The sequence below is a fragment of the Cricetulus griseus genome, chromosome 2, assembly GCF_003668045.3.
Source record: "Cricetulus griseus strain 17A/GY chromosome 2, alternate assembly CriGri-PICRH-1.0, whole genome shotgun sequence".
NCBI lineage: Eukaryota > Metazoa > Chordata > Mammalia > Rodentia > Cricetidae > Cricetulus > Cricetulus griseus.
This window is the reverse complement of record NC_048595.1, coordinates 43,278,652-43,536,823: the sequence shown is the minus strand read 5'-3', so window position 1 is coordinate 43,536,823 and position 258,172 is coordinate 43,278,652. Positions and strand designations below refer to the sequence as shown.

The 258,172-nt window shown below is 43.4% G+C and overlaps 4 protein-coding genes and 1 pseudogene across 8 annotated transcripts; 1 reads left to right on the top strand and 4 right to left on the bottom strand.

Annotated features, from left to right (window-relative positions):
- The first annotated feature begins 15,924 nt into the window (after positions 1 to 15,924).
- Usp24 (ubiquitin specific peptidase 24) lies at positions 15,925 to 143,982 on the top strand. 4 transcript variants are annotated; one of them, XM_035439736.1, is made up of 68 exons: positions 15,925 to 16,295; positions 47,311 to 47,473; positions 48,803 to 48,870; positions 51,869 to 52,012; positions 52,615 to 52,737; positions 58,783 to 58,818; positions 59,509 to 59,574; positions 62,277 to 62,342; positions 62,996 to 63,070; positions 63,642 to 63,800; positions 64,815 to 64,929; positions 65,113 to 65,216; positions 67,509 to 67,616; positions 67,919 to 68,014; positions 68,106 to 68,267; positions 68,467 to 68,514; positions 74,082 to 74,189; positions 74,790 to 74,939; positions 76,106 to 76,237; positions 77,035 to 77,146; positions 78,887 to 78,963; positions 80,043 to 80,183; positions 80,332 to 80,385; positions 82,063 to 82,178; positions 85,095 to 85,161; positions 85,283 to 85,393; positions 86,419 to 86,517; positions 86,606 to 86,779; positions 87,889 to 87,974; positions 88,128 to 88,221; positions 90,171 to 90,326; positions 93,608 to 93,705; positions 95,430 to 95,525; positions 95,639 to 95,867; positions 96,486 to 96,645; positions 97,729 to 97,884; positions 100,144 to 100,214; positions 100,996 to 101,156; positions 105,120 to 105,181; positions 106,876 to 107,100; positions 108,042 to 108,159; positions 110,161 to 110,305; positions 113,098 to 113,217; positions 113,790 to 113,915; positions 114,692 to 114,790; positions 115,579 to 115,661; positions 116,079 to 116,220; positions 116,405 to 116,524; positions 116,846 to 117,066; positions 117,415 to 117,539; positions 118,552 to 118,693; positions 119,166 to 119,316; positions 120,619 to 120,714; positions 121,330 to 121,433; positions 122,506 to 122,619; positions 126,365 to 126,461; positions 128,722 to 128,838; positions 129,152 to 129,244; positions 130,624 to 130,726; positions 131,699 to 131,820; positions 132,710 to 132,823; positions 134,618 to 134,683; positions 135,949 to 136,015; positions 137,161 to 137,239; positions 139,110 to 139,185; positions 140,285 to 140,371; positions 140,675 to 140,785; positions 141,377 to 143,982. In XM_035439736.1, the coding sequence occupies exons 1-68, from the start codon at positions 15,981 to 15,983 to the stop codon at positions 141,437 to 141,439; spliced, it is 7,884 nt and encodes a 2,627-aa protein (XP_035295627.1). In that variant the 5' UTR covers positions 15,925 to 15,980; the 3' UTR covers positions 141,440 to 143,982. The 4 variants fall into 4 exon arrangements, with proteins under 4 accessions (XP_035295627.1, XP_035295628.1, XP_035295626.1 ...); XM_035439737.1 differs by having other exon boundaries at positions 47,308 to 47,473; positions 74,106 to 74,189; XM_035439735.1 differs by having other exon boundaries at positions 47,308 to 47,473.
- Positions 143,983 to 144,997: 1,015 nt separating this feature from the next.
- Pcsk9 (proprotein convertase subtilisin/kexin type 9) lies at positions 144,998 to 164,388 on the bottom strand. The gene is made up of 12 exons (XM_027402343.2): positions 164,118 to 164,388; positions 160,499 to 160,690; positions 158,995 to 159,118; positions 157,110 to 157,243; positions 156,774 to 156,915; positions 152,447 to 152,643; positions 151,461 to 151,644; positions 150,363 to 150,536; positions 149,990 to 150,138; positions 149,242 to 149,419; positions 147,598 to 147,779; positions 144,998 to 146,309 (listed from the first exon to the last, which is right to left on the bottom strand). The coding sequence occupies exons 1-12, from the start codon at positions 164,319 to 164,321 to the stop codon at positions 146,106 to 146,108; spliced, it is 2,064 nt and encodes a 687-aa protein (XP_027258144.1). The 5' UTR covers positions 164,322 to 164,388; the 3' UTR covers positions 144,998 to 146,105.
- A 10,482-nt stretch (positions 164,389 to 174,870) lies between these two features.
- On the bottom strand, positions 174,871 to 176,529 carry LOC100769339 (annotated as a pseudogene).
- Positions 176,530 to 186,407: 9,878 nt separating this feature from the next.
- On the bottom strand, positions 186,408 to 193,327 carry Bsnd (barttin CLCNK type accessory subunit beta). Of its 2 annotated transcripts, none has more exons than XM_027402344.2 (4): positions 193,151 to 193,327; positions 189,117 to 189,208; positions 187,739 to 187,993; positions 186,408 to 186,813 (listed from the first exon to the last, which is right to left on the bottom strand). In XM_027402344.2, exons 1-4 carry the CDS (start codon positions 193,325 to 193,327, stop codon positions 186,408 to 186,410), a joined length of 930 nt encoding a protein of 309 aa, XP_027258145.1. The 2 variants fall into 2 exon arrangements, with proteins under 2 accessions (XP_027258145.1, XP_035295108.1); XM_035439217.1 differs by having other exon boundaries at positions 187,739 to 188,001; positions 189,119 to 189,208.
- An 8,666-nt stretch (positions 193,328 to 201,993) lies between these two features.
- Positions 201,994 to 210,192, bottom strand: Tmem61 (transmembrane protein 61). Its single transcript, XM_035438945.1, has 4 exons — positions 210,178 to 210,192; positions 207,105 to 207,430; positions 206,499 to 206,502; positions 201,994 to 202,352 (listed from the first exon to the last, which is right to left on the bottom strand). Exons 1-4 carry the CDS (start codon positions 210,190 to 210,192, stop codon positions 202,104 to 202,106), a joined length of 594 nt encoding a protein of 197 aa, XP_035294836.1. The 3' UTR covers positions 201,994 to 202,103.
- Positions 210,193 to 258,172: the final 47,980 nt, after the last annotated feature.

Here is a 258,172-nt window from a genome sequence, read left to right as displayed (position 1 = left end):
ATGGGGTAGAGACATTTTCTTTTGAGACAGAGCCTCACTATGTGGCCCAAGTTAGTATAAAACTCACTATTATTATTATTGTTGTTGTTGTTGTTACTATTACTACTTTTGCCTCAGCCTCTTGTGTGTCAAGATTACAAGCATACTGGCTATGGTAGTGATTTTAGACGCAGGTATAATTTCCATTCTTGTGAAGTTTATAGTCTGGTGGAGAAAGCAAACAGTTAAGATGTGTTATAAGAAAGTGAGATGAGTATCACAAGTGAGTAGTATTATTTACGTTCATTCTGCTGTTTGCTTATAGTATTATTACTATGTGATGAGGTGGAATAAGGAAAGCAAGGACAGTTACATCCAGGGACCCTTGTTCAACTCAGGTACAGAGACTGTTAATTTGCTCTTGGGTAACTCTCTTTAGTCTCTCAATACTTCTTTAAAACAAAATCAGACTAGAACACTATGACTCTATTACTTACACTAAAAAGGGTAGTGATAACTGGCAACTTCTACGAATAACTCTCACGCTGTTGTGATTGCCCATTTTAGCATTTGTGAATTAGCACATTCTAAAGTGTGCTCCAGGGAAGTCACGATTTCTTTGGCACATCCTCACACCACACAATTTGGGCTTCCTAGACCCTCCTTGCTTATACTGGGATGTTCACATCTGACACTGGCCATGTAGCTGCTGGTACTAATATTCTACTACAGGGCTAAATCTTTGGATCTAGCTATTTAGGTTCTTCTAGTTAAGTATATTTTCAGAACAGCAATTTTTAGTCTGAAGTCTTAAGCACCTTAGAAAAGAAATGATGTAAAAAACTCATGAGAAATCTAAAGTGTGGTGTGTGTGTGTGTGTGTGAGAGAGAGAGAGAGAGAGAGAGAGAGAGAGAGAGAGAGAGAGAGCACATACATGGGTGAGTGGGTAGGTGTATTTAGAGAAAAAAAGAGTCCATGGGGCTCAGTAGATTTTTAAAGATACCCATAATCCCCAAAGAATTTGATATGATCTCCCCTCTTCTGAACACCATGGTTCTTGTATCCTTCACCTAACCTCCTGTGGGGCTTTCTAGCTGTCCTACCAGACTATTACTTCCTCAGGGATGGAGGCAATAGCTTACTGAGTCAATAAACTACAGAGAAAATTAAATGGAATTTAGAGTCTTTTAGACTCTTTCCCTCCCCCCTTTATTATGTAACCTGAGACATGGTACTGGCATCAGACTTTCACATCCCTGGGAACCACTTTCCCAGTGATGGATGTTAATGGCAGGGGCTAGACTTGCTGGGCCATCACAGGCCCTCTCCGGGTTTTGGTAAGTGAGGCTGACAGAAGCAAGCCTTTCCTCTGGCTGAGTGGTGGAGGAGTGAATATAACCTGTGCAGCAGTGCCCTAGTTCTTTTGAGGACATTTGTCTGTAAAGGGATAGATGGACCTAGTAAACATGGAGATAAGGAAAAGAGTTGTTGTTTTCAATGTTTCTAAACTCAGTTACATGAGTAAAACACCCCCCCCTCTTTCATGTGTGTGGGTGTTTTTCCTGTGTGTGTGTCTATGTAGCACATGTGTGCCTAGTGCCCAGTGAAATCAGAAGAAGGAACTGGAGTTACAGACAGTTGTGAGCCACCATGTGGGTTCTGGGAATCAAACTTGGGTCCTCCAGAAGAGCAGTCAGTACTCTTAACCACTTGAGCCATCTCTCCAGCCCTTTTTCTTTAGGCAAGTTTCAGTTCAACTTTGGCCTCAGGTAACCACAGTCTCAAACTCATCTATTGAGTAAGAATAGTATAGCTCAGCTACATCAGAGACCCAGCTCTCCCAAAGGGTATCTGGGAAAGAGTTAGGCTCTCCCCAGCAATGCCTGAGGGTATGTGGGAAAGAGCTAGGCACTATCCAGCTCTCCCTGGGGGTATTTGGGAAAGATAGGCATTAGTAAGTACTACTGAGAATATTAATTTCCTAGTGGGTCTTGATTATAAGAACTCTTCGATGTTTTAAATTTACAAAGCTATTCAGAGTAAGTAGGCCATTTGACTGACAGCTGGTAGACCCTTCTCTTGACTCTTGCCTCAGGAGGAGAGCTCTCAACCCAGCAGTGTCTCTTTGGCAAACTGGCTAGACTGTCATCATAACAGCCTGGCTTCTCTGAATACTCTATGACAATCACTCTGAGCAAATTCTCTTTGCAGAGAGTCTGAAACCATCACAGTGAAGAAGCCACAGCTTCAGTTTTGAGGCCATGCTCTATCACAATGGTTCCAGATACCCTGCACTGACTCCAGGAGACTTCACTTTGCATGACAAGCCTCTGTGGACTCCAGAGGACCCATCCTACCAAAACTGCAGCTTCCTCGTACCCAAGAAGAGGGACCTTAACCTTCTAACTGGGAATTTGGAATCATAAGTCTGACTCTGGGGGCCTAGAGACAGAAGTCTGTACATAACGGCTCATCCCATAAGCTTCTAGAATTCAGGGCTGCCAGGTCCAAGGAAAATTTTCCATACTTAATCATTATTTCCAACTGAATAGTAAAATGGGACCCTTAACCAGTCTTTCTAATCTATTTTATTTTTAAGCTGGCTTCAAACTTCCTATGTAACTGATAGGAGAAAATGACTTTGGACTTCTGATCCTCCTGCCTCCACCTTCCAGAATGCTTGGATTACAGGCTGTGTACTACACACCTGGTTTAAACCAGCCCTTTCCGACAATACCTATTCCTAAGCTCATGTAAAGATGAAAATAACTGGGAGCAGAGGACTTAGCTGGTGACTGCTAAACATTTCAAAAGACAACATTTATTTGTCTGACCATGTGTCATTATTGCCACGGAACACTAATTTCATAGGCTGTAATTAGATTCCTACGAGGAGGGGGGAAATGACGAAGTATTTTGAGAAATGCTTGGTTAAACAGTTTCTTTCCCAAGGGACTTTCCAGAGTCTCCAATTTTCTAATTTGCATCATGAATTTCCAACTAAGCCAAGTAATATGACCACAAAACCCTATGCTGAGGAGGCCTTATAAATATGAGCACATCTTGGAAATGGTTCTCCGCATGTGTTGTCAGTCACTGTGCTGAGCTAACACTGTGCCCAGCAAAGTCTAGTGGGTTCTTGACTTTGGTCTGACTATTACTAGCTGGGAAACTTAGAAGGTAACTATTTGATCCTCATTTTTTCCATTTATAAGAGGCATAGACTCCATGTCTTTTAAAGGTGTGTGTGTGTGTGTGTGTGTGTGTGTGTGTGTGTGTGTGTGTGTGTGTGTGTAAAAGGTTCTAGAAGGACTGAATGCAGTGTGTGGATGGTGGGTCTATAAAGGGCAAGGTAGGCCCAGCTGTTGAGAAAAAGTGGGTAGGACTGGGCTCATGACAATAATCTCAGCAATTTGGAGGTGAAGGCAGGAAGATCAAGAGTTCAAAGCCAGCCTTGGCTACTAGAAGAGTTTGAACCAGCCTGAGCTACTTGAAACCCTGTCTCCAACAAAAGATAAAGGAATGGAATTAGGAAAGGAGGGAATTAGGAAGAGTGAGAGGGAAGGAGGGAGAGCAGGAAAGAGTAAGGGAACGAAGGAAGAGAAAGGGAACAGAAGTGGTATACTGCAGTGCAAGTAGTCTATAGCAGTCATTAGCTCCAACTCAGATTTCCAGAGATTTCACTCCAGCATTCTAGCATGAGCAATCTTTGGATTAACTCAACTTTATTTAACTGAGTCCTGTTTGTTTGAGATAGGGTCTTGTTATATAGCCCTAGCTTACTCAGTACTTAATTTATAGTCCATGCTGGTCTCAAATTCATAGAACTCTTCTACTTCAGTTTCCTGAGAGTTGTGGTCACAGGCTTATGCCACCAGGCCTGGCTCTTAACTTAGATTTTTATGGACATTGAATCATTAATCAGACTATAAGGTTTGATAAAACAAAATGAAAGTCTGACAAAACACAAGGTGTTTTGTGTCAGCAAACATTGACTAAATGTTTGCTCTGGAGATCCTGGAAAGCCCAGAAACCTACCATAAGAGGTGCTAAAAGGTGAAAGTCAAATACAGACCTCAGGCACAAAAATGTTCCAACCCTTTCTTACTTCCCATTTCACTGAGACAGCTGTGAAATGAACTCTCTTCTGCTGTCTTCAACTACTCAACAGGAAACCTTCCCAGGACACTTAGTAAGCATCAGCAAAATAATGAGAGAGGAAGTCCTTGGAAAACTGTGAAGTACTTCACAGATACTTTATTTTTATTATTATTCATGCCATTTAAAGTGTAATTTTGGCCTCACCACAGACATGACTTCAGGCAAGCAATTCATCAACTCCGCCCTTTGTATAAATCGAATGCAGTAATGGTTGGGAGAGAGTAACTAGAAAATAAAATTGAGGGTCACTGTGATGCTTACTAATTAATAGTAACCATACGATTGCAGGGTTATAAACAGCCCTGCACTGGAGATGAAGCCAGGATGCTCTGCTGCTTTTTCACTTGCTGCCATTTTTATTAATCCATTAGCTCCTGTAACATGTAATTAGCATAACGCCCTGGAAAATTAATCTAGTCTGGTGACTCAACCTCAGGGAAATGAAACAGACTTCTAGATCACATGGGAATGAAGCTGAAGCCTCAGGACCAAGTCCTTTAAGTCTTAGACCCTGATTTTTCAGCCAGACATAGGGAAGTCCATCTTTCTATTTCAATGCTGCTACCAAGGTAAACATACTCCTAATAGGATTATCTGTCGGTTCTAGAACAGGGAATGGAATTGCAAGCTCTTCTTTTAAGACTGTGAATTACTTAGGAATGTGGGTAGGAAGTAGGGAGATGACTCAATGGGGAAAGCATTTGCCCTGCAGGTCTAGGAGCCCAGTTAAAGCCTGGTGCAGTTTGCTCTCAGGTGTGCGAGCCTGGCTAAGAGAAACTCTATGTGAAACAAGGTGCAATGGGAGGCCTGATACAAAATGTTGTCCTCTGACCCCCACACATGTCATAGTGCTCACCTCTCTCTCTCTCTCTGACTACAAGGCATTACAGGAAAAACAGGCATCACTGAGGGAACTGAGCTTGATGCTTAATGTGCTTCAGTTCCTAGGTTATATATGCTGGCCTCTAATGAGTGTTTTACGTGTTCCGAAAGATGTGCAAATGTGCCGAAGAAGGACAAGTGGGAAGTCAGTTTCTGGTGTGTGCAAGGGCCAGGTACAACTGTGACATTCTCAGGAGTTTAATGATGAAGTAAGACACAGGTGACACCACCCAACAGTGAAGGAGAAAAACCCTTCAACAGCCCGTGCCTATAAGCATGGATGAATGAATGAATGAATGAATGAATGAATGAATGAATGAATTCTCAGAGCTACTTGGGTGGAATTGATTTCTGGTTTGTGTTGTTGATTTCCTATCTAGTATGAGTAAACATTTGCTCATGTCTTGGCAGAAAAAGTTCCTATAACACTTGTCCATATTGATTTTTTTTGGAAGTTCATACTTAGAAATTACATTCCTCTAAGAGTAACTGCTCTTTCCCCATATTATCAGTGTATACGTATATGTATGCATATCTTTACATACACATTAGTATTGTATGTATTGTGTTGTTATGTGTATTGTGTACATGTGTGGTGTATACATGTTAGACCCCCGAAAACTCAAGTATTCGGGGTCCCAGGCCACGTTCGCGGTCACCCCAATCACCAGGCGGATTCGAGAGCTTGCTGCAAACTGCACGAGGCTTTATTGTAATTTAACGAGCTAACCATATGTTAGCTCGGGTCTTTCACCCACCAACCATGGCGGACGGCTAGAAAAGACGGCTTGAAGCCGCTGCGCATAGATCTTTATAGGGCAGCGTAAGGGGAGTGTCTAGGGGTACGCACAGGCTCACGATTGGTGTGCCTCCAGGCTTGGAGGGCTTGCCCTGTGTTGATTGGTCAACTGGTTGTTATGGCTCATAGGCCCTCCCAGGGTGGTTGCTATGCTCTTACGTCATTGTCGTGCGCTTGTCCGTAAAGCACACCCAGGGTCGTAAAGCATAGCGCCACCAGCTAACCTCTGATTGGCTCCTTGTCACAAGACAGGCATCTGACCTCTAAGTGACTAAGGTTCCTTGTCACGAGACAGGCATCTGACCTCTAAGTGACCAAGGCAGGTTTATGGCAAGCACGTGTTTGGCTGTTATGGCTGCCAAAAGGGAAGCCGGTTCCTTCATACACATGTATGTAGGCTTGCTTCTCTGTGCACTCATGGAGGCCAGAGGAGAACATGGGCTGTCCTGTTCCATCTATTTCCTCCTTATTCCCTTCAGACAGGGTCTCTCACTGCATTTGGAGCTAGGCTGGTGGCCAGCAAACCCCAGTGATCCTCTTGTCATCATCCATCAGGAATACATACCAACCTCATTTTTATGCAGATGCTATGAATTTGAGTTTAGATCCCCATAATTACATAGCAAGTACTCTTACCTGCCATTTTCCTAGTCCTCATCACCGTAATTTAAAACAAAACATTAGCAAACTAAATTTAGTGTCATAAAGAATTACACAACATGACCAAGTAGGACTTATCTTCAAAATGCAAGATTGTTTTAATATCTGAAAACAAAAGAAAGCAATATAACATACCCACATAACTTTTTAAAAATTAAATGCTTTCTGAGCATAGTGCCCCCTGCATATAGTCTCAACTGTTCAAAAGGCTGGCAAGAGGATTGCTTGAGGTCAGGAGTATGAGGCTAGATTGAATATCATAACAAGACCCTGGCCCAAAAGAAATGAAGATCCATATGGTCATCCTAGATGAGGAAAAAAAATTGACACAATAAAAAGAAAAAGGGAAAGGGAGAGACACTCCTTCAACTTGGTAATGAACAGCAATGAGAAATACAGGTGATGACATACTTAATGGTAAGGATTAGATAGATGCATTTCCTCTAAGATCAGAAGCAGTAGGTAAGATGAGAAGGCTGCTCTGCTTAACACCGTTCTGAGGGGTCCAGCCTGGGTAAGTAGGCAAGAGAAATAAGAAAGAGGCGTCCAGCTTAGGAGAGAAGAAGTAAAACCACTTCTATTCACAGATCATATAACTCCACATCTACAAACTCTAAAGAATCCACTATGGGAACCATTAGAACTAATCAATAAGTTCAGCAATAAGTTGCAGGTTATAACATCCATATACAAAATATCCATCATGAATGGATATTTTCTCCTACTTATTTACTGGCCCTCTAAAAGTATTACCACCTTGATTTAAAAAAAAATTCTAGAAATGGATGGAAGTCATGGTTAGACATCTGATTGTACTAAATGTCACTCAATTATACACTTTAACATGGCAAATTTTATGTGTCTGGCACTGGTAGTGTATGTATATGTAGTATGCTTGCCCAAGCATAGGCATGAGGAAGTTTGAGGTTAATATGGGATGTCTACCTCTACTGCTCTCTACCTTAATTTTTTTTTGAGACAGTGTCTTTCATTGAACCTGGAGCTTCCTGTTTTGGTCAAAGAGCCCCCGAGATCCTCCTGTCTCAGGTCCCTACTCTATTGATGGAGGTATAGACGCTCATTGCCTTACCTGGTTTTCATGTACGTGCTGGGGATCCAAACTCAAGCACTTTGCTCACTAAGCCCTCTCCTCAGTTCCCAGTATAAAAGATAATTTGCTTATCATACATCTGACAAGATATTTGGCTCTAGAAAAAAAAAAAAAAAAAAAAAAAAAAAAAAAAAAAAAAAAAAAAAAAAAAAAAAAACGAATGGCCTAGTTCAAAAATGGGCAAAGGACTTGAAGAGAACTACTATTCCTCAAAGGAGATAGAGAAGTAATAAGTACAGGAACAGACACTTGACATCATCAGTCATCAGAAAAGTGTAAATCTAATCAAACCCACAATGTGAGACCACTTGACAGCCACTAATTTTAAACAGTGAGAAAACAGGAAGTAGAACACACACACACACACACACACACACACACACACACAAATTAGAACCCTTAAACACTGCTAGAAGAAAGGGCTGTAAAGGATAAAGCCCTTTTGAAAAACAATTTGACAATCCCTAAAAACACCCAGCAGAATTAACATTAACAATTCAAGTCCTAGGTACATACCTAAGACAAATGCACACATTTATCCACACAAAAACTCAAGTGTTTGCTAAGGCACCATTTATCATCCCTCAAAGGTGGATGAACACTCACATCCACCATCAATGAATAAACAAAATTTAGCACCTCCATATATAATTCAACTTCATTCAGCCATACATAGTGAAATGCTAAAACATGCTACAGCGTGATCAAACTTGAAAGGAAAAAGTAAAGGCAGCCAGATACCAAAAGCCACATCTTATTAGAACAGGCAAGAATGTGTAGAGACAGAAAGTAGGTTGACGGTTACTTAGGGAGTTGGAGGGGGCAGATGAGGAGATACAGCCTGTTATCTACTGGAGCTTCTCTCAACCTTATCCTCCCTGCTTTCTCTCATTCAAACATTAGAGCTGAAGATAAATTATTTAGGAGTATGTTTCTATTAAACTAACTTCAAATCTGAGCAGAGTTGGAATATGTTCCTTGTAATTCCCGGAAGAGACTGCCTCAAATGCTTTCTAGCCTCTGATTTTTTTCTGTCCAGCTTACACTACTTACAGCTATTGTTCCTTGAAACCAAGTTTTATAAAAAACTGAACAATTCAGTAGATAAGAAGTTAACACAAACACCATGAAAACTGTTAGTCAGTGGTCATTGTTAAACCTGATTCTAAATAGACTTAATCAAAGGGCACCTGGGAGAGTTTATTCAAATTTTGCTTTTAAAAAGCTATTTTGAAATTATAGACTTATCTACAATTTCCAAAGACTTAAAATGTAGGCTTCTAGAGCTCAGCATTGGCAGAAACATTTATAGTCATTTTTTAAAAGTAACTCCATCTTAAATGGTCCCTAACATACATGCAAGAATGAAGGCAAAGGAAAAACCAATAATAAAAGTGTTCTAAATTACAGTAATAGTTGCATATATCTGTAAATATGCTTAAAATCATGGAAATGTATACTTTATATGAGTGAGTTGTGTGGCATGTGAATTACATTTTAATAAAGCTGTAACTGTGCCCCTCCCCCCAAACAATGCCCAGTTAGTGCAATCAATGGTATCAGCTTTCTAGTTTTATCCTTTCTGACACACATAATGGACATGGATATGAATTGACCAAACTCTAGGACATTAAGTATTATTCTACTTTATTTTCTTGTAGTGGTTTGAATAAAAATGGTCCCCATAGCTCATATATCTGAATGCTTAGTCACCAAGGAGTGACACTATTTGAAAGAATTAGAAGGATTAGTGGGTGCTGCTTGTTGAAGAAAGGGACTGTCACTGGGGATAAGCTTTTAGGTTTCAAAAGCCCATGTCAGACCCAGGTGTGTTTCTCTCTCTCTCTCTCTCTCTCTCTCTCTCTCTCTCTCTCTCTCCCTCCCTCCCTCCCTCCCTTCCACCCACTCTCTCTCCCCTCCTTTCTCCAGGTGGTCCTATTGTTTTTAGCCTCTACTCTGAAGTTCTCTTTTCTCTCCTCTATAGGATTTCTGCTTCTAGCAGTGGCATATCTGCTCATTTAAGCTAATGCCATCTGAGGAGGACAACTTAATAAGAGTGATCCTAACCAATACCAAAAGTGTTTATATTATGTGATTTTCCTCTTATCACTCCTTGTATTTTTGTAAGCACAGTGGCGTTCTTGTTTATTTTAAAAGTAGGCATTATGTATTAAAATCTACAGAGCTGATTTTTGTGTTTACTCGACCTTTGGCTGGTAATTGGAAGTAGAGGTGGTTTCAAAAAAAGATTTATGTTTATTATTATTTTAATTATGTGTATATATGTGGGTACACCACTAACTTGGCAAAAAAAAAAATGTCCCATCAACCCAGAGGATTAGAAGAAATAACAAATCAATGTTTTAAACCATAAATATTGAGGTGTTTTGAGATACAGCAAAAAAATAAAACAATTGGGAATAAAAAAAAAAGCCTTAGGTGAACAAAAATAGGTTCATATTTTGGAAAAGATTATCACTTGGCCCAGCAGTTCAAAGCATGGGCTGTTCCTTTAGAAGATCTGAGTTTTACTTCCCAGCACCCACATCAGGAGGCTCACTACATTCTGGCTCTGGGAGGATCTGATGCCTCTGGTTTCCAAGGGCACCTGAACTCACGTGCACATTTGCCACACATTCACCTACATAATACACATAATTACAAATATAATAAACATACATCTTTTGTTAATCGCTTCTACTTCCAATTACCTGCTGTCTTAGTTTGGGGTTTTATTGCTGTGAAGAGAAACCATGACCAGAAAACATTTAATGGGCTCTGACTTATATTTCAGAGGTTCAGTCCATTATCAGCATAGTGGGAAGCATTGCAGCACACAGGCAGACAGGGTGCTGGAGAAGGAGCTGAGAGTGGATGGAGCCGTGCTGGATCCACGGACAGCAGGAAGAGAGTGTGACTCACTGGTCAGGCTTGAGCATGAGAACTCTCAAAGCCCATCCATCCCCTGACACACTTCCTCCAACCAGGCCATGCCTCCTAGTTGTGACACCCCCTCCGAATGGGGACCATTCCTATTCAAAACACTACATTCCACTCCCTGTCCCCCATAGGCTTGTAGCCGTATCATAATCTAAAATGCATCCAGTCCAACTTTAAAAGTCCCCTTAGTCTAAAGAAGCCCAAAGTCTTTTGTGAGACTCAATGGCAATCTCTTAACTATAAAATCAAAATCTAAAAGCAGATCACATCCTTCCAATAGATAATGACACAGCGTATACATTACCATTCAAAATGGGAAGAAAGGGAACATAGTGAGGAAATTAGGAACCAAAGCAGGACTGAAACCCAGCTGGGCAAATGTGCTGCAGCTGGGCTGCACTTTCACCCATAGCCTCTCATAGGCTCTCTTCGTGTTGCCAAGCCTCAACTTCTTGGCATGACCCCTTCAGTGCTGGACCTTCAACTGCTATTGAGGCTGCACCTTCACCAATGGCCTCTCATAATAGCGAGCCTCAGTTGCTCTCCATGACTCTTCATGCCTTCAAAACACACTACCAAGTCCAGCTGCCAGCATGAGGTACAATTTTGGTCACCTGGAGCTTCTGTGTTCAGCTTCTCAGAAAACACTTCCCAGATGATTTTACTTCAATGATGCTGATCTCTTCTTAATCACCACTAAATTCTCAGCTCTGGCCTACTAGCATGGAATATCCCAGCAAAGCAAAGGTTTTGCTTTAGTAGTTCCGATATCATGTTAATCACAGTTGATCCTTCAGTCCCAGCTAACCAGAAGCACAGATTCTTAAATCAAAATTGCATAAACACACAAAATCATCCCTGTAGTTTTTTTTTTAACTTACAAGGCAAATGAATCAATAAACAAACAAAACCTCTACTGTGCTTACAAACACACAAGAAGTGATGAGGAAAATCAGACACTAGAAAGAGACCTAAGGGAGATCCAGCTATGGATTTATCAGACAGAGAATATAAAATAGCTGTGACTAATATTTCAAGGGATTAAATATCAAGATAGGTTCAGCATAGATACAGAAGCCATAAAAAAGAACTAAAGTGAAATTTAAGAACTGTGTATTGCACACTTTTAAACTCAGCACTTGGGAGGCAGAGGCAGGAGGCTCTCTGTGAGTTCAAGGCCAGCTTGGTCTACATACCAAGTTGCAGGACATTCAGGACTACATATAGAGGCCATGTCTCAAGAAACAAACAAACAAAAAAACAAAGGGGCTTACATATTCAATAACAAAAATAAGAACTCTGTAAATTGTTTAACAGAAAAGATACAGCTGAAGAGAAAATCTGTGAACTAGAACAGAGAATCAAAGAAAGTATCTAGACAGAGGCATAGAGTGACAAAAGAATAGACAGTAAAGAAGGCAAGGACGTGTGTGTAATTGAAGTCTCGTGCGTGTGTGTGTGTGTGTGTGTGTGTGTGTGTGTGTGTGTGTGTGAGTGTGGGGGGTGGGGTGAGATAGAAATGTGTGAAGAAATAACAGTCATGTGCACTTCAATGCTAGCGCTCAGGAGACTGAGGCTGCAGGTTCACAAATTTGAGACTATCCTGGGCTACACAATGGGACTCTGTCTTAGCACAATAATAACAAACAGCGATTTCCTGAGACCTTGAGCCACTGAGTCAAGAAGCTCTACAAACTTCACTGAAGACAGACATAAAGAAAGGCATATCATGATACGCCAAAGTAAAAGTTCTACAAAGAAAGAGCATAAAGAACAGCTAGACCTCTCCTACAGAGCACTTGCTTGGTATGTGCAAGGCTCTGGCTTTGACCCTCCGCAATGGGGCTGGAACAAAATCAAAAGCTGTGTGTGAGGTGAGAGAACAAAACTCAACTCTGTTTCCAAGGTTGATCATCCTACAACCCAAGCAGCAGCATTTCTCTTCTCTGCATATGTGATGTAAAGTGTTTCTATTCTGTCAGAATGAAAGTCAAACTCTTTATCACACTTCATATGGCCTTCTAGGATCATGTGTCTGTGTATTTTGTAGCTTCCTTTCTCCTCATGTCTCTAGAACTCTGTGCATAAGTCCCCTGGCTTTCAATTCCTCTAAATTGCTTCACTCTCACCCACTTCAGGGCATTTGCACATTCTATTTCTATCACTTGAAACTTTCTCTTCTCATACTCCTGCTCTGGGCTTTCCTACTTTATTTCATGCTATAGTTAAAATACCATTTCCTTTCTAGATGGCCTGGTCTTGGTAATTTCTCTCTGCTTATTACCCCCTGAAATTCTATCAAAACATTTGTCATAGTTTTATTTACAACTATCTCCCTTTACAAAGAATAAGTTCAAAATGACAAAAGCTGTGCATTTGCTCATAAATGTTCTCATCTTAGCTCAGAAAGGACCCTGAGTAAAAATGAGTCCTTTGGGCTTTGTTTTCAAGACTGTCCATCACACCTCACTTCTAGTCTTATCTTTTTCTTTTTCTTTAAGTTTCTAAGGAAGACATCTGTAAAATGGGTGTAATTTAAATATCTTTAAAGGTTTTTTTTTTTTAACCTTTCTGGATTTTTCTGCAATTAAAATAAAAATGTAAATGAATATTCATACCAATTCACACCACAGGACCTTCCTGTACTCCCCCAATTTAACAGGGTATGTATGCATGCATGTGTGTATACATGTGTGTGTGTATACATGTATGTATGCATGTATCTTAGGACTAGGACTCCTGTAGCCTACAATGGCTTCAAACTCACTATGTAACTGAGGATGATGTTGAACTCTTGATCCTCCTGTCTCAGCCTGCATACTGGTATGACAGGCATGAGCTACCACACCCGGCTTACTCAACAAGATTTGCTGTTTTGTTTTTTTTTGTGTTTTTTTTTTTTTTTGAAAAAAAAATGCGGTTACACTTGCATCCTCAAATGACACTCTGGCTTTTTAGTCACTCCATGATCTGATTCAAAAATGGCCTTCCTTGTTTTTTGTAGGCTTTTGTGGCTCCTTTCCAGTTTTCATCACAGACTTTGTTTTTCTCTGCTTCCTCCTCTCTCAGCTAAGCACAGCTTCTCTGTCGTGTTCTGTAAACCTGCCACTGTTTGATGAGTCTTTTTATGTGCCATCTGAATGGGCTGGCTCTGTCTCATGACCTCTTCAGTTCTACCTCCAATCTTTGTGACAAACATTTTGTTGTTGTTGTTACTTTCTCTGCTCATCTAATTCATTTAGTAATTCAGCTGCTGGCTTAACTCTACAAACACGGTAAAAAAAGAATGCTTTCACTTAGCCTTTGATCATCGAATGGTCTTTTTGTTACCAGTGGCATCACTAGTGACTTGGTAAATGGTACACTTGATTGTTTTGTGACAAGGTTTTGCTCTTTTCAGGATACTTTTGAACCCCAGAGATCCCCCTGGCTCAGCTTCCTGAGTGCTGGGGTGTCCTGACCTATGGTATTGTATATTGTATTGGTGTGTACTCCATAACAGATTGCCTACCTCAAAGTGCTATTGCTTTTGGTTTTTTTTGTTTTTGTTTTAATGTGCATTGGTGTTTGACCTGCATGTATGTCTGCTTGAAGGTATTAGATGCCCTGGAACTTGAGTTACAGTTGTGAGCTGCCTTGTGGGTGCTGGGAATTGAACTCCAGTCTTCTGAAAGAGCAGCCAGTGCTCTAGAGCTACCAGTGTTCTTAACTACTGAGCCATCTCTCTAGCCCCACTACTTTTGTTCTTTATCTACTATATGTACTTAAAACTTCATTGAGCCCCCTCGAAGTTGTTATCCCTGAATAAAACCTATGTAAGTGTCCACTTTGTGACCAAATCCAATATCAAGCCTTTAATAACAGAAATAGTACATTTATTTACATGTACTATCATTTACATGTTACATTATAAATGATGATAAATTCCCCCAGTAAATCAAACCACTGGTGTTTGTAAACTAAGTGCTAAGTTACTAGGCAAGAGGCCATCAGGTCTAAGGAGAAAGATATTGGCAGAGAGACTATAGAGAAAAGTTCCGAGGACTGTCAATAATTTCAAATTTGGGGGTATGTGGCGGTCTGTTAAGCCATCAGAAATGGTTTAACAGCATGAGAAAGAAAGGTTGGTGGACTTCGGGTTCAAGAATAAACGAGTATGAGGATCACAGGTGACAAACTAAGCAAGTATTTGGTGAGAGAAGGATCTTGGAATAGAACATAGAAACACGATTTAGAGGAAACTGAAGCGGGTAAAAGCACAGAGGGAACCAGCAAAAAATGACCCTGTAATGCCAATGTTGTGGAAATAAGAGGCAAAGAACTAGATGAAAGCTGGAAGCAAGAAACAGAGGTGAGCCCCCCAAGACAGACCGACCCCTGAGCCAGACTTAGGTAGAAACTCGGATGGGATCCAGATGCCCAGAATGTTCCCATGTGTCGTGGAGGACGGCAATGCGGTTCGCATTTTCAATGCTTTCATAGAGAACACCGAAAATTTCTATTTAGTGGTGGGGGGTGGAGGGGCGCGACGTATTTTAGATTTTCCATGCATTTCAGCTGAAATGTCTGGTAAAGTTTAGTCCGGTTTGGTGGGACAGGCGGTCAGGGTCGTTACGAAGATTCAATCCGGGTCTGAGGGTCTCCAGAGAAGGCTGGAGGGTCGGAGGCCCATGGTGTGCGAGGGGTGCTCGTCGAGCGGATCCGGGCACCGGTGTCTGTGGGCGTGTGATCCCTTTCCTCGGGCCGCAGAACACTTCGGGAGGACGGAGGAGGGTTCCGGGGGCGGCTGGTGGAGTCGCCCGCTATGAGACCCGAGTGGCGTCAGGCCACGGAGGCCCGGGCGGCCGGGGAACCTCAGCGCCAGCGCCGCCGCCGCCGCCACCAGAGAGCCGCTTCGCGCCCGCCCCTCCCGTCCCAGAGGGAACCTGTTGCCGGGAAGGGGGCGGGCGGAGGCGCCGGCGGAGGACTCTCGCGCTCGCTCCGCGCGCCGCGGCCTCTCACCTCAGACACGCTCCGCGCGCGCCCCTCCCCGGCCCTCGACTCGGAGAAGCACACACACACACACCCATACACACCCATACACACACACACACACACACACCCATACACACACACACACACATACACCGCGCTGCGCAGCCCGCCGAACGCCGCTAGTGCCGCTTCCGGGAGCGGAGGCGCGGCCCCGCGAGGAGGAGGAGCAGGCCAACATGGCGGCGCGCAGGGCTGGGCCGGCCGGCCGCGCCTGAGCGTCCCACCGCTCCGTCTCGGCTCGCGGCGCCCTCGCGCGCGCCCAACCCTGGCCCGGCGGCCGCGGAGCGCGCGGGGCAGGAGCGCAGGGGCCCGGCCGGGTGCGAGGCCGGCGCCGAGGCAGCGCGCGCGGCCCGCCAGGCCCGGGAGCCGCGGCTTGGCCGCCCGCCGGCCGGCGCGGCTCTGAGGCCGGAGCCATGGAATCGGAGGAGGAGCAGCACATGACCACGCTGCTGTGCATGGGCTTCTCGGACCCGGCCACCATCCGCAAGGCCCTGCGCCTGGCCAAGAACGACATCAACGAGGCCGTGGCGCTGCTCACCAACGAGCGGCCGGGCCTGGACTACGGCGGCTACGAGCCCATGGATAGCGGGGGCCCCAGTCCGGGGCCGGGCGGCGGCCCACGGGGCGACGGCGGCGGGGACGGCGGCGGGCCTTCCCGTGTCGGGAGCACCGGAGGTGGTGGCGGCTTCGACCCCCCGCCAGCCTACCACGAGGTGGTGGACGCGGAGGTGAGTGGGGCTGCCCTGACCTCGCGGGAGAGGCGGCTGCGCTAGAGTCCCGTGGGCAGGGAGCACAGCCCGCACGGCTCGCAGCGGGACTCCTGGGCGGGGGCTGGGATGAAACTGGGGGTACAGAGATAACAGCACTGGCTCTGGTCAGAGACAGGGGTCACTAGACTGGGGTCAGATGGGGAAAAGGGCTTTGGGGGAGGAGTCTGTCCGCTTGGATTCATTAGGTATACGGACCTGGGCTGTGAAAGGGGGGGGGGTTCTCCTGGGCTCCTGCTGAGTAGGGTAGGGACCTCGCCCCCGAGGCATGGGGAGGAGGGTCCACATTTCTACTTTCGCCTGGCTTGTGAGAGGAGAAGGACATGAATATCGGGTGTCAAAACTGGGGTCTTAGGGAACGGGTATTTGTGGCACTTGGTTTCAGTGACGGTTTGGGGTAGGTACCAGGTTCAGAGTCAGAAATAGTGCTGTGATAGGCCAGCCACAATAGAGGCCTTGTCTGGGTCACACAGGAGGACTTTTGGGGTTAGAAAGAGGGTTTGGGTTTTTAAGCCAACTGTCAGAAGGAGGACAGGGTCCAAAAACGAGGAGGGCTAAGACAGGGACAGGCATGGTGGGTGTGAATACAAGGTAGAGGAGCAGGTCTGGCTGTTACAAGGCCCGGGCTGGAGGGATGGGCTTCACTAGGTCAGGTGTGTGATGACAGGTAGTGGAATTGGATTGAGAAAAAGAGTGAGTGAGAAGCCTGGACAGAATACGAACGAAGGAACGACCAGACAGGAATGAGAGGCTGAAGCTGGGACCCAGCATGAATAAGGAGAATATGGTCACAAATGAGGGAAAAATCAGACCAAGACCGAGGAAGGGGACGTAGCACTAGGGAGGTTAATGCGTGTGTGTGAGGGGAGGCGAAGGCTAGAGAGAAGGAATAGGACTGAAGAGCCTAGAGAAGAGACGCTAGTGCGTTTGATCAGACACCCCAAATCTTTAGTGAAAACTAGGCCTTTTAGTGCTTTGGTTTACATTGTGAGCAAGGAATATGGGAGAGGATGACAAACTTGCCAAAACAAGGAAAAATCACCCAGAAGCCGTAGTGTTTATGATTAATTTGCAGAAAAGTGGCTGGTCTCCAACGCAGAGATTTTCCAGTCTCTGCTTCCCTAATGCTGGATCTAAAGGTGTGTGCCACCACCCTGTATTAAAGTGACTATTCTTAAGTCACTCTTACTGCCAGCCCCCAGCCCTCGTTCTTGCCAGTTTTGACCTATTTTGAAATCAAAGAAGCAAGCTATCACTTTTTCTGAACATGTCTGTACGAGTCCACAAAGATCAGTGTGTTTTCATTATGTGAGAAATTTTATTTTCTGTTCCTGCTTTTAATCTCCTGTGATTGCAAATCAAAATAAGTTAGAACCCTTAACTTACTTCCTGTACATTTAAGTTGGAAGAATAGCGAGTGGCTTCTTTGAAGTGAACAGCAGACTGAGACGTTTGCTTTAGGTAAAATCCAGAGAATCTATCTTTTAAAAGAATGTCTAGCCCTCCGCATTTCCCCTGCCATGTGGTTTGGGGCTATGGGAGGCTGGTCCACTTGCTTGTGAGAGTTTCAGAGGGCTGCTTTACTGGTGTAGTATACTGGCAGAGTACAGGCCAACTTCTGATACTATACCAGAAGTGTGGTAAGAATAAACTCAGTTTTAAAATCATCACCCATGCCACCCATGCAGCTTGTATGTCCTTGTCATGTATCTAGTGGGAAACTGGCCTCTGAAAGGTATGTCAGGCTCTGAGTTAGGTTCTTTGCCCATTTTACTAGTCCTCAGTAAAATAGTTACTTCATCACCATTTTAGGTATGAAATTAGTAGCGGAACCTACATTCCAATCCAGGTCTCTGGCATCAGAAGCCAGGGAGCTTTTCACTATGTGCATCTGAGTTTTAGGACTGAATTCATTTGGTCCAGTGTAGATGACAAGGGAAAGTAAAGGGTTTGGAGAGAGGTGGACTGTGAAGCTATTTGGTTCTAGGAGTGGTAAGCACTGATCCAAGGCATCAGGACTACATTAATGGGTAGAATGAAAGCAGAATCATACTTTTTTTTTTTTTTAAGCAGAGACTTTAGAAATTAATAATTAGTTTAGTCCCCTTGTTTCAGGCCCCAAAGGGGAAGTTGTCTTCATAGAGGCAGCTAATCGGATTAGAAGCTTCCTTTACATAGGAAAAGAAACAGGGTACAGTAATGGGTCAAAGGGAGAAAACTAGAGTAAAAAGCAGTGATGATTGTCAGTTATATGTAATTTACCCCTATTTCTAAAAACCGAGTACTTGTTTTAAAATAAATGTATTTCTGTTTTCTTCGTAAGAAATCCTATTTTCAGGATCCTTTAAAAATTTTTGAGGTGATACAGACTAAAATTTAGTTGAAAAGGAAAAAAATTAGGCCAGAGATATAGCTCAGTGGTAGAATGTTTAGTGTACATGAAACCCTGGATTCCATCCTTAGCAGGTGGATTAAAAAAATAGCAGAGAAAGAAAAAGCTAAGAAAGTGGTTATATTTATTTGGCACATGTCAACAGTGATTCTGTCAGTCAGTAAACATTTTATCCTGCCCTGTCCCACTGACAGGGAGTGGAGTGGCCAACAGAACATAGACTTTACATTCTAATGATCTTACTTTAAGCTCTCATTTTACAAGAAGAGACTTTACAAGGTCATGTAGCTAGAATCAGTTTGGTAATTTGGGGCTTTTCTGTAATTAGAATTTGCTTTAAAAATGAAAATTTTGAAAAAAAAAAGTCTCATTTCAGTAAGAGGAACAGGATTCCATGTAGAGAGACCCAAATAGCCCATAAAACACACGGACTGCATAGAAAGCCTTTGTAATGTCCCCCAATTAAGTAAAGGCATTGCCTTGGAAAGGAGACTGTTTTAATCTTGCTAATTTTGTTGGTTGTGGATGTCTACATGATTCTTGGTCTTTGGGTTTGGAAGGGATTCTAAGAACCTTCTGATTTTGAATTTGAATGGCCTTACTTCAGAACCATTACATGGCAAATAGGGAGTCTGTTCTACCATTAAAGAGTGTGATATCTCACAACTGCTCTAAATAATTTCACCTGAGCTTTAACACCACCACTGTGGGAAGCCCTCACGGTTTTCTGTGGCCAAAGTAAACCCAGTGCCCCTTTGGCCATTGCTGAGAGCTGGTCCCCAGGTCTACTCTCCTCAAAGCTCTGGAGTTGTCTTCATAATATTTCCCAACGACTCTGTAGAAGTCTGAGTTCTTTAATAATTATGAAATATACCTTTTCCTTTTTAATTTTGTCTTTAGAAAATGCTAAAATAAAAGTTTTTTTGCAAGGAGTTTCACATTAACTAAAGACATAACTTTTCTTAGATGTACATTTCTATTTGTTAATGTTCTGAAATGTCATTTTATATTCTGATCAGACAAGTAACTGTGAACTTCTTGTTTTGTTTTTATTGAATGTGTACATACCTTTGGTAGTATTATGTCAGAAGCATTTGCAAGAGTTCCTTTATTTGTTTGGTTTTGTTGATCAGGCTAAGGGCCTCAGAGTTGATCCTGCCATTTAGTACATTTAAAACACATGGGAATTAAAGTCACAGTGATTTGTAGCTCTTTTAATTTGTTACATTTCTTCCCCTTCCCCAGTTATAAATGAGGCTTCTATTAAAACCATTTTATTTTTCCTAAAATATAAGTCCTAGTGTGTTTTAGTATAAATATCAAATGAGTATATACTTTGGCTAATCATGACTTGAATATATGATCTGTAGTTTGCCTTACTATGGTTTGATAAATTTTTTTTAAAATCATTTAGGAAAAAATAGTCCTCAGATCAGTTGAAAATAGATGAAATAAAAATAAAGAGTATGAAAAATGAATCAGCATAGCCTCGTTTTTAAAGTATGATCATTAATGTAGTTCCTTTAAGGGTTAGGTGTATGAGTTCATGTATGGGTTGGATTCTCATTTCAATTGCCCTGTCATTTGCTTCAAGATTTTTTCAATCATTTATTTAGTGGTGTGTGTGTGTGTGTGTGTGTGTGTGTGTGTGTGCGCGTGTGTGCGCGCGCGCGCGCGCGCGTACCCTCACATGTTGCGAGCGCGTGTTTGAGATTGTTTTTGGCTACACCTTTTTGAGACAGTCTCTCTTGATTCTGCTGCTGAACTGAGTACCTCAGGCTAGCTTCTGGGAGATTCATCTGCCTGTCTCTGCCTTCTATCCTGCCATAGGAATTCAGAGCTCTGTAGGTAGACTTTTTTGTCCTACCCGCCAATTTCCAAATAACCCACAAGAGACTTAATTATTAATTATAACTGCTTGGCAGATAGCTTAGGCATGTCTTCAGCCAGCTCTTACAACTTAACCCACTTCCAGTCATCTGTGTGCTGCCCTGAGGCTCGTTTACCCTGTCTGTGAACTTGCCATGTTGCTTCTTCAATGAGAGCAATATATTTTTACAGTGTACAGAGATTGTTCCACAGCACAGATCACAGTACCCTACCATGTCCAGCTTTTTTTTTTTAAATTGTTTTTGTTTGTGTATGAATGTTTTGCTTGTATGTATGGATGGATACTTCATGTGTGCTTGGTACCCATGGAGACCTGAAAAGGCACCAGATACCTTGAAATTGGAGTTGCAGATTATTGTGAACCACTGTGTGGAAACCAAAACTGGGTCCTTTGCAAGAGCAACAAATGCTCCTAACTGTAGAGCCATCTCTCCAGCTTTTTATGTGGGTTCTGGCAATTGAACCCAGTCCTTGAGGCTTTTATCATTATGACCTTTATCTGCTAAGAAATCTTCCTACCCCTCATTTGCTTTTAGAATATTTGTAATTGGTATGAAGGAACTTCCTTCTGTGTGTCTTGAATGTATGCTTTTCGTCTGTTTATCATAATAGATTATGACAGCATCATATAGCTTATTAGCTTAGGATTTGAAATCATTTTCAATATTAGAAAAATAAATACTGTATTGCTTTGATCATTTGAAGACATTTCAGGGTTTTGTGGGGTTTTGTTTTCATTTTTGTTAAGACAGGCCTCTCTGTGTAGTCCTGGCTGGCCTGGAGCTTATTATGTAGACTAGGCTGGCCTCAAACTCATAGAGATCCTATTGCCTCTCTGCCTCCTGAATGCTAGGGTTAAAGGCCTGTGTTACCAAGCCTGGCAAGGTTTCAACTTTTAATTGGAAAATATATCAACATACTTACATATTTTTAGCTTTACTTCCCAAATATCTATAAGATTTGATTCTGAAGGTAAAAATTCTGATTTTTCAGAAAGATCTACTTCTGAGAAGGTAGAGTTACAGGTGGTTGTTGTAAGCTACCTGAGGTGGGTGCTGGGAACTGAATTCAGGTTTTCTGTAAGAGCAGTACATGCTTTTAACTGCTGAGCTTCCTTTCCAGCCCTGAAAAATTTCATTTTTAATAAGAAAGTATCAAAAAAGGTTTAATGGGTAAATCCTTTAATCCCAGCATTCAGGAGGCAGATCTCTGAGTTCAAGGCCAGCCTGGTCTGCAGAGCGAGTGCCAGAACGGCTGGGGCCACACAGAGAAGCCCTGTCCAAAAAAAAAAAAAAAAAAAAAAAAAAAGTTTAATAGAATCATTTAAAGCCATAATTAGGTTTTCTAATTCTGAGTAAGAATGAACCATTTGAAAACATGCTCCATAAATTTAAAGCACTAAAGCACGTAGATTTACTTATTTGTGTTTAAGCTTTATTTTAATTTTGGATTAGCATACAAGAAAATAGGATTTCTCCATGACATTTTCATTGGCCTACATCATTATACTTGGTGCTTATTTGTTTCTCCACTGCCTTCACCAGCCTGCCTCTTTCCTTCTTGCTATACCTCACCCCCTACTTCATATACTAATATTTCCCCCTTTTTTGGAGGTGTTTGTATAAACAGTTTTTGGTTTTGCTTTTTGAGACAAGGTTTCATGTAACTCAGCTGGCCTCCTCCACCTCTGGAGTACTGAGGTGACAGGCCTATGCCACCATGCCCAGCTTATTTCCCTACCCTGCCTTTGTGACACGTATATTCCATTGCCTCCTCTTGTTCCCATTTCCCCATATTTAAACTTAATTTAACATGAGGTGGTATGCTTTACAAGTAGGTACCTTTGACTGTAGTTAGTGTTGGTAGCAGCTTAGTGATGATAGGAGAGAGGAAACCTTAAAAACAGGTTAGTTAAAGCTTTATGGGGTGATTGGAAACACCTTTGTGTGCCTCCTAACACTAAGAGGATGTCTTCATTTATAATGATGTCACAAGCCAGAGGACATCTTAGTGTGCTCTGTTTAAAAGAGCCAGAACTGTGTAATGCATTTTAACTGAATTTTGGTTTGTTTGTTTTTAAAGGGAAGTTGGGGCTGGAGAAATGGCCCAGTGGTTTAGAGCACAGTTCCCAGCACCTTCATGGTGACTTAGAAACAGCTGTCCTTAACTCTACTTCCAGGGGACCTAACACCTTCCTCCTGTCTTTACACGCTGTGTATACACATACATGCAGACAAAACACACATGTACATAAAATAAATTTGGTTTAGAACATTGAACAGGTAAATAAGCTTCAGATCCTGAAGAATTCAGATAAGACAGTTCAGGCTGAGTAAAGTAGATTGCAGATATGTAACTAAGAAAATCATTCTTCATTTTCAGAAAAATAAGGTATTTTTTTGCTCTTTTGAGAGCATTAGTTTCATTTTAAAGCTTGTATTTCTCATTGTTTGCATAGGAATTTCTATTATTAAGTGTTGTCACAATTTTCAGTCATAATTTTTTTGGTTACGCTCACGTTGATGGTGATGACATTGTTTATAACATCTGTGATGAGTTTTTAACATATGACCATTTTGTTTTTGTGTTCATAGTTTTCCCCAATAGTGAAAAACCTTGTCCCCACCATTGATGCTTACACTTTTCTCTCTGCCTGTGTGTGAGAGGGAATCTACTTGTTTTTAGAGATTACTTTAATTAAGTTTATGGATTATAGAGCCTTAGTCTTGATTGTTTTTATTGTTCTAAAGAGCTAACACAAGTAAGTCAAAATGGGCGTGGTGGCACATGCCTTTAATCCTAGCACTTGGGAGACAGAGGCAGGCAGATCTCTGAGTTTGAGGCCAGCCTGGTCTACAGAGTGAGTTCTGGGACAGTCAGGGCTACACAGAGAAATTCTGTCTTGAAAACGGGCGGCAGCAGCGGGGGGTGGGGGGGTGTTAAAGAAAGTGCTCTAGCCATGGTGTAAAGATTTGTGGACTGTTTTCCTAGGGCTGAGTCTCAGACTTGATTTTCCTCATACAGAAAAGCAGATCTTAGGTGCTTGCTTACCCTTCTTCCCATTTCTAAGGTAAACTCAGTTGTGCTGTTGAAGTCTGCTGTCCATATTGATCCATTTATTTGTATTGTGAAGTTCAGTTGACATTACTTAGCATGCCTTCACATTTGTTTATTGTCAGAAATATGTTTTAAAACAATAAGAAGCAACATGATGCTTATAGTCTTTATCAGTAGGTCTTCAAAGTGACTTCAGAAATTCAAGCTAGGATATTGATCAGACATTTCAAGGCAGAAACTTTGCAGTGTCTGTGATGTGTGCTTTCAGACCCCAACATGCTATTCCTTTGTGCTTTTCACTGTATATTGTCAGTTTCAGCTGGAAATTGAATTGCATTTTAAAATTTATACTTGGAATTCAGCAACAAGGCATTTAGAATCTATTTAAAATATGTTTTGGCCAGTCCAATTAAAAAGTGGGGTACAGAACTAAATAAACAATTCTCAATAGAGGAATCGAAAATGACTGAAAGACACATAAGAAAGTGTTCAACATCCTTAGCCATCAGGGAAATGCAAATCAAAACAACTCTGAGATACCATCTTACTCCTGTCAGAATGACTAAAATCAAAAACACCAATGACAGTTTATGCTGGAGAGGATGTAGAGAAAGGGGAACACTTCTCCACTGCTGGTGGGAGTGCCAACTTGTACAGCCACTTTGGGAATCAGTATTTCGACTGTCAAGAAAATGGGAATCAGTTTACCACAAGATCCAGCAATTCCACTCTTAGGCATATACCCAAAAGAAGCACATTCATACAACAAAGGACATCTGTTCAACCATGTTCATAGCAGCATTATTTGTAATAGCCAGAACCTGGAAGCATCCTAGATGCCCCTCAACTGAAGAATAGATAGGGAAAATGTGGTACATTTACACAATGGAGTACTTACTACTCAGCAGAAAAAAACAATGGAATATTGAAATTTGCAGGAAAATGGATGGAACTAGAAGAAACCATTCTGGGTGAGGTAACCCAATCACAAAAAGACAAACATGGTATGTACTCACTCATATGTGGATTTTAGACATAGAGTAATGAATTACCAGCCTACAATCCACACTGCCAGAGAAGCTAGTAAACAAGGAGGACCCTAAGAAAGACATACATGGTCCCCCAGAGGGGGGAAAGGGACAAGATCTCCTGAGCAAATTGGGAGCACAGGAAGAGGGAGGAGGGAGCTAGGAGAATGAGACGGGGAGAAGAGGAGGGATGCAGAGGACATGAGGGAGCAGAAAGGTTGAGTCGGGAAGAATAGATGATAACAAGAATGGAGATATCATAATAGAGGGAGACATTGTTGGTTTACAGAGAAATCAGGCACTAGGGAAATGTCTGGAGGTCTATAAAGATGACACCAGCTAACAATCTAAGCAACGGAGGAGATTCAGAGAAGGATGAGTGAAGAGCTCAGGGGTCCAGACCAGGCTGGTGAGACCCACAGAAACAGCTGACCTGAACATCAGGGAGCTCTTGCTCCCCAGACTGATAGCTGAAATACCAGCATGGGACTGATCCAGACCCCAGGAACATGGGTTTCTGTGAGGAAACCTCAGAAATCTACGGGACCTCCTGTAGAAGTTCAGTACTTATCCCTAGCATAGGTGTGTACTTGGGGAGCCCATTCCATATAGAGGAATACTCCCTGAGCCAAGACACACGGGGGTGGGCCTAGGCCCTATCCCAAAGGATGTGATAGACTCTGATGACACCCTATGGAATGCCTCACCATCTAGGGGAGCAGAAAGGATATGTGATAGGTAGGGTTTTAGTTGGGGGGGGGGTAGGGCAGGACGAGAGGGAGAAGGAACTGGGATTGACATGTAAAACAATCTTGTTTCTAATCCAAGTAAAAAAATCTAAAAAAAAAAAATATGTTTTGGCATCTCAAAAATAGAAAGGTATACAAGAGGTAAATACCCTCTGTCAATTATCTCAGTTACTGTACCCCCCCCATTGAAATCTTTTGTCAGAGCTGGAGTGATGGTTTAGCAGTTGCATGCATTTCTGCTTAATCTTGAGAACTAGAATCTGGATCCCAGCATACAGAAGTAACTCCACCTAAAAGAGAACCAAGGCCTCTTCTGGTGTATATGTACCAATGCTCCTTTTCTGTCTCTGTTCTAGTTTCCATTCCTGTCTCTTTTCTTGACGTTTCTCTGTAACTCTGTTTGTGGCACTAGAATGATCTTTCTAACATGCAAGCTTTAATCATGGGATAACCTTGGTCATAACTATCTATAATTCCTCATTTCCCCAGGGTAAAATCTTAAGTCTTACACGGTTTCCATATTTTACTTGATCTTCTCTCTCACCTTCCTGGTTCCTTATAGGTTACTGCCAATGCTTTTCCACTCCTTGTTTTTGCTTATCTGGCTAACACTGATTCGTTTTTTCATGGTTAGCCCATATACCATTTTTTTTTTAATGAAGTACACAAATACCTATATTCTCCCACTGCATGCTGTGTATACATCAGGTAAAGCACTGATGATGATGAGATTTTAGTTGAAAAGGTGTGTTTTGACTGCAGTGTTCCTGGCTTGTGTTTGATTGGACAGAGAAATTGCTTAGTTGATGAATGGATGGCTAGACAGAGAATCTGAAACTAAAGGTTAAGTGATACTTGAAAGAATATTACACCATAGTTTTGGGGAGAGTGTGCATGTCTATTCAGGGTTCTGTGCTTGCCAGCTATTAACTACTAGGGAATTAACTACTAGGGAAGTTAATTTATGTTTCTGAGCCTCAGTGTCTCCAAAAAGAGTATCTTAAAAATGAGACGATGGCTCAGCCAGTGAAGTATGTGCTGTGTGTGGTGGTTGGGGTAAGAAATGTCCCTGTAGTCTCAGGCATTTGAACACTTGGTCCCCAGTTGTGGCACTGTGTGAGGATGGCTAGACGAAATACGTTACTGGGATAGGCTTTGAGTGTAAAAATCTCTTGACTATTAATTTGTTCTCTCCGATTTGTGCTTATGGTAAGCAACATGAGCTTTCAGCGTCCTGCTCCAGCCACCATTCCCATTGCTAGCTGTTGTGCCTTCCTGCCACAACAGGCTCTTACCTCTCCGGAGCCATAAGCCCAAATAAACTCTTCTGTAAGAGGTCTAATTCATAGTGTTTAACAAGAGTAACTGTTGCACCAGGCAGGCATGAAGACCTGAGCTTAGATTCCTAGAAGCCACATGTCTTAGGGTTACTGATGAAACACAGTGACCAAAAGCAATATGGGTAGGAAAGGGTTTATTTTACTCACAGTTCCATATAACAGTTCATCATCAAAAGCAGTGAGGGCAGGAACCAAGGGGCAGGAACTGATGCCGAAGCCATGGAAGGGAGCTGCTGATTGGCTTGTTCCCCATTGCTTGCTTAGCATGCTTTCCTATAAAACTCAGAACCATCATCAGCCCAGGGATGGCACTACCCACAAAGGCTGGGCCCTCCCACATCAATTAGTGACTAAGAAAATGCCTACAGCAAGATCTTATGGAGGCATTGTCTCAGTTGAGGTTCCCTCATTTCAGATAATTCTATTTTTTTTTCAAGTTGACATAAAATTAGCCAGAACATCATATTAAAGTAAGTATGGCAAGCAGAAACAGGCAGATCCCTGGAGCTCACTGGTCAGCTAGTGTAGCTGAATAGGTGAGCTCTTTGTTTCATAAAGTATAGTGGAGTGTGGAGAGTGACTAAAAAAGACACCTGATGTCAACCTCTGGCCTATACACACACATCTTGGACAGTTTATAGCTTTTTTTTTCCCTTCTTCTTTTCACCACCACCCTTGGAGAAAAGGTCTGGTAGCTCAGGTACTCAGGTAGTCCTCAAATGTGCTATGTAATTCTTGATTTTCCTGCTTTTACCTCCCAAGTGCTGAGATTATGTGTGTACCACCTGCCTGCCTTGAACTTTTTTTTTTTATTCATTGAAATTTGACAAGGTAGAAACTGTAGAACCAATCATGTTTGCATACAGACATATACACACTTACTTAAAATAAGCTAATACTAAAATATTTACACTGCTATTTTGGGATGGATGGGGCTGATTTTTCTGAATTAAAGTTTTGTGTAGTTGGTTGTTTTACACTTTGGGAGCCCATTGCTCAGCTCTCAAATACACAGAGACTTATTCTTACTTATGAATGCCGTGGCTTGTTTCTAGTCAGGTTTTTTAACTTAAATTATCCTGTTTCTCTTTAGCTATATTTTGCCTCTGGACTGTTTTACCTTTTTTTATTCTATATATCTTTCTTTCCTTCTTACTCTATGGCTGACTGGGTGGCTGGCCAACTGGTGTCCTCCTCTTCTCCATCCTTCCTCCTCCCTTTTCCCCTTAGATTTCTCCTCTCTACCTGCCAGCCCTGCCTATTTCTCTCTACTGCCTAGCTATTGGCCGTTCATCTCTGTATTAGGCCAGTCGGGTGTTTTAGACAGGCAGAGTAACACAGCTTTAAGGAGTTAAACAAATGCAACATAAAAGAATGCAACACAGCTTTGCATCATTAAACAAATATTGCACAGCATTAACGAATGTAACACATCTTAAACAGGTATTTCACAACAGTTTTCTTTGATGAGTTTCTCATAGCCTATAAGTTTCATTAAATGTAATGCAACCATTAAAATACAGACTACCAAACTGTTGTCTGCCCATTAAATGCAAGTAATTAAAAAGTCTAAAGCATTTAACAGTTCTTAGAAATAGACTGTAAAATTACTGGAAAAATAACTTCTGACGAAAATTAAGTATAAAAAGACAGTTTTTTTAGCTGGGCGTTGGTGGCGCACGCCTTTAATCCCAGCACTTGGGAGGCAGAGGCAGGTGGATCTCTGTGAGTTTGAGACCAGCCTGGTCTACAAGAGCTAGTTCCAGGACAGGCTCCAAAGCCACAGAGAAACCCTGTCTCGAAAAACCAAAAAAAAAAAAAAAAAAAAAAAGTTTTTTTTTCTAAGTGAGTATTAAAGTTTATTGCTTCCCATCACATAATTGAACTGGAGAATGAAAATTATACATTGAATTTATTAGTATGGTCTGTGTAGACCAGCAGTGGCTGTCTCAGTCCAGTCTGGCCCTGAAGGCTGGGGGAGTCCTGGAGCACTCTTGGTCTTCAGTCTGTGTTGGAAGCCCCAGGAAGCTGACTCTGATACCAGGGAGGAATGCTGCCACAGCAGTAGGCTAGATGAACTCACCAGGAGTGAAAGCAAGCTTGCGCAAAGCAGTTTCCTTCTTCTTGAGTTCTTGTGTTTGCTGCCATCAAAAGGTGCTGCCATGTTTAGGATAGGCCTTCCCCCTTCAGAGAGTTCATAAGATAATACCTCCCAGGCATGCCCTGCACCTTATCTTTTAGTTGATTCCAGATCTAGTGAGTTGACAACCAAGCTTAGCCATCATAGGAACTATTTTATAAGAACTAGAATTCATATTTGGTTACCTAGCTATTCGATCTGTTGTTAACTATAAGAAAACAGTGTCTCCACAGGATTTACGTAGGTTGAGTCTGAGTGTAAGCAACGATTTTTAGCTCTCTTCCTGTCCTGCCCATTTCTTTTCTGTGCTCCCCTACACATGCTCCTTCCTTGATGTCTCACAGCATTTTGTTATTCCTAACTCCTGCTGTGTGCACTGATTGATCTCTGTCTTGTCTACCTGCCAGCTTTGGAAAGGTCTGTGACTGTATTTTTAAACAGCTACTAAGAATACAGAGGAATTCAGGTAGACATTTGCTGGCATAGTTAGTGGTGTTTCTGTGTTCTTGTGTCCCTTAGCAGCCTTAAAATTGTTAGAGTAAGGTCTAGCAGTTTTTAAGGATTCTACTCCCTTGACTGTTTTTTATATGCAAAAATTGTACATTCTTAAAAGAGAACAGCTATTTCTTATTTTTATTAAATGGAAAGAATTCTCTGAATAAAAACTCTAAATAAAAACACTGAAAAAGTCTAAATAATCGTTTAAATTAAATTCTATTAGTAACAACACACATTATACTGAATTATCAGAGCAGCAAAATGCCCATTTACTGGAACTAACCATTCAGATTAGTTAGTTTTTGTTAAGAACTTAACTGTGTATGTTAGGCACTGAGGTAGCTGTTGAGAAATAAGTACAGGGAGGAAAAAAATCAGACATAGTCCCCTCTTAGTACTTTTTTCATTGCAGTGACCGAGACCTGACAAAGGAAGGTATCTTAAAGAGGAAGGATTTATTTTCTCTCAGGGTTAGAGAGAACACAGTCTGTCATGTAGGGAAGGCATGACAGCAGGAGGTGCTCACACGCTTGTTTTTAATCCAAGCAAATCAGGAAGCAGAGAAAAGGACAGCATTGCTTTTCTCCTGTTTCCCTTCTCAGTTCCAGAAAAGCCAGAGGTGCCCTTGCCCATATTCAGACCCGCTCTTCTCTCTCAGTTGGTTCTCTAGAAACAGTCACAAAGCTGTGCTTCCCTGATGCCCTAGACATTTCTTAATCCAATGAAGTTGACATCAGAATTAATCACCATACTTCTTTCTTACAGCTTGCGCCTAGTAGATTTCTTATGTCTGAAGTGTAATAAACTACATTTGAATTTTTGAAGCTGGAGATTTTAAAATTATGAGTAAATATGAAGAAGTTTAGATTTATCAAAAGGATTATTTTGGTAGTGCCTTGGGATATTTTTGTGATACAGTTTATATATAGTGGTAACCATTGCCAGGAAACCAAACATCTTTAGGGAATTTATTGTGTGTGTGACATGAAATGTACAGAATTTGTATTTGCTTACTTGTTGAGCGTTTAATGTTCATGAGTTGATAATGTCTCAACCACTGTTAAGAATGATGCCATATTGTTTGTCCTAAAGGCATAAATGTAAAAAAAAAGAAATTGCTTAATTTTTTTTTTTAAGCAGGGCTCATTATTTAGCCCTGGCTGTCCTGGACCTCTGTAGAACATGCTGATCTCAAAGTCGGATCCACCTGCCTCTGTCTCCCAGAGTGCTGGGATTACATATGAGCACCACCATTCCCTGCTTGCTTTTTTTTTTTTTTTTTTTTTTTTTTTTTTTTTTTTTTTTTTTTTTTTTTTAAGATGGGTTCTCATATTGTGGCCATCTGCGTGCCTAACTTTCCAAGTGCTGGATTACAGGTGTCAGCTAACACTAATCTGTTTCTGTGTTAAAAGTCTCTTAGGATTGTTGTTAATACAAAAGTCATTTAGAGTTGGATGTTGGGAATGTTTGAAGACTTTCTAAAGAAATGAAGGTAGCAGCAGCCCTGTAAAATGAAAACCTTTCAGGGGCCACTTAAAGTGGGCTCTACCTTATTATTCCTATTTTGATTTTTGTGGGATGTTTTATGTTGGAGTGCTAAAATAACTGACAATGTTCTTTTCATTTTGTGAGATTTACTTCTCATGGTTCCAGCCTCATTTTGAAATGTTCTGGTGAATTATAATAGCAGCAGATCATTGATACTTAAGTCTTACACACAGAGAAACAAGTGTATATTTGTTTTTGATGATTCTGGTGAGTAACTATCACTCAGTCCCCATTGAAATGATCCAGGCCAAATATATGTAATTTGTACCATAAAACAGTAGTTTACAATATGTGTACAGAGAGGCACAGAAGCATCTGTAGGGAATAGCAAGCAAGTCCTTTTTTTTTTTTTTTTTTTTTTTTTCACTCTGAGCTTTATTTGGTTGAAATTTAGAACAGGTCTGTAGTAAAGGATTGCCTGTCATTCACCCAGTGCATAGCGATTATAATCTGGAGAAGAGTATCAAGGCTACATAGCAAGATATTCCTTACAAAACAGAAAATTTATCTACAGAACTGTTTTCTGCTGTTCCTTACTGTTATTCCAGCAAACACAGTTAAGCATTTTAACTTTAGGGACTAAAATAGAAGATTTGTTTCAGGGCTGGAAGGGACGGTGCAGATCTTGGTGTGTATTCTAAGTCTTGTCACTTAGAAGATTATGACTTTTGGCTCATTATCAAAATCAGGAAGAAATTCTTCCTCCTACTTCCTGGGTGGATTTTGTTTACTTTGTTACATGTCTTCTTATTCTTTTTTTAAAAATGGCACTTTGGCTCATGCTGGCCTCAATTGTACAATAATCTCTCTGCCTCAGCCTCCCAAGTACTGAGATTATAAGCATACACCATCACACTCAAGTTTGTTTGAAAGAGGGCCTCACTCTGTAGACCAGGCTGGCTGGAACTCACTATGTCACCCAGGCTGGCCTCCAGTTACAGCCTTGCTGTAGCCTCTTGAGTATTAGCGTATTGAGTGTTCAAGGCTTGCATCACTATACACAACCATGTATTGCTTTGTAACATGAGGAAGTATTTGACTGTAGGTCATTTTAAATATGTCCTTCCTCACAAAGTTTCTGTTTTAGTCATCATGACTCCCTTTGTTAAATACTGTTTGGGTTAGACGGTCAAAGTTGCTATGGAACCCCGCGCCTTTGCTTTCTTCTTTAGTAATTTTCCATCTGTAACTCCTCGTAAGTTAATGAAGGGTGGTGGGTTTCAGGAGGAGGAGGAGGCCAAGCGATTGCTGTCACTTCCCAAGGTGCTGTGTCAGCCTATCACTTCAGCACTCTAGGCCCCTGCCTGAGTACCCAATTAGCATGGGTACTGAGTACTTGAAAATAAGCTGTAAAATGTTGGACCAATATGTAGGCTGGCTTATAAACTGTTTCAGATGTGTCTCCTTCAGTTCTTTAAAACTACTCTGTTGTTTTCTATGTAATAAACATAGTGGTTATCAGAAATACCACCTGGAAGATAGTGTACATTTGTAGATTTGAAATGAAGCATTTTGAAAAATTTTGGAATGGTATTAGCATGTTGAAAACAACACTTGACCTAGATTCTCTATTTTAATAACTGCAGAAATAAAACTACAAATTAATGAACCCTCAGAAGATACTTTAAAAAGTCAGGTTTAAAATATAACATGGCATTATGACTCCTTCTCTCTGTCCCCTTCTTTCTCCTACCCCTGCTGAATTGATCTGGAGGAAGTTCCCACAGACCTGCTCGTCTTGTCACTTTGGCCCTGTCCTTACCCTTTTCTACAAAGTGGATCTAAACATGTTATGGCATTTATCCCATTATATCCATACTATGGTTTTTCGCTCATACTGAATTGTGAGGACTGGGTTGGGTTGGTAAAGTCCAAGGTAGCATTTCATATTGGAGGTTTAAAGCTCAATGAAAGACTCTGCTCTGGAAAATACTTGTTGCCATCACTATTTTGAAATATTTTTCCATTCGAGTATATCACATAATCTCCTAAAGTTACATTGCTTAAAACTTTCTTTTTATTTTTTGAGACCGGGTCTCACTGTAGCTTTAGCTGTCCTGGAACTTGGCATGTAGTTGAGCTGGTTGCCTAAGACCGTAAACAATAGCTTGAGGGCCATTGAAATTTTAGAGCCTTTGAGCAGATTCCTGTCAGGGTGTTTACTTTCCATTGCAGTTTGTGGGAATACGCTTTCTGACCTCTTGCCGGTGTTTTTATAATGAACCAGCTTTGGACTTAACACATTAAATTTGATCTCCGGTATTCTGTACCACTTCCTGTGCTTTATTTTCTTCTTTAGCTCACAGAACACCATTGTACATGGGAAAGAGCACAATAGATGCTTTACAAACATTCTTCACTTTTGAAGGAGTGTTCACCACTGTTTCTGTAGTGCATGGCTTAGTTGCAGCTTGAATAAAGACATTATTTGCAGAGATTATCATTTCTGTTGGAGAAAGAGAAAACATTCTACCATACAGTTAGACTAGGAGGGCTGAGGATGCGATTCAGTTGATAGAGTGCTTGCCTAGTATGAATTAGTTCTGGGTTCATCTCCAGTACCCCATAAACTAGGCATAGTGGTGCATGCCACTATTGTTTCTGGCAATGTCTAGAGTCTCCTCAGCTATCACAACTCAAAAGATATTCTTGGTGCCGCAGTGTGAATCATCCTTTAGTGTTCAGAACAGTTTTTCCAACAAATAAATACCCAGCTTAAAATATCATTTAAGCCAGAGTTAAGAAATCTCTGTCAAAAATCATACAGCTAATGGTGAGACTTCACCCCATGTTTGTTTGTTTTTTTAATTTTTAAAATAATTTTATACATGTATATAATGTATTTGGATCTTTTTCACACAGATGTACCCATCACCCTTTCTTAACTCCGTCTTATTCCTGAATCCCTCCTTCCCAATGAATACCCTTCTTATTTTCATGTCTTTGTTTGGCTGGTTTTTGTTGTTGTTTGTTTTTTGTGACCCATTGTTAAATTAGGGTTACATGCAGCATTGGTGCACATTTATTGGAGCAAGGCCGTATTAACAGTGTCTGTAGCACTGGTGAAAAGAATGACTCCCTCTCCCCTAGCAGCCACCACTGTCAGCTGCTCAGGAGAGGCAGTGCTCGTGAGCCCCTTCCCCGCATCTATCCAGGAATGTGTGTATTGTGAATGGTAACACCGCAGCCATGCTACGTCCAGAAGACAGCCTTTTCCAGCTGTCCTTCCCCATCCTCGGGTTTGGCATCCCTTCCACCCTCTCTTCTGCAGTGTCCCTGAGCCTTGTAGGGGCTGACTAGATACCCTGTTTATGGCGGAGCATTCTCATCACTCACTTTTTCTCAGCATCTTGACCAGTTGTGAGTCTCTGCAATGACCACCACCCCCTCTAAACAGAAGCTTCTCTGACTGGACAGCACTGACCTGTGTTACCACCTTTCTGGACTTGCAATTTTGTGTTCTCTCCACACCAAAAATGATAGCACTGTGTTTTCCTCCTTTTGTTTTACTCACCTTTGTCCTCGGGTTTCATTCTCTGGATCTTTTTCTTAAGCCTAATGAATTATTTTGCAGCTATGAACATTAAAGTACATTAGAGTGCATTGCTTGAGTGAACATTGAATATCTCTCTAAAGGAGTAATATAAAGGTACCTTTAGTGGAGTTATGTTCCTATAAGTAAAATATTTGTGTAGCTAACCTTTTAAGGTATATCACTTTACTTTAGCTCATTTGAAACTTGGGTTTTCAGGGTATTTTCTTTCACCTTTTAAAATATAAATATATATGTGGAGCTGGAGAGTTATTGTTCATACTGGAAAGTTCTCTTGCTCAGGACTCTCAAAACCATTTGAAGTTAGAAGCAAAGCAATGAATGACATGTTTCTCTCACAAGTTAATAAATGAAGGTTTAAGGGGCATTTCATTGTCTCAGGTAGGTATTAGAATTATTTTGAGATATATTTTAGTTAAAATTTCATCTGTAAAGAGGGATCAGGCAATTCCAGAGTGACCTAAGCACTTGGGTGCTAGACCTGTTTAGGCAGACATTCTGGGATATTTCTGGAGGTAATTGTGTAAGGGATCTGGGTGTCAGATAAAAGTATAGACACTGGGAACCAAATGGACAACAATACACAGCTCCCCCATTGTGTAACATAGTCTGATTGAAGGTGCCAAATGTCTAAATAGATGGTTTAAAATAGCTCATAATTTGATATTACAAAGATAGAAAGTGTGCTTTAAATATGTCACTCTGAAATGCTTGAGTACACAGAGTTCTCTGTACCCAAAATCCCTTCCTCTTCTCTTCACTTTTGCAAATATTTATCAGGTACCTAACATACACTGATTCATTCATCAAATATTTATGGAGTACCTTTGTTTCAGGGGCTAGCTTCGATGATGCAACAAAAAACATTTTCCATGGTGAAGCCCTTGTATTGTATGTAGTCCAGGGAAGACAGGTAAGAAACAAGTAAAATGTAGACTTACACAGTTTTAAGTACTGTGGGAGAAAGTTGGGTGGAAAGGGGAGATAGCTTGGTACACAGGTAGGTGTGACAAGGGCAGACAGCTTTTAAAATAATTTTTTCAGGGAAAGCTTCATGGAAGAGGTCATGTATGGACACAGATGTGAAGAAAGTGAAGGCACTGCCTGTTGATAGGAGTGTTGTGTTGTAAGGGGCGTCATAGTAAACATTTAAGACTTAGTGAGCCATAAAGTCTCTATTTCTCTGCTCAGATCTGCTGTTGTCATATGAAAGTAACAGATGAAATGTAAACAAATGAGTAGGTTTGTATTCCAATAAAACTTTATCTAAAAAGCAGCGGGCCATTGCCATTTTAACTTGTTTCAGTGGAAAACTCCAAGTAAGCACAAGGTTGGTGTGTTTGAGGCGTATCAGGGAAGCAAACATTGTTGTAGTTTAATTTGGTGGGGGAGGGGAGGTAAGCTCTTCCACTTTGGGAAGAATAAAGAAAGGGTTGAAGATTTCAGACAAGGAAATAACATGAGTTGGTGGGAGACAAGGAAATAACATGAGTTGGTGGGGAGGATGGGGAGTTTTGAGATGGGGGAGGGCATGTTAAAATGCCTGTTGGATATTCAAGTGAAAGTGTCAGGAAGGGTGTTTGTGATACGGAGTTCAGAGAAGAGTTCTAAACTGTAGCCAAAATGGAAGCCTTCAGCCCAGAAATAGTATTTAGAGCCACTGGGACGTACTCCAGAGGGGCAAAAAAAAATTGGTTTTTGAGAGAGGGCATAAACAACAACAATAAAAACAAACCACTGAGATTTCTCAGTGAGTTATTCCAAAGCTCAGCACTACCTGGCAGTCTTAATTCCTTGGTGTTGAGTTTCGTGGGGAATGGGGTAATTCAACTTCTAAAAAGGCAATGATAATGATGCAAACAAGGTGGGAAAACTGCACTAGATTAGACTCCACTCACAGGTGGTAAGGGTTGATGGATAGGGAAGAAGAGGTCTGAAGACTGGATTCTTAGTTGCTCATGTCTAGACACTGGGTGATGAGGAACACCCAGGCAAGGAGACAGGCAAGGGGCTCTGTCCTAGAACCCAGTGATGAAGGGCTTTCAAGAGGAACCAGAGAGCAGCAGAGTTAAATGTTGCTGGTGGATCAGGCCTGATAAGGACTAGTAACTAACCACATGTGTAATATACAACTTCGGTGAAGTAGTTGTCTATTGGGATTACGTATGATCTCATGTAGTATGATCTCATGTAGTAGGTTGACTCCAACTGTGATTGCAGGGAATTCCTTTTTTTAAAGTGGATATTGCAGCAATGTTAAGTATGTTCACATGGTTGTGAAACAGGTCTCTAGAACTTTACAAACATCTTAAGCTCTATACCTGTTTAAAAAAAAAAATAACTGGCTGCCCACTAGCCCCTGACAAATGCCATTCTGCTTTATTTCAATGTGATTATTTTAGATACTATATGTAGAATCATATAGTACTGGTATGTAGTATAGTACTAGTATATAGTATAGTATATCATATAATACTAGTATATACTATAGTAGTCTATGATATGTAGAATCATATAGTACTAGTCTTTTGTGACTGGCTTACACAAAGAAACCCTGTCTCAAAAAAACAAAAACAAAAAGCTGAATAATTGGTTCCTTCATGCTTTTTCATAGCACTCTAGAGTAACATGTTCCTTACAGGAAATAAGAATTTATGTAATTTTCTCCAGGGTTCAAAGTCAGAACCTGTCTTGTATTATTCACAGCTTCCAGAAAATGCAGAATGCTAATTCTGTATAAAAATAGAAGACACAGGTCATTCCCATGCTTGGAGGAATATTGAAAATTACGATGAGGTGATACCTGAAGTGGCTTTGTGGGAGTAGAGATTTCTTAGGCTGAGAAAGGACATTCTAATTGAGTGTGGCATTCTGGGTAGAGGGCAGATGATCCCCACTGTGCATGGTTTCACGACAGTACCTTGTGCTACAGGAACTGGGGCAGGAGGGTTTGGAGGGAGGGAGACAGAGATGGGGGGGGGGCAGTGGCGCATACACCTAGGGCAACAAAGAAGCTCTCCTTCTTAGGCACCTGTTGGCAAGAGGGGAGGAAATGGAGAGAGAATGTTAGGCTCAACTTCTTTTTGGGTATATTTTGTTAGCTTGTCACAAACCTAGACATATCTGGGAACAGGTAATCTCAAATTGAGGAATTACTCCCATCAGACTGGTCTGTAGGCAGGTCTGTGGGGCATTTTCTTGATTAATGATTGATGTCAGGCAGCCCATCTGATATGGGAGGTACCACCCCTGGGCAGGTGGTCCTGGGTTGTATAAAAAGCAGGCTAAGCAAACCAATAAGCAGCACTCCTTCATGGCCTCTGCTTCAGTTTCTGCTTCCAGGTTCCTGCCTTGGCTTCCCTAAAGGAACTATGAACCTGGGATATATAAGCCAAATAAACTCTTTCCTCCTCAAGTTGCTTTTGGTCATGGTGATTAATCACAGCTCTAGAAATGCTAATTAAGATGGGTAGTGTTTTGTGTAGGGAGAGGGGCACAGGTCCAAGGGATGGCAGTTACATGAGTGTTGTATCAATCCAAGCAGCTAAAGCAGTGTTAAAGGACTGTTGAGATTTCTGAGATGGTGAGGTGACTAGTTGGTCGGGAAAATTTCACAATTAGCGACTAGGAGTGTTTTAGTCTCTGTACTGCTGTGAAGAGACACCATGATCAGGGCATCATATAAAAGGAAGTATTTAATTGGGGGCTTGCTTACTGCTTTAGAGGGTTAGTCTATGATCATCATGGTATGAAGCATGGTGGCAGGCAGACAAGCTTGGCACTGGAGCCATAGCTGAGACCTTACATCTGATCTGCAAAAAGGAGGCAGAAAGAGACCAACATTGGACCTAGCATCCCCCTTTGAAACCTCAAAGTCCAGCTCCCACCCCCCAGTGAGTGACACACCTCCTCCATCAAGGCCACACCTCCTAATCCTTCCTAAATAGTCTACTAACTGGGAATCAGATATTCAAATATATGAGCCTGTGGGGGCCATTCTCATTCAAACCACCATACGAGGGATGGAGGGAGGAAGGAAACATACTCGAGGCAGAACTATTAGTGCTTGTGGGATATGGGACATTTGAAGTGACTTTAGGATACCAGGGCTAGTCATTGCAGCTGAGAGAGCAGCACTTAAGTAGCAGCCTGAAGAAAGGCTGGGTTTCTGTGTAATGTGCTCCTGTTGGCTCCTCAGCTTGCTATCTAAAGTCTCGTCTGTGTATTAATCCTAATCCCAGTTTCTCATTGAGGAAAACTAAGGCACACAGGAGAGGTTTAGGACTTTATTTAAGGCCACAAAGTTAGCAAGTGGTGGGGACAGAATACACATTTAGGCACACCTAGAAAATGAAATTACACCAAAATTGAGAACAAATGCCAGCTGCCTTTGTAGATAACCTCTTCTTCAGAGTATTAAGTTTTAGTTAAAACAAACAAAACACTAGTGCTTTGGAAGAAAAGAGACTTTAATTGGTAATCCTCTTGTGCCCAGATCTTGGTTGTGGGGACATTTTACAAATTCTAGTTTGCTTGCTTGTTTGTGATTTTTGTTTGGTTTGGTTTGGTTTTGAGACAAGGTCTCACTCTAACCAGGCTGGTGTAAAACTCATTCATAGCTGGCACTGCAGGTATGAGCCACCATGTCCATCTTGTTTGCACTTTAAACTGTTTGTAACGTATTTTCTTTTACATGCATGAGTTTTTGACTGCATTTATGTCTGTGCACTGTATGCATGTTTGGTGCCTGTGGAGGCCAGGAGAAGGCTTCAGATCCCTGGGCTGCCATGTGGTTGCTGGGAATCAATCCTTTCTAAGAGCAGCCAGTGTTCTTAACCACTGAGCCATCTGTCCAGCACCTTGTTTGCTCCTTGTAAAAGCGTTTACCTGGGTTCTAGAGTAATACTTTGGAAACCTTGACTTTCCCCCTGTCCGGGGAAGAACTGGGAAATTTGTTGTGTATGCCTTAGGTTTGAGGGAACCAAAACCTAAGCTTTTTGTTCTAATTAAAAATTTTCTTTATTGTATCTATTTACTGTGTGTGTAAATAGGCAAGGGCACACATGCTACAACGTGTGGAAGACAGAGGGCAGCTTGGGAGAGTGAGTCCTCGTCTTCCACTATGTGGGACCTGGGAATCAACTTCATATTGTCGGGCTTGGGAGCACCTTCACCCACTGAGCCATTTCACCGGCCATAAACTTACTGTATTATTATTATTATTATTATTATTAGTTTTTATTTTATTTTGTTTTTTGTAGCCCAGGCTGGCCTTGAATTCAGATCCGACTATTCAGCCTCCCAAGTGCTAGGATTAAAGACATGTACTACCTCTCCTAGACATAACTTAAGTTTTTGTCTACTCTAAACACATGAATGGCTGTTATTATTAGGCAAGGAACTGTAAGAAGTGAGACTCTGGTGAGTAACTTGTCTTATTTGAGCCCAGTTTGTTTGCTCTGAACTAGTGTGTGTATGTAGCTCAGTGCTCCCTGGATATGCTACTTTTCCTTTGCTACTCACTCATTTTGGTCTCATCTCAATTGGCCTCAGTGACCTGTGTATATCATTCCTCCTTCCGCCAACTTAAAACTGAAGGCCCATCACTTCCAGTCACTAACTGCAACTACTGCTTTATTCCTGGACTTTTAAAATGAAAGGTTAAATTATATATGTGCCTTTGAATTAGATAACTTCTGAGTACATGGCTAACCATCATGGGTTAATGCAGGGCCCAGAAAACATGTCAGTGTTTGTAACACCCAGTGAAAAGGCGTTTTGGGAAACCAGTTTGCATACCAACCTGAGACAGTGTGTTAACGTGGGGACTGTCTGCCCTGACTTGTCTATCAACTTATTTTTCCAGGAAGCAGTAGTTCAGGAATTATTTCTGTAGCTGGAAATAACAAATATTAGATCTGTAAGTGATTGAATTGCTTTGGAAAATATTTTATAAATAAAGTGGGCAATCTCAAGATTTTATGAAAGTTTTTGTAAATCAGTGACTTGGAATCAATTCATGTTTTAAGCCAGTGGCATGTACTAGTCTTCTTTAAGTTATGAATAAATTGTTTAAAGTCATCATGGAGAAATTTTGCTGTCTTCATTTTTCTGTACATGGTCAGAAATTTGGAAGTTCTTTTGACTACATTGTTTGCTAATAGGATAGTTTAATAAATGAATCTAATATTAAAATAAACTTTGAGCAATATTGACATCTTTTCTCCAATGATTCAAATATCTTTATGTGTGTTTGTTCAGTAATTGGTCAGATGAACGCTTATCTTTTTACTACCAGGCACTAGGACCTCCTCAAGTAGATTTTGAGGGCTGTTGACTTCTAATAACACTTGGCAAGTTCTGGAGCTGTCTGTTGTTTTTAACTCCACAAAGATGGCTTCCTAAATAAATGCTAAAGTTATGTTATCAATTTCAAAGCTTATTTATACATGTTAAATAATTTTTTTTAACTTAGCCCCCGGTTAAGATGTTGCCTCAATTTAAGTTGGTTCATTTGCCTTTTTCAAACAGGCAAGTTTGTAGATAATGAGTTGTAACTCATATGGCCATTACTAGTTGCAATTTATAATATAGAAGTTAAGCAGACAATTTCTTTCAGAATCCATATGCTAAATATAAATGTCTTTGCTGACCCGGGGCAGGAGAGTCATACTACACAGTAGCAACATAAGAAAATAATGTACCTTGGTCTAGACAGTTTGCAAACAGATGAAGTTAAAATCACAACTTTTTAAGTTGCCTTAGTGTTCAGATTCTAGCTAGGATTCAGATTCTAGTGTTCAGATTCTAGGAACTTGTTTATATTTTAATATCTATAGTAGTGAGCTAATTGCATGTTTAGGAAACAGTTTAAGATGTATTTGTATACAACAATGTTAATCACTTTGATTTTCATTCCAAACTGACCAATTTAGAAGCACATTTATAATGTATACATGAACTCATTTGCATTTTGTTCTAGATAACTGAACATAGATTTCATATCATTAGTGATTTTTGTCAGTTGTTGGAAGGCTCATTTCCCTCTGCCTTAGTATCAGAACTGTGCATCTCTAATAAATGTTGGATATATTAAGCATTAGGAAATATACTTTTAAAAATAAGTGACTTTCAGTTTTAGGTGAAATTAAGGAAATATATTTTAAAATGAGATATCCCTTCATGTTATATAAAGAAAATAAAAAGCTAAAAACACTGAGGTATTGCTACTTCTGAAAAATAAAGTATTCCTGGTTTGAAATGTCCTCTGTGCCTTCTGCCTGGGGGGACCCTGAGTTTGTAGGCTTGCTTACCTCCACCTTCTCTGTCCATTTCCTCAACTCGTATATCCCTTACTTAGTAAAGACAGGACTTGCCTCTATGTCTGTTCCCTAGTATTAAGCATCCTGTCTGACAAACTGTTTAATAACAAACTTTCAGTAAACTATTTCTAATCAATTTAGAGTGAGTGGTCATTTAGAGTTGATGTCTAATAAGAAAATAATATATTACATTCCTGAGTTTTTCTTAAATGCCTCCCTTATGTTATGTCCGTTGGGAACTATGTTACAGTAGGACAATCTAAGTTTCTTTTTGTGTTTTCTTTTGCTCAATATGTAGTTTTTGCCAAGAACAGGCCCAGCTCAAAATGATGACTAAACCAAGCTACATAGGGGTTCGTGCCACTGTTTCCTCCCCTTGGAAGCCCCTGACTCCATGTTGGCAGCAGCCTCCTCAAAGCATAATGTTTCACTCGTGCATTACATAGCTTTTCTCTCCTTGAAAGAAATAGTATCTTTTATTCTTTGACAATTTCATACATACATAGTATATCTTGATCATATGTATGCACCCTAACTCTCCTTATTCCCCTCTTTTTAAAAAATAATTTACTTTTATTTACATTGATATATTGCTTGCATATATATGGGGGGAGGGTGTTGGATCTCCTGGAACTTAAGTTTACAGACAGTTTGAGCTGCCATGTGGGTGCTAGGAATTGAACCTGGTTCCTCCGGAAGAGCAGCTAGTGCTCTTAACTTCTGAGCCATCTCTAGCCCCTTCGCTCTTTTTTAAAACTAAAAATGTTAACTGCTTTGCAGGTTGCATGCTATTTTCACCAGTCAGACCCTAATTACTGTTTTTGAAATGCTATTTTAAAACTGTCTCGCTGGTCATAGGTATTATATTACAGGTCATAAAGTTCAACTCTGTTTTGAAATTCTTCTTCATTGAGGGCCTGTAATCACTACTCTTAATTTGTTGCTCTCCTAATGATTTTATTGAGATATAATTCACATGCCATAAAGTTTTCCTATTAAAGTATCTGTGCACAGAGCTGTGTGGACCATCACAACTGCTTCAGAGTATTGTCATCACCCAAAAGAGAAACATCACGTCTATAGTACTCACTATCAGTTACTCACCTTCCTTCCTCTCCATCCACTGCCAGCCACTAACCTGGCATGTATGGCAATGGATTTGCCTCTTGTAGACATTTCATAGAAGCAGAGTTTTAAAGTATATGGATGTACATCTCAGACATCTTTGATTTAGCATAATGTTTGAAGTTCATTCATATTGTAACATATCCATGTTTTTATTTTTAGATTAAATTATGAGTTTTGATGCACATTTGGAAGTTCCCACCTTTTAATAATGCTCCTGTAAACATTTGTGCTGTTTTTGTATGTTTCCATTTCCTTTAGATACATAACAAGGGAAGGAGATTATGTCTTTTGGTAATAACAATTGCTCTTTGGGAAATTTTCAGATTATCTTGCAAAAGTGACTCCACCATTTTATGATATCACTAGCAATATATGATGGTTCCAGTTTTCTACATCCTCACCAATACTGATTACTACCTATTTTTGGCTGCCCTAAGTCATGTGGTACAGTAATATTTTGTGGGTTTGATTTGCATTTTTCTAATGACTAAACGATGGTGAATATCTTTTTATGTTCTCTTTTTAGAAACATCTACTTAATCCTTTGCCTTTTTTTTTAAATTGAGTAATAAGTTCTAAGTTCTTTTGTATTCTAGAATTAAGTACCTTTTCTTAATTTCAAATACTTCTCCCATTCTGTGGATTTTCTTTTTACTACCCCTGCTGAAACAGGGTTTCTCTGTGTAGCCTGGGCTGTCCTGGAACTCCCTCATGTAGGCTGGGCTGGCCTTGAGCTCGGAGAACCACTTGTCTCTGCCTCCCAAGTGCTGGATTAAAGGTGTGCACCACCATGTAGGGCTTTCTTTTCACTTTCATAGCAGAGGCCTTCTTCATGGAGTCAACCATCCACAGACCAAAAATTCTTGAAAAAGAATTGTGTCTGTACTGAACATGTACAGGTTTATTTTGTTGTCACTTGTCTCTAAGCAATACAAAACAGTAAATTTTATATAGCATGAACATTGTTACCAGGTAGTATAATAATCTAGAGATGATTACAGGCTTATGGGAAGGTATGTGTGAATTATATACAATTAGAACACCATTTTCTGTAAAAGTCATGAGCATCCATAGGAGTGGGGTTTCCTGGTGATACTGAGGGACAGCTGTGTATTTCCATTAGAGTGAGGACTTGAATATTCATCCTGTAATAATGAAGACATTAAAGATTGAGGATTTTTCTTTTAATCTTTCCCCATTATGTGATTTCATCTATGATTTGATATATTACCTCAGGTTCCTTTAAGAAAAACTTATATTTCTTTACAGTACTTATATATTGTATATTTTTGAGGTGTTACACAACATGAATAGTATTTTCCCTATCTGCCCCCCCCCTTTTTTTGTCTTCTGGCTTTGGCTCTCTCTGGCTCTCTCTCTAAGACAGTCTCTGTAGTTTCCCTGGCTACCTGGCTATACTTGGAGCCCCCTGTGTAGACCAGGATGACTGAACTCACAGAGATCCATCACCATCTCTTCAGAGTGCTGGGATTATAAGTGTGCACCATCACACCCAGTTTTTGTTTTTTTTTTTATTACGATTCTCGTCTGTTTAACTCATCACCCTCAATTTTAGCTGCCCAATTTATGTTTTCTTTTATACCTAGTTGCCTCCCTGCTTTTCCACTTACTGTCATACCAGTTCAGCCCTAAACCTGAAAAACAGATTCCTTTAGATATCATTAATATGGAATTTGAAAATAATTTCCTTGTGCTTTATCATTTCTGTCTTAAAATACTGGGTTTTTTTTTTTTTTCTTTTGAAGTTATAGTGTTATTGGTTTCATTATTTTGTCATGGGTGAATTATGGAGTGATTGAAAGTAGGTTTTAAAAAACCTAGCATGTTTTAGACAGCTGGGGTTCTGATTGTTTTCTTATGTGTTAGCATGGTGGAAACTATCTCTCAGCCTGTTGCATCTTTGTTTGCATTGGCTAATTCCCATTTAGCAGTATTCATCATGGACCGGTTTGACTTAGGCAATAGTCTCTAGAGATAAAAGGTGATCAAAACTAAGTAAGGACTGTGCCATAATGGAACTTGGTCTTGGGGGGGGGGGCAAACATAAATCATAAATGAGCCTGGCAATGGTGGCACATGCCTCGATTCCCAGCACTTGAGAGACAGAGGCAAATGGATGGATGGATGTCTTTGAGTTTAAGGACAGTCAGAGCTTCCTAGTGAGACTCAGTCTCAAAAAAATCAAACAAAACCCTTAAATAAATGTCAAATTACATTTGTGAGTAATGCTATGAGGGAGTGCTTCAGAATGGGAAGAGTAAATTTTGGGGTGAAATTTAGCCTCATTTAGAACTTTGAGAGCTTTCTCTGAAAGAATTAAGTGTAAATAGGAGCCAAGTGGGTTTAAGAGGACAAAGAGGAGTTAGGAGTCTCAGCATGAAACAGCGTTGTGTGCACACTGGTTCTGCAGGAAACAGCCTTAGACTACTTGTCCCCCACCCCCTAAACAGTGTATCTCTGCCCGATGACATCTGGAATGTCAACTGGAAGACTTAAGCCTGAAGACAATGGCTAGAATTGGGAATCTTAAAGCTCCTTCCCTGACTGTCTGGTGGGGCCCAAGTGAATCTATTGGACAGGGCACACATAGGTGACCTCTTCATTTATCCTGGATTTCCTCAGTACATAGTATCTTGGTAACAAAAGAGTCCAGGGGACTATTCCAGAGAGACCCAGGAGGTTAAGGCTTGGACATCAAGCCAGAGATACAAAGTCTCACCCCACTTCAAGGCCAAGGGAAATAACTGTCATTTTCTGATCAAGAGAGTAGCACTTTGGTAATACCAGAAGTATGACTGTGTTGTGCTTCTCAAGAAGCTGGTAGGTCCTAGAGAAACTAGAGTACAGAAAGCTGGAGAGGGAGATAGGTCATTCACAAGGCTTTGTAGAACATTAAAAAAAAAATTATTTTAAGGATATTAAGAATTTGGGGGTTAACATTAGATTTGTGTTTTCTAAGATCATTGTGGCAAGCTGTATGGGGTGGTCTGTTTCTTCTCCCCCCACATTAGGAAGCATGTAAAATAATCTAGGAGTAAAGTTGGCTAGGAGGTGGCTATGAAGATGGAGGTGCATGGATTTGAGAGTCATGAAGGAATTTAGGAATAATCACTAGTTCTTGAGGATGGGGATTAGAAAACAAAGTGTTAAGTATGGTCTTGTGGATTCTGATATGCTGCCAGACAAGTATGTCATTTGCCAGGATGGAAAACAGGAGAAATGAACTGGAATTAAGGAGAAGCATGTGTACTCGGTTTGTGACACATACTGAATTGGAAATGTTAAATAGGCCTCTGCCTTTGTGAGCCTACAGGTCAGAAGAGTGATCTATGCTGGGGATAGAAATTTATGAATCATCTGAGGATGGTGAGAAAGTTCTGCTGTTAAAGAGTACTTGCTGCCCTTGCAGAAGACCAGAGTTCATTTCCTACCACCCACAGTGGGAGTACCATGACAACCTGTCTCCAGGGGAATCCAGTGTCCTCTTCTGTCCTCCTTGGGCACCCACATGGTCATGCACTTAATCAACACACACACACACACACACACACACACACACACACACACACACACACACGTTTAAAACTTTATAAACTGAAAGAAGTTTATGAGTTGTCTGTGGGTCATAATTGAGATGAGGAGAGCAGAAAAATCACCAAGATTACCTGGGACAGAAAACAGAGCTCAGCACTGAGGCTTGACCCATAGTTGAAGCTTAAGAAGGGGAAGGTGTGCAGAAGGAGAGGCCCAATAGGAGGAACCACACCCACAGGTAAGCATAGGTAAGGGAAGAAAATCTAGTTAAGAGGAAGGTTAGGCAGAAAATCAAATATTCCTGCTAAGTATTGGGAAAAGATTGAAACATGGTCATTAGTTTAAAGGTAGGTAAATGTAAAGTTCAGTAATAATAGCAGTGATTGTGGGGAGTAAAGACTCTGAGATCCTGATTGTGCTATTATTAGTAATTTTTGTCAGGTAAGGAGATGAAAATAGATTGGATGCCTCCTTCAAGTTTATCCTCAAAGTTAGAGAGCAGTGTGGCTGATGATGGTGGTAGTTTTAATATTTTATAATGAGAAAATGAGAATTCATTTTTGAAGAGAATGATAACCTTTGAGAGTGAGTAGAGATATCAGAATGGTAAGTTGAGAATTTCTGCTGTTTGGTGAAGTTGTAGTTTTGTGAAAGACAAACCCACACTATTTGTATAGGAACTTACCAATAAGTATCTGTTGTGTTAAATTATGACTATTTGGAGGGGTCACTAATTAGAGTGTTCGTTTTTATACTTGTCCCTTTTTTCTCAGAAGAATGATGAAAATGGAAATTGCTCAGGGGAAGGAATTGAATTCCCTACAACAAATTTGTATGAATTGGAAAGCCGTGTTTTGACTGATCATTGGTCTATCCCATACAAGCGGGAAGAATCACTAGGCAAATGTCTGTTGGCTTCTACCTACTTAGCAAGACTTGGTAAGCTTTCACTTTCATACCTCAGATGTTTGTTACAGAACACAAAGTTTCATCTTTGTGTCTATCATTGTCTGTGTGATTTTGGTCAGACCATTTATTTTCTCAGTCTCTGTCATGCCCTGTGGGATAAAAGCTTTAAACCAGCTGTTTGTTTCAATTCTAGTAGAGTATAAGATTATTTGTAATAGAATTGAGAAGCTTTGTAGAGACAAAAATTAACTTTTTCCTAGAAGCTTGGAGCATTTTCAATTTGGGCTCAATTCAGGGCTCCTTCCTTCCTTCCTTCCTTCTTTTTCTTTCTTTCTTTCTTTCTTTCTTTCTTTCTTTCTTTCTTTCTTTCTTTTCTTTCTTGTTTTTTTAGAATAGGAAGAATTCTGGCAATGTATTCCCCTAGCATATGTGAGGCCAGGTCCCTGAGAATGGGAAGAAAGTGGGGAAGGAGACGAGAGAAGAATGCATAGTTTGCTAATCATGATTAAATGTAAGATGCCTCAAAGGAAATATTATGACTAGTCTTAGATTTAATCCCAATAGACTTCTATGGTCCATTTAGTATTGATTTCCTGACACTGGTATTTTTTAAGAGTCTATTAGAATGCTAGGCAGCAGTTCTGGGGAGTTCTAAAAATAGAATTGTTTATCAGTATTCCCAGTGATATAATTCATTATTAAGTTTAAGCATTTCAGACCCAGGAAGTTAGTAGTCTCAGTTAGTAAACATACTTGCCTCCAAGTCTAACAACCTGATGGTGTAAGGAGAGAACCTATTCCTGTCAGTTTTTCCCCAACCTCCACTTACATGCATCACCCCACCCCCACAGTAAATAAATGTAAATAAATATTTAAAACACAATGCATTCTTCCTCTGAATAACTTTTACAGTAGGTTCTTTCATTCACTTAGCATTTATTACTTGCTATGTGTATTGTGTGAGACAGTTCTTTGTTTTATTTTCATAGAGTTCATCTACATGTTTTAGAAAAGAAAAGTAATTGGGGCATTTGTTTCAAATATGTTTATATAAATGGCTGTTTAAGCAATTAGTGGCTAGTAAGTAGCTGCTGCTGTTTTATCTCATCAGGTCACGTAAGTTATTGTGACATGGAGACATAAGACCAACCATTTCAGTTTTAATTAGTGTCTAGTTGAATGCTATGATTATTTATCAGCCTGCTACTGTAGCAGAATGTCTGCATGCTTTTAGTAATTGCTTGAGAAACAAGGTTTTGTGATAAAGATCTGTATGTAAGAATTTGTAACAAATATACAATGTCCACAAAGAGCACTTGAAATCTACATACGTTATATCCTCTTATTTATCTAACCAAGGTCTTTCAGAGTCTGATGAGAACTGCAAAAGATTTATGGAGCGGTGTATGCCTGAGGCATTTAAGAAGGTAAGGAAATTTTTGCTGATTTGATGGCTGGTAGGTTCAACAACCAAAGGTAGTTGAACTTTTGGTTTTAGTTTTAGATATTTATGCATAAAATCAGTTCATGAATCTTGTTTAACTAAGGAATTCTGTAATGTGAAATAAGCTTTGAATTTGAAACTTACCAGTAATTTACTTCGATTATATTCAAGTATTTACATTTACCTTTGGTTAACTCTTATTTCCTAATATTTAATTGCTAAGGAATAGACTCATTTAATTATAATTGGAGATTGTATAGCTTAGTAAAATATAGGTTGTGGCGCTTAGAAAATTTAGTATTCATTACCCAAATAAGAGCCACTACATGTTTTTTTTAATCTTAATTTTTTGAGATTATAATATATCATTTCTCTTTCTCTTTACTACCTCCAAATCTCCCTTATATTTCATCCAAGCCCTCTCATGTACTACCACCTTGATTTTTTTCAAATTCATGGCCTCTTTTTTCTTTACTTGTGGTTATATATATATGAGTGTGTGGATGGATAGATGGATAGATAGATAGATAGATAGATAGATAGATATCAACTACAACTTGCTCAGCCTTATATGTTTTCAGGGCTGACCATTTGGTATTGGGTAGCCAATCAGTAGTCTTCCTGGGGAAGACTGTTTCTCCTGCTTTTAGCGTTCCTTAGTTGTCTGCAGTTCTTTGTGCAGTGTTGAGGCCTCGTGAGTTTCCACCTTCTTCATGTTTGCATATCTATTGACATCAGCCTTGTTCAACTTATGTTCAGGCAGCCATGTGGTGAAACTATGTGGGTGTAACTTCTGACAATTCTAGGAGACACAGTCTCACAGCAAACTCCCTGTTCTGCTGGCTTTTAGAATCTTTCTGACTCCGCTAATTAGGGAAGTAGAGGAGAGAAATTCGGAAGAAAGAGGGAAGAGAGTAAGGATGTGAAAAGTCCACAAGGAATCATATTATTAACCATCAACCTAAAAAAAAAAAACAAAAACAAACAAAAAAAAACACTAAACAACAAAAAAAAACTGTAGTATACAGAAGTTGGTGTATAAATGTTCATATATAGTTTAAATGAAAATTTAACATCTGAGTTGACAGTGTTTTCCCCCAAAGCCCTAGACGACCTAACAGAAATCCAACACCAAGCATGAGAAACCCAGGGTTGTTTAAAACATTATAGTCTATTGCTATTACTCTTGGTAGCCTCACACAGGTGGAGCTAGGTCCCTATTGAAGAAGACACCATGCACTTCAGATACAGGGCTCAGAGGCCCCTTTGCTAGTTTTCTGACCTGAATGCCTCTTCCCTAAGGACTAGCTTTTATGGTAGCAGAAAGCTCCATGCAAACATCCAAAAGAGGGACGAAATCAGCCATCTTACCCCATTATGACACCTATAAACCACAATGATGATCAGCATGGCATTATAGCCCTAAGGGTTGCAGTAATTGTTCATGTACCTTGATGGTAACCAACAACTTTATTGGATTTAAGACACACTCAAGATGGAAATCATGCCTGGTACTGGAAACCTAGCCAGATATTCAGACGTCATGGATCTTGGAAGAGAACCTACAACCACCACCACTTTACTAAGCCAGCTGATTGGTGTTTTGTTAATGTAGAACTGAAGTCCCTCTCTGTAATTACTGAGATCTGGGTTTGTTCAGGCTTCAGTGTGATGAAAGGGAAATCTTCCAGAAACATGGAACTAGGGAGAACTTGGTGGCACGCACCTGTAACACCAGCATTTGGGAAGCTAAGGTGGAGGCTATCCTGACCTGAGACTCAGTCTCAGAAAAATCAAATACCAAAGCTCCCAAATCAACAAAAAACTAAAAAAAAAAATGAAGCCATTGTAGATATTTAAGTGTAACCCTTGTTTTCTCATTCCCTGATCTAGCAGTTAGTTTTAAATTAGACATCCTGAGGAATGAAAAGTCGAAGGGTCCAATTTCTCTTTATTTTTAACAAATCTAAGAAATATTCTGATTATATTATATACCACTGTTTTATATTTGATATCTATGCTTAAAAACAGTAGATTGCAATGTCTTACTATTTTGAGCTGTTTTAGATTTGCTTAGCTATTTAAAAAATTACCTATTACTTTTATACATACCAAAAAGGAAAATAAAGGCACAGTATATTAGTTATTTATAAATTGGTTCACGTTGAAAGTTCTTGTTTAGCCAACCAGTGGGAAGATGGAGTCCTTTTTCTGAGATGTGAAAAACTTGATAGTATGTATGAATCCTTGAAACACATCATCTATATCTTAGATTCCAGACTTACTGATTAATGTTGACAGTTATCAACATATATTAATAATGCTTACATTTAGAAATGCTTCCATGTTTGTTGTATCTTTTGATCTCTGTGACATCTGAGTGAGATGAACAGAAATCATCCCTCATTAGAGATATTTTTATTATTTGTAATATAATAACAAAAACAATGTCTCTGATAATTTAATAACTCTGTTGAAGGCCACAACAATTAGGAACCAGTAGTTTCCATAGTAGATGTTAAGTTTCTGCTTGCTCAGTGTTCTTGGTCTTTTGAAATAATAACGAAGAACAGAAGAGCAAATTAAAAATTATGTTTTTAATGCTGGGTGTAGGCTTGGCATCTTTAGTTCCAGCACTCAGGAGGCAGAGGCAACGGCAGGCAGATCTGTTTGACTTTTGAGACCAGCATGGTCCACACAGTGAGTTCCAGGACGGCCAGGACTACATAGAGAGACCTTGAAAAACAATCGCTTTAAAAAAAAACTGCTTTGATATAAAGAAATTAAAGCTCTAAACAAAACTTTGGGTATTGAATCTGAGATACCAAAGAAGCTGGATTGCAGTTACTGGTCTTAAAGCCATCTGCATTCAAAAGGGTATTTTGATCATAAGTTTTTGGTTATTTGAAATTTACTTTGTACAGTGTGTGTTTATTATCTATTTTCCAAGTTAGACTCTAGATTCCTCTTTGTTTTTGTAGCTCCTGACATCAAGTGCTGTTCACAAGTGGGGTACTGAAATTCATGAAGGAATCTACAACATGTTGATGCTACTAATAGAATTGGTTGCAGAGAGAATAAAACAGGATCCAATTCCTATTGGTCTCCTAGGAGTGCTTACAATGGTATAGTATCTTGAAAATGAAGTGCTACTCTCTTTGTTTTGACTTAATTGAAGATAATTTGCTATTCTTGCACTTGTAATGAATAACAAATGATAAACATTTTATCATGAAAAATAAAACATTAGCCATCAAAGAGTCCTTGCCTTTTAGTTTAAAAGCAGAGCAGCCATCATGTTTAGAAGAAATACTTATCTACTTTTAATAGATGTTCAGAAGCTTTCTCTGATGACTCTGATTATTCCCATCCTAAACACATTTACAGAGGGTTCTGTCTTTTCTTTAGCTCTTGTCTTTCTCCTCAATTTCATGGTCTCCACTTCTGTCATCTGGCTATACCTGAGGCAGCTCTTGCCACTGGTGTTGCCTATCCTGAAACCAGACTTCTCACCCTGCTAGCTCCATTTCCCTCAACATGGCACCAGCAAGGCAGGGTAGCACCACACCAGTCCTTTGCTCTTGAACTAACCAAAGCCTGAGTTTTGCCAGTGTTCTGCAACAGTTCCATTAGAGGAAGAAACAAAGGCTATATTTTTATCTTCTTTTCTAATGTTAATATGTTGCTATAAAAATAGGTAATGTGTCTCTGTTCTTTTTCAATCTAGGCTTTCAATCCTGATAATGAATACCACTTTAAAAACAGAATGAAAGTGTCTCAGAGGAATTGGGCAGAGGTGTTTGGAGAGGGAAATATGTTTGCTATTTCACCTGTATCTACTTTCCAAAAGGTAAATGCAGTTCTTTTTCATCGTTTGTCCATAAATATATTGAAATTTTTTCTGTGCTACAAAACTGACAATTTATATAGAAGAGTTAAAATCACCTAAAAATAAAGGATATATATTCTGTGTGGTTTCTGGACTAAAAATTCTTTAAAATGACTTATTTTTTCCTGGCGCTGTTAAGTAATGTTATGAGGAATTTTTTTTATCTGAAATTTATATTTGGTGAGAGAAATTACTTCAGTGCCCTACATACTGGATTATCAGAACCACAGTTTAATTGATGTCCTAGTTTCCTAGAGGTATTTGAGAGAGTAGAGCATTTGAAATTGCTTGAAATAACTAATTTTACCTAAAAAACAGTAAAACTAGTCATAGTGTTATCTAGAATTTTTTTTTCGAACACCACAAACATTGAAACTTTTGTTCTTACAGTTCCAGATCCAGTATCTATTTGATATAGAAAGATCTACAGTGTGGCAGTAACATTATACCCACAAGAAGTGCATAATCTAAACAGTCCTCTAATTCAAACACTGATTTTTAAGGAACAGTGGAAAGAAGTCAGTTTTAGTTTTTAGGAAAGGTATCTATTATCCTAATACAATAGAAGTTTGATTTTAACAGTTATTAATTGACCACTCCCTGTTTATCTGGGGTTAGTCTAGGTTTGGAAGATAATGTACCAGTACTCCTTGCCTTTATCAAAAAGTGTAATATTATGTAATTCTTGGCTCATGATTGTTCTATACAGTATAAAAAACTATCTTTGATATCTTTTCTTTCAGTTTTGAATGATTGAGTTTTTAAGTATATAGCAAACAAAAGTAAAATAATTCATAGGGAATAGCAGATTGCAAAACATTATCAAATTGGGCACTTACATCAGTGATAACTGGAGTAACCCAATTGAGAGAACAAACAAAAGGTGACATCAAACCAGGGCTTGTAGACATCTAGCAGAGATCCACTGAGGAAGCCCTCGTTGAGGCAGCCAGCTGGAGTTTCCAGTGCAGTGTCCTAGGCAGAGCAGAGTATCTGTTCAGGTGAGGCTTCCAAGTAAAAGAAGAAATAGGGAATCAGCCATTTACAATCACCAGCAGAAACTGACTGGGAAAACCTTGAAACAGTTATGAGGGGTTCCTGATTACAAGTCCCGGGCTGGATAGAGCTCATCTCCACAGGTGAGCTTTTCACCTCTGTCCTAATACAGGTGTTTTTATGCTGTAGGATAGACAGTAGTAATCTGGACTGGAAGTAGTTTCCAGTTTCTCAAGTTGTTCTCAAGGACACAATGATTTTAATACCGTTAGTTGCTTGCTGTTTGTCCATCTTACAAAGTGAAAGAACCAGTCTGCTCCAGGACAGGAAACTCTGGAGGAGATGAGAGAGCTTCCTTGTTCCCAGAGTCAGCTTTCAATAAGCTTAAAGCATAACAGTTTACCAGTATAATGTACATTACAGTAGTATAGTGGAGGAAACATAAAACAAAAAGTTACAGTAAAATAAACATTTGGTATAATTCTGTCCTTTGTGTAGAACATGGAGGAGGGATTGGTTAGTATGTGCTGCTTTGAACACAGTCCTACCACTGAGTGGCAAGGATGGTGAATTTAATCTCACAGTCATCTTATGAGTTAGGTACTATTTTAGTCTCTTTTCACACATGAGAAATTGAGTACTTCTCCAGGGCCATGTACCAAGGTATAAGAAGAATTTTGTGTAGTCATGAAATTTAAACTTACACTGTATACTTTCCCTAAGTACTAAAATCTTTTCTTCACATTTGTTGTGTTACATGACAAATGTGTATGAAAGCCACTGCACTTAGTGGTTTACTGCAGGTAAGTACACAGCAGACATTTACTCTCCTCACGTCTTTGTACTACTGAGACCAGAAAAGTTCAGTCTTTATTTTCCCTCTTTTTCCCCTAGGGGAATTATGTCTCCCGTCAAGGCCCTGGCCTCCTGTCCTGCTTTCTCCAGCATTTGCTCTTTCAAGTTCCTATGCCTTCTTTGGTGTCTTTAGTATTTCCCTCACTGTTGGGTTATTGTCATTCAGCATGCCCTGGTGTTTTCCATCTCTGAATGCTCTGCCCTTTATATCACATCCTTTGTAGCTTCAGCATGGATTCCCTTCACACCCAATCCTTATGAAAGATTCCAGGTGTCGTCTCCTCCACCCCCTATTCACAGTGGCTACCCTAAACTTTTAGCTTACTACCTAAACAAAACCTGAATATCATTACCTTTATTCTCCTCTGGGCAATACATAATAAACCTTAGCTTGTTTTCTGTGCTTCCTACAACTTTTAATTCCTGCCTTAACTATCTTAAGTGTGCAATCTCCCAATCCTTTCCTGAAGTTTTTTAACCCTAAAAAAGAGGTAGCTCACTTGTAAAATATGCTGTAGCTAAGTGTCCATTAGTGATTGACTTGGTTTTCTAATGGCCTGAACCTTTACTTCACCCTTCTTAATGTTTTCATGGGTCTTAATTTTGTGCTAATAGTTATTTTTATCAGAGTAATGAATTATTGCAGTGGCTTTAATTGGCCTGGTTCAGAAGTTGGCTGCTGGACTGATTCTTTATGAGAAATGCATCTTTCTTCACTGGCTTTGTTTTTAGACTCTTCTTCCTTGGTGCTTATCTTTGTACCTCTCACATGGCTGATCAAGATATTCTTAGTTGGGTAGTGGTGACATATGCCTTTAATCCCAGAGGCAGGTGAATCTGCGTGAGTTTGAGGCCAGCCTGAGCATATCCAGTTCCAGGACAACCAGGGCTGCATAGAGAAACCCTGTCACAAAACAAACAAACAAACAAACAAACAAAATGAACAAACAGAAAGAAATATATTCTTATTGTTTCCTTTGTTGCAGATTCATTGGATTTCTGAATCTAGTGGTTAATATTTTGTATTCGTGTACACACACAAGGGAGAGTTGTGCTTGGATAGGGCTGGGGTATGTGGTGCATATGTTTGTGAATTTGCACACTAGCAGGTCTTTGTGCATGTGTGTACATGTAGGCCAGAGGTTGATGTCATGGTCACTCTCCACATTGTTGAGATAGCAAGCACCTTACCTTAATGCCCTCTCCTGGTTACTATTTTGTATCAATTTTGACACTTTTCAGCCACTATCTTTTAGTGAATTACTTTTTCTCTGTCAGTCTTTTTTTCTTGTGGAACTTTGATTGGATACATGTTAGACTGTCTCAGTCTGTCTTCCATGTCAGTTTTTCCTTCTTTTTGTCTCCATGCTTTATTTGTGATACTTTTTCCCCCATCTCTAAAGTTCAGTTTCTCTCTCTTTTGTTTTTTTGTATTTAGTTTTCTATTTAACATACTGATTTAAATCTTTAACTTCAGTATATGTGTGTATTTTGTTTGCTTTGTTTTTGAGACAGGGTCTTATATAGCCCAGGGTGGTCTTATACTCCTGATCATCCTGCCTCTGTTTCCCAACTGTTGGGATTTCAGGGATTCCTTACTACATTATTGGGTCCTTCACTGCTAGTGAGCTTTGGTCCAGGCCTTTCTCTGTTGGTACTATACTTTCTGTAAGGAATTTCCTCTCTTCTCATTGCTATAAATGTTTCCTTAATGATGATGACTTCAGTTTATCTTTGTGGTTCAAACTGTTCTGAGCATAAACTGAGTAAGAAGTTAGCCATCTCCTCTTAGTTGCCACACATTTCTCAACCTTGCTATCACCTGCCCAGCCTCTCTTCTTTTCCTCTGAGTAAATAGCATCTCATGCTCAAGCTAAACCTCTGAGTAAATAGCATCTCATGCTCTATCTCATGCTCAAGCTAAACCAGAGTTGCCAGAATCATCCTGTTTACTTAGACCCTGTATTCAAACCATAAACAGATTCTTTGATTTAAAACCAAGTCATGCCGCCAGTGACCCCTCTGTCTTCTGCAGCCATTCTGATCCACATGCCACCTGTCCTATATTGTGCACTCTGATAGTCTTCTAACTGGTCTGAATGCTTCCCATTCTTCCATTCCATCATGCCATTGCTGTCATAAGAGCTGCAAGTGACCTTAGAATGTAAAACCCACACCACCCTTTCTTGAAACACTTGGTTGCTGTCCTGGCCTCTACTTCTGTATGCAGTTTCACCTGTGTGCACCATTCTCCACAGCTTCCCTTCACCTGTGTGTGCCATTCTCCACAGCCTTCTTTCACCTGTGTGTCCCATTCTCCACAGCCTCCTTTCACCTGTGTGTCCCATTCTCCACAGCTGCCTTTCACCTGTGTGTGCCATTCTCCACAGCCTCCTTTCACCTGTGTGTCCCATTCTCCACAGCCTCCTTTCACCCGTGTGTCCCATTCTCCACAGCCTTCTTTCACCTGTGTGTGCCATTCTCCACAGCCTCCTTTCACCCGTGTGTCCCATTCTCCACAGCCTCCTTTCACCTGTGTGTCCCATTCTCCACAGCTGCCTTTCACCTGTGTGTGCCATCCTCCACAGCCTCCTTTCACCTGTGTGTGCCATCCTCCACAGCCTCCTTTCACCCGTGTGTCCCATTCTCCACAGCCTCCTTTCACCTGTGTGTCCCATTCTCCACAGCTGCCTTTCACCTGTGTGTGCCATCCTCCACAGCTGCCTTTCACCTGTGTGTGCCATCCTCCACAGCTGCCTTTCACCTGTGTGTGCCATCCTCCACAGCCTCCTTTCACCTGTGTGTGCCATCCTCCACAGCCTCCTTTCACCCGTGTGTCCCATTCTTCACAGCCTCCTTTCACCTGTGTGTCCCATTCTCCACAGCCTCCTTTCACCCGTGTGTCCCATTCTCCACAGCTGCCTTTCACCTGTGTGTGCCATCCTCCACAGCTGCCTTTCACCTGTGTGTCCCATTCTCCACAGCCTCCTTTCACCTGTGTGTGCCATTCTCCACAGCCTCCTTTAACCTGTGTGCGCCATTCTCCACAGCTCACTTTCACCTGTGTGTGCCATTCTCCACAGCTCACTTTCACCTGTGTGTGCCATTCTTCACAGCTCACTTTCACCTGTGTGTGCCATTCTTCACAGCTCACTTTCACCTGTGTGTGCCATTCTCCACAGCTCACTTTCACCTGTGTGTGCCATTCTCCAGAACTCAGTAGTACAGCCTGGGAAAGATTTCTCAGTGTTTCATGCAGTAGACTCTAATGCTTTCTCCAAATAGCATTGGCCATTTCAGCCTCTGTGCACAAACTGTCCTTTATTGTTTCACATAGGTCTTTCATGAACACCACTCCACCCTTTGCCTTTTTTTTTAATTGGATGATTTGTCATAATTTGAATTGCTTATGTATGTTGTGATTTTCTGGGTTTTAATGGCTGAAATAATGAGCTCTGTGAAGTGGGTGTGACATGTCTTCCTGTCTAAACCCAAGTGCCTAGAAAAAGAAAGAGAGAAGAGAAGGGAGAGCAAGGAAAGAGCTTGTTGAAGGGTGTTAATGATAAATCTTGGACTGAACTTTAAATCTCTGATTTCAAGTTGTCTGCTTTTCAGGTAGTAATTTTTAATTTCTAAAATAAAACTTCAGCCATGTGTGTTGATGTCCTCTTAAAATCCTCAGCACTTGGGAGGTAGAAGCAGGAGAGAAGGAATTAAAGCCAGTCTCAATTGCCTAGCAAATTCAAGGGCAATCTGAGCTACTTAAGACCCTGTTTTGGAAAACCACAATAAATATAACTTTCTTAGAGAATTTAAATTATCCCTTGGAGAACTTAAACAACAAATCCCAGCTGCCCCCAAATTCGTGAATGTTTCTCATGTGACGATCCCATGAAGGTCTATCTAGATTTGTTGCTTCAAAAATTATGTCAGAGACTTTGAAAATCTAAACTTCTATGCTTCAAAAATTGTGTACAGTAAAGTCAAATACTTATATTAAGAATCATTTGGGATAGACTTTGGAAGTATGTTCCAGATTTTAATGCTTTCTTTTTTCTTTCAGATTTCCCATTTAGGAAAATTTTAAAAATGCAAAAATTAATAATGAGGAAAATTTTATATTATCATATTAATTTTGACTATATTTTCTCACAGGAGCCTCATGGATGGGTTGTGGACTTGGTAAATAAGGTATACACTTTTATTATTACTTTGGTTTTGAGATACTATTCCCATTTTCTAGTGTGATTTCTGGTAGTTGGATATTTTAAACAAATGACAATTATGAAGAATAATCAAGTAGTATTTTTCTGTTGCTGTGATGAAATACCATGACCAAAAGCAGTGTATAGAAGAGTTAATTTGGCTGGGGAAGGCATGGAAATAGGAAGAAGCAGGAAGCTGACTGGTCACATCTTAGGCATACACAGGAACCAGTGAGCAAGAACAGGAAGTATGGTGAGGCTATAAACCCTCAAAGCCTGCTTCCAGAGATATACTTTCTCTAGCAAGGCTGCACCTCCTAACAGCTCGCTCCATAGCCTCTTCAAACAGTGCTGCCAGCTGGGGACCAAGTCTTCAAATACATGAGCTTATGGGGGCTGTTTCTCATTCAAACCACCACAAATAGCAATGTTTCACTGAGGAGGACTATTGCATGGTTCCTTCCCAATTTGTGTATGTGATATATACAACTGAACATCAACTTTTAGGTTAGTACGTCTCCTACAGTACACCTTAGGAATATTAGAATTGCATTCCGAGTGTTCCAAGAACAATTTCACAGAGTAGAGTGGTGAAGTAAAATATTAGCCTTAATTCTTTGCTTAAATTGTTACTGTGGAACATTTCTAAATTAATTCACACCTGTTTTCTTTTCAGTTTGGAGAATTAGGTGGATTTGCAGCAATCCAAGCCAAACTCCATTCAGAAGATCTAGAACTTGGGGTGAGTTAAACTACTCACTGTGCTCAGTGTGCAGGTACACTTTATTTGGGTTGGTATTCAACTAGGAGACACAATCTAAATACATAGAATTAAATATTAAGGTTAATCAGGCTGGGGAGAAGCTGTTGTTACAGTGCGTGTAAGAACCTGAGTTTGATCCCAGCATCCACATAAAAAGCCAGGCATAGTGCACATGCTTGTAATAACAGCACTGGGAGACAAACAGGCAGATCACTGGGACACACTGCTCACCATCATTGGATCAGTGAGGAAATAGGTACTAAAAAACCATCCCTCAGTGTTAAAAATTGAGCAGTTCTTGCAGTACATCAACTAATCAACTTCCCTGGTCCCTCTTTAGAAGAAGGCAGAATGTTAGTCAGGAAGAGAAACTGATGGTGTGGTATAGACTGACCTTCTTGCTGCCATAAGCTGGAAAGCCTTGTCTTTCTGCCTTGAGAGTTACTTAGACTGATGGATTGTCATATGTTCCTTATTGAGTTCATGTTGAAAATGGCTTTTTGACATGAAAGATAAGGGTGATTTGAAAAAGACAAGGAACAAAAACCTTTTCAGAGACAGTTTTGTCTATTTGCTTTTCAAAACTGACTGTGTTAAGCATTGAAAGATGTTAGAAATTAACCTTATTTTTCAAGTGTGTTGAAAATGTTCAATAATTTTCTAGTCTTTAAATAACAAAGAATACCCCCAAATTTCCACCCTACCTGAATGAACATTGGAGAAGGGTACACACATAGGATTGAAGGCTTATTCTGTATTGGTATTAAATGTTATGGAGTTAAAAACCCTTCCCAAATCTTCCCTTAGGTCAGACCATTTTCCAGAATAACTTACTGGCAACAATGATTGGGGGTTGCAGGGAGTGTTGTACATTGAGGAGATAATGCACTCATTTTCATAATTAAAGTTTCATGATAAGTGCTTGATTTCTGACCAATTTAAGTGGCTGTGTCCCAGAATAAATTTAGGCCATATGATAAGACTGTAAGTCATATTTTTTAACTTGAAAAATATTGGGAAAAATAATCACATTCCCACCAATTAAAAAACACCTGCACTAAAAAAGTGTATGTATCCTATACATACACTTATGCCCTGTGCTCCCATTATACTCCGTCTGTCTCTCTTCTCCTACTTTTTCATTTCTATAAAACAAGTTGTTGAAAGGCTGTACTCAGTAGTACACTTTCACTTATTATATTGTAGACTATTAATGTTCCTAGTGACTCCATATTACTTGCACAAAGGCTGTACAGTGATGCACTTGTTTGTTAATGTCGTTGGATCATTTGTTAATTTTTACTGCAGAAAATGTTCTTTGTATATGTGTCTTCATGTACGTATGTTTGTCAAGGATCAATTCTTAGATAAAGACTATGCATTTTAAAATTACAGTTGACTGCTAATAAAGTTATACCACCAGTCTGTACTCAGCCAAACCCATTTTACAGTATGACTGATAATGATAAATATTTTCAATCTGGCATTTTGTTATTGAGTTTGCAGTCCTCTGTTGTTCTGTGAACTAGAGCACTTCTCCATGTGGTTACTGTCTACTTACATTTCATCTGTAAATTGACTTTTTAGATCTCAAGTAGTACATCATTAATTTTTAGGAATTCTTTTAATAGTAAACTAATTTTTATGTGAGTGGATGTATACCTGTGTGTGAGGGTATGTGGCATGTGTAGAGGTCAGAGGACAGCTTGGTAATGGTTATTTCCTTATTGGTTTTTGTCATGTCAGAAATCACAAAATTCTGCATAATCATACTTTTCCTTAATGGCTTAACAGTTTTTCAGACTTGCTTAGGGAATATTTCTCCCACTTCAAAGTTATAATTTTGTTTTTTTTTGTGCTTTTATAATTTTTAAAACTTGGCTCTTGATTTATTCAGTTTGTTTTTATTTATTGGATGACAAGGATCCAATACTTTTCTTTCAAATAAACAGTTGATACAAAATCTTCTTTGACTAGTTCTTGTTTTCATTACCATTGGTATTGACTACTTTTGTCTTATCTCAAAGTCCCATGAGTGTGATTTGTTTCTGGACACCTGTTGCTTTCATTCAGTGCTAATGCACCCATCTTTAGTTACTGGCCGTGCTACTATTGCCCACTGTCATTGTGTTCTTAAGTCTGGTTTATTTTGATGTTTTTCACTCTGCTGCATATAAATCAACATGTCAGGGGAAAGAAGTCACTGAGGCCATGATTGGAATCTCATTAAACAAGTAGGTCAGTGAACAAAAAATGGGCTTTTTTATAATTGATATTTCCCATTCAGGAACACAGAGTCTCCCTTATTTGGGCTTTCGTGTATTTTAGTAACTATTTTTCCTTTAAATAGGCTTTAAAATTTTTGGGGGGTAGGGGCCAGAGGATATTTAACCTCCTTAAATATTCTCTCCCTTTCAAAAGAAAATGTTTTCATATTTATCATTATAAACTTTAGAATCATTTCATTCAATGCTTAAGGAGAGTTTTGTTGACATTCTAATTTGAATGTCTATATTAATTTAAGTGTGTCATCTTTCTATCCAGGAATTTGACTTATCTAATCATTACTTCATGACTTGAACAAGTCTCCATTTACATTTTTCTCGGCTACATAAAAATGGTTTGCTTACTTTTAAAAGGTAAAAAGCTCCTTCACATTTCACCCTGCTCTTTACTCACAGGCTGTCTCAGCACTGGTGCAGCCCTTAGGGGTGTGTGCAGAGTACCTGAACTCCACCGTGGTACAGGTATGATTAAGCCATTTTATATCACTGCCCAAGACAATGACAAGCATTATTTATCTAATTTTTTAAATTGTCTTATTTCATTGAGCAGTCTGTCTACTCTAGTTAATATTTTACTGTTTCTCATAAAACAATTTAGAGTTAAATACATGATTGTGTTTCCATTCTGGAGCAGTGTCTTGTATATCTCATTCATAACAAAACTAGTCTGTATATAGCATGTTTTGCATAGTCTATGCTTACTTGTATCCATTTTTGAAAGTCAAATATAAAATATTTACTTTGTTATAAAAGTAGTAATATCAGGCCTTCGAGTCAAGAGACAGGCAGATTTCTGAGTTAGAAACTAGACTAATTACAGGCTAGCCAGATCTACATAATGAGACCCTGTTTGTTTAAACAATAGGTAGCCATACCTATTACTTTTTTAAAAGGGCAATCCACATATATTAGAAGATACAATGAGAAGAACTGTGCTCATATTACATTGAGGAAACAGTTAAGGGCACTTAAAATAGTGAGCTAGTTAGTGGTGGCACTGCTGGCTAGAAGTCACACTTTTCACTGTGCCCTCTCCTTTGTGAATGGCAGGTAAGGAAGTAGCTACTCTAGCACAAATTCAGGAGTTCTTTTTAACTAGTATTTTGTGTTTACAGCCTATGCTAGACCCAGTCATCCTTACCACAATTCAGGATGTTCGGAGTGTTGAGGAGAAAGACCTCAAAGACAAGGTAATTAATTACTCCCTAGCCAGGTAGCCCGTAGTGCTGGTTAGTCCATGATAGCAAAGCCGAGTCTTGGCAAGTTCCCATGCAATTGCTTTCTGGATCCTGATGACATGCTGTTCACATCAAATTAACTTGAAATTTCCTGATCCTACCCAGAAAAACCTATTTTCAAAACAACTGAGGATATTGTTATCTTAATAAATAGAACGAACACAAATGGTATTTCCCTGAGTGATACCATTCAGAGTTTTTCTAGCATGATTTTAATGGTATTACAGTCCAAATAGATTAGAATAATACTGAATTCTTACATGTATCTGCAGTTGTTTAGAGCAGTTTAACACTGACGAAGACTTTCCTACCTTGAATCCCTCCTAGGACAATTGCCTTTTCCTTGCTCCTCACCAATGAGCTTAACTTTTGCTTAGAAGCAAATGTAATTAATTGGTCATGTAAAATGTGAGCTGTCTCTTGGCGACTGTTACCCTATACTGCGTGTGTAATGAGAATTAATATCAGGATGTTTTACAGTTTTTGTTTGTCTGTCTATTTTTCTGTTTTTATTAAATGAAAGAGATTGGTTAGCATCCCTGAGCTCTTGTCTGCCATTAAGTTACTCTGCATGCGTTTCCAACCTGATCTGGTGACGATTGTGGATGACCTTCGCCTTGACATCCTTCTGAGAATGCTGAAATCACCACATTTTAGTGCTAAAATGAATTCCCTCAAAGAAGTAAGTTTGCACTTGTTTCTACAAGACTTGACTTAGATGTGGTTAGTAATATAAAGGTGGTGGGAGAAAGAACAATTTCTCTTGACCATGTAAGATAGAGATAACAGTGGTACTATATGTGAATTGTCTGTTTGTAAAGTCATATTTGTATTTTCAAGATTTACTCTGAAAAACTTGGTGAAATTTTCTACAGTATCATCCTTAGACATTTACTAAGGGACAATTCTTTTTATTTCAGATATAATTTTATCTTCTAGGTGATGTTAGGACAAAAACAAAGTAACTAATAAAAGCATGAACCTAAGCAAAATGCTGAAAATACTTTTCCTCAATTTCCCAAAGTTCATTTTAGATCTGCACAGTGTGGTTGGGTTCAGTGAATGTCAGGGTAAGTCAATACCATTTAGCCATGATTCCAGTTATTTTTCCTTTAGTTTGGGGATTTTGGGCTCAAAGTCAAAATTAACTCATCCTGAACCATTTTAAGTCGAAAGAAAATTTATTGAAAGGAGACTGAGCTATTTCATATATGTGAAGAGTTGAATAACCAAACCATGAACTTGGGCAAAGACTTGTGAGCAAATACTATTTGACCAGTCCACTGCTAGGACTCTGTTGTGTCTTACTTTCATGTTCTAGCCATCTGTCCTGTGATAGAGGTCATGGACAGTTCACAAGCTGAATAACCTGAAGTTGCTATCTTCAGAGAGGGACTACTGCCTTTTTCTTTTCAGTTATGAAATGTAGAGGACAGTTGTGCTTGCAGTCTGGGTTAAGAGCCTCATCATCAAGCCAGTTATGGGTGGTCTAAGGAGTGAGAAGAGCTGAGAATAACTCCATGTTCCTTTTGAAGAGATGTTACCATTAATATAGTCTTGTTAACTTTGAAGAAGTTGGTTTTGAAGTGTTTGATAAATTATAAAACTGATCTATATATGTCTATAAAATATATACATATATGAGAGATTTTGGTTATGCATATTTGAATCAGTCATGCAAATGCTGTCATTTTAGGTAACCAAACTAATAGAAGATAGTACCTTATCCAAGTCTGTGAAGAATGCTATAGATACAGACAGATTACTGGATTGGCTAGTTGAAAACTCAGTTCTGTCAATTGCACTGGAAGGTAAGCTGCTTTTGAAAAATAAAAATTACTTGACATGTAAATTGTTTTTATTTTTAAAATGTGGAAAATCTTGTTTGTTTTTCTTAGTCTTTAGATAATCTTGGGAAGTTATTGTTTTAAATTAATAGACACGTAGTCATTATTCACTGTATCTGGTTTCCCCTCCTATGTTTCCTCCATTAGGCAACATAGACCAAGCACAATACTGTGATCGCATAAAGGGAATTATTGAACTCTTGGGCAGTAAATTGTCATTAGATGAGCTCACGAAAATTTGGAAAATACAAGTAAGTTGGGCAGAATTATCTTTGCCTTTTTTCTGATAAGTTTGTACCATAGGAAAACGGGAGGGTGGTAAGGAGGCTGGGAAATGATACCTCATCGGTTTTAACTAGAAGAGCTATACCTGATCTGTTTTATGGTTTATTAAGATTTCATATGTAAGGGGTTGAAGACTTAGGGGACTTAGCTCAGTGGGAGGGCACTTGCCTAGCAAATACAGTGCCCTAAGTTCTAGAAAAAGTAAATTACATATATAAAATGAATGTCATATTTACAAGACATTTCAGACTTTAGACTTATCTTATTTCTTCATTTAAAAAAATCGAGAGTCTTCCCAAAAGCTGTGTGTCAGCTAGTGCAGAGCTAGGAATGGGCGTACATCTTCTGTTTACCTACCAAGTTACTTTTCCCTCTATTGTTAATTTTCATTAATAATTTTTCCTGTTTAGTCTGACAAATGAGGATGATAGTAACAGCAAGTTTTTAGATTCCCACTTACCATAAGTATGACAGACTCCAAGATGCCCATCTTTCTGTGTTTGCTTTGCCTTGGTCACTGTCTTTTTCTATATTCTGGCTGCCATTTTTTTTTTTAAGAGGTTTCACTATATAGTCCATGCTGGACTTAAAATTTCAATCCTCTGCCTTAGTTAAATTATTCTTTTCTACTTTGTTTTTCTTTCCCCTCAAGTCTGAATCTTTTGTCCTTTTCTCACCAGAAAGGCTTTCACTAGTCAGTGTCATCTCTCCTGTGGCTTTAATTATATTTGTATGTGGCTAACGATGAATCATTCTCTAATTCAGGCAAGCAGTGCAGTGTATGTGCCTCACCTAATTGCTAAAGCATAGTGAAATCTGGTGCTTTCCTTAAATGGGTCCACTTACCTGTATCTGTCAAAATCTGATCAGAAGCAAACTGCTAGGCATTTCAGACACATGGAATTTACCTTAGGGAATTGTTTACAAAGCAGGTAAGCACATGGTACACAGGCATACATACAGACAAAACACGAATACACAAAACAAACAATTTTTAAAAATTTAAACAAAAACAATAAAAAAATGGTGTTGCTAAGGTGGAAGAATGGTAGGAGGAGTAGGTAGAGAGCTACTCCTACCAAGTCCAAGGAGAGGCACCTGCTTTGGGAGGCGCCTTCACTACAGGTGCCACTCCCACTAGCACTGCCAGAACCCCGGCTGCAACATCCCTTCTCTGAGCCTGACTCCAAAGTACTCCCTCCCTCCCTCCCTTTCTCCCTCCCCTCCTTACTTCTGCCTTCTTCTCTCCCAGTACTGCCCCTCAGTGACAGTGTTATGGGAGCTAGCTGACAGAGGACTGTGAGAATGCAATTAGTTGATTCCCTCCCAGCATTACAGAACAGACTACAGTTAGGGACAGGATTAAAGAAAAGCAGTCCTAGATCCCTAGACTTTGGTTTCTATATCTTGCTTTTCATTGAATTCCCTCACATAATGTTGTTTTCTGAACATGCATTTTGAATGCATATGAGGTTGAAGATTAGTGTGTGTGTGTGTGTGTGTGTGTGTGTGTGTGTGTGTGTGTGTGTGTGTGTGTGTGTTCATGCATTCCTACGGATATGACTGTCCCATGACTGAGATTATAAAGTGAATGTCGGTCATCCACAGTAGGGTCTGCAGCTCTGTAGAGACTTACTGCCCATAGGATCAATAAATATTAGTTGAAGTCACAAAGAATTTACAATAAACATTTAAAATGGGGCCAATAATACTTTTAACCCTGATCACCATCTGCAAAAACACTGAAAATTGCCTTGTAACTTAACAGTTCAAAATAAATCAATATGAATTTTTTGTTGAAAATATTTTATTCTTTTCCTGCTGGGCATTGGTGGTGCACACCTGTAATCCCAGCACTCGGGAAGCAGAGGCAAGTGGATCTCTGTGAGTTTGAGGCCAGCCTGGTCTCCAGAGCAAGTGCCAGGATAGGCTCCAAAGCTACACAGAGAAACCCTGTCTCAAAAAACCAAAATGAAAAAAAGAAAAAAAATATTTTATTCTTTTCCTAATTAAATCTTAATTCTGGTGCTTTTTTACATGTGAAAGACAATACTGCTGGGAGCTGAAATGTAGTCAGCTGATAACCATTAATAATAGTTGCTTCACTAATCCTGCCAGTGTTGTCATGGAAGGGAATGCTGCCTAGACTAGAGTCTAATTAATTTTTGTTATTTGGCTTGTATAGATTGTCAGGAAATAGACTTAGGTTTTACCAAGCCCCAGGGCTTAACTTTCTCCTGATGTCTGCTTTCTTCTAGTCAGGACAGTCCTCTACGGTGATTGAAAACATTCACACTATTATTGCTGCAGCAGCTGTGAAGTTTAATGCAGACCAGCTTAATCATTTGTTTGTTCTTATTCAGAAGGTAAGGGTTAGGCTCCGAGCCCGTCCCCCAACAGCTGGGTGTAAATGTACTTCTTCTACTGTTTGTAGCTCAATTTTAAAAATTTCTGCTAAGCTGGGCGGTGGTGTTGCATGCCTTTAATCCCAGCACTCGGGAGGCAGAGGCAGTCTGTGAGTTCGAGACCAGCCTGGTCTACAAGAGCTAGTTCCAGGACAGCCTCCAAAGCCACAGAGAAACCCTGTTTTGGGGGCGGGGGGACGAAAAGAAAAAAAGTTTCTGCCAATTTCATCAGCTTGACTATTCTTGTCTGTTCTCTTGTGTAGAGCTGGGAGACTGAGAGTGATAGAGTAAGACAGAAGCTGTTGAGTCTGATTGGACGGATTGGCCGGGAAGCTCGATTTGAGGCTACTTCTGGAAAGGCAGGAAAATCAAATGGATTTTTTCTAGCTACAAATGCTTAAATAGTCTTCTGTGCTTAGGAGATGGCTCATCATAATGGTGCTATTACAGGTGTTAGATGTGCTCTGGGAACTGGCTCACCTTCCAACCTTGCCCAGCAGCCTTATTCAGCAAGCCCTGGAGGAGCACCTGACAATCCTTAGCGATGCCTATGCAGTGAAGGAAGCCATCAAGAGGAGCTACATCATTAAGTGCATTGAAGACATTAAAAGGGTTGGTTTTGGCTTTGTCTAATTTTGTTGTCAGAGCAAAAATATTGTCTGAGTGATTAGAGCCAAGAAAATTTCTTCCCCTATTATGTAAACTAAGATGAATGTCCTGTTTAGAAGCTGTTACCTTAGAGTCCAAATTTGGGAGCTATAGGTTTTGTTTTTACCAAGTTACTTATATTTCTCTTAAAATGAATTTTCAGCCTGGAGAATGGTCAGGTTTGGAAAAAAACAAGAAAGATGGATTCAAGGTAAGTATTTGCATATGGAGTCAACTAAGGTATTCTAATTTTATAATTACCTTTAATAAATTGTATCATACTTTTAAAAATATTTTAGGGTTTATTAGACTAATATAATATACAGATGTGATTCTTATGAGCTATGCTTTTCTTAGAAGTTGGTAGCTGTTTACCCTTAAAAGGAAAAATTAGAGTTCCATTGAAAAAGTAATTTTATAAATTTTATGAAATTGTGTAACTTTCAGGTTTATTTTTCTTTTAAGTTAGATGTAAGGTATATACAATTTTTAAAGTACATTGAATTCTAAATAAATTCTGCCCCATTTTTCTCCCATAAGGGAAAAATGAATGTTTGTGAATAAAAAAGAAAGCAGGGGAAAGGTGCGTGTGATGCTGGCATGCAGGAGTTTTTAGGTATTTGTGGTTCCGACACATGCCCTTGCTTTTGTTCTCATAGCAGCCCTGATCCGAGCCCTAGGCAGCACTCCAGGTAGCCCAGACTTAAAGCCCGGTCAATGATAGGAACGATTTTGTTTTTGGAGTTTCATATTAATAACATAGACATGTTTCTGTTAAAAATAGAGACCTTTCTGTGCTTTGCATCAGTCTATCTTCAAAGGAGCTGGGACACTGCTGGCTTTCATCTGTATATCCACAAACACATAGCTCTTGCTAACAAGCTTTGGCATTTACTGAGCTTTTGTGCATGTTGGTTTATCTGGCTATACAGTTTAGGTGGGGGTATAAGAATGTGGTGTTTCATATTTCTGACACTGAAATTTGATCAACAGAATTTTCTACATAACATCTAGCTTTAGTGATTTTTAAAAGCATTCACAAACTGGAGCTAGTAATGCTGGGGTTAAAAGGAATGATGAATGTTTAATTCAACAACTTGCTTGCTTTCTACTCAGATGGCATTTAAATTTTCCAGTTCCCTCAGCTTAGTGACTCAATTTAGCAGTCTCTCTTCTTATGACTGAATGGTTTTCATTGAGTTATTGAAATGTGTATTCTTCAGTAGTATCAGTAAAAGAAAGGGGGGCCTCTAGGAAAATGCTCTGTTCTTTTAGGCAACAGACATTTTTTTTTTTTTTTTCTTTTAGATACTCAGGTCAAAGCTGAAGGGACATCTCCCTTCCTCCAGGGAAATAGCTTTTAAATCCAGAAACTCCTTTGGACCTTTGTTCCTCCCTTGTCACAGCTAAGCATCACCTAGCTCTCCTAGTTAGTTGCATCATTGTGTCTTTATTGCTTCTCTTTGCAGTCACTTCATTCATGTCTGTTGCTTTATAGCAGAACAACATCAAAAAGGAAACTTATCTGGTCATTTTGTGAGAGTCAAAAGGAATGCTCTTCCTTTTTACCAACCCCTCCTTACCCCAACTGCTCCCAGAAAGGAAATCCTAGGCACTGTTGCTCTTTCCAAGTTTTATGTTGCACTTTCCAGTTGGCTAAGTGCTTCATAGATAATCAAAGTACATATTGCTGAAGGGGGGCAGTGGGAAGATCAAAGCCCCCTGGCAGGGGAGTGAAGTATTTACTGCCACTAAAGGTGTTTTTCTATGCTATGCCCTTTCCTGCCAGGCAGCAAGGTGGGCTGACTGGGGATTATGTCTCCCTGCCAGGCTACACAGAAACTAAGCGAAGGGTAAGACAAGCTCACCCACCTCTTATCCCCCCCCTCCTGCCCTCAGCTACCTCTTCTCCCCAACTGATTCCCCTTCCTGCTGCTTTTGACACTCCAAGTTCCCAAGTTCTACTGTCCTGTTGAGAAATTCCAACCTTTATTTCTATAGATTCTACCAAGGTACCCTCAGCTCCCTTGGTCCTCTTCCTTTCCTTTGCTTCTTTTATACCCTCCACTGTCAACCCTCAATCCTTTGTTTCTTATTTCACTTCTTATTTCCTCAGTTAAAAAATTTAAATGTTCTCATCCAAAAAATAATTACTAAACAACAACAAAAAATGTTTACTCCAGTAGTAGTGTTTGCATATTCCATAGGCTATCTTTAGGTCTCCTAACAGCACCTGTCAGGCTTCTGGTAAATATAGTTCTCTCCTTTTTCCTCCCTTGCACCCTATGAAGACACATAGAGCTGCACTTAACCAGGTTGAATATCCTTTGTCTGAAATACTTGGGACCTATGGTGTTTCCAGTTTTGGAGCCTTTCAGATTTTAGAGTATTTACATATATTTTACTAGTTGAGCATCTCAAATTCAAATAAAAGTTTTGAGCATATTAGCACTCAAAAAAGCTTTCAATTTTAGAATTCAGATTTTTGGATTCAGGACAGTCGACCTGTATATTAGTGAGTTGCTCCAGTTTGCCAGAATATAATAAAACTAGGAAGATGTCCTCAGTACAAATAGTCTCATTGTAGTTAGTGGAGGAGGAAATTTCTCTTACTTTCTTCCTCTACAAAAAATTTACCTTGTTTCTAGATAAATGCCTAAAACTGAAAAAGCAAGACAGATAAGAAGTGGGGGAATGTTCAGCCCTAAGAAGAGAGAACTCAAAGAATATAAATGGTTTCTTTAGGTACTGAGAATGTAAAAATAGAGAAACGGAGTGGACTTTGTGTTATGTCTCCCAAGATACTGCATAGAGACATGTGTAGGTGTAAGAAGTCAGTGGCCTTTCTAGTGAAAGTGTCTGAACAGAGTGCCTGCCTGCTGAGGCAGTGAATGTGTGACAAGTTTCATAAAAAGAGAAGGTTTGTGGGACATCCAGATTGAGATTTGCAGTTTCCTTTAACGTCACTCTAATTTGAGCAACACACTAAATTCAATGAAATTATCAAATATCTTCAGTTTACTTTCAGCCATCTTTAGAAATCAGAGGAGACTAATTTTGTTTTTCCTGCAACTTCACAATATAACACTGTAGATAAGTGATTAACAATTTTTCCTGATTGCTAACCTTCAGAAAGAGTATATCAGCAATGAGTCTTAAATTGCAATTTATATTACTTTTCTTTTAATTTTATTATGTATAGAGTAACATTCAAAGTATAATTTTTTTAGCCATAATTTACTAATTAGTCATAATGACACTTTTTAATGTATCTACTTATTGCTAAAGGGTTTATGTGTAGGGGGCTGGAGAGATGGCTCAGAGGTTAAGAGCACTGGCTGCTCTTCCAGAGGTCCTGAGTTCAATTCCCAGCAACCACATGGCGGCTCACAACCAGCTGTAGTGACATCTGGTGCGCTCTTCTGGCCTGCAGGCAGACAGTACACTGTATACATAATAAATATATAAATCCTTAAAAAGTGGATATAGATACAGATATTTGTAATCGTTTTAGAAGGTGTCAGTTCAGAATCAAGCCTCACAGTTTTTATCATCTCTTACAGTCTTATTTTAGCAAAAGGTATTCTGGCTGACTTCAGAAGTAGTTGGCCTTTATACCTTATTTCTATGATTTGAAAATGCCAGAGATTACAGCCTACATTACAGTTACTAAATTTGTAGAGAAGAAAAATGGAAACTACATTTTGGAGATGAAATTTAGCTCAGTTAGTACAATGCTTACTTAGCATGAACAAGGTTCAGGGTTGTATCCCCAGCACCCCACAAGCCAAGTGTGGTAACATGCCTGTAATCCTAGCACTCAAGAAATGGAGGCAGGAGAATCACACAATTCAAGATCATCTTCAACTACATAATTAGTTTGAGGCCGCATGGTGCCTGAGACTCTGCCCTTATCCCAAGAAAAGAAAAATAGGTCATTTTATGTTTACCAGCCATTGTTTTAAACTGGTAGCCAGAGTTTAGATGTAAGCGTGTTTTTGTTTTATTTTTATCAATTATGTGTAATTTCACCTTAAAACACTAATAATCATTATCTGTGGTAGTGTTTTGGACCACTCTGCAATATTTGGTACTGAGGATACTAAGGATTACACATGTAGGCAGGTATGTTACATCCTAGTAGTCCTTGGGCCATACTGAAGCATGTGGAGTTTTGTGTGCTCATATTTGTTCAGAAAGCGACTTTTTCTTTGAGTGATAAACAGTACAGTTGAACAGCTTCTTGTGAATTGGGGTGCAGCTTAAGGCAGAGAGGCATCAGTGCTGAGTGATAGAGCCCTGCCCCAGGGAAGGTTCTGCATGCCAGCTTCTGGCTTTGAAAATGACTTGAATTTTTTTGAGTCACAACAGGCTAGTTAGTGCTATGTCATGGTATAATGTTTCTGATAACATTTAAGCAATAAACTAGTAACCCAAATTGACGTTTAAAGGCCATCCTTGTTTGGTACTACTATAATAAAAGCTCAATACAGACAGCAGGTAGATGAACAAATGCCTTCTGTGTATAGGTAAGTTTGTTTATAAAAGATATGGACAGTTATATAAGCTTACACTTAACACTTAATAGTGGCTGGTAAGTGTCTTTTGACATAATTGAAGAAGTATCAATTTGAGAAATGTTAAAGGTCAAAGAAATGTATCTTAGCATCCAGGAAATGTGGTATTTGGTATATTGGCTTATTTGGCTCATCTATTTGAGATGAGGAAAACTTATTGTTTGCTAGTAGCTTGCACACAGGCACCTATAGTAGTAGATATGTTTCTTTAAGACTACAATACTACTCTTTCAACTAAGATCTTCATTTTGCAGAAAGATTTGATAAAATTACTTAAAACAAAAAGTTCAGCCTTTTAAATAAATACTAAGGCTTTAGTTGATGTTTTGTTTAATAATTAATGATGATTTATAATTAGCATTGCCAATTTTATTATGAAATTTTATAGTACAAAAGATGCTATTGATTAAAGGCCAATTCTCTTTAAGGAGAATTGCATGCACATTAGGTTTCTTTGATCTGCAACACAAAGATCTGTTTGTCGTACCAGTTTCAGAAATAATATATTTGAAATGCTTTGAAATTAAAGTGTAGTCTAATACATAATATCCAATAAAAATAGTAATGGGATCAGGTGGAGGAAGGGAAGTAATAGGAATTGAACCCAGGACCTCACACATGCTAAATACATGCATGCTCTACCTCTGAGCTGTATCCAAGCCCCTTAATAATTAAAGCAGAATTACCTTTTATATAATTATCTTAAATAGTAATATAAACAGATTATATTTTCTTTGCTACTTAGCTCATTGTCAGTATCTGGATCAGATCATTGATAGCGTAATCACATAATTAAAGAAAGCCATATTTTTGTCTATTTTCCTTGCTAGCCAGTTCAGTGTTAAGCTTTGCCATATTTACTTTATTGAGTCAACATGTCTTAGCAGCTCTGTGCTATTTAATCTATCCTTTAAAGTTGCTAATTCTTTGTCGTCTGTATTTTGCTGATGTCCCCCTATACATTTACTGTCATTTCACATCCACTCCTGTTTGCAGTTCTTGACCTTAGGAAATTGCATGCAGAATAAGAAGTTGAAGACTGAATTATGATTGCATGGAGATAAGCTAAAAATAAGTAACATGAAAAGGAAAATAGTGGAATGTGTAACAGTGAAATTATTGACTTGGAAATTTTTTGTAGCTAATAAATAACTGTGATTTACTTCTAAACTTAATTAATGTAACTTCTTTTTAACTCTAGTCATCTCAACTTAATAATCCGCAGTTTGTATGGGTGGTACCAGCTTTGCGTCAGCTCCATGAAATCACTCGCTCATTTATAAAACAGACCTATCAAAAGCAAGACAAGGTAGGAGCATATTTACTTTTGGTTCTTATTGGCATAGCCATTTGTAATAATTATAATAAGCAAGGGTATTGCATTGATAGTGTCTCACTGACTTATGTTTATTAATGTCACTGATTCTTATCATTTGGAACTCTTGAGTTTAAATCATTCTACTTTATTGACTGAGGAGGGGGTTTCTTTTGTCCTAACTCTTTTTTTTTGATTGTTTAATTTATTTAGATAATTATGCTAACTTTAAAAAAAATAGTGGTAACTCCAAAATTTGAAAAGATTGCTTTGTCTAAGAGCTTTCTCCATGTCAAGGATTTTAGGGTAAGATCCAGGAAAGCACATAATGGCCAATAGCTCTCTTCAGGGATCCATTTCTCTTTTAGATGCAAAATAATAGCAATGGCTTTTAAGTTCCCTGGGAGGAAGATACTTATTAATAAAAGTAATAAGAAACAATACCAAAATCAAATATCAGATTGATTGTGTTAACTATAATAGGAAGTCTCATGTTTGCTCTTTCATCTGGGGCTACATTCTAAAATAAAAGCTATATTAAACCAAACTACTGCAGAGTCTCATGCTGCTTCCATTTTTGTTGTTTTTGTTTAGAGCATTATTCAAGACCTGAAGAAAAATTTTGAAATAGTCAAATTGGTAACAGGAAGTTTACTAGCTTGTCATCGACTTGCAGCAGCTGTGGCTGGGCCTGGAGGTTTAACTGGCTTGACACTGGTGGATGGCCGCTACACTTACCGGGAGGTATCAGGCGCTGTGTTTTTGTTTTGTGTTTTTCAGCATTCGTTTAACTTTTTCTATTTGAACTGTAAAATAAATGTTTGTTGAGTACAACTATAAAAGGTACTGTGAGCTATCTTTGTGATGAAAAAAAACAGTTTTGAATCTTAACTATAATTTCATTTTTTCTTTTTTTTTTTTTTCATTAGATTTACCAATTTGTGTGTTTGCTTATATGTCTATGTATACCACATGTGGGCCTGAAGCTCACAGAGGTATCAAATTCCCTAGAACTGGATTAACAGATGTTTGTGAACCACCATGTGGCTGTTGGGAATTGAACCCAGGTCCTCTGCAAGAGCAATAAGTGCTTTTGACTACTGTGCCATCTCTTCAGTACTTTACTATAATTTCAAATTCAAGTTTAGAAAAATAGCATTTGTTAGCAGCAATTGCTAACTCTGTAGAACATGCATTTTGTTTTCAAATCAATTGATTGTTAATGAGGTTCTAAAAATTATTTGGATATAGTGTCTCACACCTCTAATTCAGGACTCCACAAACCAGTGGGTCTCTACTTTCCTAATACTGCAATTCTTTAACACAGTTCCTCATGTTGTAGTGACCCCCAAGCATAAAATTATTTTGTTACTACTTTATAACTGTAATTTTGCTGCTTTTATGAATTATAATGTAAATAATCTGATATGTAGAGTATCAGAGTATCTAATGTTTGACTCCTGTGAAAGGGTCATTCAATATCTCCCCCCCCCCCCCCGTTACCCCCAAAGAGTTTGTGACTCACGATTTGAGAACATGGCATGGGCTATAGATTGAATTCTAAGCTATTCTGGAGTTCAGAGTGAGACCTTGTCTCATACAAAACAACAACAACAACAAAAACCACCAGAAATAAAACTTAACTTCACTTTTAAGCATGGTGGTTCCTTTTGAGATTACTGAAATTTAATTTGATTTACATCTAAAATAAACTGACTTTGTAATTAATTTGAGGTTGCTTCTGCTGCATTATATTACTAGCTGATAAGTCCATTTCTCATATTTACTTTATCATAAATTACATGAGAAATGTTCTGTGTAAACCTATTTTGTAAAGTTTTGTTGTAATATTTCTTTTAGCTATGAATGCCTCAAATGAGTTAACTGGTTGCCTTATTGCTTGTTTTCAGTATTTAGAGGCACATCTGAAATTTCTGGCATTTTTCTTACAAGAAGCTACATTGTATCTTGGGTGGAACCGAGCCAAGGAAATCTGGGAATGCCTTGTGACTGGCCAGGATGTCTGCGAATTAGATCGAGAGGTTTGTAAGGCAGTGTTGAAATGCTGCACTCTGCTCTATATCTCATCTTGTTTCTGTGTCCTGGATCCGCTGTGCTGTTTCTGTGAACACTAATGGCTGAATAGGAACTGTATGTACTAGAAATTAATATCCTACAAGAAATCCATGATATATGTAAACATGTGAGTTCTTTGATCATTTTGATTTAATTCTGGGTCAAATACTAAAGCCCACAAAATGAATATTGATGAAGAATTATGGGTATAATTTAGTTTTCTCCTTTCCTGTGAAACTAATTTTATTTACTTATTTATTTGTGAAACTAATTTTAAATCACTACTAAAAAACTTAGTTCCTACAAATGATATGTAGTCCCAGAGAATGATTGAGTCAAGAGCAACTAAAACAGAAATAGAAACACGTACTTTGACATTTATAATTGCTAACAGTGAGCCTCAGTTTCCTTTCATTTTACAGAATAATAGTAACTACTTCATAGACATGTTGAAAGGACTGAGTTTGTGACGTTGTTTAGCACTGTGCCTGGCGTGCAGCAAGGCTTAATTGCATGCCAGTGGGAAGACTTGAGTATAAAATCCAGTGAAAAGTGTGAGTGCATAATCACCAGAAGAAAGACCCACTAACCGTTAGTTCCCATTCCCTCCAGAGTTCCAAATATTTTAGTTTTGAGTGTCATTTTAGCAATTACAGAAATGTTAGAAGGATTGAAAGTAGTCTCTTTCCTGTCCAGATGTCCATGTGTTTTTGTCTGCAGCAGTTTGTGGTTGGTCTTAGGGCAGTTCTGTCTTAATCCACAGATGTGCTTTGAGTGGTTTACAAAAGGGCAGCACGATCTCGAGAGTGACGTTCAGCAGCAGCTCTTCAAGGAGAAAATTCTGAAATTGGAGTCATATGAGATCACTATGAATGGTAGGAAAAGCTTACAAGTATTTCTTATAGAGTAAGAGATTTCATTCTTAACTTTATTCCTACTTCTCAGAAGCAGCTGAACAGTTTGGAATATCCTTGTGGAATTCTTCATATACATATCCACATGGTACCTTACTGAGTTTTAAAATTATGTAGCCTAATAGGTTACATTGCCAAATTATCTTTCTGGTACTCTTTAGTAAATAGGATTCATTAAATAAAAATATATCAAAATACATAATGCTTCCTTTCAGTTACTTCTTTTGACTAAGTTATTTTATTGAGATTCAGTTCCTGTGCCATAAAACTCATTTTGTAAATATATAGTCATCGGCACTTACTCGTGCAGCCTTGACCACTTTCTAACACATAAACATTGTCACCCCAAAGAAGAGCCCTGTATTCATAGGCAGCCACTTTCCAACCTTTCCTTGCCCAGTCTCTAATCTTTTTCCTTTATGAATGGCTCAATCTGAACATTTGGTTTATGTGAAATCATATGTACTATTTGGGATCTTTTGTACCTGTTTTCTCTGATTGTGGTTGAGGCTTAATGTTTTCAAGGCACACCCAGATTGTTGTATGTATCACTTTAAGAATATAATATTTCACTGTGGATGTCCCATATTTTGTTAATTCATCATTTTGTGAACATTCATGTAGCAGTTTTTGTGTTTTCATTTCTTTTGGTTATGAGTTTTAGAGTCACATCGCTATGAGATCTAACCTTTGAGAATCTATCAAACTGTTTTTGCAAAGGGGCTACACCATTTTATAATCCCACCAGCAATGTATGGGGTTCCAATTTTCTACATTGTCAGTACTTATTATTATATGCTTTTTACAAAATGTTCTGGTGGGTAGTGAGTTATGTCCTATACTTGTGACTTGCTTTTTCCTGATAGCTAATGATATTGAGTAGCTATTCAGGTTGGGTTTTGTTTATGTGTATAGGTTCTTCGGCTAAATGTCTAGTTGGGCTTTTGACCATATTTTGATTAGGCTGTTGTGATGTAAGGGCTCTTTATATATATACTCTGGGTATTAGCTCTTTAGTAGATACATAGTTTGTAAAAATTTCTATTTTGTATGTTGTGTTCTTTTCTTGATAGTGTCCTTTGAAGCATGAAAGTTTTAAATTTTGATTAAGTCTATGTGTTTTCTTTTTTTTTTTTATTTTTTTAAGGGCAGGGTGTCATTATGTAGCCCTGGCTGTTCTGCAATTTGCTATGTAAACCAGTTTGGCCTCAAACACACTGAGGTCTGCCTTTGCCTCCCAAGTGCTAGGATTAGAAGTATATGGTTTGCCCTTGCTTTTTTAAAGGTGTCTTTGGATATTCCAGGCTGGTCTGGAGCTTCTGGGCTCAAATATTCCTCACACCTCTGCATTGAGTAGATGTGACTACAGGCCTACATCACTACACAGCCTACACTCCACACAGTCTGTATCACACACAGCCTGCATCACTACACAGCCTGCACCACACACAACCTGCATCACTACATAGCCTACACTCCACACAGCCTGTACCACACACAACCTGAATCACTACACAGCCTGTACCATACACAGCCTACACCACACACAGCCTGAACCACATACAACCACTGCACTTTTGATACCTATTCAAGAAACCATTGCCAGGAGTATTGTAGCCTTCACTTCTGATTAGCTTTAGTCTTTTCATCGACTATCTTGTGTCTGAGTGCATGGGTTTGACTGGCATTCTATAATTTTAGGTTTCAACTTATTTAAGACTTTTTTTGAAAATGTGAATCTCTGTGATCATCGATTGAAAAGACAAGGAGCTCAATTGGTATGTACCATACTTTGAATTATTTGATATAGCTTGATATTCAGAAGAAAAAAAAAGCCTGTCTTCTAATGAATAGAAAACATGAATGTGTGTTTAAATCATCAGGTCTTTTTCCCTGCAGACTCAGGCATTAGTGGCAGAGGCTCCCTTTGAAGGCACTGGCAGCTGCATGCCTAGCACTATCTCCCCTCAGCAGCTGCCTACAAAGTCTCTCTCCTCTAGGAGCAGCCTTGAACCTATAGTTGTCAAGTGGATTTCCAGAAGAATAAATCCAGTAGGCTTCCATGTACCTGCGAATGAGAAAATGTTCATCCTAGGATGTCAGTAGCGAGGACTGCAGAGTCTATGGGAGCCCATAGAATGTTTATATTCACATGTGTCCCTAAGACAGGAAAGCACTGATCTTTTCTAAGACCCTGTTATTTAGGTCCTGATACCTGAGGTGCTCAGAATATTTGCAAGATACTGTTAAGTGCTGTATCCTGCTATTTCTAACCAAGCTTTGGGAAGGACTGGATCAGGCTCCCAGAATTAGTAGCTACTTCAGTCTTGACTCGTTTCTTTTGAAAAGAAGTCCATAAAGAGGATATCTGTATCATGTTTCGGTTTCTTATTGACTAGCTTTCCTTGGTAGATGCTTGCCTTGTGTCAGGAATATCTGGAGAAATATCTCTGCACCTATTCTGATTGCCAGGGAGGGTGCCTCTGTGGTTAGTTGGTTTTCATGTTAGAATTCCATATCAGTACAGTAGTGATTTTTTTTTAAAGATTTTATTTATTTCTTATGAATGCAACATTCTGCTTCCATATATATCTACACGTCAGAAGAGGGCACCATATCTCATAACAGATGGTTGTGAGCCACCATGTGGTGCTGGAACTTGAACTCTGGACCTTTGGAAGATCGGTCGGTGCTCTTAACCTCTGAGCCATCTCTCCAGCCCCACAGTAGTGATTTTTGATAATGTGGTCTTCATTTTGTTAAACAGAGGTTCAGACTCAATGATGTAATAGAAATTACCTGTGATAATGTAATAATAGTGTGTTGTTTAATTTATATATATTTTAATTTTATACAGTATGTAGAAAAGCTGGAATTGATAGGAATGGATTTCATTTGGAAAATAGCAATGGAATCACCTGATGAAGAAATTGCTAATGAAGCTATTCAATTAATCATAAACTACAGTTACATTAATCTAAATCCTAGGTTAAAGAAGGTGAGTATCCAAGGAAAAAGGCTACTCAGACACAAAAATGTGGTCCTTGTTGTATCACAGTTTGACTTATTTTGGTATTTTGTCTTGACTAATGTCAGAATTAAATGCCAAAGTCTAATTTTAATGTATATATACTTTCTACTTTTAGGACTCAGTGTCTTTACATAAGAAATTTATTGCTGATTGCTATACAAGACTAGAAGTGAGTAACAATTTCTTGTCTTTTAAATGAACTCTTTTCCCCTTTTACAAGTTTGTATTTTTGGATAATGTATAATGCTGGTGTTTGTGGCTAGGTACTATTGGAGAATTGATCAAAAGTCTGTGTCATGGTATGGGAATAGGCATTTGCCTTGATGTTGGTCAGGGGTTAAGTCTTTGCTGCAAGCATGAGGACCTTTGCTCTTGGTATCTGTAACTCCAGTACTGGAGGCGAATCCCAGGGGCCCACTTGGCCAGCAAGTTTAACCCAAAACACTGAGCTTCAGGTTCAATGAAGAGACCCTGAATCAATAAAAACAAGGTAGAGAGCAATAGAAGAAGACAACTAATATTAACTTCTGGCCTCCACACACATGCTTACACATGTACTTGTGAACATGAGTGATAAGTTCTAAATCCCCAGTTATTGGAAACATGCCACAGCCAATCAAGCCAAATTAATAAATCTAGGTTTAATAAACAGAGCAAAGCACTCCTTGGTGACCCTCTGGAGTGTGGGAGAGGTATCACATGGCAGATATGACTACCAGGTCTTAAGTAGCCTATTGGCTTGGTCTTGAGCAGCCCCCAGGGGAGGAGCTGATGACCCTTGGCAGACTTTTTTTTTGGGGGGGGGCGTTGGAATGGGAGATGGGGGAGAAGGCTTGGGGTGGAACTTCCACCAGACCAATGCACACATATGCATGCATGCTCACACAGGATACTTGAGCACACACACCACATACACTCAGTAGAAAATTTTACTATCGTATCCCTTCCCTCTCCTATCTATCTTTCTACTTATCTCCCACTTTGGGGACAGGGAACCATCTATTGTTCATATAGTCCACATTGGGAGTACAGTGTCTGTGTTTCACATAATTTGTATAATAAATGCCATTTAAGACTAAATGCCCTACAAAGCTACACAGAGAAACCCTGTCTCAAAAAACTGAAAAAATAAACAAGCAGAAAAAAAAAAAACCCTAAATGCCAAGTAGGAGACTTGGGAACAAATGATGTTGGCTCTCTTTGTTCATTAGAAGCCTATGGTTTAGTGTTATTTCATATTTATTTGGACTGCCTTAGTTCCATCATGATGATTAAAGCACTGAAGATTAATGTTCTGTTGAAATCCATGCTTAAGTTTTATAGCTGATGGAGTATTCCAAAAGTATAAAATGCCACTGTCCCCAAATGTTAATAAGTTCATCTTCCTCATGGCAAATATGTACTCTATACAATATTCCCCAAATTGTGACTTCCGTAAAAATATGTCATCATTAAAGAACACTCAATAAATAAATGTTATTATTTGTATGTTGTGTGTGTGATAGCATGAGAGGTATATTCGTGTGCCCTGTTGGATATGTGGAGGTCAGAAGACACAATTTTATGGAATCAGTTCTCCTCTCTTTGCTTAGATTCCAGGGATTCACCTCAGGTCATCAGGCTTTCCTGGCAAGTGCATTACCTGCTGAGCCATCTCACATCCCTCAGCTAGCTCTTATTTTGAGTCCCAGTGATTATTTGGTGAAGTCTTTGACTGTCACCACTGGAAAAAATTTTATTGGCACCTAGTGGTTAGAGGCCAGGGATCCTGCTAGGCCTAGTGCCGTGGAGGCCAGGTTGAGAAACCCAGATATGAAATACTTAATGATTATTTTGTACTTTACAGGTAGCCAGTTCAGCACTTGGTGGCCCCACTCTAACACATGCTGTGACTCGAGCAACAAAAATGCTCACTGCAACTGCCATGCCAACTGTAGCAACATCAGTTCAGTCTCCATATAGGTAGGTAGCTTCAAAACAGAACACAAACATACAACACAAAAATGTATGTGAGCTTTTGTTATTGTTGTGGGTGGTGGTTTTTTTTTTGGGGGGGTGCATATTTCTAAATTTTCTAAGAAAGTTTTAATTAATTAAAAGAATGTACAATGGTATGATAATTTTCTCAACCCAAGAGGAGAGTTAAAAATTAAGTGTGTGTGTGTGTGTGTGTGTGTGTGTGTGTGTGTGTGTGTGTGTGTGTGTGTGTGTGTTTTGCCTTCAAAAATGTGTTTTTAAAAAATGTTTATGCTATGCCATCCACAACATCTTTTCACTGGTGTCCTCATTTTGTGTCATAGCTTCTGCAAGCTGTTGTATCTTGGAATGCTGTTTGTGTTCTAGTGTCTACCTTTGTCAGTGTCTTGAAGATATGTAGGTACTCATCAGAGTCACCTAGTATTGTTTGTTCCACCCATCTGCCCTATGAACATTCTCCTTTTTTTTTTTTTTTACTTTCTACTACTTTGTGTGTAACTGAGTAGCCTAATCTTAAAGATTTAATAAAAATATATTTATTGCACAAGGTTTTTCTCCAAATTTGAAATACTTATATAGATAAAGGTTTTCTCCTTGAGTAGTCTCAGGGCATGGGGGAAAGAAAAGGAAATGAAAAATTCTGACTAGAATTATGCACTATAATACAGTCACAGCCCACTAAAATATTTACCTTAAATTACTTTAAAAAAAAAAAGTGAGAGCTTTATCATCAAATAATATTTGTGTGACAACTTTGAATTGACATTGACATTGCTGCTTAAAGTTTTAAAATGTTACTAGGATCTGAGTTTAGTGTTTGCTGTGGTTCTTTAAAATAATGAGGAGAAACACTGAATGTTTACTAATCTTAAATTGGGGTGTAACAAGTATTTCATTACTCATAAGCAGCCCTACATCATTGGTGCTTAGGAAACCTTGGTAGCACAGAGAAAAGTTTGCTCTGAGTATTGCTCTGCTGCCCTCTGCAGCTAAGTACTTTTACAGTCCTTTTCTACTGGAGCAATTGTGTGTCTTCACTTGTTGAGATAATACTTTTTCCCTTCTCCAAACCTTCCTTAAGAAAGGTAATCAAGACAATACCCACAATATCCTTTCCCAAATTCTTTTAAAGTCTAGTTTTAGACAGATGAGCTGAGTATTAGATGTTATACTTTATTAATACAAAGAAATGAAACAAAACTCAGCTCCCAAGACCTCATGGTTTGTTTTGTTTTGGTTTTTGGTTTTTTGAGACAGGGTTTCTCTGTGTAGCTTTGGAGCCTGTCCTGGAACTAGCTCTTGTAGATCAGGCTGGTCTCAAACTCACAGAGATCCTCCTGCCTCTGCCTCCCGAGTGCTGGGATCAAAGGTGTGCACCACCACTGCCTGGCCCAAGACCTCGTTTTTAAATAGTATAAGTGATTATAGAGTTAGTTCATGTTAAGAACAAGTGCTCCCCCCCCCCTCTCTCTCTGTGTGTGTGTGTGTGTGTGTGTGTGTGTGTGTGTGTGTGTGTGTGTGTGTGTGTGTGTTTCAAATAGAATTTATGTTAAGAATTCTTGTTACATTGTTTCTAAGATTTAGTTCAAATCTTTTGGATTTGGATTTCTAAACTGCTACTCTAAATGAATGTATTTTTCAACCCCTCTTTACCAACTGCTTTTTATTCAGAATCTTTTCCTATGTAACTAGCTAAAGAGACCACATAATTTTTTAACTGTTCTTATTTAAGTAGTGCTAATAAACTGTATTTCAGAGTTGAGTTTGAACAAGAATGTTGTAGTTTGTCTCATTTCAAGAGTTTTAAAAGAGCCAGGTAGTGGTGGCTCATGCCTTTAGTCCCAGCACTCGGGAGGCAGAGGCTGGTGCATCTCTGTGAGTTCGAGGCCACCCTGGTCTCCAGAGCGAGTTCCAGGACAGCCTCCAAAGCAATATAGAGAAACCCTGTCTCAAAAAAACAAAAACAACAAAAAAAAATTTTAAAGAATTTTTGGGGATCTGTAATTGTTGTAATCTGAAGAGTTTGGGTTTTTCTACCATATTCTTACCATTCAAATGCTGTCTGTAATTCATTTAATTATTAAGAGGAATTGGAACAGGTTGCTCAGTTATCTTATTTATTAAGGCCTTGGGTACTTTTCATATGAATTTCTAATTCTAGTTCTTGCCCATAGGCTGGAAGGATAGAGAGTGCAATTGACTATATTTGATAGACCTGTTAAAATGTGCTTAACCACCTGTTACAAAAGTGAACCTTTCCATACTGCTGATCAGCATGCCAGTTGAATCATCAGGACCTCTTAACAGTTTCTGGGGTGTGTGGATGCTTGGAGTTCTGGTCCTTAGCATATGAAGCTCTTTGAATATAAGCTATTGAATATTGCAGTCCTATTATCTCAGATGATAGCAAGGTTTCAAAAGTCATTCATAGTCATCTGGTTTCATTTTCAATTAACAAATTGTACTGATATACTTGTTTGCATTTGTCTTCTGATTTTTCCAGTTAACTCAAAATTTTGTCAGATTCCATGTGTTTGCAGAATTTTGTGGCATATTTTAGTTTTAGGATTATGAGAGTCAAATTCTCTGAGTGTTCATTCTTGGTGGATTGATGAGCATATAGACCTGGAAACCTAGGTCCTATTTTTATGGAATGACTATTTAAAGAGTAAAGGAAACATGGGAATGGGCGGGCTTTTCCTCCCATATTCCATTTGAACATGGCATCTCTGAGTGGGTTTAACTAGTACTCACTGGGTGGAAGGGAAGTCTAATCTTTGTATGTTTCAGTTTTGACCAATGAATGCTGACTGGTTGTAGTCTTGGTGAAGCAGAGAACAGCTGAGCTGAAGTCAGTGATTCATTTCAAATATGTTTAAAGACTTTTTTTTTAACTCATAGATCAACAAAACTCGTGATAATAGAGAGATTGCTTCTTCTGGCAGAACGCTATGTGATCACAATAGAGGTGTGTTCTCTTCTTTTTAGAGCAGCTTTATTCATGTTGCAGATGAGGTGGGTGAAGCGTGTGTTTTGACATGCTCTATTGTGCCACAGTGCATCTGACTCAGGTGCTTATCTCTTTGAAGGATTTTTACTCTGTTCCACGAACTATTCTACCTCACGGTGCCTCATTTCATGGACATCTTTTAACTCTTAATGTTACCTATGAGTCTACCAAAGATACCTTCACTGTAGAGGTAGGTTTATACTAAGTTCAATAGCTTTTTCACATCTTGTTTTCATAAGAATGATGCTGATGCAGATGAATGGTGGTTCTCAAAGATATTTGATAAACAAATTGATAAAGACTGAGGTCTCTGGGGAGATGGGTCAGTTAGTGCTTACCATGCAAGCATGAGGACCTGTTTGGATCCCTAGCACCCAGGTAAAAAGCTGACATGGTAGTATGTACTTATGATCCTAGACCTGGAGGTGGGGTCTGGGAAGAGCCCTAGAGATCACTTATCCAATCAGTGAGCTCTAGGTTCATTGAGTGTCTCAAAAACTAAGGTGGAGAGTTGTAGAAGACACTTGACATCAATTTGTGTGATTTTCACACACATGAACACATACACTCATACACCACACACACATAAAGTAACCTTGAAATGAAAGGAAACCATGGAGTATAAGCAGATATAAAAGTAAATATAAAACACAATAATACCAAGTAAAGATAAGTGTTACAAAGAATAAATAATAGTAAGGGATATTAATTTGGTAGAAGATGAAGGTATTCATGAAATACCATGCATAAAGGTGGATCCCTGAGGTGCTTGCTATTTGAGTAGGAATTTAAAAAGCAACAGAGTAATTGCTTTTATTAATACAGTTTTTTAGACAGAATAGCAGGTATAAAGGCTCACAAGATGCCTGTTGAGAGGAGGTATGATTAGAAAGGTTAGAATAGAAGACATTTCCAGGGAATGGCTTGAGATCTTATTCCATAAATAAAGGGGAGGAAGGGAAGTATAGCATCAAGCATTTATCACCTGCATAAAGGGAGCCACCCAAGGGCAGAGGTTCTTGCCAAGACTCTACTGTATTCCTGGCTTTTAGAAAAGAGTCCAATACATAGCAAATGATCAGAACTGTTGTTTGAAGGGCTAAGTAATGAAAGACTGGAGAGATGGCTCAACAGTTAAGAGCACTTACTGCTCTTCCAGAGAATAATGAATAAATAATCCTCTCACTCACCCCAGTGTTGGTTTTTATTTTCTAGGCTCACAGTAATGAAACCATAGGCAGTGTCCGGTGGAAGATAGCCAAGCAGCTGTGCTCTCCTGTGGACAACATCCAGATATTTACGAACGATAGTCTGGTGGGTTTAAACAATTGTTGGCACATTAGCCCAATCTAAATAGTGTACTCCTCTTTCCCCTCAGTAACTAAGAAACCACGTTTTGCAGCTGACAGTGAATAAAGACCAAAAGCTCCTCCACCAGCTGGGATTTTCTGATGAACAAGTTCTTACTGTAAAGACTTCTGGTAGTGGGACCCCTTCCGGGAGCTCTGCAGATTCTTCAACCAGCTCCAGCAGCAGCAGCAGCGGGGTTTTTAGTTCATCATATGCCATGGAACAGGTACTGAGAGCAAATTCAGAGTAGAAACAGGGATTTATCAACTACTGCCTTTCTGCCTTTGGTCCATACAGATTTGGGTGATCACATCTGTTTAGTCTGGTAAGGTCTAAATAAAGAAAACTGTAATTGATAACTGATTCAAAGAAGAGAAGATCCATAGTTTACCAGTCTTCTGAGTTCAGAAGCACTGGCTTAGTCATTCTGCCTGACCTCTTGCTGTCCTCTCCTAAATCTTTCTTCAATGATTGTTGATTTTTCTCTTCCTAATTTTTCTCTTCCTACTGGGTCATTCATTCTTCAATACTCAGACATGTGCTATCTTAGTACTTTACAGGTGGGAAGATAGATCACGGAGTTCAATCCTAGCACCCACATAGAACGTAGGGAAGGTGATAACGTGTTTATAATCCTATCACTTGGGAAGCAGAGACAGACACCCTGTCGCAAATAACAAGGTAAATGGCTCCTGAAGTGGATGCCTGGCCTATATATGTATATTCCTGCACACACTTGCACTTGCACACACACACACACACACACACACACACACACACGCACGCACGCACGCACGCACACGCGCACACACACCTTTATCCAAAAAACAGTTTCACTACCAGTCACTGGCCCATTTTCTTATCAGATCAACAAAGCTCTTGAAGAGGGTAGTTTAAACTCACTTCTAACTTCTTTTCATCTTCTCTTGCTCTCCTTGATTTTTTTCAGGTTCATGTGTCTCTACCTCTCAATCCTCATCTTCTTTATCCTTCAGGGGAGCATTTTCTCTTTGGTCATTTTCTCTTAAAGAAAAAGAAAAGAAATTCCCTTATTGGGCTTTCAGTACTCGCCTCTGCCTCTGCACTATTTAAAAAAAAAAAAAAAAAAAAAAAAAAAAACAGGCCTAGTTCTTGTATCTTCCTTGTATCTGTATTCATTCCCAAATTGCATAAAGTCCAGAGACCTGATCTGTCTACTAACTCAGTATCCCTTCATCCTTCAGTCTCCCCCAGACTTTCAGTACTAGTATTTTTATTGTTTGTAAGTTTGGTTAGAAAAAGAAAATTCTATTGTTAGTATGTATTTATGGTTTTCTGTTTTTGTTTTTCCCTCAGGAGAAATCTCTCCCTGGTGTAGTGATGGCACTTGTATGTAATGTGTTTGACATGCTGTATCAGCTTGCCAATCTAGAGGAGCCAAGGTAAATGCTTGTATTTGTGAGGCTTGAGAGAAAGTTATTAAAAGTAGGTGAACCAAGTAAACTTTACTTGAAATGTATATATGTATTGAAAAACTTGTTACTGAAGCTGTAGCTTATATGAAAGAAATATTTTTGTTTTTGAAAATTCCTCAGGATAACTCTACGAGTACGGAAGCTCCTGCTTTTGATACCCACTGATCCGGCCATTCAGGAAGCCCTTGATCAGCTGGATTCTTTAGGCAGAAAGGTATTCATAGTATTGATAATTACTTAATTAGCTTAAAATTTTGTGTCATGATTCATTGAAAATATTACCTGCATCCTATGAAGTTCATATGATAGCATCTTTCTATAATACTTTTCCCTTTTGAAGAATACCCTTGCCATAAGTTAAAATCAGAACTTTGTATTGACTTGTAGAAGATCCAAACAGATTTGTTAATGAGATGAAGTTTTTTGTTGGTCATGATGGTTTTTTTTTGTTTTTTTTTTTTGCTTGTTGGTTTGGTTTTTCGAGACAGGGTTTCTCTATGTAGCTTTGGAACCTGTCCTGGAACTTGCTCTGTAGACCAGACTGGTCTCGAGCTCACCGAGATCCACCTGCCTCTGCCTCCCTAGTGCTAATGAGATAAAGTTTTAGGAAGAGACTATGCCTTGTATAAGAGAGGAGATTGATGCCCAAAGAGATGTACTTATGTTGGGGGTCAGGCAGTTGTGATGCTGTAGAGATGTTTTCCTTTTCAAGATGCTGAGGGGGTCCCTGCAGGTGTCAATGCAGACAGAATGAAAAGTTGGTTCAGGTTGACTTCACCAACCTGGATTAAACCTTGGGGAGTCTGATACCAGATGCTTTATTGACAACAAATTGGGGAAAAGTTTCCTGATATAATACAATTCCCAGTGCACAAGGAAGCATAACTCGGGATATGTGTTATTTCTTCCATGAAGACGGGTTCTGGAGATAGGATACCTGTATTAGCTTAAGGGCCTAAGGAAGAATCTGGCCTGGTCTTGGTCATACAGATAGCATAGAGGTCATTTAAACTATTAGCCACCTCTGGTTCTGGTATGGGAGCTTGGGGGAGCCCCTGGCTATACAAATATTATAAGGGCTATTTAGATTTCCAGCCACCTAGTGTCCTGGTTGCAGGAGTGTGATATGGACTGAACCAACGTATAACGCAGATCACCAGGCTATTTATCTCTCAGACTCCCAGCTTTCTGCATGGAAGAACGAGTTATGTATTCATTCCTTTTAGAGGACAATCCTGTGTGCTTAACATTCTTGGTTTCCCTGTAGATCTGTGAGTGCAGGGACTCCCAACAAGATGCCTCCCTGGATCTGACTATTTTTTCTGATGTCTCTGTATAAATGAGTCATCATTACTTTTTCTCATAAGTAACACTTTGGTTCGTTTTGGCTGAGCATGTTGGTGCCTGCCTGTAATCCCAGCAATAAGGAGACAGAAGCAGAAAGATCTGAGTTTAAGATCAACCTGAGCTATATATCAAGACCCTGTCTCAAAAAGACAACGGTTAGGCATTGTGACACTTGCACCCATACAAAGGTGGCCTGGGTTCAGTCCCCATCACTGCAAAGAAAAAATATAAATAATGGAGTTTATTTTGTTTAATTTTCAGAACTAAGAGATTTACATATAAACTATCTTATGTCATTTTTTGAATTATATTCTCAGAAGAAACTCATTTATAACTAAGTTGTTGAAACTGAGTTTTATATTTAATATTTTAGTAGGTAAAAATTGGATCTGCTCAGTCATGTCATCTGTAGCTTAGGTATTAATTTGAGAGAGAACTGATGTAACTGTGAAATATGTCAGCAGTTCCAGCCAAAAATAATCCTCAAGACTACTCTGTTGGTGATCTTACAGTTTATTAAAAGCACAATATTTAAATATGGAAACAAATTAAAATGGCTTTGCTGGTATTTCTGGAATGCAGTCTCAAAGCATTTCATCAAGTGTTTAGCCATCATTCATTAAACTCAGTTGTATGTTTTGTTAATACAGAATTAGGTGGTTTTATGAAGTGTACTTGTTTGTTCATTCATTGGTTATTTGAAAACTTAATTACTGTGGCTTATTTAAAGAGGAAAAGAGCACAAAACTCTGAGATCTGCTTCTCCTTCAAGTGTGATTTGAAGACACGTGTTTCTTCTCCACCTTTTAAATGTAGAAAACTTTGCTCTCTGAAACAAGCTCCCAGTCTTCAAAGTCACCATCCCTGTCATCAAAGCAACAGCATCAGCCCAGCGCCAGCTCCATCTTGGAGAGTTTGTTCCGCTCTTTTGCTCCTGGCATGTCAACCTTCAGGGTGCTCTACAATTTGGAAGTAAGAAACACCTTTTTCTTGCATTTTGTTAACAGACCTATTTTGGCTAGGAGAGTCTTCCTTTCAGACACCAGAAACAAGTGAAAGATTTTATTATGGGATGATCTGCTAGAAAATTATGTAGAAAAAAAAAGAGATAAATTGAAATTCTTTTCTTTTTCCATTTATACCTCTATACATTGTTTACTCACAAAATAGCACCTAGGTAAAGAATTAGGAAATCTTACATGTCATGCGTCTCATTGCCTTCCTCTATAAGCTTTGCAAGTCTATAATATGAATTATCTTTAGCTTTCTTGATTAAATACTTGTACTATTTCTTCAGTTAACTTGTAGTTTGTTGACATTAATTTACTTAGATTTACTAAGAATTTGTCAAGCACACTAACATTACTATTTCAAGTTCTCAGAAGGCTATTAATTGAATTAGAACAATTATTTTTATTATCTTTTATCTTATTTTATTTCTTTTATTTAGCATTCAGGATTTATAATAGATGCATACTAAAGTAGCTAAAACCGCAATTTATTATTGCTCCTTGTTGTGGAGACTGGACAACCCCAGGTCAAAACATCAGCTGATTTGGTGTCTGATGGGGGGCCACTTCCTGGGTCATAGACAACTGTGCTTTCAGTGTGTCCTCACTGGGTAGACAGTGCATGAAAGGACACTCTGAAGTCACTTAGAGCTCTAACCCCCCATGTGAAAGCACCACCTTCATGACTTAATCATTTCCCATAGCCTCCACCCCCTGGTACACATTAGGGATCTAAATTCCAAAAAAGTGAATTTTGGGGGTGTCTTAAGTTAAGGTTTTTATTGCTGTGAAGGCACTGTGACCATGGCAACTCTTAAAAAGAAAACATTTAATTATGTTGGCTCACTTACAGTTTCAGAGGTTCAGTCCATTATCATCATGATTGGGGAGCATGGTGGCGTGCAGGCAGACATGCTGCTAGAGTAGCTGAGAGTCCCACATCTTGCAGGCAGCAGGAAGTCGACTGAGACACTGGGTGGTATCCTGAACATAGGAACCCTCATGGTCCTCCCCAAAAGTGACACATTTCCTCCAGCAAGGCCATACCCACTGCAATAAAGCCACACCTCCTAATTACAGTCAAACTACCACAGGGGGGCATTCAGTCATTTCAGCCAAATGCAATTACTTATCTCATTAAAACTAGCTTTAAATGAATATATTTAATTCACCAAACTACTTGTTTCCTATGAATAATCACTACAGTGATTTAAAAAGACAAAGTAATTACTTCCGGTTTATATAAGACACATGGGATACTAGATGTACATAATCAGAAAATCAAAGTGGGAAGTGTATGGGTACAAATACTTCTCTTCCCAAGGTGTCCTAGATCAGACCCTCCAATTACTATATTTGTAGAAAATAAAACCGTGAATGAATTGGCTTTGTCCTAGAGATACATATCCATATTAGTAACTAAGCAGCCTTAGTGTGTCATGAAAACTAAATAGACAAGCATCTTGATTAGTATATAGTTTAAGTAGATTTTTGAGTCATAACAAATGTCATAATTAGTAAGGGGAAACCTATATTTTTCCCTGAGGTTTATTCATCTAATCTAATTTGGAGTATATAATTATATGCTTTTTTTGTACCACATGCTGCTTATATGTTCAAAGTATAATGGTGTTACATATTAGCCTTAAAGTGTTCATTTTTGTGAAAAGACAGATTAGTTTTTAAAAAGAAAATATTTAGTAAAATATTTTTAAAATGAAATAAATGACCTTGTATAACATGAACATTTACAAACAAGTACAATATTCTAAGACAAAATTTTCTGGAAGATTTTGGCCTATTTAACTTAAAATTTTTTATCTTGTGATTCCTACTAGATTATCTGCTTTGAGTGGGTATTTCTGAAAAGTGAAGATGTAATTCTGTCATCTGTATTGAGAACACCAAGCAAAGCAGTGGGGTGTAGCTCATCACCAACTACTTAAATTGCATTGTCTTAGAACAAAAGCTTGTGGTTTTAGAATATCTCCAGTGTAATTTAAAATGTCTCCAGTGTAATTTTAGGGCTGCAAAATAACTATAAATTCCTTTGATAGATCTGTTTTTGCTTCAAATTTACAAAATAAGTAGAAAACCTAACTCTCCTCAAAGTACTAATTTTTGCTAGTACTTAAAAATTATAATTTCCTTGAATTTTGCTCATTAACTTTACATTTGCCCACCAGGAAGCCTCAAACCTGACATTATAAATACCTATTCCTTTCAAGAAAATTGACTTTCACTAAACTGTGCCTCGCTAAGAATGGGGTGTGTGTGCATATCAGCGGATAACTGCTCACAGGAAGGACTGCAAGGCAGAGAACTCCCTTCTACCTTGTTGGACTTACTCTGAAACTGAGGCACTCCCTTCCCAAAGAGAACCTAGGAAGAACATGTTTCTAACCAGAAACCCACATTAAGGTTTATAGAAGTAGGTTTTAGAATATAAAGTATTTTGAATTCAAAATATCTAGTTTAAAACTGTGATCGAAAGATTTTTTTAAATCATAACTAATGAGCTATTGTTTCCTGAACACTTGTTTGTACTGCTCCTCACTTAGCACCTTAAAATTGTATTTTATTTAGTATGACATTCTACGGGTGTATATATAATCATTATCCTGCTTTAGCTGATGAGGAAAATGAGGCAATGGGAAAATTACATGTGTGTGATCTTTTAGCTCATAGCTGGTGAAATTGAAACATGAACCAAAATTGGTACTAGGTTGTGGTGATTTGTGTAATAGAATCCTCCACCCACAACAATATCCAGTATTGCAGTATCAGAGAAGGGCAGAGATGTTAGAGTAAGTCCCACCTAGATTTGAAATCTCATCATGTGACCTTCAGCCCCTCACTTACAAAGTGAAATGCATGTGCCTAGTGCAGAACACATGTCCAGTGAATATAAGCTATGTTCTTTAGGGACTTCACCACTAATTTTTTTTGTTTTTGAGCTGTTTATAAAACTCTAGCCTATATGTGTTTAAAGAACATAATTTGCATATTATATAAATTTATTTGTTGTTATCTAAGCTTGAAGGCATTTCATGAAAAGACTTGGTTCAAAATTGGGAAAAGAAATCCTAATTAAATGCAGTATGGAAAAATGTGATTGTCTTTATTGGGGGAAACCAGCCTTCATAACCTTCTGGGGCTAAGATGTGTCATTAAAGAAATTCTGGCTTGAGTTATTTCTACAGAAAATGTTAGGGTGATTAACTTTGCTTCTTTGCTCCTCAGGTTCTAAGCTCCAAGCTCATGCCAACAGCTGATGATGACATGGCAAGAAGCTGTGCAAAATCCTTCTGTGAGAACTTTCTCAAAGCAGGAGGTTTGAGGTTTGTGAGTTGCAAAACCGATTATGATCACATTAGTGTATTTCTCTCACAGAAACCTTGTTTATTCCTCCAGTGTATTTATTGTGTGAAGCATTGTGAGGGTTAAAACGAATAGGAGTGGTGCTTTGATCCTTCAGGATATTTTTATTCGTTTCTGACTTTTGATTCCTTGAGAAAACTTAATGAAGTATGTCTCTCTCCCCTCTGGGAGAAGAGTACTGGTGAAGTGGCCACCTCTGTTCTTAAGTCTCTCATCAGTTTGGTTCTCACATTGCAACAGCATGGACGCTGGTGAAGCGGGTTAATTGGAGAGAACCGTGCTCATCTGAGGCTGTGCTTAAAGAGTAATTAACAGCCCCCTAGCTGGCCTGGAAGTAGGCACGTGGTTTCTGTGAGGTAGCACATGGCCAGTGCTGAGGGGAAAAAAACAGTCAGAGTGATAAGGCTAGGTAATGCGTCACACAAAAGGGATCTTTGAGCTGACAATTGAGAATGAGTAGGATTTTCCTCAGATCAATAAGCAGAGTTGGAGTGTTTTAAACCAAGTAGAGGGCAGGGTGAGTGAAAAGAATAAAAATGTATCGCTTGTCTCTTGTACTACAGTTAGACCTGAGTAGAAGGTAAAAAGTGATGGAAGGTCCTCAAGCAGGAAAGAGTGAAGGACGGTTAATGGAAGGCCTGTGTGGAAGAGTAGCATAGAAGAGAAGCTGGGCAGGGAGGGACCTTGAAGATAAACAGGGGAAATGAGGGTTAAAAGAATTCCCAAGCAGTAGCTGGGTGGATGGCTCAATGGTTAAAAGTGCTTGCTACTCTTACAAAGGACCTGGGTTTGGTTCCCAGTACCCACATGTCCCTGTAAAGCTTGTGGTCTACTAGAGAAGGAGACAAACAGTAGACCACTGAGTAAAGGTTTATGTTAGAGGGTGATAAGAGCTATAGAGAGAAATAAAATGGGAAATGTCCACTTGGTTAAGTGACATTGTACAAAAACTTGGAAAATGTGAAGGAGCAGGGCTTAAAGATAGCTGGGGACCATTCTCCAGAGGAGTAGCTAGTGTCTGCTCTTGTATGGAGAAGCTGTCTAGTAACCTATGTAGGATACCAGAGACCAAATGAGTAAGTCCCGGAAGTTGTATGTGGCATTCTGGGGACACTTGAAAGCAAGATATATAGCACTGTACCCTCTACTCTGCACAGTCTGTCTTTTCCTTCCACATAGGAAGCATTGAACAACTTTGTGCAGGCAAGTGCCATGATCTGATTATATGTTAAAAGAACCACTCTGGTTGACCTTCTAAATTAGATTTGGAGGGTGAAGAGGTAAGAATGGAAGCAAGAAAAATTAGGAAGCTTTTGAATAATGAATTGTATAGTGGAGATGGAAAACAAGCTTGACTGAATATACCAATTCTTGATATATTTTTAAATTGCTATTTCCACTAATACCAAGATAGGAATAATTCAGTGATTACAAACCAATTAGTGAAAAAGGCTGCTACCTGAACATGCTACCTTGGTTTTCTGTTAGGCTAAACCACAAGTCCAGTTCTTATGGAAGTCCTTGTAGAAAAAATATGGATCAAAAAATAGTATGTAGGTAGTTCATTTGTACATTGAAACTTGATTATTAAGAACATTTATGGGCTATTGCATTAGTTATAGACTGTTTTCTGTTTTAAAAAATTTATGTCTTTACTATGCTTCTTTTGTTCTTTCTTTTGAAGTTTGGTTGTAAATGTCATGCAGAGAGATTCCATCCCATCAGAAGTAGACTATGAGACAAGGCAGGGTGTTTATTCTATCTGTCTACAACTTGCAAGGTAGGAAAATATATTGTGTTTTTCTCACAAGGCAATGTTTTACTTTTCACAAATTTTATCATTTTAAAATAGTGTGAAATAACTTTAAGTAAGTGTTACTTTTTATTTGTAAGGTTTTTACTTGTCGGACAGACAATGCCAACATCATTAGATGAAGACTTCACCAAAGATGGCATAGAAGCACTTTCATCCCGTCCATTCCGAAATGTCAGTCGGCAGACAAGCAGACAGATGTCCCTGTGTGGGACCCCAGAAAAGTCATCCTACAGACAGTTGTCAGTATCTGACAGGTCTTCCATTAGGGTTGAGGAAATCATCCCTGCTGCTCGAGTAGCAATACAAGTAAGTGGCTGGTAAATATAGAAGTATTATGTGTCTCCTACTTGGGAGAGGGAACTGTGGATATAGAATAACTCCAGTGTGAACACTGCTTTTAAGCAACTTAGCATAAGTAGGAAGGAAAATGACTCCAAGTGCAGACATAATTTAATCAAGGAAAGTATAAAGTATGGAACTACAGAAGCAAAGCATTCTGGGAGCCTCAGCATTAAGGGATCGTTTACCTGCACTGCTATGTGTACTTTGTTTTGGAAGTGGCTCCTGAGCTATGTCTTAAAGACCAATGATGAACAGAATGAGAGAATTGGAGAGCAGACTTGTTCAAGTAAAAAGAACAAAACCAGAGCTAACATGCTAACAAGAACATTCATGGAATGGCAAAAAAAAAAAAAAAAAAAAAAAAAAAAACCAAATTGAGGAATGATTGGGTAAAACCAGAACATGGAGATTGGAGACTACAGTTAATAGATCTTAAAACTAAACAGTGTGATGGTGTGAGAGGGCAGTCCTGGCTGATCGGAGAGGGAAGAGCTGTAACCTGAGGCCACAGGGTCAGAGAAGTCAGCAGATGTCTTCACAAGCAGCTGCCTCTCTCATGCCGTCCTTTCCATACCTCCTCAGACTATGGAAGCGACTGATTTCACTGCCACTGTTGCTTGTTTCATGAGACTGTCATGGGCTGCAGCTGCAGGACGACTTGACCTTGTTGGAAGTAGCCAGCCGATTAAAGAAAGTAATTCTCTGTTTCCTGCTGGAATTAGAAACAGACTCAGCAGTTCAGGTACTGATTTAAAACTGGACAGTGCTTTTAAGGAAACACAGAACAGTATTTTCCCTGTGTGTGTGTGGGGTGTGTGTGTGTGTGTGTGTGTGTGTGTGTGTGTGTGTGTGTGTGAGAGAGAGAGAGAGAGAGAGAGAGAGAGAGAGAGAGAGAGAGAGAGAGAGAGAGAGAGCGAGCATGCATAGCATGTGTGAGCTAGAGGTCAACCCAAGACTCAGGTATTTCTCATTCTCTTTTTGTTTGGGGGTGAGGGGGCTGTTTTGAGACAGGGTCTGACTGGCAGAAATCACCCATTTGGCTGGGCTGTCTCAGCAAGTCCTAGGGATGTGCCTGTCTCCACCCCCTCAGCATAGGTGTGTGCTACTATGCCCAGCTTTTACATGGGTTCTGAGTATTGAGTTCAAGTTCTCATAGTATGCATTTTACCAACTAAGTTATCCTTCTAGGCCCTGTCAATGTATTTCTATTAGGCCTTTTTATGTAGCTTTATTTCTTAGCTTTGCTTAGTTTTCCTGCGCTGTTTATAAATACATCAATAGTAAAAGGTTTTTCTAGTTTGGCTTTTGTTGTTGTTGGTGGTGGTGGTGGTAGTGTTTTTTTGTTTTGTTTTGTTTTGAGACAGGGTCTCATTGTAACCTCTGCTGGCCAGGTACTTGCTATATAGACTAGACTGACCTCAAACTCATGGAGATCTGTCTACTTCTGCTTGTCTATTGCTGGATTGAAGGTGTGTGCCACCACACCCAGCTTAATAATAAAACTTGGTTTTTTTAGTTATGATATACAATATGCAGAAATGTTAGATAAATGATATTTTAATGTCCATGTAATCTTGTAAGTAAGATTATCTTACAAGATACAAGACATTGTCCCACTTGAAAGTAGTTTTGTCTTGTGAAAACATTTTGAATTCCAGCAAATGTGTAATGACAAAGCAGTTAGTGTTTATCAAATATGAAGATTACATCGCTGTTCCCTAGCAATGCTTCTTGCAGTATTTACTGTTGAACAGGGACTCTGGGTCTTACATTAAAATACAGCATGATGCTAGGAGCCACATTAAACTCTGTTCTCTCCTTTCAGGAAGCAATTGCAGCTCTGGCAGTGAAGGAGAGCCAGCAGCCCTGCATGCTGGGATCTGTGTCCGGCAGCAGTCTGTGTCTACCAAAGATGCCCTGATTGCTGGAGAGGCTTTGTCTCTTCTTGTTACATGCCTGCAGCTTCGGAGTCAGCAACTAGGTAGATGGTGGTTTATTAGTAATTCATTTCTTTGAGAGAAAAGCTAGATTTCTGTTAGAAGTTGACATTGTTTTATGAATAGCTCCTCTTAGTGAGAGAAGGAGTGGGGAGAGTAAGTATGTAGCACAGCTGAAAATGGTGCCAGAGAGGTTTGCTCTGCAGGGATGTTGGAGTGTTTGCTGAGCCGTTTGTGTACATACACATGCATTTGTGTCGACACACATGACTCTACATCAGTTGTTATAGGACCCTGTGTATGCCCTGTTGGAGATGATTGTAACTAAGGAATTGAAGCACCCAGGTTACTAGTTCATAATAAATTATATGTTCTCGATAATGACTACATCATTAAAATTTATGAAACCCAGGCCTGGCTCTATAAGCTTTCTTTCTGACTTCAAGTGGATAGGATTGCTGGTCCCTCACTATCTCTGCTCAATATCTCTACTCTATCTTCTCTTCCTTGGTGACTCCATCCAGTTTCACAGCCTTAAATCCACCTAGACACATGAGTTTGAGACTGTGGTCTGGGCCACTCCCCTCGTAGCTCTGCTTGAGATATCTCACACCTAATCAGGATGAACTTTGATCTTGCCTATATCACTCAAAAATTCTCCCAATTTATAGGCAGTACCAGCCTCCTGCATACTCTGACTCTGACTAAGAACCTTGGAATAACTATTACATTTTACTGTATCTACATCTATTCAGCCCAACCTCCTTAAGACTGTTTCTAGAATCCATGCTAGACTGTATCTAGTACTCCTGTCATGGTTAGTACTTTCGAACTGTTGTCATCTCTTAATTGGATTGTACCAATATTGACCTACTTCTGCCTCTGCAGTTTATTCTTCATGCATAACCAAAGAGGGCCTTTTAATATATTGGTCATATTCTGTCATTCCTTCCTCAGAACTTCCAAGCTCCTCTGTTCATCTACAGTAAAAAAACAAGTCTTTACTAAGCCCCCCAAACCCAACACAATCCACTATACCAGTGATTCTGTTTTTCCCATCTTCTACTTTGTCTCTCATTCATTGGCCTCTTTGCTATTTCTGCAATACACAATCTTTGGTCCTGCCACAGGCCCTTTGCATTGGCTCTTTCCTCTTTCTCTTAATGCTCTTTCCTCATCTGCAAGTTTTTACATATATAATACTCCAGTTAGACATTCCCAGACTATCTTTACAAAAGTTAAAGACTTCTCTCTGCTCTTACACAACCCAAGCCCCTCCCCTTATTCTTTCAACATCACTTGTTTTTATAGCCTTCTCTATAATACACTTCTTTATTATGGTATTGCCATCAACCCCTCTCTTCCAGCTACATTGTGAGCTCTACTAAGCCAGAGACTTGTTCATTTGTTCCCTGCTGAATCTCCAGCACCCAAACGCTGCCTCAGGACACAGAGTTTTAGCAATTCAGTTTTAGATGTGTACCAATTATCTAGTCTTAGCTGTAATTACTTATTTCAGATCACCAGAGATACAGAATTGAGTCATGGTATATTTTTAATGGTTTTATTTTATGAACATTCATGTTTTGCCTGCATGTATTTCTAGTTACAGACAGTTATGAGCTGCCATGTGGGTGCTGGGGATTGAACCCAGGTCTTCTGTAAGAGCAGCCAGTGCTCTTGACCACTGAGCCATCTCTCCAGCCTCCTAGTTTGTTTATTTTTTTAATGTGCAAACTAATTGTATAAATCAGAAGTAAAACTTATCAAGATAAATGTGGATATTAGACGTCTTTATTTTTCTTAAATAATAGCTGCAGAAATTTTCTCAGAGAACAAATTCATTTGAAGTTTTTATATGCAAAGCATAACTCATTATGAAATTTTTTTAAACCTGCAGCATATTCATAATTTAATTTTCCTGGAATTGTTTGATTTAGAGATTTTCAAATTGAAAAAATATAACTTCTCCACGTTTTTATCTTTATCATGTGTAAACTTAGTTTAGGGTGTATTTTGTGTTACTAGCACCGGTAGTTTATTGAGATAAGACTTCCTTATTCTATAACTGGTACCTACGAGGTAGTGGTGCTAAGATGTGTGATGCTGCCCATTCAGTTCCCTGGGATTGCTGGACAGACATGGGAGCCATTGTAGATGATCCTAGGGTCTAACTCTATATAGAAAGGAGAAAATTTTCTGCTTAAGTTTGACCTTAGGAAATTGCTTGCAAGTACCAACATTTTGCAAGTGCACCACCTAATTACTTCTTTCTCCTCCCTCATTCTCCTTGTTCTCCTTAGCATCTTTCTATAATTTGCCATGTGTTGCTGATTTTATCATTGACATTTTGCTTGGATCACCAAGTGCTGAGGTAAGGATTTCTATTACTTAGAAAGCCTTTTGGTCTTGTTGTTATGGCTTTCATAAACACCTGTGGCATTGTTAGAGTACAAAAGGATGCCTGCAAGACCATCTTCCTCCACAGTCCAACACAAGTTTCAGAACTCATGTTGGAACTGATTGATGTTTGATTTTTGTTGTTGTTCTTCTGGAACAAAGAGCAGCCTCCAGTGTTGAGCATCTGTGGCCTGTAAGGGCAGCAAGAATTAACTTTCAACATGTTGGTCAAAGTCTGGAGAGATCACCTTCAAGCCATGAGCTTTCTTATGTTTTACATCTTCCATATGTGACCATGAACATGAACTTTTTAAATATTTGAAAATGTGATTTTCTGATTTTTGTTTTCATTGAGTTAAAAACCTGTTGACTCAAGTAAAGTAGTAATTAGTTTCCAAATCAGTTTTTTTCTTTCCTCGGTTTTTCAAGACAGGATTTCTCTGTGTAGCCCTGGCTGGCCTAAGTACTGATTCTATAGATGACCAGGCTAGCCTCAAACTCAGAGATCCATCTGCCTCTACCTCCCAAATTATGGGATTAAAGGTGTGCACTGCCGCCGCCACCTAGCAACATGTTTGTTTTTAATTAATCCATTTACTCAGCAAAATCTTTAGCATTCAAAATTAGGATAGTTATACCCTTCTAACATCTTTCAGTCACTTGAATGAGTAAATGGTGTGGGTTTTCAGGGTGTCACTCTTTAAGTAGTCTGAAACATTGATGACTTCTGCCCTTTACCACTGATCACATTTCAGATCCGCCGGGTCGCCTGCGATCAGCTCTATTCTCTTAGTCAAACAGACACTTCAGCCCATCCAGAAGTGCAGAAGCCAAATCAGTTCCTCTTAGGCGTCATTCTGACAGCTCAGCTGCCTCTCTGGTCCCCAACCAGTATCATGAGAGGAGTCAATCAGAGGTATGTAATACAATGAGAATGAATGGAGAAGTGATTGATTGTACTGCTCCTGTGACGTCTGTATGGGTTCTTGAGATGAGGGGACTTTTCCCCACCTAGCATCCGGGCTCTGCATGTTTTCTACCATGCAGGACAGGAGAGTTAAATGCCACCAGGCTTCCTTCTCCATCATCCTCACTCCCTCCTACTCTCCCTAACTGGTGAGATCTGGAGGTTATTAGAGCTAGTTCCCTGGGTTGTGGCCACACTTCCGTCCTCTTGCATGTCACTTCCTTAGCTCAGATATTTTATGGAGTCTGTAGGTGACCTTGTGTAGTTTGGGCATCTTAAGCCTGTTTTCTAATCGTAGACATGAGATGTCTTATTACATCATGTTTAATTTCTTCAGCAGTCTATACTGCTTTACTGTATAAGACCTCTCCTTAATTAAGTTGAATCTCAAGTACTTTATTATCTTGATACCATTGTAAATAGGATTGTCTTCTTTACTTTTCAGATTATACACTGTGATGAGAGGAGCACAAGTTTCTTTTGTCTGTTGACTTTCGTGTGTGTGTGTGTGTGTGTGTGTGTGTGTGTGTGTGTGTGTGTGTGTGTGTGTGTGTGTGTGTGTGTATTTTGTTTTTTGAGACAGGGTTTCTCTGTATTGCTTTGGAGGCTGTCCTGGAACTTGCTCTGTAGACCAGGCTGGCCTCGAACTCATAGAGATCCACCTGCCTCTGCCTCCTAAGTGCTGGGATTAAAGGTGTGCACCACCAACGCCCAGCTTGTCTGTTGACTTTTATATCCTCTAGCTTTGCTAAAGTAACAGGGTTCATCTTTAGGGTTTTCCATATATTAATGTAAGTTTTTCAGATTAGTGGACAGATAAGTCCATTTCTACTTCTCCAACTTGGATGCCTTTTTTCTTGTCTACTTTCTCTGACTAGAACCTTCGGTGTTCTATTGAATAGAGATAATGAAAGTGGCCATCGTGGTTTTAGGAAAAAGCTTTCCATCTTAGACGATTGAATGGGTGGTCCACATGAAGTTTTCATATATGACCTTTACTATGTTGAGGTAGAGTCCTGGGTTCCTCCTTGGATCAGTGCTTTGCTCACAGAGCCATGTTACAGTTGGTCAGGTCCCTTTTGTTAGACTTATTTATTTTTATTTAATGTGTGTGGACACTTCACCTTCAAATGTGTCTGTGTACCATTTGTGTTCCTGTTGCCTGTAGCGACCAGAAGAGGATGTTAGATTCTGGCACTTGAAGTGTTAGGAACCAAACCTAGGTCCTCTGCAAGAGCAGCAAGTGCTCTTAACCACTGACCATCTCTTTCAGTCTCCATGTTGAAATGCTTTTGTCTGTATAATGAGAGCTGATTTGTATGGGCTCCTTCACTCCCTTTCTGTTAATGTGGTGTTTCAGTGATTTTTTTTTTTTCATGTTTGATTGTCACTGCATTCTAGGAAATGAGTTCATGTTACATGGTCCTTTAAGTGTATTGGCTAGCATTTATGAGAGATGTTACATTCTAGCATTTATGAGAGATGTTACATTCTAGCATTTATGAGAGATGTTACATTCTAGTTTTCTTGTGGGATCTTTGTCTGGCTTTGGTATTATGATAGTGCTATCCTCATAAGAATTAGGAAATATGACCTCTGCAGGGTCATAGAAGAGTTTGAGAAGGACCACTGTTGTGGTTTAAGTGTTGGGTAAAATTTACCAGTAAAGCTTCCTAGTCTAGTACTTTTCTTAGTTGGGAGTTTTTTAGTTCTATTTTGTTAATGTTTGAGTTCTGGAATTTTTTTTTATTTCATCTAGAATATTGATTTTATGTACAGTTGCTTATGGTACTCTCATAACTTCTTTTCTATAAAAATCAGTGACAACATTCTCACTTTCATTTTCAAGTTTAATACTTGAGTTTTTGAGGGTTTTATTATTATTATTATTATTATTTTGTTTGTTTTGTTTTTCGAGACAGGGTTTCTCTGTGGCTTTGGAGGCTGTCCTGGAACTAGCTCTTGTAGACCAGGCTGGTCTCGAACTCACAGAGATCTGCCTGCCTCTGCCTCCCGAGTGCCAGGATTAAAGGCGTGCGCCACCAATGCCCGGCGAGGGTTTTTATTATTATTATTATTATTATTATTATTATTATTATTATTATTATTATGGTTTTGTCAGTCTTAACTAAAGATATCGAGGTATTTCTTAATTTTGTAATTTTTTGGTCCATTCTGAGCTTTTTAAAATGCATGCATTTTCTAGAGAAGGCATGTCCCTCATAGTAACTGTGTGGGTCATCATTTGCTATGCTCTCGTATACTTTCTAGTGTATGAAAATCCCTGGTCCACATATCTAAACATCAACATGTCTCTTTGAAGCATTTGACTTTTAGGTGTTAAAATCCTAATGTATAAATAAGAAGTCAATGTTTTTGGTTTTGAAAGTAGATCATTATGGGTGGCTTGTTAAATTTTCAGCCCAAATTTGCAGTTTACCATCGGGATTGAGTTGTGTATTTTTAGTAATGAAAAATAATTGTTAAATAATAGTTTAAAACTAATTTTTAGGAAATAGTTTTACCTAGTAGGCATCTGAACTAAAAGTAGGTATCTTCTTTTACCTTTGACTACTTAGACTTTGGAATTGGAACTTTTCCTAAATTTTCCTATGTATGAATGTATTTATTTGAAGGACAGTGGAAATTTTCAATTATTTAAGAAGTTGAAGCTGTTGGACTTGTCCTTGCTGTGAGAGTCATTTAATTACTCTACAGTTGAGGGGAAAAAAACAAAATGGAGAGGGCTACAGAGATGATTAAGTGGTTAAGAGCACTTGCTGTTCTTGCAGAAGACCTGGGATCATTTCCCAGCACACTTGGTACCATCCATAACCAGTTTTATGTGATCCAGTGCCCTCTTCTGACATTTGTGGTCACCAAGCACACAGATAGTACATATACATACATGCAGATAATATAATCACATGTAACCTAAAATGAATAAATGTTTTCTAAAAAAGGACAAACCATGAGATCAGATTTTTAGTAAAGGAATCTTTGACAATATGTTGACTTGTGGAGCTGTTTAATTTCTAATACAATTGAATAGTTATACTTTTATAAATTTGTATCTCACAACCTTTTTAAAATGTCTTAGTTTTGTATATAATTAGCAATTATCAAATCTTACTGGGCCACATTGTTTATCAAGGTTCTTGTGTGTCTCTTTATTTTTTAACCCCTGAAAGACCTGAGTTTGGATATTTTATTATTTGTATTTTTAAATCTCTTGGTTCATTATACCTGCATGAGCCATTTATGTCTATTTGAATATACATGAATGTTTATTTTATAATGAGACTATAATAAGCATTTAAAAATTAGAAGACTGAGAGAAAGGAGGTATCCATGGACACTAGCTATAAATAATAGAGCCAAGATTGAAATCAATCCTATCTACTGTACTACAGTCTGATTCTAGAACCTGTGCTCCTATCCACTGTAGTACAGTCTGATTCTATAATTACTGTGTTCCTACTTACTATGATAGAGTTGTAGAAGTATCTTTATAATCTACATAATTTATGTTTCTTACTCTGTATTATTCTTCGTTGCTTGTTTGATATTTGTTCATTGTTATCAGTATTCCTTGTTCTTTTATTTAGTGTGCATTTAACAGTTAATTTGTAGATAATGGTTCACATTTGAAAGAACAGATGCAATCAGTGCTTATGTTATTTTAAAACATGATATATTTAATAACTTTCCTTCTCTTTATACAATTATTCCTAGACTACAGTTTAGCAAAATTATTCATTTCTTTCATGCTAAACTAGGTATTTAATGTAAGTAATTGTATGGTTGGAAAAATCACCTTGTTAAATTGCTTTGTGAACTTATTTTTAAGGAAAATGCTTTATCTTTTAAAATCAGCCTCTTTTTAGTAACTGGAATCTATCTGGTTTGTAGACTGCTGTCTCAGTGTATGGAGTATTTTGATTTGCGGTGCCAGTTATTAGATGATCTGACAAGTAAGTAAACATCTCACTGGGATGGGGGAGGGACAGGTAGACCGTACCTGACCTGCCTTTCACAAAGCAGGAAGACAGTCATTTTTAATGTTGAGTTTTGTTTTTTTGAAAATAGCGTGTGAATCAATGTGCCATTGATATCTGCTTCTATTACATACCCAACCAGTGTGCAGAAGTTTGTTAACTCTACAATTTACCAATCTCATTTATAATTGACTAGGAGAGAATTAACAAGAAGGGTCTTATTCTCTAGTATAATTTATTCTGCCATTTTTTTAAGTTTATTTTTTACTTAATTTGTGTGTGTGTGTGTGTGTGTGTGTGTGGTGTGTGTGTGTGTGTGTGTGTGTGTGTGTGTGAACGTGTGCATGAGTGCCTGTTAAAGCCAGAAGAAGTCATTGGGTCCCCCTAAAACTGGATTAGCTGGCTGTTGTAAGCTACCTGACATGAACTGAACTTGGTCCTCAGGAAGAAGTCACTGCTTTAACCACTGAGCACCTGTCTAGACCCTGTTCTGACAGTAAGAGTAATGATTTAAGAGCTGAGGGAATGGCTGAAGCATGTTGCTAGTGACAGAGGTCATTCAGTGCCTCAAGTGGCAGTGTTAGAACTTGCTTTTTAGAATGTGGAGATTAAATGTAAATACCAATAATGCAAATGCCCTATGTAAATTTTAATTGTTCAGACCAATTGTTTAATATATTCCATATTCTTAACCCCCAAATTTATATATCAGATTACAAGATATAAAATTCAGGAGCAACAAAAATATTAATTGAAGTAGAACATGAAAGCCAGGTGAAATAAATACCCCCTTTATATATGCAAGTTGTACAATTCCACTCAGACTTGGTGATGTTCCTGGAGGGCTAAAGGAGATAGCACATGGTTGTTCTCTGTGCCCTAGAAAGAGGAACAGAGTGTTTCTCAAAAGAAGGAACTCTTCTTTCCAGCACTTCATTCTAAAAGAAATTGCATGGAAAGATCTTTCTTCTGGCAAATGGTCACAACGCTCTAGCTTCTGGTGACTGATAGACCTCAGCAACAGATCTGTAAGCAGCTGCTGTCAATGGCTTTCAGATCAGGGCTCGGGCTCTAAGCACTGTGATGAGATTGACTGTTGGAAACTGGGGAAACATAGTCAGACTGTTTGTCTTGACATAAGGTGTTTGTTTATGTGTATAGGATGGGACCATGTCCATCGAACTACCTAGCCTAATAGGTACTTTTCAGCCATGCTTCCAGTACAGAATTTCATTATTAGTCCTTGTTTAGCAGAGTAAGAGAGAGATTTGCCACAAAAACAAAATTATTCTCTGGAGTTTGGTTCATGGTTTACAGATGTAAGATTATAATGCTTGATCTTTCTCTTTTGTAAATCTGCCTCTTTGGTTTAGGAAGCACTGTGAAGAGCCTTAGTTCTCATTACTGGCCATTCTTCCCTTTTCTTAGGAGGTCTTGTTCCCCAAACCAGATTGTCCCCATTGTCTCATACTTAATGGGTAGCATGGTGGCCTGCACAGAGGGTGCAGTCAAATGTTCAGTTTCTGCAGGACATAGCCTTGATAGTATCTGCTCTAGAAGGTTATTAATGACAACGTTTGTGAGCTCTGTGAAGTGAAAGATTAGGGCTTGACTTTGCTTCTTTATTTGGAACTTTGATTCCATGAATAAAACATTTTTCTTTGTAATAGATTTCTACTTCCTCACTTATACCCCCTTCTCAGCTTCAGAAATGGAACAGTTACGAATCAGCCCAGCTACCATGCTTGAAGATGAGATTACATGGCTGGATAACTTTGAACCTAATCGAACTGCGGAATGTGAAACCAGTGAAGCAGACAACATCTTATTGGCAGGACATTTGCGGCTCATTAAGACCCTGCTTTCACTCTGTGGGGCAGAAAAAGAAATGCTTGGTAATTATTGCTTCATTTTATTGTGTGGGAGAGAGCACCTTGGTTCTCAGTTACTGTCAGTGTTTCGTGTAAATTGGAACAATATGATAATTGCTAAGTGTTCCATGAAAAATTGACCTTTTAGGAGTAGGCAATTGTCTACAATTTTGTGACTAGCAAACCACATATGTGTCATTAAACCACATAGAGAATTTTACATTGTTCAAAATAGTCATATCACATAACTTTTAACATTAAGTAAAAGTTATAATTCAGAGTAGCCTTATCTCTTGCTATTACATATTTTATATTATGTCTTCATTCTTATAAGGGTGATTCATATCTAAGGGGGTAATCTCCAGCCATTACCTCCTCAATGTCGGGGAAAATGTTAAGATTTCCCCTGAAGTACAGTTATAATTTGAATATATATGTCTAAATGATATAAATTATATTTAGAAAACAAACTGGAATACAACTTCCATGGTGATAGTACCAAATAGACTATAGAATCTTCTTGGACATTGAGGAAACATAGAAAAGAGTGATTCTTAACCAGGAAGGAATATCATTTTGCCTGAAGGAGCCAGGCTTTAAAAAAACATTCATTAGCCCTTGTGTGGAGGACTTCCTTGATGCCCAGAGTAACAATTAGTCACTCAGACCATTCTACTTGTGATGTTCTTGGCACTGATGTTTCCGAGGTGAAAGCTTGCCTCCTTTTATCAATCATCTAGACTCCTAAAAGAAGGCATGTCATCTGACTACTTTTTACCTTGTTCCTGGCCCCACCATTCCACAGATCTGTGCCACATAGTAAACACTCAAAAGCAAGCTTTAACTTAAACCGAGCATTGCTGTTGGGTGGCCATTGTGCGTGTCTGACTCTCATAGGAAAACACAATAGGATCTTTGAATATAATCTGTGTTCACCTTCAATGTGCTATTATGCTCTATTTCAGGTTCATCACTCATTAAACCATTGTTAGATGACTTCCTTTTCCGAGCTTCTAGAATTATTTTAAATAGTCATTCTCCAGCTGGCAGTGTCGCCATCAGTCAACAGGACTTTCATCCAAAGTATGGAAAATGCACGTTGTGTTCAGTTTTGGTAAAATCTCTTAATTCCCAACTGTAGTCCAAAGATTCTCTTAATTTGGAGTTGTCTTCCATTGTGTGAGTTTGTTTGTCCTGTGTTTTCTACCACTTAAACAAAAGCATAATGAGCTCTGTGTAAAGTGTGCCTGGCACATAGAGAGCACAGATAAAGTGTTCTGGTGAGTTCTCATCATCAAGGTGGGATAGTAAGTAACTATGTCAGTCATAATTCCAAGGTTGTAGGAATTATGTATAGGGGTTGGGAATATGGCTCAGTGGTAAAGCACAAATTTAGCCATGTGAGAAAGAGGTCATGAGTTCAAGCCCCAGCACTAAAGGGAGAATGAAGAACTACCTCCAAGTAAACTGACTCTAAATATAGGCTTCCAGATTTTTTTAGGAGAAAGGTCTAGTGCCTTGTCATTTGCTGGGTCATACCATGTTTTCATATCTGCAACTGCTAGTAATTTATTACAGTTGTGATTTTTGGAATCAAGGTCTTAGATTAGTCTTTGGGGATATAAATGTGAAATATCCATGTATATTGTTGACCCTATTCAAGTGATAGTTGGACTTTTGTCCATAGAACAGGCATCAATAAGCTGCCACTTAACTTGCTCTAAACTGAACTTAATTTTCTAAAGCAAGAGTTACCTGACTAATCCTGAAGAGACTCTTCATTTCAAAGATGACTGGTACAGGCAAGGCATAGTAAGCAGTATATGATGTCCCATGAAGTGTCATGTGTAAATACTTTTCTAGCTAAAGATTTTCTTAGCAGAATAGGCTAGGTAGCAGGGAGAGGAAATTATTAGAGCTCTTGGAGTGTCCCTAGAGCTATGGCTTTCATCCTCACTCTTGTCTGGTCTTGTCTTGGAATATTTAGCACTAGGTCCCTGGGACTCTAATTAAAGCACCAGAAATTATTAGTATTTTGATTTCTCAGTAACACAAAACAATATATATCTAGCAGTTTTAATGAAAAATTTTACTGGCAAATCCTTCCCTTTTTATTAAAAAAATAATAAAAATAAAATCATATATAGTGCCTGGAATAGAAAAGCTGACATTTTTCACCCTCCCCAGTGTATTAAACTTGTTCACTCATTACAGTGACCTTTCCACCAAAACCTTGAAGCAAAAAATACATGAAAACTCTTTCTGCCAGGTGTTGGTGGCGCACGCCTTTAATCCCGGCACTCGAGAGGCAGAGGCAGGCGGATCTCCGTGAGTTCGAGACCAGCCTGGTCTACAAGAGCTAGTTCCAGGACAGCCTCCAAAGCCACAGAGAAACCCTGTCTCGAAAAACCAAAAAAAAAAACTGTTTCTGAAGTCACAGTAACAAAACAACTACTTTCACCTATGTATATAGAGTCTCCATATTCATTTCTTGCCCATCCTTTTCAATCCATACATCTAGACAAGAATTAAAAGACAGTGTCTCCTCTGTGGCCTTGTCCTTGCTTTCAGGTACAATGGTAACTCAAAAGCCCCAGAGTCCCAGAATCCTCCTCCTGCAGAGGTTGGATGTCCTCTCTTCTGTGTATCCATTCTAACCTGTGATCACTTCAGTAATGCAGTGTCAGTGTTGATTATAGTTCAGAATTACTGCCTGGGTTAAAAGGCAGGCAATAGAGGAAGTCTGCCTTATTGCATGTCACTTTTTCTGTCTCCATTTTCTGTAACAGAGTAGAAAGCTGATTAGTGTCATTGGCGAATTGTTGACCATCAGGCATATTTGAAATATTTATAGGCATCTATTCTTAGTTTCATAGCTTCCCTTTTCTTATTTGAGGGAATTTTGCTGATTATTATCAGGCTAAGAAGATAATAGCTCTGAAACATCTTCCTGCCACCTACATTTAGGATACATAAATGACTAGATTTCCAGCATAGGCCTAATTTAACTGTTTAAGGGATTGTATTACTTGCATTTTGATTTCAGATGTTGATTTTGAAGTTGGTTTGTGCTTTTGTTCTTAGGTGTAGTACAGTAAATAGCCGATTGGCCGCCTATGAAGTACTTGTGATGTTAGCTGACAGCTCACCTTCCAACCTTCAGATTATTACAAAAGAACTGCTTTCAATGCATCATCAGCCTGACCCTGCTCTCACCAAGGAGTTTGATGTAAGTTTTTAGGCCTATTTACCTGTGTGTATTCCTATATGTGGAGGCTAGAAATTGATACTAGTGTCTGAAGCAAAGTATCACTTGCACCCAGAGCTGATTAGTTAGCCAGTTTGCTTGGGGGACCGACACTCCGGTCTTCACTTCATCCACTCAGCCATTGCCCCAGCCCTCATTTAACTTTTCTAGAGTGGTGTCCTAAGTATATAATTTATACTTACTCTTTTTTTTTTTTTTTTGGTTTTTCGAGGCAGGGTTTCTCTGTGTAGCTTTGGAGCCTATCCTGGCACTCGCTCTGGAGACCAGGCTGGCCTCAAACTCACAGAGATCCACCTGCCTCTGCCTCCTGAGTGCTGGGATTAAAGGCATGCGCCACCAATGCCTGGCTTGTACTTACTTTTTTGAAAGGTATGTGCATGACACCAATAATGTATGGAGGGTAGGACGAGTGCTGGAGTTGGTTCTCACCTTCTACCACCATGTGGGACCTGAGATAAAACTCAGGTTTTCAGGCTTTATAGGAAGTGCCTTTACACACTGAGACATTTCTCTAGCCCCTAAATATAAAAGTTTATGACTGAATTTGCATTATCCTAACCACAACAAAGTCAATCTCTTTTTTGCATGGCATGTTTACATACTAAAATCAAATAAATTTTTATCATACTTCATCATTATAGTATTATGAAATATCCTTTCAGTTGGAGGTGAGCCATTTTCAAACTAACCAATAGTTAACCTCAATTAAAAAGTAGCATTCCACCTGGACACATGGGGAAGGGCCCAGGACCAGCACAGGAAGATTTGGTGGACTCTGCAGAGCCCCTGTTGAGGGCCCTACCCTGCCTGGGGAGTGGTGGGTGGATGGGGTGGGTAGTAGGTTGGGGGTGGGGGAGGAGGGATGGGGTGAGGGGAGGGAGAGGGAGAAGGGACTTACATGTGAAACAAGCTTGTTCCCTAACTTGAACTAATTAAAAAAAAAAAAAGTAGCATTCCAACCATTTTTGTTATTTTGTTTTTTGTATTTTTGTTTTTTTGAGTAAATTTATTCTGGCATAGTGCTAGGCACTTGAATTACAAAGCCAGATAAATTGAATAAAATTCATAGATTTGTCATATTTTAAGGTTTTAGACTTTTGAAGCTGAAAAATGAACATACTACCCCAGGTGTCAGGCAGGCATGTACAGTGGAAGAGACAGACTGACCCATCAGCAGGTTGGTTTAGCACTGTGATATCGGTGTAAGTTGGAGGTGTGTCCTGTATGCTGTACTAACACAGAGTAGCACTTTATCAAGTATCTTAAAATGCTTCTAGAGAAGATGAAACTTGAACTAGAGGCTTACAGACTGTGATGCTCATTGAAGCAAGATATGGAGCCTCTTACTGTATGTTAGGATGTTCAGAAAGGAAGCAAGTTGCAGGTACACTGGACTGCTGGTTGGTGATAGGAAGATGCTGTCAAAGCTCAGTTTGCTTTCTCCTCTTATATAATGGAAAGCCAGGTTCACTCTTTGAATGTGTAAGTTAGAACAATGGGGACAGTTGTCTTAGTGAGAGGAAATAACACCTGTGAAGAAGTAGAAGCATATGTGAGCACTGATTTGGGAAAAGAGCTTACTTCTCATACTTTAGTTTGTAATGATGTGTTTTAGCCATGCTTCAAGTCAAGGATGATACCAGCATAAGGACTAAAACAGTCTTAGATAAATAAATAAATTTTTTCATAACAAAAAACGTGCTTTGTATTACAAATGTAAATACATGTTAGCTCCTAGAAAGCTCCCTGCTGTCAGTTCCTTCTGATGTTAATGAAAAGTGTGTGAGATCCAGTAAGGCTTTGAATTCCAAAAGACCTATGTGTTTTTGTCAGTTGTTTGCTTATTACATGGATGCACACACTTGAATGTGGTTATGGTAAGAGAGCCAAGTTCCTGATGTACTCACATTTCCATGTGTAATTATACTGTCCTTTAACACTTGGAGAGGTGCCATGTTGAACATTAGCCAAGATGCCTTATCTGAATAATTTCTACCCAAAAAAGCACTGTGTTAGGAACTGCATTGTTTGATAACATTTGTAAGTAAAACAATAGGGTGTTTTTCTGTCATTTTAGTTGTATGCTTACTAGAAAAAGTTTAATAGAAGAACATTACCTTGCATAAAAAAGAATATGAACCTTCCTTGACTGCATAATAAATACTTCCTAAGCATTGTTCCTTTATTCAGAAAACTACACCAGCTGTTTGTAGACATCTAATGTATCTGCTTGATTAATGCCATAAAGCTTACACAACTGGATTGTAAGTTCTTGGAGATCAAGGACTGTGAGAACATTTCTGTTCTGTCTTAATCCCTGGCACAGTACCAGGCACATTACTAGATCCTTAATAAACACTTGTTGAATGATAAGTGAAGGAGCTGGAGAGATAGATAGTTCAGTGGTTAAGAGCATTGACTGCTCTTCCAGGGGACCAGAGTTCAATTCCCAGCAACCTACATGTATGATAAGTGAATGAATGCAGGTCTACATAGATGAGCTAATACCTGCCTTGTGCCACATATTTTATGAACAGAAGAGGAACATTAAAACCGTTGCATTTTGTCATCGCACCAGCCACTAACACAGGTACTTGAGGAACATAGGTTCTGTTGGTTCAATTTCATACCGTGCTGTACGGATAAGTCTGTATCTACTTTTTCTTCTCAGTCATTCTAAGTGGCTGTTATGGAAGTGTGCTATGGTAGAGTACTCATTCTCCTCCCCACTGTTTCTGTTCCTTTCTTTGTAGTACCTTCCCCCAGTGGACAGCAGATCCAGTTCAGGGTTTGTGGGGCTGAGGAACGGTGGTGCTACTTGTTACATGAATGCAGTCTTCCAGCAGCTGTACATGCAGCCCGGACTCCCTGAGGTGATTTCCCTCCTGTCCTGTGTATCAGGAGTGAATGTGTGGATTTTCTGCAGATTGTTCCATGCTTAATTTCTTGGGTTTGAAGCTGTGGTTGAAAATTCTTTATTAGCTTCTGGAATTGGTAAAGATGTACAGTCACACATTTTTGTAAATCTGTTATTTTAATTGGTTATTTGACCAAATGTAATTTTTGTACATAAAAAATTCTCAAGATTCTATAAAGTCACATTTAATATTTTAGAATATGTGACTGTTTTCAGTGCTTTTTATTAACATAGTCACAATTTGTGGGATAGCAAGCAGTATTTTGATTATAGTCTATAATTACCATGTAGCATTTATGTCTAAAGCTCCTCATCAGCTCCAGTGTTTCCTAATGAAATGGAACTTAAAGAGATATTTTATCCTTGATTACACCAACTAGGAAATGACAAACCTAAATATCTACAGGCTGTCTCCATATCAGATACTCCTTATCATATTTAAAACCAGAGTGGGTACTCACATGTGCATGTTTGGGGCTACTGTGAAGCAGTTGAAAGTTTCTCATTTCCTAGTGCTTTTCTTCACAGTCACTTCTTTCAGTGGATGATGATACAGACAATCCAGATGACAGTGTGTTTTATCAAGTACAGTCCCTCTTTGGACATTTGATGGAAAGCAAGCTGCAGTATTATGTGCCTGAGAACTTCTGGAAGGTATTTATTGTAACTGTAGATTTGATGTTAGGTAATACTTAGTTTGGCTCTACTTCCTTCTCTAATAATAATGGTTTTCTGTCATCACCTACAGCCTATCAACGATTTGAGTGTTCAACAAATTGGCACTTTTGAATGATTAGAACTTTAAGAACAGTCATTCATAATTCTTGGGGATCTGCTTATCTGTTTTGACTGTTTCTTATTCTTATTTTAGCGCTTTAAAAATTGTTTAAAGGAGCTAAAGAGGTGGCTCAGCAGTTGAACTACTTTTGCCGAAAAACAGGTTTGGTTCCCAGCACCTAAACCAAGCAGCTACAACCACCTGTATCTCTGGCTGCAGGGGGATCTGACACCCCTGATCTCTGCACTCATGTGCACGCACCCACACAGAGACATTGATATGTACACATAATTTAAAATGATAATGAAAATGTGCAGCTTAAAATAGTGATTCAGATCATCTCTCTGAACCTGTGGCAGCATCGCTTGTCCCTCCAAATAAAGGATGCTGCAGCACGTTGCCTCACAGAGCAGAGGTCACTTCTAAGAGAGACACTTGCTGTTGTGTAGTCTAAGGTTTCAGAAAGTTGCTGTAATATGAAGGACCAAGAATATGCACAGATGGTAGAATACAAGTGTGTCTCTCGGCAATAAAAACATCCTCATCCTAATATCAAACTCGTTTTTCAGAAGCACTAATGTGATCCCGTGTGTTATGTTGAAAGCGTGCTGCTTTCCCTCTAAAGAATTTCTGTGTAATTCTTGCTACACAGATCTTCAAGATGTGGAACAAGGAGCTCTATGTGAGAGAGCAGCAGGATGCATATGAGTTCTTCACCAGTCTCATTGATCAGATGGATGAGTATCTCAAGGTAACCCAGGTCTCCATCACCCTCTGGTTCCTTCAGTAGTTACTGAATGGTGCCTTAAGGTTCACAGTAACTGAAACTCACCAACCAGGAAATAGTCATCTTGAGCATCACAACTGCAATTCATTCTTTCAGCATTTAAAATGAATGCATACATGTTATGGGAGTAGTATTCTTTATTCATCTAAGGTGATAAAATAGTGTGGTTCCCAATCTACACTTCAGAATAAATGACCATTCATGCATGTGTATTTTTGCAATACCCCTAAGGTAGTCTGGCTGTAGAGTGCCCAGGGAAGTGGTGGTCCCCTGGAGGCAGTTCTGGGGACTAGGTAGAATATTATTTGTGGTGATGCTTACGTTCAAAGCTTTCTAACTTTCCCAATAAAACATGTGACAGACTTGCCCTGAGGTGCCACTGTACATCGTATCACTAGCACAATTATTATGGTTCATCTGTTTAAAATAACTTAGAGATATATAGTCTCTGTCCTTAAGAAAAAAGCGGAGATTGTCAGAGTTTCTGCTACCTTGCACTTACAACACAGAAAGGGGACTTGTCATGATCAGCTCTCATGGACCCTTCTCTCTTCCTTCTCTTCTTACTGTTTGCATGCTTGACACTGGGACTAACGATGGGTTTTTAGCCTTCCTTTAGTTTGTAACTGAAACTACTAGTATTACTCTTTATATTTTGATGGCTAAACTAAAATTTTTAAATAAAATGTTATGTGAACCAACCTATACGTTCTAGAGTTATCAGTTAAAACTTTAAGTTTTTATTCCAACAGAAAATGGGACGAGAACAAATTTTTAAGAATACTTTCCAGGGCATCTATTCTGATCAGAAAATCTGTAAAGATTGTCCTCACAGGTTAGTGAAGATATCACTGTTGTCACTGCTGCATTCAACAATGACTATTAGGGGTGGGGGTGTAGCTCAGGGGTACAGCATTTGTCTAGCAGGTACAAGACACTGATTTTCATGTCAGCACCATGGGGGAAAGTATCTTTAAATGACTTTTTAGGAAGTTATAAATGTTAATTTGTTGACTGACTTGTAGATTTATTTCTTAGTGGATCTATAAATGTTCAGTGAATTATATTCCTTCGGTTTCCATAATTTCTTTGTAACCTTAAAGTATTTGTTGAAAATCATGTTTTGGTTAGTATGTTTTAAAATCCTGAGACTTGTCTAATTTTCCTGGCTTTTGAGGAGTATGTTAAAGCTCAGATATTATGACAGTTGCATTGGTTTTCCATTCATGGGTTTCTGTCTTTTCCCAATCAGATACGAGCGTGAGGAAGCTTTCATGGCTCTCAATCTAGGAGTTACTTCTTGCCAAAGCTTGGAAATCTCTTTGGACCAGTTTGTTAGAGGTGAAGTTCTAGAAGGAAGTAATGCATACTACTGTGAAAAGTGTAAAGAAAAGGTATTACATTTGCCCTTTAGAAGAAACAATGTTAGTTGCTTGTTCCTGCATACAGGTTGTTGTTAAGCTCTAGTTACCGCTCCCAGTAGCTTGTGCTATTATTTGTTTTACATGGATACCAAAAGCTTTTACATTCATTAATTTGATTTCCTCCAGGAGTTAATTAGTTTTTGCTTTTTCTTAGAGAATAACAGTGAAAAGAACATGCATTAAGTCTTTACCTAGTGTGTTGGTAATTCACCTGATGAGATTTGGCTTTGACTGGGAAAGTGGACGATCCATTAAATACGATGAACAAATACGGGTAACTTCTTTCCCTTTCTGAAATTTTTCTCAGCCATGATCCCCAGCTTCCCTCTTTCCTTTCCTTCTTTTTCTACATCCTGTCAGTCCCTGAAAAGCAGCATGAGGAGTCTGCAGCCCTTGTTTGGGAAATGGCTGCTCATAGGATTGTGAATCTGCTCAGGCAGATGTAAATGCTTGCTTCTGTAATACACAGGCCTGTCAGAGACACCAAGGACAGGAGTCAGCCCTTGTTTCGGGAAACACAACTCTTACTTTGTCTGACTTTACTAGGTACTGCCAAGTACACTAACACTAATGTGTTCTTTTTACTTTCACATAGTTTCCCTGGATGCTAAATATGGAGCCTTACACAGTCTCAGGAATGGCTCGCCAGGATTCATCTTCTGAAGTTGGTGAAAATGGGAGAAATACGGATCAAGGAGGTGGAGGATCCCCACGGAAAAAAGTTGCCCTCACAGAAAACTATGAGCTTGTTGGTGTGATTGTACACAGTGGGCAGGCACATGCAGGCCATTACTACTCCTTCATTAAGGACAGGCGGTAAGGCCTCTCACAGACGCCCTTATGTACGCTCTGCCTTCCCTGCTGAACTCTACCATCCATGCTCACTGCTGGATAAGCTTTTGGAGAGGGGTAGTGGGTAAGGCAGGGTTTTATAGCCCAGGTTGGCCTCAGATTCCCAAACCTGCTTCTGCCTCCTAAGTGCTAAGATTACAGACCCAGCTATAAAGAAATTCACATTATCCTTTGTTCTGCATTTTGTATTTTTTAAAATTAGGATAACTATTTTTACTCCTTTGATGTGAAAAGCTTTAGAAATTGAAATCATTACACGTCTATTGCTACATTTTTCAAATCGTATAATGTTTATCTGACCTCTGTTTGTAGGGGGTGTGGAAAAGGAAAGTGGTATAAATTTAATGACACTGTTATAGAAGAATTTGACCTAAATGATGAGACCCTGGAGTATGAATGCTTTGGAGGAGAATATAGACCTAAAGTTTATGATCAAAGTAAGTATTTATAAGTAGATATTTTCCTCTTTTTTTTTATTTTTTTTATTTTTCTTTTTTTGGTTTTTCGAGACAGGGTTTCTCTGTGTAGCTTTGGAGCCTATCCTGGCACTCGCTCTGTAGACCAGGCTGCCCTTGAACTCACAGAGATCTGCCTGCCTTTGCCTCCCAAGTACTGACTACTATTAAAGGCTTGCAACACCACTGCCTAGCTCATTTTATTTTTTTAATATTTAGTTTTCTATCAAATTCTAAACAATATTCTTTATATAAAAAAACAATAGATTTTGTTCTTTTGTATTCTTCCAAGTATAGAACCACAACTATTTTTTTACCTTTTATTTCTTAATATTTTTTCCCAAATAGAATTGCATTATATTTCCTTCTCCCTTTCCTTCCTCCCATGCCCCTCCACACTCAAATTGATAACGTTTTTCTTCATGATTGTTATATATGTGTGTGTATGTTTGAGTGTAAATATATATCAATACAACCTGCTGAGTCTGTTTTTGTTGTTTTGTATATGGTTTCAAAGCTGACCACTCTGCATTAGACAACTCTTTTGATAGCCAACATGATATAATCAGGCTGCTTAGGGGGAAAAATGTCTAAAAATAATGGGAATTAACATAAATCAAGAGGATGAAATAACATTAGGGAAAACTAATGAATGAAGAATTTCAACTTTAAAAATAGTTCCAGAATTAGTTGGACACTAAAATTGTAATTTCCATTTGACTTACACAGAAGTATAATTATTTACAGAAGATGGTTCTAGGACCTATGTTTTCCAAACGCTTATTACACAGTGTGATAAAAATAGCTTTCCTCAAGGGGAAGTACCTTAACTTGCATTCTAGGGAACACTCTAAAAGACCCATGTTTTACTTATACTTTGCTCTCTGCAAATTTAGTAAATACGTTGATGAGTTTGTAGGCCCTTTATTATAGAAAAACATGTTAAGAAACATCTTACTTACCAAAACTTCTCTCTTAATTTCTTGCAAAATAGCAAACCCATACACTGATGTACGTCGAAGGTACTGGAATGCCTACATGCTTTTCTACCAAAGGGTGTCTGATCAGAACTCCCCTGTATTGCCAAAGAAAAGTCGAGTCAGCGTTGTAAGACAGGAAGCTGAGGATCTCTCTCTGTAAGTTCTCTCCCATATAACTTGCTGTGTGGTTTCAGTGGGTATTGATAGGATCTTTATAATGTATGCTCAATGTTTAAAAATAATGAGCTAAGCTTAAGAGAAATTGTAAAAGAAAATAGGAAGTCTCTTGTTTCTTGCTCCAAGACTTTATTGCCCTGGCAAGAAGTTATTTTGTATTTGAAACATGTATATAAATTATTCATGACAGAATTAAGATTTTTACTTTCAATCTAGAATGTCCAAATCATAATACTATAACCGAAAAGATAGGTTGGTTTTGTTTTTTTTGTTTTTTGGTTTTTTTTTTTTTTTGGTCTTATTCTTAGTGAATTTGCCTTTTCTATGTTGGATCAGAAAAGTATGCTGTTTATGTTTAAGTCCAGTACCCAGTATTTAAATGTGGCAAGTTTTAAGACTGCTGAAACAAAAACCCCTTTATGCTCAATAAGTGTTTGATTCTATCTCTCAGGTCAGCTCCATCTTCACCTGAGATTTCACCTCAGTCTTCTCCTCGGCCCCATCGGCCTAATAATGACAGGCTTTCTATTCTAACCAAGCTGGTTAAAAAAGGTGAGAAGAAAGGACTGTTTGTGGAGAAAATGCCTGCCCGAATATACCAGGTAAGAAGATGTAAATAAGAATGGAGAGGTGGGTCAGCTGTTAAGAGCACTTAACTGCTCTTACAGAGGACCAGGGTTCAATTCCAAGCACCTACATGGTGGCTCACAGCAACCTGTAACTCCAGTTCCAGGGGATTCAGTACCCTCTTCTGACCTCCCAGAACCAGACACACACAGTGCAAATACGTAAATGGAAGCAAAATACTGATACATAAAATGAAAATAAATAAATTTTTGGATGGGGGCGCAGATAAATAATTCTCTCAGGAAGAATTACTATCAGAAGGTCAATATTGCAAGTACAGAGAACTTCTAGTTGCCTTTTCTATGTGCCGTTCTCATGTGCCACTTCATCACTCTCCCTTATCCTTGTGTCTTCTAGAACAGTTTTAGAGGCTGTAGAGATAGTGGCACAGTGTGAGAACACAAAAATGAATATGCACTCAAGATTGCCAGCACCATCCCTCAGCAGAGAAACACATTGTTGAAATTATTTTATGTGAGAGAACAAGTCAAGACGCAGGACCTTCAGTAAAGACTGAGCTGACAGTTATGGCCACTGGTTACTGAATACTTGCTCTGTGCTCCAGACCATAAACAAGTTTTAGTTTGGATTGGCTTCTCAAAAACAGGTTTTCAATTATGTAACCCTAGCTGGTCTAGAATTCACTGTGTAGATCAAGCTAGCCTCAGACTCACAGAGATTCATCCACCTCTGCCTCCCAAGTACTGAGATTAAAGGCATACACCACCACACCTGGATAAACAGGTTTTTACAAATTAATTAAACTTTCTAAATCTCTTGTAGAATAGAAAGTCTTACTCCCTCAGATGGAACAAAACAAGGCTGATTATAAAAGGAAATGGCCTGCAATCTCACAAGGCAAGGTTTGAAATCAAGACTGTCCAGTTGCCAGATCCAGACCTTACACACTAGACAACCTGAGCTAGATAGGCAGAGCCATCGAATATAAGGAAAGTGTGCAGTCTTCTTCAGAAGAAAGAGCTGAACTGCCTGAGTCAGGGAGGTATGGAGGTGCTTGTGTGTAGGGAGTTTTGTTTGGCCCTTCACACAGCTTGCTGAGTTCCCCAAAGGATATCAGAAGGGGTGATACATATCTACAGTGCCTTAGATTTAAAGGAAGATTTCTCTCATTTTTCAAAATTCAAAGCTTGCAAAAGTAATTATAAATTATAACTTGCTTTTTACAAGCCTTTATTACCTAAACATTTTGGTAGAAATATCCCTCCACATATTATTTTGCCTGTTTGTTAAAAATAACCACTGATTTTGTTTTGTAGATGGTGAGAGATGAAAACCTCAAGTTTATGAAGAATAGAGACGTGTACAGTAGTGACTATTTCAGTTTTGTTTTATCTTTAGCATCGCTTAACGCTGTGAGTAACTAGTTGTAATTAAAGAACTAAAGAAAGTGATGCCCTTATTTCAGGTGTTAGCATTCGGCTAGATACAAAACCCCATTTCCTAGAAATGTGTTACTTATGGATGACGCTAACATGCAGGCAGCTTTGGGACTGTGTGGATTCTAAGTGGTATTGGTTACACATACTGATTTTTTAGATTTTTTGACAGATTTGGGGGACTATGTGTTCAAGTGCTATGAATCTTATCAATTGTTCCTCTGCTTTATGGATTAACTTGTAGTCATATACTTACTGTCAGACTCAAAATTAACTCTCCAGTATTCCTTGTCTAGAGTACAGTTGCCAAAAAGGGCAAAGACTCTATTCTGAGAGGGCTTCATTTAAAATGTAAATGAGTATTTACTATTACTAGCTGGCTAGGCTTTGTTTGTTTATGACAGGATTTCATGTAGTCCAGGCCATCTCCAAGGACTTGCCATGTAGTTGTGGATGGCTTTGAACTACTTACCTTTCTGCCTTCACTTTCTAATTGCTAAGATTAGGTTTTTCTTGTTAACTTTATCATGCATCATTATTATTTTCTATATCAAATTGTGAAAAATGCCCTTTTTTTCCTCCCTCTCATAGACCAAATTAAAGCACCCATATTATCCTTGTATGGCAAAGGTGAGCCTGCAGCTTGCCATTCAGTTCCTTTTCCAAACTTACCTACGAACAAAGAAAAAACTCAGGTAAGAGGGATATGTTTTACTAGTCTGTTACAGAAAACAATGGTTAATTGGTTAATTCGGGATATTTTTAGCAATGTTACAAACTCCAGATAATATTAGCATCTTATTTATCACTGACTTTATCTCCAGCACCTGATAAGGTGCCTACATCATTATAGATTCTGGGTTAGGAATTGTTGGTCTTTTTATATGACTGAAGGAGACAGAGAGCTGAGGGGTGGTTTGTAGAAAAATACCTGCAGAAAGAGGAGATTTGGGTTGCAGCTGGTTAAGATTAGAAGACTATGGAGCTCTGGCTAGCAGAGAACACTTCTCAAGTGTGGGTTTGGGGAAAGACTTTGCAGCCAGACTCCTAAAGAAAAATAATTAATAGTGGCAGCCTCATTTTATATGTAACAGCCAAAAGTACATTAAGTGATAACAGTATTAGATGATGTTAGAAAGAACATGTTTCTGTCCTTTAAGGTCTACATAGAATTACATAGAGGAATTCAGTTACTACTCCCATTTGTGAAATTTACTCATGGTATCTACATACTATATGTACTGTTTCCCTTTTGTCTGTATTTACTCTTTGCTGGCCACTGGAGTCTTGGGTGTGAGATGAGATTATGGGTAGTATAGTCAAGCCACCTTTTCTCCGTCCAAATCTTGAAACATGACTCTGTTTCAAGCTTATTAATGATTTTAATAATATGATATAAAACATAAGCTGTTCTAATGGTAAGCCCTTGATGACATAGGCTTAGATGTGCCAGACAAAATGTTACAGATCTGGCCTTCATCAGTTGAAGTTGACTGATAAAGATATAAAAGAAAAAATCAAAAAGTAAACTAAAGATGTAGATACCTGCACATGTTTTTGTCCTGTGGGGGAAGAAGGCGTTATACCATAAATAACTTAAACATGGAAAAACTGGGTAAGTAATGTGAGTGGGTAGTCACTGGATATTTAATCTACCCTTTGTTCCTGGCCACAGTGGAATAGGTAGGTAGACAGGTGTGACACACTGTGAAACAGCTCTCTGTGGTTACTTGCTAGAGCCTAACATTGCTCTTTGCTCTTTTAAAGGGTTGATACTGAAGAATGGATTGCTACTATTGAAGCATTACTTTCCAAGAGTTTGGATGCTTGTCAGTGGCTTGTTGAGTATTTTATTAGCTCTGAAGGACGAGAATTGGTAAAGTAAGTGTCAAGATATCTTCATTAAAAGAAATCTGTGTCTTTTCCTGTCATTTAGAAGTAAGGCTTCTTATAACCCTTTACATTTCAACTTGAAATCATTTTTCAGATTAGATTCTATATAAGCTTTTCACAGAAGCAGTAAGGAAATTAGGTCATTCCAAAATCATCTGTTGGACTAGATACTGGCAGTTTCCATGACTGCAGGGAGAGAGAGTAAGGTGATGGCCACCAGGTGTTCACAACATACAGACCTTTAATCCTTGTTTTGGCTCAGGAGAAGCACAAAAGTCCCTTTCCTCAGGTACTCTATGTCTGGTAACAAGTAAATAGGGACTATTACAGCCACTACTATGTAATCTATCTATACTTAGATTCTGGCCCCCGAAACGTTAGCTGTGATAGTACATTACCTGTGTACCTGTGAGGAGAAGAATAATTTACCATTTCAGATAAAAATTCTAGAGTCTCCAGTCACTGTTATTGCTTGCATCTTACTCCCAGTTGAGCTTATTGAGTCAACTTCCCTTATCCTTGATGAGTTCATCATTATAGAGGAGCCCAGCAAGACCCCTCCAATGTTAGCGAGAACTTGTCCTGTCTCCTTGGCCCCAGTAGGCTCTTCCTTCCCTCTGATTCCAGCTCTAACCCTCTCATGTGAGATCACCCTACTTCTGAGTAGTAGCCTAGTCGTGGGTGTCACTGAGAAAGTGATTAATAAGTGGTCACTCATCACACATGCCACACATCTGCCATAATCTTCTTCCATTCCCAGGTTATAAAGTGCTGTCTCCTCTCAAAACGAATCCATATCTGCCAGCCTTCCCAAGGAACTTGGCCTTTCAGTTAACTGGTCCTTGTCTTTATCTTGTAGACTTCTTCCATCGGGTCACTTCTGTCAGCATAACAGATATTTTTTGTGTTTAAACAGACACACAGCAGGAAAGTGAGATGTGCAGGTCCCTTCCTACTGAGGGAGCACAGTCTGGTGATAAGTTGGAAATTTTATTGGGTTTTTATTTTACTTTTTATGTTACTGGGATAAAACCAAAGGCCACTGAGCTACATACCAGCCCTGCTTCTTTTCTGAAAGGTCTTTAGTAGGTTCCCCTTGCACTACAATAAAATCCAAAAGCTTTACTTGATCTTTACTTTGTACTTTCCAAGCTTGTAGTGGTCACTTCCTCCTTGCTGTCTGTCACCTCTTAGCCAGCCTGATTTAGTGGCTCATTGAACATGCTCAAGTTTTGTTTTTGTTTTGTTTTTTTACCTGCCCTGTATCCCTTATACCTGATACTCCTATCTGGAACATTGTTCCCTCTGCTCTTGACATAGTAATTGCCTTTTGCTCCTTCAAATGTCCACTTAGATCGCACATACTCAGAGACTGATGCAGACCTGCCCTGTTGCTCTTATGTGCTCCTTAGGATTTTGTGTGTGTGTTCTACTGAGCCAAGTCTACTTGTTCTCTACTGAACATAGTGCCTGCCGTATGACACACTCAAATATTTGTTCACACACATCATGCATCTGCATTTGGCTCATGAAGAGAAAACTAATAAACATTTCTTGGAAGAGTTATTATGTACCTGTCCCTTTAAAGCGTACAGTAAATATAACCTTTTACCCAATTTTCTAATTCAATTGAAAATATTTTCCCAGTAGATCTCCCAAGCACTGTGCCAAAGAATGATTATACATTTGGAAGGTGCATAGAAAATATTTCATTTAGCACGTTATTTATACAAAGACACACTTGATTTTGAGTGTCTCTTGAGAAATTGTCTTCTTCCTTTGGTAGTAGTTCTTAGTATTCCTGATGTCCAGCATCCCAGTGGATTACCTGATCTTTTCTATAAGGTTTAATTACTTTGTGCTGCTGTGAGTTTTAAGAAGCTAGTAACAGGTGCTACACAGATGGCTCAGCAATTAAGAGCACTGGCTCCTCTTACAGAGGACCCAGTTCAGTTCCCAGCACCCACATGGCAGCTCACAGCCATCTTTAACCCCAGTTCTGGGGATCCATTGCCTTCCTCTGGCTTCCTAAGGCACCAGACATATGTGCAGTGCACATATATGCAAGCAAAACATCCATGTGCATGAAACAATAAATCTTTTTTTAAAATCTAAAACAGATAAGTAAAAGGAGTGGTTTTTATCTAGTTGTTTTTGTTGTTGTTGTTGTTGTTGTTTTTCCGAGACAGGATTTCTCTGTGTAGCTTTGGAGCCTGTCCTGGCACTCGCTCTGGAGACCAGGCTTTTATCTAGTTCTTTATTCAGAATCTTTAGGATATTATTTTGCATATGTGTGTGCATATATGTGTGTGGGTATATGTACCTGACTGCCCTTCTGTATGGAGGCAGAGAACATACTCAGGTCCACCTATCTCCACTTGCAATCCTGGCATTGGAATTAAGTGTGCATTACCATACCTGGTTTTTTAAAAACCAATCTGGGAATTCTGGGAATTGAACTCACGTTTTTTAGGGCAAGCACTTTACTAAGCTGTCTCCCCAACCCATAGAGCCTTAAAGATAGTATATCATTGCTATAATTAAAATATGTCCTCACTAGTGCACATAGGACAGAGAGAGAAGACATTCATAATGTGAATATCCCTTTTCTAAAATGCTTGGGACCAGACTATTTCGGAGATTCTTTGAATTGAGGGATATTTGCATTTACTGATGTGTCTTAGAATGGAACACAAATATAAATATTTATTCACTTTATTTTATGTAAATATATACATAATCTGGAAGTAATTCTATGCAAAATTGTTCATCTTTTTGTATGCTAAACGGCTTGATGCTATGGAGTTTTCTAATAGTGACTTCGTATAGTCACTGGAATTTCAGATTTTACTGCATTTTGGAGTGAGGATGGATAGATAAACTCTGTAGATACTTATGTGACTGAAATTCGAAGATGGTGACGGCCTCTTTTACATCAACACCCCATGCTACTACTTTCTTTACGCAAGTTTTTAATGTAGGTTCTTGTGGTGTTTGTAATAGTGAATGTTTGCAGTTGATGTAAAGAAATGTAAACCACTAATGTAAAGGATATGTTATATCCTTTAAGAACTTTTTATTGTAGACATTTATAAACACACATCAAGGTAGGCAGAAGTATCTCACAAAGCTTTCTCTTACCTGCCCCAGTCTCCATGCATGGGGTTGTTTTTTCTTCTATTTTAAAGCTAATTTCAAGCACATAATGCTTGTACAGGTCCATGTCCTACAAAGTTCAAGCATTGGTTTTGGTGTATATGTCTCTTGTGACTGGTAACCTTTAATACTTACATTCCCTAGTCTCCTCTTTTTTGTCTTGATTTTTATTTTGGAGGACACTGGCCACTTGCCTACTAGACCTCCCCCATTCTAGATCTACTTTCATTTTTCTGTGTTACACCAGGAAATATACAGTATTCCTTAAGAGTTTATGCATCTGGCTAGTGCAGATGTTAAATGGGTGTCTGTTGTCTTTTCAACATTTGAATTACTACTTAAAATCTTGGTGGACTTTCAGCAGAACCCATCTGTTTGGTTCCCATGTCTCATTTACAGCATATTAGAGTGACCTGGGGAAGCCACGCTTGCCTGTGACTAAGCCTGAAAATTCTCAGGATACTTGAAGTAGTACCTCTGAGTCATTTTATTTTGTGGCTATTAGATTGGAAGTAGGTAGCACAGGTTAGGGTTACATACTTGTGTCCTTCTTTATATGCGTTTCTCTTTATTTTAGGGTTTTCTTGTTGGAGTGCAGTGTGAGAGAAGTACGCGTCGCTGTGGCCACCATTCTGGAGAAGACCTTAGACAGTGCCTTGTTTTATCAGGATAAGGTCAGTCTCACTGTAAACTTTATGTATTCTGCTTTTATCAGATATTCTCAGTTGTACAGAATAAGAAAAAAGACCTAAAATTGGTGTCTGGGCGTGTTTATACATGTATGCACGCATGCATGCATGTGCACGCACATACACAGTGACTTTCTGATACAGGCTAAGATGAAAGCATTCTGTCCATCCCTCTTTATGTTCCAGATACCAAGATAGAGACTGAAAAGAGTTCAGATGTGCTTTTGTCTGCTTTAGGATTTTCCTCTAGAACACTCCTGGCCAGTCTTCTCTCAAGAACTTGTGTTAGACTCTGAAGTAAGATTAATCATTGTCTAGACACACTAATCTAGACATTCTGAGTCACACTTGGCTGTTTCCTCAAAAGCTATTTTCCTGATCGGACTGCTTTTGGCAACCAAACCAGTGCCATTCATCCCAGGGCAGGGTAGTCTTCACAGTCTTCATCATTCCCTGAGTGTTGTTTCTATCCTTCAGGATACTTTCTTCTTCGTTACCCTATTCTCTGCAGTTATATCTTCAGAATCTTAATTCAACATACACATGATAAAACAAACTATGGTGTTTATTCCCATCTTCAGTTCCCAAAGGTTTTAAGCCTATGGGGAAGTCTGTGGTGTATATTATCAGCCTGGTTGTTCAGTTTGTTACTGACTCTTCTCAAGTACAACAGTTACTCCCCAAGTTTGCTGTTTCAAACAGCTGATACTACATGGAAAACTTTGAAAAATAATAGTTTCAGAATAAATTGGCTTCTTACAAACATTGACTTCAGACATTTTGTGCATCCATGAATTACCGGTTATAGAAAAGACTGCTTCAAATTCAGATGTTGACTTCACTGTATAACCTTAAGCATGTTCTTGGAGGAGGATGCTTGGGATCCAGTGTCTGGGCACCCAAGCCCTTAGTTCCTTAGTACCACCTACTCTACCAAGCACTATTAGACCAGACTAGCCAAAGAACAGGATGCCAAATGTGCCCTTTAAAAAAAGGTTTTGAAAGTCCTCCTCTCATTTCCAGGAGTCACTAGACTTTCATATCCTATAAAGCAGTAGTTTTCCATTGGCATAAGCAGCAGAACCTCTTACCAAACAAAACTGTACCTGGGTTATTCAAGCTGCTTGGAGAGCTTGAATACCATTGCTCTAAAACACTCCTGTGGGAGTTGTCTAAGATGTCTCAAGAATGCTTACCCTAAGAACTCTCTTGCTCTCCTTCTTCCACTGTATACTCCAAAGGAAAAAGGGAGATTTAGTGCAGTCTCCTTACAGATAGGGTTAGGTCATAGAGCATCACCAACCTTTTAAAGGCAAAAGAGCAGGTAGTGAAGAGAAAGGAGTAGAGGGTATAAGCATGGAAAGCCATTCCTGAAGTCAATTCTATTTGATATCCAACTAATGTATTTTTGTGTTTGTTTTCCTCACAATGGAAATTATACCTCTTGCCACCCACTATATCTGTACTGTAAAGTACTTTGAAAATGAAGTGCTATGTAAGTGCTAACTTGTATTGTATTTATCATGGGTGTGACAGGATGGCTGGGGTATTCCAGAAGTCTATGAATACCATCTTCAGAGGAATATAAGAGTAGTGAGCCTGGTCTTAATGCTTGGATAATAGATGAATTTCTAGGGAGTTATCCAGAAACATTTGGGGTGGGAGGGAAAGCAGAAGCAATGTCATACCAAAATGGTTTCTAAACAAATAAAATGTTTTTCAAAGCTTTCCATGAGGCGTCAGCGGGCTTTCAAGTAAGTTCCTAGTTGAGTCGGTATTGCCGTGTCATCTGTCAGGCTGTTGCTCTCCATTTGCTCCATCGGCTTGGTTCTAGCCCTTCTGCCTGTGTCTGTGTTTTATTCTCTGCATCTGTGACTGTGAAGAAGCAGCCTAGTGGAGGGAGGGATTCAGAAATCCATCTCCCCTTGGTACCCCACCTCTCTGTAAAACAGAGAGATTATCTTTGAAGAACACATGACAACTGGGACAGTAGGATCGTGACCTGAACAGTGGTACCTAGGAAATAAAATAGCCTCTCCCTTAATTCTTCTATAATACTCACACTCTTCTGGAAGGTAAAAGGATAATTCTGATTTGTTCTCCAAAGCATAAATCCATCTAAATCTGAGACTGGATTGTATTGATTTCCCTTTGTTCTTATGGTGGTTTACTTCAAATTAATCCTATGACAAGAGTCTGTCTTGTCTTCGTTTTCTTTATATAATTTCCTCTTTCCTCTTGCCAGTTAAAAAGCCTTCATCAGTTATTGGAAGTCCTGCTTGCTCTTTTGGATAAAGATGTCCCAGAAAATTGTAAAAATTGTGCTCAGTACTTTTCCCTATTCAACACTTTTGTACAAAAGGTAAATTATTGTTTTCTAATTACTGTATTTTCCTAATGCAGTAGATTTATAATCTAAGAATACTTCATACATGGAAAAATACTAGATCCCATTCTGTATAGTGGTTTCATGAGTGTTTCTAATTAAATCCAAATTAATGGATTATTTTACTTGCAAGAATTATGATACAAGTAGGTATAGTTACAAGTGTTCACTACACAGAAGTAACAGCACTTAACATAGTAATTTCTTAGAATGTCTCATGTGATTATATTTTTAAAACAACTTTTATCTGTCTGAAAGTATAATTTGCCATTCTATTGTCTTGTGACAGCAAGGTATCAGGGCTGGAGATCTTCTTCTGCGGCACTCGGCACTGCGACACATGATCAGCTTCCTCCTTGGAGTCAGTCGGCAAAACAGTCAGGTAAGGACTGTTTCCTCTTTTCTCAGTAAGATGCTGCTGGGTTTCATTTTGTGGATGATAAGTGTTTTACCTTCATTTAATTCTGGGTAGTAATACTATGAAGACCTTCAAAGTCTTTGGAGATTAGGGGAAGAGGGGGCTCAATGGGAAAAGGAATCAGTGGCCTTGGAGCCCTCTCGTTCCTTCCTTGGGCTGTGAATGTTTTGAGGGTGGTTGAAATCATCTGTGAAGCTGGGCTGTGAAAAACTGAACTATACTGCAGTGGGACGCTCTCAGTCCAATGCTAGGAGCATGTTAGTTCCCAGAACATTACTACATATGTGGCTGGATGTGTTCATACATGACCTGTTAGAAATTCCTATATAGCTCTTTTCCCATCCATATATTTCTTTTGTTTGATAAGGTTTTTAAATACATAAAATTCTGGAATCCAGTAGCAATAGGGTACTTCTTTTGGACCAGGCACACCTGGCCTTTCTCTTGTGGTAGTTTGGATGCTTACAGCTCAGTAAAATGGGCAGTGTTACTCTTGTTCTCTGACAAGAATTGGAACACAACTGTGCTAACTTATGCAAGGTCACAGAGCACATATGTTGGTGAAATAGCGATCTGTGCCCAACTCTGAGGGTTTCAGAGTCTCAGCCTCTTTACTCTGTGCTGTGCTGTGCTGTGCTGTGCTGTGCTGTGCTGTGCTGTGCATGGGCAGGCAGACTTGCCACCTAAGCTCCTAAGCTTCTCTCAGCTCCCTGTCACATCACCGAGCAGCTGTTACACTTAAGTAGTAAAAAAAGAAGGACTGATACCATAATATGCTGTGCTTGTTGACTGTTGAGGTCTGCAGTACTTCTCTTTCATTTCAGACTCCATCACAGGAACTGATGATTAACAAGTTTACTGTATTAGCACTACTGTGCAGTTAATATTGTCTTGCATTTGTAGAATACACTAGTTTTGAAGTGTTTCATTTGGTCCACAGAACCACAAAATGGGCAGAGCAGGTAGTATTATCTCTGCCATTTCATGAAGATTGTTACGGAGAATTTGCCCATTTACACAACACACTAGGGGCTGCCATAGGGCCAGGCCTCCTGTCCTCCAGCTTCATAGGTTTTTCCTATTACACTGAGTCTCTGAAAAATACCTGGCATGTCATGAGCATACCCAACCTAAACTGAATACTTTGAATGAGTTGATTTTAGAATCTGAGTTAATGTTTTTCAGGGGAACAACCCTTTGAGATACCTTTAGACCAGTGACTTTTTATATGTTGACCTCTTCTACTCTGGACATCAAGAGATATCATGATTCAGTAAATTAGCAGTTAGCAGATCCTTTACCCACACAGAATAGTGGCATGTTTTAATCTTCTCTGATAATAGATACGCCGATGGAGTTCAGCACAAGCACGGGAATTTGGGAATCTCCACAACACTGTTGCATTGCTGGTGTTGCATACAGATGTCTCTTCCCAGAGGAATGTTGGTAAGTTTGACCCTACATCAGAAGCTTGAAGAGAAGTACTGATCTTAGGAAATGAATAAGTAGTGTTTGTTTCTCAGGTATTTGAGGCACACTTAGAGTTTTTGTTTTAATTAATAATAAATCTCACCTTATTTAACTAGTTTATCGATAACAAGAGAAGACAAGTTAATCATTGATTTGATACAGAAAAGAAAAAGTTTATTTTAAAGTGCTCTAGGAGCCGGGCAGTGGGGGCGCACACCTTTTCAAGGCAGGAGCTTGAAGCATAAACAACACAAGATTGCTGCTTACTGGTTTGCCCCCTTCAACTTGCTCAGCCACCTTTCTCATACAACCCAGGTCCATCCACCTCCCTAGGGATGGTATTACTCACAGTGGAACGGGCCTTCCTACATAAATTAGCAATTAAGAAAATGCCCCACAGGCCAATCTAATATGGGCAGTAGTTGAGGTTCCTTCTTTCAGGTGACTCTTGGTTTGTGTCCAGCCTACAGCTAAAGCTAACTATGACACATGGTTTTGAGTACAGTTTGCTTCCTACATCTGACTCATTCATCTCAAAAGACAAAAGACTGCTAATTGTGTGAGTTCAGTTTTACAAAAGAAAATAAGCGTGTATATCCTTAGTTTTCTAGAATCAGTCCTTTTATGTGGGTTGAGTCTGCTTTAGCATAGTTGGTCTTTTGCAAACAATTACTTGAAGAATAATGATTTGTCCAGTGTCTCTTTGGTAGCAGCTTTGGGTACTTTTCATAGCTATAGCTGAGGCAAACTTTGGAAAAAAAAAAAAAAAAAAAAAAAAGGAAATTGTCTTCGTAGCTTATTGGTCCAGTAGACTAAAGGACTGAGTTGTAAGAACTCAGCAATTGTGTGTGCAAACCTGAGAGTTTCACTCTGGTGGATATATGTTTCATGGAACATTTCCAAGTGAAACAATTTGTGCTTTGTGTTTTGTTCTTGGGTCTCCTAAAGCTCCTGGCATATTTAAACAACGACCACCTATTAGTGTTGCTCCCTCAAGTCCTCTGCTGCCCCTCCACGAGGAAGTAGAAGCCTTATTGTTCTTGTCTGAAGGGAAACCTTACCTGTTAGAGGTATGTAATTTCTGTACTGAAGACATTTTCTTATGTTATTTTCTCATATTTGAGCAAAATCCCTTTGTTGATACATTTTTCAAGTTACTCTGGTGAAAGGAAATACTGTTAAGAAATGCTTAATTTTTTATATGCATTTAAAAAACATTAGAGATGAGGCATGGCTAAATGGTAGAGCACTTGCCCAGCATATTCTGTGTCCAGCACTGCATGGATGGATGGCTGAATTTGTTAAGAGGGCATTATTCATCTTCTCTTCATCCAAGAACTAGACTTCCATTCCAGCCCCGCCAGCTACCCTCAAGGCCCAGGAGAAGTTGAATGACAGTTCACTTCTAAAGTAACTTCATTATCAAAAGGTTTTGTCCCCCAGTCTGTCTGTCCCTGATCCTAAAACACTGCAGCCTAGAAGCATGTGTATGCGAACCTTAGGAGTGTAGTTGTGGGCTATTCCCATGCTTGCACAGGGCACATGCTGTGTGCCTTACCCTCAGCCAGCTCTCCTTCCACCCAGAGCTGCCTTCCTATGAATTCTGACTTCCATAATCTGATTTTATATGGTGATGAGAACAACATATCATAGTAATTTTTTATCTTTTCTTAAGTTTAATTTTATTTTCCTATCATCAGTCATTATTTTAACCTCATGAGAATGCTTGCATTTGAAAATTGATGATGGTTTCTCCTCAGGGAATAAAAGGTGCAAGTTTGTACAAATCTGTATAAAATGACAGATAGACTCAGATATGCTGAAATCTGTCCTTAGACCGCAAACAAGAAATCCTGTTCTAGGACAATATCGTTGTTCTTAATCTCTGGAAATTCTGGTGAAAGCAAGAACAGACTGCTGACTGTGGCTGCAGCTTACTCCTTTGTGTCTTCCCACCAGGTCATGTTTGCTCTTCGAGAGCTGACTGGCTCCCTCCTGGCCCTCATGGAGATGGTGGTATACTGCTGTTTCTGTAATGAGCACTTTTCCTTCACGATGCTGCATTTCATTAAGGTACAACTTCAGTTACCCTAGACATATCTGGGAGACCCTAGGAGAGCATTCTCTTGCTCCCAGCAATATGGCTAGCACTTTTCCTAATTGTAAAAATAAGATTATGTTTATTTTTAAAGAATTAAGAAAAAAATTAGTAACTCTACTATTTAGTGATGACCACCAGGAACATTCTTTTAATTTATCCTCTTTCGTATCTTTTTATTTTCTTTCTTGTATTTTAATGTAATTGAGAGTTTATCGACTTTATAATTCTGTCTTCTTTCACTTGGTCATATAATTTCCCATATTTCATCCTTTCATGTACCATATTCACTTAAACCCTTTTCCTAATGGTAAACATTTGAATATAGTTCAATTTTTAACTAGTTAAGAATAATATTTCAATAATATTAATGTTCTAATGATCATTATTTGGTGAAATTGTTTCACAGCTGTAATTTTTTACCTGCAGTGTCTTAAAAATAAAAAATAGGGTTTCATGTCTTTTAGAACAGTGATATAATAAATTATAAAGTACTCACTACCCCACCCATTGCAACTACTAAACAAAAAACTATGCCAAGTGAACTACATTTAACTCACTTAATTCTCAAGTATCCTATGAAGTCAGTGTGGTTTCCAAAACATGAAACTGAAGCAGAGTAAGGAGGATCATACACCTAGCCAGTGACCCTGTAGGGCTTTGGGACTAAGAAGGTGGGGTGAACCTGTGTCTTTACCAATTACTGTCTTTCTAGATGTTACTAGAAAAGAGTTCAAGTATGCATGTCATTTTACTAGTTTTAAATCTTTACATAATTATACATTTTTTATTCTCTTGGAAAAAATATAAATACACAAATAAGGTCAAAGTCTACTTTGACATGTACTGCTGGTCATCCATAGTCCACTTCCCACTCTGCCCCAAGGAGCAGTCTTGTCACATAGACATGTTTCCTTTTAGGTTCTTTATATGAAATTCATACTTATGTACTAGTTCTTTATGTAGAAGTTCTTTTGTGTAATAGAATTCCTTACTCCTATTAGTAATAGTGATACATGCAGTGTTAACAAGTAGCACTTACTTAGTGAGGTGTATCTGGAGCTCTTAGTAAAGAGTCTTCTGTCCTCATCAGAGACGAAGAAGTTCCTCTCCCGTCTGCTTACCATCCCTGACACCTTGAAAGTATGTTGATAAAATACAATATTCTTTCCCAACTTAACTTACGCACAGGCTGGGTAGGATGAGAGATCAGGCCCCAGCACCTATACCAGGCAGTTTATAACTGCCTGTACTCCAGCTCCATGAAATTTCTCAATGCCTCCTTCTTGCCTCTGGACACCCACACACTTATGTGCATACATAAACATAAATAAAAATAAACTTTAAAATGCATAAAGAAGTTCTATAAACCTTGTTTTTTTTCTGTTTCATAAACTGCTTTTTAATATACTTCACTCAAAGCTTACCTCAGAGTTCCCCTTTTCATTCTCCTTGCTGCCAGCACCTTGAGAACTCAGAGTGGAGTGTGGATGTAGCTGTGTAAGGTCAGGGTTGTTAGTGACTGGCATTCTCCCTTTCCCTTTCTAACTCACTTTCCTAATAACATAACAGAGTATCATGACATACTCAACTGGAGAGCCTTAAGGGCTTATTTGCTCCCAGCTAAGGATCTGGGGAAATTGAGAGTCTGAGAGGAATTGGCTTGACTAATGACAGACAAACATGGTAGAACTAGAGCTTGATTCCAGAATTGTGCTTTGCACTAAAAAGCTACCAGATTTTTATCCTTTCACAAATTTCTTTTTCAGAACCAGCTAGAAACTGCTCCACCCCATGAGTTAAAGAATACATTCCAGCTACTACATGAGATACTGGTAAGTCTCACATTCTCTGCTGATTCCCTGAGGGCAACACTCAGAGGTCAGTTGCTGGGTTTGCAGGTATGACATTGTTGGTCATACCTTTGTATTCTGACAGGGGACATCTATGGATATGACTGGTGTGATTTAAGGATGGAATAGAACCATGTGGTAGAGCTTGGCAGGGTGGAAGGAGAATGACAAAGGCAGGTTACAAAAGGCTTCTGCTACCAATGCCAGGATACAGCAACTTCTTTCTGTAGGGCACAAATTGTATTTAACCAATAAATATGAATGTGAAGTGATCGAGCCTATTAGTTCCATTTCTTGCAAACAGCAGTCATCAAGAGAAGTAACCATATGCTTCCTTGGATATGCATGTAGCCTCCAGTTTCCCATCACTTCTACTTCCTGAAATGTCCCTTTCTGCTCCTCTCCACATCTCAAAGCCTCTGCCATCAGTGATGGTGTGCCATGAAAATGTTTTAAGCAGGAAAGTGAAATGACTCATCCATCCACCTAGCAAGACGCCTTTGGCAATTGTTTTGAAGGAAGAACAAGCAGAGTTGGATATTGAGAGAATATGCAGGAGCCTGGGGTTGGGGGGGTAGAGGGTAGAAGGCCAGCAGATCAGTTGGAAAGAGAACTAATAGAATTTAATGATTTGGATTGAGCTGATGAGAATGACTAGTCTAGGGCCTCCCAGAAAAGAGACTGTCCCTGTAAAAAAAAACTAGTGCAAAGGCATTGAAATGGCATAAACTATAAAAATACATCATGGAAAATACATGATGGGTATCACCCACTAAAACCTGTCTTTCTGATCTTTTTTCTCCCTTTTGACCCCAGTACTGTGTTGTAAACTTTGGGAAATGGTATAGAGCTATGTGTCATTGTACGGAGCAGCCACAGGCCCAAGCAGTGGTCCATAGTGCACAGCACTCAGCATAACTACACATGCAGCAAGAGTCTGTCCAACAGCAAAACCTAAACACATTTTTGTTAAATAAACTAAAAATGACACAGTGTCCTTCGGATCACAAAACATCTGTCCTTAGCCCTTGGAAAATTATGGATAGAGTTGTTAGAAATATATATAGGAAACGAATGGCTCTTTAATAATTTTATATTTTGGTTTTGAGTTAGAGATGTGTTTGGGATGCATGCAATGGCATAACATCCCTTAGTATTGGGCTTTGTTGTAGAACTGTGGGAAAACACTATTAACTTCTACACAGGCTACTGCTGTCAGTTACTAACTTACCTCCTTCTTCTGACAGGTCATTGAAGATCCCATACAAGTAGAGCGAGTCAAATTTGTATTTGAGACAGAAAATGGCTTACTAGGTAAGTATGCCAGCTAAGGAACAAGTGCCTGCAGTGAATTTATAAATAAGCTCCATTCCAGCAGGCATGGCCCCTCTGTCTTCCCTGACCAGGAGACTGTCCTTCTATTCAGTATGGTACAGTCTAGGGTTCTTTCCCAGGTCAGGGAAGGTTTAGGAATACTATAAAGTTTTCTAAAAGTTAAAGGGGTCTTTCTGGTGACAGAAATCTTTTTCTCTCTCAGCAGCCATGGGGAGAAAACTAACACCTTAGACTCACAGTACTGTCAGATATATGAAGTGTGATTGTCTTTTGACCCACATGTCCATTGTCTGCCATGTTCTATGTCTGGACTTTCCTTTGTAGAAATCTGACTTAGCTTTAGTACACTATGCATTAGAAATGGTTCAGTATAAAAATACCTGTCCACCTCCCACCACCCACTAAAATCTTCTTCATCACAGACACTTTGGATTCTGTTGTGTATAGTCATGGCCCACATCACATTTCTGTCACTGATGGACTATACCTAAAATGGGGTCACATAAGATTATGTCACTAGTGATATAGCTGTCCTCCTTTGTATAATTTCCCCGGATCTTTTAAAACAATGCCTTTATCTACCAAACATTTCTCAAAATATGTCCCCATCCTTAAACAGCATTAAGAGGAGCCTAAGAGCCACCATTTAAGGCAAAAAAGAGCTACGAGCTCAGAGGTTTCTAAGCCCCAGCTTGGGGCAGTGTGCTATAATCATAGCATCAGCCATACCAGGTCCTCTGGAGCCTAAAAGCATAAACACATGACAAGTAAGAGTATTTTTTTTTAATTGCTAAAATAGAAAGTAGAGGAAACATTTGTTAAATAGAACTAATACCATAAACTTCTATTATCAAGTGACCAATAGTTGTAACTGCTCTGGTCTGGGCAACAGTGTCGGGGAACTCGGATACCATCCAGCTGAAGTTATAGTTCTTCCAGTTCTACAAGTCAAGTTACTACATAAACCTGTGCTTTTAAACACAGTCAAATGCTGGAGTCTGGTGGGCCTGTTGAGTCGGGTAACTGTTCCCTACCCACGCATTAAACTTATTTCCAGAGCAAGAGCAGTCCCTATTACCTGAGCCTCCCCAGGGCCTCTTGTAAAGTGTCTTGTCTTCCTCCAGCGCTGATGCACCACAGTAACCATGTGGACAGCAGCCGTTGCTACCAGTGTGTCAAATTCCTTGTTACTCTTGCTCAAAAGTAAGTACAAACTTAAAATACAGAGGAAGCGGGTTTAACTGTGGGGTGGAAACTGCCTTGTTTGGGGACCTGAGAGAATCTGACAGATTTGGGGGCATACTTGCTTGAAAACTACAGGAACCTAATCATATTGTTGCCCCAAAGAGACTGATGGGGAATATTAGAAAAGTAATAGATGTTTCAGGGTTTCAAAAGGAGAAAAGGTGGATTCCCCCACCTTATTTCAGAAGGGCAGGAATCGGCTAGGTCTGGAGACCTCAGGAGCAACAGTTGGTGAACTTTCCCAAAGTCCTTCTCATTAACTATCATCTGCTTTGAGCCCAAAGTCCCCAGTTTGAAGGTCTCTCAAGAGACAAAATTTTGTCACCTATATCTGTAGAACACTTAGGAACACTTAGGAACAAACATACTGTGCCAGGTACTTTGTTTTCATTGCTTCATTTAATCCTTACAACAGCCTGGGGTTGGGAGATGTCAGGTCCAAGGTGGTTTGAGTGGCATCCCCAACATCTTAGAACTAGACTTTGACTTTGAGGTTGACCTCAGAGTGAAGGTACTTTTTAGCCATGACATAATATACAGTAGAGATCACCTTGACCTTGTTGACTACACAGTCCATGCAGTTCAGTAATGTAAGCTCATCTGTTAGTGGAGGGAGAGAACCGATGCCCACGAGTTGTTTTCAGGACTGCACATGTGTGCACTATGGTACATAAATATTAAATAAATAATTGCACTTATCACCATCTACTCTAGATCCTTTCATCTTCTACAACCAAAACCCTGAACCCCCACTGAATACTGACTCCCCATTTCCTCCTTCCTTGACACTGGCAATCATTCTAATTTCTACCTCCATGGATTCCACCACTCTGGGTACCTCATCACTACCTTGCTTGACTTAGTGCAATATCTTCAAAGTTTGCCCATGCTCTAGTTAGAACGTACTTCCTTTTGAAGGCAATTGCTGCATTTATGTGCCACATTGTATGTGTCATTCTTTAGTTGGTTTTGGAAACTTACGATGGTGCTAGTCTAACCCTGTGTAGTCCATAATCAAACAAGGTCAGTACTTTAGTGACTATATTGTATCTGCACTGAGTCATCTTTTTTTGTCCTAATTTGTAGGCATAGAAATTGCCATTCTTGGACTTGTATCAGAATAAGAATGAGAAGTTTGTTGGACTTAATCTGTCATGCTTGAACTTCCTAAACAGGGAATTGGAACTTATTTGAAATAATGTTTTTTTCTAGAGGACTAATACTCTGGAAACAGATGTCATCCTACCACAACCCTTGATTAGACTTGATGTGGGCATCATGTCAAGATGGGTACTTCCAAGTAGTGCTAGGACCAATAGCATGTCCCCTACCAGCATCTGCCCAGTTGCCTGTCAGCATCCTCACATGTCCTAGCCACACACACCAGTGGCAACATCATCTTCAGTGCTGTCTTCAAATACAAGGGACACTTATTAGAATAGGCAAAGTAAGATGAAAAGGGAGAGAGTGCTTCCCAAGGGTGCTTTCAGATTATTCCCCCAGAGTCTCTAACACAAAACTAAAGACTAGTTTGGTTATATAAAAAGATTATTTGTTAAATATACAGTTTATTGATATTTAGGTTTGTTTAATTTTCCAGCTTTGAATTTTAGCAGGACTATTGATAAGAGTTAGAGATAGTGAGACTAGGCACCATTTACCTTTGCTGCCTTTTGGAGTTCAAGCTAATAATGGTCTTACCTGTCCAAACATATAGAGAAAATTTAGGTTTAATAAAAGTAGTGTTCATGTTTGAAGGTCAACTGTAGCTAAATGAAAATGTTTTCAAAGAAAGTATTTGACTAGTAATAATCTCCTTGATCACCAGGTGTCCTGCTGCTAAAGAATACTTCAAGGAGAATTCCCATCACTGGAGTTGGGCTGTGCAGTGGTTACAAAAGAAGGTAATAGAATTCTGAGCTCTTCCAGCTCTGTAACGTAGGGATCTAAAACAGCACATCTTACCCAGAAAAAGATTTTTCTTCTAAACTTAACTCATAGGATAACCTCAAACTACTTTCAGATGTCAAATATTTGTTAGATCAATTTGTTGTTGGTGTGTGTGTGTGTGTGTGTGTGTGTGTGTGTGTGTGTATGCACATGTTTGTGAGTACCCATGGAGACCAGAAGAGATCATCACATTCTCTAGACTTGGAGGTACTAGGATCCAAACTCAAGTTCTTTGCAAGAGCAGCAGGTGCTGTTAACTATTGAGCAATCTCTCCAGCTCCAAACGGTTATGATTTAAGACATGTCCCCAAGTGGATGATAACCTACACATGCTATGTTTTTCTTTTAGATACATACACTTATGATAAAGTTTAGTTGAGTATTAGACACAGTAAGAGATTAACAATAATAATGATAAAATGGGGACAATACACTAGAAAAATGATAACAATATATTGTAATAAAAGGATCTTGTACTGTCCTGATGCTTCTTGTGGTGATGGGACAGGGTGTAGGATGTATGTGTGAAGAGGTGAAGAAGTGACTGGCATAAACATTCTGCCATAAGCCACATGACTGTTGTAATTCTGATGTGTTACCCTTGGAGAGATCCTTAAGTCAATAGCATATAGAGTGTAGCTACATCAATGGGCAAATGGTTTATACCTGGAGCAGGGCAGTGCAGGGTTTCATCACAATACACAATTTAAAACTTAAGAATGACTTATTTTTGGCACTTTCTTTTTAATATATTTGGACCATGGTTGTTAACAAGTAACAAAGTATGGGAAACACAGCCATGCATAAGAAGGACACTGCTTAACATGTGTCTTAACTCCAGAGATTAAAAGAAGAAAAAAACAATTGGAGGCAGGTTCTCTGATTAAGAAGCAGTGTCTACCTTTTGGAAAGTAGGGGATGGTCCTCCATGATAATTGAGGTGGTGGAAGTCTAGGTAGGCCTACACTTCCGGCTATTAGACTCTGGTGTGTAAGGTAGGAACTGTGTACTTGTGGAGGCTTAATGTCACCTCTGCTTGACCTTTTATCCCAGATGTCAGAGCATTATTGGACTCCACAGAGCAATGTCTCTAACGAAACCTCAACTGGAAAAACCTTTCAGCGAACCATCTCAGCTCAGGTGAGGGCTGCCTTCTCCCACATGCTTTGAAACCCTGATGCCAGGTTCTTAGAAAGCACCACTGAGAGAAGAGAGGGGAAGGGAGGGGAGGAAAAAGACAGTGAGCTGGCATCCTCAGACCCAATGGGAACAGGTTGTTTGCCTGAGAAAAGTGCTGCTTCGGGTTGGTCAGTGGGTCCCACAGGACAGGGGGTTGTGGGATGCTTCAGCAGCTGTGGGAAAGTACTGCCAGATGCAACTGAAGTGTGGTTGCTACTCAGGACCAGCCACCTAATTTGTCTTCTTATGTTTGAATCTCCACAGGACACATTAGCATATGCCACAGCTTTATTGAATGAAAAAGAGCAATCAGGAAGCAGCAATGGGTCAGAGAGCAGTCCTGCCAATGAGAATGGAGAGAGACACTTGCAACAGGTATCTCTGGAGCCTGTCTTGACTGAAAGGGCAACATTTGCTCTTAAGCATTCCAAAGATCAAGAAAGAAGAGACCCTACTTCAGAGATCGGGGATAAAGATAGGCTAGCTCAGCCCTAGTTCAAGCTAGATCAGTCCCCAGGCATGGGATAGGTCTTCCAAAGTAATTATTAAAAATATAAACCAAATGCTATCCATTTGATTACAGAAACTGATTGTAGACTCAGGAATGACCTAGCACAGGTAGTGCCTGGCATAAAGTGCCACTGATGTCCAGTTCCTCTCCCTGCTTTTTCCCATTGTTCAATCAGTACTAATGTGAGTCTGCCTGTGTGGGTGTAAAGAAGAAAATGTAGCCTGAAGCCAGTCCAGTGATTCTTTTAGGATTGAGTAAAACCATCCAAATGCAATTGCTTTACATAGTCATGGGTTACCAGAAGTAATAGTTAGCCTTGTGTTTTATTACCTTATAATAAACAAAGTTGTTCAGTGAGGATATACTTAAGTTACAGAACACAAGTTAGGAAGTCAGTGTGGGAAACTCTTACCTAACTTGAATTGTAGGAACCATAACTTCCTTTCTTTGCACAGGGTTCAGAATCTCCCATGATGATTGGTGAATTAAGAAGTGACCTTGATGATGTTGATCCGTAGAGCAGTGTGTCTAGAAGGGATGCTCAGCACCTTTTAGAAACCAGAATCTCATCCTTGAAGCCCTTACAAGAGCCTGGAGTCTGAGCCGGGAGTGTGATGGAGGACCATGTGTTCTGGAAGGAAGCCTTCTCTAGCCACTAGAAGGTTGGGAGCTGCCTGGCAGTGGGAGAATCCTGGCGTGTGGACCAGCTGTCCTAGGGTGTACATGTGCACCGACACATCGTTTTAGGAAATACAGCTGGTGGCAAACTTCTGACACATGAACATAGGAGAGTAAGGATGAAGGGATAAAGCTATGGCTTTCTCTGTGACATGGGGGCAGGGGGGACCTTTGGTTTTTATATTTTTAGGTATGTGAGGGAAAATTTTTAATCTGCAGTAACATTGAATAGTAATATCCAATTTAGAATAATGTAAAGATATGTGGTAAAAATCCCTTTCATTGTAAAATAGTAATTGAATCCAGTTTACATAGACCTTTGTATTTAATATGTCTCCCTCTTTGTACAGAATTTCTGGTTTTGTCTGGTTACGAGCCCTCGGCATAGTCTTAGATCTTGATGACATGTTAGTAGTATCAGAAATTGTGGCATTATTAAGCTCTTTAAGGTATTTTCTGATTCAAGATTGAAAAGAGCAATAATAAGTTTAAAACAAAACAAAAAGCTATGTTCTCTAGAAGTATAGGGTGCATTCTCTGACATCAATCACTGAAAAGTGATGGATTGTTCCCAAAATAAAATTTTAAAACAGCAAAATTAAAAGCACTTTATAATTTTATTGAGTTTGACTTCATAAAATTATCTTTTTAATGCTCGGAGACATATTGAATAAACTCGTCTTAAGTCATGTGATCTGCAATCATTTGTTTTAAACATAATTCCTGTGACCTTGTATTGATTATATATTGAGTTAAGTACCTAGGCTGGGAGCTGCTGCTTTGTGAGATTAATCCTAATTTTACTGCAGAGAAAGAATTCAAGACTTTGTTTCTCCTTGACATGACTGAAACTGACAAGGCAAGATTTAAAACTTACTTTCTCTGAAATAACTAAAAAATAATTAGACACCATCCATTTAGTTGTATTTGCCAACATGGCATCAGTCACTCATTTCAGACTGGGGTTACACAGCCATGTCCTGTGTTCTTTTCATTTTGTATTTTTGAATTGCTCAGTTTCAGCCGTATTTCACTTCAGTTACATGTTCTGCCTTATTTTCCACTTGCCATGCACAGAGCTAAAGAAGCCTCTGGAAGTGCCAGGCTGCCACTGTCAGCTAGATTTGCCAAGTCATAGAGGCACAGCCAGTCCCTAAGTGCCTTTTTGGTTGCTTTTGCATTGTGGGGACACATGGCAGGCAGGTGGCATTCCCTGCTGTGCTTCAGGGACCCTTCATTTCACTGTTGAGCAATAGCTGGCTTTGGTTGTAGGTTCTGTAGCCTAACACAGGCCAGTGCCAACTTTGGTCAGACTCACAAAGATAGAAGGGCCAGCATGTAAGAGCAGAGCTGTGTCCTCGGGGAAACAGAGACAAGTGGCAGCAGATCTGGTCTGGTTCTGGTGTTCTTACACTTTTGAATGTGAAGGTCTAAAATTGATTTTGAATACCTGAACACCCGTGTCCCATTGTTTCCCTTCCTGATTCACCATCTCTTCACACCCATGCTTGCAGAAAGATTGTGTGGGACATGCATTGAAATGCTGGTGATGATACATGGTGGGATATCGTTGCCGGCAACTGCACTCAGGAGCCCGAATTCAGGAGTGAAATTGCCACTTCTAGTCAGTCCCTTTATTTCCTATGGAAACAACGCCTTCCTTCTACCCCTGCGCCTGCTGTCCTCACATACAGCTGCATCAGGATCGCCAGCACTGTTCACTTTGGTCCATCTTCTTCTCGTTGCTGCATTGAGCATCTTTTCCATATTACCAGTAACCACTTGATTACCAACAGCTGCAGTCCACTAACCTACTGAGGACTTTTTTAAATGTAGTACCACAAAGTGACAATTATGGCAGGCTTGCCTTGGAAGAGTTAACATTTTTACTGCCAATTTTTGGATGAAGATGTTTTTATAATCTTTTACAGTGGTCTGCAATCAAGCAGGAATTGCACAATTGACTCAACGCTGTGTGTTCTCAAGAAGCTCTTGCAGTCCAGGCTGACCTCAGGACTGCTATCCTGCTCCTAAGGCATCCTGGAACAGACAGATGAGCCTCCCACAGGCAGCTTGCCTGTAGCTCCCCAGGTGGACTCTAATGGTTGCCAACAGCTAGTAGCTGTAAAACCCAGAGCTCGAGCCACCAGACTCAGCTGGCTTGCCCCACCCTCCCTGCTAACACCGAGGCGTGTGCAGCATCTTTTGAGCTTGGAACAAGCAGACTGGAATTTTCCTCTGCTACCTCTTGTGTACAAAATCTTGTTTATAAAATTTCGAAAGGAAGTAGATTAACTAGGGACGACTCTGGATTCTAAATTTGGTTCATGTGTGGTGGAGTTCTTAGCTTCTAAAAGTAGGAAATAAATTTTTCAAAAATGTAGAGTTGGGGTCTCAGACATTTTTTCTGAATGTCAGACTGGGGCTATGGGAGGCACACTGGGGAGCAGCGTAGGTGCCCTTGCTTCCTTCCTAGTGCACTGCACTGACGGGGGAGGGCCACACTGCAGTCAGGGGCTGTGTCCTCCCCGCCTTCTCCGGTCTTTGGTTCCAGGATCTCTGCACAATTTAGACAGGGAGAACTATCTCAGGCTCAAGGCCTGTAGCCTCAGCTTTCAGAAGGGGCATAAGCTATGTTTCTTGCTCTGCTCAGTCATTCCTGGTGGCCTACATTGCTCACATGGGTCCCACCCCTTTTGCTACGTCTACCTCTTCCTCCAGTTCTTGGTGACTACCTGACAACTATCTGCAGGAGCCAGCTGTCCACTTGTGGCTGTCTAACCAGCCAGCACATGGTCCTTTGCCATGTAGGTGACAGGCAGAGGTCTCAGCTGGGCTGAAAGCACAGATGCAGTGCAGTGGCTCTGACATTTGAGCCATTAGCATCTGTCAACTAACGTGCTTTCCACACATGACACTAATGTCCAGAAAACAATTAGGAGATCTTTGGTAGATCCATTTTTTATATAAACTATATAGATGTAGACTTTACGTACAACAGTGCCACCAAGAGGTCCTACAATACATGAGTGGGATATTTGCACATTGCACACTGGAAAGAGACCTGAGAGCATGCTTCATTTCACATCAGGAGCAACCATGGTCTGCTTGCAGAAGCACCGACAGACTCATGAGTGAATGAGTCCATGAACACTGCACCTGCCACTGGGTACTGAGGGGTGACAGGTGTGGGGAGCTGAACGTGCCAGTAGGCATGAGCCACAAACAATCTAGAACATGGGAGGGAATGAAGTTTCCCCAAGTACCAGGACTCTGAGAGGTTGGGAAGCTACAGGAAGACCATGTTCCTAGAATGGGCACAAGGAGAGCATTCCTGTCACAGGCTGTGCACCCCACCACCTAGCAGATAGTCGTGCTTCTTAAGCAGGCAACCTTAGTCAGGTGCAGGCAATCACAGCTGCTTTTATTCTAAAAACTCACTACATAATAAAAACACTACAAAACCCAGAATAAATATCAAGTTACAAAAGCAATACAAGTTGGGAAAGCTTATTATAAGAAAGCAGAAGCCCAAAGGATAGAGGTGTTGTCAGCCTGTGTGGCCTCAATACAGTCAGCCCTCTGTCACTCCTCCATTCTCCACACAGTCCATGTGAGTGGGGCTAAGGTAACCATGGGAAGGGTGCACTAAGGAGTGGTCCAGGAACAAGCTGCTGAGGCATAGACTGTCCTCTGTCTCATTTGTTTCAGAAAGGGTGCCCGGCCTGGTACTGCCAAGAGGCATGGCTTCAGAGCCAGCCACTCTGGATTTATGTCCTAAGACCACTGGCTGTGTGACATCACTGGGCACTCACCCCTGGTCCTGTCTCCTTCCTCCATAAAGTGAAGCTGCCAGTCTTCACTGTGCAGGGAGGTAGAGGGGCTGGGGTGAGGTGGGAGAAGCACTGTGTGGCTCTCAAGTGCGAAGTCAGCTGGGAACTCACAGCCAGTTACCCTGAGCAAGGCCACACAAAGCCTGGGGTGCAACAGATGAGGACACCTGAAAGATGCAGGCATGACCTCGTAGTCGGATCCACCCCTGGCTAGATCATCACCACCCCTAGAGGTGTGCAGAACTGATCTGAATTTAACCAGGGAGCCCAAAGTAGTGTCTCCAGTGTGAGCAGGCTGTGAGGGGTCTCAGCAGCTTTCACACTCCATTACTGAGTCTGGCACTTGGTCTCTGAACCTGCGAGGGTCTCCCTTATCACCTTCCTACAGGACAAATATACCCTGGAGGCCTGAGGACTGAATGCTACCCTTTGCAGCAAGTGCCCACAAGAGCAGCTGGCTAGAGGCGACCATCTCCTTGTTGGCAGAGTGCCAAGCACAGGCCCCACCACGAGTGAGGGGCTCCCTACACATACACCGGGAAGGGGTATCCAGGATGAGACATCAAGTTCTCCCAGGCAGATTCTCTCCACCATGGCCAGCTACAGGAGCCAGGCGGGTATATCTGAACCCAGCCACAGGCACCATCCCTGCCTGAGACTGTCACTGGTGAGCCTAGGAGGCCTTTGCTGAAGGCCGGCTCCGGCAGCAGATGGCAGCAGCTACTATGGCTTCCTCACTGGTCCTGCCTGCTGTGTCAGTGGCACAGCTTCTTGCCACACACATGTTGTCCACGGCGTAGGCCCCCAGAGTCATGAATGCCCCAGGGAGGACGTTGCATCCAGTCAGGGTCCAGCCTGCCTCACAGGCCACGGTGACCTGCCAGAGTCCAGAGGAAGAAAGCTTGTGTCTGGGACTTGTGGGCTGTCCAAGCTCCATGCCTCTCAGACCCAGGTAGAGCTGCACCCAACAGTAACCAACACATTCCTTCTGGGGCAGACATCTAACTTGGCCTCCTTCTCATCCTCAGAGCCTTCCATCCCATTTAATGGCAACTCCATCCGTTCAGAGGCTCAACAGAAACCTCAAACCGATCCTTCCTCCTTACCCACACCCATCTCCCGATCTGCAGCACCTCCCCCCACTCCCACCCCAACCTAAGCCCTCACCTGCTAGGCCTGTTCCCTGCCACCTCTCCACAGCTGAGCAACTGTGTGCCTGGTCAGCCCCCAGGTCAATGCACACTCAACCTTACATGGCTGCATCACTCAGCAATCCCTAAGGCCTGACTGGCCCGTTAGCCCCACCCTACCCTTTCTGCACACTTCTGAGTTGCACCCTGTCCTACTGGCCCAGATGATCCTGTCACTCTAGGCTGTCACCTCTCCTGGCCTTAGCTGTTTCCTCTGCCAGAAGCATTGTCCCTGGAGAAGGCCCCATCCCAAGGGTGTCTCAACCCACCACACTTCCTGTCCCATTTTCCTCCATCTTAACCTCTTGGTACTCTGTAACTTTGTTTACTGTCTTCTCCCACAGTGGGCTAAGCAGGAACCCCTGCCCAGTTTATTTCCCTAGGACCTGGAGTGGGGAGCCAGCCTGTCTGGGTACCTGTGCTCACTGATAAAGTAGAACTGAAACTCCCCTTCATAGAGCAGCTTCCAGCCTCACTCTTCCCCCGACCCCAGAGCTGGGTAAAGGAGGGGCACTCCTGCCTCAGGCTCCGAAAGGCCAGCTGTCAGGCCTCGGGCCCTCTTCCCAGGGCTCCTCCTTCCCTCCCTCAACCTTCACTTACTCAGCTGTCCCTTTGTCACATCTGCATCGCTCGGTGTCCAAACGCTGCAGAGCCCCTGCCCCAGCTGCCTCCCAGCAGCCTTAATAATGACAAGATCAGAAAGCACTCAGACACTGTATGTCTCCTTCCCACCTGCCATGGTCATGCACGCTTCCAAAGAGGAGCAGGGTGGGCAATGAGCCTTGCTTCTCTGGACAAGCAAAACCATCCCTGCCTGGCATGCACAAACACACACATGCTGGACATACAACAGTAAAAGCCGCCTGGCTCATCCCCCCCCTACCCTGGCACATAATAGCATGGGGTACCACCAACAGGACAGGTGGCAGCCACCCCACAAGACCCAGGTACCCAGCCCCCTCCAACCCCTTTCACCTGCTCTGCAGGACCTGAGATCCCATGCTCCTTGATTTTGCAATCCAGGCCTGGGGCATGGCAGCAGGAAGCATGGGCGCTGGCCTCCCGGTGGCCAATGCATTGACCAGGCTGATGTCTGGACCTCAGCACAGCCCACCGTTGGACACCAATGCCTTCCACCTCCCAGTGAAAGCTGCAGCCTAGAACAGAGGACATCCAGCTCAGACACTGGAATTTTGTAGACCTTCTGTCTTTCTGGCCCCAACTGAACCCTACTTCAGCTCAGAATAGAATAGATGCTGGCTTGAGCAACAGGATTCCTGGATTTTCACTTCTTCCACTGGCCATCTGAGTGGCCCTGGCAGAATTATTCAACCTCTTGGATCCCTACTTTCTTAAGAAAAATGTGGTCTTTCCATCCAGAGAAGGGAACTGGGGATGGGACAGGGCTCCACTGCCTGAGGTGCTCTCTCAGAGCCTCTGAATCCCTTCCCCTCCTTCCACCAAAAAGGTGTGAGCTCAGGTCTGCCAGGGACTCTCTCTGGTCTCGGGAGTAAGGGACATCACCAACTGTAAAATCATGGATAGTGGTCACTCAGCTATACCAAGCCTCTGTTTCCCTTTTGTAACATTGCAAACACAAGAGCACAGACATGCTGTGAAGAGGAGTCGGGGCAGTACGTGTGAAGTCCCAGCATATAACCTATGCATGGCAAAGACTGCATATTACGGTGTTAAGGACTAAGAGTCCTATGACCTAGCTACAGGACCTCAGTAGAGCCACTCTACCTAGAGGGGCAGCTCCCTTAGCTGATGAGTGGAGTTCTAGGCTGCAGATAGAGAAGGCCAAAAGCTTTCGCTGCTCCAAACATACCCTAGGCTTAGCTGTTGACACTCCCAAATCCAAGAGAGAGCCCAGTACAGAAGTGCAACCAAAAGGGCTAGGGAACCTTACCTAGTCCAGTCTGCAGCCACATACTAGGCTCATCTGCCCTCTGCAGATCCAGAGCTCTGCCCACCCAACCCTTCACTCTGGAACCTTCAGTGGCTCCCCGGCCTCCCTGAGGGAGCCATTCCCAGTGATTTCCCATGCCTTCATGCTTTCTCTAACATCCTCCATCCATACAGGACTGCTCAGCCTCCTGCCCTGAGAGCCACCATCCCCTCATGGCATTCAAGGGCTTCACCTGGGGTTTCTACTGCTTACCTGGGAATGTTTCTGACAGTGGCCATTAATGCTCTCTAGCCCAGAGGCAGGGCAGTGAGATGACAAGCATAGCTAAGGTGCCCTGTCCCAGCACCAGGCTACATGCCTGCTATGTACTCTTGCACTTCATGATGAGAAAGCCAAGCACAGGGCTGATAAAGAACTTGATCCCACTGCTGAATGCCAGGATTCAAACTGGGGTTACCCCCCATGGAGACAGGCCTCAGAGCCTTCCCTTGGACAGCACTAGGCACCTGCCATCCTCCTCACCCTGCCATTATCACCCCTGAGGAGGCAGTGCCTCCATCGGTCTCTTGCAGAAGGAAGCTAAGGAGGAAGATCATTGCCCTACATGGAGGCCAGCTTAAAATGGGCTCTGGGTCCCGGGCTCTAGAAGACCAGGCTCCAGCACTTAACAAACAGGACCTTTCTCCCAGCTTGGACTGGACTCCTACCTGTCAGGACATGGTCCTTCTGGTGGCAGTGGACATGGGTCCCCAGGCTAGTTCTGGCTGCAGGAGTGGTGTGGGTGCTACAGTTGGCACGAGGAAGCAGGCAGCACCTAGCGACAGCGTAGACACCTTCACCCCCAAATGCATTGAAGGCCTTGCAGACCTGCTGCCCCCCTATGGCCTGAGGGGCACAGAAAAACAAGAACCAGTAAGAAAGAACACAGGGCTGGGGCAAAGGTACACAGGCACCTGGTTGGGACCCTTGGAGCCCTCAGCATCATCTTTATCCCCACTGCTCTAGAGACAAGGAGCTCACCCAGGCCCAGGACAGACTGTTCCATCTCCAGGCAGCTCCATCGCCAAATTTCCAGACACGAAAACTGTTTCCAAGTGGAGACATGGGGTGGCTGACATACCAGCTCCAGCCCCAGCCTGGGAAGTATCACAGGAGCTGTCCCTAGGACCTGGCCCACCTGGTCAGGTGCTACTCTCCAACCAAACTCAGTGTCATACAGCATCTGCATGCCCCACACCCCAACTCCAGAGCCACAGACCAACACAGTGAAGCAGTTCCACCACAAGGATCTGACTGTATGCCTATTGGGCACTGCCCATCCTAGATGTGGATCTCTGACCACACCTGTAAGCCTGAAAATGGGAACTGGAAGACGACTCAGGGACCAACCAGCTGCAACTGCTGAGGCCTGAGACTGGTGGAAGATAGACAGACACACAAACAGGGCCAGGGCACCTCAATCCGATCACCCCTTCGCCTCCCACTCCTGGAGAAGCTGGAACAACTCAGCAGCTCCTCTCCTGGGGCGCAGCGGGCTGTAGCAGTAGCTGTCCTTGTGGGCCCCGAGTGTGCCGACCACACTGTCCTGCAGAGCAGCTGCCCACCTGCAACAAGTCCTAGATGAGTAGGGTCTTGGGACGTTAGGGAAAGCCTCAGTTGATGGTAGGAGAGAAGGGCCTTCAAGCTCACTGTTTTCCCATGGAAATGCATCATGAAAATGTCATCAAGCCTTTTCAGAGCCTCCGCCCTTAAACTGTAGCTAAGGAAAGAAAACCCTCTTGTGAGGACCAGGAAAGAGACAGTGTGCCCTCCCTGCCACCCTGCTCACCTGTCCCATGAGTTTTGGGGGGCATTGTGGCCACCAGGTTGGGGGTCAGCACCCGCTGGTCCTCAGGGAACCAGGCCATGTTGATGACATCTTTGGTAGAGAAGTGGATCAGCCTCTGCCGCAGCTCAGCCAAGGTGAGCTCCGGCTCCAGAGTCAGCATCGTGACTACAATGCCTGGGGGTGCAGAATTATAGAAGGTGGTGGCCTGGCCCTCCTTCCCAACCACAGGACTCCTGCCCGTGTGCACATGAAGGAACAAACACATGCACGAGCGCGCGTGCACACGCACGCGCACACACACACAAACACACACACACACACACACACACACACACACACACACACACACACACACACACACATTTCATGCACAGACATTTCATGCATTCACACACACAAAACCTGTTCATCTGGAAATATAAGCACCTACAATCCCTCACTTGGTGAAAATCAGAAAAGAAGGCATCCTTTCCTGCCTAGGGGCCTCGATAACTGCAGGTGTTTGCTAGGTGAAGCCATCCACAAAACCCCACATCAAACTTCCTTCCTCCAGGGAGGCTTCCCTGCCCCCCGGACTGTGCAGGTGCCTCCGTGGGGTTCCCTCTAAAAGAGTTCTGACTGCTTTCTGTTCTGTTTGTTTGTGAGCCCTTCCCTGGTATACCCAGTGTTCTTTAGGACATTGTGATAATTTCATTCTTAAATCCCCCCCCCAACAAAAACCCTATATGTTGAAGGCTCAGTCACTGGAGGAGACAGAACCTTTAGAAGGTGGGTCCTAATTGAAATAGGTCACTGGGCGTGTGCCTTTCCTCTATGCTTTCCAGCCACATGAGGGGAGCAGCGTTGCTCTGCCACACACTCCCCACCATGACACGCCCTAAAATAAAGGTGTCAAGTGACTGTGGGCTGAACCTTCCAAAGCCACGAGTCAAAATAAACACCTCCTCTTCCTCTTCAGACACTGTACCACACTGACAGAAAGCTACTCATCACACACATCATCAGGTCACCCTCACTTTTGCCCTCGGGCACAGGACCTGGCCCAGAGGGTCAGGGTACAGACCCTGCTGTTTGTCAAAGGGTGGAGTGGTGACTCACCAGCCACATGAGCAGCGGCCTGCGATGTCCCACTCTGTGACATGAAGCATGTGCTACAGTCACTGGAGGCACCAATGATGTCTTTCCCAGGAGCAAAGAGGTCCACACAGCGTCCAAAGTTGGTCCCCAAAGTCCCCAGGGTGACTGGCTGGTCCTGGACATCGGTGGCCCCAACTGTGATGACCTGGCAAGGCGCAGAGGTGGATAGCAGAGAAAGATCAGGGCCACAATGGGGTAGGAAGATCTTGCCTCTGCTCTAGCCAAGTCCAACTTGTGTCCCACTGAAATGCCATCTCTTGTGAGAAATGCAGCTCCTCAGGGGAACACTGACATTTAGCCTTGGCCAGGACTCCCCACCATGCGCCAGACCCCATTCCCAATCCCCTGTGGAGCCCATGTTCTAGTGTAGAGACTTAGTAGGGACGGTTCCTCTATCGGGCAGGCATGGTACTGTGTAGAAGCCTAGAACAGCCAAGATGGAGGAGACATGCTGGGCCTTTTCAATGTTAAATTCAGCGGCTTGGTAAGCTCTGGTGGTCAGAGAGGGCAGACTGGGTTAGATAAAGCCTTGAACTGTAACAGGGGCCTCCCACTTTTGCACTCCTAGCATTGATAGTCCACTGCGTGGCTGATGGCCTGCAGGTGTACCCCAGATGAGGATGGACCCACTGGACTGACAGATCCTCCAGGGTGGCCCCTCCCAGGATGTACCTGCCCCAGTCATGGTGGATACCCTGATGGTCATTACATGAGGTCTTTGGGACTGACAGTAACCCCCAATCTCACTAGGGTTGGTTACGAATGGAGATCTAGACAGTGGGGAGGGAGGTTAAGGGATTGGACAGGACAGTGAGTTGGAGTGGAGAGGGCATGAGTCCCCCAGGGTCCCACTTGGGAGTTCTAATCACTTTCAGCCCAGGCAGCTCAGCCAGCAAAGGGACCGTCTGCCATCTTCCTTTGTTCTGGGGGAATCACACGACACCTACCTCTGGAGCAGAAGCTGGGGAGTAGAGGCAGGCATCATCCCGGAAGTTGCCAGCTGCAGCAACCAACACCACTCCATTGCTTGCCAGGTGCTGGCAGGCGGTGTTGAGGATCCGGCTATACCTGCCCGCCAGGGGCAGCAGCACCACTAGTGGCCCTGAAGGCTGGATTAGCTGGCTTTTCCAAATGAACTCCAGGCCTGAAAAAAAAAGAAAAGAAAAGAAAAGAAAAGAAAAGAAAAGAAAAGAAAAGAAAAGTTCAGGTCTCCTTCTGGAGAGGTGAGTTTTTCTCTTCTAGTTCCTTCCCTCAGAGGCAGAGAGTGATGGATCACTTTGTGGTAGTTGGGTGCCCTAATGCTTAACCAAACTTATCTGAATGCTGCCTTGAAAGTATTTTTATATACGACTGACATTTAAATCATTAACTCACTTTCCTTGAGTAAATTGGATGACTTCCACAACATTGGCGGGCCTTGCCCAATCTATTGAATGCCTTGAGAGAAAAAGACCGAGTCCCTAAGGGATTCTGGCTCTAGATATAAGTTTAGACGCAATATTAAAGGAGCTGAGTGTTCCCCAGAACTAGATAGTAGACACTATTGCAGGATGTGATAGCTATTCTTGGCTGTCAACTTGACTACATCTGGAATTAACTAAAACCCAAAAATGGAGGGCACACCTGAGAGGGATTTTTGCTTAATTTGAAATGGGAAGTTCTACTTTCTACTTCGAGGTAGAAAGACACAACTTTAATCCAGATCTTTTGAGTCCGAAAACCCAACCTCTAATCTGGGCCACACCTTCTTCTGGAAGCCTTTATAAGGACATTGAAGAGGCAAGCATTTGTTTTTTGCCTGCTTGCTCTCACCTCACTAGCAAGTGCCTTCCTTCACTGTCATTAGAGTCTACTTCTTTGGGATTCCGGCACATAGTGAAGACCAGCTGAGACATCTAGCCCCATGGACTGAGCAACTACTGGATTCTTTGACTTTCCATTCATAGCCAGCCATTGTTGGTTAGCTGGAGCTGTAAGAATGACTTACAGGTCTTCTCTAGGTACAGAGAGAGATCCATTCTCTAAGTCAGGTTACTCTAGAGAAGCCTGACAAATGCACAGGACATAGAGAAATCAAACTAGAACTGAGTTGGAAGTTTTCTCCCTGCTGCCTAGCTCTCAGAGCTGAGGATGCTATGCAGCCTGGTGAAAGAGAAAAGTCAACAATCTTACGCAGCTGTAAGCCCTGTGAGTACAATGCCAATCTGCCTAGCAGCACATGCTCACTGTGGTATGACTATCACGAGGGTAGCCAACCACTTTCTGATTGGATCTGAGACCCACTGAGGGGATTTATACCTGGTACTGTAAATCTGGTCAAAACACCATAGCTGGGAAGGTCATAAGCTCTAAGGGGAAACCCACTACTGTTATTTTGCTAAATAGTCATATTACCAAACTGCTTTATAAATATTTCTGCCAATACCCACAGATTTGTGCTACTCTCAATCTTGGTCAGAGAAGCTTCTTTTTGAACTGGACAGAAAGTTAATGCAGAAACTCATAACTGCTCAAAGTTCTGAGAACGGGAGACTGTGAGGGTTCAGCCATGACAGGACATCCTTGTCAACCCCTCCCCTACAAGGCTCAAGGAACATCATAGAAGAGGGGGTAAGAACAAATATAAGAACCAGGGGATGGGAAGAAGTGTTGTGAAATATTATCCTCTGATGGCTCAGGGGTTAAGAGCGCTGACTGCTCTTCCAGAGGTCCTGAGTTCAATTCCCAGCAACCACATGGTGGCTCACAACCATCCGTTATGCGATCTGGCGCCCTCTTCTGGTGTGCAGATATACATGGAAGCAGAATGTTGTATACATAATAAATAAATAAAATCTTAAAAAAAATTATCATCTGAACACAACAAGGCCATCGCACTCATGAGCTTACAGTAGCCATGGTTATCCCACAGGATGGGTAACACTCTACCATGGATGGCAAAGGGGTTCATGAAGCCCCACACTTCCCTAAGGAACTACTAGCAGATAATGGCAGCTGGGGTAAAGGCTATCACTTCCTTCAGTGGTGCTCTGTTAAGTTGCTCATCATCCAGTAAATACCCCCCACTCACACTCATGATAGCAACAGGAATGAAACTCAGTGGGTCACAAAACAAACTCAAAAAAGGCATGAAAATAGAAGGGAGATTTTTTTGGAAAGAAGAGAGGACTCATCAGAAGAGGGGGAGGATAGATAATGGGGGGGTAACATGACCAAAATATACACATGTATGAATTTGTTAAACAAATAATAAATTAAAAAAAACACTAGCTTTAAAAAAGGAAACATTTTCTCCACCTTTAACTTCACACCAGATTCTCAGGGAACCTGAATATGCTAACTTAGAGGATCCTCACTAAACTTTGTTTATGCCTTTCCAGAAAATTCCTAGTCCTCCAGAAACAAGAGAGCCTCCTTGGCATCCTTCAGGCTTCACAGACCTCCACCTCCCTCTGAGGCCTGCACAGAGACCCCTCACCACACTTGGAGTTTTGCACCCAAAATAACTAGAGACCACCCGGGCACCCACTCACATGCTGCCAATCCATCCTCTATAAAGCAGGGACAAATGCTGTTTGTATTGTCTCAGCAGTTAAAGATGCCACATTGCTCCCACAGCTCTCCACCACAAGATGTGACTTGACATCAACAACACTATGCTCCCAGTTTTGAGCATGAAGATCAAGTTTGCCACAGCCTCCCCCACTCCAGAGATAACCCCACCCTTGCCAGCCCATAACCTGGAGACCTGAGTCTAACCCCAGCTGTCCTGTCCTAACAGCTTAGTTCCTGTTCAGGCTCTTGTTCTATCGTACAATATGGCCAAGCCAACCTCTCAGAACCTTCTGGATCTGGCTGTCCCTGGGGGGCTGTGGCTGAGCTGGGAACTGGAGTCCAGGACCATATTCATAAGAGTTGTCTGGTGAGGCCCCTTACACCAGGAGGAGGTATGGGGCAGTAATGGAGATACAGGAGTGTAGGTAACATTCATGATTACAGCTGGCTATCAGGTCCTGGCTTGTGTAGACATGTGCTTAGACCTGTCATCTTACCTGCTCAGCGTCACCCTGTGGCTAGGGTGGAAGCAACAGCTCTCTCATACCAAGCCCACTCTGCCCTGTGACGCATTAGGAGCTTTCTGTACACTGGTGGGTCCTGGAGGACGGGAGCACTCTTCCACAAGAAGCCCTCCAGAGGCCATAGCCTGGCCTGCTAAGGACTTCCAGGGAATGAGCAGTCTCTTTCTACACAGTGGCCTTTGGGGTGGCAAGCTGGATTGGAGTTAGTCAATAAGGGGGTGGGACAGGCACAAGAGGTCACTGATGGGACAGAGGCTATTGATTCAAATGTGTGTCAATGACTGTGCTCTGAAGTCCCAGGCATGGGGCCGGAAAGATGACTCAGTGATCAAGAACACAAGAGGACCCAGGTTCAGTTCCCAGCATCTACAGGGTAGCTCACAACCAACTGTGCACCAGTTCCAGAGGATTTGACCCCCTCTTTGAACCTCTGTCAACACCAGGTATGTACCTGGCACATATACATACATGCAGGCAAAACAGTCATGCTCATAAAATTAAATAAATAAATGACAACTGAAGTCTCAGGCAGGGCTCATAGGCCAAGCCGGCCCCCATATGCTGCCTGGACCAGCTCAGAGCCAGCATCTGACTGGTTGATGATCAAACCATTAATTAGCTGCTCCTTCCCCAAAGGCTGGTAAGCTTCAGCTATGGGCCCTGGCCAAGTCACCCTTTCTGGCTGTGATTACTGGCTGTTGAGCAACCATCTCATGCCAGCTTCAGGCTTGTATGCCAAGGCTTGTATCACATTCCCAGCACAGTGAGATACAATAAGCCAGTGTTCCCTCACTCCCTCTCTGCTACCTACATACCAAAGTGCTAGCCTTCTGTGTACCCACTGGGGTAGACTGATGGAGTAATCTCTAGAAGTCTGGAAAGATCTGTTGCAATTCCTGCATCAAGTGCATGCCCTGGTTTTGGTGGTAAGCACACAGATGGGGAAAGATGGCTTCTACTACCTCAGGGCTTTGCAAGCCTAATGCAGCATGATAAAAACAAAATAGCAGAGACCCACTTGGAATGAGCCCTGTCAGCCCCCAAGCCTCAGTTTCCCCCCTGTATTCTTGATCTCTGGGGACCAGGCCAACTCTATCACCTTAAACTGTAGCAGAGACCATCTGACTATGAGACCTTGGTTCCTGCTGAGCTTTGGCTACCTTCACACAGAGGGTAAACCCAGAGTGCCACTCACCTATGAGGGTGCCGCTGACCGTGCCTTTCCCTTGACAGTTGAGCACACGCAGACTGTGCAGGATGGTGCCCTTGGCCACACCAGCATCCCGGCCGCTGACCACGCCTGCCAGATGGGTGCCATGGCTGTCACACTTGCTTGCCTGCTCAATCAACACAGGGATCATGTAAGCCTACTCTACTCACCTCATGATATATTAGCAGACACCTGGACAGGCTGACATCCCATCCACAGATGGCAGGGAAAGTCAGGCAGTGCTGACATGCTGCTCCAGGGTGGGGTGGGGGGTGACCCTCTGCCCACCTCTGAGAAGAAGTGAGAGTCTGAGACACTAACCTGCCTGTGGAAGCGTGTCCCATCCTCCTCAGGCACACTGTTGAAGTCAGTGATGGTGACCCTGCCCTCAATTTCCCGATGGTCACTCTGGATGCTGGTATCTAAGAGATACACCTCTACCTGGCCACTTCCATCTTCCCATGGCAGCATTGGTGGGAGGGCAGAGAAGAGTCACGGGGTTAAGGTTACTGCTCATGCCCTAAGCTGTCTGCCACCCTACATTTTAGACAGCTCATGGACTCTCCCCCAAAGTCTTTGCAAGCTGCATGCTACTGAATATTTTACTGCAAGGAGTGAGGCACAGAGAGCAGGGAGCTGTCCAATGCCTGTAGCTGGCAAATGGCAGAGCCAGGAAGTGAACTGAGCTATCCAGTTCCATGAGAGACAAGAGGAACATTCAAAGCCTAATATTCTACTATAAAATAAACCGATCTTCCAAGCATAAGCCTCTTATAGCTCACCGAGGCAAAGGTTGAAAAGACAGAAAGAAACTAACAGGGCTGCCTGGTATCCTGGCTGGCACATTCCCAGAGAGGAAACTGAGACTCTGAGACCACGCATTCACCTGCCAGGGCTGGGAAAGCCCATGGCTATTTCTTCCTCCCCTGAGGCCAGGTGGGAACTCAGCGCAGGAAGCTCACTGTGAGCCTGACACCTGCAGCTTCCATCCCTGAGTGAGATTCCCCAAGAAGCAGGCACAAGGCAGGGGTGAGCACTGCATGAGACAGCGGGTGGCGGGGGTGGGCGGGGAGCCTGTGGAGGGTAACACACATCTGCTCTCTATGGAAGGGGAACTAGAAGAATGGAGGAAAGGGAAGAGGAGCCCAAGGCTGCAGCCACTCTCAAAATTTCTCAACCTGGGGGACCAGAGAGATATTTCAATGGCTGAGAGCACTAGTTGCTCTTGGAAAGGACATAGGTTCCGTTCCCAGCACCCACATGGTGGCCAGCAACCATCTGTAACCCCAGTTCCAGAAGACCCAATGCCCTCTTCGAGCCTCTGAGGGCACTCCATGCACAGGGCGCATATGCAAACATCCAGACAAAACACACACATAAAATAATAACGAATGAATCTTTAGAAAGATTCTCATCCTGGGCTGGGGATACAGTTAAGTCTTAGAGTAGCTCCCTAGCAGGCCGTAAGCCAACCTCAGGCCCTAGAAGGTATGGTAAAGGAGCAGGGCAAGGTGTCCCAAAGGAGAGCTCTGTGGCCACCCCAGGGGCACTCTGGCCGGTTGGATGCAGCCTAAGAAGCTCAGACACTCCCAGCTACTAGGCTTCATGGATCTCCCCTAATCCATGCCCCATCAATTTAAGCCGTTATATTAACCTTCCTTGCCTACTAGAAGCTCCAAAGGGGACTCCCCAGAACCTTCAGGTACTCAGTGTCACTCACAGTCCTGCCAGACTCAGGTCACCTTCCTCCATGTCTGAAAACAAGACACACTAGGCAGAAGAGACCCAGTGACAGATGCAGGACCCTCCAGCAGTCTGATGGTACTGGAGGTAGGGGACAAGGTGAGCTGGGAGACTAGCTATCTAGATGGGAGCAGCTGAAGTGGGCTCTGTCGCTCCTACTGAGGGGTCTGTCCCAGTCTGCAGGGCTGGGTATCCCACAGTCAGGTTTCGCCTCTTCCCAGAGAGAAATGAAGAAGTGTGAGGGACCTATCCAGGCTGGAGGGATGAAGCCAACAAGCTTCATGAAGCTGGAGGGAAGAGGGAGGGTCATTTAAGGGAAGACTCTTGCATTCTGCATGGAGCACTGCAGAGAGGACATATGAGGTTAGTGCAGACTCTGGAGCACTAGCAAGTGAGGGACGGGGGAGGGTGGGAGCAGACAGAGCAAAGCAAGAAGAGGCTGGAGGCTTACTGGGGACCTTACTGGAGGAGCTGTATTCCTGTGCCTGGCGCCCTGCTGGGATAATCCGATCCAGGTTCCAGGGGATGCTCTGGCCGAAGACAAGGGAGTCTTCCTCGATGTACTTCACGTGGGGCAACTTCAGGGCCTACAGAAGCCAAAGAGCCATAGCACTTAGCTTCAAAAGCCCCTCAGCTAACAGCAGCCCACAATAGCTCCACCTGAGCCAACTGCTGTCCACGTCTCCAATGAGCACCTGCCCACATTATCCCAAAGTCTCCCTTCTGGGGCCCAGAAGACAGACCAGGGGCCAGTGTTCTCCTCTTCCTCTCTGGTTAGGGAACACCGTGCTCTGCAAGTCCAGTTGCTGAACACACATATGATTGTTCAGAAGGCTTCTGGGCTCCTCAACTCACCTGGGAGTCAGGTGGTCAGGAATCTTAGAGCCCAAACTTCACACTCAACTCAGGACAACAGCGCTAGCCATTGTGTGTCTGCCTCCATTCCTATCCTTCCAACTGACCACAGCACCAGATTCCCAGGCCTCCAATGTGTTCAGCTAACAGGAGGCATCCACATCAGTTTGATAGCAAGGGGGCCGTACCCTGCTCCTTAACCCAGGCTCACAGTAGCCTCATCCTTGGGTAACATGCCATTCCTCCATGCTTCAGCGTCCTCTCTTCATCCTCCCCTCCTGGAGGCCCAAGATACCCTGGTGCCTCAGTATGCCCAGGGCTCCCTGACCTACCCTCTGTCAGTTTCATTACTTAACATCTGCTTAAACACTCCACATTCAGCTGGGGATGTTGGCACCTGTCTGTAATACAAGCATTCTAGAAGCAAAGTTGGGGAAATCTCGAGTTTGAGACCAGCTTAAACTGCAGAGCACGACACTGTCTCAACCTTTCCCTGTATAAAAAGTATTTCACATTCTCCAGTCCTTAAATAATGGCGACATTTTGCAAGTCAACGTTCAGGGGAGAGACATGAGGCATCTGCTTTTCTCAAAATCCTACCTGCCTTCCTGGCTCTGAGAGATAATGCAGGCCATGTTATATGTCAGAGATACATCAGAGAGTTGTTAAATGTGCCTGTGGGTATAAAAACTAGAAGCCTTGTGGGATCAAGATAACTTTTAGAAGAAGGAACTTCTGGAAACTTTTTAGAGGGAACCTTGAGAGAATTTTTGGAAGGAATTTTTAGATCTGAGGAGAACTTTAAGAGAGCTTTTAGAGAAAGAACGTTTGAGGAGAGAGCAGTTAGAGAGGAATCTTAAGGAGAGATTTTGAGAGAGAACTTTTGGGAAGAATGTTTTTGCTCCTCTCTGAACCCCTGATGAGACATAGCACTGGGACACAGCCAAGGTTATTCAAGGAACCAGGAACTGCCAGTTGTGACCCAGGAAGAGTTCAGAGGTACTCACTGATCCTGACTCTCAGTAGTGGGCACACTAAGACCAATGGCAACTAGACAGAGAAATGGAAGCCAGTCCTTCCTGGGAAGTCCCACGCCCAAGAAAGTAGCTCACCAGGTCCAATAGGTCACTGCTCATCTTCACCACGAAGCCAGGCAAGATGTCGTAGAAGATATCCAGAACCTTGATGACATAGCCTCGGCGGGCAGCTTGGGTCTGCAGGCGATGGATGGTTTGTTCAATCTGCAGCCGCTGGGCCCCATCTATCAGCACTACTATGTAGGTGCCTGGCAGCCTCCAGGCCTCCTGGTCCCCAGGGAGGAAGAGAAGCAGAGGACATGAGCGCTCCAGTGGACCCACAGTGACCCAGTGTAGTGTGCACATAACAGACTTTCCTACTTATCCTGAGTGAACTGTGTTCCTATAAACTTTCATTTAGTTCCCTGGGAGGAATGTCTCCACCTGCCCAAGGAATGCCTCAGGAAAGATCTTTCCTCTCCCCTCCTAAGCAATGTAGCTTAGTGCATTTGGCCTTGAGACCTTCTATCTCCGGAACACATCTGGGGAGAGTAATAATATGTATATTTTCCATGGTTTCTCTGTCTCTGCTTTGAACTCTGAACTATCCAAATAAACAGAAGACTGGTAAAAAGGCTCTTGTGGAGCCTTGAGGTCCCTAGTTCTGTTGAACCTTGAGTTGAACTAATCAATCATTGGTAGATTGAAACATGGGCGCCAAAACATAGGGAATCTAATGAGAGATATATGATTCTGGTAGCACAGAGGGAGCCCACTCCAAGACACCAGGGTAATCATGAGGTAAACCAAAAACAAAAGAGATGACCATAGTGCTTATTGTACACAATAAAGCATGAGGTGGAGGGGGCATGCAAAAAAAAAAAAAAACCAGATTGCTATGACCTCTCAGACTATATGGACACATACTCTTACTGGCTGCCACCATAGGGTACATTGCACCTAAAGCAATAGAAAGATATTTCGTGTTATTTTAAACAAGCTCATGGTCAGGGAGTGGTGATCCCATTAAATGTCTGACCCTTTTAATCTAAGTAATTCAGCTTTTGCAAACTACTCCTGTCCTACCAGTACAGGAGAAACCACCAGACAGCCCCTTCTGACAGAAAGGGGAACCTTATAGACGAGCCTTGCCTGAAGCTTCAGCTCCCCCTCACTGCCACTCTTCCCATTCTTCTGATTCAGAAGACAAAATATCCTCTGCTAGCTCTTCCTCTGCTTCCCTATAAAATGGTGCTTTTGCCTTATCCTGGGAGAGCCAGTTAGCTCAAAAGGAAGGATCCTCCGGCAGACCTAATCTTACCTTTGTAGCCCAGGTGCATTTCCAACCCCTTGAGGGAAGAGTTGGTGTTCTTCCTCAGTGGGGATAGCTACAAAGTATGAGCCTATTCCCTTCCCTATAGGACACTTGAGGGTTTTGAACATGCCACGTCCTCATCTGACAATACATCTCCATATACTCTGAAAATGTTGGGAGGGATCGCTGAAGCAGACAACCTTGTACCCCAAGACTGGGACATGCTAGTCAGGACTTGTTTGAAACCTGCTAACTCCCTTCAACTCAGGACTTGGTGGCATAAAAAGACTGTGCATTAAGCAGCATAAAATCAAAATGCTAATCCTTCTATGGTGATCACCACCAAATAGGTAGCATCTGGGGTTAGGACAATGGATGGGGTTGGAGAGACAAATGTTTTGATGATCAAACAGTGAATCAAATGACTTTGCTATATCAGAGCCTAAAGAGTTCTATGCCTGAAAAGGTGTCTACATAACCTCCTTGAACCCTTACCCTCCACTGCTAAGGAGCATCTTTCCCGGGCATTCCTTTGGTGGGTGGAGTTATTCCTCCCAGGAGAATAAACAATATTCTATAGGAACAGATTTCACACAACAGGATAGTGTGGAAAAGTCAATGATGTGCAAGCTACATCCCAGTGCTGCTTACAGATCAGAAGTGAGGCCAAGGAGACAGAGTAGACGAGCTGTAGAGAGAAGGGACCAAATTGTGAAACACCAATCCCCCAGCTAAGCAACTATTTGTGTTACTGAGGTGTACACGTTTTCAAACTTGGCAGTCGGCAGGGAGGGTAGGCATGGGCCACACTTGGCAGCCTCCATACCACACCCAGCTCTCTAGGGAATCCACCAAGGCCTGAACACTCAGCTGACTCTGCCTTCCTAGCCACACCTCTGTGTTCAGTGACCCATCCAAGGTAACTCACTTCTTTCCTACCAAGTACCTCTGACGCTCCTCCAGCAACAGCCCAGGGAGAAAAGCCAAAGGCTTCGGACCTTAATCCCACCTCCAATGTTTACTATCCAACCTCTGGTATTTACTGGCCTTTCGTCACTCAGCCTCTCCAAACCCCAGACATCTCTTGTGTTACAGGGTCCATAATACACCCAGGATATACCTGCAGGGATGCTTGAAAGAGATGAGTGTGTTCAACACCAATCTGGGTGCTTGGCAAATGGAGGCAGAAGAGATGAAGAGAAGGGAGCAAAATAACACCTCCAGACAGAGAGAAGAGTCAAGGGTGAGGCTGTGGGAACAGGGGCCCCTGTTCAAAAACCTTCCACAGACCCGGGCCACCTAATAGCTGAAGCCCAGTCTGGGTGCTCCTCCTTGACTTCTCCTTTAACCCACTCTGTGCCTTCACCTCCTGCATCACTGCACCTGTGCCTTTGACTTTCACCAGAGAAGCCCAGTCCTCAGGGTCAACTGGATTTGGAGATTCAGACTTCACTTGGATTTTACAAAGGCAGCAGTGGGCAGTGAGGAGTCAGCCCTGGGGGTCAGTGCAGCAAATGTCTGGATAGCCACATTCACACTGATGCAACGAGTTGAAGGTTATGGACAACCTTTTGTCAGATCAGGTCCAGTTTACCATCAGGTAAACCATAAAGGGCCTTTTGGGTTCAGAACATCTCATATCTCAGAAGATAGTGTAGGGGCTATAGGCATGGGAGCCTTATTTCTCCTCTGCCTCCCCCAGCTCTGTACCTTCATCATCCATGTCACTTCCTCTCTAGGAGAAAATCCTAGTGCTACCTTCATTCATTCGTTGAGCTCCTAGTTATACTTCAAAGCTCCATCTAGAATGTCCTCTGCCCAATGAAAAGCTACACAATTGGGAGGGCCGGCTGCAACGAAATGAGAGTTTTCCTGGAGGCCAGGGGTGCATCAAAGATTGGATTAAAATTACTTGCCAAAATTATTTTCCCTGGGAAAATTAACTTGGAGAAAATGGCTTCACGTGACTCAGGCAGGAGCTTCCTGTGGCCCAGAGCCAGGGACAGATGTACCCAGGAAGCTGACCCCACCCACTCACTCACGCACTGGTGCCCCAAGTCATTCAGCTCTGACCCTTTCCCCAGTACAAGGCCCACAGAGCCCCAACAGATGCCCAGGATGACTGTTGGCACTCAGTTAAGAAAGATGAGCCACTACAGTTCTTGGCCTCCCCATGGTCCCCAGCCACCGCACTAGTAGCTCCCTCCCCGCCCCACACCTTAAAAACTAAGCTTCTACACATGGCCTCCCCTATCCACCCTACCACAGGTGCATCTGCATGCTGAGGCTGGGTCTTGCCTCCCGCACCCCGGGACTGCACTTTGAGACCACCAGGAGACCCTCGGAGAACGCCACCCCAACCCCGAACCCACACCATTGCCTGGCATCCCTCGCCTGAACCTTGGAGCAACGGTGGAAGGGGGCGGTGGCCACATGCGGGGCCTCCTCTTCGGCCAAGCCATCCTCCTGGGACCTGAGAGCTAGCATCAGCTCTTCGTACTCGGCGTCCTCATCCTGGGCACGGGCGCCCATGTGGCACAGTAACAGCAACAGCAGCAGTGGCGTCAGAAGCCACAGCGGCCTCACAGAGCAGCTGGTACCCATCGGGGAGAGGTACTCACGGCAGTGGGAAGGGTACCGGGCTCAGGGGCTTCGGGCTGTAATGTCCCTGAGGCGCCAAGCACAGGCTCAGCCCGCCAGTCCCACACCGCAGTCCGTGCAATCACGTGTGGGCGAAAGCCTTCTAGGGTGTGGGTGCTGGACGCCTGGGGGCCGGGAGATCACGCCACCCCAAGCCCCATCGGAAGATCCACTTTGATTAAACATTAACCGGCCCAGGATACTAAAGGATCGGGTTTCCGCCCTCGCCCTCCCCAGGCAGCGTCAAATGACGCTCAAGGAGAAGACAAAACCCCAAATCCTAATTGGGCTGCAAGCCGGCCCGCCACACTCCCCACCCCTCATCTTCAGCCCGGGTGCCAAGTCAGAGCCGTGCGGAACCCACCTCTTCAGTGTTTCCAGGGTCTGCCAGCCACCCCCTTACTTCTCCCTCCCCTCAACAAAATTAACTAACTTCCCCTGGGCCCTCCTCCTCCCTGTGACCCATGACCCTAGTCCGTGTAGGATACAGACTCCTCACTGCCCCCTGACTTTTCTCCACCTGTCTAAACTTTGTACTCCATGCAGCCTGGATCCCCTCCCTAGCCTCCCCCCCACCCGCCCCCGCTCCCATAGCCTACCTGGAGAAACTTTGGGTTTCTTTGGGTTCCAGCTACACTCCTCTCCAGGTACGTCGCTACAACGACTCCACATTTAAAGCCTCAAAGATGCCAAACTCCACTGTATGCACAAGCTGCGGGATCCAAAGATTCAGTCAGTGTCTGTTTTGGGTTTTGGTTTGGTTTGTTTGCTTGTTTTGCTTTGTTTTTTGTTTTTGACATACTGTAGCCTAGAACTCAATGGAGCAAGCTTCCGGTGAACACCAACCTTGTGCTGTACAGGAGATGCTCCTGTCGCTCTCCCATCATGACAGGTGCCACAGAGGGAAGGCACAACAATGCCAGGCTCTACTCCCAAGCAGGATTCCAAGCGGCTTCTGGATCCTGTTTGCAGCTGCTCAGCAGTGAATCCAGGACCTGGAGTCTGAGGCAGCTATCCTTTCCACCTTTGTCTTTGCCTCACACCAGAGTCCACTGGAGTGGGTTAAAGAAAGACAGGTGAGGCCAACTTGGTGTCATCCCCCACCAAATAGCCCATCATTGCAGAAAAATGAGCTCATTCACATTTACTCAGAGATGGCCGGAGACCCTCTGCCTTGCTTCACTGAACCAGAGTTTGTTTGGCCAACATCCTCACCAAGGCTACCTGAACCAAGTGCCCCAGCTAGCCTTCTCATGCTCCCTCTGGGAGGCCAGACTTCTCCCCCTTCTGGCCCACCCAGTGGATGATAAAGCTGTACACAGAGCATCGCCATGAAGGCCCAAGACAGTATGCTGTGTGTGCGTGGGAGGACATGTGGAAAGGGGAAGGTTTGTGGGTACCCTGGGCTTTGTGACAGATGGAACCAGAGGAGCAGTCATGTCTCATCCCACCCCCTCCACTGCATTCTCCAGTGAGTGGGGAGGATACCTAGCTGGGTGCCTGCCACTTGGCTGAGTTTTCATCCCTCATTGATTATTCACCCACCATAGGGCTCCAGGCAACTCCTCCCCCTTTTCAGATCCATACCCTCTGCTCACCAGTGTATGGCCCTACCTCCCAAATGTGCACTAGGAAGTTCTCCCTCCCACTCCTGAAATCATAGTTGTAGGTTCAAGAATGTCCACTCAATGCCCAGCCTTGACCCTACTTGGACTGGTTTGATAAACAAAAGCAGAGAACTAGGCAAAAGCCAGAGAAGCACAGAGAAGAGGTTGGAGCAGATGGGAGTGATGCTGACACAGGAGTGCTAGGAGGCCCCCCAAAACTGGAAGAGACTAGGAAGGGTTCTCCCCATAGCCTTTGGAGTGCACAGCTCCATTCACCCTTGATTGAGACTTCTGGCCACCAGAACCTCAAAGTAACAAGTTTCTGTTGTTTGAAACAACCATTTGTGTTAGCATCTGTAGGAAACTAATATTGCCACTTACTGGAAATCTTTTCAGAGATGCTGTGTTTTTATAGAAATATTTTCAAACAGAATTTTCAACACTTAACTTAGTTTTGTTTCGTTTTTGAGACACAGCTTCTCTATATAGCTTTGGAGCATGTCCTGGAACTCGCTCTATAGGCCAAGCTGACCTCAAACTTACAGAGATCCACATGCCTCTGCCTCACAAGTTCTGGGACTAAAGGCGTGAGCCGCCGCCACCACCACCACCACCACCACCATGGACCACAGTGGTACATTCGATTGGCCTAACTGACTCCACTGGCTCTGACAGGTACGTGGCTGCTCTGGAGGCAGATGAAGAGAACTGATGCAGATAAGGAAAGTCTCCTGGGGGGGGGGGAGGCAGAGGAGAAGCTTTACCAACTGCAAGGCAGAGCGAAGCTGTTCAAGGGGGCTGAGATGGCTCCAGCTCAGCCTGGGGACAGAGGCAGAGGTCCTTTCCTGTGGCAATTTTCCTGAACAAGAGGAGATAAGGTTGGTGTGTCTGACACATTTACAGTCCCAGAAGAGGGAAGTATATTTGGTGTGCTCAGTGAGTACACAGGCTTGATTTTCTGTCTTTTGCTGCCCGTGTGTCCATGTGCTCCTGATCTACTTTGGTGAGTTTGTAAGTGACAACTTTTACTTTCAGGGATAAGTCATTCGTCGGTCCCGACCTCATGTTTCATGCTGGGCAGCTGTGGTTGTTTCACAAACAAGATAGAGTCACTCTGCCCTCATCACGGACACTCAAAGTGGAGTCAATGAGGCTTTTTAAAATGGAGTCACTCAAGCTGCATCTGACCTGAAAGCCTCCTCCCTGAGGACTAGCTTCCATGGTCCCAGACAGTACCTTGTAAGCTTCCAAAGGAGGGAAGCAATTATATATATATAGATATATAGATATATAGATATCCAGCTATGCTGCCCATGAACTGTAACAATGACCAGCATGGCATTAAAACCCTTAGGGTTGCAATAGTGGCACAGGTACCTTGATAGTAACCAACAGGTTCTACTCAACAAGAGAGATCTCATACCTGATACGGAAACCTACTCAGCTACCCAGGGCTAGTGAAGTCATGTATCTTGGAGAGTCTACGATCCCCACTTTACTAAACTAGCATGATCTCTAACTATATTCTAAATATTTATCCTTGAGCCCCCAGATAAATGTAGTCCTCAGCCCTCATCAAGGAAACTTCTCTTTGCAACCAACAGATACCATTATAGGAAACCACAACTGATCAGAATGTAGAGTTGTGGAGTCAGGTCCTAACCAATGCATCTACAACACAATTCCTACACGTATGGCTCGTGGATCATTGTGGAATAGGGACAAAAAGATTCTAAGAGCCAGAGAATCGGGAAGTTTGCTGTGAGACTGTGTCTCCTAAGAATGTCAGAAGCTACACCCATATGAGACTTACCATCATGGCTGCCTAAACGTGAGCTGAACCAGGACAATGAGCTGAACAGGGACAAAAACAACAGACATGCCAAAATGGATGGAGGGAAGTCCATGAGGACTCAACCCTAGATAAAGAACTTAGGAGAACTAAGGAATGCTGAGAGCAGGAGAAACAGTCTTCCCCAGGGAAGAGCATGTCAATTTGTTAGCACAACCAAATATCAAATGATCAGCCCTGAAATTGTATATGTACAAATAACATTATACAGACAAGCAGGTTATATTTATATATTTACACACACACACACACACACACACACACACACACACACACACACACACACACACGATTGGTCAGTACAGAGTAACAGAAGAGGCTGCAGCTGACCACCACAGAATGATCTAAGTAACTGGCAGCCCTTCTGTCTGTGTGTGAGAGAATAAACTGCCTCTGTCTAGTACCTGAGCAAATGCTTTGGCCTCATTGCCCTGTCATTTGTGCCCTCTCTCTCTCTCTCTCTCTCTCTCTCTCTCTCTCTCTCTCTCTGTGTGTGTGTGTGTGTGTGTGTGTGTGTGTGTGTGTGTCTGTCTGTCTGTCTGTCTGTCTGTCTGTCTCTCTCTCTCTCTCTCTGGCATCTCAGCTGGCACCATTCGTTTATGGACATTTCTATAATCCAGACTATGTCCAGACTGATGTGAAAATCTCTATTGCACTGTTTCCTGTCGCAGATTGTCCCATATCTGCCCCACAGTTCTTTAGCCAGCCTCCTGTCATTGTGCCTGGTGAATGGACTTTCTCCTTGGCAGTCACATTCAAGCCTGTGAGGATGATCCATGCTTCTTTACATATGTGACATACCTGTTCCATGAATTCTTAGAAGTGGAACTGGGACCAGGTGGTGGTGGCACGTCAAGCCTTTAATCCCAGCACTCAGGAGGCAGGGGGAGGCAGCTGTCTGAGTTCAAGGCCAGCCTGGTCTACAAAGTGAGTTCCAGGACAGCCTGGGCTACACAGAGAAACTCTGTCTTGAAAAACAAAAAACAAGCAAACAAAACAAAGTGAAGTGGTGGAATTGGAAGAAGAAAAGGCACTTGGAGACTCTCTACTGCTGTCGTTCCCACACAGGCTCCCTGGCAGATCACACAACCTCAAACCTTAGAGCTAGCAGGAATGGTGCTTCATTTCTCTCACATTAGGGCTTTACTTCTCTGTTCACAGAGGAAAGCATTCCTCCACACTGGCATACTAACCTCAAAACCAGACTGAAGATGCAACCATTGCTGGGCACCTTGCCACACACCAAGACAGAGAGAATGTGAGCACATCATCCCATTACCATTTCCTTCTCCAATCCATGTCACCTGCACACACCTGAACACACACTCTAAACACATACACAAAACACACACAAAGGAATAAGAACAAAATAATTTAAAAATGAAGATTCATTACCTGCATCAGGTAAGGAGAATATGGGTATTATTTCTAAAGCAATTCCCTCCTCAACAGAGGCAAAGCGATTTTTATCAGGGCAGTTTATATGTTCCTACAGAAAAGCACCGTGGAGACAGGCATATTTCTGGGCATGCTCACTTTAAAGTCATATAGTTCAAGAAGGAAATGTGAGACACTTGGTACACACCTTTGGCATTGGAGAGGCCGAGGCAAGAGGATTCAAAATTCAAGACTAGTTTTGAGGATTTTATACACTAAACGTTGTTAGTGTTCCTTAGTGGCAGGCAAAGGGCTGGAGAGATGCAGCTGTCTAGAAATGATACCTTAGTAAGGAAATTCCCTTCTGTTTAGTATCTAGATCAGGCTCTTCATTTTGTTGCATTAGTAGCTCCAATCAGTAACAAACTGTGATATTGTGCATAATTTAACCTGGTGACTTTATTCTTAAGAATTTATCCCAAGAAAGAATTAGGCAAGGGGGCACATAGTGCTAATGACACAAAAATTGTCATAGTGAAAATCCCAAGACAACTGAAGTGCAGGGGAGTCCCAGCAGTGATCCAGGGGTGTCCCCGCCACCCATGGCCTAGGATGGGCAAGAGTGGAGAACAGGAGTGTGCTAGTTCCTAAGAAATTCTAGTGGTTAGAGGACAACTGCATCTCCTGAATATCTGACTCAATTAAGGACTGCCAGGACAGGACAACAGTGTGGGCTGAGTTCTAGTGAAGGTGTCACATGGTGACAACAAGAGGTGTGTGATGGACCAAAAGGCTCAGGTGCTCCAAGGAAAGCAAAGAGGTGACAGGCTAGAAGCCCACAATCTCCTCCAATGAGATCTTCCAAAGTGATCCTCCAATGACCCAAGGACTTCCCACAAGAGCTCACCCTCCAAGATTCCAACCCTCCTGATTGTACCCTAGGAACCAAGCCCTAAATCACAGTGGACCCTGGGGCGACACTCAGATAATCAAGTGATATACCAATCATAGTACATCAGTATGTAAGGCATTTGTCTCTGCATGTATAGAACAAAGTCCAAGGTATAGACCCCAAACTAGGTTAGAGAGGTCTTGCTGCCTGTGTCCTATAGGTCTGTCATGTTTGCAGTAGTGACACACCTCATCTCACCTTTGTCCAGAGCATTTCCTTTCTCCCTGTGTCATCTTTGCAGGCCCTGTGGAACATGCCTGGCTGAAACTATTGCCTTACCTTAGTAGATGAAGAAACTGTGAGGGCCGCCGTGCCATCATGTGAACCTGAGTCCTTCTCCAGCTGCTCCCAAAGGTCCAGAGAGCATGACCGGGAGAATAAAGGATGAGTCTAACTTGGCCTAACTGTCAGAGGCCAGGGCAGTTTCTCCAGTGGGTGGGGATTGGGGAGCAGGTGGGTTAGAGGAGCTGCAGTTTTCTGTCCCAGTGAACCTCCTTCCAGGTTCAACAAGGGCTGCATCAGATAGGAACAAGTAAAAATGGCTGCCGGCAAATCAATCAGATAGTGTGTCTGCTGTCTTCCCCAGAAAATGCATTTGGTGTGAGCAGGAGCCCCATCTGGGCTGCACAAGCGTCTGAGCACCTTAGCCTGAATGCCCTTCTGACCTCTGACCTAATTGCCAAGCATACATTGCTGTTCCATGTGCTGGGAAGAGCAATGAACAATGACTTCCAGTCAACACCTGTCCCCCTTCTCCCCTCCCCCACACAGTGTGCAGCCCCCACCACAGGAGAGCGGACACGCCCTGAAAAGAAGTCAGATGCTTAGGGTCGAGATGATGACAAGGCTGGAGTGTTTGAGGGGAGTGGAAAGACTTGAATGAGAAGTGAAGAAAGCACCTGGAAGAAATGGGTGGAGGGAGTGGGCCCTGGGCACAGCATGGTGAGCTGTCCTTCCCAGATGAGGGGCTGGGCCCAAGACAAGAGCAAGTGCACTGGAGGCCGGTGTGGGGTGTTGTTTGCTAAGAGCTTCGGCACCCTCTGGGGTCTCAGGTAGAGATGTGAAGGCAGTTGTGAATAGAGAGTAATTTATCTAATCCATTATTAAAGTGTTAGTGCTGCTTAGAAGATAAATGGTAGCGGGCCAGGGTGGACACAGAAAGCAGTCTGGAGTCCTTACCCCCTGGGACAATGGTGGTGACCAGGGAGGAGAGAGTGGCTATGAACATGGATGCGCCCTGGATGCTCTTTGAAAGCTGACAATTTCTACATGGGGGGAGAACAAGCCAGCAAAAGTGAGAGTTAGAGGGAGAGAGGGAGAGGGAGAGAGCTACAGAAGAGTGCTTGGGGCTAAATGACTGGAAGGATGGTGGTGTTACAGAGCTGGAGGGAGGAGCTTACTGGGGAAACTGGGACTCTCTGTTAACTCTTTCAACATGTTGAGTCATTCATTCTCTAGATGTGGTGAATCACACAGAAATATGCTGGGCTGAGAGTATTAATGGCACTCAAAGCAGGGACCAGAGTTCACTGAAGGAGCCTATCAGATGGAGGGGGTGGGAAAAAGGGACAGATGCAACTCATAGGACCATTATGGCAGAAGTAGACCAGAAGATGGCATCCAGCAACAAGATTCTGCACAGGAAGGTCACCCACTGAAAGAGAAGATTTTCCTGTGGGGGTGGCAAGGCTGACACAAAGAGGAGTCGGTCGGGGTTCTTTTGCACTGGGGTGACTGCAGCTAAACAACCTATAGATTTCAAAAGAGTCACAAGGATGCCTCTGGCTGTCCTCACAACACAGAAGTGGCACATGCTTGAAGCCATCATCAATATACAAGTTACTCAAATCTGATCATTATATATTACATAAATGCATTTAAACATCGAACTGTACTACACACACACACACACACACACACACACACTGTTGTGTGGCAACTAAATTTAAAAATAACTTTAAAATTCACCCCAAAATAGTCAGTAGGTGGCAGGTGTATGAGGTCAAGAAAGTTTTGTTTGTTTTTGGTTTCCTCTTCCAGGAGTGGAGAAGTGGAGCACACCAGGCTGCTGGGATAACTCGGTATTGAGGGAAGAGCAAGCAATCCAAGTGAAAGGGAAGTCTTCCACAGGGAGAAAGGATGCTCTCAAAGCCACTGTGGAAGGCACAGAGACCTCTTCCACACCAACAGAAGATGCAGAAGGGTACACATAGTCGGGTGTTGGGATGGAAACGGAGGTTCTGTGTGTTATTTATGTGTTTTCTCACCAATAGGGCAGCAAGGCATCAGTGGCTGGGAAGATGGGGAGCGGGGAGGTCTCAGAAAGGAGCAGGATCAGCACCAGGATAAGGCAGCATTGTCTGGGGTCACACAGCCTCTTCCTGAGATCCCACGACCTCATCTGTGTAGTGGTAAGAATCATAGAATGAGCCCCGGAATTCTCTTAAGAACTGTGCTGGGTTCACATACTGAGACGATTGCCTGCAAGTGTGACTTGGTCATTGTTGCTGTTGCTGGTTTGGGGCAGCGTCTCATTCTGTAACCCAGGCTGTCCTTGAACTCACAGCGATCCTTTGACCTCCACCTCTCAGCTAGTAGGCTTCTAAACATGAGCTATAATATCCAGCTGCAAGGCTTTTCATTAAAATAAATAGCAGAGTCTAGTAGCACACACTTACAATTCAAACACCTGGGAGACAGGGGCAACAGGATGAATGCAAGTCCCAGGTCAGGGAACTGAGGGTGTGAGCAGGGGAGGCTCCAAGTGTGAACCACCACAGTGAACGGAGTGGAGGCAAGGCATGGAAAGAGGGGAGAGGCAGTGAGTAGAGGATGTCCGTGATGAATGCTGCCTGGGAGAGCAGCTGAGAAGAGGTGTGTGTGCTCAGACTAGAGCGGAAGTGAGGGTTTTAAAACTGAAATGCTGGAAGAGACACAGGTTCCATAGGAACAAGGCCAAGTGTACCATGGAGGGAGTGGGAAGCTAGGGGAGTGGCCGCAAGGCCTCGGAAATAGAGATGGCAGTGGGTCAGTTGGAATGAGTTCTTCATGCAGCGGGAGCAGGAAGGGTGGGTGGTTATTGTGACCTGTTGTGGATTTGTGGGGGTGGAGGACAGTGATCTGGAGGAGGTGGCCCTAAGGAGCAGATTCTATGTCTCTGGAAAAGCAAAGACTGCAAAACAGGCTCTCTAGGAGACAAGGCATTCTAGAGCAAGCAGAGAAGGATGTCAGGGGAGAGGACAAGGGCTTGCTGGTGGTGAGCCAGGGCACCATGAAGCAGTGAGGAAGGGAGGAAGAGAAAGGCCAAGCTCGCGCTAACTCTTCCAGGAGGCTCTGGAGGCCCGGGAGCAGTGGCCACAATGGACCAGCAGAGGGCACCACTACAATGCATGAGAAATCTCAACCTGCATACAGGCAAGGCAGAGCCAATGCCACAGGATCTAGAGGAGCTGGATCCAGCTCTGTCTCCAGACTCCATGGTGGTGACCTAAACACTGCAGAGGGAAGCAGGATTTATGGTCCAGTTGTCATGGCGGCCATATCCTGGGTGCAGTGCGTGGCTCAACTGGGGTTGCTGGGTGGAAGTGTGTCTTTAATGTTCTTGAGGCTGAGACAAGGCATTGTCTTTCCTGAGAGTACAGAGTCTGGAAGGTTGGGAACAGAAAAGGGTTTTGACCACAGCCCTATGCTAAGTGTAATGCTTTTACACATGCATGTGCACAGATACACACGTTTGCACACATAGGATCATCTTCAGGCTCCCCACAACCCTTGGGCAACTTCTTTTCACCCCGACCTTGTCTTGAAACCCCGTAGAGGCCATTTGGAGATGATGTAACTGAGGCTTGCTCTCCCCTTTTTTCATCCTCCTCCAAACATGCCCACATTTCTCATTTCTCTCTCTCTTTCTCTCTCTCTCTCTCTCTCTCTCTCTCTCTCTCTCTCTCTCTCTCCCTCTCCCTCTCTCTCTCTCTCTCGTTTCATTCTGGGTATCTTTATTTCAAACTAAATAAATCTTTTCATGAATACAAACTGAAAAAACACATTTTCCCTTTATTTAACATTCACTAGAAGGATAAATAAAACTAAGAACCTTTATTGTCTTTTAGGTGTAGCAAAACAAAACTTCTCAGTTACACTGAGGAAATCATGAGCGAGGAAGGAAGGGCAGTATAGAATTCTATCTGGGAAGAATATTTTACCATACAACCACAAAAAACTTAAAACCAGATTTCTTGGTTCGTGGTCATTTGTGGCTTAAAGTACTGGACCTGAAAAATACTTCAGGCTAAAATAAATGTTTGTGGATAATATATGGACTATATTTTTTAAATAATGTAACAAATATGCTCATGTATGGCAGAATCCTTATGGTGAAAGGCATATGCAGATGGGTTTTTTCTTTTTTGCCTTTACTAATACTCCCAGAAAGACCCTTGCTTTTGACCTACTCAAGACCTTATCTGCCAATCTTCACATTCTTAGGTATGTCACTGTTACAAGACACCTGCCATAAGGAACCAAGCTGTCTCAAGTGCAGGTACCATGAGGACCAACAGGACAGAACAGACACTCATGATACTATCTGTTGCATTCAATCTGGAATACTCAAGTAGCTAGAGCATCAGATGTGAAGTGTTTAGGATGACCCACTGGAATATTTACTGGATTAGTTTCTTTCAAAAGTCAATCTGCCCTTTGAACTGGAGAACTACCAGGATAACATCACTCACTGTTCCTAGTTTTGATATGCCCTACAACATGAGAATTGAACTGACCTACAATGATTGCAATGTCATCTCTATACATGCGAGCAAGTTCTTCAGGAAGACTAAGCATTTTAGAGAAGCAAGCGCTCATGATCAACAGCTCCAAACTCATTGTTGCCTACAGCATGGCGAATGAGATGGGTTCCTGCATTCTGATCCTCAAAGACTGATGACAATCTTCGCTCTCCTTTCCGCTAAAAGGCCATGCATCTGTCCCAGAGTTACCTTGTACCCACCAACAGCTATTGGCTGTTTGTTGATGAATACCAGTTAAGTACTCACCCACAATCCTAACCACATCTGGTCTATGCATGGTCTCCCACAATCCATCAGTTGCCAACACTAGGAATTTATCCTGTGGCTTAATAGGTGATAAGTTACCTCTGGCTCAGCAGTGAGATAAGGAGGTGTATGACAGTTGGGAGGGATAAACTTGGTATATTCATTGCCATTCAACTGGTCAGGGCCAGACTCTATCACTCTCTTTTGAAGGTCAATGCTCCATTTGAACTTTACATCTCCAAAAGCCCTAAGAGGCATCAGCAAGCCAAGCAGCAGATCCTACTTTACCACACTCTTGGCCTCATTCTTTGGGTGTTCCAGTTTCAAACATTCTAGTTCTCTTTCATCCTGAGCATTGTGGTCATAAGAAAGCGTGACTGCTGACTAAGAACCATCTTCTTCTTGCACACCAAGCATGGCTCTACTATCTCCAGTGTTAGCCATGTGGAAGTCAACACCATCTATATGGGCCACACAGGCAGTAGCCCCAGAAAATGCCACCTGAACCACCAGGTAATTGAGAAAAGAATTAGGGTCACCAACTTGAGCCTCCAATGAAATGTCATTATCAAGTCTCTTGAAAGCATTAATTAGAGCCTCCTTGACATCAATATCAGCTGATTCTCCAGTACTGAGGTCTATAAGCTCTTTCCAGTAAGTCCTCAAGCTGTTGAAATACAATTTAGATGCCTCCTTACTGAAGTAATCATTGGGGTGCTTATCTCTGAATGATAGGTAGCAGGGCCCAACCACTCTCTACTACATTTTCAATCTCTAGCAAAGTCTCATGGGGTAACAAAGAAACAGCGATGTAATAGAAGAGTCTTTCACTAACTGCCTGGGAACAAGCACAGCCTGCATGACCATCAAAAACCCCCAAGAGCATATCTCTGGTCTGCGAGCAGGTTGCTGCACTTCTTCGGTCCTCAATGGGTGCATTTGCAGGCAGCTGATTGCTGTCAAATCCAAGAATGGAACTGACATTTTTGCCATCAAATTCTGGTACTTTGAAATCATATTCATTCATTTTAAGGATGCTGTTGACTTATGGAGGTGTGAGGTAAAATTTCTGAGGTGTAAAGGCATATCTCCTTCCTTGAGTATATTGCCACCAGTTCTCCCTTGGCCTACAAAAAGTAGCATATGCTGGATGGGGTGTGTATCTCAGGCGATTCTGAGGAATGTACAGTGCTGAACAGCAGAGATGCTTGTGATGGCAGTAACATGCAGTGCCATAGATTCTGCACAGTTCACAGTTACCAATGAGAGGGAGGAACTGTTGAGTCAGTGCTGGCATGGCATCAGAGAACAGTGGTAGGCTGGACGCTCTGACTGGGATTCTGGGCACAGGAGAGCACCCCTCCATGCACTTCCTTCCCTCAGCACCCCGCAGATCCCAGGCAGCTCCCAGGCAGCTTGGCCCAGGCTGGCCCACTCCGGGCCCCTCGCCCACATTTCTTTAATCCCCTAAAATTAGACTTAAGACAAAAGAACAATAGTTTCTTCTGTCATCTCGAGTATCATAGACACTGATGGTAGTGAGTCCAATGTTCAGCCTGAGGTGGTGATCAGAGCTCCTGAGAAAGCTCCTGGATACGTTGTGTCTGGAAGAGGTGGGTAAGTCACCCTGCAGCCCCTCAGCTCCTCCTATAGCTCACTGCACTCCTGCCCAACCACATGCTCTGACTCCTGAGTCTGTGCTTCTCCCAATGGTTCAGGATGCCCAGAACAGAACACCAGATGTGTGGCAACCTATGAGAAGGTCAGCTTCATCGGACTGTGCAGGGACCTGCAAATGCCCCAAATGTCTACAATACTGTCCCCTCCTCCTGTAAGCCCGTCCCCAGGGCTCTCCCCTCCTGACTTTACATACACACGTCCTCCCAGACCCTCTGTAAGGCCACCCCACCAGGCAGCACTCCTTGACCTTCCTTTGCTTCCCTGACTCCTCTTTGCCAAGCCTGTCAACATTGCTGTGTGCCCATCTTCCCCTGGCCTCTTCTTCCTGCTCCATGTGGATCTGGACAAAGTGGTTTCAGAGCCTCGCCATCATTCAAGGGCGGCTTTCTGCTGGGCGCAGTAGATCTAGTGTGGAGGCAAAGGCCCACAAACACACAGGCCTGAGGGGGCAGTGACAGTGGCCCTAGTGAGAGGTGAAATGTGGGGAAAGGGCCTTGCAGACAGGCCTTGACTGCAGGTGAGGCTGACCCGGGTTTCAGTCCCAGATATCTATCCCAACTCTACTATTAACTGTGCAGGGTTTCCATGGCGCCCACTTGCCCACTCCCAGCCTATTCCCTCATCAAAACTGTGTCAGTGACTCCAACCTCCCCGAGGGGAGAGAACAGATGAGAGAGAGCCGCTGGGGAAGCGCTTCAGCTTTCACCACACTGACTGACCTTCACATCCGTCGGTCAGGCACAGAAGGACAGTGTGCACGTCAGATGGCAGCCTAACCCTGTGAACACCCAGCGCTGTCCCCAGACTGGGGACCCTAAGGGCATGAACAGGGTTGGCATCAGGTGTGGCAGGGTCTAGGGTCACGGGAAGGAATCCTCAGCATTCAGGGCTCCCCGGGGCAAGTGGCAGGGAGGGGAGAACAGCTGTGAACCAGAAGGCTTCAAGCGCTCCAGGCCAGGGTGCTAATGAGCAGGGAAGCCAGTCAGCTGAAACCCTGAGCTGAAACCACCCAACCACCGGCCAGCCTACCCTCCCCCACTGTAGGAAAAGAGAAACTGAGGCTGAGGAGGACTTTTTGGGAGCCAGCCTCCACTCAGGCTGGAGGATGGGGGAGCTCCTGGGAAAAAAAAGAAGAAAATCCTGGTGTCGGTGTGGGCAAGATCAGGGGCTAGGGCACAGACCTTGATCTGGAATTCGAGAGACAGAGGGAAGGAGGAATGTGGAAAGAAGAAAGTAGGTCCACTGGGATTCTGAACTGCCTAGGCTGGTCTGTACCACTCTTAGTGACAAGCCACGGGTGGGTGGGTGGGCAATGTATTGTCATCACCAGATTCAGCCCTGAGATATTGCTGCTATCTGTCCCCATGGGCCTGCGTTCCCCACACACCACAGTAACCCTGGTCACCTGTGTCTGTCCATAGCCCAGCTTCTCCAGGACACCCATCAGGTAGCCCATGGTGGCACGCACAGCAGTATCCATACAGAGCACTGCCTATGGCTGCCCTTAGTGTGTTTACCAAGGAGAGAGTCATTGGCATCTCCCTAATGTCCCTTCCACTTTCCTATGGTCTTCCCCAGGGTCACTTTCACAGGACAACCTGAGTTTGTTATGAGAAGAGCCGACAGAGCAGCTCGCTGCATGCCTGTGTTTACAGTGAACACATTGCCAACGACACCTGTCAGCTCCACCACAAAGGCCCCACAGCACCTGGCACACTCGGCTGCAGAGATGCCAGGGGCCTGGTCCCAGTTAAAGACAATGTGTCCTTGAAGGGTTGGGTGATCATTTCAGAGCCTCAGGGCATCCCTGTCTCCCTGGAATCCTCATGTCTGCTACTGCCCTCCCAAGTTGGGATCACCACCACTACAGGGCACTTTTAGCCTTAGTATTATATGCCTCGTCCACTGGGTACTTGAATTTGTTCTTCGGGGTGCCAACAGGTGACTGGATGTGAGGTCCTTCCTGGGGAATCTGATGTTTTGTTTAGTTTTAAAACCTAGAATCAGTAATTTTTTCTAAATGTAAACCTTTTTTTCATTATTCAACATTTTCTCTTCTTAAAAAAACTTTATTATGTAAAAATGGGAAGGAAGCTCACACTTAAATGGAATTCCATAAAGCTTTCCTGTTCATTTCTGCACACATGGATGTTTATGGGCTCGTACTCTGCACCTATTGGGAGTGCATTTGACCCCAAGTATAGTAGCTTAAAGAAAGAAATAGACTTTTCTCATTTAGGTAGAGTGCTTTTTAAGGTTGCTAATTAGCCCACTGGCTCAGCAGTGTCTGACCTGGCCCTTCTATGGTTCTCTTGGAATTTTCCTCATGGTTGCAATATGACTGCTGCAGCACCACCCACTGCATCCATGTTTGAGAGCAGCAAAGGCAGTTACCTCTACATTTCTCTTGGGAGCCAAAGTGTTTTTCAGATATGACCCCAGCCGGTTGTTCTTTAGGGCTCATTTGTTAGAATTTGATCTTGTGAACATTCCTAGCAGCAAATAGAATTGCCGTAAGTGCCTTTGAACCAGTCACAATTAATCAGCTGTGAGTGTACATGTTATTGCCACAAGCAAAATCAAGGAAAGAGGGACATAACAGTCCCCTGTTGCATGTGTGCTATTCCATAGCTTGTCCCCTTTCTCTCAATTCTATACTATAAAATTGCTCCACATCAAGAAACACAGCCACTCGTTTAATAATGCTTTATTGAGAACACACTGCACTGTGGGACTCTGGCTGGGCACTGTGGGTGTAATAACAAACAACAAGGAGCCCTGCTGCCGTGGGTTGTAGGGCTTAATGAAGCACACGGAAACTACGGGAGAAATGCATACACAGTGTGTGACTTCCGCTTTACTGTGTGGCACAGAAAAACAGGTCTGGGCTTGACTCACCACGTTGAGTGGAGGATCACAAAGTCGAATGGAATGGAGACACTGTGTTGAGTGGAGGTTCATCATATGGAGAGGAGCCTTCACCATGTTGAGCACAGTGTCGGTCTGCTGAGTGGAAGGTCACCGATTTGAATGGAGTGTCACTATGGTGAACGGTGGGTCGGTCACATGCCGAGTATACAGATCATCACTGTGTTGAGTCATCAGATTGAATGGAGAATCACCGTAGTGAGGGGAGGGTCATAACACTGAGTATCTGCACAGAGCCCCATTCCTGGGAGGGGGGGTTGTTTAAGCAGCCTGCTGCTGTCATTTAGATCTTAACATGTTTTAACTTTGTCAGTCAATGCCCTCTGAAGGTCCGTCTTAACACACTGCCTGGTTGCTTCCTTCTCCAACACCACTTTGTCTCACTGTTATTTTCCAAAATGTTACAGGGGCAGCATTGTGTCTTGTTGTTTTTGGTTGCATTTCCTATCATGTTCCTGGAGCTGATGGCCCGTGTGTTCTTTCCTTAGGAGATTTTGTGTCTTTGCTACTGACAGATTTCTCTCTCCTTCTGTCAAATCTCTCCCCACCCAACAAAGACACACACACACACACACACACACACACACACACACACACACACACACACACATACTTCTGTTACATATGCTATGAAATCCCCTCCTTCTGTGTCCATATCAAACTAACGCTCTGGCTTCCCCAGGAGCATCCAAACCTCCTGAATCCAGTCCTGTCCCCCATCCTTCCATCTTCTGCCACATTCCATGCCTGTCACTCGCCAGGGTTTCCATCTGTTTCAGGGCCAGTCTGGGGTGTGAAGGAAGACTCTCCCCTGACCTTTGCACAAGCAGGGTCTCATTGAGTTCCCACTGGGGGATGCCTCCTACAGAACAGGTGTGAGCCTGGAACAGACCTTGCTCACTCTCTTTGTTCACTTCCTTTAATCACCTTCTTGCTCACTCTCAGGCAAGTTCTTTTCTTCCATGCCTCCCTAGGCTCATCCCTGAGCCCTCAGAAAACCATTAGCTCTTTCTACAGTTGTCCCAGGAGAGTCAGGATCCCCTGACAGGCAAGGGCCAGCTACATCTCCGTCCTCAGTACCTGGCACAGAGGTGCCACCTAGCAGAGGTTTAGAGACTCTTTATAGCTAGAATGAATGAGTGAATGGATGGATGAATGAATGAATGAATGAATGAATGAATCAAAGAATCAATGAATGAAATCTGTCCATTCCCACCCACTAGGGTTTTGGGCAGACATCTAAAACATGCCGCTACCATTCAGTCTCTGGCCTCACTACTCTTCCCAGGTCTAAGTGCAGACGATGTACAGACAGTGTGAGAACTTCCGTCTTCTACAGGGTAGTGGAGCTGTCATCTGCCTTAGGGCCTCCCTGGGGCCCAGAGTTGACTCTGGGTCATCCCTGAGCTATTGCTCTGCCTCAACCAGGGCTCTGGTGTCTTGGGGGGAAGCACTGAGTTTTGCTGTACGGGTTGACTGGGCCTATGATGATCTGGGACCATAGCCCCGTGGCCTTCAGGCCTGACCTGGCATCCAGTGAGGGCTGCCAGGACAGCAGATATTCATGGGCAGTCAGTGATGAATACTAACCCCAGGGCACAGGCACCCTCGGGCCACCAGTGTGTCTTGGGTCCCTTATGCCTGTTAACAATATGGGCCCTCAGCATTCCTTTCCTCATGCCACTCCTCTGCCTATGAGTGCCATCAGGTCCCCCTGGCTGCTAAGACCGAATCTGGTGTGTAGGGATTCAAGGAGCTACAGATCATTGCAGCCTGCCTCTCTGACCTTGACTTCCACCATTCCAACCATACCAGTTTCCTCCTTCCCTTCCTTCCCCTCCCAGAGCCAGCCTTTGTTATGGCCTCCGTCTGAGATCGCATCTCTTCTTTTCTCCTGTCTAGGTTCCAGATTCTCCTTGAAAATCCAGTTGAAAAAGACAGAACAAAACACAGAAGCATCCCTTCCTCCAGTGTGTCTAGCTTGTTCTTTCAAAAATGAAGATTGGGGGAAGGGGTTTGGAAATGCTGGTGCCGGAGTTTGAGTGCCAGCCCTGTCCTCCATTGACTCCTAGTGTCTAAGTTCCATGCACAGTCTGCTCACTGCTGTAGAAGACAAGAGTGATGATAAGAATAGTTTATGGAGGACTCTCTGGCACCGTGTCCATGCCACCAGCCACTGCCTATACAGCAACCCATTTAATCATCACAGTGTGCCCCTGATACCTGTGTTACTGCCTCTACTTTATAGATAAGGACAAATAAGTCCATAAAGATGAAATGTCTCAGCCATAGTCACAAACCATATGGAAACCCAGTCTCACACTCAGGGATGATGCTATAAAGCTGACCCTTTGTCCCAAGCTTGAAGTCACTGGACCTGTGCTGGTGGACACCTGGCTCCTTCCAGTGCTCTGTCCCACATAACTGCTGTTCTTGCTTTTCTGAGCAGAAAGGGTGGAAGGGTGGGAGGAAAAGGCCTGTAAAGACTTCCCATCTCAGGCACAGAGATGGGAAGTGCAGACACCTAGGGCCGTGCACAGCTGGAAAGGGTCTTGAAGACAAAGTGCAAAGGGCCTGGGTTCTGCCCTGGTGGGGGGGGGGCAGGCTGGTTCAGAGTCCAGGGAGCAGATAGAGAAGTTGAGCCAAGCCTTGAGGGCTGAAGACAAGGGCAGCAAGGACCAGACATACCCAAGCCCAGAATAGCACGAAGGTAGGCCTGCGGTGCTGGACATGCTTGACATAGCAAATGATTCAACTGCAAAGGACAGTAGAATCCAGATGATGGAGGGCTGCAAAGCCAGGCTAAGGACTCTGACCTTCAACAGAATACAATAGGGGAGTCATGGGAGGTGTGGAAGCAAGAGTGCGTTTCCCTCATCGCAGCAGTAAATGGGCACAGGTGGGTGTTCCATGTGGCCTAACTGGCTGCTCTGTCTTTCTTCTGTGTGTACTATGATCTTAATAGCCTGAGGCTACAGACACCACCAGCCAGGAGCTGAAGATCTTACAACTAGATTTTCTGACCTCCAATTAGCTTTCTTCCAGAAAAATGGAAAATGATTGAGCCTCTCTGAGCCTCAGTTTCTATCAAATGGGACAATGCAAGCTTGCAGGCCGTGAGAGTGAGGGGAAAGCAGGTGGCACAGCAGAGCAGGTCTGTTATCGAATCCTGTGACTGTGAGGATGAGATGGCCCAGAGGGCCACTCAGATGACCTGCACTGGGGTTCTAGCTTGGCCCCCACAACACCAATGTCTCTGTGTGGGTGGGAGACCTGGGAAGCATGCATGGCCTCTTAGCAGGGCCTATAGAGCAGGGCCACCATGCACCATGTTGCCTGTAAGGCACAGGGCGCCAGCCCTGGTTCTTTCTCCTACTGACTCTTGGGAGGCTGCAACAACTTCCTTAGCAACCCCTCAGGAGATGCCATGCTTAGCTCCATGCCACTCGCTGCTAAAACACCTCTGGCACACACACCCCACAACTTGTTCAAGTATGTACAGCAAGGACCCCACATCTGTTTGTAGCTCAGAGTCTGAGATTTAGGACATTTGCCCCCTCCCAGGGTTTTTTTGAGGACCAGATGGAATAAGGGGTGTGATTGGCCCAAGGATGGTGAAGGAAGTGCTATCTAGTCTCCTTTTACCTTCATTTGGAGAGAAGGAACAGATGCACAGGGAGGATGGCAGGTTCCCAGGTCACAACAAACCATTAGCAGACCAGTGCTCGAGGTCCCCAGAACAACTATGTGCCCTTGCCACCCTTCCACGGGGACTTTCCCCCTACAGTGGAAACTCCCACAGTCAGGGAGAGCAAACGCCAGGACTTTCTGCCTTGGCATGAAAACTGGTACCTGGGGTTGGAGGCTGCAATCCAAGGTAAGAGACCCACAGGGCTCCTCTAGCCCTTCTGGCTACTCTAGGCCACCATGAGTACCTTGCTCCCCTTTGATCCCATCAGTCATCTAGAGGGACATCCAGAGGAACCAGTGTCACCTAACACTGAGTCAGTGAGGCAACCGAAAGGTAGGAACGATTGTGGCAGCTGCAGTGAACAATCAGAAAGCTAGAGAAGGCTAGAGTGGGAGGAAGTGGGCCACTGCTTCAGCTGCTCAAGTTCACAACTCTTTCTTACTATCAAAATCCACAGTGCCCTCCCCTCCACCCATACCCACCGGTCACCATACCCGCCAGTCACCATACCCACCGGTCACCATACCCACCGGTCACCATACCCACCAGTCACCCGCAGGCTCCAGAGGCTGACATGGACCAAGGAGGGCTGAGATAGGGCATAGCAAAAGCAGCCTAGCAGCAGATGCTCAGTAAATGCCAAAAGCATCAAGAGGAATTAACCCAACAGCTGTTTGGTGAATGGTGACCAAGCCACAGACACCACGCACCCCTACATGCCCCCTCCAACTGCCTCTGGATGACCACCGCTGCTTTCTCATCACAGTGTAGCTTTCCCCAGGCTCTTCCCCTTCCTGGGTAGTGGATCACAGTCTGTTTTTGACACTGCCTGATCTGGAGCCAAACTTGCTCCCTGACAGCTGCCTGACAGAAGCCCTGATCTCCCAGGGTATCGTTTCTTGCCAAGATTGGTGCCCCAGGTTGCTCCCTACCCATGCCACAAGCTGGCTTTGAGTGAGTGACTGTACTCCTCAGCAGAAACATTGGTGTATGTGGGCTCATCCCGGGCAGCCCAGGAACGTGGTCTTCTCACTGCACACCTGTGAGGTGTGTCACATAGGTCGGGGAGCCACCTGTAGATCCCCCATCTGTAGGGAAGACAGAGCTAACCTTCCTTTGCCCCATGGCTGGCAGCTGAAGGCTCTTGGTGTCTGAAACCTCTGCAGCTATGACTCTGGGCGGGGGGGGGGGCACTCCCCCACACAGCTGTCCCACATGGCCACACCGCTGTGTCTGCTGCCCTCTTCTCAGAAAGGCCCCTCGGTGCCAGCCAGGCGTGAAGCCTCATTTTATTCTGCCTGAAGGGAATGGGCAGTTTCACAGAAAAGAATTTACAGACAACTAAAGGTGACCTTTTAATGTTGAAAACGTTTTTATTTCAGCCCTTGGTGCTGCTGGCTCGGCTCTGTCTGATGTGGGGCACAGACATCCCTGCCTGGACCAGCAGTACACAGCAGCCTGCTCCATTCACCTCACCCATGGCTGGGAGCCGAGCAGGGACACCTTGTCTGTGACACATCAGTAGAGAGGAGGTGCCTGGTGGAGGCATCACTGAAGAGGTAGAAATGCCCCGGAAGGCGGGAGGGTGCAGTGTGTCTTCACTCAGTATAAGCGGTGTCACTTTCCCTTGTCTGGGACCTCCAACCTTCACCCAGCATCCTGCTCCTAGATGTGTATGGATCTGGCCGGAGGAGGTAGCAGCACCCACCTCTCTGTGTCTCCCTCAGTCCTGGGCTAAGAGCAGAGGGCTTTGCCCGTTCTGCAGGCTGGGGTGACTCTGCTCCTATTCCAGCTTCTGCTCTGTGATCTCTCCCCAACTTACAAGAGAGCAAGTTCACGAGATTGTGAGCCCTTTGGAGCTCAAGGACCAGTGTCTCTTTCCAAGCTGAGTGCCTGGCACATAGCAGATGTTCAGGAAATGCTAAGGGCATCAAGTGGAATTAACCCAGAAGCTGGATGTTGCACACTCAAAGGCAGTACAAGTGTGTTCTGCAAGCTGCTGCTGGGTTCTTTGGGCTGCTTTTTACCTGGTTTTGTGGCTGTCCAGAAGCCCTTTAGGAAAGTGAGTGACAGAGACTAAGAAGCCGTCGTACTTGTCAAAATTGGGGAGGGTGACATTATCTGCAAAGGTTCCCCTGGAAACTATGGTGAATGAGGCTAAGAAGTTGTTCCATGGTAGTGGCAAACAACAGGCCACAGACATGGATGTCCAAGCCCCAGAAAGAACATTTTCATCTAGGACTTGGGATGCCAGGAAAGCTGGCAGAAGATCACTTAGGTAGGGATATAGGAATGAGTGAATTTCCCCAGCACAGCCGAAGAAGACAGCTCAAGCAAGGGCATGGGCATGAGCTAATGACAACTACAGGAACTGGAGAGACAAGAAAGCTGTCCAGAGGTCAAGTTAGATCAGCAGAGGTCAGCCACAGAGGGTCACAGAACCCAGAGCAGGGAAACTGCTAAAGAAACTGAGCAGAGAGACCTCATCAGCTCTGAGTAGGGTAAGTCAAACTACCCACCAGAAGACCAAGCAAACCTCAGTAGGCAGAGGGCCCTGAGAGACCTTCGTGAAGAAGCAGGGGCCCTGGGTAGCACCACAGAAGGGTCCAATCAGAGGCCATCATTAGGAGATGGGAAGGACTTCTGAGGGTCTGGCTGTAACATAGGACCTCAGAAAGACCACACTACCTGCAGGTCAGCAGAACAAGCTACAACCAGAAGCATGTGCTCACTGGGGTGGGGGGTTTGATCTCTGCCCCCCATGTGTGTTCTTTTCACTTTCCAATATGCTTCAGCTCACTGCCTCACTTGACAGTCCATAGAACCCTGTTTGGGAGATGGAAAACTGAGGCCTTGTGAGGTCACATGAAGAGAGCAGTGCTGTCAGGCTAGACCCAGGAAGCAGTTTCATCTCAGCCCTGGACATCAGGCTCGAAGCCCAACTCTTTGTCAGGGAGGGGGTCCCCGGGGCTGTCTGGTAGCCCATAGTATAGGTCTTCCTCCTCCTGCTCAGGTTCCTCTGCACTTGCCTGGGTAGTCTCCTTCTCCTTCATCCTCAGGGACCACTGCTGCTTGCTGGGCAGAGCTGCCTTCTGCACCTGCCCCTCCAGGACCATGTCCTCTGATGTTGGGGTGTCATCAATAAGAGCAAAGTCACTGAAGCGATCCAGTGGACCCATGCTGGCCCAGGGCACCTGTGGGTGTGGCTCCTCTCTGTTGGGTGGGGATGGGTGAGGGCTGCTGCCTTCACTGGAGCCCATGTCCAGGTCGTCTTGGAATGACGCCAGGGGTGCAGAACCTTGGGAACACGCTGGAGGGCTGCAGAGTCAAATAGCGCAGGTGAAGAAGGGAAGACCCAGAGTCACATTGTCTGGGTCCAGATCCCAGCCACTAGCTGCAGTAAGTTCATATATATCTGGACCTCCTTCCCCACCCCACCCCACTCCCGAAACTGGGGCAATGTGAATCCTCTCCCATGTGGTGGTTTCTGAAATTTACAGCATGTAAAAATGTTCACAGCTCTTCACACAGTGCCTGGCACAGTGTAGGTGCCCAAGAAACGGGTATGCTATTTCAAACAAAAAATAGCAAAACCAAAACAACCTGCCTAGCGGCTCATCCACAACTGCAGGCATTCAGGATCCTTTTCTGGTCCCTCACAGTCCATTCACACTGCCTGTCCCTCTGTGCCCACCCCACCCTACCCCAGGAGACTAGGAACTCAGGAAACTGGAGGCCAGTCATGGCCTGAGAATGTCTAGTAATGACTGAACCTGTAGAGGGTAGATCGGTCAGAGACTTGACTTGAAAATAAACGGGAACTGGGCTATGGCAGGTACTAAAACTGACCAGAGATACTGAACAGGGCAACAGACCAGCCAGGCTTGAAAGTCCAGCCCTCTGGCTCCTGGCCTTCTGTTGCTCATGACAAACATTTAGAAAAGGAAGAACTGTGCTGGGCACTTAGACATTATCCTTGTGTGATGGAAATGGCTGTTCTCCTGAGAGAAACTGCTCAGCAGAGTCCAAAACCACCACAGTCATACAGCCAAGGAGTCGAGATCAGCACCGAAGTCCGTTAGAGCCCCAGGCCAACTTCATTTACCTGTGTCACTCACCCTCTGCTGCCTGCTCCTCACTCCCAAGTGTCCCAGACACCCTCTTGGCACACAGCACACACACACCCCCACACACACTTGCCCTAGAACTGGGCAGCCCTTCCACTGCTATGCCACCCACTCACCTGCTCTGAGTACCGGGTCTTTCTCCCTCCTTCTCATCCAAACCCCTATGGACAACTACTGCAGCTTCCATCCAGGCCTGAGCAGTGTGAGGCTCGCCTTCCCCACCACTGCTGACTCCTGTCTTCGGCTCCGGGGCCAGCAAGGGCCTGGGATCCTCACTATAGCCCAAGACCTTCATTTGGATGTGTGTGAAGTCTGGAAGGCTCTGATCGTAGGCGGCTTCTTCCCACAGCCTGACATAAGGGGGTTGGGGACTGGGTCCAACAGACAGTGGGAGAGAAGTCAGGCAGGTAGGCATGAGTTCCCTTACCATGCCACCCCCCGATCTGCTATGGGGGTGTGGACCCACCAATTTCAAAAGAAACATTTCAGGGGCATCACTGTTCCCAGGCTACAGATGGTGAGGCTGAGGCCCAACTAAGTGTACAAAGCTCTGGCCTGATCCCAAGTCAACATCACAATGTCTCAAAAGGAACCCACAGCATGTAATGGTTAAGATGGAGAGGACTCGGCATGAAGGCTTGCTGAAGCACACCCCAACACAGCAATCACAGCTCTGATGCTTAGCAGAATGAGCCACAGCTGTTCCTAGACTTCTTGCCTGCAAGCTGGGAAGTGATTGCCCCTACACTCCCTGTAACTCCAGGAGGTACTGGGAGGAAACTGAGGCACAGCAACTGAAACTGTGATAGGATAACACAGACCCTGATTAGTGGATCAGGGTCATAGTGATCTGTTCTCTGTCACTGTGCTTCAGAGACTAGGCCCTTGTCCAAGGTCACATGACTGGGAGGTGACAAGGCAAAGGAAGGAACCCCAGGTGACCTGAGCTACGTTATAGACCCTAAGATAGAGTTTGGGGTGGCTCTGACCACCAGAGTGTGTCCGCTGTTTCCCACTGGGGCACTTCACCCTGTGTATCAGGAATGGAAAATGCCAGCATTACAGACTACCTCAAGCAAAGCAGAGAGGCTCTGAGTCCCATAGCTCCGGGACTTTGGAGCTTAGGAGTCACAGCTCAGGGGATTAGCAAAAGCCAACGGGTTCTTGGCTCTGCGCAGGGTTTGACACCTCCATGGCTTCATCAGGCCAGTTTTCAGACCTGTCTCCAGCACTGACTCCCTATAAGATCCAAGGTTTGTGTTTCTCAGACCCTCAGAGTCAACATCTATAAAACGGGAATGGCAATGTTAACGCACAAAACAGAGAGATTGAAACTACCTGTGATTTCTAAGAGTGTGTTCTCAGAAAATGGGTGTGGATGGGACAGAGACACCCAACCCAGCTATCCTGCCCCCTCCTTACCTCTTCCCTTGTTCCCCTCCTCCCTGCTTTTGACAGGAGGCTGGACTGAGGGCCCATTCCACCTGCCCTTACCTCTTCACCTCTGAAAGGCTGCTCTCCAGCAGGCTCAGGGCCTTTGGGGACAAGATGCCTTGAAAGTCTGTGTCTGCCGGCACAAAGGTGATCTGCAAGGAAAGAGGATATCATCTCTGTAAGTGACCAGGGATAGGGCTGGCTGTTGTCACACACCCTGGCTGCTGAGCCGGGAGCTGCTGCAACCTTCTCTGCAGATTGTAGGAGAGGACTTGATAGGGCCTCAGGATCAACCCCAGTGGGTAGAGAGATATCTAGGTCCCTGTCCACACTATGTTCTCCCTTTACTGGACAATCCTCTGAGAACCTGCCCTGTGCAGACAGCATCTGGGCACTGGGGACAGAAGTGGGTAAGAGAGATGCCCTGCCTTGGAGCCCAGGCCGACCACTTCACAGAGGTCTCTACAAAAAGGGCTCTATTTGCACCTGGTGAGTGAGTGGTAAACCAGTCACTGACTTGTGCTTCACAGAACACAGCTGGGGGCGGGGGTGCGGGAGGTGGGGAGGTGGGGGGGTGGGGGTGGTGACAGAGACACAACGGCTGTGGCTGTGCTCACAAAGTTCCATCCCTGAACTTTTTAGATCAAGCAGCCTAGCTACAGGGGTGGCCACTGGGGTTGGGAAGGAAGGCCACGGAGGAGTGAGCCAGGTGATGCCGAAAGAGCCCTGCCTTTGGGGTCCGGAAGACAGGTGGTCATCTTTTTGCTACCAGCTCCTTGCTGTGGGTCCTGGGAGCCATGGGTCCTTCCGGGGCCTCTTTGATCTCTTGTGGCTAATGAGAGGACCTCCAAGAGACACCTGCTCCTCCATGCTCAGAGAAGCACTGTGTACTACAACCAGGAAGTGACCCAGGGTCCACTGATGGGTGATAGACAACAAAATACAGGGACCATGCACAACAGCATGCCCGTGAGCCTTCAGAAGGAAGTTCTGATGTCAAAGATGAACATTGAAGACAGGGTGCTGAGTGAAACACACCAGACTGGCCTGGGGCAGAGACAAACACTATAAGCTCCAGTTCCCTGTGTAACAAGTTGTGAAGGTCAGAAAGTAGGCGAGTGACTCCCAAAAACTAATGAGTGGTAATGGGGAACTGTTGCTTGAGGGTGTGAATCTTTTGTTTCCCAGTTTGGGAAGAGTTCTGGAGATGGGCTGACCGTATTGAACTGCATGCTTCCCGTGGTTAAAACAGTATATCCTATGCTTATATGTTTTATGAGCTTTTTGAAGACCTGTGTCCCAGGAGAGCTGTGAGGACTCCCTGAGCTAATACAGAGGGGGGGGGCTCTCTACAAGACATCTGGACACACAGCTTCTCAGCAGATCACAACCTGGCCCAAGCCACTGGACACACAAGTCTGAACATTTTCCATGAGACATCTGATGGCCCCCTGCTAAACTGCTTCAGATTCATAAGCGACACTCTCCACAGAGTACAGTGAGGGAGGTACTGTCTGCACCAGCAAAGCTTCATGATGGTGGAAAGAAATGGGTGACGGCTAGAGGAGCTCCTACATTCCTGAGGAGGCACCTCCCCAGGTGTCCAAGCCTCTTACATCTGTACTAAGGATGCTCTGTGGCCAGCAGGTTCCATACTTTTTAAGATTTACCTCTTTTTCCTCCCCATTTCACAGCCCAGGTATCATCATCATCACTATCACCATCACCATTGCTACCATTCCCATCTCCATAATTACCATCATGGCGATTGCCGTCATCATCACCATTGCCATCACTATCATCACCACCACCACCATAATCACTGTCATAGCCATCACCATCATCGTCATCACTGTTGCCATCATCATTGCCAACACCACCACTACAGTCATGACTACCATCACTAACATGAGAAGCGTGGAGGAGACAGAGAGGAAGCAGCATCCTAGAACATAGATTCTCTTTCTAAAGGAAGAGGATGGATATGCAGAATTGATGATCAGGGGCAGGATCAGACCTGGAAACCCTCAGCACATCAGACTATGGATTTCAACCTTTATCCGTGCCATGGGCATTCCAGAGGAATTTTTAGCAGGAGAGTAGCCATCAGATTTGAATTCAGGCTAAACACTGACCAGTGGACACAGAGAGGGAAGCCTACAAAGGGGGCAGGTCCTTCAACCTCCAAGTCCTGGTTGTGAGCTCCAGTAGAGCAGACAGAAGTAAGGAGCCACAGATGCAGAACCAAGGCTCTCCTCTCCCTGCCACTCCACCCCTTCATCCCCACTCCCCTGCTCCATCTGGACTTCCAGGCTCAGCATCTTCAGTAACCCCCACACTAGATTTGCCCTGGCTCAGTTTTCCCTCTTGACCCTGGTCTGAGGCCCAGGTGAGTATCAAATCTAACCAGGTTTGTATTCAAAACCTAACAGAGCAGCCATGGTGAAGAGAGGGAGCCCCTTCTCCCTACTGTTCCACTTGCAACGGCTCTAACAGCCTGGTCCTCCCACTCCCCCCTGCAGATCTCCCAGTGCCAGCAACATCCTCTCAAGAACAAGGCCTCTGCACCTGCTTCACACAAGCTCGGTACCAGGACCCCTCCCATCCCCATGGCACCCTTTGCTCCCTTCCACTTGGCCATGCAAGGCACAGAGTTGGGGTGGGGGAGCGGGGAGCTCTGCCAAGGTCACAGACTTGCCACAGGGCACAGGGACTTGAACTGGGGTTTGAGGGACACTATGAGGTGTGGATTTCCACCAACCATACCACCTTCCCACACAGGAGCACAGGAGCCTTTAACAGTTACTCATTTACTCAGTCCTATCCCCTACCCCCACCCCCAGCCATCCTGCTGTTACTCAGTCCTCCACCAGCTGCCCCTAGGAAGGATGCTTTCTTCCCAACTTCCCACCCTCCCTGGGTGGTGACGGGGTGGCTCTGGCCTCAAGGCCCTCTTCTCCTAGTGACCTCTGCTCAGGACATTGAGCACATAGAGGAGAGTTGACTGTAAACTGCTTTGTAAATGGCTCCAAACCAGTTCGGACTGCCTAAGCTCCAGATATAAGTGACAGGCCTGGGCTGGCCACAGAGGGGGTAGGGCTAGGAGAGACGGGCCTGGCCCCAGTTCTTAGAACTCCTTCTAGGTACTCCCCACCAAAGTGGGGAGGGGTGGAGGAAGCTGGGAGGATAGGGCTGTTAGTATCAAGGCTTAGTGGGACCTTGGGTGCCCGTCCCCTTTTCCCACTCTATTTCCTAACTCACATTGTACAGTTAAGGAAACTGAGGCTTAGAGAATAAAGTGGCTCAGTCCCCCAGGCACTTAGAGACAGAACACAAGCAAGACTCTCCTGTTCCTCTCCGTATGTCCGAGTCTGTCTTTAACTAGTTGTGTGACATTGAAAGAGTCACCCCACCTCTCTGGGCACTAAAGGTTTATAGCACCTGACATGCTCACCCCCTCAAAGCTGTGTGGGGACCAAGAAGAGTAATAGCAGCAGCAGCTTTTATCTAAATACAACACTGCAGTTGCAACTATGTCCTTCCCATCTTCCATACACCATACTTGGGTTAGCACAGGGCTATGCAGAGCCAACACTGACGAGCCATTTTATAGATGAAAGTACTATGACTCACAAAGACCCAGCATGACAGAGCTCTCAGCAACTGGGGGGCACAGAATGAAACATCCAGATGGAGCACCCAGGGCACAATGCTACTCCAAAGAAAGCTCCAACCTGAGATCTGTGCTTCCGGGTCTGTGAGATAAAAGGGAACTGCAGAAAACACAGAGTACTTGGAATAGGGGTGAGCTGTGGGTTCAGCTTGAAAGATAGTAAATGCTGACCAACTTCTGATTGAACATGGGGACGGTGCATAGATCCTATTGTGTCCCCGTTCTGGCTGGCTCGAGGCCCAGATGTAGGGGAGTTCCGATCAGCCACAATGGAAGATGGATGGATGAACAAAAGGATATTGCCTAGAACAGACAGACTATGGAGTGTCCAAATGGGAAAAACACAGCAGTTGAAGGCAAGGGGTTGGTACCTGAGACAATAAGGGACACATGTCCTCCTGCCCCCAACCCCATCCCCTACCTTAGGATAGCATTGGCACATGCTCCAGATGACACCCCCAATCACCATGATGCTGCCCATAGCGTAGAAAGTGCCATAGACCTGGGGTTGATCGTGGCTCATAAGGAATGTGCCGAGGGAGAGCAAGAAGAGGCCCAGCACGATGAAGCCGATTCGGAAGGTCTTCTCATCAGCCATGGTGACTGAACAGCCCTGATAGCTGACCAGCTCCCCGGCAGAGGACTGCCCACAATCCTACTCCAACGTGGAGCAGGCTCTTAGGGAGGGATGATACACTGCTCGACTGGAGTATAAAGCACAAAGCAGGGAATGGTCCCCACAGGTCCAGCTCCCAGCCCTGGGCCCCGCAGTTCTGTAGGGCAGGAGGTGACTCGCTTCAGTGGGCCCAAGTGCCCAGCCATCTACCTTTCCTCCTGCCACTCTCCTTCCCTCTGGGCCCAGCTGTTTGGAGCTTGTGAATCTGAGCAGGGGACAGAGGCAGTGGGGGCTGGGGGAGGTCACAGGGGCTGGGCGGGCCATGGCTTTGACATCATCTCATTTGCCTACTGTGGAGCTGAGCCCAGACAGGTTTTGCACCTCCCAGCTCTGGGAAGCAGGGGTGGGGCTGTGGCAGCGTCCAGAACCCACAGCCTGACAGTTTAGACACCTAAAGACACCTTCTCAAGGACACCTGGTCATATAGGCTCAAAGGAATATCTGTTCCTACTAAACCATCACCATCCTAGATCTGACTCTGTTCAGTTTATTTAAGGAGATGGGTGCCGTATTCCACTTCACAAATGGGGATGCAGGCATTGATAAGTAACCTGCCCAAAGTCAAAATAATGACAGAACAGCTGGGACTAGAGCCCAGAGGCTGCATATCCCACTGCATGAGCCTAGTTAACCACAGCACAGGTGAAAACAGGGTCAGGCTCCATGTCTCCGCTGTGTGGTGCATGGCCTTGCTCACCAGCTGGCGGTGGCCCACTATCTTCCTCTATAAATGGGGGGGGGGGTATTAGTAGCCCCTCCCAGAGCCAAAGCCGGCCTTACCTCCCATATCCCTTTTATATCCCACATTCAGCCAAGCCCTGCTTTTCATGGGGGCCAGGACGGGGTGAGTCGGTGCCCCTGCAGGTATGACTGACAGACTGACGTCTACTTCACCTATTCTGGAAAGCCATCTTGGCCCTAAGAACGATAGTCTAGGGGAGGACTTGCAGTTCTGACATGGCTGATGGGGAAAGGCAGATTCGCTTCCTTTGCTGCCACCACAAGCACCCAGAGCACGACGGCTGGAGTTCTTGTGAGTGACCTGTGCAACAGCAAGGGTTCCCAGTGAGCTCCCCAAACCCCTGAACTCAGGGACTTTCCTGTGTGTGCATGTGGCTTGCTCGTGCCTCATTGTGCTCATCCACACACCTTTCCTGGCATGCCTGCCTGACCTTGAGGCCTCTTCCTAAAGAGGGCTCTGCGCTCTCTGTCTTCCACCATCTCTGTCCCTCAGCTCTGTCCAGCTGCACTCCACAGTTTGTAGAAACTTCAGGAACTGGGAACAGGCACCCTGAGAAACCCCGCCCAGGCACCAAGTCTCTGGTCACTCTAGTCTGATTCCCAGGGTGAACTTAGGCAGTGGACTTGAGTTTTGTTCACCTGTGGATTATAAGGAGCCATTAGGCCATCTCCTGGTCTAGTACCAGAAAATGACATAGTGGAGGGAAAGCCTTTTGGAATTGTGACTAGCCACAGAGACCTCTAGGGAGATATTAGAATCATCTTAAAGAGACTTGGAGACAAGAGAGGCCATGAATGCAGAGCAACCCAGCTGGTATCCATCCTAAATAAGAGGTTGAAGACTGGGGAGACCTAGGCGATATGGTCCTAAGAGCCAGGGCTGCAGCATTCAAAGGGGATGAATCTGCCACATCCACAGAAGCTTCTCATGCCCTCTGGTGGCCTTGTAGTGTGTCTGGCATGGTGCTGTCACATCTTGTGCTTGCTACCTCTGTACACCTAGCCCCCTGTACAAATGGAGGAGTTGCCATGCCCACCTCCCAGATACGGAAACCAAGCCTGGGGAGCAACAGAGATTGGCCAAGATCTTCCCTAATGCCCCCAGAGCTCAAGTAAACAGATCTAGCTTTGTGGCATTCTGGAGAGGTCTGGGAATTCTCCTCTCTGCTCATCTTTTCTTTCTTTGCCATAAACCAGTCTTTCTTTGCACCTTTGCCAGCCAAGAGGACTAAGAAACCCTGAGATAAGTCAGTGCTGGCTTAAATGGGCCTGATCTCTTCTGGAGTCAAGAATTAAATGGCCATAGGGCAGGCTCCTCTTCCAGGACTAGCTGGGGCAGCACAAACAGGACTCTACAGGGAATAAAGGGGAAAAGGGGGGAGGGGAATCTCAAAGCTGTGTGGGAAGGGATGGAAGGTGGAGATGATGGTTATGGGAGGAATTGGAGAAGGGAGGGTGAATATATTCAAATACATTGTATGAAATTCCCAAAGGATTAATACAAGTATTTTTAAAAAGAATTAAATGTCCAGTGCTGTTCTCCTGGGTAGACACTGTGCCAAGGCAATTCCTAGTGACTTATTGCTGTGCCCGTAGATGGGTGTGTCTCTTGGCCTCACTGAAAGGGTTTCTCTTTGTAGCCGATGCTGGGATGGTCAGTGTGCTGAGGGTGAGAGCCTGTCGAGTGCTCTGCCCTGGGTGGATTATGTCTGGCCCATCCCACCCTTAGGGCTCAGAGATCTTCACATGGGGATGGGCAAGGGGATTGTGGTGTCTGAAGGTGGTAGATAACATGGGGGCAGGGCACAAGATTTTCTGGACAGTGCTGGGCAGTTGCACATAGGAGCTGGTGGCAGTTGTGTCAGCACTAACAGGGTCTGTACTGACTCTGGCTGGCCAGGGTCCCTGTATGGAGGTGGGGGAGTGGGAGTAGACTTGGCCACTGGCTGGGGGCGCTGTTGGTATCTGCTGGGAAGGGGAGAGTCAGTTTTCTTTGCTGATCCCTGGTGAGCAAGCGCACTTGGGTTCCCCAGCTCTCAGTAGTTGGTTGGGCTGAGGCATGGACTCCACTGGGAAAGGAAGGAGCTATGGGAGTGGTCCAGGAGTCCATGGTCTTCCAGCAGAGAACAGGTCGGAACCAGTCACAACTGTTCAGAACCTGTTGGAACCAGTCAAAACCAGTCGGAACAAGTATGAACCAGATTGAACCGGTCTGAAATGGATTAAACTGGTTGGAACTGATGATGAGGATGGGTTAGATGCTATCTTCTGGAAGGTGTGTCCAACCTGTGGTCAATAACTATGAATGCAGCCAGACACACTTGTAAATATACTTAAAACATGAGTTTTTTGGGGTTTTCTGTTTGTTTTGTTTTTGTTTTTGTTTTTGTTTTTTGCAATTCAGTTGTCCTGTTCTCAGTATGAACTTTGTGTTTCAAGTCAAACAGTTGAACATGTCTGAAGGTATTGAGGGGTCCTGGGTGTGAGCTGTCTCACAAGATGCTTAAAGATAGAACACACTGGGCACAAGTAGGAACCTAAGCCTGTGAAGACAAGGCTTGTCCTGAGGAGCCAGAGCCTGTCAATAACAGAGATCAACCATGTTCCTGCCTCCTCTGTCTAGGCTCTTGCCACACAGGGCACTCTGAGGGTCGAAGCAGGCTGACAGCACAGATTCAGGGATGGGGTGCTTGGCTACGTTGTCTCCAGAATGGCAAAATGAAGACTGATGGGCATGATAGTGACTCACTGTGTGCAGCCGACTCATGGTACACCCGTGTCAGCTCTCATCCAGGTCCTTCTTAGACCACCTCCCTTGCCTCCTGTCTCCCAAATCCTGCTAACTCTATGTCTTAGTCAGGGTTTCTATTTCTGTGAAGAGAGACACCATGACCACAACAACTCTTATAAGAAAAACATTTAATTGGGGCTGGCTTGCATTTTCAGCCGCTTAGTCCATTATCTTCATGGTGGCATGCAGCCAGACACGGTGCTGGAGAGGGAGCTGAGAATTCTGCATCTTGATCCTCAGGCAGCAGAAGCAGCTGTGAGCCACACGGAGCATGGCTTGAACATATGAGACCTCAAAGCCCACAGTGACACACTGCCTCCAAGGCCATACCTCCTAATATGCCACTCCCTATGGGCCAAGCATTTAGACGCATGAGTCTATGGGGTCATACCTATTCAAACCTCCACATTCCACTTCCAGGCCCCCATAGGCTGTAGTCAAAAGTCTCCATACATAGTCTATCACAGTCCCAACCCTGTTTAAGGGTCCAAAGTTTAAAGGCTTTTCTGAGACTCCTGAAATCTCTTAAATGTAATCCCCTGTAAAATCAAAATAATAAAGCAGATCACATACTTCCAACATAGAATGGCACAGGATATTCATTACCATTCCAAAATGGAGGAAAGGGAGCATAGTAAGGAAATACTGGACCAAAGCAAGACCAAAACCAAGCTGGGCAAACTCCAAACTCTACAACTCCATGTCTGATGTCAAAACTCTCTTCAGATCTCCAACTCCTTTCAGCTCTCCTAACTGCAACACGCTTCTTTCTCTTGGGCTAATTCCATTACCATTAGCAGCTTTCTTCAGCAAGTATCCCACAACTCAGGCATCTAAAATATCTTGGGGTCTCCAAGGCAATCCAAGCTTCACCTTTATAGCTTCACACATTTGGGCTTCCAATGCAGGGACACTCCTGCCACATGCCTGGCCTCAGTGGCTTTCCTTAGTCATGGAAGACGATTCCATAACCCCTTTCTTTTTTCCTTGATTCTAAAGTCAGAACATGCCCCCCTCATTCAATAACATCTTCATCAGCTTTCTGTTTTCAATGGTTTCCTCCACTGCCTAAGCTTGGCTGTCCTGAAATTGGATCTATAGACCAGGACGACCTCAAACTTGGAGATCTGTCAGCCTCTGCCTTCTGAGTACTGGGACTAAAGGCGTGCACCACCACACCTGGATCTAAACTGTTCTTTAATTGCTTTTCACAAGTTGAAAGCTTAGCTGGGTGGGGTCTTGCCCTGAGGTCGCCACTCCCTTTATTCTGTTTCTGAATCTGTTGATCTCCTTGAACACAGGCTTTAGCTTCATCCCACTTCCTGGTGCCCCTCTCTCCTCAATCTGTACATTTTCTATCTTCCCTTGATCAGCTTGCTCCTTTTCATTATAAATCTTCATTAGAGTTACCACTAATAACCACATGACAGAGTCTATACAAGGCTGTTTTGAGATTTCCTCTGCCAACAGAATTAATCCAAATTTCTTCACTTTATCTTCGGGCAGACTCTTCAGATAAGGACAAAAAACAGCCATGTTCTTCACAAAAATATCACTTGAGCCAGGTCCACACAGTTCAGATCACCTTCAGCACAACTGTCTTCCATGCTCATTAAGCCCCACTTAAAGTGTTCAACTGCTTGTCTCATCCAAACTCCCAAAGACTGCATTCCTCAAAAAAAAAAAAAAAAATCATGGTAGGGTTTACACAGCAATACCCCAGTCCCTGGTACCAACTTCTGTCTTAGTTAGGGTTTCTATTGCTGTGAAGAGACACCATGACCACAGTAACTCTTTTAAAGGAAAACGTTTAACTGGGGCTGGTTTTCAGGTCAGAGGTTTAGTCTACTACCATCATGGCAGGAAACATGGCAGCATGCAGGCAGACATGGAGAGGTAGCTGAGAGTTCTACATCTTGATCCACAGGCAGGAGAAGGAGACTGTGTGGCCCCTCTGGGAATGGCTTGAACATATATGAGACCTCAAAGTCTCAAAGCCTGCGCTCACATTAACACACTTCCTTCAACAAGGTCACACCTCCTAATAGTGCAACTCTCTATGGGCCAAGCATTCAAACACATGAGTCTATGGGGGCCATTACTATTACAGATCTACTTTCTGTAAACTAGAATCTAATCACTCCTTTCCCTCTACTGTCCTTTCCCTATCACTGGTCTCTGCTTCCACGCTTGACCCTTGAAGTCTCTTCCTAACCCAAATGGACATCAGCACATGTCACTGCTCTGCTCGTAACTTTGGAATATCAACCTGTCTTCTTAGGGTAAAGGCCTGGAGGTGGTCCATAAGTCCATAGATCACTTTTGTATAATGCCTGTTCATCGTCTCTCAAGGTCATCACTCACCCTAAGGTCATTCTGGTTCCATGCTCTTCCTGAATGCACAGACACCCCAGGGCCCTTCATCTGCTTTTCCTTCTGCCCAGCATGATCTTCCTCCAGATATCGGCATGGATGTCTCCCTTGCTAAGTCTTTAAACCTATGGTCTCTTCAGTGGGATCTTCCCTGGCCATTCCCTAGATTGCAGAAGCCCTCCCCCAAAGAGTTTCCTCAATTTTCCTAATTTGTTGTGCTCCATAGCATTAATCACCATCTATCATACTATACAAATTATCTATTTTGTCTCTTGTCTGTCTTTCTAACTAAAAGTCAAACTACAGTGGCTGATGGGAGTGGCTTGTTTTGTTCACTTCTGTGTCCCCTGGGTCTGGAACAGGGAGCCCCCTGGATGGTATTTGAGAGGAGAGAGATGAAGTGTAAGGACTAGAGCTGAGGAGGTCAAGAATATATGGGCAGGAAACCTCTAGGGTGACATTTTCCTAAAACCAACAGAAGCCTCTGTAGAGTCACAGGAGGTCACAGGGGGCCACAGGGGCCATAGGGGGTGGGGGAATCACACTTTGTTTCTAGAAAGCCAGATTAAAGGTGGACAGTGCCTGGGGCAGTGACAGGCAGGGGTCACCAAGCAACACACACTTGCAAGTATCCTGAAAAAGGTATGGAGAGCCTGAGTCACAAAGGTCCCTGACATCTGGGTGTCACTGGCTAGGTGACCAATCAGGATGATTCTAAATATGGATGGATTGCCTGCAATCAAGCTCAGAAAGGGCAACAGCAGGGAACAGCCTGGCTCCATGGCAGGGCCTGCAAGGCGCATAAGTTCTTCAGCTAGGCCACTACAGTTCAGAACGGGACAGCACCCTGCCTTGGTGAGATAGCCATAGCCTTGGCTCAGACTCAGGCTGGTAACCTTGACCAAGTCACTGCCCTTTCCTGAACCAGATGAACAGATGTGGAGAGAGACAGAAAAGTCCATTGTGGCTAGCTAGCACTCCCTACTTGCCCTTCAGCTGGTGCCAAGACAGAACCTGTCCACACCAGCTACTCATTAACACTATGCCCTGTGGTAAATACCTCACTTGGGAAACCCCTTAGAAATTGCAGAGGGTCTAAGATAGGCCCGGCCTAAGTCACCACCAGAGTGGGGAGATAGGGCCTCTCCAGACACCTTTGTGGCTTAGGATAACCTCTGGGAAGAGAGAATATGACAGGAGAGTAGAAAGGGAGGGGCCAGAACTTCTGAAGGGAGGATGGGACAGGAAGTGCCAAGGCCTAGGGGTCTGGCTAGGAGCAAAGAGCAAGGGCCAGGAGTAAGTGGTGGGAGCTGGAAGTTTACTTTGCAGAGCAGGCCTTCTCCCAGCCCAGACTGTGTAACAGTTTTTGCCATTCAGAGAGAGCTGGGAGCCAGGCCCTACCTGTACTTGGCATCAAAAGGCTCTCAGTGGCTTGAGAAGATTGTGGGAAATAGGCAGAGTGACAATACAGCCCTCCACTGTGGTCCAGTCTAGATGGGAAGCCCGCATCCTGACTCTACTTTGAGCTCTCGTTTGCACAGGTTGCTTCCCCACATGGGGACCCCCCACATACACTTGTAATAATAAGGGGCTTCACAGGTGAAGAGGAGATAGGAGCAGAGGCCTAGCCTAGCACCATCTGGCCCTTGGGGCTGCCACCTTTGAGTCCCTGCCACCTTGGGGCCTTGGGGAAGTCACTTAGTCCCCCTGAGAGAGAGAATGAGACTGACATGATATCTCTGCTGCCTTCTAGGCCTTTGACCTGCATACTGGAGAATGACACTGTCCCTGAGGAGAGGGGCAAAAGTGACCAAAGACTGCATATGCCTCCCTTACTCTGGTGCTGTGTGTCCCTCACATTTCAGCATGAGCAACACGGCCTGAGTTAAAAGGATTTTATTTGCAAGTTTGTGATCTGTAGGTCAAGCTGATGAAATGGGGTGGGACAAGGGTGAGCAAGGAACTACCAGCTAGGAATGAACAGAACTGGACCAATTGGTGGCATAGAAGAGTGGGTAGAGGCTTAGTGGGCAGAATGCAGCTGGAGAGAAAGTTACTATTAGTGCCATATCTGGAGAGCCAGGGACAGCAGTGAGACTCGTGTTACAGGATGCTGAGCTATCACCTGGTAGAGGAGGCTTACCTCCACCAACTCTGAGACGTGCAGCAGTTTGAGGGCCTCTGGCCCAGGGCAGTGCCCTGCATTCAGTTTGCTGCTCAGTGCCACTACTGTCACCCCATGGGTCCTCTCACTTGGCTCTCTGAGGCAAGGGCTGGTGCTGCTACAAAATGCCAATACGAGGAAACTGAGGCCCAAAGGATTCATTGCCATGGTGGCACAGGATAAGACCTGGGCCTCAGGGAGGCTTAGATTGGAGTCTGTGTTCTCTTGGCTACAAACTGGTTGTGTAAACTTGGACCGAATCTGCTTCTGCCTCTGGTCTTGTGTTCATTGCACAGAATCTCCTAGCTGTCAGCTGCTGGGTCCCAGCACAGCCAGGAGGTCCTATTCCAGTTGGGACTCTGGTGACGGCCTCCCCAATACCTCCTGGGGGGAAAAAAACATAGGAACCAGCCATGCATAAAATGATGAGATGTAATAAATTGGGGTTTATTTAAAATCATCTAACATGGAGATGGTCTCTTACACAGAAACAGATACATAAACAGCACCCAGCCCCAGAGCTCTGTTGGATGTCTGCTGTGAACCCAGCACTGGAGGATGCCCTGAGCCAAGCTCATGGCTTAGGGACCAGTTTCAAGGGCCTGCTGGAACTCCCCTGCAGCCTGAGCTCAACCTGAGCTGGAGCTTGCAGCACGTGGACCATAAACAGCCCCCTGATGGAGGATGATGCTCTCGTAGCTGGGTGGGGGTGAGAGGGATGATGACCCCAGCAGGGCATCCCCCGGGGCGTGGCACTGAAGGTCTTCTTCGGGCTGCACAGGGCATGGCTGGGGACCCTCAGCCAGTGGACAGTACATGGCCTCCTCGTAAGTGGGAATGACAGCCTCCTTGGGAGGCCTATGGGAACAGGAAAGAAGCTGTTAGTAGGGCCAATTCAAATTCTCCTGCATGCCAGGGAGACAGAGGAGTCTGCATGACCACAGGGAGACAGGGGCAGAGTCTGTGTGGGCACAGGGAGACAGGGAAGAATCTGCATGGCCATGCCCACATAGCCCTTACAATGTTTGATGGAACAGCCTGCCAACATCAGCTCTCCCTCCTCTTCACAAGACCCCTGTTCCCCTCCCACACTCTTCCCTGACATCACTTCCCACTTTGACACTTCCTCAGGGACATTTTCTGACCTGTCCTGATATCCCCTGAGCTTCCATGTTGCTCTTCTCTATCACTGTATTGACACTGTGTGTTGCCTTTTTGGGCAGAGATTGACTGGAATGTCTCAACACTGAGAACAGGTTCTTAGGGGCATTTGTTGAGAAATTAAAGATGGTCCATGGTGACTGAAATATCATTTGTAAAGTTACAGTTGTGATGTTCAAGGCAGAATTCGAGGCCTCAGATTACCTGTCCATCTAGATGCTTGAGACTTGACAAGGTAAGCTAACCAGGTGATTGCTTCTCCTTGCATGCTCCCAGGGAGAGAGAGCTCACTATTTACCAAGTCAATCTTTTCTTTCACTCTACATTGTAGCCCACCCCTGACTCTCCAACCCACCCATCACACCCAGGCAACCGAATCACCTAACAGGACTGTGAGGCAAAGACTCGGTACTCAGAGGCCCTCCCACTCTGATCTGGCTTTGCAGGCCAGATTTCAAGGACAAATGTCCTGCTTCTGAGATCATGTGGGTCACCTCCACTGAGCTAGTGCCTTCCTTTGCCCCAGGGCTCTGAGCAGGCTGCCACCCTCACAGCAAACCACTGGGGGGGTGAGGGGGGAGGCAAGATCACCCTCCCGGTCACAGAGCAGCTCCGCAGGCCCTGGATTTGAACTTGGCTTAGATAGAAGAAGAGAGCTGGGGATCAGCCAGGAGACCTGCAGCTGAGAATCAACCAGTGCTCACCTTCCTCTGAGCTCCCAGCAGGCTTTGCAAGGGAGGGCAACGCTTCTGCCAAGCCTGGTGATACATGCCTGTCACCTCAGTATTCTAGAGGCTGAGGCAACAGGACTTGTAATTGAGGCCAGCTTTGGCTACATAGCAAGTTCAAGGCCAGCTAGGGCTGCCTAGTAAGATCCTGTCTCAACAAATCAGAAAAGAAGAAAGGGGGTGGGAGGTGCAGAGAAGCTAAGTTCTGGGGGTAGGGGGGGCAACACACTGAACTCTTTGCTGTGTGGCCTGGGTTCTGTTCCCACATTCTCTGGGCCTCTCCTTCCTCAGCTGTGGAATGGGAATAATGCTTGCCTTGTCACAGGTGCAGAAGAGGTAAAGCAGAAAAAGGGTTAGCAGGCATGAAGTGAATGCAGGCCATAGGCCTCCGGAGCCCTCCTCTCCCTTCTTGTGCACTTCCCAGCCATGCCATGCCCACCCCAGATTACTTGAGCTGGTTCTGGATCTGCTTGGGGCCAGCCCAGCAGGTGGCAGCCAGCAGAACATATGTAACTTAGGTACCTCAGGAGCTCAGCCCACAGCAGGAAGTTTGCTTAGAGGGCAGGTGTACAACAGCCCTCAGGCCTGCTCCTGTCACCTCAGCAGTCTGTTGGCTCATCAACCTTAACTGTCCAAGGTCATAGTTCAGAATACAAGAATGCCCAGAACTCGGGCGTTTGCAAGGTCCTGTCCTAATGTTGGAGACTCCTAGTACATTCCCGCCATAGAGCTCAATGGTTGCAGGGGTAGCCCTGCCAGGAGGGCTCATGCACAGAGACCAGACAGCCTTGTGGGGGAAGGAGACGGGCTCCTTGCTGGCCCCATTGGCTTTCTGTTGAGAAACCAAACCCAGTAGGGCAGGAGTAAGCCCCACCCATCTCACAGATGAATGAGTGTAGGGCAAATCAGCTGAGTGGACAGCCCTCTCTGATGGCAGAGCTCAAGCTCACCCTATACCATGCACCTCTCCCAAGCCAACTACACCCTCACATCTCCCTTTCATAAAACAGGCCTAATCCTTAGATCCTCCCTATAAGCAGCCAAGGTTCAAGCCCGTAGAGACCAAGACTGCAATGAAGAAGAGCAGAGAATGCTAAGAGGTTCAGGCTTCGCAGGATACACATGACCATGTCACAGGAGCCCGCAGCACCCTGGCGGGAGGGAGAGGGAGGCTGGTCTTCAGCGTCACCTTGGCAAGGTCTAGAATCACCCAGGAGACAGACACACCTCGGGGTACATCTGTGGGACAGTTTCTCAACTTAGTCAATTGCAGTGGGAAGACCCAGCCTAATGTAAGGTATATCATTACCTGGCCTGATGTCTCGGACTGAACGGAAAGGACAAAGTGAGCTTCTGCTCCTGACTATAGATACAACATGGCCAGCTGCCTCACACTCCTGTCACTGGGCCCTCCTTGCCATGATGGAAAAATACCCAAAACTTGTGAGCCCAAATAAACCCTTCCTCAAAATGTTCTCTTGTTTTGTTTTTCAGGTATTTTTGTCACAGCAGTGAGCTGTAGTACAGAGGGTCTGTTCTTCCTCCTACTGCAACTGACAGATAAGGCATCAGGTGTGACTTGGGAAAACTGGGGACATTCACAGACACATGGCTTCTAGCAGAAAGGGGAGCGACAGAAAGTTGGCCTTCAGAGTGGGCCTGGCACTGCCTGTTTTGCTCATTGAAGGACAAAAGGGGCCTCTATTCAGGACTGACAGTTTCCAGAGGAGCTTCTTGGGAGGGTCTCATCTGTCTTGACACTGATGCACCACCAATGCTGGACCCACCACATGGTAGGTGCTCAGGCAAGGGAGAGTAGGTGAGTAAAATGGGGAGTGAAGACCAGACACAGAAAGAGGAATGCCCAAGCCAACAAATGAGAAGCCTGTTTCTAGCCACAACCAGGCAACCCCAGGGAGTGAGGTGTCTCCCATGGGGTCAGGATCAGACAAGCAGGCTTCCTCAGTACCCAGTCACACCAGGTTCTGAATCTGAAACTTGGGTCCCAGAGCTGGATGGGCCCCTTCCTGCTTCCTGCCTAACTGAGGATGGAATAGCCCACCTAACCCGTGGCTGCGGCCTGGGCTGTATTGACACAACACTGTTGCCTGTATAGACAACAGCTACACCTTCTGCTCAGGCCAGGCTGGGCGTGGCAGAAGGACAGACTGTCCTGGCTGTCAGAGTCCAACTCATTTTATGAGCAGGTAGGTCACTGTCTCTCAGAAAAGTTTCTCTTCTGTGAAGTGCAAAGTTTGGCTGGGTAAGGCGCCCTTCCCTCTGATGGAACAACTCTGTAACCCAGGCTGGCCTGGACTCAGTTGCTCGAGCTCAGCTCCCAAGTGCCCCACCATGCCCCCCACTTGAGGTCTGCCTATAGGCCTAAGTAATATCTGTGGGATGTTGTATCTAGTAGCCTCAAGGAGCCATGGGCTGATAGCAAGATCCAGAAGACACTGTCTACCTGATAAAGGGAAGCAAGGCATCCGGGAAGGTCCCAACCAGTTCACAGGAGTATAGGTTAGCCCCCACTGAACTGACACCAGTGCTTATGGAGAAGTGTTGGGTAGGGCCACAAGCTTTGCAGCTTGTGACAAACCTCCCTCTTCTGCAAACAGCAACAGTGATTCCCCGTGGCATAAAGGTGCAAGCAGACAGAGGGCAGAAATCCCATGCAGGCTCCAGGCACACTGAATGCTTTGTTGAATTAACAAATATCCAAGGAGAACATGAATGACCCAGCTTGCTTACAGGACAAAATCGGTTTCCAGACATAAGACACAAATGTACGCACACAACATATGTACACAAACCACAGCACATCTATGGGGATCAGAGTCTAAGAAAACATGCTAAAAAGCTGGGAATGATGCATGTCTGTGATCCCAACCCTTGAGACAGGAGGATCACACATTTTATGTCACATTGGATTACAAAGTAAGACTCTGTCTTTAAAAAGAGAAGGAAATGAGGAAGAAAAAAATGTTCAAATGGCTAGGGGATAATATCAATGGGGGAAACAAAACAGGCTGAGAACTGTTTTGATGCAACTGTTGGCTTCTGCCTTCACCCAACCCCCACCCCATGTGCACCCATCCTCACCTTCGTAGGTAAGGAAAAGTTGCCACTTCAAACACACCTACCATGTGCTGGGCACTTGGCTGAGTTGTGCCCACCCATCACTCCCTCATTGTCCCCAATGTCTCCTGAGACAGGGGCCTATGGTGAGCACTGGTTCCCATCAAGGCTGCTGGAGGTTGGGTCCCAGGTCTAACACAGAGATGTGTATCCCTGGGCAGGTTTTGGAATGTCTCTGTGTGGGTTTCATCCTCCACAAATGGAGAAGTCCAGGCTACGTCACCTGGGATGTGGAGAGGTCACTTGGCATAGTGCCTGGCCCTGGTCAGCGTCCTATTGTGCCTCGGGAACTCTTCCTATCCTGAGCTCTTGACTCCTCTGCTTCTCTGCTGAGCTTGGCTGCTGCCTCCTCCTATAAGACTGCCCAAATTTCTCCACATTTCCGCAGGACTATGCCTGCTCTTCACATAGCTCTCATTACTCTGGTTTGTCATTTGCCTCTGTCATGGGGCTTCCATGTCCTTGGGATACAGGTAGGGCAAGGCCTTGTCCAGTGGAGGAATCGCAAAAGAATTTGCTGAGCAAATACTGGGTACAGTGACTGTAGTGGATTCCCTGTGGTCCCCACCCTGCCCCACTAACCTGCAGTTCTTCTCAGAAGACTCCACAGCAAGGTGATACAGGTCTCTGGAGAGGTGGTACAGCTCCCCCTGGCTCGACCTCTTTGAGCTTTCCTGGATGGACCAGAGCAGGCCAAACAACAGAAGCAGGCCACCCAAGCTACAGCAGAGTAAGCTGACAGACTTGAGCCAAATTGGGGGGATCTTGGGCAACGGATGTTCCACTGTGGGGGCCAGTGAGCCAGGCTGGGCAGCTGTATCGTCTTCGCTCCACCATGCAAAGCAGAGTGTCCCAATCACCAGGACCACTGTGCCAATGACCGTCATGCAGTAACGCACAGTGGAGGCCACTTGGCCTCGGACGCACGTCTGCACATAGAAGGAGAGAGAATCTGAAGACATGGGCCAGCAAAATGTACCGAGACCTCCGAGAAGTCATCTGACTTATACTTCGGTTTCGTCACCTGTGACATGAAGATGATACCCATGCACTGCAGGGCTACTGTGATGGCCACCAAAAAGGCTGTTTCAGGTTCCTAGCACTACCCTTGGGATACAGCAGGAGCATAACCATATAAGAGTAAGTGTGCCACATTCAATCTGAGCCTCTACATAAGCCTCAGGGGCCTTGGCCTGATGGGTAGGTGGTTCCATGCTGGCCAATTTATGGGCAGCTGGGAAAGGCCAGGGCTTGCTGGCTGCACTCTGCCTCTCCTCCCCTAGTCACCACCTCACAGGGTCCAGCTCTTGTCTCCGTTTGACAGAAGATAGAGGGTTATGGGGAGCAGGGCAAGTGTGAAAAGAGGTGCTGGAATGTGAAATTGAATGTGGTGCCTGACATAGAGCGGGATTTTTCCGGGACGTCTTTACCACAGTCACAGCACTGAAAGAGCCTAACAGAACTGCACATAAGCTATGTCATGACCACAAGGGGAAATTATATAAACTCATTAAAAAGTTGGGTTTAGGGCTGGAGAGATGGCTCAATGGTTAAGAGCACCAGCTGCTCTTCCAAAGACCCTGGGTTCAGTTTCTAGCACCCACATGGCAGCTCCAGCTGTCTCTAATTCCAGTTCCAGGGGACCTGTACCCTCTTCTGACCTCCGTGAGTACTGCTTGCATGTGGTGCACACACATATTACACACATGCAGGCAGAATACCCATACACATTTTTAAGATTTTTTTTTAAGTTGGACTCAGCATGAATGTTTGGCAGAAGGGGAACACTCACGCATTTTGCTCTTTTGAACTCATATGGATCACTGGAAGAGGGAGGACTCAGCAAAAAATGTTGCATCGGAGAACTGCAGGAAGCAAGCCTGGTCCCAGATCCTATAGTCCAGAAGAGGCTGGCACTGGCCCCCAAACCTCACCTCTAAGCTACTGCCCCTACTGATCCCTCTCTGTGGTGTGCCCTGCAAAGCTCAGCGTGGTCCTTGCTTGGGAACCTTCTGAAGACCCCTGCACCTTCTGGGAGCACACCACTCATCTCTTATGCTTGTGCCCTCCTTGGCTTGTCCCCTAACTGAACCAGAGATTTCTGAACCACTGAGTCACCAGCTGCATATAGATGTGCCATGGAAACCAGTTCTTTGTTGGGAATTAGCATTTGGGAAAGTTCATCCTCCCTCCAATCAAGGGAAGGCCATGGAAGGTGACAGACCCGTTCCAAAGCCTTCCCACACCCCAAAATTGCTCATCATGAAGAGAATGAAGGGGAAAAATCAAGCCAGGATGAATCCTGCCCCTCAGAGACAAGCATGAGCCCCGCTGAGCAGTTTCTACCCAGCCTGCCCTTGGTCTACACACATAATGTTGATGACTAGCATGTGCTGGGGGTATTGCCCAGTTGAGCACTTTACTGGTGTCCCCTTGCTTAATGCTCACCACAGTGCTGTCTCAAAGATACTGGTTGGGGATGTATTTAGATGCAGATCAAACCTAACTCGAGTTCCCTTGTATCTGCACAGCTGGGTCTCTGTATATACAGTTTTAGATGCCCACACCTGAGACCATCTCATGAGCCTGTGTCTGGCAGGCTGCTCTCCCTGAAAGACGCCCTCTGCCCTTCTCCTTCCTCCCTCCTCACAGCTCCAGGTGATGACAGCTAGTGTGTCCTGCTTCTGGACCCTTCCACTCCCATCTCTGAGAAGCCACCATCAGACATTTCGGTACCCCTTACGTGGGCATGCCTCCAGCGTCTGTACCTTGATAGGGGAGGAAGGGAGGGCTCCCTGTCCTGGAGGGTGTGACTTCCAACTCCTGGGGGGGCAGACAGGAAGCTCTGCAGCCCCAAAGAAGTTCCACCCCATCCTGGCACTCGGTCGGGGCCTGCCAAGCTGGTCCTGCTCCCACTGATCAGCCAGCCTCCCCTTGTCCCTAACCCCACTCCAATTTGAGCCACCTGGACTTCTCCCATATTTGATACTCCCTCTGACTGCGTCCCCACTTCACCCAAATTCAAAAAGGAAATTAATGTCACCCCTCCCAGGGACTGTGTCCACCTCGCTCCAGCTAGAAGGGGCCCTTCCAACCAGGAGGCTTTGCCCATCGCTCCCTCCTTGTGACCAGTAGTCTGTTAGCTCTAGGACCTTGATTGAGCAGGCTCCTGACACCCACACTTTGAGTTTACATCCTGTCTCTCAAGGCTAAGAGGTTATGGAGTTGAGTCCAGCAAGCTGTACCTGAGGTGTGAGTTCACAGAGCTGATTAGAGGGTGGCCCTACTCAGACACTACCAGGTTATCCAGTGTCTCCTTGCCTAAATGCCCCCCTCTATCATGAGCACTCCACCATAGCCGGGAGGGAATTGAACCAGGATATCACCTACTCTCTAGCCCCGACTGTCTACTACATGGGGTTCAGTTCAAATCAGCAAGAAGAAAGCCCTTTTCCTGCATCCAGACTGACAGAGATGGGGAGAGACCGGCACTGTCCCTGCTGCTGTCCTGCAGTGGCACCATGGGAGCACTGTAGGCACTTGTCTCTTTTGGGAAGCAAGAGTAGGACAACAGGTCCCTTCTGTATGGTCCAGGTTAAAGGGAGGGGTCCAGGCCACACCCTTAGCAGAAGCTGAGGTGCTCCTGGCGGGAGAGAGACAGGATGTTCGAACCCACCTCGCATGCAGCCATCAGGCTGGTCCAGGTGCCACAGGATCGGTCCAGGGGAGAGCCCAGCTCATTAGAAGGCGTGGTGGTGGTGGTGGTGGTGGTGGCGGCTGAGCTCTGCAGGCATCGAGCATCTGGGGAGACTCTGGTAGCTGTCCCCAGCTGTGCCCTTGGCACTTCACAGGCTCCTTGAGGTCTCTGTTCTGGTCTCCACTAGGGCTGAGGTCCTTCCCTCCCTGTCACCGAGCCCAGCAGCTGGGTCTCCAGCTGGGGATCCCACTGGGAAGCCACCTACCCACTGTCTTCTAGCCCTTGTGCCCTCGATCACCACCTCAAAGACTCTTATGCTTCAGTGCTTCCTCTAGGACCCAGGTGCCGGGCCAGTGTCCAACAGGCCCCGCCCAAACTTAAAGTGATAGTCTACCGGACAGGAGGGAGAAGCAATTTCCCCGAGAGGTAGAAACTGCACAAGTACAACTTGGTCCTGGAAACTCATTTCCCAAAGACATCCAGGGGAGGGACCTATGGAAGATCTGAGCCAGGACACCCTCACACCTGTTCACGGGGAAGAGAAACTGAGGGTCACAGAGGTAAAACCACTTACCAGAGTTTCCTGCATCCTGTATTGAAAAGAACGGCTCTATGACAGGGGCCAGAGAGCAGCCTCCCCTGTCATCTCTATATTCCAGGACAGCATTGTCAGTCCGAGGACCAGCTTGGAGAGTTCCTTCCTGGGGCACTGCCTTCTGAGAGAGGAGGGCCAGGAGCTGTGGCACTGATCTCTCTGCTGCACCCCTCTTCCTGCATCATCCTCTATGAGTGTTAGGTCTCAGAGGGCAAATGCCTGCTCTTCTTATAAACAGGTAATTTGGGAACCCAGAAGTAGGCTTAGCTCAGTTTGTGTCCTATGTCTCTGGGAGGACACATCTTTAAAAGGTGCGTGCAGGCCACAGCAGGAAGGAACAGTATGTGCCAAGCTGGACAAAGAACTTGTGTTTGAAGAAAGATTCCATGCAGAGCACCTGAGTTCTTTGAGCAGCCATCTTTCCCTCTGGTGAGGTCCTTCCTACATTGTTATCTTCCTCGTTGTGTGTGGTCTGCACAAATGTCACCATTTTACAGCAGGTGGCATGCCTATATAAGGTTGAGAAGTGGCTGAACAGAGACAGGGACCTCTGACGTTGTTATACCCCATCAAGACAGCCTGCCAGTGATTAAGGTCTGCCAGCAGCCCCTTGGTGCTGTGCTGGGGGAGATGAGGTGAGAGAAAGGAGGCCATGACACTTTGGGTTGTGCAGGCATCCACAAAGGGTGTGTCCCTCCCTGCCTGTTATTCCCAGATGAGTCACTGCATAGTAAGGTTGAGGTCCAGCCTGAGCCCTATTTGAACTTGAGTCTCTGGGTAGGAAATCAAGGCTTGTGTATTCTTTGCTCACGTGCTTATCCCTCCCCCACTGACAGCATCTCAAAGGCAGGCATGGACATTTTGTGCCTTGCCCCTTATCTATCCCTGTGCCATTTCAGAGTGATCACAACAGGCCTATGAGACCTACTAGAAACAACATGGGCTATGTGATGGTGAGTCCCCTTTGTCCCCTGACAACAGCACAGTACATCTCAAGGTCATCCAGCAGCACAGAGAAAGCCAGTCAAGGTCAGGGGTACAGTGCCTTCAAAGAACGGGATTCTGAGATCTGTTTCAACTAAGAAATTATTTGAACCAATCCTGGCCTGAGTAGGCTCACCCACTCCTACCCTCCCAAGGACATTTAACAGTGCATAGAAACATCTTTGGTTATTCTGGCTGTGGTGATAATGGGGTTGCTTCTAGTACAACATACAGGGACAGCTTCTCTATGCAGAAGTGCCCACTGTCTGATGGAAGAGAATTCAGATCTCAGTGAGTTTCTGGAGGGCGGAAGGTTCTAGCCCACATTCTACAGAGAGCTTCTGATCTCTCCCAAGGAGAGGAATAGGCCTGTCAGCAATGTGGGGGTGGAGCTACAGTTCTAAGCAGCAGCCCAGAATATCACCTTTCTCCTTAGGGACCTCCCTTTAAGACAATCCAGGATTCTTAGCTTCACACAGAAAAGCATTTCAGGAGCAGCAAATATGAAACAGAGTTGGAATTGTTATCTTATTCTTTTAGGTGTCTTTAATTTAAGCACATGAGTTAGTAGAAAAAGGAATGCTCAGAGAAAGAATGAGACATACCCAAGCGTGGGCCTCTCCAGGAAGAGACGCACCTGATGACTATATAAATGACACCGTGGATCCCTAAGCTCCCTTGCTCAGAGCAGGTAATTTATAACACAGTTTAAAGGTTAAGAAACTTTCTTTTGCGAACAAAGTTGTAAAATGAATTTATGAGTGGTGTCTAGATTTAGAAACTCGATTGGAGCAATGAGAAAGAAGCTCTCGAGGCTGTAGGTGACTTGGCTACAAGCCAGCACACTTTGTTTACTGCATTTGACACCTTCGATTGAGTTATCTTCGGGAAAGCACTGCATGGCTTCCATTGGCAATGTGAGTTTTCTCAGTGGTATCTGAAGCTTCCTGACTCCATCAGAAGGAAAGTTAAAAAGAGATTCCCAAGAGAAGGGCTTTTGTCTGTCACAGGTTTTCCATCCCATGTCACCGTAATTTCTTCCTACCTTTCTATCCTTCCTCAAGCCGTAGGCACAGCTGGCACAAGCGAGGACTGTTGATTAATCTTTGACATTGGTTTCTACATTAGCTTTTCTTCAGAAAAAAGTCTGGGGTGGAGGGAGGGCAGAGGAATGTGTGGGAAGCCATTGTCCTGCTTTGATTCAGAGGCTCAGTTCAGGACAGTGAGCCACCCAAAGTCACAGAGGCCCTTTAGCACAGCAGGGACCCAATGTTCTGGAGTCCAGAGCTGTTTCTGCCAGCCTCTGAGTCATTCTATAGTATAGAGTCACCCATATCTAGGGCTGGCAGTGAGGCACCTCAAAGGGTGGAGGAACTGGGGCTACAGACCAGATCTGACCAAAGACCAGCCTGCCTCCTCCCTCTTTTCCTTCCTTCCTTTGCTTTTAGTGAGGTGCTAAAGGATCAAGCCCAGGGCTTCCTGCATGCTAGGCAGCACTCTACCGCCTCACTACACGCCAGTCCCCAGTGTAGCTGTTGCTGGTTATATTTTAAGTTTTAATTACTATGCCTAAGGGATCCGTGGAACAAAACTGCCTCTGATCTGCAAGCTCCTTGCCTAAGGACAGACAGTTCCTGAAATACTGGAGGCTATTGTTTATGGGAGATAACAAGCCACATTTTTTCATTCCCCTAAACAAGTTTGTTTGACCCATCTGCACCAGATGTGCTTGGTGTGTTTGATCCCGTATGGGTGGGAAGTTCACAGAATGGAGGTACAACAGGATGTATGCCTGCCTCTGGTTGGACATCATGGGAAATGCAATGGATTATGGGTTTTTCTTCTTAAGTCACTGCAAACTGTAATTCTGGGCCTTTTCCCAAGAGCCTGGGTATGGACCCGGCCAGAGTCTATCAACCTGACCAGTATTTAATTTAAAAAAAAAAAAAAAAGAAAACCGTTGTGAGATGAAGCTAATACACTGTGATCCTGGGGAAACACTTTACAAACCACGAATAAGCTGTCTCTCCGGGGATGGCTACTATATGAGTTTTCTACTGTAGATTATCACAAAGGAATCTACTTTACACAACAATTATTGTTATTATCTCCTAGCAAGTAGGTCGGATGTTCAGGTGGGCTCTGCAAGGTTCATTGCTCAAGGGCTCCCAAGAACAAAGCCAGGCTTATCCGGAGGCTAAAAAGGCATCCACCTGAAAGTTCTCTCAAGGTGCTGACTGAGCTGAGGTCCTATAACTGATGAACTACAAACAGGCTTGCTTTTGTTTCTGTCCAGCTACTCTGTGCTTCTGATGGATGCTCTCAGGTCCTGCCCACAGCTCCTGCATCTCAACTGTGGAAACTTCAAGTCCCTCAAATCCAATCTGACTGATGCACCAAGACTCCCTGCTTACTCCGGCTGCCGCTGGACAAAAAGAAGCATCCATGATTGGGCTAGAGCACCCTCCTCCCAGCTCAACATTAACTGCTTAGTGACCTTAATGACAATTACCAACCTCCTGTCACTAAGTATCATCATATCCTCATGGGACCAGCACCAAAGAGCAGGGGTCAGGAGAGCCATCTCAGAATTCTGTCCTCCATGGGCACTGTGGATGTGTATGGAGACACACAAGACACAGTAGGGCCATGCCTTCTGTGGTGCCAGAGGCTGGATGAGAACTTCCAGGTGTCATATGGGCAGATGGTATATTCACAGGGAACCCAGAAACAAACCAGATGGTGACAAGATCCTGCCTCTGAATGTTTCTTGTTGGCGGCAGTGCAGAAAGTACCTCAGATGTTTATTGGGCACCCAAGGAGGCAACCCAAAGGTGGATCGCAGTGCACACAGGATTTCAGCACAGTCTGGAGGTAAAATGGACCTCTGCTCAAAGGACAGCCTGTCAGTCACCAGAGAGCATGTCTTTCCTATGCAGACAATGAACGTAGTTTTAAGGTTTTGCATAAACCAGCTTGTTAAAGATTACCAGCAGAATAAAAGCCAACATGCAGACTGTCTGCCAGCTGCTAGGCATTATGTTGCCTTTGTTATGATCATAGAAGCCTTGGTCCTGCACGGAAGGAGACCTTTTTATGGCTTTACTGAGGTATGATTCACACAGCATAAAACTCATCCACCTAAAGTCTACGATTTAGTGGCATTTGATACACTCAGAGCTTCGCAGCCATCACCATAATCAATTGCCCCTAGAAAGAAGTCCCATGTCACTCAGCATCATGGCTGAGTTCCTCCATTCTCCAGAGCTACTAATCAGCTTTCTGCCTCTGCATATTTACCTGTTCCAGACTTCTCCTATAAACTGTAACATGTAAGGCAGGGTCCTTATATCCAGCTTCCTTCATTCACTATGTTTGCCCGGTCCATTCATGTTTCACCATGTATCAGGACCTGGCTTGCTCTTACTGCTGAATACCATCCTAGGACCATATGAAAACGCAGTTCACGAATTAGTTGATCAACATTGGATTGCCTCTACCTCTTGGTGAGCACGGACACTGCTGCTGTTGACATTCGTGTTCAAGTTTTGCATGGCCCCATTTTCCTTTCTCTTGGGTATATGGCCTCAGTAGGAGTCGACTTGCAGGGTTATATAGTTAACTCTGTATTCAACTGGTTGAGAACTGAAGCCCAGAGAAGTCAAAACAGCTACCTAGGAATGTCCAGAACAGATCAGGATTAAACCCAAATTCATCCACACTGAAACTCTGCACCCTACTGCCTTTGGTAGACATAGAGTAGCTCCAGGACCATGACCTTCCTGACATGTGATTATCCAAAGAGCAAGGCCTCCAGTTGTGTTGGGTAAGTTCTGTCCTATAGAAGAGTCTCCTGAACACAAAGCGAGTACTCATCATCATCATCACTACACAAGGGGAGGGTGAGCCTGTGTGGATGATGTGAAGTTTCCGGAAACCTCCAGATTCCTGCTGTGTTAGTTGAATCAGACTTGGAGCCAGGATGAACTTGTTGGACTTTTGCAGCTAAAAGGGGACATGTCCTTCCCTGTAAGTCCCACGATTGGTTGTCTCTGGTGGCCCCACCAATTCTGAGAATTCTGCCTAGTCACAGAAAAGCAAGGAACTGGAGCACGAATCTCATGGTCTAAAAAGGACAGCACAGCCTTGAGTAAGAAAGGAATTTAAACTTTCAAGGTTGCAGCTTCCTGGGACCTTGGTTTATGGCCAAGCCAGTCTACTGCTTCTTCTAGACCCCTGTTCTGTAAAGTCCCAAAGCAACATTCCCAGCAGCCCTGAGCCAAGAGGAGATACAGGCTTGCTGGTGCCCCATGAAGGGCTGGTGGCAGCCTTGGCCACAGAAGACATCTGGGGTTCTCAGGAATCTGCACAGAGCCCCCTCTGTTTACAAAAAATCTAGGTGGACTGAGCAAGATGGCAGCCAGTGTCCTTAGCATGCTGAAGGGAGTCGATGGGAAGAAGACAGCAGGAGCAAGTTTGGGCCATGACGACAGCATGTGGCACTGACCAATTCTCTGCCTCCTCAGCTTGTTTTCTGTCTGTAACAATTGGGAATTCTTGAAGTTCTTAGACTCTAGCCCAGGGTCCACCCTCTTTCTTTCTCTCTTCTTTCCCTCCCTTGTGACTCAGGCTTATTAATCTACAAGTTCCCATGGGTATCTAATAAAAGTCAAAATTTTGTTCAGAGTTGGGGCCCTCTTAGCAGGGAGCACAGGCTGTCTGAAACTGTCACCTGCATTCTGGCCCATGTCTTCTGAAGAGCCCCATATTCTGCATTAGCTCCTGGCCCTGCACCCACATCCCTCCTCCCCCACCCCAGCCTACTTACAAACAACTGTGTGCAGACCCTAGCACTCCTCCGTTCAGCTAAACTGCTCTGTCTGCCTAGGATCTGGCTTCTACACACCATACCTCCTCCCACCCGGCACCAGGCCCTAAGACAGTGACCATCATGCAGGATTCCCTGCTGGACTTCCTGGACAGTCTTCAGAAATGAAATGAGGGCTGGGTTAATGGTGATTAAAGCTGTGACAGGCCTGGATGCTCAGATTTTCCTCTCCTATACCATTAGTCTGTGGAATGATCCCGGCCAAGGCTTTCCCCTGTGGCTTCAGTTTCCTCAATGATGATTGGAATATTTTGGTCAGTAAGTTATAGAAGGGGTATAATGGAGCCCTGATAGGGGGACACAGGAGATCCATGGGGTGTCATCTGATGCTGATCATCTATTCTGGGTGAGAGTGGGACCACAGCTCCACCAGCTCACCACCACCCCTGGTCCCTCAGGTCATTTAACTCATGACCTACTGCTATATTTGCTTCTTTTTCTTATTCTGAGAGATTCTAGATTTTTTTTTTTTTGGAACAACTGAAAGTTGCTCAAGAAAACTTGGCCAGCCAGAACTTATATTCTAAGAAAAAAAAAAGAAAGAAAGAAAGAAAGAAAGAAAGAAAAGAAAAGAAAGAATATTTTAGCCACAAACCATTTAAAAAGCACAGTCACAAAATGACAACTTTTTTGGTTGTTACTAAAATACCCACAAGCATCTACTTAACAAACTACTATGAATTTTCAGCAAAATACAAAATACATAAAGGTCACCTAATCTAAAGGGCTGACCACAGTGAATGTCACTGATATACTATACTCTTCTACCTAGCACAGCTGGCCTTGTGTTGATCTCTGTCCTCCCATGTGAGCTTTGATAGCTCCTTGGTGCTGGGTGGCTGGCTGTCACCTCACTTCCTCCTTTGTCTCTCTCCTACTGTCACTGGGAACCCAACACCCCCATGAGCCTCTCCTTTTCTGTCAGGCACAAGTCATTACCACTTGTCTGGTCTGGTCTTCTAAAGAGAAAAGGTGGAGAGAGGTACACACAGCCAGCAAAGCCTGGCTTCCTCTACCCCATGGTCAACTAAGGAGAATATTCCTCTCCCCAAGGAATACAGAGCCAGTATTCAGTCCCCACCCTGTGGGAGGCTGGTGATCCTACTCAGGGGTGACTAGATGCCCATTGGCCATGCTCCAAAGAGTAGTCTTTGGGCTGGGTGTTAGTGGTGCACACCTTTAATCCCAGCACTCAGGAGGCAGAGGCAGGGGGTTCTCTGTGAGATCGAGACCAGCCTAGTCTACAAGAGCTAGTTCCAGCACATCCTCCAAAGCCACAGAGAAATCCTGTCTCAAAAAACAAAACAAAAAAAATTGTCTTTGGCTCTCTTTCCATGTCCAAGATAAATCCTCATTCATACACAGGCTTTCAGTTATTACTTCTAAGGCAACTCATTTTCTAGAAGGTTCCCTGGAACCTTTGCTGGAACTCAAAGCCACTGTCCTCCATTTCCACCACCACCCAGCCAAACCCTGAGCATCTGTGAGATAACACCAATCCTCCATTCCTTCACCCTTCTCATCTAACCAACAACCGTGTCTACTGATTTGGCCTTGGAAGCATGTTTCATATCTACCCCTCTCCTCTCCATCCCCATACCCCCTTGACTCTATGCCTCTTCATTACCCCCAACCCTGAGACCATGGCAACCTGCTAACCCCTGTGTTCTCAGTTCATCTCACTCCACTACACCTGCATCAGCCTTGTGTCATGCTGATGATCCTGTCCCTTGTCTGGAACCCAGTTTAATTAAAGTTATGCAAAAGGAGAAAGACTAAGGCCTGGGTACTTTAAACACCATTAGAATCCTCACCTTGTTTTCCAGTGCTGGAATCAGTACCCAGGGTCCCCCATATGCCAGGTGACACCAGACTTTTATGACAAACACCCAAGAGAAACAATTCAAAGGGAAGAAAGATTCATTCTGGCTCATGAGTTAAGAAGACTCCAGCCACGGACATTTTTTTTTTCAGGTCCATAGCAAGGCAGGAACATCATGGATGAGGAACATGGTGGAGCAAGTTGCTCACCTTATGGCAGACAGGAAGCGAAGAAAGACAGGAAGCAGGTAGGGCAGCTCCCAAGGGCATGCCCCCAGTAACTGCTTGCCCCAGGTAGGCTCCACTAACTAAAACATCTAGCACCTCTCAGAATAACATCACCAACTAGGAACCAAGTCTTCCACACACAAGCCTGAGAGAGACACTTTATGTTCAAACCATAGCAAGCATTCTACCACTGAGGTACACCCTCCCGCCTGCACTAGAGATTTTGCTTCTATTTATCATGATGTACTGAGTTCATTATCTCCTCATTCGCACCAATTTTCTCCAGTGGATGGGCAACTGGTTAGGTTTTTGGTTTTGTTTTGTTTTGTCAACATTGCACAAGCTGGAGTTATCAATGAAAGTGGGAAGTTCAATTGTGAGAACATGCCCATCAGACTGACCTATAGGCAAGCCAAAGGAGCATTTCCTTGATTGGTGATTGATGTGGGAGGGCCCATCTCACTCTGTGCAGTGCCGTTCCTGGGAAGGTGGTCCTGGGATGTATAAGAAAGCAGGCTGAGCAACCCAGGAGAGTAAGCCAGGAAGCAGTGCTCCTCCATGGTTATGCCCCTCCATGGTTCCTGCCTTCAGGTTCCTGTCCTGACTTCCCTTCATGACAAAGTATAAATTGTAAGATGTTCAGCTTTTTGTTTTGTTTTGTTTTGTTTTGTCTTTTTGGAGACAGGGTTTCTCTGTGAAACAGTCCTCGCTGTCCTGGAACTCACTCTGCACACCAGGCTGGCCTCAAACTCAGAGATCCACCTGCCTCTGCCTCCCAAGTGCTAGGATTAAAGGCGTGTGCCACCACCAGCCAGCTGTAAACTATTGGGCCTTATTTCTAAATCCTTTCCTCCTGAAGTTGCTTCTGGTCTTGGTGTTTATCACAGCAATAGAAACCCAAGACTGCAGACTTGTCCACTAAGCACTCCCAAACTGTATTATTTCCTGCCTTTGTCTACCTCCCCGTCAGTAGCAGCTAACACCCTTGGTTCTAAAAAGTAATCCCAAGGACAATCAGTGGTATGAGGTGCCCACCCCTGGACTAGTCACTTGACGTCAAGCAGTGAGATCATATAGCAAATAAATGACTGCTAAGGGCCACTCATGAGTGTTTTGACGTCTCCTTCCAAAACTCCCATTGAAACTTAATTGCCACCATGATGGTATTGAGAGATAGAGGCTTTCTAGAAGATTAAGTCAAGAAGCACCACCTTCATGAGGAAAGGAGGCCATTTATCATAAGAATGGCTTTGTTATGATGGGAGTGGCTTTGCTATAAAAGTAAATTCAGCTTCCTCTGCTCTTGCTGTTCTGTACAGCAGAGGGAGGAGTGAGGAAGGCAGCCTACAGCTGGGTGTGGTAGTTAGTGGGTGTCTATAATCCCAGCACTTGAGAGGCAGAGGGAGGAGGATCTGGAGTTCAAAGTTAACTTCAGCTATGTAGTGAATCCAAGGCCACTCTGGGCTACAGGAGATGGAAAGAAAGAGGGAGAAGGGGAAGAAAAGAAATGAGCAGGGGAAGAAGGAATAAAGGAAGAGGGAAGAGTGAGAGCCAGAATGGGCGAAAATAATTGCCAACTCTCAGTTGACAGCTATACATATGGGGAAATTCTCAACATTCTTAAATTCTGTTCTAACCAGGATGGTTATCACTAAGAAAACAAACAACAACAAATGCTGTTTTGGACATGCAGGAAAAGACAAGCTGGGTACACTGCTGGTGGGAATATATACTAATACAGTCTCTATGGAAATCAGTGTGGAGGTTTCTCAAAAAAAAAAAAAAAAAAGCAGATCTGCTGTATGACCCAGATAATCCCTCCTGGTGCACACCTGACAGGCACTAAGTCACCATACCACAGGGACGCCCGCACAGCTTGTTTACTGCAGCACTATTGAGAACCTCCAAGTCATGGAATCAGTCTAGAAGTTTCTATCAGCAGACAAATGGGTAAAGACATAGATCTACAAACCATGGAGTTTTTGTTCTGCCACTTAAAAGAACAAAACTATGAAATTTTCAGGAAAATTTGCAACTGGAGATCACAATACTAGGTAAAATTAACAGACTCAAAAGGAAAAGTGTAACTTTTCTCATTCGCAGGATATCTATACACATACATGTGCACAAGTGCACACATATACAGAATGTAACAGCATCCTGGTGTCTACAGATGCCAGTTGCACACAGTCACCCATAGCTGACTCCATCAAAAGGGTCTCTAGAAATTGCTAATGTGCTCTTAAGAGCAAAATTTACCCTCAATCAAGAATCACTGACACCAGTGTTGTAGGATATTGTTTTAAGATGTGTTATATTTGTTTATGCTATGAAACATTTGTTTAATGATGCAAAGATGTGTTACATTCTTTTATGTTGCATTTGTTTAACTCTATGAAGCTGTGATTCTTGGCCTGTCTAAATCACCTAATGGTCTAATAAAGAGCTGAATGGCCAATAGCTAGGCAGGAGAAAGGATAGGTGGGGCTGGCAGGCAGAGAGAATAAATAGGAGAAATCTGGGAAGAAGGAGCAAGAGAGATCAAGGAGCAAGAAAAGAAGGGGCCAGTCACCCAGCCAGCCACAGAGTAAGAGTGAAAGTAAGATTACAGAAGTAAGAAAAAGAAAAGGCCCAGAGGCCACAGGTAGATGGGATAATTTAAGTTAACAAAAGCTGACTAAAAATAAGCCAAGCCTAGGCCAGTCATTCATAAAAAAAAATAAGACTCTGTGTGTGATTGGGAGCTGGGTGGTGGGCCCCCAAAAGACCAAAAATGAAAGGGCAAAAAGTAAAAAAAGCAACCAACCACACACCAGCACTCAGGAGGCAGAGGCAGGCAGATCTCTGTAAGTTCAAGACCAGCCTGGTCTACAGAGTGAGTTCCAGGACAGCCAGGAACCCTCTCTGGAAAAAACAAACAAACAAACAAAGACTCATTGATTAAACAGCCTCAACAACAGAATAAGTAGGAAAAAAATCCAAAATTTTACTTATGGAAGAAACATTTAATCAAAACATAATACTAGTTTATGAGTTTTTTAAAATGTTAGAAAACATGAATAAAATGAAATTTAATTTGATTTAAAAATATATACTTTAAGCTGGGCATTGGTGGCGCATGCCTTTAATCCCAGCACTCAGGAGTCAGAGGCAGGCAGATCTCTGTGAGTTCAAGGCCAGCTTGGTCTCCAGAGCGAGTGACAGGATAGGCTCCATAGCTACACAGACATGGTGGTGCATGCCTTTTATCCCAATGCTTGGGATACAGAAGCAGATGATTCTCTGTAAGTTCAAGGCCAGTCTGTTCTATACAGTGAGACCCTATCTCAAATACAAACAAATAAGAAATCAAATTGGATATCCACAATAAATGTTGATAACTAAAGAGAAAACCACATCCATTGGGCCAACCCACTCCATTCCATTGGTCATTAGCCTGAATGGCCAAATTCCCACACCAGGGCTTAATGGAAATGAGGTGTGTGGAAGAATATAGATTAAAAAATATTGGTGGAGCCAGGCGGTGGTGGCACACGCCTTTAATCCCAGCACTCGGGAGGCAGAGACAGGCAGATATCTGTGAGTTCAAGACCAGCCTGGTCTACAAGAGCTAGTTCCAGGACAGCCTCCAAAGCCACAGAGAAACCTTGTCTCGAAAAACAAAAACAAAAAAATTAAAAAAAAAAAACTATCTTGGTGATGTGGTAGACTTTGGGGAGGCCCTTTTGAGGGCCTTACCCTGCCTGGGGAGTAGAGGGGGGATGGCTAAGGGCAGGTGGGATGTTGGGGGGGAGGGAAGGGAGAGGGAGAAGGGATTGACATCTGAAGCAAGCTTGTTCCTAATTTGAACTAATAAAATAAAAAAAAGATATATCTAAATAAACTATTAAAAAAAAAACTATCTTGGGTGCATGACCTGGCTTTTTGGAGCCCATTCCCTATGGTAGGATATCTCACTCAACCTTGCTTAAGGGGAGAGGGGCTTGGTCCTGCCCCAATTTGGTATACGAGACTTTGTGCACTCCCCAAAGAAGGCCTTACCTCCTCTGAGGAGAGGATGAGGGGGAACTGGGGGGAGGTAAGGGGGGGAGTGGGGGAAGTGAGGGGAGGGAGAAAGTGGGGGAGGGATAACTAAGGTTAGTATGTAAAATGGAGAAAATTTAAATAAAAAAATAAAATGAGAAAAATGTAAAAATGGGTTAAGTTGTAAGAGCTAGTTGGAAATAAGCCTAAGCTACATAATTAAGAGCTAGTCTCCATGTCATAATTAGTAAGTCTCCATGTCATATTTTTGTGAGATGGTAGCCCAAAAATAAAAGTCTGGGTACAAATGGTATTTGTTCAACACGGGGCACATTTTTCCACCTAAGACCAGAGAAAGCTTAACGAAAGGTTCCAAACACAAAAAATGGGGTCACACTCAGTTTCCTAGTCCTGAAGTCTCTCGTGCAGACAGTGGTGCAGAGATGCATCTCCCAGCCACTGCCTGCAGGCTTGAGCTGCCAGCATGCCATCAACTAAGCTGTGCAGCAGTTTAAGGTTTTGCTCATGCATACAGGAAAGGTTACAGATAAACAGTAAAGCAGGTTCATACAGAAAAAACAAAAACAAAAACAAAACCTCTAAACCAGTTACAGTGTATTTAACAATATGCATAGGCTTAAGGGGGGAAAAAAGGAAAAGAATATAGACAGTCATAAAAAAAGTTTAAAATAATAAAGTCTTTAAAGAGAAAAGGAAAGTATAAAAAAGAAGTCATGTAAGGAAGAGAAATATTATAACACAGGAGGTTTGACCTTATTTGGTGCTTTGTTAATTTTGAATTTTTGAATGCTAATGAACAGACAACAGTTACTGAGAGACACTTGAGTGTGGACAGGACTGCTGAATTAAACCAAACCATACACATTAGAAATGCCTTAACTTTTAAGTGGAAGTAAAAACAAAAAATGTGTTATATGGGGGAAGAGGTTTTTGCTCTTTGTTTCCACAGGAAATGAAACGCTGTGGATTCCTTCCAGGTTAATAGAGATCAGATTTGACGGGGGGAGACCTCCTGAGGATCTTGACTACAGACATGAGGGAGGAAACCAAGAACGACTACAAGACAGGTGATGTGTAGGCTGCTCCCTCTGCATGCGAATAGCTGGGAGATGCGATGAGACATGATAAATCTTTTTGGCTACAAAATCCTCCTGACTTATCATTGCATGCCATCCTTTCATATGGCATGGATAGAGATTTATATTATAGTTTTATTGCACAGTCCAAATGGACTTATAAAGTTGACAGATGCTTTTTACCTGCTCAAACATAAAACAAAAACAACAATCATCTTTAACTGACTTGTGCACACTGCATATTCTGTACTTGTGTTAATGCAGATATGTATGTTACCTTTAAAAGTGTGTGTGTTTTCAGAACAAGGGGACCAGATGCCAGTGAAAAAGGGTGGCCCAGGTGATCCAGCCTCTCAGAGTGCCTCTGTTGCAGTTTTCTCAGAGTTCTGCATCCAGAACAGCTTCAAGGCTGCTGGCTGAGATGGCCCAGCCTCACAAACTACTCCAGCCAGGACTTCAGATAAGCCCTAATTTTACCATCACACCAAAACAAGACAACAGCTAGCTCTTCGAGGACTTGACCATTATCTTAATTTTCTCAGGGTCCCCTAAAGATGTCATCATCCCCAAACAACAGAAAGCAGTCTAGAAAACATGGTGCCCACATTCCCAAGAGGTGGGGTAGGTGATTTTTAGTTGTTTGGTGGGTTGTGGATGTTTGTCATCATTTGGGGAGTAGTTACAAGTTGTTATTGGTCATGATAAAAAAATATTTAAAAGGGAGACTAGATTGAGAGATCAATTTCTGAAGAAAAAAGGGGATATAGTACAGAAATGATAAAATAGAAGGGTAGATTGTTGAGTCTATTTTTAAACAACCATTAGTCTCAAATATTTTACATTGGTATGGATTTTTGTATATTGATACAAATTTAAGGTTATTTCTTGTTATACTGTATATATGTTTCTATTCTTGCTTAAGGTATCGACCTGTGCAGCTCATTTAAAAAAGTAATATAAAGTTTTAGCTCTTAAAAGCTGTTTAGGATAATAAAGAAATACAGGTTAGTAGTTAATCACCTCTAACGATCAAACTTATACTCATGTTTTCATGTTTTCAAAGTCAATTAAAGACATTTTTAATAGATAGATGATCTTCAAACACTTCGAAGACCTACAGCATATGACATTTAAAATGTTTTAATGGGGGAGGGATGGGAGGGAAGGAGGGAAGAGAAAATATGGTTGGTATGTACAATAAATTAAAAAATAATGAATAGTAAAATAAAATGTTTTAATAAGGCTTTTCATGACAGTGAGGCACGTCTGCTCCTGGCAGCACCAATTTACTTAAAAAAAAAAAGATGAAGGGCATCAAAGAACCTCCACATGGAGTTTGCCTTCATTTGTGAGAAAGTTATCCACTGGACAAAGAAACTGCCCTTGCCTCAGCTGCTGATGGTATGCTGTCCAAATTGGACAAGCAGCACACAATAGAAAGTGACTGTTGAATTTTGGTAAGACAAGGTAGGCCAGTCCTTCAAAATTCCTGCCTCACAGAAAAGTCTATCTGATATTTTTCGTGAGTTGGCAGCCCCAAAATAAAAGTCCGTCTACAGTCCACAGTACGTGAGCCTATACTCAGACCATAACAGGAACTCTACCTCCCGATCTGGTTTCTTCTCCAACCTCTCCATCTTCACCCGACTTCTGCCTCCTATCCCATAACCCTGCCTCACTGGTTCCTAGTTCCTGTGCATTCCAGGTCCTTTCTGGATGAGTCTTTGCAGGTGCTGTTCCTTCTTCCCAAAATGCCCTTCCCCCAGAGAATCTTATTTGCTTCTCCAGACACCACTCGGGGGATCCTTTTATGATAACCATTTACTTCATTTCCTCTCCCAGGCAAAGTTAGACCAAGTTCCCAAATGGTGGGATTCTCAGTTTGACAAACATGCATTACATACCCTGGTGAGGGCAGGATTGAGATGTAGCAGACAGTCACACCTCATGACCCAGCCAAGCCTCCATGCTTATGGAAGCAAGGTCACCAGAAGGAAGGGCCCTATGTCCTTCAGTGACCAGGTAACATAGATTCCCCCACTCCAGCTTGACCTTTAGGATGCTGTAATGTGAGTAATGAATCTTAAGTGTGGTGGGAGTTCTCTGGTAGAGCCGTCAGAATTACTCAACCTCCAGACTCTAGACAAGGAAGGCCTGAGTGCGACTGGTTAAGGGTCTGTGGAGCCTACAAGCCTTGGCCAGAAGACACAGAAGTCAAAGGAAAAGCTCTAGTATTAAGGACTGGGTCATTTCTCAGGGACAGAGAGCTGAAGTTACATTCCTGCATTCCTGTCACTTGGACTGGACTGGAACACTCGGCATCCCACCCTAGGTGGACCACACACTGGCCAATGACTTTGCATTGGTCCCTTTCCACAGCAAGGCCTGTTTGCTCATCAGTCCAGCATACATGGGGGGTGGAAGAGAAGTCCTACCCTGTGTGGCCATTAAGAGCTTTACAGATCCCACATGTCAAGTGTTTCAGAAAATGCCTCTTTATAAAGGCTCATGTCCCTTGCTCTCCACTGCTTCCCACACTCTGAGGCCCCGGTGAGGCAGGTGTGATACATAAGAGCTTCACTTATACAGTGTCTCATGCAACAGGTTGTTGTAAGCACTTTATGAATGGATTCATTTAGTTCTCACAGCACCCATGTCACAGATGGGGAAGCCCAGCTACTATCAAGTCAAATCACTTCACTAAGTGGACACAACCAGACAGGAGTAGAGTCAGGATTTGAACCCAGGTGGCCTGGCTCCCGAGACTGCGATTCTGACCACAGGGCTACACTTGGCAGTGAGCGAAGTCAACAAGAAGTAGAGAGATCTGCCCATATCAGGCCTCTGAAAAGAGCCTTGTCTGTCCCAGTAGACCTGGAGGAAAGACCAGACTTAGGGTTCAGGTGAGCATGAAGTTGAGGTTAGGCTCACACGGCTTCTCCTTCCTGAGTAGGAAGCAGACTAAACATCACACAGGCCAGCCCTCCTGGGAAACTTCAAGAAGAGCTGCACTGTGCGGCTTCTGTCCTGGAGGCCACAAGTGACCAAGTGGACAGTGCTTCTTGCTACAGAATTCTGATCCATTTCTGCAGGAGACTGAGTCACCTTGGGGCCACCTGACCTGGTCTCCTTGTCAGCCCTGGTAGAGGGCACAGGAGCCAGCCCTTTCCTCACTAAGAGCAGCCAGCCTAATGCCAAGCTGCTGACAGGTCCCAGGAGAGATGAGAAGGAGCCTTGTTCTGCTAAAGAGAGCTGAAGTCACGTCCTGCATTCCTGTCACTTGCACTGGGCTGGGACACTCAGGATCCCACCCTAGGTGGACCACACAATGGCCAAGAGATATTCTTGGAAAGTCATTCACATGCCAAGTCCAAGGAGGGTCCATTCTCAGGAGACTCACAGACTGTGGGCCCCTAAAGGTGGCTGTGTCTCATAAACACCTTTGCCAGCTGCACAGAGGCTGGGTGGCAAGTAGGGACTATGAACATCTGAGGGAGGGAAGGCGTGCACCTGAGTTCGTGAAGCTCCGACAAAAACAAAATCCATGTCTCGAAAAAACAAAAACAAAAACAAAAAACAAAATCCAAGCACCACTTCTGCCTGCTCTTCTTGTCCAGCTGAAGCTCCTAGAGGATGGATGACCTGCTGAAGGTCACACAGCTGTCTAGAGGGTTGTGTTGTCTGCCACTGGCTGGCTGCCCTCAGGGTTATTTATCAAGGATCTTTATTTGCTCCTGGAATCCTAGCCTGCCTCTCTCAGGCAGGAGGAGGCAGGGTAGTTGCAAGATGTTGCAAGATGGCAGAGTAGGAAATAGCACAGCCCTTAACAGCAGCCTGGTGACTTGTGACCACTGTCATCCTTCTGTTTGCTCAGCAACGTGACAAGAATCCTGTGTGCATGCTGGAGCAATGGGAATTAAAATTTCAGAAGGGCTGGGATGTAGCTCAGTGACAAAGCATTTATCCAGCTAGTACTCATGAATGAGGTGCTGGGTCTCATCTCCATATCCAAAAAACAAAATAAGAAGCACAAACCCACAGACAGAAAATGAGTGAGCGCCACCTTGTGGTTTGATCTGCCATCAAGGAAAACATAAGGGTTCAGTGACCACCACACAAGCCATGCCCCGGGGTCAGGGCTCAGAGGGCCGGGACATCTCTCAGTCACCCATCCTGAAGCCTGGGGACCTCAGGGATGGTCATTAGTGGCTCAGGACAAGGGCACCAGGGATTATCAAGCACAATGGGTTCAGTGGCCCACTTTGTGCCCCTGCTATTGCCTGTCTCTTAAAGCCTAGAGCATCATGCCCAATCAGGATGGCACAGAGACGATGTTAACCCTGAAATACACAAGAGAAAAACCAGTCCCACAATTTTGAGCCGAATTCAAAGCAAACTTTAATTAAATACTGGACAGGAAGATGGATTTGGCCAGGTCCACCCCCAGGCTCCCAGAGAAAGGTCACATGTCACATTTTGCAGGAGTTTTAAAAGGCAAAACCCATAATTCATTGCATTTCACATCAGGTCCAATCAGGGGTAAGCATACACCCTGACATATTTCCTGCCTATGTCCTGCCCACCTACATGTGGTCAAGCACATCCAATGCCGTTGGTTCAAGCAAACTTGTTTAGAGGAGTGAAGACATGTGGCTTGTTATTTCCCAAGAATTACAGCTCCCATCATTTCAGGAAGTTATCTCTGGCTTGAGCAAGTGGGGCTTACAGGTTAACTTTGGCTCTTACATTGACAATCCTTCCTTGTCTCACAGAAGATGAAAATGGAGCCCAGGGATATGGGGCTGGGTGGGCCTTCTCTGCCACTGAGGAAGAACTTTTCCCACTCCTGGACTCTAGGTCTGTGACACCCCCACCCCCACCCCATCACGCAGGTCTGAGCACCTATGACAGAATCCATGCTGGGAGTGCTCCTCTCTTCCCTGCTTGCTCCTCACTGAGCATCTCCAGGAGAGGTAAGGACCACTGGAGTGAAGACCAGCTTAGCTTCACTATTCACACCCCTAGCAAAACATCACTATTTGGTCTTGTCCATGTATCCTCTGTGCTACAGGAACCACCACCACCACCACCACCACCCCACACCCCAGAGGGGTCTGGGATTCTTGCTAATATGCCTGCCTTTGGGCCCACCCACAGAACACATAAGGTTGTACTTCTGCCTTCCTGAGGGTCCTGTCTGGGTGTCAGAATGCTTTAGCTGCCCTGCTCCTTACCCAGGAAACAGCCCCCTCCCCTGACCTCAGTCTGGGGCTGTTTTTCCCCAATATACACGTACCAGTACCACCCCAACCCAACCTGCCTCTTTCTGGACAGGCACCCCTGAATCCCCACACTCTGGCCCACAGCTTCTCTCTCCTGCAGCTGCTTTCACGGCAGCTTCAGGCTCAGCCCACCACCCCTCTGTGATACCTTCTTGACCACTGCCCACTCTTAGGGGTCCCTCCTGTCTTACTGTATAACTCTAGACCCTGGCCCAGTTGCCAACCAGCACTTTTCAAACTGGGAGAGTCCCATCAAGTTTGCTCAAAGATGAGCAAGCAGGTGGTTGAGGGTGCAACGGCCGGAAGCAGGGATAGGGGCCGGATGCCAACTCCAGTGTTGGGGAGTTGGGATCGAGGGCAGCTAAGGAAATGTGTCTTGGAATCCTTGGTGGCACCCTACCCAGGCTGCAGCAACTGCGCTTCCTAGTTTATCAGGGCATCCGGGAGTCTAACTGGGATTCTTCCCGTCAGCTTCTGCCCGCCCTCTGGTGGGTACGGGGGAGCAACTCCACCCTCTATCAGTTGTCGCCTGTGCTGCCACCTGGTGGCCTTGTAGTGACAGCTTTTATTTTTTCATCCAAAAGCTCAAGGATTTGAAAGATTTGGGGTAAAAACCAGCCTGAGTGGAGTGAATCCTAGCAACGTTATCTTCCCTTTCTACTCATAGAATGTATATTCAAGTGCTAATCAGCAGGAGCCACTGGTACACACGCTGAACCTCAATTCCTGCTGCATTCAGTGGCCTCTGACTCCCTCCTGTGGGCGGGTGTATAATTTATGCTATAATTTTGAAATACTTCTCAAGAACCCAGCCCCACTCTTGCCCATACAGAGCAGCTGATTAAGTGTAGTTCCAACTGTTACTTTGTGCTCCAGCACTATGCCATGACAAAGGTGACAAAGTATGCACAATGAGTAAAACAGAAATGGCCCCTACCCTCGTGCAGCAGACAGGTTCCAGGCTGACACAGACTTTACTCAAATAATCCTGAAAATCTGGGTGTGGTGGTGCACACATGCAATCCCCACACTTGAGAGGTGGAGATGGCAAGATCAGGAGTTCAAGGCTGGCCTAGCTAAAATCCCCAATTCTCAAAATCCCTATAATTATACTACTTGAAATGGAGTTAAATACAAAGCAATTGACAGGGGGGGAAAAAAGAACTCCAGTGGGACAGGATTTCAGGAAAGACTTGCTTTGAGAGTGAATTCTGAGCTGAGTTCTGAGAAGTGGGTGAAGTCACTGGGACAGCATACACAAAGGCTTCCACTCCTGTGCTCATGGAAGGTTGGACAGCAGACACAAAGAAGGGTCCCACTCTCGTGATCATGGAAGGTGGCATCGAGGAAGCATATTGAGATAGGTCCCATACTGTCAGGCTGTTTTCTCTGGCAGAAGGCATTCACAGCCCAGGGACATTTCACACTGGGACAGAGGCCACCTGAGAAAGAGTGCAGAGGGCAAGAAACAAGGCCTCAGAGATCAATTCTGTTAGAACTAGTGGAGCCGGAAGCTCCCTCAGTTCATCACAGAAGAGATAAGCAGGCTGACACTTTGATCTAGGCCTGTGAGGAACAGGTTGACAACCCAGTCAGCCATCTTGGACTTCTGCCCCACAGGCCTGGGAGGTAATAAATATGTATGACTTTATAAATTTTGATTATCAAATAAACATGTCTTAGGGTTTCTCTTGCCAAGAAGAGATATCATGACCACGACAACTCTTATAAAGGAAAACATTTCACTGAAATGGCAGCTTACGGTTTCAGAGGTTTAGTCCATTATCGCCATTGTGGAGAACACTGTAGCATGCAGGCAGGTATGTAGCATGCAGGCAGGTGTGTATGTAGCATGCAGCCAGGTATGTAGGTAGCATGCAGGCAGGTATGTATGTAGCATGCAGGCAAGTGTGTAGCATGCAGGCAGGTGTGTAGCATGCAGGCAGGTATGTAGGTAGCATGCAGGCAGGTGTGTAGCATGCAGGCAGGTATGTAGGTAGCATGCAGGCAGGTATGTAGCATGCAGGCAGGTATGTAGGTAGCATGTAGGCAGGTGTGGTGCTGGAGAAGGCACTGCTACATGTTGCTATGCAGGCAACAAGAAACAGTCTATCTCACTGGGTGTGGCTTGAGCATGTTTGAAACCTCAAAGCCCACTTCCACAGTGACATACTCCCTCCAAGACCACACCTACTCCAACAAAGCCATACCTCTTACTAGTGCCACTGTGGGGAGCCACTTTCTTTCAAACCACCACAATACCTTATTTATCAAACAATCTTATTTATAAAACATATGTTGCTACTTAATTTTCTAGCAGCTTTGTGTTAAACATTTAGCAAAGACAGAAGTAGTAGTTAGACAAACATCTTAAATCAGGTTTTGTTAACCTAAATAGAACTTTATAACCTTAAAACTTTATCATCATATAAAAAAATCCATTGCTAATCCCAAATATGTGAGACTCGTTGCTTCCTTAGTCTAAAAGGAGATACAATAATAAACTAAGGGCTCAGTGGGAGTGAGTTTCATAATTATTGCTTTATGCCATGTGGTCATCATAAGATGCCGTCACAGGGCATGTACTGTTGTTGGGTTTTTCACTCTTTTCTCTTTGGCTTTTTACTCTTTGTGGGGGCCACCACCCAGCTTAATTCACAGAGGCTTATTCTTTCTTATGAAAGCCTGGCCTTAGCTTGACTTATTTCTAGCAAGCTTCTCTTAAATTATCCCATCTATCTTTTGCATCTGGGCTTTTATCTTTCTCTATTCAATATATCTTTCTTTACTACTTACTCCATGGCTTGCTGTGTGACTGGACAGCTGGCCCCTGGAGTCTTGCTCTCCTCCACTTTTTCACACCTCAATCCTACTTCCTGGAATGCTCCTCCTATTTATTCTCTCTGCCTGCCAACCCTGCCTATCCTTTCCCCGACCTACCTATTGGCTGTTCAACTCTTTCTTAGACCAGTCAGGTATTATAGACAGGCAAAGTAACACAGATTCACAGAGTTAAATAAATGCAACATAAAAGAAGGCAACACATCTTTGAATCATTAAACAAATGTTCTACAGCATAAACAAATGTAACACATCAACTAATATTCTACAACAATGTATCCTTTAACCTTAGTAAAGATGGTTGATAGTCGTGTGGCTGCTTAATGGTCTTGAAAGTCATTAGCTAAGATGGAAGAGAGCCACAAGGTTGCTATTTGAAACATGCTTTTCTAAATAAGAGTTGAATCTAAGTTACATATGTTATGATATGCAATGTGAGGGGGACCTTGGTGGATCCCATGGTGGGACAAACATGCCAGGGAGTCAGAGGTTACTTGGGAAGCTTTATTGGGAAAGGGAGGGGAGGGAGGGAAGGGAAGAGAGGGGAGAGAGAGATAGACAGAGAGACCTGCCTCCTCATAGAAAGAGAGGGGGAATAGGCAGAGCTTGTCTCTTAAAGGGACCTTTGCACCTGCATAGAGCCAGGGTACTGCTTGCCATATGCAGAAGGATGACACACCGTGCTAAGTTCCCAAGGAGCAGGGCAGGCTTGCCTGGATGATAACAACATATACAAGTAAATTCTAGATAAGAGTTGAATCACATATATAGGATTTGTAGTAAATTAAAACTCCAATGTATAGGTTTAACTGTAAGCCTTTTGCTATAAGTTTTAAGCCAAATTTTGTTATAGATTTTATAGATTCTTTAACCACACCCAATGAATTTACAAATCAACCCTGAGATAAAGACTGTTTACACAATGGTCTTAAAAGATTTCTTGAGAGCAAAGCCCTGAGAAATCATAGAGATAAAAGATTTAAGAGTGGGAAGATTTAAAGTTGTAAAACTTTAGAGATAAGATACTTTGGAGTCCTTTGCTTGTGCAGTAGAACTCAAGTATACCATCTTGGCCATTGAGCTATACCAAGGCCAAGCTGGTTTCAATAAGACAGCAAAGCCTTAAGAAAATCTAAGTGGGGGGGGGTGGTGGTAAAGGGGAGGAGCTTCAATTCAGAAATAGTTTTTTAAGGCTCAGTCTTAACAGAGATAAAGCTATAAAGTACTTTCCCCAAGGTCAGGCATTAGACAAAAGCCTCCATTCCCTCAGGAGCTTGAAGAAAGTTCCTGATTGCTGAAAAGGTAGTCATTCTTATCTCTGGCAAAAGGAACTTGTGGCCCTTCCATGAACACAAGGCTGTGGTGTCTATTAACTTGTCAAGAGCAATGCTAGCCTCTAGGCTCCTCCAATCCCTGCTCACAAACCCTACCCTATAAAGTCCTGGTCTTATGAAAGCTAATAAGTTATTATAAACTCTTAAGGATAATTAAGAAAATTTGACTATGTGTGGTATCCAACACGTGGCACAACCACATGAACAGAGAAATCATGCCAGTTTGTCCTGCCACAGTTGTGGTCTGAGCCTCTCCACAAGCACTCACAACAGTTGGCTGCCACTCATGAGAACTCCAGAAAGTGGGCTCATCAACTTCCCAGAGCTGGGGCAGTAAACACAGCTCCTGCCAGTAACTACTAGCATGAGACTAGATTCTCACAGAACTAAGGGTGCAAAGCCAGTCACCAGAGCTACGAAGCAGAGGGTGAGAACCAAGTTGGGCCTGCTTCTAGGTCATCTGACCTGTCTCTCTTGCCCTTAATAAAGATAGCCCTTAGTAAAGATGGCAGTGGTCACCTGTTAGCAAAACATACATACAGGACACAGGCATTTGGAATCATGCATAACCACACACACACACACACACACACACACATCTTTTCTCATACATATGAAACAGACAAGAAACAAAAACTTTTGCCAAGTGTCCTGAGCCAAACACTGTGTCAGCCCAGCAGTGGGAAACAGGGAAAGGACAGAGACAGAAAGACAGGGAGGCAGTGACCTGGCTCCTCAGAAAGTGGTAAAGAGAGAGGAAGTGGGCAGAGTTTGCCTCTTAAAGGGACCTTTGCACCTGTGTACAGAGCCAGGGTGTTACATTTTTGTTTAAATTAAAGATAAAAAAAAGAGAAAAAGAGACATGTTAACTAGTTTATTATAGGGCCCGGCAGAGTAAGGAGACGAAGAGATAAGAGGAACAGGGGTAATGGTTGATTTCCATGGCCAGTCACCATAGAGAGGCAGAGAGAGCATGTAGGTGAGAAAGAGTGAAGAAAGAGAGTAGAGAGTAAAGAGAGCGAGCAGCAGGGAAGTTGGGATTTTTAAAAGGAAGATTGCACATGCTCACTGAGTTTCCACACATGCACAGAGTCCTCAGCAGGCCATAATGAGTGGTGGGTGACATGGTGATGATGTAGCATGTTTTCCTGTGTGTGCCCTGACTGTTGTCAGGGGGCAGGGTCTGTCTCTTAAAGAGGTAGAGCTGATCAGCATTAAAGCCTTTCACAGGGCACTGCTTGCCTCGCACAGAGGTGGCACATTTTGCCAGGTCCCCAAGGGGGTAGGGGCAGATTTGCCTGGATTATAACAAGGGGAAACTGCAGAGCAGTGGTTCTCAACATTCCTGATGCTGCAATCCTTCAATACAGTTCCTCATGTTTTGGTGAACCCTCCAACCATAAAATTATTTCATTACTTCCTGTAATTTTGCTACTGTTATGAATTGTAATATAAATATCACTGCTATAGGGGCTTCCAGAATGTTCCCTAGGGTCTGTAAGGTCACTAAAGTCAGTGTGACTCCTGCAATGGGATGGTTCTAAAAGGACCAGCTCCCCATTGCAGCAGCCATGACAGTTTAACACGTGTTTGCCTGACCTTGCCTTGGTCACTAAGAGGTCAGATGCCTGCCTCGTGGCAAGGAACCAATCAGAAGTTAGCTGGTGGTGTTATGCTTTACGGCTCTGAGTGTGCTTTACAGACAAGTACACAGCAATGACGCGTAGAGCATAGCAACCATCCCGGGAGGGCCTATGGGCCATAACAACCAGTTGACCAATTAACACAGGACAAGTCTGGAGGCACACCAATCCTAAGCCTGTGTGTACCCCTAGACACTCCCCTTACCCTGCCCTATAAGATCTCTGTGCCGTAGATTCACCACGTCTTTCCTAGCCATCCGCCATGGTGGATTGATGAAAGGCCCAAGCTAACATGGGGTTAGCTCGTTAAACAACTGCAATAAAACCTCTTGCTGTTTGCATCAAGTTTTCGACTCCACCTGATGATTGGGGTGGCCGCAGTCCTGGGCAGAGACCCTGGGGGCCTGAGCCTCTGGGGGGGTTTTTAGTTCCAGTTGAGAAGCTATGGGTTGTCTATATAAAAGCATGGCTCAAAGGAGATGGCATAGTTTATTATAGAGCCAAATATGAGTGACCATAGCCAGGGAGCATAGATTTAAGTCACCCCAAATTCCATGTTTCAACAGAGTTACAGTTGGTGAAGTTTCTATAACAAAGAAAGTCCTAAGTCAAGGCACGTTTAACATGCATCATGACTGTCTCCAATGCCTGACGTTTTGATTTTCATGGCCTCAGTTTCCCAAAGCTGACCTTCATCCAAAAATACTTCAGGGAAAATCCGAGAAACAAACTAAGTTTTCAATAACTTTCACTACAGTGTGTTATTAACGTGAAACCCGAAGCTGCCATCTTAAAATAAAAAGCAGGTACTTTATTCTGGAGCTATTTTGAGTAAGTGTGGATTTAGGTTACTCCAAATTCCATGTTCCAATGTGGAGACAGTTTCCTGAAGTTTTTATGGTTTTACAGAACAAAGAAAGTCATAAATCAAGACAAGTTTATGTGGTGATATATTGTTTTGGTTTATTAAAGCTTGCCTGAGGAGTCAAAAAGCAAAGTCAGCCACAAGCTATAGAAGCCAGGCACATATTTTTAATCCCAGCAGCCAGAAGTTAGGAGGTGGTGGCACATACTTTTAATCTTTGGACTCAGGATTAAGAGATAGACAGATCCCTGTGAGTCCAAAGCCACCCAGATCTACACAAGAGTGAATCAGTCTAAAAGAGAATTATGACTCACACTTTTAATCCCAACATTAGGGAAGTATATAAGACAGAAGCAAGGTCTCAGAGAGAGATTCTTTCTCCAGCCAGGCTGAGGAGGTTACAGTCTGAAGCTTGGTGAGAGACTGTGGAGACAGGACCAGCCCATTCAGCCGGAAGTAGAGATAAGAAGCTAGTGGCCAGCTGCTTTGCTTTTCTGATACTCAGATTAAATCTTGAATTTTTCATGTAACAAGTTTAAAATACTCTGGTTCACCTGAGAGGCAGAGGAAGGAGGATCTGTAGTTGAAGGCCAGCCTGGTCTACAGAGGGAGTTCCAGGACAGCCACAGCTACACAGAGAAACCCTGTCTCAAACAAACAAAGAATCACTGCTAAAACAGCCTCACAATGAAGAAGTGTAGCTCTGCATAGTTAATGGCTTCTGGAGGGGGGTAGGGGAAGGACTCAGTTCTCTTTAAGGGGCAGGCCACTGCGAGTTTGACCATGTTCCAGTGAGTAGATAGATAACACATATTGACTTTTTCTTTAAATTCTTGTTTTTATTTTTACTTTTTTGCAGGGGTGAGGTCACAAGGATGGGGGAGGTGGACATGAAAGGACTGGGAAGTTAGTGTGATCAGAGTGCATGGCGTGACATTCCCAGAGAATCAATAAAAATGGTATGTTGAAAACATCCTTGGATCGGGCATCATCTACTTCTCAGTGTCATTCTGGGGTATAATTCCCTTCCTGGACCTGGCCATGTGCCTGCCCCACACAGCCATCTACCCCAGCAATTCGGTCCTTGCTATGCTCAGGGGGCTACTTTTCCCCTTAGGCCCTTGGATCAGAAATGCTTCTGTCTGGTGTAAGGTTTAAAGAGAATACGAGTATGCGTATATACGTATATACACACATATACTTACATATGCACCGGCTGCTGTTGCTTTTAACCTCTCACAAACATGGAACACATAGAGTTTAAATTAATCTCTTAGGACTGAGTGAGACACTAGCAGGGCTGCAGCTTACAGAAGGTAGAGAAAGCTTTTAAGAGTAATTAAGAGACAGTGGTGGCAGTTACTCCTAGTGTGCTGCTTTGGATCCAGAATGTTCTGCTTTGGGGAAGTAACTCTCCACTGCATCTCAACCACTCTCTTGGAAGCAAGAGTCAGTCTTGGGGCATCTAGGGTTCTCTTGTGATGAGATCCCCCAGAAAAGCTGTGTAGTTCCATCCAGCCCAGGAACAGACATGGATGAGTCCAGAGAGTATTTTTCTGCCAGTGGCACTCAGCAATCAAAGCATGGGGTGTCTGGACAGAAGAACAGAAGCAAAGGAACATGGGATTTCACCCCGCTGGAGGCAAGAATGAAATGACCAGTCAGAGAAAGAGGTGGGAAGAGGGAGTAGCGCTCAGACTTTACCTCTAGTTCTTGCCAGTGCTCCTCACTATGCTGGTCTGTCGAAGGAAGAGAGACACGGCAGGATGCTGTCTGGCTCAGCAACAGCAGCAGGGTGGACAGTCTCTGATCGACTGCACTCCAAACTGTTGCAGAAGTCTTTTAACTAGTCAACTTCCACATTCCAAAACCTCTTATCTGATCGAGGAGTTGTCTGAAGGAACCATTACCTAAGCAATGCCAGGTACGGCTGCAGACTAAGTTATGCAAAGGCCCTGTGACTCCTTCAGGAAAGGCAACTCCATGAACCTCAGATAACAGTCACTGACGATTTATTAAAAGGTTACTTGGAGGCCTAGGTGCCATCATTCTGGAATTCATGCCAGATACAATGGCTCTGTGGAGTTTCTCACTACAAGTTCTGATACAGTCTCTAAATTTTTCAAACAAATTTTGTGTTTATTTTCATTTATTTTACTTTTATTTATTTAAATATATGTACAGGTCTACCTATGTATGTACACCAGAAGAGGGCATCAGTCCCTCTGGAACTGGAGTTACAGGTGGTAGTAAGCGGCCTGATATGGGTTCTGGGAGTGGAATGAGGTCCTCTGCAAGAGCAGCCAGGGCTCTTAACTGCTAAGTCTGCTCTCCAGCTCCTCAGATTCACTTTTAGTATCTCCTTGTTATATATAGGTAATTTTAGAGCTCTTATTTTTATAATTACCGGCTCTTCTATTTTCAGATTATTTTGCATGCCAACTAAAGCAGGCTGCCCATTTGTGTAATTGTCTAGGACTTTTAGTTAAGTGTGCAAAATAAACCAATTTAGAAGTAATAAATATCCCCCACTGAATGAGACACAAGTCAACTTACCTTTAGCTTTTCCACTTGCAAATTGAATTAGCACACCACTTAAACATAGAACCAAGTGGGGCACCATACAACTATTAAAAACAATAAACATTTCCTCCTCCTTATATTAGATATGGAGAAACGTCTAGAGGGAAGAAAAAATAGTAAAAGAGACTGATAAGATTCTTTATATCCCAAAATGCCCTCAGAGGTCTGAGAGCAAACAAAAACAAACCGAATGTCAGAAACTAAACAAAATAGATAAAAAACCAAACAAACAAAGAACACCTGAGAGGATAAGGCCATAAGGCTTGGACTGGGTGGGACACCCACACCGGAACCGTAGATGCAAAAATGCAGCTCTCACCTCAAAGGGCACAAGAGTTTGTTCTAGAGCCAAATCTGAGTGGCTGTGGCCCAGTAACACAGACTCAAGTCACCCCAAACTCTATGTGTCAACTTGGTAACTGTCTGATGATGTTTCTACAGTGACAGAACAAAGAAAGTCATAAAGCAAAGCACTTTCCAAACACATTGATGGAAACAGATGGTAAGTGGTTACATTGAAGCTGAAAAACCTCTGCTGTAGAGGTTGCTGGTATTCTTTCTTAGTCTTGTGTTTGTTGTGCCCGAGTCACAAGGAACCTCAAAGAGACCAGGGAGACAGATCACTAATGCAAATGCACAAGGTTTATTAAATTGTTTATCCTACTGCAGCAGGGACCATGTCTAGCAAGCAGACACAGCAGCCTCCAGAGGGGGTGAAGTTCCCTGTCTACTGCTAGGTTTTAAAGACAAAAGTTACAGGATTACATCAGTAGGTATGGGTTGGTTTCTGATTGGTTGGCATCTGGGGAACAATCAAGAAATTTCTCAAAGTCATATTTTAGCATGAAATACCTGCGTATCAATTATTCTCATTGGTCAGTGCTGAGAGGGAACATTCTGTGGTTTCTATGGCTTTGTCTTGTTACTTGCAGGTGGCCTGTTGTACACAGACACCAATAGTTTTTAGAACCCTATCCTGGAGACTACAGGGAAAATTTTGGTGTCCTCTGGAGTTTCTTTTGTGGCCAAACAGTTCCCAGGAACCAAGTACCTAGGAGGCGGGGGTGGGGGCCGGGGGTGGAGATCTGGAGTTTCTTTGTATTCAGTTTTGGCCCTTGGCTCCAGGAGGCCAGAGGATCTTGAGTTTCCTTGTGTCAGATGCCTATGTGTCTTTTCTGTGCCCTGTCACGGCTGCTAAAGCAGGGGCTGAGTGAGGGTCTGGTCCCTTTATTTCTAAATTATTAGAAGTGAAACCTTTGAGTTTAGTTTTCCCCTTTCATGTTTAGTGTGAAATAGGATTTTATTAACACATTCCGAAAGGTGTTAGGTAAGACACAGGAGTGGATAAGGAATGGCTATTTATGAAGCTAAACCTGCAACATTCCAAGTTCTCCATAATAATTAAAGTTTTAGTCGCTTAATTCAGTCACTTACAAGATTCAGTAGAAGGTACCGAATCTTTCTGGGAACTCATTCACAGAGCCCTGGCAGGTGGGAGGACCAGAAGCCAGGGCGGAAGGTTGGGCAAAGAAGCCAAGAGAGCCCAAGGACAAGGCTATCTCTGTCCTGCCAGCCTCACCCAATGCAGGAAATCTAATCTCCCACACCCTTCCCTCTCCTTCCACAGGCCAGCACTCAGCAAGCCTCTTCAGGGGCTGTGCAGCTCATCTCATGAATTGGCCCAACTCCTACAGACAGCCATCCATCTTCAACCTCAGTTTGCAGATGAAGAAAAGGAGGCACAAAGCAGCAAATTCACACGATTAGTAAGAGCAGCCTGGGATTCGAACCACCTCTGTGTCAGGGCAGAACTCACGCTGATTTTACTATATATAGTGATTTGAATGAGAAATGTGCCCCATAAGTTCAAGTATTTTGGTTCCCAGTTGGTGGTGCTGTTGTGGGGAGGTAGAGGCAGGGCAGGGGCGGGAATTAGTGTTGCAGACAAGAATGGCACTGGTCAAGATTATACAGCCTCACACTACTTCCGGTTTGCTTGTCTGGGCTTCCTGCTCCTTCGACTGTGCCTGCCACAGGCTGCCATGCTTCACGACCATAATGAACTCTAATCCCTCCGGAACTGTAAGCCCAAATAAACTCTTCATTCTATCGGTTGTCTTGGCTATGGTATTTCAATTTTTATGAACTCTGTTACAAATAAAAACTTGCAAATAAAAAAAAGTCACATACCAAAATTAATCAGACACAAAGACTATACATCTCAATGAACTTTTTATACAGTAGAAATAGCCATTTAGCGTCTATGTGGTTCCACATGGATTTTACACTACAAAATTTATTTATTTATTTATTGGTTTTTCAAGACAGGGTTTCTTTGTGTAGCTTTGGAGCCTATCCTGGCACTCACTCTGGAGACCAGGCTGGCCTCGAACTCATAGAGATCTTCCTGCCTCTGCCTCCCGAGTGCTGGGATTAAAGGCATGGGCCACCAACGCCTGGCCAAAATTTATTTTTAGGCATTTACCCACCGCCAAAAGTGAAAAATCAACGGCAGAGGTAGAATTCAAAAGCCAATTGTTTTATATTTTCTTGCACAACTCATGTCCATTGACAATATCACATCCATAATTCTCATGCTCATTGCCTACATTCAGTCCTTTCTCATTCCCTAATACTTAGCTTTTTCTTATTCTCTTTTCCACATGTTATACTGTAGGTCTTGGTGTTTATCACTAACTAGGACACTATATCACAAATGCACAGGACAGTGGCAGGCAGGAGAGCCAAAGATGAAGGCACTAGACAAGGAAGGCACACACTTTATCTTGTAAGGAGCCCTGGGCATAAATCAGCCTGCTGAGCCTCCTCAACAGCAAATGGGGTGTTGTTGTGTTAGACCCCCAGGAAACTCAGGCCTCCGGGGTCTCAGCCCAGGACCGTGGTCACCCCAATCACCAGGTGGATTCGAAACCTTGATGCAAACTGCATGAGGCTTTATTGTTTTTTAACGAACTAACCCCATGTTAGCTTGGTCTTTCACCCACCCACCATGGCGAATGGCTAGCAAAGACAGCTCAAAGGGGTTGCATAGAGATCTTGTAGGGAAGCATAAGGGGAGTGTCTAGGGGTACACACAGGCTCAGGATTGGTGTGCCGCCAGGCTTGGAGGGCTTGCCCTGTGTTGATTGATCAACTGGCTGTTATAGCCCATAGACCCTCCCAAGGTGGTTGCTATGCTCTGCGAGTCATTGCTGTGCACTTGTCCGTAAAGCACACCCAAAGCCATAAAGCATAGCGCCACCAGCTAACTTCTGATTGGTTCCTTGCCACAAGGCAGGCATCTGACCTCTTAATGACCAAGGCAAGGTCATGGCGAGCACATGTTACTGTCATGGCTGCCGAAATGGGTAGCTGGTCCCATCATTCCTCCATTTTTTTTTTTTTTTTTTTGGAAATTCCAATCATGGAATTGCTGTCTCTCTAGAGCCCCCATCAGGGAGTGAGAGATACTGGCATCCCCATGCAAGGGAGTTCCTTCTGACTTAGCATTTTAACCAGGGAAAATGGGCAGGGAATTCTTTCCCATGCTACTTCCTACTGACTTTGGGACGAAGTTATGGACCTCAGAAGGTTGAAATGCTAGTCAAAAGCAAAAAAAAAAAAAAAAAAGGAATTTAGGCAATGGGGAATCCACCAGGGGCTGTTGGCAGACTCTGTTGCAGAGACAGGGGGTGTCCACATCAGCTGGACTGGTTCATATCCACAGCAAGTCCAGGGCTCGCAGTCTACTTAGAACAGCCTGTAGTCAGCAACTGATACTCAGATGTGTGCCAGAAGCAGAAACCTGTTTAAGACATGTTTAAACTAGGAACAGAGGTTAAAACTTATTTACTGAAGCCCACAGTGCAGAAAAAGCAGATATTTGGATATCTGTTCAAACAGCAGGAACATATTTATAATTTATAACTACAGATTTGGGCTAGAAGCATGTACATTTTTCTTCTGTCCAGAGAGCCAGGTATGGATTGGACAGAGGTGCCTTTGGCCTGATGAAAAGCCCTTTAAGTTTATACCTAGATGACAACCAAAATAAACTTAAAAACCTTGAGCTTATGCCTGAACAGTAGATAGTCATTATTTTACCAGCTAACATACTGACTAGTCTATAGTGGATCTGACTGTCTGATGCTGTCAAGCTGACAACCATTAATATTTCAGAGATCTGAGAAGGTTATATTTTATCCAAATCTACTAAAAAGTGACAGAAGCCAGTTAGAAGCCAGTCCATATACAGTTAGCCATACCCAAGTTTCTCCATTATCGATGGAGGCAGATGTCTCAACTGCAATCTTTGCCAGGCCTATAAGGTGAGAGGTTTTTTTTTTTTTTTCTCTCTCTCTCTGTGGAAGAGGGACATGGAAAAGACTGACCTTGTTTTGTCTAGGCTGTTACAATAAATCTTTCTGCCAAAAGCCACCAAGCCCCACTGCAATGTGTGAGCTTTACACCAGCCACCCGCCTGGGTTAGGCCCAAATGAATACACAGAAACTTGTATTAGGTACAGTGCTGCTTGGCCAATGACTAGGATTCTCATCTGCTAGCTCAGTCTTAACTATCATAATAAACCTATATATTTTATAGGACTTATCAGACGCCTTATTGGTGTCCCTCCTTGCCGGTGGATCACATTGTGCCACTGGAGCAGGAACAGAGGGGAAAAGAGAGATGCTTCTTGTTTCTCCTTCCTTAAATGAATCTCCTTGCTATGTCACTTCCTGCCTGGATCATCACTTCTCTACTACATTTCCCAGAATCCTCTTTGACTCCTAGTCCTGTCTAACTTGCTGTCTCATTGGCCAAACAGTATTTTATTTAACAATCAATAAGATAAACATACACAGTACATTCCCCATCACTAGGCAAAGGGAGTGCAATCAACTTTCCAGTGTCCAGCAGCTTTGTCCACAGTCTCAGCCAGGTCCTGGCAGGCAGCAGGTATCACATCTGAGCATCTCGCTCACTGGTCCAGGTGCAGGAACTGGGGTGCCTCATAATCTTCTTTGGAGACTTTGGGTCACTGTCAGGATCTGGCAGTCTGTCTAATATTATAAACTTTAAAGATAACAATTTAAATTCTATGTTCTGCAGGTCTCTGAAGCATTAGAGGTCTGTCTGTCTGTTTTAGTTACTTGCCTTAAGCACACAAGAAGCATACAGGTGGCTAGGTAAGGTCTTATTTCTGTAATTAATTTTCAGCCTGACTGTAACTGATTTTAACTTAGTAAAATATTTGAAACTTAGCACAGCTGAATTTAAAACTGCATAGAGTTACCTTATAGTCCTTAAAAAGTAGTTACATGTACACATTTTAGCTGCTTGCTTAAATGAGACAGGGTTTTTCTGTGGCTTTGGAGCCTGTCCTGGAATTCGCTCTGTGGACCAGGCTAGCCTTGAACTCATAACGATCCACCTGCCTCCGCCTCCAGGTGGTGGGATTAAAGGCATGTGCCACCAACACCCTAAACTTAACTTCTGAAAACATAAACTGTAACATCTTATAATAGATTAGCAGCTTTTATAAAACAAGAACTTTACATTGTCAGGCTTTGCTTAAAAATGATTCTAAATTGAAGCTCTTTAAGTACAAACATCAATAAAAAGACATTTTTTAAAAACATAAACATTTAAAAAACTGGTTTTAAAAAGAAATTTAAATTCCCTTAATGTCTTTCTGTAATATATAGAAGCATTAACATTTTAAATCTTAACTGAAAAACTTGTTTCTAAGATGGTACCTCTAATTTCCATGTGGACATCTTTAGTCAAGATGGAGGTTTAAGTATTTTTTTTCAACTTTAGCAAAATGGCTACCAGTCATTTTGTGCCTTGTGGCTGGCTACAAAATGTCGGTGACCCTCACCATTTGTTTTAGCTACATGCTTGTAACAGAATTTAGGTTATTCCAGGAAACAGAACATTTTAAAACAAATATACATAATTTACTTGAGAAATAAACAGGACTTTTTAAACAATTAACTTAATATGGTTAAAATTTTAACTTCTATTACCAATTTTTAAAATTTACTATTTGTAGACATGAGAAACCATAGCAAACAGTTTATATTTTTTTTTTCTTTTAGCAACCTTTTCTCTGACCTTCTACGACTTGCTTTAACCCTCTATAACTTTCTATATACCTTTGGTTTATTCCTCTGATTTTCTTAGACATTCTTGGACAAATTTCTCTTTCCCTTTCTCTCTTTATTACTTTAATACATTCTCTCTCATTTCTCAGTCAACATAAAAATTCTTATCAAAGTCCCTTTTATAGTTTTTAATAACTTTAAGGCCATTTTTTAGAACTTGCAAATCAGACCAGATAGTTCACCTGCCTGAGCTCCATGTGCTCCGGGAAGAGACCTGGGGGGGGGGTGCTGGTAACCCAGACCCTCTGCCAATGCAGAGGTAGAAAAAAGACCCCCGTGGTTTCCCTGCATACCATGTGTGTGTGGAGCACAGAGAAGGCCGGGCAGCCAGGCAGATGACAGCCTTGCAGCCATGTGCCCAGAGCAGGGAAACTCCCGCCGCAAGCCAGGACCCACGGCAGGATGGCAGTTGGGGCAGAGACAGCCCCACTTCACATGCCTCACAGACCGGCAGGTGAAGATAGAAAAGCAGACTCACCTACATCGGCCAGGCTCAGCTGTAAGGGCCACAGCAATGGTTGGAGTTCAGAGTAGCAGCCTCAGGGGATTCCACCGCAGCACACTCTAACCCTAACCCGTGGCACATGGCAGAGAAAGTCCTGTCCCGAACCATGTGCTCAGGGAGGCAAGAAAAGATCCCTGACTCATGCATACCATGTGCATGGGCAGTAGGGACAGAAAGAGATGTTTAACACAGACTAGGGCCCTATTCGGAATTTCAGATGGCTAGCCCCATGGAGATCAACTTGGTCCGAAACCAAGTCTCCCCTACAAATTTCGGAAGGCTGCTGCCCGAACCTCCGCCCTAAACAATTCTTGTAGGCCTACTTACAGATGTCGCTAGAAACCCTAACATAGGACCTTTACATTTACAAAATTAACAGAAATAGAAGACCCGAAAACATAAAACTGACACACTACCGAAAAGCAGGCAGTGAGGGTGTGGACTGCAACACACCAGATAACACAGATAACAAACCTACTCAGTCACCCAGCCCGTTCCAACCCTCCAGGAATCACAGAAACCGTACAGAAACAAAGACTGGAAAAGAAAGTTACCTAGTGTGGCACCATGTGACTCAATGAAAGAGGGTGTCGTGGTGGATCCTGAATTGAAAACCAACAATGAAAACACAGGGACAGAATAGACAGAAAAGAACAGACACCAACCCAATCCGTCCGTGCCGCTTATAAGGCAATGGCACCGGGAAGACAGGCGGCAGAGCCAGGCGGCTACAATCGCCACTAACTGAGGAGGGTCCAAGTGTCCTTGGCCTCCGTTCGTACCTCCTGGGTGTCCTCAGGGCAGCAGTCTGTGATCCTCCGGGCACATCTGCCGATCACAGTTGAGGTGGAATCCAGGGATGGGGTGGTTAGTATGGAGACAGACACAAACAGCAAAAACAGGACAGACATCAGACAGGACAAACCGCGTGGCAGAGGAACGGTGCCCAAAACCAAAATTACAAACAACCCTTGGACTTTCGTCCAGGGCGGAACCAAGGGTTCCAAAAACACGTCTGCTTCTGGCGCAGGTCTGCTTTCCCTATGGTCCAAATCAAACGACCCTCAGACTTTTGTCCGGGGCAGAACTCAGAGCCTCAGAGGAGCAGGGAACAGATTAGGTAAAGCTTGATGAGTTGAGTGGACCATCTAGCCTGCAAGAGCAAGAACAGAGCCAAGAAGACAAAACCAAGACCTGGGGGTATCCTGGAGACACTGAGGAGATTAAATGGCCACACCTCATTCTCCCAAGGGTTCCCCCCAGGCCTTGTGCCTAGATCTGGCTGCATCACTATTATCTGGACACTGCCTCACACAGGATAATATTGCCTGCATGTGAACCTCAACTCTGCCAGTGACCAGCCAACCAAACACATAGCTACATTCCTTCATTGCTCTGTGCCTCTGTCTTCTCACCTGTAAAATGTGGGCAACCATCCCAGCCAATGCCTACTGTGGGATCACTATGTGGACTCTTGTGAGCTAGTGTACAGTGCTTACTCAATGCTTCAAAATGTATGCTCAAAGGTTTGGGGGAAGATGGAAAAGTTGATGCATGCAAACAGCTGGCAACAGTGCCTAGTACTTGGAAGGGACATAGAAAATGTCAGTCACTATTGTAAGGGAGGAGCTGTCTCCAATCCCAGTCATATACATGATCTTTGAGTCTAGACCAAAAGAATTACTAACATTCCACCTGGTGGGTATCCCCAGCCCAGGTGCACAGCCAGGGTGCTAAGTGTCGGAGGGACAGCATTCAGGAACTCAGTTTGTGGGAACTTACCCCACAAACTGGCCACTTGCTCATCCTGCCTTCCTATTCTGGCACCACCATACCAGTTCTCTCTCTGGGGCCTCTGCACCTTGTCAGAGGAGGGGACCAGAAGATCTTGTTCCCCAGTCTGGCCCAGAGCTCAGCACTTCTCTTGTGATCCTTCCTGCTACCCACAGGGAAGCCTCGTTCAGGGGTTTTCCTCTTATCCCCATATCCATTTTGATCTGTCAAACTCTTGGCCGGAGCTGTTCCATGGGGATGGAACATAACAGAGTTGCCCTCTTGCTTAAGCTATAATCAGTCACTAATAAATGACTACAGGCTTGGCTGTAGTCCCACTCTAGCATTCAGCCCTCTGCAGCTGGCCACAGTCCTAGAAGGTAGCAGAATCCTAGTTCCTGGCTTCAATGTGACCTCCTGAAAACAGCAGTGTCTCTCTAATCATAGCCCAACCTCCACCACCACTACAAGCCTTCCTTCTGATCCTGCTGGCAGTTCTGGACCCTCTGTTGTGCATCCTCTGTCTCACAGGCTGAGGCTCAAAACACAGCCTCTTCCTGGGAGCTCTGCAGAGGTCCCAGACTGATGGTCCCAGTATTGTTCCTCCCATTCATTAGAAGGATCATACCTTATAAGCCACTCTTGAGGGCAGGGACAAAGCCTCACTCAGTTTTACACACCAATGCCTAATACAGTCCTGGCTTACAGAATGTATTGGGGTGGGGGGATGAGAGGGAGAGGAAGAAGGGAGAGAGGATGAAAGGAGATGGGGAAGGGAAAGGGAAGAAATTTCCAGCCCCAACCTGGCCTTGGAGGCCCTTGGAGGCCAAATCCTTCTTTAGCTTGTCACCCTCAGCCCTTCTGATTGCCAAGGAGTGCCCAGAGCACAGGTGACTTCGCTACTCATGTACACATGCTGTGAGCTCCGGGGGACCCGGAGGCCCCTCAATCACCCTGCCACCATCCACATCTGTACTTCTGGTCACTGGCCTTCTTGGTCACAGCTGTTTCAGACTAACCGTCCAGTCCTCCTTATCTTCTTGCCCGGTGTTAGTGGGCCCTTTATGGCTCCAATCCCTATCTGTCATGATTGCATCTATCCAAAAGTATTTTCATGTTTGTGTATGTGTGTGAACCACATACCTAAAAGTACCTGTGGAGGCCAGTAACTGGAGTTGCTGGACGTTGTGAGCCACCTAACGTGGGTGTGGGAACTGAACCCTGATCCTCTTCAAGAGCAATATGTGCTCCTAACAACTGAGCCACCTCCCAGGCCCACCCTGTCTTTCTGTAATTGGACTGCACCCACATGAGTGTAAACTCCACTAGGGGAGGTTTTGGTGCTGTGCCCGAGCAGTTTTCCCATCACATAGAGTGATGCTGCCAGGGAGGCATGCATAGGAATTAGCAAAAGGGTAATTCTTCCTCCCAGGCCCTCCCACTCAACCCCCTTTGTAAGTCTTCCTCTGCTTTCCCCAAGAATCACGTTTGGGGCAAGTTCTGTGCCTTGTGCGATGTCATTACTGGATCATAGACCTAGCTTAGCCCAGGGGCCCTATGGGAAAGATCTGAGGCAAAGTCTTCTTAAGGAGTATGATGCCAGGGAAAGGAGGGAGTAGGCCATGTGGTTGGGAAGCAGAGAGCCAATGGAGGGATAAGGGACCTGTGGACTCTGCCATGACTCCCAGTCAGCTATACACTGAGGTCCTTAACTCCAATGGGTGACCTAAAAGTGGAGCTGAATGCACCCCGGAGGTTGAAGGCTTGGTCTCCAGGTTGACACTATTGGAAGGAGGCAGAAATGCCAAGAGGCAGGTGGTCTCAGTTCATGGCTGGGAGGAGAGGCGTGTTCTCCAAGGACTGTGGTATCCAGGGTCTCTTTCTCTTTTGTTCTCAGTCATCAACTGAACAGGCTGCTCTGCCACATATTCCTGCCATGAGTGTCACCAAAGACCCATAGTAATGGGGCTAATCCATCATGGATTGAGAACTCCAATACCATGAACCAAGCTGATTTATGTCAGGTATTTGTCACAGTAACGGAAAGCAGGCTGGCACAGATGTTTGAAGATCAGGCCATGAAGGGAGGTCGATGGCAAGGGGGCCCTGGTGGGATTAGTATCCTGATAAGAAGGTACCTCTCACTGGGTGGTGAGGGCACACAGCTTTAATCCCAGAAATCAGGAGGCAGAGGCGAGCGAATCTCTATGAGTTTGAGGCCAGCCTAGTCTACAAAGTAAGTTCCAAGACAGCCAGAGTTCTTACATGGAGTAACCCTGTCTTGAAAAGAAAGAAAGAAAGAAAGAAAGAAAGAAAGAAAGAAAGAAAGAGGAAGGAAGGAAGGAAGGAAGGAAGGAAGGAAGGAAGGAAGGAAGGAAGGAAGGAAGGAAGGAAGGATCTCTCCTGGGCATTAAGTTCTGCCGCTGGGGTTGTTTCTTGGCCACTCAGGGCAGATGAACCTCAGAAGGTCTGATTCAGGCCAGCCATCAGACAGGAGCACAGTGTATCCCATCCATCCACCAAGTGGAGCATCTCAGCCAGTGAGAACTGCCACCGTACTGTCAGGTAGGGTTGTCACTATGGTCAGGAAACAAGGCAAATGAGCTAAACAGATGCAAGTGGTATTTAGATGTATCTAGAACAGTGGTTCTCAACCTGTGGGTTGCATATCAGATATTTTCAATTCCTCACAGAAGCAAAATTACAGCCATGACGTAGCAATGAAATAACTTTATGGTTGGGGGTCACCCCAGCATGAGGAACTGTATTAAAGGGTCACAGCATTAGGAAGTTTGAGAACCACTGATCTAAAACCATGCCGGCCCTGTTGTGAACTGAGTTTTCCTTTCGTGAGGGATCCTAGCAATCCCCTGATGCTGATCCAAGTCTGTGTGCCACAGACGTTAATAATATGGGGGACATTTGTCTCTTGGGTAGCTATGGAGTAAGGCTAAATTTTGTGTTCCTGCCTAGGTGGGGCCTCTGAAATACAGTTCCCTGAAGGCTGGGCTTAGTGGGGGAAAAAAAAAAAAACCTGGAGATTATTTCTAACTACAGCTAAGAACCAGAAGATTGTCTAGTCCTGGAAACATACCCATTACTTCCAAGGGAGAAGCAGTCTGTCAGTCTACCCAGCCCCAAATAGATGATGTTATATTGAGAGGGGATCCTACAACCCATGGGGTTTCCCAGGCGATGCTGCCTTCCTTACCTTCAAAGGCAAAGACACTCCTTGCTCACCCATCCCTCACCTGACACAGACAATGCAGGCATAGATTTTCTTAGCCTTTACTCTTGTGCCTCAGGGGTGAGAACTGGGAATCCAGTGGTAGTTCTTTGCTTTTTTAATTTTTCTCTCTGTATTTTATTTTATGTATGTGGGTGTTTTGCCTGCATGTATGTCTGTGCATGCAGTGCCCGTGAAGGCCAGAAGAGGGCATCAGATCCCCAGGCCAGAGCTGCCATATACAAGGTGGGTCTCAAACCCAGGTCCTCTGGAAGAGCAGCCATTGCCCTCTGACTGATGAGTAATTGATTGTTCTATCATATCTTATGTGCACCGAGGATAAGGTCAGTTACCTTGATTGTGAAAGTCCAGCAGCTGCAAATTCCAAATGGCTTTCCTGTACTAGGAAATCCCAACCCTAAGGAGTAGACAGGAAGCTCACCAAGAAGTTGGCAGCTCTGTTCGGCTTCAAGTATGGGTGCATACATCCTGAGGATACCCCATTAGCTGTGCCCCTGGACTGTGTCTTTGAAAGGGTGACACCCATATGTCATCTTAGCAGGGATTATTGCAGTCTGGGCCTGGTCTTCCACTGCCTTGCAGCAAATGTCCAAGTGACAATACCAGAGTAGACTCCTTGCCCCAGCCACATTGCACAGCAGGCTTTGGCTGTCTGGCTTCCCTCAAGACATCTCTTCCTCTCTCCACTCTCTGCAGTGAGGATAAACATGTCCTTTCCCTGGTCAACAACCATGAATCATCAGTAGTCTGTGTCATCTGGCAGTGGGTGGCATTCTCCCTATTTTCAGGTCAAACTGTTTATGTCCTCAGGACATCGGGAGCTCAGCTGGCTGAGAGGAACACTCTCACAGGAGACTGAACAAAGTGCTGAAGTCCATCACTCAAAGCCTGTCAGGGAGCCAAGTCCCCTCTCTTCCTCAGCCTGTCCAGTTCACTCTACCTGGGGTGGTTGGTTGGGGAGGGGAAGTGTCACAGATTTCCTGATCCCCCACCTAGAGCAGTGTTCTCAACCTCCCTTATATGGGTGACCCTTCAATACAATTCCTCTTGTTGTGGTGACCCCAACCACAAAATTAATTTTGTTACTACTTTATAACTTTAATTCTGCTCCTATTATGAATCATAATGTAAATATCTGCGTTTTCTGATGGTCTTAGGAGACCCCTGTGAAAGAGTCTTTCAACCCCCATAGGGGTTGTGACCCACAGTTGAGAAACACTGGCTTAGTGGTATCTCACCAACTACAAGTCCATCCTTGAAATGCATTCACCTGCAACTCCAGAACCAAGATGTACGTCACTCCTCTGTGCTGTTTGCATGCTTTTGTGTTGATGTAGGCATCATGTAAAGCCCCTCAAGCCTCGTGGAGGATTGTATCTCCAGCCATTATACCCCCCTGTTCAGTTAATAAGGTGCAGCATTGCTGGATAACAGAACACATTAAAGGGCAGTAAAGTCTCACTTTCCAGACAAAGAAACAGAGAAGCAACTAACCCTCTCCAGGCTGTACAGCAAGTCCAACATTGGTAGGGATGCATGTGGCTTATTGCCACTAACACTTGTGTTGGTTTGAAGCTTGGTTGCCAGTGTAGTGGTATTGGGGCATGGAGCTGTTAAGAGGAATTAATGTCTTTCTTGCCACATTGGCCAGTTCTTGGAAGAATGGGTAAGTTTCCAGAAAACAAGTGGGCCAGTTCTTTGTGTTTTTCAGCCCACACCTGCCTGCCACTCTCACGTGTCTCCCCTCCATGTGATATCGCCAGCTAGATTATGATACAGTTGAGGCCCTAGCCAGTGACAACCATCAGATATTAGAATCCCCTGCCTACAGAACTTTGAGTTAAAGAACCCTCTTTCCTTGTAAATTACCCAGACGAGGCATTCTATTACAGCCACATAAAATGAACTAAGACAAAGTGCAGAGTTGGGGGTTTGCACTCAGGCCTGCCTGAACCCAGAGTCCCATGCACCATCCATTTTTATGCCTTCCCTGTGAGCACATTGTTATGATCACCATCAACATTATCACTATCTTCACCAGTCACTCCACACTGTGACCGCTGCCATCACCAACACTGCCAACCTCTAACAACCAACACCCCATCTGTACCACCACCTTAACTGTGGGCCACCATTACCATAGCCATTCTCACCTCCTCTACCATCAGTCCCATCATAACCACAACCATTAGCATTTCCCAAGGCAGAGGCAGCAACAGCGCTGTGATCATCAACAACCCTAACACCATCACTGGAAGTGTTACAGCTCCAATGGAATGGTATCCTGGCAGCCAGGAGCCAAAGAACACCACAAAGTCACACCACACAACAAACCTCACACAAGCGATTTCTTGGGAGGGAGGCATCCAGGAGAGTGGCTGCCTCTGTCAGGGTAGAAAAGGACAGCCCCAAACTAAACAGGATACAGGGCTTATACAGAGTTTCTTGGCAAGGGGGTGGAGCTTTCCAGGGTGGAGCTTTCCAGGGTGGAGATTGGTGGGATTTCACATCCAGAGATTGGGTTTCTTAGTCTATGTGGTGGGAGGCAGGGTCCAGCAGTTTGGGCAGTTTGAGTACTCTGTGGGTGGAACCTGGAAGTTAGAGTCCTCAGGGGAGGGACATGGCCACTCGTGTGGCTCGACGGGGCTTTCAATCACTACCATAGCTACCACCACCACGACCATCATAACTTCAACCAGTGTTACTCTGCTCATCACTATCACGCCATCAACATCACCAGCCATCCGTCAGCACCACGCCACTACCAGCTTCTCCCCAACTAGCGTCACCAGTTGTCTGCCACAACCTTAATTGCCCCTGCTAATACCTCCTACCACAATCATCATTAACACCTGCATTCCAGTGCTATCATTGTCATTGTAATGCAAAATGCATGCGGGGGCCCTTTAGAATACTGATAGAAAGTTCCTTCTACTCTAGAGTTGCCTGTTAAACTCCGTCCACTGTAAATCCTCCTCTGGTGGCTACTCTATGACTCTTGTGGCTGACACAGCCACAAAGCCCATGGGAAACATGGCTGGAATAATAACCTAGGATCCGTGTCTGTGAGGGGCACATCAAAATAGCTGGGAACATCAGGTTCAGAACAAGCAATGAGGCACACATCGCCCAAATGGTCTTCCATTATGAGTTTTGAGGTCACAGGGACCTAGGTTTCACCCTGCCTTTGCCCCTACATGGCTCCAAAACTCTGAGTCAGCCTCCTAACCCTTCATCTGTGAAATTAGCTGACAGTCTTATCTTTCAGGACAGCAAAGATAGTGGGCACTGCATGGGGACCAATCACAGTTACAAGACTGAGCTGTAGCAAGCTTTTTCTTTTGGGCCACCAGCTCGCTCCCAAATCATGAAATGGAGACTTGCTAGTTTTGAGTGCTGTGCCTGAGCTTAGTTCTTATTTTAGTCTGTTTCTCTTTATATACCTTTTGCCTCAGGGCTTTTTACATTTCTTTCCTTCTGTATATCTTACTTTTACTGCTTCTCGTATCTGGCTGGCTGCCTGGCTTCTGGCCCCAGGCATATCCCTCTCTTTTCCCTCATCCTCTTCTTCTCTCTTGTTCTTTTCAAGTCTAGATTTCTCTTCCAATTTATTCTCTCTGCCTGCCAGCCCAGCCTATCCCTCTCCTGCCTAGATATTGGCCATTCAGCTTTTTTATTAGACCAATCAGGTACCTTAGGTAGGCAAGGCGAAACAGCAACACATCTTTACATAGTTAAACAAATTGAGCACAAACAAATGTAAACCACCTTTACACAGTTAAAGTAATATTCCACTGTACAAACAAATATAACTCATCTTTACATAGTAAAATTAGTATTCCACAGCACTGAGCCTGTACTACCAACTTGCCTGACCAGAGTCCCACAAAGAACTTAGAACACCAAGGCCTCCCAGTGCCTTGGTCTCACTACAGTGTGGAGGCAATTCCTGACGAGCAAAACAGAATGACCAGTGCCCAAAGGAGTGCCTAACCTGTCTGAAAGCTGGAGGAAGGCAGGAGCTGCTGGTCACAGGGGTTTTGTGGAAGAAATGCAGAGGGGTCTCACAGTCACGGTTTCCCCTGGCTGGTGTGGATGGAGAGAAAGGATGAATTGGCTCACTCTTTGCTGCCTTTAATTCCAACTCTAGCATGACTTGTGCTTGCAAGGTACCTAGCCCAGAGCTGAGACCCTACAAGGCTAGGTGAATGGATATATGGAAGGTGATTTTATTCACATGTGGCCTTGATACCCTGCTGCACTGTGGATCACTGAGAGTAGAAACACAGCATTGTCGTGTCTACATCCACAGCACCCTGGTAGAGACTAACACACAGGCAGAATGGTTTGTTTGCATGTAGTACCCCTTTAACAGGCACAGAAACAGAGGAGGCAGATGCTAGGGGTTTGGGGGCACCTTGTTGCGTGTTGAAAGGACTAGAGAACCTGCTGAGAGGCTAGGCTAGCCACAGGGCCACTGGGAGTCCCCTCTGAGACCTCTGCTGCCACTGGGCATTGACTGGTTAGTGTGGCAAACACTGTGACTTAGGCCTGGTGCTGTCTCAGGGAACCTAATGGAGCCACTACAGTCACCGCCATTACCCTCCCACAGCAGGTCTGTCCACCCTCGTCCTCCTACCTGGTCCTCTAGCCGTCACATGAAGTCCAGTCAAGGTGTTGGATGCTAGTCTGCAGCTTTGAGGAAATCTGTGAAGACAGGGTGTGGCCTTGTTAGGTTTTTTGTTTGTGGCACTGCCCTTGAGCCATGGGCTTCAGCTTTGGAGCTTCCCAGATGTGGGAGAGAGTTCCATGGAGGATGCTGTGTACGTATTTGGGAGAACAGGAATTTGTGGGAATGGGCTGCATGTGTGCTCACAACAGATAACTGCCCATGGAGAATACCACCCTTGGCTGGCCCAACTCAAGGGCATGCTGTGGTGAGAATTAGAATAAGGCCTGAAAGGGAGGGCCTCACATTAAAAAGACTTCCAAGGCCAGGATAAGCTGGTATTTGATTTTGTGGGTGAGAAGGCCATCAAAGTTTCTAAGCAGCTGTGTGACATGAGGGCACAGGACAGCAAGAAACATTTTGGGTGGTGGTAGCATCTGAGTATTGAAGTCAGACAGACCCAAAAACAGGCCTTCCCACAAGAGAGGGGACCCAACTACTTTCTCTAACATGCCCCTCCCCATCTAACAAGCCACTCCCCTGGGAGGCAAGACAGGAGTTTCCACTCCTCAGAAACCAAAGCTGAAGAGTACCATTCTACAAACCAGCGTGACTCTTCCCTGATTTTCCTGAATATTAAGTGACTAACCAGATTTCAAAAGAAATAAACAGGGCAACCGAAATCATCACACTCAACTCTCACCACAACCCTGTGGGGACAGAGATGATCCAGTCTGGGATTTAAGTCTGGTTTAGGCTGGGTCAAGGCCACACACATAGCAAGTGGAAGAACAGGATTTGGACCCTGAACCATATGCCTCTTTTCAACAGCTCAGCTAATTCTGGGGGGTTAAAGCTGAGATTTAACAGCATGAACGATGGCAGTGAGTTCTTGGAGACGGGGTGGAAAATGAGAAAGACTAGAGGCTGTTCGAATAACTAGGTGTCCTCCCAGCTCTAGGTCCTGGCTATTGGTGTCACTTGCCCCTTGCTAACTTCTGGATCGCTGCCATCAAAGCCCGCTTTATTTTTCTTTGGTTATTATTAACTTTTAAACATGTGTGGATGTTTTGCCTGAATGTATGTCTTTGTACCACATACATGACTGGTGTCCTGGGAGGCCAGAGAGGCATTATGTGGAACTGGACTTGTTGTCATCAAGCAAATACTGGGAATTAATCCAGGCTGCTCTAGGAGAGCTGCGAGTGCTCTACAACCTTAAGCCAGCTCCCCGGCCTCCTGAAGACAGCTCTAATCCATCTTGGCCACCCAGCCCGGGGCACAGCACTCATCATCCCTCCGAAAATTCAAGCTGGAGGTACTCAGAGTTTCTGGGAACAAAAGTCCTCACTCCTTCATCTGTGTCCCCTAACACAGGGTCCGGCATACAGGCCCAGGGATCTGTGCATCCATTGGCTCTCTGTGGTTCTCAACTATCACAAACGTCCCCAAGACCTCATAAGTGAAGAGCCTTCTCAGAGGAGCCTTCAGTCTCAGCTCCCTCCTTATCTCCTCTTCATCAAAACTGGCCTCCCATTTTTCTCAACTCCAATTTAATCGCCCTAAGTCACCGCGCACCTCTTGTCCTTCTCCTCTGGAACCTGATTAGAACATCAACCTAATGTCCTTTTAACAGGTTGTGCTCTGGCGGCCATCCAACAGCTCTACCACCTGTTCCCTGTGGCTGGCACTACCTTCAACAAGAAAGTGGAGTAGCTTGCATAAGACATGGAGGGACAGAGACTAGAGCCAAGTCCTGTTGGTTCCAAAACCTGGAAGTTTCCTGCCTTACCACCTCTAAGAAGCTAAAAATGTGTGTTCCATTCAACCAGCAAATATTTAATAATAAAGCCCTTCTGCAGCCTAGCATGGAGGGTAATGTTTATGATGGCTTTATGCATTACACACACACACACACACACACACACACACACACACACACACACACACACACCAGTGCATCAAGCTCTTACTAATGGATGTTAGATTCATCTCAGTGACCTAGTGGCTGCCCTCCAGGAATTCAGAGCTGGAATGGATGTTCTTTTTATTGTTAAATTGACATATCATACAGTATATTAGTCAAAGTCCAATTACATTAACAGAGAGAATTTGAGAAAGAGAAACTTAAGCTGAGTTGAAATTGTTAACTCAGCAGCTAAAAGGTCACAAAGAAAACAATGGAGAAGACCCTCCACTCCCAAGGTCTGGAAGGTGCTGGGAAGAAGGCAGAAGCCACAAACAGCAAGCTCTGGAGGAGGGCCCCACGGCATGGCAGCCATGGAAAAGGAGCTGTGTACCTGGTGCTGGTGCCACTGAGGCTTCAGGCAGTTCTGCAAGCCCTGGGGAATCTGAAGCCTGGACCCAGCTGCTGCCAGTGAAGTTACTGCTTCACCAAAGATGCTGGGTGATGGTACTCCCAGGGAAGGGGACCACATGGAAGGAAGATATTGGGTGATGCTCCCAGGGGAGGGGACCTCATGCAAGTCCTCAGGAAATGAACAGTAAGGAGCAAGTATCTCATCCCTCATAAAGCTGACAGCTGAATAGTCTCTCTCTCTCTCTCTCTCTCTCTCTCTCTCTCTCTCTCTCGCTCTCGCTCTCTCTCTCTCTCTCTCTCTCTCTCTTCCTCCCTCCCTCCCTCCCTCTGATGACTTCTGTCTCTCTTGGGCATGTGTACAAATTCAATGTTGAGCCTATGGGCAAAGCAAAAAAGGTAACTTGCACAGTCCTAGCCCACAGTTCTGGAAGCTAGGAAGTCAAGATCAAAGTGCCAGCATATCTGCTTGCTTCCTGGCTTGCAGATGGCCACCTTATCGTGGAAAGGACCTTGCTTTCATTTGTAGCTGCCAGTGTCTGGGTAAAAGTCCTAGTATAGAGCCAAGCCTAAATGACATTTCCCATGACCAATGGTAGTGATGGTCCTAGCCTACCTGTCCCTCTTTGTGGCTCTCAGCTAAGCATCACTATCATACTTATTTACTTGGCTATCCACAACACAAAGTCTAGAGAGCCATGTGAAAACATCACACAGCTGGAGATGTGGCTGCTCCATGAATGGCTGAGCCCTTTCCTGACCCCTTGGAAGATTTAACAGCCCAGGCTTACAGGTCCAGTTGGGAGGCAGCAGCCCTGCTCCTCAGCCAGACCCTCTATTGTCATGAAGACCCTGGTGGTGGCCATCCAGCATAATGATACTCCAACTGTCTCACCTTTCAGGCAGGCACTCTCTCCTTTCATGCTGCAGAAGTATATGGCAATCTGCCCCTAGCCACTCTCACCCTCTTAATCTTCTGCCAAGACTCTCTGGTGTCTTCACCTGGATCAAAGACCTTCCTTTAGGGCCACCAGTTGCAAATCTTTCTGGGGGTGAGGGCAGGACAGGAATCATGGGAGCTCTCCAGGTTAAGTTCTTTTATCACATGGAG

Coding starts and splice junctions, on each gene's coding strand:
- Pcsk9 (XM_027402343.2), bottom strand. CDS start 164,321: ATGGGTACCAGCTGCTCTGTGAGGCCGCTGTGGCTTCTGACGCCACTG. Junction 151,645..152,446: donor CCCCAGCTTCTGCTCCAGAG/GTAGGTGTCGTG, acceptor GCGCCTTGCCAG/GTCATCACAGTTGGGGCCAC. Junction 147,780..149,241: donor GAAGGACCATGTCCTGACAG/GTAGGAGTCCAG, acceptor CCTCTGTTCTAG/GCTGCAGCTTTCACTGGGAG.
- Usp24 (XM_035439735.1), top strand. CDS start 15,981: ATGGAATCGGAGGAGGAGCAGCACATGACCACGCTGCTGTGCATGGGC. Junction 52,738..58,782: donor CTGTATCTACTTTCCAAAAG/GTAAATGCAGTT, acceptor ATTTTCTCACAG/GAGCCTCATGGATGGGTTGT. Junction 114,791..115,578: donor AGATGGATGAGTATCTCAAG/GTAACCCAGGTC, acceptor TTATTCCAACAG/AAAATGGGACGAGAACAAAT.
- Bsnd (XM_035439217.1), bottom strand. CDS start 193,327: ATGGCTGATGAGAAGACCTTCCGAATCGGCTTCATCGTGCTGGGCCTC. Junction 189,209..193,150: donor TGTGCCAATGCTATCCTAAG/GTAGGGGATGGG, acceptor CTTTCCTTGCAG/ATCACCTTTGTGCCGGCAGA. Junction 188,002..189,118: donor GCAGCCTTTCAGAGGTGAAG/AGGTAAGGGCAG, acceptor CCACTGTCTGTT/GGACCCAGTCCCCAACCCCC.